The 243733-nt window shown below is 39.8% G+C and overlaps 1 protein-coding gene, 4 long non-coding RNA genes, 1 other non-coding gene and 1 pseudogene across 11 annotated transcripts; 3 read left to right on the top strand and 4 right to left on the bottom strand.

Moving 5' to 3' along the window:
* Positions 1-552: 552 nt before the first annotated feature.
* On the bottom strand, positions 553-1201 carry LOC101141321 (GPN-loop GTPase 3-like; annotated as a pseudogene).
* Positions 1202-4590: 3389 nt separating this feature from the next.
* Positions 4591-84985, top strand: LOC101140681 (uncharacterized). 2 transcript variants are annotated; one of them, XR_008668776.1, is made up of 5 exons: positions 4591-4772; positions 47769-47855; positions 49237-49327; positions 68456-69003; positions 83673-84985. It is a non-coding gene; the product is annotated as an uncharacterized lncRNA (long non-coding RNA). The 2 variants fall into 2 exon arrangements; XR_002007473.3 differs by lacking the exons at positions 68456-69003; positions 83673-84985 and adding an exon at positions 52226-52680 and having other exon boundaries at positions 4596-4772.
* LOC109028431 (uncharacterized) lies at positions 29202-127429 on the bottom strand. Of its 4 annotated transcripts, none has more exons than XM_063709959.1 (4): positions 124352-127429; positions 118385-118445; positions 33466-34589; positions 29202-33172 (listed from the first exon to the last, which is right to left on the bottom strand). In XM_063709959.1, the coding sequence occupies exon 1, from the start codon at positions 126142-126144 to the stop codon at positions 125053-125055; it is 1092 nt and encodes a 363-aa protein (XP_063566029.1). In that variant the 5' UTR covers positions 126145-127429; the 3' UTR covers positions 29202-33172; positions 33466-34589; positions 118385-118445; positions 124352-125052. The 4 variants fall into 4 exon arrangements, 3 of the variants coding, with proteins under 3 accessions (XP_063566029.1, XP_063566028.1, XP_063566030.1); XR_010135164.1 differs by lacking the exons at positions 29202-33172; positions 33466-34589 and adding an exon at positions 79242-79378 and having other exon boundaries at positions 124352-124500; positions 126703-127410; XM_063709958.1 differs by lacking the exons at positions 29202-33172; positions 33466-34589 and adding an exon at positions 79242-79378.
* A 29859-nt stretch (positions 127430-157288) lies between these two features.
* LOC129524892 (uncharacterized) lies at positions 157289-230024 on the top strand. Of its 2 annotated transcripts, none has more exons than XR_008668845.2 (4): positions 157289-157391; positions 161781-161965; positions 200062-200219; positions 229218-230024. It is a non-coding gene; the product is annotated as an uncharacterized lncRNA (long non-coding RNA). The 2 variants fall into 2 exon arrangements; XR_010135165.1 differs by lacking the exon at positions 157289-157391 and adding an exon at positions 159890-159945.
* On the bottom strand, positions 168090-168192 carry LOC115936099 (U6 spliceosomal RNA). Its single transcript, XR_004071682.2, has one exon. It is a non-coding gene; the product is annotated as a U6 spliceosomal RNA (small nuclear RNA).
* A 720-nt stretch (positions 230025-230744) lies between the features above and the next one.
* LOC129524891 (uncharacterized) lies at positions 230745-237081 on the bottom strand. Its single transcript, XR_008668844.1, has 2 exons — positions 236960-237081; positions 230745-231049 (listed from the first exon to the last, which is right to left on the bottom strand). It is a non-coding gene; the product is annotated as an uncharacterized lncRNA (long non-coding RNA).
* LOC129524893 (uncharacterized) lies at positions 231045-238952 on the top strand. Its single transcript, XR_008668847.2, has 3 exons — positions 231045-231335; positions 236999-237127; positions 238872-238952. It is a non-coding gene; the product is annotated as an uncharacterized lncRNA (long non-coding RNA).
* Positions 238953-243733: the final 4781 nt, after the last annotated feature.

Below are 243733 nucleotides of genomic sequence, written 5' to 3' on the forward strand. Positions count from 1 at the left end.
AATGAGCAATGTAGAATGCCTTTCAAATTGAATAGGTACTTTTTTCTGTTAAATCAGGAAAGACCTTAAAATTATATTCCCTTTTAAATTTTTTAATTATATAAATAATACATTTTCAATGTAGGGAAATGGTAAGATACAGATGGGCAGTGGTCTTACCTATATGCTTCCAGATATTTCCCTCTGGATAGACATGTATATTTTGTTACAATAATTCCTGCACCTCAAAAACAATACAAACAGTAAAAATGAGATTGTATTAGCCTTATTAACTGTTGCAGAGGTGCTAATTTATATACAAATCTATGTGCATTCATTTCAATTTTGACTTTTAAATTTAAATTGATATGATCAAAATAATACTACAAGTTTCCACGTGAAGCAGCAGCAGTTTCAGAATAATTCAAAACTTGATTCAGGCATGCTGCTGATAAAAAAAAAAATGTACTTTTTTTTTCATTAGAATATGCAGCTTTCTACTACTGCATCCTTCGAAGAGAAGAATATTCTGCCGGTTTGGCCACAAGCTCTTCACGTATAGACAGTTACTCCTTAGTAAACTCTTCCTTCATCCTGGTGTTCTTGAAAATATTCATCAAACATAGAAGAAGACTCATTTTCATATTCCTTTGGTTATTTAAATGTTGACTCTTCTCCACATTGAATGGCAAAATCAATATGCTATAATACAATGTTCATACTTTCTTCATCTGACTGATCATAAGGTAAGAAGAGAACTATGCTGCAGTCATCAGCCCACATACAACTTTAGTTACTTTTTTGAATTTTTTGCTTCTTAAGCCACTTGTAGAATCATCACATAAGGAATCCATGTCTAGATCTAGAAACTTTCAGTTTCCTTTTTAGCTTTTTTACTCTGCAGCTACATTTTGATCACGATGTTAACTTGCGGAATTTCTAGAGAGAGCATGGCACTCAGGACTGCCAAGATGCCAGAAATACACTTGAATGACTCCACCATGAACTGAGGATCAACAAGAAAAACTCCATAGACTCGGAAACTCCACTGCTCGAGCTGCAGGACCAGCTGCTTCATCATAGTCAGGTGAATGTACAACTCAGTCCAAGCTGGACAATCAAAGCTGGCAAGGGTATTACCAATTACTAATGGGATTGTAATTGTCCTAGTCCTTTTGAAAGCAATTAAACAATATGAATCAAAAGCAATACAAAGGTTCATACCTTTTACACACCTTTATGCTCGGTTTATGAAATGATAGACTAACCAAATGTTCCAAAAATATGGAAAAATTATATGCATGAAGCAGCACCTCAGATCATTATTCATAACAGTAAAGTATTGGAAAAAACCTACAGCACCAACAATAGAAAAATGAAAAATGAAATTACAGAGCATCCACTCAAATATTGTCAAGCCTTTTTAAAATTATGGTTATAAAGACTGTGCAAAGGCATGAATAATGCTCATGACATATTAAATAGTGACTCAAGCTTTATAATTATTTGTCTAATGATTTCAATAAAATATAAAAAGAGAATACTCACTATTACTAAGACCGACTGTCTAAACTAGATTGCAATTTTTAATCAAGAGAGTGGCAGACAGAGTATATGTGTGATATGGTTTGTATCTGTGTCCCCACCAAATCTTGTGTCCCTATAATCCCCAATGTTGGAGGTGGGGCCTGGTGGAAGGTTACTGGATCATGGGGGTGGATCCTTCATATATGGTTTAGCACCATCCCTTGGGTGCTGTTCTCATGACAGAGTTCTCACAAGATCTGGTTGTTTAAAATTCTGTGTCACCTGCCTAGCCTGCCACTCCACCTCTTCTTGCTCCTGCTCTGGCCATGTAAGATGTGCCTGCTTCCCCTTCGCCTTCTGCCATAATTGTAAGTTTCCTAAGGCCTCCCAAGAAGCAGATGCTGCCATACTTCCTGTATAACCTACAGAACTGTGAGCCAATTAAACATCTTTTCTTTATAAATTACTCAGTCTCAGGTATTTCTTTATGGCAGTACAAGAACAGACGAATGCAATGTGCATAGACTTTTCCAAGACCTTAGAATGTATTATGTAAAGGCATATTATTAGTCAGCGAAGTAGAACCACTAGAAGTAATATAGATTAAAGGATTTGTTATAGGGGTTAGATTTTTACGAAACTATGTTGCTGGTGGAGAAGTCTGTGCAAGGCTGTTGTCTCTGTGTCTGATGTTGAACCTGAAGTCACTATAGAATAGCCAGCCAGCAATTGGTAGGAAAGCCTGAGTAGATGAGGGCAAGGACATACTAGAAGCTGAAAGGACAAGCGAGTGCTTGAGGACAAACTTGACCCAAGTCCCTTGGCTTGGGCTTTCTGTCACTTGCAATCTAAGGAGTTCTAACTGATAAAAGTAGATCAGTCTTGGCTTTGGAATAATAAGTCTGATTATGTTATAGAAACTTCACTATGACTCCACCTAGCATTAAAACCCATGGAGCTGAGTGACTGACAATCCCTTCTAGAGACCAAATGGGCAGAATCTGGGAATAACTGGGAAGACCAAAGGAATTAAAGACTGCAGCATGGAGGAGAAAGCAAGAATAGGAACCTTGAAAAGTGGCAGTTTAGTAACCTTGAGGCTCTAGATCAAAGACTCTTCATGGCCATCGAGAAACTTGGAATCTGCTGAATGGAGTGTAGAAGTCACTCTCTAATCTCCACCTTCTATGCATTCTCTGTGGGTTAGCAAGTAGAATGGAAACTTAACCCTTGGTGAAAAGCTGCTTTGTGCATTCTTCTAGACTCTATCTGTGTTTTTGGCCCACGAGGATAGGCATGGTACTGGGGTAAAACATTGTGATGACAACTAAGGCTAAGTGTTGACTGATACAGCCATTACCTACTGCAGTGTACATGCCTCACTTTACATTTGTTTGAAAATTCCTATATAAAGAAACTAAGTAAACAAAGCACAGGTCTTGATAAATTCACAGTTGTGTGTCTATACTGCCTTCATAACCAGTTGAAAAATGGTCAACATATCATAAATGATTTCATGCTGGACACAGTAGCTCATGTCCATAATCCCAGCACTTAGGGAGGCTGAGGTGGGAGGATTACTTGAAGCCAGGTGTTTAAGATCAGCCTGGGCAATAGAGGCTGATCCCTGTCTGTACAAAAAATAAAAAATTAGCTGGGCATGGTGGTGCACACCTACAGTCCCAGCTCTTGGGAGGCTGAAGCAGGAGGATCTCTAGAACCCAGGAGTCGAAGGCTGCAGTGAGCTATGATTGTGCTACTACACTGCAGCCTGGGCAACAGAGCTAGGCTCTGTCTCTAAAAATAAAAAAATAAAATAAATTTAAAGAGAAAGGAAGAAGAAGAAAAAGAAAAAATGAGGTAGCAGAATTTTCCCTGCCAAATCCACCAGTTAATAACCTATTGTTATATCTTGAAAGTTATGTTGGGATTATTTCCTTCTGAAATGGACTTCCTTCCATTTCACCTTCTATCCCTGTGTATTTTTGTTCACCAAGACTCTTATGAGAAAATTCTACTACAAATATGCCATTGTTGGGGAGAGAAAAGCTTTCACCTCAGACTCTCTAAAACACCGGCTTATGTCTGCCCACCCCTCTGAGAAGTAAACATGATTTGTAAATAAAAGCCACCCTGGGGCTCACATGAGATCAAAATTTATCTCCACGGTTTTCATGTTATGTTATTATCCTAATGTTGCCTTAAGACTCTCAAAAATAACACTTGAAAAGATCCACATTTCTCATATCTAAAGGAAGTTTGTTATTCCTTTGTTTGCACCCTACCTTGTTAGAAAAAGGATTGGAGGAAGCTTTCTGTGATACAAAAGATGAAAGAAAGAAAGAAAGAAAGAAAGAAAGAAAGAAAGAAAGAAAGAAAGAAAGAAAGAAAGAAAGAAAGAAAGAAAGAAGGAAAGGAAGGAAGGAAAGAAAGAAAGGAAAGAAGGAAAGAAAGAAAGAGAAAGGGAAAGAGAGAGAGGGAGAGAGAGAAAGAAAAAGGAAGGAAGGGAGAGAGAAAGAAAGAAAAAAGGAAGGAGGGAAGGAAAGAAAGAGAGAGAGAAAGAAAGAAAGAAAGAAAGAAAGAAAGAAAGAAAGAAAGAAAGAAAAGAAAGAAAGAAAGAGAAAAAGGATCAGATCAGGTCAGAGAAAAAACAATGGTTAAAAAAAATAACTTGTCACTAGGGTAAGAATAACATGCATAATGCATTTTTTTAATGTCCTGAGAAACTGAGCTGTATATTTGTTTCATAACTCCCCAGCTTCCACAGCAAAAATAGAGAACTGATAATTATCACTATTTTTATTCTTTATGGTTGCTCAGGGGGAAAATTTTTAAAGGGGACATTAGTGGAATAAGGTTACCCTTCTGTCACTCACATTTGATTACTCATAGACTTTTCTATTTGAAGATGCATTAAGGAAAATTTTCCTTGCAAACAAATGTTGTCAAGTGAATTGACCAACATGCATACCTGCCAAGTGCCCAGCATCCTCAAGTGCCTATAGGACATTAACTCCAGTAGCCTGTGTGGCCAAGTAGAATAAAAATAAAGTTACTGGGAATTCAGGATTGATAATATCTCTGATTTGTATATTTCTGCAGCAGTCAGTCTCTTTCAAAATATGGGAACAGCAAGTTAAAATAAACTGTCTTATTGGCAGAACAGAGTGTGATCATGAGACACCATTCAGCTTTTATGCTGATTCATCAGCTCACAGTGAAACGAGCTTGCATGAGAGCATCCCAGGACCACTGAACATTCAGAGGTATGTCCTCGCATCTTAATTTTTTTAAGGTAAAATGAGATTTTCATAGAATAAGGATAAAGCTGATAAATAGCAAGTCTAAAATTACATATACGCTAGCCTACATTTAAGAATATCTTGGCTAATTATTCCTAAGTCGTTGATGTTTTTGTTTGTCTTTGTTTTTTACTATTTATTTCCTTTGCTTTACAGCTTTATTGAGTCATAATTGATGTAAATAAACCATCCATATTTAAAGTGTATTATTGATGAGTTTTGACATAATATACTTCCATGAAACCATCTTCAATGTAATGAAAGTTTATATCACTCTCAGAACTTTCTCTTACCTCTTTCACACTCTAATTATTGTTTTTAACCTGCCTGTTTCTATTATATAGCAAATAATTTGCTTTTTAGAATCAAGTTCATTATGATGCAATGAATATTTATCATTTGCTCTTTTGAACTGTGTTTGATGATTCTGTGACTTTTGTAGGTATCACAAAAGGGATTTACTTTCATGCAGAAAACTTAGGCTCAGCAAATGAATCCATATTTACGAATTTATGATGGGCTGAAATGGTAGGAAGAACTGGCCAGTCTCTCTTGGACAAGAGTAGAACATTTAAAATGAAGTGGAGGTGATGGTGATGGGGGTGGGGTTGTACCACTTCAGTATAAGGAAACTGCAAAGAAAAAAAAACCCCACCTGATTACTATGGCGGGGGTCGGTTCATGATTACATCATGAAAGGGGCAAATAGTTTAGAATATGCTAGGGGCTGGTGAAGAATTAAAGAAAAAAAGAGGGAAGAATGAAAGGGAGTAAGGGAAGAAGGGGAAAAGGGAAGGAACAAATAAGATATTAAGAGTAAAGGGAAAAAGACAAACAGAGAATACTGCAGTAGGGCTTTGAGCTAAAAGACATAGAGTGACTTTTGTGATGAAGAAACCAAAGAAGGTCGTGAAATGGGCATCCAAAAAAACACCAAAAAAACAAAAAAAAAAAACACAAAAAACTAAAACGGGCAGCCTGTGGTGCTGCGGCTGGATAAAGAACATCAGGGACAGGAAGGCTGTAATAAGATTCCACCACCATCTCTGCCCATCACTAGGGCTGGAGGCAGAGAAAAACTTCCCCTACTCAAGAAAAAGAAGCTATTTTTGTCAAGTTAAATGAGCCTGAACCTGCAGAGCTGAATTGGCAGATGAATATTGCTAATTGGTGCAGTTTCTTCGGTGCAGGAAAGAGTTTCCAATAAGACGGGCGATTCATCGGCCACATGAAGGTAATTTATTAATAAAAATGAACTGAACTTTCAGAATCCTTGATAATGATGAGCTCATGGTCCTTCGCCTCCCTTCCCTTTCCTAGAAAGGACAACCTACAACAATGATGCCTCAGTGATATCTTCTCCAGCCCATTCCATATGTGGCAACATTTCAAGTGGTTTTTTTTTTTTCATTAGGAATTTCTACATTTAGTTGTCAAATCAAGCTGCTCTAAATGCCTAATTGTGATTCTCCCTTCATCAACAGACTTTTGGAGGAGTTCCTGATTCAAAGTAACCAGGAAAGTCTGCTAACTGCAGCTTAATTCTGAAAAGTGAAGGGGAAAACAAAACAGGAGAAACAGTCTCCCTTTTAAAAAAAATTAACTTTATTTTACAGTTTAATAAATTTGACAAATGTATCCTCCTATGTAACCATAACCACATTAAGACATGGAGAATTGACATCACCCCAAAGAATTCTGGTTTCCTTTGCAGTAACCACTCTCCCCAGCCCTGGTCATAGACAGCCACTGGTCTCCTTTCTGTCGTTGTAGATTAGTATTGCCTTTTCTAGAATTCCATATAAATGAAGTTATCTAATGGCTTTTTAAAAAGTCAGTTGAACGTTTTTTGAGATTCAGTCTGTGTTGCTGTACATCATTAGTCCATGCTTTTCATGGCTGAGTAGTATTCTATTATATAAACGTACTCCAATATGCGTATCCATGGGCGTTTGGGTTGTTTCTGTTTTAGCCCATTAAAAATCAGATGGCTATGGGTATTAGTGTCCATGTATTTGTGTGGACATATGTTCTCATTTCTCTTGAGTAAATGCCTGGGGGTGGGATTGCTGTGTCATATAGTAAGTGTATTTTTAACTTTATAAGAAACCATCAGCTGTTTTCCAAACTGACTGTATCACTTTACATTTCCATCAGTAATGCCTGAGATTTCTAGTTGCTCCAAACCAGAGCCACTGAAATGGGTATAAACTGGTATCTCATTGTTTTAATCACATTTTCCTAATGACTAGTAATGTTAAGTGTTTTTTCATGTGTTTATTGGCCATTTGTGAATTTCTTTTTGTGAAATGTTTGCAAAATCTTATGCCCATTTTTAAAAATAGGGCCATTTTGTAACTGTCCAATGGGTTCTCCTTGCCTGCTGCCCAAGTAAAGGTGATTTATCAAGGAGTTTGTCCTTTGCATGCCCAGGTAAAGGAATTGCAGTAGAGAGGGCTTAATTCACTCAGAGCCACCTGAATGGGAGACTGGAGTTTTATTACTCAAATCAGTCTCCCTGAAAATTTTGAGGCCGGGGTTTTTAAAGGATAATTTGGCAGACAGGAGGCCAGGGACTGGAGAGTGCTGATTGGTTAGGTCAGAGATGAAATCACAGGGGATCAAAGTGGGTTTTTCTTGTTGTCTTCTGTTCCTGGGTGGGATTGCAGAACTGGTAGAACCAGATTACTGGTCTGGGTGCTAGCTGGTGGATCAGAATGCAGGGTCTAGAAAGTATCTCGAGCACCAGTCTTAGGTTTTACAATAGTGATGTTATCCCTAGGAGCAATTGGGGAGGTTCAGCATCTTGTGGCCTCTGGCTGCATGACTCCAGAACATAATTTCTAATCTTGTGGCTAATATATTACTCCTATAAAGGCAGTCTGGTCCCCAGGCAAGATGGGAGTTGATTTTGGGAAAGGGCTGTTATCTTTGTTTCAAAGTTAAACTATAAACTAAGTTCCTTCCAAAGTTAGTTCAGCCTATGACCAGGAATGAACAAGGACAGCTTGGAGTTTAGAAGCTAGATGGAATCAGGTTAGATTTCTCTCAGCGTCATAATTTTCTCACTGTTATAATTTTTGCAAAGGTAGTTTCAATTGGTCTTATTATTGAGTTGTGAGAGTTCTTTATATATTATATATTGTTTCTTTTTTTTTTTTTTTTGAGTCAGGGTCTTGCTCTCTCACCCAGGCTAGAGTACAGTGGTGCAATCATGGCTCACTGCAGCCTCAAAGTCCGGAGCTCAAGGGTTCCTCCCACCTCAGCCTCCTGAAGTGTTAGAGTTACAGGCATGAACCATGGTGCTTGGACAATATATTCTTTGGTCTCTTTCATGTAACTGAATTTAAACTGAGTTTCTTGTTCCATGAACATAGTATATATCTACACTTGTTTATGTTATCTTTAATTTCTTTCAACATGTTTTGAAGTTTTTAAAGCACAGATCTTGCAAATATTTTATTCTTAAATAGCTCATATTTTTAGATAATATGCTAAATAGTGTAGTTGATCAAATTTTATTTTCCAATTATTATTACCAGTATATAGAAGCACAACATAGTTCTTACATTAAATTGAACCCTATGACTTTGCCAAGGTCATTCGTTCTAGTAGATTTTTGAAGTTTTCTTATGATTTTCTATATAAATGATCATGATGTATACAAAGATATACATTTTTATTTCTTTCTACAACTGTATGCATTTTATTAATTTTTAAATTTTAAACATTTAATTTTTGTGGATACATAGTAGGTGTACATATTTCTGGACTATATGGGATATGTTGATACAGGCAAACAGTGTGTAATAATCACGTCAAGGCAAATGGGGTAACCATCACCTCAAGCATTTATCCTTTGTGTTACAAACAATCCAATTATACTCTTTTAGATATTTAAAATGTACAATTAAACTATTTTGACTATAGTCACTCTTTTGTGCTGCAAATACAAGATCTTATTCATTGTTTCTAACTATTTCTTTGTATCCATTATTCATTCCCACGTCCCCCTCCCAATCCCCCAACTACTCTTCCCAGCCTCAGCCAACCATCCTTTTACTCTATCTCCATGAGATTGATTGTTTTAATTTTTAACACCTACAAAGAAGTGAGAACATGCAAAGTTTGTCTTTCTGTGCTTGGCTTATTTTACTTAACATAATGACCTCCAGTTTTATCTATGGTGTTGCAAATGACTGGCTCTCATTCTTTTCTATGGCTGAATAGTGCTATATTGTATGTGTGTACCACATTTTCTTTATCCATCCTTCTGCTGATGAACATTTAGGTTGCTTCCAAATCTTGGCTATTGTGGATAGGGCTGCAATAACCATGGGAGTGCAGATATCTCTTGGATATACTGATTTTCTTTCTTTTGGATATATATCTAGCAGTGAGATTGCTGGATCATATGCTGGTAGCTCTATTTATAGTTTTGTGAGGAACCACCAAACAATTCTCCATAGTAATTGTTCTAATTTACATTACCACAAACACTGTACTGGGGTTTCCGTTTCTCCACAATTTTGTCAGCATTTGTTATTGTCCATCATTTGGATAAAAGTCATTTTAACTGGAGTGAGATAATATCTTATTGTAGTTTTGATTTGCATTTCTCTGATTCTTAATGATATTGAGCACATAGTCATATACTTGTTTGCTATTTGTATATCTTCTTTGGAGAAATGTCTATTCAAATCTTTCGCCCAGTTTTTAATTGGATTATTAGATTTTTTTCCTATAGAATCGTTTGAGCTCCTTGTATGTTCTGCTTATTAATCCCTTGTCAGGTGGGTAGTTTGCAAATATTTTCTCCCATTGTGTGTGTTATCTCTTCATTTTGTCTATTGTTTCCCTGCAGTGCAGAAGCTTTTTAAATTGATGTGATCCCATTTGTCCATTTTTGCTTTAGTTGCCTGTGCTTGTGGGGTATTACTCAAGAAATCTTTGCCCACTCCAATGTCACGCAGAATTTTCCCAATGTTGTCTTGTAGTCATTTCATAGTTTAGGCCTTAGATTTAAGTCTTAAATCCATTTTGATTTCATTTTTGTATATGGTGAGAGATAGGGATCTAGTTTCATTCTTCTGCATATGGATATTCAATTTTTCCAGCTCCATTGATTGAAGAGACTGTTTTTCCCCCATGTATGTTTTCGGCACCTTTATTGTCAATAAGTTCGCTGTAGAAGTCTGGATTTGTTTCTGAGTCCTCCATTCCATTCCACTGGCCTCTATATCTGTTTTTTTGCGAGTGCCATGCTGTTTTGGATACTATAGCTCCACAGTATCATTTGAATCAGGTAATGTAATTCCTCAGTTTTGTTCTTTTTGCTCAGGACAGCTTTGGCTATTCTGGGTCTTTTGTGGTTTTATATAGATTTGAAGATTGATTTTTCCATTTCTGTGAGAAAGTCATTGATATTTTGATATGGATTGTAATGAATCTGTAGATTGCTTTGGGTAGTATGGATATTTTAACAATTTTGATTCTTCCAATCCATGAACATGGAATATCTTTCCATTTTGTGTGTGTGTGTCCTCTTCAGTTTTTTGCATCAATGTTTTGCAGTTTTCATTGTATAGATCTTTCACTTCTTTTGTTAGTTAATTCCAGGGTATTTTATTTGTACTATTGTAAATGGGACTACTTTCTTGATTTTTTTTTCAGATTATTTGCTGGTTGGTATATAGAAATGCTACTGTTTGTTGTATGTTGACTTTATATCCTATAATACTGAATTTGTTTATCAGTTCTAATACTTTTTGGTGGAGTCTTTAGGTTTTTCCAAATGTCAGATCATATCTTCTGCAAACAAGGAAAGAAAGATCCTTTGAATTTCTGTGGTATTGGTTTAGTGTCTCTGGTTGTAATGTCTTTTTCATTTTTGATTTTATTTATTTGGGTCTTCACTCTTTTTTTCTTAGTTTGGCTAAAGCTTTTTCAATTTTGTTTATCTTTTCAAAAAAACAAGCTTTTTGTTTTATTGATCTTTTTATTGTATTTTTCATATCAATTTCATTTGTTTCTGTTCTAATCTTTATTATTTCTGCTCTTCTACCAATTTTGACTTTGGTTTGCTGTTGCTTTTCTAGTTCTTTAAGATGCATCATTAGGTTGTTTATTTGAAGTTTTTCTTATTTTTTCGCATAAGCACTGATAGCTACAAACTTCCCTCTTAGGACTGCTTTCACTGCATACCGTAGGTTTTAGTATGTTGTGTTTCCATTATCCTTTGTTTCAAGAAATTTTTCAGTTTATTTCTTAATCTCTTCATTGGCCCAGTGATCATTCAGGAACATATTGTTTAATTCCCATGTGCTTGTATAGATTCCAAAATTCCTCTTATTAATTTATAGTTTTATCCCATTGTGATCAGAGAAGATGCTTGATATTATTCCAACTTTTTTTTATGTGTTAAGACTTGTTTTGTGACCTAACATATGGTCTATCCTCGAAAATGATCCATGTGCTGAAAAGTATGCTTCTGCAGTTGTTGGATTAAGTGTTCTGTAAATAATCTTCTAGGTCCATTTTGTTTATAGTGCAGATTAAGTCTGATATTTCGTTTTTGATTTTCTGTCTGGATAATCTGTCTAATGCGAAAGTGGGGTGCTGACTTTACTAGCTATTATTGTACTTGGTTCTATCTCTTTCTTTAACTCTAATAATAATTGCTTTATATATGTGAGTGCTACAGTGTTGGGTGAACATATATTTAAAATTGTTATATTCCCTTGCTGAATTGACATTTTTATCATTATATAATGACCTTCTTTGTCTCTTCTTATCATATTAGTCTTTAAACCTATTTTGTCTATTTTATCTGATACATGTATAGCTACTCCTGCTCTTTTTTGGTTTCCAATGGCATGAAATATATTTTTCCTGTAAGCAACACACCATTGTCTTATATTTTAAATCCATTCAGCCACTTTATGTCTTTTGATTGGAGAGATTTGTCTGTTTACATTCCGTTTTATTATTGACAAGTAAAGATTTACTCCTGTCATTTTATTATTTGTTTTCTGTTGTTTTGTGGCCTTTTTTTCCTTCTTTTCTTTCTTCCTGTATTCCTTTAAATATAGCTGTTTTTCTCTGCTGATATGTATTAATTTCCTCTTTAAGGCCAATAATTCTTAGGTTTGCCCCTTTTAGGCTATTTTCTAGATCTTGTAGGCATGCTTCATTCTTTCATATTTTTTGTCTCCTCTGTGTATTTTTAAATAGCCTGTCTTCAAGTTTACTAATTATTTCTTCTGCCTGATCAGTTCTGCTATTAAGACTGATGCATTCTTCAGTATGTGAATTACATTTTCAACTCCAGAATTTCTGCTTCATTTTTTTAAATTATTTCAATATCTATGTTAACTTTAACAGAATTCTGAATTCCTTCTCTGTTATCTTGAATTTCCTTGAGTTTCTTCAAAACCGCTATTTTGAATTCTCTGTCTGAAAGGTCACATATCTCTGTCTCTCTGGCATTGGTCCCTGGTGCCTTATTTAGTTCATTTGGTAAGGTCATGTTTCCCTGGATAGTCTTAATGTTTGTGGATGTTCCTCTATGTCTGGGCATTGAAAAGTTAAGTATTTATTGTAGTCTTCACAGTCTGGGCTTGTTTGTGCCTGTCCTTCTTGGGAAGGCTTTCCAGGTATTTGAAGGGACTTGAGTGTTGTGATCCAAGTTTTTGGTCACTGAAGCTGTATGTGCATTAGGGAGCACTCCAAGCTCAGTAATGCTGTGATTCTTACAGACTCCTAGAGGTACAGACTTGGTAATTTTGGATAAGATCCAGAAAAATTATCTGGATTGCCAGGCAAAGTCTCTTGTATTCTTCTCTTACTTTCTCCCAAACAAACTCTCTCTCTCTTTCTCTCTCTGGTGAGCTGCTCTCTGGTGAGCTAGGGGCGAGGTAACACAAGCACCCTTGTGGCTACCACCACTGAGACTGTGCTGGATCAGACCTGAAACTAGCAGAGCACTGGGTCTTTCCCAAAGCCTGCCGTCACCACTACTTGGTGGTGAAGCCAGGCAGTCTTGTGTCCTTCCCTTCAGGAAGATCCCCCCAGGCCTCAGGCAGGTCCAGAGACGCCATCCAGGAGCCACTGAAACTTCAGAAATGTACTTGGTGCTCTATTTTACTGTGACTAGGCCGGCACCAAATTCACAAGATAAAGTCCTTCTCACTCTTCCCTCCCCTTTCCCCAGACAGAGGCATCTCTCCCCATGTCCACCACCACAAGTTCATGGGGATTTCTGCCAGGGTACCACTAATGTTCACTTAAGGTCCAAGGGCTCTTCAGTCAGCTTGTGATGAATGCTGCCAGGCCTGAGACTCACCTTTCAGGGAAGTGGGCTCTCTTCTGGCCCAGAGTAGGTCCGCAAATGCCATCCAAGAGTCAAGGCCTGGAATTGGGAACCCGAAGAGTCTACTTGGTGTTCTTTTTCACTGTGTCCAAGCTGGTACCTAAGCTGCAAGGCAAAGTCCCCTTTATTCTTCCCTCTGCTTTTTCTCAAGCAGAAGGAGTCTCTCTTCATAACCACCACAACTGTGAATATGCTAAGTCACACCTGAAACCAGCACATCTCAGAGTCTCACTCAAGGCCCATGGCATGTACTACCTGGCTACCACTGCTGATTTTTCAGGGCCCAAGGGCTCTTTAGTCAGCAGAGGATGAATCCTTCCAGAACCGGATCCTTCCCTTCAAGGCAGCAGTCTACCTTCTGGCTGAGTGTGTGTCTAGAGATATTGTCCAGGAGGTAGGACCTGGGTGGGAGGCTTTACGACTCTGTCCAGTGACCTATCCTACTGTGGCTGAGCTGTTATCTAAGATGCAAGACAAAGTCTTCTTTACTCTTCCTTGTCTTCTCTTCAAGTGGAAGGAAAGGATCTCTTTTGGAGCTGTCAGCTGTGCTGCCTGGGGTTGGAGGATGGGCAGTGTAAACGCTCCCTGGCCACCCTGGCTGGTGTCTTGCTACATCACGTGCCCCCCACGTCCACTGGCTACAAGCCCAGCTCAGCACTAAGACTTGCCTAGGATTTGCAGTCCTTGTGGCCTAGCCTGCCTTTCAAGTTTATTTAGAACCCCAGAGCACTTAAACCCAGGGTGGCAAGGCTTGTGGTATTTCAAGTTACAACTGCTGAAATGGGCAATTCCCCTCTGGCTACAGCTGGTCTAAATGTTACTTCCATGTTAATTGGCTGAGTTCTGCCTGGTGTTGGCAGCACTAAGTTCTAATGCCAACTCCCACAGTCACTACACTCTCCTTCCCAAAGCACAGAGTTTTGCCTCTATGCCATGTGGCTGCTGCCAGGAGATGAGGGAGGGTTGGTGTTGGCAATACAAGACTGTCTTTCCTACCCTGTTTAGTGCCTCTTTCAGTAATATGAAGTTAAAATCAGGTACTGTGATTGCTTGCCTGATTTTTGGTTCTTATGAGGGTGTTTTTTTGTGTAGATTGTTGTTAAATTTGGTGTTTCTCCAGGGAGGACAATCAGTGAAGGTTTCTATTTAGCCATCTTGCTCTACTTCCTCTCACATTTTATTTAGTTTGATCCTATTGCATTGACTATGATTTTTGTAAAGTGTTGAAATGGTGACAATGGTATCTTTGTTTTTCTTCCTCATCTTGGTTTTTCACCATTAAGTATGATAATGACTATGAGATTTTATCATTATCCTTTATCATATTGTGAAAGTCACCTTCTCTTCTTAGTTTTCTGAAAGTTCTTAGAGAATTAGTGTTAAATTTTGTCAGATAATTTTCTGCATATATGAAGATAATTGTGTGTAATTTTTTCTCCTTTGTTTTGTTAATATGGTAATTACATTGGTTTCCAAGCACTAAATTGACCTCTCATTCCTGGAATAAAACCCACTTGGTTATAACATGTTATTTTTCTATATACTACTGGATTCAATTTGCTAAATATTTTGTTAAGAAATTTTACATGTATGTTAATGAGGGATATTGGTCTGTAATTTCATTTTCTTGCACAATGTTTGCCTATTTTTTGAAATGTCGACCTTGTGAATCAAGCTGGGATAATTCTTTTCTACTATTTTACAAAATGTCTTGTAAAATATTGGTATTATTATTTTCTTAAATATTTGATAGAATTTACCAATGATCCCACCTGGGTCTGATATTTTCTTTGTGGGAACATTTTCAATTCAAATTTAATTTCTTTAATATGTAAGGGCTAGTAAGTTTTTCTATTTCTTTTTATGTAAATTTTGATAATTTTTAAAGGAATTTTTTATTTAATTGAAGATGTCAAACTTATTGGCATAAAATCATTAATAATTAATGTAACATGAAGATCTATAGTGATGTCTTCTCTGTCATTTATTATATTGCTAATTCATATAATTTCACTTTTTAATTTTCTGGCTAGAAATGTATTTATTAATATTTTACAGATTTTTCTTTTTCTTTCATTTATTTTATCTGTTCATGTTTTGTTTCATTGATTTTTCTGTTCTTATTTTTATTTTTTCTTTCCTTGTACATACTTTGGGTTTACTTCACTCTTTTATTCTATATTCCTGAGATATGAAGTTAAATCATGAGACTGCTCTTTTTTTCTAACTTAGCATTTAAAAGTTACAAATTTCCTTCTATATACTGCTTTACCTGCATCCTACAAATTTTGATGCATTAAGTTTTCTATCATTTTTCAGTTTAAAATTTATTTTCTGATTTTCCCTTGTTATTTCTTCTTTGACCCATGGACTATTTAAATGTGTGTTGTTTAATATCAAAATTTAAGAGATCTGAAAGATATGTTTCTGCTTCCAATTTATAGTTAATTGCATTGTGATCAAAGAATATTTTCTATAGGACTTCAATCCTTTTATATATGCCAAGATTTATTTTACAGCTCAACAGAGAGTTTATCCTAGCCAATATTCTATATTAACTTTGAGAAATATACATTCTACTTTTGTTAGGCTAAGTTGATTGACAATTTTGCTCTAGACTTTTAAGCATTTATTATTTTCTTTGTTTGCCTGCTCAATGAATAACATAAAGAGATTTGTTGCAATTTACAATTATCAATGTGTATCTATTTCTCCTTTTAGTTCTGTTTAGTTATTTCCATGTATTTTAAAGCTCTATTTTTAGGCAAGGTGCATACACATTTAGAAATATGATATTTTATTCAAGCATGAACTCCTTTATCAGTATAAAATGTCCCTTTTATGTCTGGCAGTATTTATTGACCCAAAGTCTACTTTGATATAGCCACCCCCACTTTCTTATCACTCATATTTGCATGGTAAATATTTTCCATCCTTTTACTTTTAGCCTGTCTGTGTCTTTTTAATTTAAAGTATATTTTTTGTAGATAGTTTATAGTTGGGTCTTGCCTTTTTATCCAGACTGCCAATCTGTGCTTTTAACAGAAATATTTAGACCATGTATATTTAGTGAGGATCTCAATATGGTGAATGTATCATCTTACCATTTGTTTTCTATTTGTAGCATCTGTATTTCCTTCCTTCTTTTCTCATGTGCTGCCTTCTTTTGGATTAATTATATTTCTTTAGTATTCCATTTTATCCATGTATTAGTTTATTAGGTTTACTCTTTTGATCTTTTTTAAATGGCTGCCTTAGGGTTTCTCATATGCATCTTTAACTTATTAGAGTCTACTTTTAATGATAATTCAATTCTCCCTGGCCATTGTGTTGTTATACATATTATTTCTACATATGTTATAAACCTAATAATAAATACAGTGTTAATATTTTTGCCTTAAATATTTGATATTTTTGCCTTAAATAATTGATATTTTTAAAAATATAAAAAGAAATTAAAATGTACTACATATTTATTATTTCTTACACTCTTCTCTTTTCAATATTTTCATCTGGTATCATTTTCCTCTGCCTGAAGAAACTCTTAGAGGGCAGATATTCTGCTAATGAATTATCTGAGCATCTTATTTATCTGAAAAATCCTTTATTTTGTCTTCAGTTTTGAAGGATATTTTTGCTGCATATGAAATTCTTGGTTGATGGTTTTTGTTTGTTTTAACATTTAAAGATATGTTCCACTGTCTTCTAGCTTGCTTGGAAATATCCACAGTCTTTTTATCTTTGTTCCCCTGTACACAATGCCTGTACCCCAGCAACTGGCTGCTCTTCAGGTTTCTCTTACTCAGTGTTTTTAAACAATTTGTGGCATGCCATGGTGTAGTTTTCTATGGGTGTTTATTCTGCTGGGAATTTGTTGAGCTTCTTAGATCTGTGGCTTTGTAGTTTTAATCAAATTTGTACTTTTTTGGCTGTAACTTAAAAAGATGTTTTCTGTACACCTCGATTTTATGGGGCTGAAGTTGCACGTGTTTCACTGCTTGATACTATCCCACGAGTAACTGAGATAGTTGTTATGTTTCTTTTTATCCTCTCTTATTTCCATTTGAATAGTTTCTAAAGCTATGTATTCAACTTCACTTTTTTATTATTTATATTATTATTATTATTATTATTTTGAGATGGAGTCTCACTCTGTTGCCAGGCTGGAGTGCAATGGCACAATCTCGGCTCACTGCAACCTCCGCCTGCTGAGTTCGAACGATTCCCCTGCCTCAGTCTCCCGAGTAGCTGGGACTACAGGTGCATGCCACCACACTCAGCTAATTTTTTTTTTTTTTTTTTTTTTTGTATTTTAGTAGAGACGGAGTTTCACCATATTGACTGGGATGGCCTCAATCTCCTGACCTTGTTATCTGCCTGCCTTGGCTTCCCAAAGTGCTGGGATTATAGGCGTGAGCCACCGTGCCCAGCCTGCTTTTTTTTAGTGCTCAATCTGCTGTTTATTGCATCCAGTAAAAATTTCATTTCAAATATTGTATATTTCAGCTCTATAAATTTTATTAGTTTCTTTAAAAATATATTTCTCATATATTATCTCATGATGTTTATATTTTCTTTTAAGTCTTTTAACATATTTACAATAAATATTTTAAAGTCCTCATCTGTTAATATCATCATTGTCTTTTCTGGATCATTGACATATTTTCTGCAAATTATGAATACATTTTATTGCTCCTTCATGTGCCTAGTAAACTTTTATTGGAAGCTAAGCTTAGTGATTAGTATGATGTTGAGTGCTAGATTTTGTTGTCTTTAAAGAGTGTTGGACTTTTTCTCAAATGCACTAAAATTGCTTGGGGATATGCTGAATTATTTTGAGGCTTGTTTCAAAACTATATTGGGGCAGATATAATGTTGCCTTTACCCTAGGCATCATTTCACTCTAATACTAAACCATGACCTCTCAAGGGACTCTACCGAATGTTCCAGTTGTTCACTTCACTCTGACTGGTTGAAAACTGAACATCTCCTCCCACCCTGTATGAACTGTGGGAATTATTTAGCATACATGTCCCATCCCATTCTTTTCTCAGTCTCATGGAATGTTACCCTTTGTATGTGTCATTTAGTACTCCACAATACTAAGGTGACCTCCATACATATATATGGAACTCTTTCTCTGCATACCCTTTTCCTGTCTGGTTCTTCACACTGCAAATTCCAGGCACCTCAGCCCCTGCAGACTCTGATCCCTATTTTCTCAACTCGAAAAGACCGTGTTCTCCTTAAGTTTCTCCTGCCTGGATGGCTGCCCAGAAAAAGCCTCCAGGCAGAAAGCCAGGGTGATGGTCAGGTTCATTTTCTTGTTTCTCTTCTTTCAAGGATATCCATGTTATACTGCTTTTGATCCAATGTCTGAAAACAGCTTTCTAGTTGTTTATGGTAGGATATTAAATCTGGTACCAGTTCCTCCATCATGACTTGAGTGAAACATTTGTTTTCAAAAAGATAAAATGTATAGAGTAACATAATTAAGGATATGGCAAGTATAGTCAAATAGTAATTGCTTGTGCTTTTTTCAACTGTACAATAGAACTAAAGTAGGTTTTGTCCTACAATTTTATATAATCCCCAATAGAACTCCATTACTTCCACTAAAAATTCCCCGTAATGTACAGGGAACCAGGTCTAGAGACTTTAATAAGAGTTAAAGATACGTACTTCTATTGTATATTTGCATTTAGAGTATCTTTTTATACTTTGTTAAGTAATTTTATTTTGTCATAAAGCGAGACTCCCACCAAGGACAGATTTTATTGTTCTACTTTATAATGGACAGGGGAATGTCTAATTCCTACATAAAGAAGAGTTTTTCTTCTCTGTCTTTGCCTTTTTGCTTTCATTGGATTAATCTTCAATGAATATTTCAAGGTCCAACTCAAGTCTCTTTCTCTAGGGAGTCTTACCCAACTATTTTATCCCTGTTTTAGTTATGATAAAGCTAAACAGTTGCCAAAAAAAAGAGAGAGAGAGAGAGAGACCATAAAACACAGCACCTTGAAGTATATGGAAATGTCTCTCTCAGCTATCAGTTTGAAGGTTAGCAGTGCATGGTAAGCAGAGCAGCTCTTTCCAAGGCTCCTCTCAAGCCATCATGTCATAACCCCTTAGATACAATCCCTACATGGTCAAAGGTGGATTGCTGCCACTTTTTTTTAGTAGTAGTTATGTCGTTTCTTTTTCTCTTTTTTTTATAGTTTTAAGTTTCACGGTACAAATGCAGGATGTGCAGGTTTGTTACATAGGTAAACGTGTGCCATGGTGGTTTGCTGCACCTATCAACCTATCACCTAGGTATTAAGCCCAGCAAGCATTTGCTATTTTTCCTAATGCTCTCCTTCCCCCTCATCCCTGACAGGCCCCACCGTGTGTTGTTCCCCTCCCTGCGTCCATGTGTTCTCATGATTCACTTCCCACGTAGAAGTGAGAACATGCGGTGTTTGGTTTTCTGTTCTTGTGTTAGTTTGCTAAGGATAATGGCTTCCAGCTCCATCCATGTCCCTGCAAAGGACATGATTTCATTCCTTTTTTTTGACTGCATAGAATTCCATGGTATATATGTACCGCATTTTCTTTATCCAGACTATCATTGATGGGCATTTGGGTTGATTCCATGTCTTTGCTATTGTGAATAGTGCTGCAATGAACAAACCTGTGCATGTATCTTTACAATAGAGTGATTTATATTCCTTTGTGTATATACACAGTAATGGGATTGCTGGGTCAAATGGTATTTCTGGTCCTAAATCTTTGGGGAATGGCCACACTGTCTTCCACAATGATTGAACTAATTTATACTCCCACCAGCAGTATAAAAGCATTCCTATTTCTCTGCAACCTCGTCAGCATCTGTTGTTTCTTGACTTTTTAATAACTGCCATTCTGACTCATGTGAGATGGTATCTCATTGTGATTTTGATTTTCATTTCCCTAATCAGTGAAGTTGAGCCTTTTTTCATATGTTTGTTGTTCTGCCACTTTTTCTTCTCTTCCAGAACAGCCAGTTGTAAGGGGTAAAATAAATTGGAGAAGAGAACATCCACATGGATTAAGTCCCAAGCTCACCCTTTGTTAGTGAGAATGTAGTCACGTGGCCATACCTACTACAAGGTAGGCTAGAACATATAATCTCATTGGATAGCCATGATATTGCTACATTAACATATAAGAAGGGGAGATGAATTTTGGTGGACAGCTAGCATTCTCCTCATTTAATTCTCCCTTCTCAGTACTCAACTTTGTGTTCAGATCTAGCACAGCAGTCAGCTCTGCTAATCAGACAAGTAAGAGGGGATGCTCAAAGGGGGAGGATCCATTTAATACATTTTTTGTCCAAATAGACACATTATTTAAATAAAAATAAATAAGTTATTGTTATTTGTCTTTGTTTAAATAAGTTATTACGTGTACAAATAGTCAGTAAATATGATTCTTGCTTGGTGGTTTTCATTATTCCTTTATGTAAAGTTGCATGTTCAACAGGTCTATTAATGAGACTTTCCCCAGTCCAATTTCTGTTTAGTATTCATTTCAGATACGCAATAGAGGAATGCAATGTAATTCATTCATTATTACTATAAGTTTGGAGCACAGACAGACCAGATTTAAGTCTTGGTTTTGTCATTTTCAAGCTTTGTGGCTTTGGTGAATTACTTAACTTCTCTGAGCCTCAGGTTGTTGTAACCATACAGTATCTATCTTTCAGAGTATGGTAAAGATTAAATGAGATAACATTTGTAAATACCTAGTACAGTGTCTGAGCACAGAGTTGGAGCCCAAGAAATTGGGGAAATACACACACACACACACACACACACACACTCATCTTGCTCTCTTGTTCTCTCACTGTTCTCGTTTCTTTGGAATATTGAGTAGTTCACAATGTACACCTACAAGGTACTAGTACACTTTTTATTCTGTTCTATCACAAAAGTGTAGCTTTTCTTCTGAAGTAGATTTTCCCGAAGTACACGTCCAAGAATAATAATCATCAATTGAGCTTAGAAAAAAATTTCAGATAGCATGAAAGCCAGAAGAGAGATTACTTTTTCCTTTTTTTTTTTTTTTTGAGAAATGAAAGAATCTTTTTGGGGATCCAAAAACTAATATTATGTAGTGGTAATAGTGCCTGTCTGAGAATCTTCATATGACTCTGAATTCCACAACTAGTTGTGTGGCCTTGAAAAAAATCACTTAGTTTGCCTGGGCCCTAAAAAGAATAGTAATAATATCCATTTATGAGAATGACTGCACCTAGTAATGTAATTTTTTTTTAATTTAGTTGTACAGTCAAGGCTAAAAGAACTTAATTGACTTGTCTAAGGTTTCTGAGCAATGAACCAGTGGTTTTCATCCAAATCTACTTTATCCAAAAGTTTTTCTCTTAACCAAATAGGGATATCAGACAAGCTTACCTTCAGGTTCAATAAAGCTCTAAAACTCAATGACTATAAATTTGGGTCAAGGAAAGATCAAAACAGAACACAGTTGCCCAGGAAACACCACAGAGTAAGCTATATTTTTTTGACTAAGGCAAATACATTTGGAGCTCAGCTGTGCCCATTAGCATGTTAAGATATACAAGGTCTAAAACAATATACTCAGAAGGCTATTCTCTTTTTCTTATACTCATGGGTCAACACAGTTGAAAGCAAGAAGGAATTCCATGAAAGGTCCATGATTTTGAAATTCCCCTAATCAAACTTACCCACTAATTACTTCCCCACGTTCTGGTGTGGAACCTCTTACATTTATTCTTTATTGCATCCAAGTTTTTGTTTGTCCATCATCTGTCTTCTCTTATTAGACTACTTCCTCCTTGGAGAAAGGTCTATGCTTTAAAAAATTTTCTCCAAGCCCAGAGCTGCTGATTTTCCTTGCAGGCTTGTGTTTTTAAGCATTTTTCCACACTATGGTCCACTTCAGACATCCTTGCTGTCCATTGACTACCTGGCATTGTCACTGATTTCCAAGTTGCAGCCTTTAGCTTCACTTTAATGTGCAGTTAATTTGGTAAATATTTCACTATAGAAATTTCCAGTAGAACTCAACTGTGGTACCTACACTCGAAATCCACTTGTTTCACCAATAACAAACTGAATATCAGTTTGTGCTCAGCTAAGACAGCCTACTATGCTATCATTTATTTCACTTTCATATTATTATGTACCAGAAAGTGTTCTATGTGCTTTGTACTATTTATCTTATTTAATCCTCATAAAAACTATATATTGTGAACATTATCTGATCTTTGGGGTACTTTGCCTCCTTCATCTCCATTATGGATCTACTTGCTGTTTTTAAATACCTATTTCTAAGCTACCAAGGTTTAAAACTTCATTTGGCTTGTAAACATTTGATTTATTAGAGTATTGTAAACTGCATTGGTATAAACCTCAACTAGTTTAAATCTCACAGTAGCAGCCTAAAGGAAAACAACATAAAAAAGGCAACAAACTGCAGTTGTCATCCAGTCAAAATCCAAAAAAGAATAAAATAAAATAAAGAGGGTTTAACATGGGGCTCCGGCTCTAAAGCAATTCGTTTGTTTATTTAATCATGCAATATATCTAATCCAGCCCTAGAGACATGACGACAGATGGGGCGTGTGTTGGGATGAATACCCAAGCGAATATGTTCTGTTTGAGAGCTGTCATGCAGGAGTTAGTGGAGAGGATTTTAAAAATCTTAAAATTAATATGTCTCTCTCTTTACACCCCCCCCTAAACTTAGTATGTATCCTTTGTGACATTACCAATAGATAAACTCTAAGGAAAAGGGGCGGTTAGTGCACTATGAAAGCCATCATTTGGAGGGCATCCTCCCCAGAGAAACTTCAGTTCAAAGTTGAGTCTCAGGAAGATGTACACCAAGGTCATGAAACATTATGCACAGACAGGGAACAGCTCTGCTATTGCTCGTAACACCAGGCTTGAAATTTGAGTTCAACCAAGGTTGAGCACTGCTGCAAATTCCCCTGGTGAAAAAATGTGCAGAGTGCCTTCTCATTTGTGAAATATTTTCACATCTTTTACCAAAGAATGGGAGCTATTGCTCATGGTCATCACTAAACCCAAGATTAAAACAATGCAGCAGTCATTTAATGCTGAACAGTAAAAAAAAACACATGTAAATAAAGTTAACAGGCAGAGAAATACTGCAATGAAGAACAGTGTAGCATTATAGGTGTCTAAATATGCACAGCTTGCAGGAAAATAATAAACAGAACAAATGCTAAGGGGAAGTAATCCATCTTCCTTAATTAAAAAAAATTACTGTCTCCATCTATCTACCTATCTACCTACCTACCTAATTTCACAAAAGATTTGAGGCAATATTACACAATATTCATAGTTACATACATTAAAAAAATCAGGGTTAGAGAAACTATCAACAAAGAGAAAGATAGGGTCAGGTTAATGATTGGGACAAGGACAGCCTCATGCCAATAATTCCAACACCTTGGGAGGCTGAAGTGGGAGGATAGCTTTAGCCCAGAGGTTCAAGACATCCTGGGTAACAAAGCAAGACTCTGTCTCTACAAAAAAAAAATTAAAAATTATCCAAGTGTGGTGGCACATGCCTGTAGTCCCAGCTACTAGGGAGGATGAGGTAGGCGGATAGCTTGAGCCCAGGAGTTCAAGGCTGCAGTGAGCTATGTTCACAACACTGTACTCCATTCTGGGTGACAAAGCAAGACCCTGTCTCTAAAAATAAATAAATAATCAATCAATACATAGAAAGATTGGAACAGATCTCCAGATGTCTTAGTGCATCTGTAGAAAGGTTATGCCAGTTTATCAACAAAAGGAACATCTTTTCCTTACACTTAAGCTTGAAATAAATTTCTTACATGAAATTTAAAACAGAGAGAGCACTGAGTGACACAGTAGATGACATTCTTAACCATTTATTTCCACAAGCAGAGCAACAAAGTGTGGAGAGCTTTTTCCTTCTAGTATCCCTGAAAGTCAGCTGAGACCTGTTGCCAAACTACAAGTGTGTAGGACGGTAAAACAATGTCGTTTCACTCTGCAGGTCTCTTAGCTCCAGTTTTATCCAGGGGTAAATTCTAGTATTTCTGGCTGAATCATATTTTTCAATTTTACATAAATGTCAGATCTTTCTTTGGAGACTTTTGATGAAAATCTGAGCTGCTGACAGGCCAAGATTACTTTCCTTGGGAATGGAGGTGTGGGTGAGAAATGTGTGAAAGTATAGCCTTTAAAGGTGATGACATCTGATAATAGGACATTTTGTAAAAATGGAGGCACCTAACCAGGACTTTGAACAGAAAGGACCAGCATCCTATCTGTCTCCCAAGCCTTGCTCATAGAACATGAACAAATAGGCAGCTGGCCTCTGGTGAAAGGCCTGAAACAAATTTGATGTGTTCTGCTGACATCTGAAGGTGAAAAGGCCTCTAATGGCCTAACTGCAAGTTCCTCTCCCTACTCTGCCCCGCTAAATAAGGTACTCCATCCAAACAACACTCCTTATAGAGAGGACCAGGACCAGGGATAAGTTCTTGCTTATCCCTGAGTAGCAGGTTTCCCTTCTCTGCCAGTTAATGGAATTATTTGCAGGCTGATCACATCCTCATGCGAGAACCAAGGGCACCCCACCCTCTTACTACTACAAAGTCAGCCTCCCAAGACCCCTGGTTGTTCCTGCTGTTTCCAAGTGCAACCTCCATGTGGCCCTGCATAGTGATCAAGACATGGCCCTGAAGTGACACCCTCAAGGATACTGAAACAGCCTGGCCACTTTCTTTAGCCATTAAAAGGCATCCACACTACCGGGGTAATATCAAATGTCTGTACTCATTCACTTCTGTGATTCCAGCTGAAGAAAACAGGCAGAAAATAAGAACCTTATTCCTCTCCCTGCAGTTACTGTTTTCCTCAGTCTTTGTTTTCTTCTCTTTCCCTCTACTTTTTTTTTTTTCAGAGACAGAATCTTGCTCTGTTGCCCAGGCTGGAGTGCAGTGGTACAGTCATAGCTCACTGTTGCGGGAAGTCAGGGACTCCAAATAGAGGGACTGGCTGAAGCCATGGCAGAAGAAGGTGGATTGTGAAGATTTTATGGACATTTATTAGTTCCCCAAATTAATACTTTTATAATTTCTTATGCCTGTCTTTACTGCACTTTCTAAACATAAATTGTAAAGATTTCATGGGCACTTATCACTTCCCCAATCAATACCCTTGTGATTTCCTATGCCTGTCTTTACTTTAATCTCTTAATCCTGTCATCTGAGGAAGATGTATGTTGCCTCAGGACCATGGGATAATTGCGTTAACTGCACAAATTGTACAGCATGCGTGTTTGAACAAATATGAAATCTGGGCACCTTGAAAAAAGAACAGGATAATAGCAATTGTTCAGGGAATAAGAGAGATAACCTTAAACTCTGACCGCCAGTGAGCCGGGTGGAACAGAGCCATATTTCTCTTCTTTCAAAAGCAAATGGGAGAAATATCACTGAATTCTTTTTCTCAGCTGGGAACATCCCTGGGAAAGAGAATATGCACCTGGGGGTGTAGGTCTATAAATGGCCCCCCTGGGTGTGGTCGTTTTTTATGGTCTGTAGACTGTTGGGGTGAAATAGACCCCAGTCTCCCATAGCGCTCCCAGGTTTATTAGGAAGGGGAAATTCCCGCCTAATAAATTTTGATCAGACCGGTTGCTCTCAAAACCCCGTCTCCTAATAAGATGTTATCAATGACATTGGGGCCCGAAACTTCATTAGCAATTTTAATTTCGCCTCAGTCCTGTGGTCCTGTGGTCTCGACCTGCCTCCATTTGCCTTGTGATATTCTATTACCTTGTGAAGCACTTGATGTCTGTGACCCACACCCTATTCATATACTCCCTCCCCTTTTGAAACTCCCTAATAAAAACTTGCTGGTTTTACAGCTTGTGGGGCATCACGGAACCTAACAACATGTGATGTCTCCCCCAGATGCCCAGCTTTAAAATTTCTCTCCTTTGTACTCTGTCCCTTTATTTCTCAAACCGGCCGATGCTTAGGGAAAATAGAAAAGAACCTACGTGACTATTGGGGCAGGTTCTCTGATAGCTCACTTCAGCCTCCCAAATACCTAGGACTATACTGTCACCACGCCCAGTTATTTATTTCCTCCAGTTTTTGTACTCCATCTCTGTGCTGTTCTAGGTAACTGATATTTTCCATGATTAAAAATTATATCTGGCCAGGTGCAGTGGCTCACATCTATAACCCCAGCACTTTGGGAGGCTGAGGCAGGTGGATCACTTGAGGTCAGGAGTTCAAGACCAGACTGGCCAACATGATGAAACCACATCTCTACAAAAAATACAAAAATTAGCCGAGTGTAGTGGTGTGCACCTGTAATCCCAGTACCTTGGAAGGCCGAAGCAGGAGGATCACTTGAGGTCAGGAGTTTGAGACCAGCCTGGCCAACATGTGAAACCCCAACTCTACTAAAAATACAAAAATTAGCTGGGCGTGGTGGTGTGCACCTGTAATCCCAGCTACTTGGAAGGCTGAGACACAAGAATTGCTTGAACCCAGAAGCCAGAGGTTGCAGTGAGCTGAGATCACGCCACTGCACTCCAGCCTGGGTGACCGAGTGAGACTCTGTTTCAAAAATAAAAGTAAAAAAATAAATAAAAGTTATATCTTCTGTTCAAATTGTATCCATTCTAGTGATAAACAACCCTTTTCTCTATCAGTGTTTCTCAATGAGTAGTGATCATTCCACCTGCACTGGGATCACCTGGAATCCTTGCTAAAATGCTGATTCCATTGAACAGAATTTCTGAAAGTGGGTCCTAAGGGTTTGTATTCTTAACATGCTTCTGTGCTGATGCTGTAGCACTTTAGAGCTACTAACCGAGATGTTTGGTTACATGGGAGCAGCTACATCAGTGACTGTATCTCACCCATGCACCCAGCCCTGACATACCTTCAGGTGAGACCCAAACAGAGAGTCTGGCTGAGTTGGGAGCCTTGGGACAACAGCTTTGTGCTTCAATTGCTGCCCCGGTTTTAATGGGGCACTTTGCCTTTATGCACTGCTAAGCGATTCTACTGCCTTGTACACTCCCACCTGACACATATAGCTGGAGAGATTAAAAATAGACCCCACCTGCACAGAACATCCCAAAACGGGGTTGCTTCCTTCCTTCTGTTTCTGCGATCCAGGGACATTGCTCGAGAAGCATTTGTTCTCAATTCATCTTGCTAATAAATGACATGTGGGTTCAGACAGCAGTGTGACCTCTTTTATGTCAAAGAACTTATATGGGAAAAAAACCCAAAACTGCAATTATGATCATACCTATTGACATTATGTATATATTAACTAAATGAATATATCAAACACTGCATGTACTTTTGGCATATTTTGTTTTCTCTTTCATGGAACATAGGGACTAATCTGTATTCAGTTTAATAATTATATATTATTGTGGTCTTACAAATAATTTGACCCAGAAACAAGAAATCAAGAATGTTCTTTATATATACTCAATTTTATTTTATTTTATTTTCAATTTTTATTTATTTTTATTTTATTTATTTATTTTTGAGAGACAATCTCTCTCTGTCACCCAGGCTGGAGTGCAGTGGTGCAACCTCGTCTCACTGCAACCTCCACTTCCTGGGTTCAAGCTATTCTCCCGCCTTAGCCTCTTGAGTAGCTGGGATTACAGATGCACACCACCATGCTGGGCTAATTTTTATATTTTTATAGTAATGGGGTCTCTCCATGTTGTCCAGGCTAGTCTCAAACTCTTGAACTCAAGCGATCCACCTGCCTTTGCGTCCCAAAGTTCTAGGATTACAGGTGTAAGCCAGTGCACCTGGCCTATGTATCAGTTTTAAGGCATTCAGAATACAGCGTAAATCAGTGGTTTTAAACCTAATGTGCACATAAGAATCATCTAGAGAACTCATTTATCTAAGAGTGTTTTGAACCCATTCTGCTAGTGTATTAGTTGGGGTTTTCTAAAAGAACAGAATCAACAGGCCTTACCCACACATCTATTTATCTATGTGTGCATGCATGTATGTATATTAGGTTGGTACAAAAGTAATTGCAATTTTTGCCTTTACTTTTAAGGGCAAAAACTGTAATTCGGTTTAATAGAGAGAGAGATTTATGAGGAGGAATCAGCCTGCATGATTATGGAGCCCTAGAATCCCATGATCTGCCGTCTGCAAGCTGGAGATCCAGGAGAGTCAGTGGTGTAATTAAGTCCCAGTTCAAAGTGCCAGGGGAGCCACTGCTGCTAAGCCCAGTCTAAGGGCAAGAAAGGTGGAATGAGATGCCTCAGCTCAGATAGTGAGGCAGAAATAAAACGGGGCAAGCTATTCCTCCCTCTGCCTTTTGTGCTCTTTGGGCCCTCAGTAGACTGGATGGCGCCCACCTGCCTTGGGCAGAGCCATCTGCTTTACTGAGTCCACTGATGCTGCTGCTAATCTCATCTGGAGCACCCCCACAGACACACCCAGAAATAAGGCTTAATCTGGGCACTGCATGACCTGGTTAAGTTAATACAAAAATTAACTTCACAGCCAGTTCATAGCATGTAGCCTTGGACAAGTTACTTAACCTCTCTGTGCCTCAATTTCTCCACTTGTGAAACTGGCATAATAACAGTATATATCTCATAATGTTGATCTAAACATTAAATTAGTTAATACAAGGCTGGGCATGGTGGCCTACACCTGTAATTCCAACACTTTGGGAGGCCAAGAGGAGCAAATCGCTTGAGCCCAGGACTTCAAGATCAGCCTGGGCAACATGGTGAAACCCCATCTCTACAACAACAACAAAAATACAAAAATTAGCCGGGTATGGTGGCATGCGCCTTTAGTTCCAGCTACTCAGAAGGGTGGGGCCAGAGAATTACCTGAGCCCTGCAGGTTGAGGCTACAATGAGCCCTGATGGCACCATTACACTCCAGCCTGGGCAACCCTGTCCCCAAAAAAGAAAAAAAATTAGTTAATACACATAAAGCTTTAGAAAAGTGTCTGTCAAACAATATATGATCGGTATGTATTATTATTAAATGACGATTACTCGTTGGATTGCTCATTAAGACTTGGAAAAAAATGCATCCAGAGTAGATCCTGGAAACCTACATTTAAAATAATTATTGCTAATAATTCTGATGCGATTGGCTCATGATATCACCATTCGAGAGCTGGTCATCTAATAGGACCGTTCATTTGAGTTTAGGAAGAAATGTTGGTATTCTACTTCTATCAGCTTTCTTTATCAGGAAATAGAAAATTTATTTTAATAGTATTTAAAATAGTAGCTGATGCTGGGGCCTTCATTAGTCTATGATGTAGATATCTTCTAGGGATTTCCAGGAATTTCCTATAAAGTAGGAAAGGGAATCTCACAAGTAGGAGCTGATGGTTGTCCCTGCCCCAGTGATCTTTCAGTGCACGGTGATGCATTGCAATTTGCATTCATGCTGAATGAAATGAATTTATGGATTATATTTATCTAATTATAGATCATTACAAAAGAAACAATTGACTTGAAAAGATTTTTGCTAAAAATGTATACATCCATGACAATGCTAACAATTTCAGCAAAAGTGAAGAAGAAAATGACATTAACATTTGTCTTGGTTTTTGCACAATCCCTCTGCCAACCACATCTTCAATAAAAGCAATCTTCATATAATCAATCTGACCAAAAAAAGAGGCCCCCAAAAGTGCTTTTATCAAGAATACTGTTTGAAATATTAACGGTCTCATTGATAATTATTTCATCCCAACTATACATTATGCTGTGATCTATTAAAGAATTTTTCCAGTGCATTAAGAAAGTTAGGTGAGTGGCTGGCACAGTGGTTCACGCCTATAATCCAGCACTTTGGGAGGCTGAGACAGGAGAATTGCTTGAGCCCAGGAATTCAAGACCAGCCTGGGCAACATAGAGAGAACCCATCTCTATTAAAAATAAAAATAAAAATAAAAACCTAGCCAGGCATGGCGGTGCATGCCTTTGGTCTTAGCTACTTGGGAGGCTTAGGTGGGAGGATAGCTTGAGCCCAGGAGTTCAAGGCTACAGAGAGCTATGATCATGTCACTGCACAAGAGCCTGTCTCAAATAAATAAATAAATAAATAAATAAATAAATAAATAAAAGTTTGGAAAGCATTAGAATAAATTTTGAGATTCAAAATTATCTTTGTTACCCAGTCAATTCACATGTACAGAGATCAATAACAAAAGTAAAAAGTTGTCTTTTTAATTTGGGAAAAAAATGATCATCTCACTAGAATTAAATTAAAGTGTACCACACAATCTAAAAGATCTCATGTTTTTTAAATGAAGTTGTTTCCTTGGAGCATAAAATAAAATTAAAACCAATTACTCAATCTGAGCCCAGTTGCAATTGACTTCTCCTTTCTGTTTGTCCTTAAGATGCTTGTATAACAAAGCAAATTCATGAGATATCTGAGTATATTTTCCCTGGGTGGTAGTTGATTTCCACTCAGCTTTGGGAGATGACTCAACAAAACAAAATTTGTGGGGTAAAGAAGACTTAAATAAACAACAGATAAAAATTGATGGGATTGACGTCTCACTGTAAGCCAAATAGAATTTCTGCAGACCAAATGGTTTTGAAAGGCATTTACCATGTCATGTGTAACTCTCTGTAATTATATCTGGGAGTCATCATTTCACTTTCATGCTCATTGTCAAATGAACATCAGCCTCCAGTTTAACACTGTGTGGAGGAGGGGTCAGAGAGAAAAATTCTTGGGTTCTTTTATGGTAGGGAAATTATCAGGTATCCACATTGCTCAGACCTTTACAGAACATGTAAGTTACTTTGGACCTGAGCTTTGATATTTGTACTTTATGACATTTACTAATGACTCAAAAACATGCAGTGTGCTCCTGAACTTTTAAATCATGGATATGTCTTCTGTTCTGTAGTACTACACTAACTACAGTAATCTGCCAACAAAAATTAAATATTGGTTCATGGTTATAATTACAGGCACAAGCCTAAGGCAGTGAAGCTTAAAATTAAGTTGAATCATATGAAATGCCATTTTTTGGAAGCCGGAAATGGTAAAAATCATCAACTCTGGAGACAAGCAATCCTGAACTCTGGTTGGTCCTGCCAATGCTGGTGAATGGCTCCACTCACATCTAGGGGTGCCCGGCTCCAAAGACAGCTCCTAAACTCTGAATGTTGTACCTGTATTTAAGAGCCTCATAAAAGTATCATTTCTAACACTCTAGTTTTAGCTACTGTAGTTAGTGTAGAGGGCTAAAATCCTCATGTGCTGCATTTAATTACATGAGAAACTTTCTGCAAAGAGAAGTTGAACTCTAACTTACAAAGTCTTTCAAATGCAATATGTAGTATTCATTTCCCCAAAGATATCTATGCTCATCAAGGTCCAGAAATTTGTAAATTTAGAGAAATAAAATTGACATATCAGTATACAGACCACAACTTAACCAAACAAATGAATTTTTCCTTCAAAATAGACTCTGTGGGAGCCTGTACATTTATTCTCAAGATGAGGTTATTATTCAAAATATAGTTGGCGCCCATGTTGGTATCACTCGAAGAGAGAGTTTATAAAAAGCATCCTCATTATCTTATAGTCACAGCTCATAAATCTGTTCACCTTGGGGTGATCAAATGAGAGGCTGGCAGGATATCAATCTGTGTTTTCAATACTGTGTATTTGAATAGCGATGAAAACACCAAGAGGAATGACCACTTTGTCAGAATTGAAAGGAAGGCTTCCTAGAGCTAAATACCCTGGGCTGAATCCCAGGAAGGCTTATGGATTGGTTTAGTAGGATAATTATGTGGCTATTCACTGGTAAGTGAAAAGAGGAGAGAAATAAGCACAAAAAAGTCATAATAAATGTGATCGGATTTTGGTGTTTGGTGTCTATCCCATCTATTTTCTAAGAAATTCTTAAATTCTGCTATATGATTTTATAAAAATTCTCTAATGTTTGAACATGAAACAGCCTAAGTGTCTTTGACTCTATCGGATCAGTCCCCTCCAAGCTTTCTGTGTTTGAGGGACTTTTCCTGCCGGTGATCCCCAGGAGGTACCCTTCCACAGGGACTCACACAGCAGCATATCTGTGTACTCTATCCAGCTGTTCCTGTTAATAAGAGATAAAATTGAGACATAGAAGGTGAACCCTTTTTATTTCCTTTCCCTTCTGGAAATTGCAGCACCCAGTGTGCCCTGAGTGTCAGTGTTCTATGCTTAGCGAGTCACTAAAAGCACAATTCACAGCCTCCCATCAACAGCAGCTCTTGTCCCGGCTTCTCGGATGATTCCCATGAACTTGGCATTCAACCTAAGGGTACAGAGTCATAAACCGGAGTTGGCTCTTTTTTTGGAGTGTTTCTTTTGTTTGATTTTTGTTTGAGACAGAGAGTCTCACCCTGTCACCCAGGCTGGAGTGCAGTGGTGCGATCAGGGCTCACTGCAGCCTCAATCTCTTGGGCTCAAGTTCCCATGTAGCTGGGATTCCCAAGTAGCTGGGACCACAGGCACATGCTACCATGCCCAGCTAATTTTTTTTTTTTTTAATTTTTAGTAGAGATAAGGTCTCCTTATGTTGTCCAAGCTGGTCTTGAACTCCTGGGCCCAAACCACCTGCTGGCCTTGGCCTTCCAAACTGCTGGGATTATAGGCACGAACCACTGCTCCTGGCCAGGGGTGTTTCTTTTGTACCATCATCTATTTGAGCGAATCTCCATGCAAATGACAAGACCCATGATTCTGTCTCACAGAGACCTTCAGATTAAGCCCAACCCAATTAGATTTTAATGTCAGTTTTTATTGATCTGTAGTAGAGAGGCTGATAAATTTTCCCAATAAAACCTTGTTCCTGAAGCCTCTTTCATATTCCTGATCTTCTACACCAGATGTTCTTAAATGGTTTCTCTCTCCACACCACAGGGTAACCTAACAAGAAAGATGGAATTAGAGCAGCTCAGGAAATGTGCCTAGACCCTCACCTCTTTTAGTTGTGTAACTGCCAACACTGTGGCCACATTACTGATGAAGGTGCCTTGCATGGAAGTGTCATCTGTTAGGTGTGTTAAAGAGAAAAGAGGCTAAGAATAATTGACACCAAAACCCACTGAGTTTAAAGGATGTAAGATGACACCCAGATGCCTGAGAGGGCTGATAAATACAGGCACTATATTCTAAGAGTTCCAGAGCTGGCAGTCCTGGATTGCAGGAGGGCCACTCACCAGTACTGGCAGGTCCAACTTATTTTCAGGACTGCTTGACTCCAGAGCTGGTTTTTGACCAATTCTGGCCAACAAAACTGGGAATTTCACAAGGTACAGCTTAATGAAGCTCTGTTGCCTGAAGTTTGTCTTTTGTGCCCGCTTGGTGCTCCAGGTATTTTCTGGTCTTACACCAACCTTCTCCAAATATTGCCAGTTGTTGAGTGGCCTCTTGCTGGATCCTCTAGTTCGCATTGTCCTTGAACTCTCTTCCTTTTACTATGTTAAAATCCACAGCTCTCCAGTTAGGGATCATGCTTAGGTGTTGCTGCAGCTTCATGCGTTATTCAGCTTCCCCTCTTAGAGCACAATGGAACCCAAAGGAACCCACAGTAAGAGAATTTTTTAGAGTAAGGAAAGCAGAGAGGATAGCTTTGCATAGATCTGGAGTGATAGGACACCTTTCTTGGCCCTCAATTCTAATCTAGCCAAGTGGCTGCCTACCTTATCTAGACATACGACTGTCTTTTCATAAGGCCTTCTTGTGGTGATTAGGAAACTGGAGAAGATATTACATTGTTCTCCAGGCCACACTCAAGATGTGTCTATTTTTGTTACTCGTTTTGCAACAGCTTTAAATAGCATACCTTGGGAGGCATTTTGAGATCAAGGAGTTTACCTTTGAAATAACGTATCTTCTTTATCAGCAGTGGGGCCACTTTCTGGCACAAGATACGTGCTGTTATGATATTGCAATCCACTGGGATAAAAATAATTCATGATGTCAGACCCTCATCCCAGGAGTGCTGCCCTCTTGAGGTCATCTTCCAGGAGGGGAGGTAGGGTGGGCCAGGCCCGGAGCCTCCGCAGAGACAGAAATAGAGTGCTAATGGCCTTCAGCGACACGGACAAGAGTGGGAAGTGGACAGATATATTTATCAAGAGAAACGGCTCCAAGCATCTGCTAAGTCCCCATTCTCCTCTTTTTCCCAGGTCTATTTCTGGCATCTCTTTCCACAGCACAGGCAGCTCCGCAGAATGAAAAGTATTTCTCCCACCTGCCCGGGCCTCTGCCCTGGCTCTGAAAGAGGCAGGCTGTGAATGATGGTTGTCAGTGTCTGGAGTTTTCACTGAAAAACAGTCCCCTGAAATGGAAAGACACACAGAGGGGAGTGATCTCATCACCATTGATTTTTCCCAACTTTCAGTTTTGTATCTCCATGGTGGAACTCAATACAGCAGCATCCCTCAGTGGTTCCAGCCTGGAAGTGCAAGGGGAAGCCGGCTGCCTGTTCATGAATTCTGTAGCTCAAAAAGCAGAGGCCGAGAAAGCAAAATTTCAAACCTTTGTCAGAAAGGGTGAGACCTTGCTCAGCACAACAGCTGAGAATAGCTTCGTCCTTCAGTGCTGGTCTCTCTATACTGACAGTTGACAGCTGATGATCCCACATTCTCAGTCATGCGAATGACCTCACCTGAGCACCAGTTTGTAATGGATGTTTAAGAGGAAAGCAAGGGAATTAAATGCTGCACAAGAATTTGGCACTTCTGTACAGAAATAGAAAAACTAAATGAAACTTATAGTACCTTCCACTCAACTAAGATTCTTGTGAAGCAAAGTATATCTGGGAAAATATAGTAATATGGTTATTTTGTGTTCATAGTGTGTGACTCTACTTATAAGCACTTTTTAATCGTTATAATCAATCACTTTAAAGATCTTACAGGGAACTTATTAATCAAAATTTAAGCCTTCTTTAAAAAAAAACTTCCCATATACTAATTTTGCACAGAAGCAAAAGATTAGACTGGGATTCTGCCTGTTGTGGAGAGACAAAGACAAGAGTGCTCCAGGTTTCTGTGTCTGTGTTTTTACTTCATACTTTCAATGCATCCGCAAGAATAGACTTGTGTTTCTCTTCTTAATACACAATGGTTAGAGCTCACAGAATGTAAGTAAGAGATTCTATGAATTGCACAATAAGCCAAGGAAACTTCCCAGCTACTGGAAGGCTGAGGTGGGAGGATTGCTTGACCCCAGTGGGTGGAGATTGCAGTGAGCAGAGAACACATCACTGTCACTCTAGCTTGAGTCACAGAGCAGGACCTTGTCTCAAAAAGCAAACAAAAAGCTGGGTGCAGCAGCTCATGCCTGTAATTCCAGCGCTTTTGGAGGCTGATGTGGGAGGATCACTTCAGACCAGGAGTTCGAGGCCAGCCTGGCCAACAAGGTGAAACCCTGTCTCTACTGAAAATACAAAAAATTAGCCAGGTGTAGAGTGGCGCATGTCTGTAATCCCAGCTACTCATGAGGCTGAGGCACCAGGATCACTTGGACTGAGAAGGCAAAGGGTGCAAACAAACAAACAAACAAAACACACAAGCCAAGAAACTTGACCCCAGTGTTTGGGTCTATCTCTAAAAATTCTGACTGAATAAGTTGCCCACTTTTCAGAATAGGTGCCCAAGCTCATTTTGTGCTGCTCTAACAGAATGCTGAGACTGGGTAATTTATTACAAAGAGAAATGTATTGGCTCACAGTTCTGGAGGTTGGAAAGTTCAAGACCAAAGTGCCAGCATCTGGTGCAAGTGCAAGCGTCTGTGCTGCATCCTCACATGGTGGAAGGCAAGAAGGCAAGACGGGGTGGAACTTGCCCTTTTATAAGGCACCAGTTCCACCCATGAAGGTAGAGCCCTATGGCCTAACCATCTCTAAAGGGTCTTATCTCTTTATACTCCTACAATAAGAATTAAATTTCAGCATGAGTTGTGGAAGGGACAAACATTAAAATGACAGCAATAAGGGAGAGGACCCCTCTCAAGGAGATGAGGGAAACATTTACTATTCACGTTTTCAACTCTACCTGGCCAGGAGATTCCAACACTGCAGCTTCTGGTGACTAAAGAGCAACCTAATAGAGAAACTACCAAGGAAAGCTAAGTGATTTCCAAAGAAGTTCTCTCAAGGTGACTGATGTGGTTCTAAAATATCTCAGCTTTTGCAGCTTTTAAAATATGACTTGTCAATTTCCCAGGCGTGGTCTGACTCTTGGGGCCAGAGTTGCATTGATGGCACTTGAGAGACTAACATATAATCCAGAGCTCCAAATGTACACTGTGAAATAAAACTGCCAAAGTGAGCTAGAAATGTTCTTTCTGCCTTCTCTCTTTGTATAAAAGCCACATGAAAAGAGGGTTTATAGTTGGAAGCTGTTTGGTGATCATGGAATGAAAGTGTGGGTGTGGAGGAGAAAAAATGATCTGCAAGGCTAATGTCACTGAGCAATAGTAATCTGGCTCACCTGTCTTGACTGGGACATGCCTGCCAAGCATTCTGGTTGGGTTCCATAGAAGCACATGGCCTCTGAGACAAGGATTCACGTGAAAGTGATTTTTCAGAATGTATTACCAGGAAAAACTGGTTAAGTGATTGGGGAGTGGAACAGGAATGGGAAGTGAGGTAAACAAGGCTGAATTACCAGGTGAAGTCCCCAGGAAGGTGAGTTTGGCTCAACCTCACAGGAGAGCTTTGGAGGTAGAGCAGTTCCCACATCAAACTGTCCCATTAGGGGTAAAAGAACTGGAGTACTTATACTCCAGCACACAGAGCCACTGGATAAGAGTCACCCATGTGTGCAGAAAGCAGACTCTGGCAACCTTCACCCAAGTCGGCACTGGCCCAGGCACAGGACTCAAAGAGGTACAGGTGCTGGCTGTTGGAAGTGAAAGCATACTGGAAAACCAAGTATACACAATGGCATGAATCCGCGGGATGCGCACTGACCTGTGGGGATGCACCTTGATGTGGTTGGCTGCCTCCCTGCTGGAAGGCCCCTGCATCCTCCCCCAGACTGTTGTCGATGCCCTGTCACAAGCCTTGTCTCAACCAACCTCCCATCTTGAGCACCCCCTAAAGGCCATTCCCTTCCTTAGCTTTGTCCTGGTCTCTGAACTTTGGCATTCATAGTCTATATCCACCCTTTTATCAAATATAACTTAGGATGACTTTGTTTACATATGGTTGAGCTTGGATTTTGCATGTCCACATACCCTTATTTTGTACTCCCAGTAAAACCTTAATATTACCCCAGGTACTTATAGCTTACATTGCATAAAGAAAGAAGAAAGTAGGAAGAAAGGAAATCAGGAATTACACAGTTAACAAAGGCTGTGTAGTTAGCCACCCCCTCCCCATGTGAGGCCTGAATTACGTGATTGAGGGTGATCAGTCATTTAAATTAAGAAGCTACAATGTTTCATGTAGCTTTCTTGTAGAATAGCTACAGACTCTAAATATTTCATTTTTGACATAGATAGACTAGGAGAGGAAATTATCTCCAGGAAAAATGCCATGCATGACCAGGGTTAATGATATGGAACACACCCCACAAAGATGCTTTGCCTTTGGGTACCAGGACTTCAAATCCTACACAATGAAGGTAGGCAAATTTCTTCTTCCATCAGCCCCAGATGGAGAGCCCAACTTTATGGATAATATTTTATCCCCCTCCTTTCTCTCTCCTAACACACACATTTCCACCCTGTAGCCCACCCCACCCTACCCTGTCTCACTCTTTAATCCTATTTCTATGTAGGATTCTGTTATTTGCATTCCAGAGAAATTTTTTTCCTAACAAGTATAAAGTGAAGAAGCTATTCTTTATGATGAAAGGATACAAATCTTTCTCAACCTAGATGTTTCTAATACTCTTCAGTGAGGGTCTAAAGTGGGAAATGATTTAAATTAGTCTTCAGTGAATTTCTCCCCAGCTTTCTCAACCCAAAGGACAGAGCAGCAACTTAGCTGGTTCTCACAAGATCCAATGTTTGTTTGTTTCGGGTCAAAAATGAAACCAAGAGAGAAAAGAAACAGTGCAGTTAGCAAAAAAAAAAAAAAAAAAGCAGGGATTCTTAATCTTGAGGGTGCGTGAAAATACTGTCGGAAGAGGAGGCATTTCGATCTGCAGCCCTGCCGTGCTGGGTTTCTGAGCTCTGCTGCTCTCTTTCTCCGGGTAACAGGAGACTTGAAGACATCGCCCAGAAGGTAGAGCTTCAAATCCTGTTCTAGGGCCCAGGAGCAGAGGTACGGACCCAACTCCTGAGTTAATTCACTGTATAACATATGGTATTAAAAACTTTTACTAAAATCTTTTTCCTAAGCTTTGTGGTCAATGCCCGGGCTAATTTGGGAATCGGGACTAACCAATTGATCCCATTGGTGAGCAGAGAAACTCAAGAGTTCAAGGCAAGGCCTCAAGTCCAGCAAAGTGTAATACCCTTGAAACCCCAAATCCTGGTGGGCACTGGTGCGTCCCACTCAAGGGTCCAGATGCTCATTTTTGCATGGATACACTGTTGAGGATTTTTCTGCCTGGGATGCCTTCCCCCTCCTCCTCACAGCCCACTTTTTTCTCCACACATCATCTCTGAGTCTATAATTCCTATAAAATTTTAATATCCAGCTTAAATGTTCATCTCTCCGTAATTCCCCTGTCTGAACCCTTTTTGTCCTTGGTCCCAAAATAACTTGAAATGATTTTCTTCTATTTTCTTCTATGGAAATTGTGGGTTTTTTTCCCTTTATGTAAGTGCCTTGACTCAATGTGATTTATTACTTCAGCATCTATGTAGTAGCTTTCTATGCTGTGTGTTCTTCTTCTATAAATGGGGGATGATAACAACAGTACCTGCCTCAGTGAGTTGCAGTGATGTTTAAATGAGTTAACAACATAAATGGCAACAGAACCAGATACATAGTAAATGTCCAAAAAAGTTAGCAATGATGATGATAATGTATATTGTTATAATAACCCCATATACCATTGGTAAATATTTTGGAATGAAAGAATAGGTAAAAATAATTATCAATTACTTTGAAGCATGGGTGACTTCAACACCCAGGCCCAAGTTACAGACTCCCCTGAGGATTGCTTCATCATCACTGGGCTCACCTAGAGTCTGGGTGTCTCTGTTGTTAGGTTCATACAAGATCTCCAGGTCTTGCATGCTTGTTAGATAAAACCCCACATAGGGTTAAACAGAAGACCCAAAGACAGGGAACTCTTCTCAGAAGGAAAGAAAATTGCCATTAGTTTTATTGCTGTGGTTTCTGCTGCTGTGGATGTTTTTAAAATTATCTAATTTTGAGAGCCTGGGAAATGACAAAGAGCCCGGCTGTCCAATTATAACACTGGTTGTGTAAACACAGGAGACTTGGAGTCTCTTAAAATTTGTGTAAAGAAGGGCTGATCATAATTACAATACATCACCACTGATGTGTTTTGTTTGCATGGTATCATTCGGTTCTAGTGATTTTTTCCTGCGTTATTCTAGGTGACATGCTATCTCTCCATCAAAACAGGGAAGTGAAGTCTTGGAGGGAATATAGTAATCTGCATTTCTCTTGGATCCGTTCTTTCATAGGACTTCACAGACCACTGGATCTCACGCTTTGGTGAGAGCGTCTCATGAGGACTTTGCTATCAAAGCAGATTTTAGAACCCATCCACAGGCATTCAGACTCAGTGTCTCTGCCCCGAAATAGGCATTTTAAACAAAATCCTTAGGTTTTTCTAAGGCAGGCGTCTTCTGGTCCTCGTATTTCAAAACATTGCTTTTTATGGACACATAGGAATACACAGATGCATACATGCAGTTTAACTGGAAAAATATTAAGTTTAACTGTCATTTATACATTCATTACAACATATTTCATTCACCAAATATTACCAAAACTTAGGATGTGCAATAAAGATTCAGAATAAAAAAAAGTCCCTCCCATCATGGAGCTTAAATTCTTACTGGTTAGAAACAATTCATCAACAAATAAATGCACATCCACTTATACATGTGCATGTATGTTTATTATATATGTAATATGACATCATATACACTAAAGGTTATATATGTGTAGTATGGCATTCTATATAGTATATACTACATAGACAATATATACATATACTATATACTATATTTACTATATATAGTATATATAGGCTATATAATATATACTATATAGTATATGCTATATATACCCTATATTACATGTAGTGTATATACTATATTAATACTATAACATAACAAATATAATACTGTTTTATAGTATATTTATATATTATATATAGTATATTATAGGTACTAGTATAGTACATTATATTAGTATGATATATAGTATATTATGTTAATACAGTAAATTATATATAACATAGTATAGAATACTATAATACTATATATAGAATACTATATATACTACATAGAATACTATAAGATAATACTATATATTATAATGTAGTATGCTATATATACTATACTATATATAATATTATATATACTACTATATATAGTATATACAGTATATATATTGTATGCATACTATATATACAGCATATATAACATAGTATATATTATAGAGTGTATATATACAGCATACACAATATGTATATATGTATAGTATATATGTTGTTTATACTACATATAGTTATTATTGTTGTATTAATACATTATATTAGACTTTACATAATGTCTATATTTGTGTCTATATACATGTATAAGTCCATATATAGGCATTATATAAATATAGTATGACATTATATATTCCATATGTGAAGTATGACAGTTGATGATAATTTCTTTAAAGGAAAAAAAGCAAGTCATAGGAGATAGAGGGATCATTTAGGTAGAGTGACAAGGAGACCTTTCTGAAAAGAGGCGTTTGAGCAGATTTCCAAAAGAATGAGTGAACAGACCCCAGAGCTGTTGAGAACAGAGCCCTGCAGGCAGTGGTAAAGCAGGTGTCATGCCCTGAGGGGGCACTTTCTTCAAGTGATGATGGAAATCAAGGAGGCCAGCCTGGTTGTGGCGGCAGAAGCAGGTGGGAAAGGAATGGAGGTGAGTCAGAGAGGGGACAGGGACCAGCTCATGATGGGCCTTGCAGATGACAGAAAGGACTTTGGCATTACTCAGAGCAAGGCGGGAAGCCACAGATTGCCCTGAGCAAGGAAAACTGTGACAAGACGTGTTGGAAAGGATCACTCAGGCTGCTGTGAGGACAACACAGACGAATGCCAAGAAGCTGATGGCAAGGCCCCAGTGCTCAGGAAAAGCCAAGCAAAAGCTGCAAGGCATCCTGGTCTCATCAGAAATAAGTCAAGGAGAGAAAATGCAATCCCCGTGAAATGAGCTTCAGAAACACACATCAGAGGCTATTGAGAATTCATGACATCAAAAGCAATTTTTAAAATTCAGCATAGTTTTTTTAATCCAAAAAATATATATCAACACTCCCCCATGCCAACACTCCCTTTGAGTGAGGCAGATTCCTCAGGATTCATGTGGCAGCCACACATGAGCATATGAAGGGACAGAGAAGCCACCAGCTGGTTCTGCCTAACATTCAGCTTCTTCTGCATGAGGCTAGCTTTGTTTTGGCCAAGAAGTGTCCAATGGGACATAAAATCTGAGTAGAAATGTGTCCCAGAATCTTCTGTATTTCCTTCTCCTCTGCCTTTGCCTTGCTTTCTTCTTTTTCCTCTCCTTATGCCTCTCCTTCTCTTCCTTCTCCTCAGAAAATCATTATTTTGAAAAAAAAAAAGTGCACACTTTTTTGAGGAATCTAAGCAATGCAAAAGTACAAAAAAAGAAAGTTTTTTTGTTTGTTTTTTTAGAAAGCTTCCTCGTAGAAACAATCATCAGTAGCATTGAGCAAACTGATAGGAGATTGTAAAAAGTTTGTGGCTGAAAACAAAACAAATGCATTACCTTGTGGTTCTGTAGGCCACAAGTCTGATGTGGGTCTCATTGGATTAAAATCTAGGTATCTGCAGGGCTATCTTCCTTTCTGGAGACTCTAGGGGTAAATAGGTTTCCTTGCATTTTCTAGCTTCTAGAAGCCTCCTTTATTCCTTGGCTTGTAGCCTCTTCTCAATGCCAGGAACGGAGCATCTCCCTGACCTACTTCCACAGATCTATCTGTTTCTCTGAGCATACCCAAGGAAAGGTTCCCCACTTAAGAGAACACCTTTGATTACATTGGGCACACACAGGTAATCCAGGATCATCTTCCCATCCCAAGGTCCTTAACTTTAATCACCTCCACAAAGTCCCATTTGCCAAGTAAAATAACATATGCACAGGTTCTGGGGATTAGCATATGGACATCTTGGGGGAGGTCATTATTCTGCCTACCAGATTGATAGACCAAATGCTTTCATAAAAATGCAATACACTATTCTTGTTATTTTAAAAAAGTGTTCAGTTTTACCTAAATCAACAGATTTCAGAATTAATTATTGCAGAGACATCCTTCAGTCCTGCTGTGTGTGTTAAATGGCAGATGTAATTACAGAAAGCTAAGAGTCTTAGACCAAGGGTGAAAAATCTGCATAGCAATGAAACAAGATATTATGCAAAACTTATGTAGTGTTAAAATAAGCATAATGGGATGTCCTTTTGTGAAATGTCAGCTAATTTCTTTAAACAGATACTTCCTTTTTCTCTGGGCCTCATCATCTCCCCAACCACCACCACCAAAAAAAAAAAAAAAAAAAAAAAATAGTGTAAGCTAATCTAGTTTTAGCTTTTAGCTTTTGAGTTTCCAAAGTTTAGGCCCAATGGGAATGGAAAGAAGTCAAAACATATACAACATTGAGCAACAGCCAACTCCTCCTGCCCTTTAAGCTTCTCACTCCTTGCTGCCATGATGAGAGGAAGCCCTATCAGCCACATGCCAAGATCCACTAGAAGAGAATCAAAGGCCTTATTAGCCAAGCCCCAGTTGAGCTCCCAACCAGCATTTAGCCAGGCTAGTGAGGACACTTGGAAACTTCCAGACATCCCAATGCTCCAGCCAACATCACATGAAACAGAAGAGCTATGTGGTGGACCTACAAAATCGTAAGAAGAGATATATCACTAATGATTCATGCCATTGGGTTTGGATGTAGTTTTTTAATGCAGCAAATAAATAAATAAAACTGTGTAAAGATGCTGGTGAAAACCAAGCCTTTGATGAACGCAAAGGAACAACCTAGGAGCTCAGGTCCAGCTTGATAGATGATGGAGACCACCTCACATCTGCTCACACCATGATAACTGTGCAGGTCATCCGGGGGGTTACTAGAAAACCAACAAGGATTTTGTGGGGACACAAAAGACAGTAACTGTGAAATTCAGCCTGCAGACGTCTCTTCAAAAGGAAGCAGAAGATTGGGGGCACCATTGCCTCCAAGGCTGTGTGCATTGACACCAAAGACAGTTCCCTCTCTGACTAGCTGGCTTTTTAAAATGACCTCTGATTGTTATGCATAAGCTTTTGGGTAATGCTATCATGGATAGTACCTGGAACCTGATGGACGTGACATTTTGGCCTTCTCTCCTGATGGTTCTGTAGCCTTTCTTAGACTTCTCCAGGGAAGAGCTTGAAGATCCCCCAGAGTGATAAGAAAGTCACATTTTTAAGTTCACTTATATTAACAGTTCAGCCACAGTTAGCTACTGAAGTTCAAATTTCTGTGACCACTTTGGAAAAAAACAAGATCCTAAGAGGATGGCAGAGAGAAGATCCAACGCCTCTATCAAAGTAGCAAGCGTGGCCAACCGGGCAAGTACAGAGGACATCACAAAGAATCTTGGAACAACAGGTTGGCTCAAAAATGGCAGAAGATCAAGGAAGAATTAAACCCATCTGCACTGCCCAGATGGTCTCTGAGTTCTCCACACATCTGTACCAGCCCCTCCCGCCACGTGGAGTCCTGGCAGGCTGTGAGCTCTCCTCTCACACAATTGGCTCTAACATCCTTCAGTGAAGTGGCAGCAACTCCCTCAGGCCCCCAGCCTCTCGCAGGGCCTCCAGCACTGCCTGTCCCTGTGAGTCCCTTAATCTCTTATTGCAGAATGTGGCCTTTCAGCCCACGATACCAATTCTTGACAAGAGCAATACTTGAGGGGGCTTTGAATTTTCCTCACTCAGGAATTTAACTCTTTTTTGAATGTAATCTTAGACAAAGTCATTTACTGCTGAGAGCCACAGGACACAATGGGACCAGGTGTAGGAATGGTGACTTTCCACAGGGCTCCTTGAGGAAGCACCTGCCAGCTCAGATGATCAGAGGCAGCTTCTGCTTTGTCTCTGAAGGACGATGGGGTTAAGGCTCTCAGCATTAACCTTCAACAGAGCCACATTGTGCCTGATAGGTGCGGATCTATCTTCAAAGGAGAGAACCCAAAGGGCCACTGTGGTTTTCACGGGAGAAAGCTGCAAGATTTGTGGCTTGCCATGCTAACATGCAGAATCTGGCTTCCCAGAGCATCCTTGTCTGATCTCAGCCTTAACATCCTTGGACCCTTTCCACTACAACCCTAGACTAGATCCTGGGAATATTCCCAGGATGATGTGGCTCTGTATTGGATCACAGCCTACTTCCAGAGAGTTCTGGGGGCTGAGGGGGTTGTGGAGTGAGTAAGGCCAGATCCCCTCAGCACTTTGCTCACCAGCACAGCTCAGCTTTCAGGAAGAGACATGGTCCTGTCCCTGAACAAGGCAAAGCTGTAACCATTAGGTGAATGACCACATGTAGATGAAAACTATTAAGATTTTATGCAGCTAAAAATCTGACCCAGGACCTGTGTGAAAAGGAAAAACTGTTTCAACGCTGGCTTTTTTTCTTTCTGCTAGAGTTTACTGCCTCATAAAATGGCATTTTCCCTGGATAACAGTTGAATTGGAGTCACTTGTAGGAAATTTAAATTCTAATTGTGATAATTAGGTTGTAAAATAAGCATAGCAACATTAACTTATCCATTATATTTTGTTTTCAATTTTTAAATGGTTACAAAATTAGCCTTAAAAAACTGTTATTTTCAATTCTGGGGGTACATGTGCCGGTTTGTTATCTGGGTATATTGCATGTTGCTGAGGTTTGGGGTGTGTGTGATCCTGTCACCTAGGAAGTGAGCATAATATTCAATAGTTTTTTTTCTTTGTTTTTTGTTTTTGTTTTGTTTTGTTTTTTGATGGAGTCTTGCTCTAGTCGCCCAGGCTGGAGTGCAGTGGCATGATCTCAGCTCACTGCAACCTCTGCCTCCTGGGTTGAAGCTATTCTCCTGCGTCAGCCTCCCGAGTAGCTTGGATTACAGGAGCCTGCCACCATGCCCAGCTAATTTTTAATTTTTTAGTAGAGACAGGGTTTCATCATGTTGGCCAGGCTGGTCTCGAAGTCCTAACTTCAGGTGATCCACTCTCCTTGGCCTCCCAAAGTTCTGGGATTACAGGCATGAGACACCACACCTGGCCAATAGTTTTTCAGTGCTTGCCTCCGTCCTTCCTTCCCCCATTTTGGAGTCCCCAGTGTCTATTGTTGCCATCTTTATGTTCACGTGTATCCAATGGTTAGCTCCCACTTAAAAATGAGAACATTTGGGTTTCTGTTCCTGCATTAATTCACTTAGGATAATGGCCGCCACTGCATCCACACTGTGGCAAAGGACATGATTTTGTTCTTTTTTATGGCTGTGCAGTATTCCATGGTGTATTTGAACCACACTTTCTTCATCCAGTCCACTGCTGATGGGCACCTGGGTTGATTCCATGTCTTTGTAAAAATAGACTTTTTTTTTCTAAAAAGAGGCAAAATTGGTGGGCAATTCTCAGTGAAATTGTGAAATAAATGGACACTGTATTGACACTGACCAAAAGTAAAATCTACTGATGGGATGTGCTAGATGAGGGAGTCCTAGGGGAAGGCACAATGGCCCGAGGACATGAGGAGAGTGGAGTGGTATGCAGCGAATTCTCTTGTGCTGGAGGACAGGGAGCAACCCTCTTGCCGACCTCACCTGGAAGTCTCAGGAATTTTCCATCCCCAGGTCCCCAGGCAATACTGGGAGGCCTGCGAAAACTTCCAGGTTGGAGCAGAGGGCAGGGCCAGCCACACGTGGGGTGGGTTATGAGAGGAGAGAGAAAGGGAGAAAGGTGAGTACAGCCATCATAATGATGCAGGTGCCTCCAGCCAGATCATGGTTCTCACGGGCAGCCGGTCTCAGCCTAGCTGACGTCGACCCAGAATCCCACGCTCTCGGCTTCCACCCAGCCACTGTTAGGCACAAACAGGGCACCCCAAAGCTCTGCATGTCTCTGAAAAGAACCCCATTCCCTGCCCCCAGCCCTGAAGCTTCGCAAGCACTGACCGTGTTGAGGCCATTGGAGGCATCTCCTTGTGCCCTTTCTCCCATGTGACTCTTATCCACAGGAAGGCCTAGACTCCATGTCACCCCAACATGTGAAGCCCCTCTGCTACCCTGACCCCACCTCCCATCACCCTCGACTTTTGAAACACTGCCACCACACCCTTTGGGATCACGGTCAGTTTTAGGTAAAATCCTTGTATCCTCAGCCACCTCTCTGATGGGTCCCTTTACTGTTTTGCTGCTCTGAGGCCTCTGCCTCTTATGGCCCCTCGAAGGGGCAGCTGTTTCCTCTCCACATCCCACATTGGTTTTGGGTGTGCCCCTCACAGTGACTAAAGACCGTGTTTCCTCTTCCCTCTACAGTCCTCACATTCTCAGACTACCACCCACCACCCGTCATTGCTACGTCCCTTTATGCATCACTGAGTTGAGCTCCTCTCATCTCTCAATAAGGTTAGCACCTCTTCCTTGACACAGTCTGTTCAGTGCCATCCTCATGAGGCTCCTTGGTGAGTCAGTGGCCACAAATGCCCCCTCCAATCCCCTGGCCTCCCTTCCCTACCTTCCTCTCCTCCAGTAACCAGTTCTTCACCTCCTGCAGCCTCTCCTTCCACCATGCTCTGCCCTGTGTCCAGGGCCACCACCCCTCCACGATCCCAATTGCAAACTCTCTACCCTCTCACCATCTCTTCCTTTGTTCCAACACTCTTAGTTGACCATCCCAGATTCAAGACTTCTTTGATGCTCTTTTGACTTTTTGTTTTCCACTTGGCTTCAAGGGCCCTGCGCTCTTGGGTAGAATTTGGACAGATCTAGATACCTGGGGAAAGTTTTAAAGTTGTGTATGTGGGAAGATCGGTGGGGAAGTGGGGGTGATTGGAGAGAGTGAAGATGGAGCAAAGAGCTCACAGAAAGGGTCAGAGAAACATGTGCTCAGTTTGCCATGAGATTGAGGTCCGCCTACCTGAAATTAAGAGAAAACAATCTGATAAGCTTGAAAAAGCCCAATGTAATCAGATTAAATGTAGGGACCTGTGCAAGATCCAATTCAACAATAAAGCGTTCCCTGACTATTCTAGTATCTGGGGCATTTTTTATCCACTCAACCTCTTTCATTTATTAATCATCTAATGTGTTTCAGATGCTGTGCTGGGGCCTGGGCAAAGCCAGGCAAGAAGTGGTTCCTGCTATCAGGCTGACTAACATCTATCAGAAAGAACAGATCACGGTACTCTACATGATCATAGAGTTATATGTGGGGTCGTGAAATAAAAGTGATCATCTAAATCAGACAGGGAGGTCAGGAACGTGTCCTGAAGAGAGGCTCTGGCTGAGTTCTGGGGGAAAATAAGAGTGTAGTGGACAGACCAGACTCAGAATGCTGGCCATTATCACCCCTCCCTCTAAGGCAAGCTTCCTCTCACCCATGGCCCTGTTGGCATGAAGATTGCATTGCAGCACCCAAGCCCCCAGCCCATCTCCAATTTGCAGCAGCCACAGGAGGGCAGCACCCATCACTAAAGCCTGGTTCTGAAAACAGACAAGCCGACTGCATGGTGGTTCCAAAGAGTTTAAATAAATCAGCAGAGAGAGATGGAGCACCCATCACTAAAGCCTGGTTCAGAAAACGAACAAGACTACTGTATGGTGGTTCCAAAGAGTTTAAATAAAGCAACAGAGAGAGATTGAGTCAATGGAGGGGTCAGAAGCTCGGAAGCGCTATGAGATAGAGGCTGGGCAGTAATGAGCCATGACTCTGAAGAGCTACCGTGGTGATGAAACAGAAATGCAACAGCAGACGGAGCCAGTAGGAAGAGAGAAGGGAATGGAGAGGCCACACAGAGAATCACCATTGCCACCAGGGAGGTCCTGGGCCCAGGGGAGACATGGAAGGGAGGAGGACCTGGTGTGGTCACTACACCTTTTAATGCCAGCTTCAGTCCCCAAGTGTCATCTCTCTCTCTCTCTCACACACACACAGACACACACACAGTCACACACATTTTTCTAAGTCATAAAACGACCCAGAAAATATACTTCCAAGTATATAACCAAAGAAAAATTTCACATATATGTACAAGGAAACAAGTATAATGATGTTCATTGGAAAAAATGTAAATATTCAGCAGAGAAATCAGTAATTAATTGTGATATAGGTATGTGTTGGGCTACAATTTAGAAGTAGAGTGAACCAGTATTCTAGATAGATGGATAGACAGACATATAAATATGTGACATATATACACACACAGACACATCATATACGTTGTATACACATATACATGGACAAGGATAAATCTTAAAATGATAAAATTTAAAATGGCATTTAATATGTACATAATACCATTTATATACATTGAAAACAATAGTATGTTTTGCTTGTTCTGGATACAAAAAATACAGACATGTAACTGTTACAAAAATTAAAGTTTACAATATAGTAGTTGCTTCAAAAGATAATGGAATAACTTTGGTGAGACAAATTAGTTGTTCACTTCAAAAAGTTTAATTTACATTTTATTTAATAAGAATTCAACCAAATGTGACCAACAAAATTGTGAATTCTTGTATATTTAATGTTTTTCTTTTTCATTTTTATTTTTTTATAGACATGGTATCCTGCTATGTTGACGAGGCTGGTCTCAAACTCCTGGACTCAAGAGACTCTCCTGGGCCTCTCAAAGTGTTGGGACTACAGAGGTGAGCCACTGTGCCTGGCCAATGTGTTTTAAATATTAAGAACAAATGAATAGAGGGAAGGTGAGCAGAAAGGAGGCAAAAAGAAAGTGCAGTTGTCTGGACAACAAAATCAGAAACAAAAGCACGAATATGGAGAGGGAGGGATGAAATATAACTGATAACAAAAAGAATTAATATGTGTTGGTGAATGTCTGAGGCTGGGACTCAGTGAGAAGGAGATGTGCACTTTGGCTCTGGGCTTTCTGGCTGGTACTGATGCTGATAACATGGAATAGAGAACAGGGAGCGGGTTAGGGGAGGAAGGTGATGAATCTGACTTCGAAAGTGCTGAGTGTGAAGGTCCCATGTTTCATCCAAGTGGGTGACGTGTCATGGGTACCTCAATGCTAGGGACAGAAATAGGAATTATTTGCATCAAAGTTGCAGTTGAAGCCATGTAACATGGGGCACCCAGGGAAAGTACATAGAGTGACAAGAACAGATAGTAAAGGATGGAGCCTTGTGCTATGAATGGACTGAAGATTGCCAGAAAACGAGCTTGTGAGGTGGGTGGTAAGAAATAGTGCCGGTGCCATAAAAGAATGGAAGTACAGAGGCCCAGGAAAGCAAGTACCTTAAGGCATAAAACTTATAACAAAAGTCAGAAAGAAATATGAATACATATTTATTGGATTTGGAGGTGCTGAGGATGAGCCACAGGATCCCCCCCTCTGGTCACTCTTAGCCATTGGCCTCTGTGCCCCCCTTCTTTGTGTGACTCCATGAAAGCATGCAGTTCAAAGCCCCAGGAATGAAAGGATTAAGCGGATGACTTCTTTTTATGTGTCCGGTCTTTCCTTTCTTCATTCCGGGACATTTTTCATGAGCATTCCTTCCCTTACTTGTTGATGTTATTTTAAACATCTTCTTTAAGTAGTGATATAGTCTGGATCTGTGTCCCCACCGAATCTCATGTCCAATTATAATCCCTAATGTTGGAGGTGGTGCCTGGTGGGAGGTGATCGGATCACAGGGGCGGTTTTTCCTGAATAGTTTAACACCATCCCCCTTGGTACTGTTGTGGCAATAGTGAATGTGTTCTCGTGAGATCTGGTTCTTAAAAGTATGTAGCGTCTCCCCCTGGCCCCTCTGTCTTTCTCCTGCTCCCGCCGTTTTTGACGCTTCTCTCCTCCTTTACCTTCTGCCATGGTTATAAATTCCCTGAGACCTCTCCAGAAGCTGATGCTGCTTCCTGTACAGCCTGCAGAACCACAAGACCATTAAAACTCTTTTCTTTATAGATTACCCAGTCTCAGGAATTTCTTTATAGCAATACGAGAATGGCCTAACACAAGTAGGAAAGTATTATGGGTTGGATTCTTCTCCCTTTAACATGCTTATCTGGAAGTCCTAATCTCCAGAACCTCAGAATGTGACTGTATTTGGAGAGAGGGTGTTTAAAGAGGTCATTATTCTCATACAACTGGTGTCCTTTTAAGAGGGAGAGACACCAGGCCTGTGCATGTGCAGAGGAAAGGCCGTGTGAGGACACAGGGAGAAGGCAGCCATCTGCAAGCCAAGGAGAGAGGCCTCAGGAGAAATCAAACCTGTCAACACCTTGATCTTGAGCTTCTAGCCTCCAGAGCTGCGAGAAAATACATTTCTGTTGTTCAAACCACCCAGTCTGTGAGGTCTTGTAATGGGAGCCCTAGCAAACCAATGTAGGAAGGATGTGGAAGTTCTGCTAGTAGCCATGTCTGCCTGGCTGTGTCTGTTATGAATGTGCTTGTGTGTCCTGGAGGGAGCGATGTGTGCACAAACTAAGGTTGCAGATCCGGTCACACTCTCAAAACCAAAGGGGACAGAAGTAGGAGATGAAGTCAGGAAGATTAAACTCAGGGACCAGATCATGTAGATCATTTTAAGGATATCTCTGTTGAAACGTTTTTAAAAGTTGCAGTGTCTTGGCTTGATAAGGCCACTGGAAAAACAGGAAACATGAACAAAAAAACTAACTGAGTTCATTTTAAACAGCATCCATCCTCTTGCCCCTGCAGAAAGGTGAACAAAAGGCAAATGACACAAACCTGAAATGCTAGGCAGAGGAGTTTTGATGATGTGATACAGGAGACAGTCCAGGTGTCTGAGCATGAATAACTGAAGAGTGGGTGTTATTTGAGGAGGATCAAGAAAGGTTGGGAAGGAGGTGGGGGAAGAGAACATTCCCAATCTCAGCTTACTGTCATGCCTTCCTGCCTCCTACCTCCTGTCACATCAGTCCTTCCTGTAAATGCTGGCAGAGGAGCCCCTGGCCCTAGTGCCACGTTCTAGAAGATGCTCTCTGCCCTTCTCCAGCCAGGCTGGTCACCACTAGGTGATGATTCCAAGGGACCAAAGGGCCATGTCCCCCAGAATCCATGCACCTCCTTCTAGACCACACCCTCCAGTACCTGGGACCCTGGAATGATCTACTCCTATAGTCCCAAGCCCACTTCTAGCATCACTGCCTGCCTCTTTCCAGGGTCCACCTTCTGGAGGGCCAAGCAGGCTTCTGGGGTGTGCTCTGCAAGCTGAGGGACTGGAGGGCTGCAGTAGAACTTGAATATGAAGCTGGGATGTCCACCCATCATTAGTCACCTCTCCAAGCAGGAGGGAGCCGGGAGTGAGAAGAGAAGGCGCAAGGTCACAGGCTGGGGGAGTGGAGGCTGGTTCTCCTTGTGAGGTGATATTCTGGTACTTCACACGGAGGAACCCAAGTTCTGAATTCAAACGTTGTATTTCATGTCCTTAGGAAGCACTGTTTGCCAAGGTAGGAGGACAAAACATATTCTATGTAACAGTATGGAGCTCAATTTATAACTTTATATGTTGTACATATGGTATGTGGCTTCCATTTATTTGTGCTTTTTTTTTTTTTAGATGAAGTCTCACTCTTGTTGCCCAGGCTGGAGTGCAGTGGCGTGATCTCGGCTCACCACAACCTCCACCTCGCAGGTTCAAGCGATTCTCCTGCCTTACCCTCCCGAGTAGCTGGGATTACAGGTGTGCACCATCATGCCAAGCTAATTTTTGCATTTTTAGTCGAGACAGGGTTTCACCATGTTGGCCAGGCTGGTCTCAAACTCCTGATCTCACGTGATCCGCCTGCCTTGGCCTCCCAAAGTGCTGGGGTTACAGGCCTGAGCCACCATGCGTGGCCCATTTGTGCAATGTTGAGGGCAGCATGCTCTCCATCTGGGCTTCTCTTCTCAGCCACTGACTCCAAAACCAAGACCCTGTTAGGGTCGATCCTAATGATTCATTTTCCCTTGATTTTATTTCATGGTGTCTAAATTTTTCCTGTCCTCCTTAAAGCATTAAATGGTAATATTTTCATTTAAATGTTTCAGAATGTTTCAGAAAAAGCATTGTATTTGTGACATTTGCCTTTCGTTCACACATCTGAGAAGGAAAAATGATGGATGTCTTTTGGTATTAACTCAATGACGTGTCATTTGTGTTCTGCTTTTCTATTTTTCCAATATTCTATCAAGCTATACTGTAACATCATTTTTCTTCTGATCTTAATACCACAATGATCATATTTAAATAGAGACATTTATCTAAGTTTCAATTAATTCAGAGGCATTAGGACAGGCAATACACTCTATTCTCTTCTCGCTCTCAGGTTTGCAGTTGTATGTGCAGTAACTGAGTTTGGTCAGCAGATGGCAGTGAACATCTTGTCAGAAAGAAAAATAATTATTTAGGTTGCGTTAAAAATAAAGAGCCAGAGACAGAAAACACAGGACCTGTGGAGACGCAGACGTGCTACAAAACACTGCCTTTCTTGCAGGAAAGAGCAATGCACACTTTTTTCTTTTTCTTTCTTTCTTTGCCACATCTCACTCTATCGCCCAGGCTGGAGTGCAGTAGAGGATCTTGGCTCACTGCAGCTTCTGACCCCTGGGTTCAAGCAAGTCTCGTGCCTCAGCCACCCGAGTAGCTGGGATTACAGGCGCCCGCCACCACGCCAGGCTAATTTTTTGTATTTTTAGTAGAGACAGGGTTTCGCCAATGTTGGCCAGGCTGGTCTCGAACCCCTGACTTCAGGTGATCCACCCGCCCCGGCCTCCCAAAGTGCTTGGACTACAGGCGTGAGCCACGGCGCCCGGCCCAGTGCACTTTTTTTAATGGGATCCATACGTAGCAAGTCCTTGCTTCATGCACCCCTTTCTACCCAACCCTGCTTACTTATTCAAGAGAAATTGTGTGCATGAGATGTTAAATTAATGGCACACTCAGATTGGGGAATTCTGAGACAGGGAGGGTGAAGCTGGGGTGACCTGTAGTGCAGAAGGCTGGTCCTGCCTCGCAGTCCCCAGGGAGGGCCGGGCTGCTGAGTGGCACGATCTGCCCCTCCAGATGCCCGGCTCTGACCCGCTTCCTGCCGCAGCTCCTTGGCTGGGCCTCCCTGCTGCCCTGTATGCTTGGGGCATCCCAGGCTGGCTCCAGGCTCCAGAACCCAACCGGGGTCTCCCGCCCGAGCAGCCCCGCGTGGCCTGCGAGGAAGAGAGCTTGTTTAACCCATGCAGCCTCATCTCCCGGCTGATCTGGCGGTTACCATGGCAACCCCCAAGGCTCCTCAGGCATTCTCACTGACTGACCAGGCTTGGAAAAACCATTCTGGAATGGACGGAGGTATATTTGGGGGGACATTTTAATGAAAGAGCAGCTTGACCTAGTTTTAATGCAGCACCATGAAATGGCAGGGACTTGAGGTGTGACTGAATAGAAAGGGATAGCTGCTGCCAGGAAATGGGAAGGTCTCCCAGGCTGAAGAGAGGTAGAGCAAGGGAGGGCTTCGACCTTTGCTATTTCCTCATCTTCCAACAAGAAGAGCTCAATCCCCAGCCTGGCCAACATGATGAAACTCTGTCTCTACTAAAAATAAAAAAATTAGCCAGGTGTGGTGGCGGGCACCTATAATCCCAGCTACTCAGGAGGCTGAGGCATGAGAATTGCTTGAACCCAGGAGGGGGAGGCTGCAGAGAGCCGAGATTGTGCCAGAGTGAGACTCTGTCAAAAAAAAAAAGAAAGAAGAGCTCAACTCTCAAATTAGTGGGGCAGTTCTCCAACGTGGGAAACTATGGGCTCCATAGAGTGCAAAGACCTTGCTTTATGCACCCCTTTCTACTCAACACAGCTTACTTGGGGAAATGTCAAACAAATGCAAAAATAGAGAATAATTCTGTGTGTGTGTGTGTGTGTGTTTTTTTAAGAGACAAGGTCTCACTATGTTGTCCAGGCTGGTCTCGAATTCCTGGCCTCAACAATCTTGTCTCAGCCTCTTGAGTTTATGTTTTAATAAAGATATAAATGTAAGATTATCGCAATTCTGTAAAAAAAGGAAAACAAAACAAAAAAATGCCTTCTTATTGGAAAATCTGGGGGAAGCATTTCTGACAATTTAGAGCTAACATTTAGCTGTACTGTTCATATTAGGTTTTCCAATTTCCAAAGGCTACTGTAACAGGCAGTCTCTAAAAGACCCCCAGGGACACCACCTCTGAGTATCCCTGCCCTTGTAATCCTTCCCCTTCAGTATGGCCTGGACTTAACGATTTGCTTCTAATAATGATTGGAATACACAGGAAATGATGCCGTATCATCCCATGTCACAAAGGGGTTCTGTCTTGGGTGCTGTCTAACTTTTTGACACTGCAATCTCCAACTGCCATTTCAGGACAGGCAGACAGCCTTGGGAGAGGCCCACGTGGTGAGGAACTGAGACCTGCCAGCAGCCAGGAGAGAGGGCCGGGAAGTGGCCATTTCAGCCCCACTAGAGCCTGGAGATTACCACAGCCTCACCCGGCAGCCTCACCATAACCTCATGAGGGACCCAGAGCCACAGGACCCAGTTGGGCTGGGCCTGGAGTTCCATTCCACAGAAGCTATCAGAAAACAAGTGTTTTGTTTTGTTCTGTTTTTTTGAGATGGCATCTCGCTCTGTCGCCCAGGCTGGAGTGCAGTGGCGTGATCTTGGCTCACTGCAACCTCCGCCTCCTGGGTTCAAGCGATTCTCCTGCCTCAGCCTCCCAAGTAGCTGGGACTACAGGTGCCTGCCACCACCCCCAGCTAATTTTTACACTTTTAATAGAGATGGGGTTTCACCGTGTTGGCCAGGATGCTCTCGATCTCTTGACCTCGTGATCCGCCTGCCTCGGCCTCTCAAAGTGCTGGGATTACAGGCATGAGCCACCGTGCCCGTGTTTGTTTTTTTAAGCCATTGTGTTTTGGGGAATTTTATTACACAGCAGTAGTTAATGCATAGAGCCATTTGTTTTTTCTCTTGCTTCCATAGTTCAAACTGTTGTTACGAGTGTGTCATAACCATTTGGTTATATTTGATTCCAGGCTTCACCATTTACAGCTGTAAGTGATATAAGGTAAGTTACCTGGCCTCTTTGAGCCTCAGTTTTCTCATCAGTAGAAAAAAATATATATTTTTTAAGGATTAGATGAGGCCCATGCAGTGGCTCACACCTGTAATCCCAGCACTTTGGGAGGCTGAGGTGGGTGGATCACTTGAGGTCAGGAGTTGGAGATGAGCCAGGACAACATGGTGAAATCCCATCTCTACCAAAAAATACAAAAATTAGCCAGGCCTGGTGGTCCCAGCTACTTGGGAGGCTAAGGTGGGAGAATCACTTGAACCCGAGAAGCGGAGGCTGCAGTCAGCTGAGATCGTGCCACTGCACTCCAGCTTGGGCAACAGAGTGAGACCCTGTCTCAAAAAACAAAACAAAACAAAAAAAGATTAGATGAGTAGATACTTGTAAAAGTCTTAGAACAAACCTAGCTCCTAGAAAAATGCTTAGTAAATTAGCTATTCTCATTATTATTGAATGCGAATAATTCATATTTCTATACAACTATTTTCTCTATGTCTATATCTATAATTTGTCTTTAGTGACTGATTTCTCCCTCCAGATCAACAAAAACTAGCAATGAAATGGGAGATGTCGTCTGAATTAAAACTGTGCAAATGTAACCTAAGTGGCTTGCAGAGGTACTGCAATCCTCACATTCCAAAGATGTGCTAGTTGGTCAGTTCTTACAGCCTGTGGCTCCCACTTTCTTTCACTCCATATCCGTTCCAGACATATTTGCCTTGTCTATTCTTAAAAATTATGGGCTGTCCATGAAACATCTACCTGATACCTATACATCCTCCTTGCCATCCAGGTTTGCTCTCCTCTGGACACAGGCTGTGGGGCTCAAATCTAACTGAAGGTTTAAGACAGAATTCACAGCATTAGAGAAGATGCACGGGGCCTCTTCCCAGATGCCAGTCTTACACTGTCAAGATTAACTTTTAAAAATAAGCGCGACATCTGTATCTGTTCTCTCTTGGTGTCACCACAATGTGCGTCCATGATAGAGAAAATTCGTGGACTTAATGAAGTGTGTTCCCTCCTGATACAGTTTGGCTGTGCTCTCCAAATCTCATGTTGAATTGTAATCCCCAGTGTTGGAGGTGGGGCCTGGCAGGAGGTGATTGGATCATGGGGCCAGATCTCTCATGGCTTGTTGCTGCCCTTACGATAGTGTGTTCTTGGGAGATCTGGTTGTTTAAAAGTCTGGGACCTCCCCCTTCTCTCTTTCTTGTTCCTGCTTTCACCATGTGACATTCCTACTACTCCTTCGCCTTCCACCTTGATTGTAAACTTCCTGAGGCCTCTTCAGAAACTGATGCTGGTGCTGTGCTTCCTGTACACACAGTAGAAGCGTGAGCCAATTAAAAATTAAACCCCCTTTCTTATAAATTATTCAGTCTCAGGTATTTCTTTTTTTTCTCTCTTTTTTCTTTTCTTTTTTTTTTTTTTTTTTTTTTTTTTGAGATGGAGTCTCTCTCTGTCACCAGCAGGCTGAAGTACAGTGGTGTAATCTCGGCTCACTGCAACATCTGCCTCCTGGTTCAAGCGATTCTCCTGCCTCAGGCTCCTGAATAGCTGGGACCACAGGCACACGCCACCGCACCAAGCTAATTTTTGTATTTTTTAGTAAAGACAGGGTTTCCCCATGTTGGCCAGGATGGTCTGAATCTCTTGACCTCGTGATCCACCCGCCTCAGCCTCCCAAAGTGCTGGGATTACAGGCGTGAGCCACCGTGCCCGGCCTCAGGTATTTCTTTATAGCAATGCAAGAATGGCCTAACACACCTCCCTCACAAGCTAATAAATCCTAACATATTATGTGTCAATTGCAGGTCTCAAATTCAGGTTTTTGCTGCTATTGGCAGTGGCTTGTTGCAAATATTTATTGAAGGTTTCAAGTGTAGTAACTGAAAAACCCTATAAGGTAGGTACTATTAGACTCACTTTCTGAATTAAAACAATGAAGGCACAAGGATTTCAAGTCACTTGCTCAACAACACACAGGTAAAGAGGCAGAGCTGAGGTACTAAATTTGGTAGTCTGTGAACAGAATCTGCATTCTTATTCACTAGAGGAGACAGGTTCTCCGGGATGTTTTTCTAAAATGCCATCTCATTGAATTGCAAGCCCGTACTCCACTAGATTGCAGAAACTTAATCTCAGTCGAAAGCCATGGTGTCCGGCGTGACCCATGTTTCCTAGGGTCATGTCTGAGTTAGTTGGGAATATAAACAGTGCTTTGGGATCCGGATGAGGAATCTGGTCCTCAGCCATCAAACCATGAAAGTTGTTGCCACGTTGTTCCTACAGATGGCACTCCTGCCTGACTTCACCCAAAATCTTTTGGGTGCTTGAGAAACACCAGTCAACCCCAAGGGCTGGTGTTTGGGAGACTCTGCAAGACCATCTCCTCCTAACTCCACCTATGCACAGATCTACTCACGTTTAGTCTAGCTCTGCATCCTCGGCTTTCCATGGGAAGAGGACCTCAGGGAACAGGACTTCCAAGACCTTATCTCACCATCCTCACTTGACCTGATGGAAGAGGTTGGATGGGATCAAGGGGGCACTCATGTAGCAGCCAGGATCATAGCCCTACGTGTTTTTATTGCTGCTGCCCACACCCTTGCAACCCAGATATGCTGAGAGAGGCCCTGTCTTTTCCTGGATTCCCATTTACACACCTATAACAAACAGGGCTGCACCATAAAGCCCCTCCCTAAGGTTTTATGTGAGACAAATACAGGCTTGAGTGTGGTTCAAAGATGTTTTGCTGTAAGATTTGTCAGTTTGGATTTTAGCCTGAAGTTAGTGGGTACTCTGGAGATAGTTAAACCTGAAAGACTTGGGAAGGCAATGGTTTGCTTGAAAAGAGACAAGAAAATGAAGAAAGAATGAGCCAAAGAAGAGGGAGCAGAGGTCAGGTGTGGTGGCTCATGCCTGAATTCCAGCACTTTGGGAGGCCAAAGAAGGACTGTCTCTTAAGCCCAGGAGTTTGAGACCAGCCTGGACAACACAGCAAGACTCCATTTCTAACCAAAAAAAAAAAAAAATTAGACCCCATCTCTAACAAAAAAAAAATTAAAATATTAACCAGGCGTGGTGACACTCTCCTGTAGACCTAGCTACTTGGGAGGCTGAAGCCGGAAAATCCTTTGAGCCCAAGACTTTAAGTTACAGTGAGCTAGGGTGGTGCCTCTGCACTCTAGCCTGGGCGACAGAGCAAGACCCTGTCTCTAAATTAAAAATAAAAAAAAAGAGGGGGAAGAAAAGAATTTAAAAATGGGAGGGGAACCACTTAACATCTGTTCAGGGATGTGGCTGTCTCACTGGCACCAATGAGATTAATATCATCACCATCACCTTCATCACTACCATTTTGCATGCGTCATCTCTAATCACATGCCCAGAGGTCAAACACTGGTGGCCCGAGGGTGGAGTAAGCATACCAGGGCAGGCAGTGACTACCTCACAGTAGTTCCCACCGACCTCACGTCCGTCATGTAGGTACCAGCCAGGCCCCACTGGCATTGAAATGTATAGACTCAGATGTGTTGGGCGGGCCTAGGTAGAAATCTCACTTGAAGGCCACAGTGTATTTATCATGTACATGGAGTTATGATACATCTCTGCCCAGGAATAGAATTCAAACAAGAGTCTTAGAAATGCACTGAAGTGAATGAAATCCAGGACCTTAGGGCTGGTCACCCTGAGTCTCAGCATTATGTCTTCTTCCACCACCTGTTTCCTCTATTGTAGTCTTACAAGTGAGCCGGGGCCAGTGGTCGCTTAATCCTCCCCTCTCCTCTTGATGCTGCTTCCACATCCTCACCCCTCTTCAACAGCAAAAACGAAATGACCACACAGCTCCCCAGCTGGTTTTGTGTCTAACATTTTATCCTAAAGTTTCGAAAAGAAAAAGAAAAGAACCTGATAATTTCTAAATGAGGTAATTCATTTAGGCACTGACAGCCATTCATGCATCACTGTGAATTCATTTACCAAATTAATCAATCAATTTAGTCCAATAATCAGATCAAGCAGGCAGCAGACCAGTTTGCTCTGGTTTGATTTATTAGATGACTAGAAAGATCAGACGATTAGATCAGATTAATCAAATGCTTTTTACAAGCATCCACAGAACAGAAAAGGTCTTCCCAGGACATCATGAGCTAAACCGAGTGTGCTGGGGGACTGGGCTCTGGAGAGGAGCTGCTTGGGGTTCTAGGCTCCCACTTTGCTCAGGTTTTACAAGTCCCGCATTGCAGAGGCACAGCTGAGCAACCCAGTTACCGGACATCTGTGTTAGTTTCCTGTGGCTTCAGTAACAAACTACCATAACCTTAGTGGTTTAAAACAACACAGATTTATTATCTCATGGTTCCAGAGGTCAGAAGTCAAAAATGGGTTTTACGGGCTTAAATCAAGGTGTGGACAGAACTGCATTCCTTCTAGAGATTCCAGGGGAAAACCCATTCCTTCCCTTTTCCAGCTTCCAGAGGCCACCTGCATTCTTCGGCTCATCACTCTGATCTTTGCTCTGCCATCAGTCACATCTCTCGCTCCCTGCCTCCTGCCTCCCTCCTTCACTTTTAGGGATGCTTGGTTCACACTGGGTCCATCCAGATAATTCAAAATCATCTCTCATCTCAAGAACCTTAGCTTAACCTCCCTGCAAAGTTCCTTTTGCCATGTAAAGTAACATATCCACAGGTTCCAGATCAGGATGCAGACATCTTTGGAGGATTGTTTCAACTTCTTACAACAATCCAAGGCCATCACCAGGTTTTCAGAAGCCAAGATGGCCTGCCTGGTCCCTTCAATACACCCCTGTGCTTGGAGACACTGAAAGGCCTCATGGGATACAACCACACACTGCTGGTTCTGCCACAGCTCTTAAAATTAAAGTAGTCTGCCTGCATTAAAACCTGGCTTCCAGAAAACTTCTGCTATCATGGAAATATATAACCTGGGTGGATAAATAGCATGCTTCCAACAATGCTTATTGCCTATCATTAGGGAACGATAGGCGGGTTTATCACATTTCCTGTGATTAAGAGGTGCCATAATTAATTACCTGTTGGGAAGGGACCAGGTGATGATACTTTGAACTTGGGACTGGAGGACCAGCTCCAGACTCCAGAAAAGATGAAAAGCATTGAACTCACAATGGTTACTTCTTCCATGTTAGCTGGAGATAGAATCCAATAACAAACTCAGCTATATTGAATGTGTGTGTGTGTGTGTGTGTGTGTGTGTGTATAAAATATTGTGTTTTTCTTATGATTTACCTCTACCAACAACAGTGCACTGCGAAAGTCCAAGGCTTGGAACTGGGGATACAGTCTAAGGGTAAAAATAAAAATTGTCTAATATATGCTATGTCCTGAGTGAGTGGGAAATAATGTGGCTGTTAAAAGCTGACTGGGTCTTCAAGGAAGTTGTATTAGTGCATTTAGGGGGTCATAACAAACTGCCAGAAATTGAGTGGCATAAAACAACAGAAATTAATGTTCTCGCAGTCCTGGAGAGTAGAAGCCTAATCAAGGTGTGGGAGGGGAAATTCCTTCGGAGGTGTCTTGCGGGGGCTTGCAGACAGCCGTCTTCTCCCTGTGTCATCACGTGGGCCTCCCTCTGAGTGTCTGTGTCTTATTATAAAGACACCAGTCATATGGGATCAGGGCCGACCCTAGTGGTCTCCTTTTACCTTGATTACCTCTTTGAATAACTTATCCAAATACAGTCACATTCTGAGGGACTGGGGTTAGCACTTCAACGTATGAATTTTGGAGGGCACAATTCAATCGGTAACAGAAATGTAGGTCTGAGCAAAGCAAAGACGAGGCCGCAGAGGTGGAGTAGAGTGGAATGCACATATATATGGCAGAGAAGGCTTGAAAGGGGCTGGAATTTGGGCAAAGAGATTTTGTTTTGGGGTTTTTGTGTTTTCTTTTTTCTTTTTTTTTTTCTTGAGACGGAGTCTTGCTCTGTTTCCCAGGCTGGAGTGCAGTGGTACAATCTCGGCTCACTGCAATCTCTGCCTCCCGGGTTCAAGCAATTCTCCTGCCTCAGTCCCCCAAGTAGCTGGGACTACAGGCGCCAGCCACCACTCCCGGCTAATTTTTCTATTTTTAGTAGACACAGGGTTTCACCACGTTGGCCAGGATGGTCTTGATCTCTTGACCTTGTGATCCACCAACATCAGCCTCCCGAAGTGCTGAGATTACAGGCATAAGCCACCGTGCCCAGCCCAAATATAGTTCAATCTACTCTTAGGTAAGGGAAAAACACCAAACACAGACAGACTGGATGACAATAAGGAGGCTCTGTGCTGCCTCTAGATAAGTCACTGATAAAAGCTTGGTTTCAGGGTTTCTAGGTCTTCTTTCATCTACACTCTGCTTGTCATAGCACTCATAGTGCACTCACTGTATTAGTCTGGTCTCACACTGCTAATAAAGACATACCCAAGACTGGGTAATTTACAAAGAAAAGAAGTTTAATTGACTCACAGTTCCACATGGCTGGGGAGGCCTCACAATCATGGTGGAAGAGCAAGGGACGTCTTACATGGCAGCAGGAAAGAGAGAGCTTATGCGGGGGAACTCCCCTTTATAAAATCATCAGATCTCGTGAGATTTATTCACTATTACAAGAGCAGCATGGGAAAAACCTGTCCTGGTGATTCAATTACCTCCCACCTGGTCTCTCCCACAACACGTGGGGATTACTACAATTCAAGGTGAGATTTGAGTGGGGATGTAGAGCAAAACCATATCACTCACATTTCAATAGTACCCAGACTATGTCTGTTTCCCTCCATGACTAAAAACTCTAACCTTCCATTGTGATGCAAACAGTCAAAATGAAGGAGATACGCAAAGTTTCCCACTTTACTTCCTTGGGGACAGAAAACTCTGACGTAGATAAGCGTTGTCCTAAAACCTCTCCACCTTAATTTCCTCATCTATAAAAAGAGTGGATATCCTGGATGATTCTAAAATTATATTAATTAGTAGGATTGGAAACTCAAATCTACTTATGACTCTAGAGAAAATTATTTAACATATGCTTCCCAGGGAAATATTAAATTAAAATCATGGCTACATAATGACTAACTACCAAATGAGGATATCTATCAATAAAAAGAAAGGCAATTAGCAACATAATCAATCGACATACTGTTTATGTTTTATTATGAACATGAACCAGTTCCTTAAGTCAATTACTGCCTGCATTACTTTGCTAGGGCTGCCATAACAAAGCACTGCAAACTGTATGCTTAACAGCAGAAATGCATTGTCTCATAGTCCTGGAGATCAAGGCATTGGCAGGGTTGGTTCCTTCTGAAGATGTTAGGAAAGAATCTGTTTTCGACCTCTCTCCTAGCTTCTGGTAGTTCCCTGGCTTGGGGCTGAATAACATGTCATTCTCCCTGGGTGCATTTCTGTGTCCAAATTTCCCCTTTTTACAAGAACACCAGTCATATTGGATTAAGAGCCCACCCTACTCCAGCATGACCTCATCTAACTAATTACATCTGCAATGACCCTATTTCCAAATAAGGTCACCATTTGAGGTACTGGAAGTTAGGACCTCAACATATGAATTTAGCAGGGAACACATACAAACCTATAACACTGCCTGTCAGTGGATTAAAAAAAATAATGAGAACATTTAAGTCTCTCACTGTATCAGTCTGTTCTCACATTGCTCTAAAGAAATACCTGAAACTGGGTAATTTATAAAGAAAAGAGGTTTCATTGGCTCCCAGTTCCACAGGCTGTACAGGAAGCATGGTGCTGGCATCTGCTCAGCTTCTGAGGAGGCCTCAGGAAACTTATGATCACAGCAGAAGGCAAAAGGGAAGCAGTCACGTCTTACATGGCAGGAGCAGGGCGAGACAGAGTGGGGGGGAAGGTGCCACACACGTTTCAACAACAGGGTATCGTGAGAACTCACCACCATGAGAATAGCACCAAGGGGACGGTACTAAAGTATTCATGAGAAATTCACCCCCCGATCCAATCACCTCCCACCAGGACCCACCTCCAACACTGGGGATTACAATTTGACGTGAGATTTTGTGGGGACACAGATCCAAACCACATCACTCATCCTGTCCATTTTAAAATAGAGACTCAGTCAACATGTACCTACACAGTAGCCTCTTCCTCTGTCCACAGTTTCACTGTTCATGGTTTCTGTTACCCACAGTCAACTGTGGTCCAAAAATAGATAAGTACAGTACAATATGATATTCTGAGAGAGACAACACATTCATATACATGTTATCACAGTATATTGTTATAATCGTTCTATTTTATTATTAGCTATGGTTGTTAATTTCTTATTGTGCCTAATTTATAAATTAAACTTTATCATAAGTATGCATGTATAAGAGAAAAACATACAGTAGTATATATAGTATACTATAGTCATGTATATGGCATTCAGCACTATCCATGGTTTCAGGCATCCACTAGTGGGCTTGGCACATATCACTGTCAGATAAGAGGGGATTACTATATTTTCTGTAATGTTACTCTTAATCAGTAATTAAATCAAAAGCATTTTTTAAAAAGAAAACTTTCTAAGTCAACTAAAGAAAAACTCTTGTTCTCCTGTATGTCTTCTTCTATATGTCATCATAAAAATTTGCCTCTAGAACCTTTCCAGTCCTTCTAGCCTATCTGTTTTTGCCCCTCCAACTCAAGTATACGTGATGTTTAGAGGTTATTTCCAGAATGTTTTCCACTTAAGAGATCCTTGAAGCAACAAGTTAGACTGCCTGTAATGATTTGGGTGTCCGCAATGTACCTGCAGGGAAGAGAACCAGTCCTTGTTGGTAGCTCAGAGTAACCCCAATTTCAATGTGTTTGGTAAATGTGATGGAAGTCTCCAGAATTGCAGTCTAGACTCACTCAGCAGTCTCCAGAGCACGTGTTTATAACAAAACAATACAATATTTTTATATTCCTCTTTATCTTGCAGTAAACATTGACAGGACATACTTTTCTTTCACCCTTCTTCAGTTTTAATTAGCTTTTACAGACCATAATAGAGCTGTAAACACCATGTGACAGCAGTAGCATTTTCCACTCACTTAAGAATTCAAGGTCAGGCATGGTGGCTCACTCCTGTAATCCCAGCACTTTGGGAGGCCAAGGCGAGTGGATCACCTGAGGTCAGGAGTTCTAGACCAGCCTGGACAACATGGTGAAACCCCGTCTCCACTAAAAATACAAAAATTAGCTGGGCATGGTGGCATGTGCCTGAAATCCAGCTACTGGGGAGGCTGAGGCAGGAGAATCGCTTGAACCCAGCAGGCAGAGGTTGCAGTAAGTCCAGATCGCGCCATTGCATTGCACGCCAGCCAGTGCAACAAGAGCGAGATTCTGTCTCAAAAAAATAAAAAATAAAAAATAAAAAATAATTCAAGGTGGCCTCAAAGAATCCCTGCAATTTAGGAAAACCATAGTTTAATATGAACCTTTAAAGGATAAATATACATTTAGCATTTGGGACTATTACTTGAAGTCTAGTTTGAAGATGTCTACTATTCTGAACGTTTAATAACTGATTTCTTACGGGCATACAATCAATTGAAATATGAAAAGGCCTGTCTAGATGGAAAAAGTATCTTTTAAAGCTGTGGGGACATCTTGTGGCCAATATTATTAAAGTTTTTTTTATTATTTTATTTATTTATTTATTTATTTATTTATTTATTGAGACGGAGTCTAACTCTTGTTGCCCAGGCTGGAGTGCAGTGGCACAATCTCGGCTCACTGCAACCTCTGCCTCCCAGGTTCAAGCGATTCTCCTGCCTCAGCCTCCCAAGTAGCTGGGATTACAGGTACATGCCACCATGCCCGGCTGATTTTGTATTTTTAATAGAGATGGGATTTCACCATGTTGTCCAGGCTGTTCTTGAACTCCTGACCTCCAGTAATCCACCCACTTCGGCCTCCCAAAGTGCTGTGATTATAGGCGAGAGTCACTGTGTCCAGCCAAGATTCTTCTTAATGAGATAACAGTTGATCCTCCTCCATGTGGGTGCATCCTGCCTCCGTGGATTCAACCAAACATGGGTCAAAAATATTTGAAAAAAAAATCCGTCTGTACTGTTTACATATAGACTTTTTCTTCTTGTCATTATTCCCTAAACAATAAGTATAACCATTATTTACATAGCATTTACATTGTGTTAGGTATTATAAGTAATCTAGAGATGACTTAGAGGATTTGGGAGGATATGCGTAGGTTATGTGCAACACTACATATTTGCAAACATTACTATTTTCCCTTTTGTCTACACACCCACAAATAAACACTTAAAAATACATCATTTTACAATGGTGTAGAATTTGCATTTAAGGGACTTGAGCATCTGTGGATTTGGGTATTCGTGGGAGGTCCTAGAACCCCCCACAGACACCAAAGGATGACTGTATTTTGACTGAACAAATACAGGGAATGCTTACAGTAGGTTAGTATAATTGTGCTATATGCAAGGAGAATAAAGATAAAACACAAGCTGTTTTTTGAGGAAGCGATCAGAATAGAAAGAGCCTGAGCTATTTAATATGGCCAAACCTCATTTTATTTACTTATACAGAAGAAATCCAGGTATCTTCTTTCAAAAAAAAACAGTTAAAAATACACATGTCATGAACACCTGTGGCTTTCACCTGTTTTCCATACAGCCTGCATTCCTTAGTACCCAGGCCTCAGTTTTACTTTAGAGACCAACCAGCACACACTCTGTCCATGTGTTAAGGTGGGACTGCTGGTCAACTCCTTTGGCTCCAGGTCTATCTAATCCATGTATTCCTTTTTTTTTTTTTTTTTTTTTTGACAGAGTCTCACTCTGTTGGCCAGGCTGGAGTGCAATGGCACGATCTTGGCTCACTGCAACCTTCACTCCCCGGTTGAAGCAATTCTCCTGCCTCAGCCTCACGAGTAGCTGGGATTACAGGCATGCACCACCACACCTGGCAACGTTTTGTATTTTAGTAGCGACGGGGTTTCACCATGTTGTCCAGGCTGGTCTCAAACCCCCAACCTCAGGTGATCTGCCCGCCTTGGCCTCTGAAAGTGTGGGGATTACAGTCACGAGGTACTGCACCTGGCCAATTTCTTTTATTTAAGCTATTGTATTTTTATGGCAGCCTGAGCTAATACACAAGTTCAGAATATAAATACTTTTAGCTGTACATGGAACCATTATTGACCATATATCAGACTTTAAAAGTCTTAATACATTTTAAAAGATTACAATTTTACAGACTATATTCTCCAATAATGGCCCTAAATCAGAAACCAATAAGAAAAGAACATCTAGAAAATGTCCACGTTTCATTTTTTAAAAAGCTAATTGATGTTAATAAAATTACAGGTGAAATTAGAAAATATTTTGAACTGAATGAGAATAGAAAATACAACATAGCAAAATCTGAGGCGCAATGCTTAGAGGGAAGTTTATCACTTTAAATATGTAGAAAAGAAAAAATTTATATCAGTTATATTTCTTCTCAGGATGCTGAAAAATTCAAATTGAACCAAATTAAGTAGTAGAAAGAAAATAATAAAGATAAACGCAGAAAGCAATGAAATAAGAAATAAAGAAAAAATAATAAAGCCAAAAATTATTCCTTTGAAAAGAGTAATTGCATTAATAAACTCATAAAAAACCAGTCACACACATACAAAATATCTAGAATTAGGAATGAAAGAGGAAATATAACTGCTTATCCTACAAACATGAAAAGGATAATAAAAAATATTATGGACAATTATATGCTAATAAATATGTCAATTTAAATTAAATGACATATTTCAAAATTGATCCAGGAAGTAATATTGAATCAGAATACCCTGTATCTACTAAAGAAATTTAATTTACAATAACTAACATTTCCATAAAGGATACAGTCCTAGGCAGTTTCAGATGGTGAATTCTATCAAACACTGAAATAAGAATCAATCTTACCAAAACCCTCACAAAATAGAAAAAGGAACACTTCCCAACTCATTTTATGAGGCCAGCATCACTCTGATACCAAAATCTGACAAATCAGAAAAGAAAATTTCAGAAAATGTCTCTCATGAACATAGATGCAAAAGTTCCTAACAATATTAGAAAATCAAATCCAGCAGTATATAAAAATAATATTACGTCATGACCAAGGAGAGTTTATCCACGGAATGCAAAGCTGATTTAACAATAGAAAACCACTCAGATAATTCACTACATTGACAGATGAGGGAGGAAAAACAACACGATTGTCTTAATATATGAACAAAAACATTTGACTAAATTAACGTCATTCGTGACAAAAACTCATAGCAAACTAGGAATAGAAGTGAACTTCCTCAACGTCATAATGGTCAGTACGAAAACCACTACTGTTAACATACATGATGAAATATTGAACTATTTCCTTCTTAATTTGGAGGAAAAAAATCAAGAATATCTGCTCTCACAACTTCAATTCAACATTATACAAGAGGTTGGAGCTACTAAAACAAGGTAAACTTAAACAAATAAACAATTTTAAAAGAGACAGAAGGAAGAAAGGGAGGGAGGAAGAAAGTTTGGAAAGAAGGAAGTAAAAGTAAAACTGTGTTTGTTTGCAGATAATGTGATATTTATGTAGAGAATTGTCAGGCCTCTGAGCCTAAGCTAAGCCATCATATCCTTTGTGACCTGCATGTACACATCCAGATGGCCGGTTCCTGCCTTAACTGATGACATTCCACCAAAAAAGAAATGAAAATGGCCTGTTCCTGCCTTAACTGATGACATTCCACCAAAAAAGAAATGAAAATGGCCTGTTCCTGCCTTAACTGATGACATTATCTTGTGAAATTCCTTCTCCTGGCTCATCCTGGCTCAAAAGCTCCCCTACTGAGCACCTTGTGACCCCCACTCCTGCCCGCCAGAGAACAACCCCCTTTTGACTGTAATTTTCCTTTACCTACCCAAATCCTATAAAACGGCCCCACCCCTATCTCCCTTCACTGACTGTCTTTTCAGACTCAGCCTGCCTGCACCCAGGTGAAATAAACAGCATTGTTGCTCACACATAGCCTGTTTGGTGGTCTCTTCACATGGACGCACATGAAATTTGGTGCCGTGACTCAGATCCGGAGACCTCCCTTGGGAGATCAATCCCCTGTCCTCCTGCTCTTTGCTCCGTGAAAAAGATCCACCTACGACCTCAAGTCCTTAGACCCACCAGCCCAAGGAACATCTCACCAATTTTAAATCAGGTAAGCGGCCTCTTCTTACCCTCTTCTCCAACCTCTCTCACTATCCCTCAACCTCTTTCTCCTTTCAATCTTGGCGCCACCCTTCAATCTCTCCCTTCTCTTAATTTCAATAGAGACAAAGGAGACACGTTTTATCTGTGGACTCAAAACTCTGGCGCCGGTCACAGACTCAGGAAGGCAGCCTTCCCTTGGTGTTTAATCATTGCAGGGACGCCTCTCTGATTATTCACCCACGTTTCAGAGGTGTCTGACCACACGGGGACGCCTGCCTTGGTCCTTCACCCTTAGCGGCAAGTACCGCTTTTCTAGGGGGCAAGAACTCCCCAACCCCTTCTCTCCGTGTCTCTACCACTTCCCCCTTTTCTAGAGGGCAAGAACCCCCCAACCCCTTCTCTCCGTGTCTCTACCCCTTCTCTGCTTTTCTGGGGACAAGAACCCCCGATCCCTTATTTCCGCTCCCCGACCTCATCTCTGCGCCCCGATCCCTTATTTCCACACCCCAACCTCTTATCTCTGCGCCCCAACCCCTTATTTCCATGCCCCGACCCCTTTCCCACTTTTCTGGAGGGTTAGAACCCCCGAACCCCTTCCCTCCGTGTCTCTACTCTCTCTCTTCTCTAGGCTTGCTTCCTTCACTATAAGCAACCTTCCACCCTCCATTCCTCCGTCTCCCTTAGCCTGTGCTCTCAAGAACTTAAAACCTCTTCAACTCACACCTGACCTAAAACCTAAATGCCTTATTTTCTTCTGCAATGCCACTTGACCCCAATACAAACTCGGCAGTAGTTCCAAATAGCCAGAAAACGGCACTTTCAATTTTTCCATCCTGCAAGATCTAAATAATTCTTGTTGTAAAATAGGCAAACGGTCTGAGGTGCCTGACACCCAGGCATTCTTTTACACATCAGTCCCTCCCTAGTCTCTGTGCCCAGTGCAACTCGTCCCAAATCTTCCTTCTTTCCCTCCTGCCTGTCCCCTCAGTCCCAACCCCAAGCATCACTGAGTCTTTCAAATCCTTTTCTACAGACCCATCTGACCTCTTCCCTCCTCCCCAGGCTGCTCCTCACCAGGCTAAGTCCCAATTCTTCCTCAGCCTCCACTCCTCCACCCTATAATCTTTTTATCACCTCCCCTCCTCACACCCTGTCCAGTTTACAGTTTCATTCTGTGAATAGCCCTCCCCCACCCGCCCAGCAATTTCCTCTTAAAAAGGTGGCTGAAGCTAAAGGCATAGTCAAAGTTAATGCTCCTTTTTCTTTATCTGACCTCTCCCAAATCAGTGAGCATTTAGGCTCTTTCATCAAATATGAAAAACCCAGCCCAGTTCATGGCTCATTTGGCAGCAACCCTGAGACGCTTTACAGCCCTAGACCCTAAAAAGTCAAAAGGCCATTTTATTCTCAATATACATTTGATTACCCAATCTGCTCCTGACATTAAATAAAACTCCAAAAATTAAATTCCAGCCCTCAAACCCCACAACAGGACTTAATTAACCTCACCTTCAAGGTGTATAATAATAGAGTAGAGGCAGCTAAATAGCAGTGTATTTCTGAGTTGCAATTCCTTGCCTCCACTGTAAGACAAACCCCAGCCACATCTCCAGCACACAAGAACTCCAAACACCTGAACCACAGCTGCCAGGGGTTCCTCCAGAACCTCCTCCCCCAGGAGCTTGCTACAAATGCCAGAAATCTGGTCACTGGGCCAAGGGATGCCCACAGCCAGGATTCCTCCTAAGCCATATCCCGTCTGTGTGGGACCCCACTGAAAATCAGACTGTTCAACTCACCTGGCAGCCACTCCCAGAGCCCCTGGAACTCTGGCCCAAGGCTCTCTGACTGACTCCTTCCCAGATCTTCTCAGCTTAGCGGCTGAAGACTGACACTGCCCCATCGCCTCAGAAGCCCCCAGACCATCACAGATGCTGAGCTTTAAGTAACTCTCACAGTGGAAAGTAAGTCTGTCCCCTTCTTAATCAATACAGGGGCTACTGACTCCACATTACCTTCTTTTCAAGGGCCTGTTTCCCTTGCCTCCATAACTGTTGTGGGTATTGACAGCCAGTCTTCTAAACCTCTTAAAACTCCCCAACTCTGGTGCCAACTTAGACAATACTCTTTTAAGCACTCCTTTTTAGTTATCCCCACCTGCCCAGTTCCCTTATTAGGTGGAGACACTTTAACTAAATTATCTGCTTCCCTGACTATTCCTAGGCTACAGCCACACCTCATTGCCACCTTTTCCCCCAGTTCAAAGCCTCCTTCACATCCTCCCCTAGTATCTCCCCACCTTAACCCACAAGTATAAGACACCTCTACTCCCTCCTTAGTGACTGATCATGCACCCTTTACCATCCCATTAAAACCTAATCACTCTTACCCTGCTCAATGCCAATATCCCATCCCACAGCACGCCTTAAAAGGATTAAAGCCTGTTATCACTCCCCTGTTACAGCATGGCCTTTTAAAGCCTATAAACTCTCCTTACAATTCCCCCATTTTACCTGTCCTAAAACCAGACAAGACTTACAGATTAGTTCAGGATCTGCGCCTTATCAACCGAATTGTTTTGCCTATCCACCCTGTGGTGCCAAACCCATATACTCTCCTATCCTCAATACCTCCCTCTACAACCCATTATTCTGTTCTGGATCTCAAGCATGCTTTCTTTACTATTCCTTTGCACCCTTCATCCCAGCCTCCCTTCGCTTTCACTTGGACTGTCCCTGACACCCATTAGGCTCAGCAAATTACCTGGGCTGTACTGCTGCAAGGCTTCACAAACAGCCCCCATTACTTCAGCCAAGCCCAAATTCCTTCTTCATCTGTTACCTATCTCAGCATAATTCTCATGAAAACACACATGCTCTCCCTGCTGATAGTGTTCGACTGATCTCTCAAACCCCAGCACCTTCTACAAAACGACAACTCCTTTCCTTCCTAGGCGTGGTTAGATACTTTCAACTTTAGATACCTGGTTTTGCCATCCTAACAAAACCATTATATAAACTCACAAAAGGAAACTTAGTGGACCCCATAGATCCTAAATCCTTTCCCCACTCCTCTTTCCATTCCTTGAAGACAGCTTTAGAGACTGCCCCCACTCTAGCTCTCCCTGACTTATCCCAACCCTTTTCATTACCCACAGCTGAAGTGCAGGGCTGTGCAGTCAGAATTCTTACACAAGAACTGGGACCGCGCCCTATAGCCTTTTTATCCAAACAACTTGAACTTACTGTTGTTTTGCCTAGCCCTCAAGTCTGTGTGCGGCAGCTGCTGCCACCCTAATACTTTTAGAGGCCCTAAAAATCACAGACTATGCTCAACTCACTCTCTACAGTTCTCATAACTTCCAAAATCTGTTTTCTTCCTCACACCTGACGCATATACTTTCTGCTCCCTGGCTCCTTCAGCTGTACTCACTCTTTGTTAAGTCTCCCACAGTTACCATTGTTCCTGGCACAGACTTCAATCTGGTCTCCCACATTATTCTGGATACCACACCTGACCCTCATGACTGTATCTCTCTGATCCACCTGACATTCACCCCATTTCCCCATATTTCCTTCTTTCCTGTTCCTCACCCTGATCACATTTAGTTTATTGATAGCAGTTCCACCAGACCTAATTGCCACTCACCAGCAAAGGCAGACTATGCTATAGTATCTTCCACATCTATCATTGAGGCTACCGCTCTGCCCCACTCCACTACCTCTCAGCAAGCCAAATTAGTTGCCTTAACTCAAGCCCTCACTCTTGCAAAAAGAATACATGTCAATATTTATACTGACTCTAAATATGCCTTTCATATTCTGCACCATCATGCTGTTACATAGGCTGAAAGAGGTGTCCTCACTACACAAAGGTCCTCCATCATTAATGCCTCTTTAATAAAAACTCTGCTTAAGGCCGTTTTACTTCCAAAGGAAGCTGGAGTCATTCACTGCAAAGGCCATCAAAAAGGCATCAGATCCCATTGCTCTAGGCAACGCTTATGCTGATAAGGTGGCTAGACAAGCAGCTAGCTTTCCAACTCCTGTCCCTCATGGCCAATTTTTCCCCTTCACATCAGTCACTCCCACCTACACCCCCACTGAAACTTCCACCTATCAATCTCTTCCCACACAAGGCAAATAGTTCTTAGACCAAGGAAAATACATCCTTCCAGCCTCACAGGCCCATTCTATTCTGTCGTCATTTCATAACCTCTTCCATGTAGGTTACAAGCCGTTAGCCCGTCTCTTAGAACCTCTCATTTCCTTTCCATCATGGAAATCTATCCTCAAGAAGATCATTTCTCAGTGTTCCATCTGCTATTCTACTACCCCTCAGGGATTGTTCAGGCCCCCTCCCTTTCCTACACATCAAGCACAAGGATTTGTCCCTGCCCAGGACTGGCAAATTGACTTTACTCACATGCTCCGAGTCAGAAACCTAAAATATCTCTTAGTCTAGGTGGACACTTTCACTAGATAGGTAGAGGCCTTTCCCACAAGGTCTGAGAAGGCCACCGCAGTCATTTCTTCCCTTCTGTCAGACATAATTCCTCGGTTTGGCCTTCCCACTTCTATACAGTCTGGTAACGGACCAGCCTTTATTATCAAATCAGCCAAGCATTTTTACAGGCTCTTGGTATTCAGTGAAACCTTTATATCCCTTACAGTCCTCAGTCTTCAGGAAAGGTAGAATGGACTAATAATCTTTTAAAAACACACCTCACCAAGCTCAGCCACCAACTTAAAAAGAACTGGACAATACTTTTACCATTTTCCCTTCTCAGAATTCAGGCCTGTCCTCGGAATGCTACAAGGTACAGCCCATTTAAGGTCCTGTATAGATGCTCCTTTTTATTAAGCCCCAGTCTCATTCCAGACACCAGACCAACTTGGACTGTGCCCCAAAAAACTTGTCATCCCTACTATCTTCTGTCTAGTCATACTCCTATTCACCGTTCTCAACTACTCATACATGCCCTGCTCTTGTTTACACTGCTGGTTTACACTGTTTCTCCAAGCCATCACAGCTGATATCTCCTGGTACTATCCCCAAACTGCCACTGTTAACTCTTGAAATAAATAAATAATCTTTGCTGGCAGGACTATGCTGAATCTCCTTAGGCACTCTCTAATTAGATGTCCTGGGTCCTCCCAATTCTTAGACCTTTAATACCTGTTTTTCTCCTTCTCTTATTCTATTTAGTTTTTCAATTCATACAAAACCATATCCATGCCATCACCAATAATTCTAAATGACAAATGTTTCTTCTAACAATCCACAATATCACCCCTTACCACAAAATCTTCCTTCAGCTTAATCTCTCCCACTCTAGGTTCCCACGCCGCCCCTAATCCCGCTCGAAGCAGCCCTGAGAAACATCGCCCATTATCTCTCCATACCATCCCCCCAAATTTTTGCCATACCAACACTTTACCACTATTTCATTTTATTTTTCTTATTAATTTAAGAAGACAGGAATGTCAGGCCTCTGAGCCTAAGCTAAGCCATCATATCCCCTGTGACCTGCACGTACACATCCAGATGGCCGGTTCCTGCCTTAACTGATGACATTCCACCAAAAAAGAAATGAAAATGGCCTGTTCCTGCCTTAACTGATGACATTATCTTTTGAAATTCCTTCTCCTGGCTCATCCTGGCTCAAAAGCTCCCCTACTGAGCACTTTGTGACCCCCACTCCTGCCCGCCAGAGAACAACCCCCCTTTGACTGTAATTTTCCTTTGCCTACCCAAATCCTATAAAACGGCCCCACCCCTATCTCCCTTCACTGACTCTCTTTTCAGACTCAGCCCGCCTGCACCCAGGTGAAATAAACAGCCTTGTTGCTCACACAAAGCCTGTTTGGTGGTCTCTTCACACAGTCGCGCATGAAAAGAATCCTAAGGAATCTACAAATAACTTACCAGAATTCAGTGAATTTAGCAAGATCACAAAGTACATGGTCAAAATACAACAATCAATTGTTTTTCTATAGGCTAGCATGAGACAACTCAAAAAATAAAATCTAAGATTATGCTATTTACCATAGAGACAAGTATATAAAATACTTAGAAAAATGTTTAAAGTCTTGAAATATCTTTATACTAGACAATTACAAAGATTCCCCAGAGAAATCAAAGCAGACATCAATAAATGGAGAGCCATATGCATGAATTAGAAAACTAAATATTCCTAAAATGTGAAATTCTTCCCTAATTAATCTGTGTCTTCAATGCAGTCTCAACACATTCCTAGAAGACTTTTCCTTACACAGAAATTAACAAGCTGTTTCTAAAATCTATATAGCAATGCAAAGGACCTAAAATCATTAAAGCAACCTTTAAAAAAACAACAAATTGAAAAGACTGCACCAAATTTCAAGACTTAAAGCCAAAGTAATCAAGATGAGGTGGTATTTTCATAGAAAAAGAGAGTCAGATCAGTGACTCAGAGTCCAGAAATAGACCCACACATATGCATTCTATTAATTTTTGATTAATAAATGCACTGACTACTCTTGGTTTGGTGATATATATATATGAAAAATACAAATACAAACAGATTCATGTTTTTCTAACATATTAAAGTACCTGACAACATTCTTCAGGCAAAGGAAGAGATAAAGGGCAAAAGAAGATTGTGGTCGAGCTCAGAGGTCTAGCACAAGCAAATGGAAAAGTAGAGATGATATAGATTATACTACATCTTAGAAGCAACACTATTATAGGCAAAGTGTAAAAAAACTCTTTTTAAATATAATACAGGAGGGAGGCAAGAATAGCTGGGACTCTTGTAATGCATCCCACAGTCTAACTCCATAAGGATGTTCTCATGATGTTTTGTTATTCATTCATTTTCAAGAGTGAGGTCCTTAAGCCTATTTGAGAAAGAGAGGAGAGGGCATGGGGAATGGGGATAAAAGGAAACAAAAGAGCAAGGAGCTTTACGTGGGTGTGATCACGCAGGAGCTCAGGAAAGGATACTCCAGAATCCAGGCCTCAGAAACAAAAGTTTCTCTCTGACTTTCTGCTGCCTCCTGACTCTGACCTCTCATTCTCCCTGGGGCTACTAATAGGACCCAGACTGTCTCTGGCCAGGCGCGGTGGCCCACGCCTGCAATCCCAACACTTTGGGAGGCCAGGGCGGGCAGATCTCCTGAGGTCAGATGTTTGAGACCAGACTGGCTAACATAGCGAAACTCCCTATCTACTAAGAATGCAAACGTTAGTGCAGCGTGGTAGAGAGAGAGAGGGAGGAAGGGGGAGATAGAGAGAGAGAGAGAGAGAGAAGAAAGAAAGAAAGATAGAGAGAAAGAGAGAAAGAAAGAAAGATGGAAGGAAAGAAAGGAAGGAATGAAAGAAAGAGAAAGGAAGGAAGGAAAGAAAGAGAGGAAGGAAGAGGAAGGAGGGGAGGAAGGAAGGAGGGAAGGAAGGAAGGAGAGAAAGAAAGAGAGAGAAAGGAAGGGAGGAAAGAAAGAGAAAAGAGGGAAGGAAGGAAGGAAAGAAGGAAGGAAGAAAAGAAAGAGAAAGGAGGGAAGGAAGGAAGGAGGGAGGGAAGGAAGGAGGGAGGGAAGGAAGGAAGGAAAAAAAGAAAGGAAGCAAAGAGAAAGAAAAGAAAGAAAAGAAAGAAAGAAAGAAAGAAAGAAAGAAAGAAAGAAAGAAAGAAAAGAAGGAAGGAAGGAAGGAAAAGAAAGAAAGATTATCTCTTTCCCAGCATGGGTTATAGAAACCAGAACCTCTTTTCCCTGACAGCAACAATAAAACCGAAAATTATTACTCTGCCTCCCCCCACATCTTTTTTTTTTTTTTTAATATTTCTTTAAAAAAAAAAAAGAGACAGGGTCTCATTATGTTGCCCAGGCTGGCCTTGAATTCCTGGGCTCAAGGGATTCTCCTGCCTCAGCCTCCCAAAGTGGCAGGATTACAGGTGTGAGCCACCACTCCCCAGGCTCAATGACTTTCTATGCAAAAACTGGCCATAAATAAATTGTCTGACCTACCTTGTTTGATGGTAGGTCATAATAGCCCCATTCCAGAGAGGGTCCTGCCCCACACCCAGAAGGAAGAAACGTGGCACAGAGAGGCCAAGAAGAATCTAGGCAGACCGGCCTTGCTGGGTTTCCTCACTCAGTCTGTCAGCATTAGACCAGAACCTATGGCCCAATCCTGTTTCTACAGGGCTGTCCATATTGTGATGGACCTAAGCATAAAAACGAACAATTTCCTCTATATCTTTGGATCTTCATTCTGAAGGCTCCCATGTCACATAAAACTATGATCTAATAAATTTGTATGCCTTTTCTCTCATTAATCTGCCTTTTGTCAGTTGACTTTCAGTGAACCATCAGAGAGTGAAGGGGAAGTTTCCCGTGGCCCTGCGATAATAATATGCCATCGAATGAAGAGCGTGATGGCATCAATGCTCTCTATCTGAATGACCGTCTATTTGTGCTCCACCTTACAGAAATTTGTTGGAATCTGTGGCCCACTGAAGTTAGGGACAAAAAAGTCCCTAACTTCATTGATGATACTCTCTGTATATATTTTAATTTTTATTTACTTATTTACTTTTATTTATTTATTTATTTATTTTGAGACAGAATCTTGCTCTGTCACGCAGGCTGGAGTGCAGTGGCACGATCTCGGCTCACTACAACCTCCGCCTCCCGATTCAAGCAATTCTCGTGCCTCAGCCTCCCAAGTAGCTGGAATTACAGGCACATACCACCATACCCAGTTAATTTTTGTATTTCTAGTAGAGACGGGGTTTCACCATGTTGGCCAGGCAGGTCTTGAACTCCTGACCTCAAGTGATCTGCCTGCCTTGGCCTCCCAAAGTACTGGGATTACAGGAGTGAGCCACTGTGCCCGACCTCTATATATATATTTAAATTGTTACTTTCTAACATATATGTGATCTGTGATAGAAAATAATGTGTCATTAATCATAATTTCTAAACGTGGCATTTACGAAAACAACATTTTGCATTTTGAATGATAAATTTCCAACTACAGTTACAAAAATATATCCAAGAAAATGAATCAAAAGAGACTGAGATGGAATTTGCCAAGGCCTCTCTGTTGGATACTTCTTGTCCCACTGTTTTTCATCTTTCACTCTGGCATGATAGCTTTTGACATGTAAATGTATCCATTCGAGGCCACTAGATGGCAGTCTACTCAAAAACACGGCTTGCTCCTTTTTCTTTCCACAAGGCTAAGGAATTATGTTAGCATTTGACCTGTTCTCTCCCTCCAAAACCTAGCAAACCCAAGTTTTCATGAGTTTGCTAAGAACAAAAGTAGTTATCCTGAGTACCTAATACCTGAACAAAAAGTTTTCGCTATTTTCAACAAAGGAAACATTTGTCATAACAGGAATTCACTGGAGTTAGACAGAGAAAGGGTCCCAGCCATGAGTTCACTAAAAGGTACAACATCCCTCCCTCTGTCTCTCTCCCTTTAACTCTCCTTCTCTCTTTCTTTCTTCCCGTCTTCCTTCCTCCCTCTTTCTTTTTTCTTTCTTCCCTCCCTCCCTTTATTTTCCCACTCCCTCCCCTCTTTCTTTTTCTGTTTCTTTCTTTCTTTCCTCTCTCTCTCTCTCTCTTCCTTCGTTCTTTCCTCTCTCCCCACTTCCTTAATATGGTTTGGCTGTGTCCCCACCCAAATCTCATCTTGAATTACAGCTCCCATAATTCTCACATGTTGTGGGAGGAACCCAGTGGGAGGTAATTGAATGATGGGGGTGGGTCTTCCCATGCTGTTCCTGTGATAGTGAATAAGTCTTATGAAATCTGATGGTTTTATAAAAGGCAGTTTCTCTGCACATGCCTTCTTGCCTGCTGCCATGTAAGACGTGCCTTTGCTCCTCCTTCACATTTTGCCATGATTATGAGGCCTCCTCAGCCATGTGGATCTGTGAGTCCATTAAAGCTCTTTCTGTTATAAATTACACAGTCTCAGGTGTGTCTTTATTAGCACCATGAAAATGGACTAATACACACCTCCTCCCACTCTCTTTCTTCTCTCCCTCCCTCCCTTTCTGTCTTCTTCCTTCACTCTCTCTTTATTCCCTCTCACCCTCCCTCCCTTCCTTCCTTCGCTTTGTTTATTTTTTGTTTCCTCACTTCTCTGGCATCTTCGGTGCTGGTTTCAGCCTCTGGAGTGTTGTAGAGGTGAAGAGGGAAAGCTTCCCCCTTCTCCCTCTGAAGGTCCACTGAAAATGAACTGACAAGAGGCCAATTAATAGTAAAAAACAGCATACAAATTTATTTTAACATGCATAGCACTGGGGAATCCCAGGAGAATGAATTCCCAATAACCCAGTGAGGTCCAGATTCTTATATACTCTTCTTCAGAGGGGAAGAGGAGGTGAGAGTCTGTAAGAGAAAATGATTTTTAGGGAGGTCTGAAGGGACCCAGGAGGCAGATATTTATCTTGTAAATGATGCTCTTTAGAGCTGAGAGGTAACAGAGAACAGATAACAGTTTGAGACAAAGTTCATTTGCATTCCAGGTATGGTGTTTAACTTCCCATCTCTTCCTCTGTGATGAGTTTTAATCTTCTCTGGTTAATGAAATTTCAGGGGACAGATGCAAGGGTTCCAATTGTGTTCTCTTTTGAAGCCTAGTTTCTAGGTTAACAAGGGGACTTCAGAGAACAGCCTCATCTTGTGTTTGGGAGAGAGAGAAGATTGAACGGATTGGAGGGGAGGTTAGAGAGATCTTGACACTGCTTCTTTGGTTCCATTTCTAGCATGTTTTCTGAGCCCCAACAGTATACACAAATAGATGAAACCAGAGGCTGGCACTCTGGGAGAAAGGACGCTGCCATGCAGTTTCTGGCCTGGCACCTCTAGTAATCTTCTTCACCTGGCTAAGTTTTTGTTTTGTTTTGTTTTGTTTGAGATGAAGTCTCCTTCTGTCACCCAGGCTGGAGTGCAGTGGCGTGATCTCGGCTCACTGCAACCTCCGCCTCCTGGATTCAAGCAATTCTCATGCCTCAGCCTCCCAAGTGGCTGGGATTACAGGCATGTGCCACCATAATAGAGATGGGGTTTCACCATGTTGGCCAGGCTGGTCTTGAACTCCTGTCCTCAGGTGATCCGCCCACCTCGGCCTCCTAAAGTGCTGGGATTACAGGCATGAGCCACTGCACCTGGCCTTCACCTGGCTTAGTTTTGCATAGCCTACAGAACAGGAGGCTGCTTCTTCCTTGGTCCCTGACCTCTTGCTCCTTGATGTTGTCCGGGGGTGCAAGGATCATTCCCCCAGTCACTTGCACATGGGAAGAGAGCAAAATCAGGGGCCAGTTATAGTTAAGACAAAGGGAATCCAGGACTGAGCGTCCCCACCCTCTGGGTGGTACTCTATCACCCAACAAGTATATTACCTAACAAACTCTAGGTCTCAGTTTCTTTATCTATAAAAGAGGATAATAATTTTACCTACCTCATTTTTTTAATATAAAATGGATAAAGTACTTAAAACAATACCTGAGACATGGTATGTGGTCAATGAATGTTAGTGCTAATAACATTGATGATTATTACTATTATAAACACAGCAAACAAAGTTAAAAGAGAGTTAAGATTACCAAGGAGCAGATGAAATGACTGATAGTTGCTTATTGTTGTGGTGGTGGTTTTGTTTTGTTTTTCAGACAAGATTTTGCTCTGTTGCCCAGGCTGGAGTGCAGTGGCACCATCATAGCTCACTGCAGCCTCAACCTCCTGGGCTAAAGTGATACTCCCACCTCAGCCTCCTGAGTAGCTGGGACTACAAGCGCATGCTGCTATGCCTGTTAATTTTTGTATTTTTTGTAGAGATGGGGCTTCACTCTGTTTCCCAGGCTGGTCTCTAACTCCTGAGTTCAAGGGATCCACCCATCTTGGCCCCACAAAGTGCTGGAATCACAGGCATGAGCCACTGCACCTGGCTAGTTGTTTTTTTATTTCGAAGCTTTACCTTAAAAATCTCTTTGGACTGAGAAGTAGGGCTTTTCCATGGTTGAAAGTTCAAATGTTTGGTAGCAGAGTAGGATGGCTATAGTTAGCAACGGTGTATTGTATATTTCAGAGTAGCTACAAGAGAGAACTTGAAATGTCCCCCCACACATATGAATGATAAATACTCAAGGTGATGGGTACCCCAAATACCGTGACCTCATCATTTCACATTCTATGCATGAAGCAAATATCACATGTACTCCATACATACGTAAAAATATTATGTATCAATTGTTGCCCTGCCTTTACCAGGTCAAAACACAGACTGAAAGCAGCATCCAGACATTCTTAATGACTCCTAGCAATCTTCCTTGGGCTGTGGATGAGGAAAGGGGACCCAGAAAGATACATACCATAAATATTTGCAGGATTCTTAGAGACTAGTAAATAAATTCTAGGATTGTTACCTAGAGAGAGATGCATTTAGAGTTTGAGGCTTTAATCTCATAAAAATAACAGATTGAGGCATCCAAAAATTAAACCCATGCCGTGGAGGAACAGGGCTGTGCAATAGAGGGTGTTTAGAGACCAGCAGAGTAGTCTACCCTTTGTTTTATTTCGGAATGTCACACCTAAAACAGTAAAGATATTGCTGTCTTGCTCCCAGATGATATGTAATTGTTCGAAAATAAGAATAATTTTTCATCACGGAAAGATATCCTACTCAGGTGGGAGGAAATGGCTCTTCTTTCTGGAAGGAGGAGTTACAGCAAATAAAGAAATCATGTGGTACATATACACCATGGAATACTATGCAGCCATAGAAAGGAATGAGATCATATCCTTTGTAGGGACATGGATGAAACGGGAAGCCATTATCCTCAGCAAACTAACACAGGAACAGAAAACAAACACCACATGTTCTCACTCATACATGGGAGCTGAAAAATCAGAACACATGGACACAGGGAGGGGAACAACACACACCAGGGCCTGGTGGTGAGGTGGGAGGATGGAGAGCATCAGGATAAACAGCTAATGCATGCTGGGCTCAATACTTAGGGGATGGGTTGATAGGTGCAGCAAACCACCATGACACACATTTACCTATGAAACAAATCTGGACATCCTGCACATGTGTCCTAGAACTTAAAATAAAATAAAATGTTTTTAAAAAGGAAGTCATGGCCTTGTTACCTTCCAGATTAAGAAGAAAGGTAAACTTAAAATATTTTAACCATGTGACACCTTACTTTGTCATCAGCTGTGGTTATACATAGAGCTTCTTAAGTAGCATTCCCGATTATTATGAGAGATTTTTTTGTAAGATGTAGGAGTACGGGCACAGAAAGGGAGACAGTTTGGGTTGTTTTTATCACGTAAGAAACCTGTTCAGAAATCAGAACTAATATTCCAGGCAGCCACACTTTATTATTTCTGAAAATTACTTCCTTGCTTAAGGCTTTCTTGTCAGACTTTCAGAAATCACAGACTTAAGTTTCTCTAAGATGTCCTGCTATGCTCCTAAAGCCTGAGGACTTCATTAATGGCTCTCCCAGGTTAGCAACAACTTCCTTCTTCTTAAATCTCCTGGAGAGTGTACGCTCCTGAACACACACAACGTGTCCAAAGATTTTGACACTAAGAGTCACCTCTTTTTTTAAAAAAAAAAAAAGAAAAACAAAACAAACAACAACAAAAACAAGCAACAAAAAAGAAAGCTTGTTTTGACTTTTTTGAGACCACATTCTTCTAGTTTTTTTACAACTTCTTTTAAGGTACTGCTGAAGCGGCTTCCTTGTCTGGGGTGATACCCGAGATTCGTTGTCTCAAGGCCACAGAAAACTAGCACGTGAACACACAAAGAGTGAGCTTCAGAGTAGAAATTTAATAGGCGAAAAAAAGAGAAGAGCTCTCTGCTGCAGAGAGGGGTCCCAAGAAAATGGGTTGCCAGTTCCAAGGTGAAAAGGGTTTTATAGATGAGCCTGTAGAGGCGATGTCTGATTTAGATAGGGCACAAAAGATTGGTTGGACCAGGTATGCCATTTGCATAGGGTGAGAAAAACTGGTTAGGGCTGGGTGTGTCATTAGCAGAGGGCATGAAAAGCTGTCTGCCCTCACCCTAATCTTTTACTATGCAGATGGGTTCTCTGCCTGGCCAGCGCCATGTTGCCCGTCTCTTTATTGCACATGTGGTAACAAAAAAGGGAAGATGGAACCTCCATGTTGGATATGCCTGGCCACCAGGTAGCCCTTTTCTATTGGCACAGCTGCTGGCATTCTCCCTTGCAAGCTTCCAGCTTGCTTATCTATGTTTGCAGCTTGATTTTTCAGGCTGCTCTTTGTTGGAAAAAAATAATTTCTTGGGCTGCTTTTTGTTAACAGGGAAGCCTTGCCGAGGACTCTTTTATCCTCACTATCTGCCTAAATAATTTTTTTCCATCTCCTGCATCACTGTTTCTCAGTTTGCTATATGAACCATTGTTTCCAGTCAGGTTGCAGAATTTGGGGTAAGGAAGATTCTGTTATCAACTCTTTATTTACACCATGCAATCGCCAGTCCAGCCCTGCCCCTACTGTCCGGGCAATCACTGTTCTGATATTTTCCTACTGTAGATTGGTTTGGGCTATTGTAGAATGTCATGGAAATAGAAACGTGTAGTGTGTACTTTTTCAGTAATAACCTGCAGGTAACAAATACTCCATTTCTATCATTTTATCCAAGCAAAATGACATGAATGACTGAAAAAGCATGTGGAGCACAAGACTCAAGAACTAAGTGAAAGGACTCACACTTCCTGATTTCAAGTAAAGCTACAGCAATCAAGACGTGGTATTGATGTAAGAATAGACACATCAATGAATGAAACAGAATACATCTTCCAGAAATAAATTCACACAAATATAGTCAAGAGGTTTTTTGTGTGCTAAAATGTATATAATATTTACCATTTTAACCATTTTTAAGTGCACAGTTCAGAAGCACTAAGAATAAACAACGTTGTATAACCATCACCATTATCCAGTTCCAGAATTTTTCATCACCTCACACAGAAACTCTGTACCTATTATCAACAATAAATTTTCATTCCCCCCTTGCCCTCAGTCTCTGGTAACCACTATTGAACTTTCTGTTTCTATGAATTTGCCCCTTCTCAGTGCCTAATATGAGTGGAATAATACAATATGGGTCCTTTGTGCCTAGTTTATTTCACTTGCTGTAATGTTTTCAAGGTTCATCCATGTTATAACATGGATCAGAATTTTATTTCTTTTCAAGCATGAATAATAGTCCATGGTATGTCTATACCACATTGTTTATCCATTCATCAGCTGATGGATATTTGGGGGTTGTTTCTATCTTTTGGCTATTGTAAATGACGATGTTATGAACAATGGTGTATAATGTCTATTTGAGCACTGCTTTGAATTGTTTGGGGTATACACTTAGGAGCGGAATTACTGGATCATATGTCAATTCTATGTTTAATTTTTGAGGAACTGTCGAGCTGTCTTTCACAGCTGCTGCATCATTTTACATTCCCACCACAATGCATAAGAGCTTCAGTTTCTCAAAATCTTTACCAACATTTATTTTTCTTTTTAAAAATATATAATAGCCATACTAATAGTATAAAATAATATTTCATTGTGCATTTGATTTGCATTTCCCTAATGATAACTGATGTTGAGCATCTTTTCATGTGCTTGTTGACCATTTGTATATCTTCTTTTGAGATATGTCTAATCAAGTCTTTGTCCATTTTTTAATTGGGCTGGGTATTATTCTTCTGTTATTGTTGAGTTGCAGGAGTTCTTTATATATTCTGCATAAAAGTTCCTTATCATATATTGATTTTCAAAATCTCTCTCCTATTCTATGGGTTGTTTTTTTTTTTTTTTTTTTTTGCTTTCTCAACAGTGTCCTTTAATGTGTAAAATCTTTTAATTTTGATGAAGTCCAGTGTATCTATTTTTTTTTGTTGTTGCCTGTGATTTTGTTGTCATTTTCAATAAATCACTGCCAGATCTAATGTTATGAAGCTTTTGCTCTGTGTTTTCTTCTAGGTGTTTTATAATTTCTACATTTCTACTTAGGTTTCTGATCCATTTCGAGTCAATTATTATATGCAATATAAGATAAAGATCCAAGGTCATTGTTTTGCATGTGAATATGTGTTTTTCCCAGCACCAATTATGAAGATAGTCAACTGATTTCTAATAAAGATACTGAAGAAATTCAATGCAGAAAGGGTAGTCTTTTCAAGATCAAGTCCTGGAACAGCTGGACATCCATATGCAATTCTGTAGGAAAATGTTAGTGTTACCCTATGCTGCTGTTCTCATGATAGTAAGTTCTCATGAGATCTGATGGTTTTATAAGGGGCATTTCTCCCTTCTTCTTGGCACCTCTCCTTCATGCCATCATGTGAAGAAGGACGCGTTTGCTTTTCCTTCTGCCATGATTGTAAGTTTCCTGAGGCTTCCCCAGCCCTGAGGAACTGCGAGTCAATTAGAACTCTTTCCTGGCCAGGCGTGGTGGCTCATGCTTGTAATCCCAGCACTTTGGGAGGCCAAGGCGGAGCAGATCACTTGAGGCCAGGAGTTCGAGACCAGCCTGGCCAACATGGTGAGACCCCGTTTCTACTAAAAATAAATAAATAAACAAACAAATAAATAAACTCTTTCCATTATAAATTACTCAGTCTCGGGTATGTCTTTATTAGCAACATGAGAATGGACTAATAGAGAGGTTTTAGAGATAATATCAAAAGGAAAATCCATGAAAGAAAAATTGGTAAGGGGCTGGGTGCAGTAGCTCACGCCTGTAATCCCAACACTTTGGGAGGCCAAGGCGGGTGGATCACCTGAGCTCAGGAGTTCAAGACCAGCCGAGCCAACATGATGAAACCCTGTCTCTATTAAAAATACAAAAATTAGCTGGATGTGGTGGTGCATGCCTGTAATCCCAGCTACTCAGGAGGCTGAGGCAGGAGAATCACTTGAACCCGGGAGACAGAGGTTGCAGTGAGCCGAGATTGTACCACTGCACTCCAGCCTTTCCAACAGAGTAAGACTCCATCTCAAAAAAAAAAAAGAAAGAAAGAAAAATAGGTAAGTTGAACTTTTCAAAATTAAGAACATAATTCTATTTACAGTAGCATCCAAAAGAATAAAATACCTAGGAGTAAATGTAACCAAGGAGGTGAAAGACTCATACACCTAAAACTACAAAACATTGAAAAAAATAAAGAAGACCTAAATAAAAAGAAACACATTATTCATCTATAGATTAAAAGACTTAATATAAGATATTTTAGCAGCATTAGTTTTAGCAGCATTAGTGATCTACAGATCAAATGTAATTCCTATAAAAATTCCAACAACCTTTTATTCAGAAATGGGACAGACAGTCCTCAAACTTCTAGGGAATTGAAGAGGATCTCAAATAGCTATAACAATATTGAAAAAAGCAAAACAAAGTTGAAAGACTAAAACTTCTCAATTTTAACACTTACTTCAACTCTATGGTAATATAAAATTCTACACACACAACAGTGGAATAAAATTGAGAGTCTAGAAATAAACCCAAATATCTATGGACAACTGACTTTCAACAAGCGTGCAAAGATCATTTAATGGGGCAAGAAAAGTATTTTCAACAAATGATGTTGGGACAACTGGACATCCACATGCTAAAGAATAAATTTGGACTCCTACTTTACTTCATATACAAAAATTAACACAGAATAGATTAATTACATAAATATAAACCACTAAAACAATAAAACTCTTAGAAGAAAACAGTAGATTTCTATATCTGACACCAAAAACATGGTAATAAAAGAAAAAATTGATAAATTAGACTTTATCAAAATTAAAAACTATTGTGCATTAAATGACACTATCAAAAGAGTAAAAACACTGCCTACTGAATGAGAGAACATATCTGCAAATCTTATATCTGATAATGGTGTCATACGTGGACTATGTAAAGAACTCTTGCAACTTAGCAACAGAAAGACAAACAAATTTAAAAGTGGTTAAAGGACTTGAATAAACATTTCTCAAAAGAAGATATGAAAATAGCCAACGACCACATAAAAATATGTTCGACATCATTGGTCATTAAGGTAATGTAAATCAAGATCACAAGATCCCACTTTACATGCATGAGGACAACAATGTTTAAGAAAAAAAAAACTGAACATAACAAGTGTTGGTAAGGATATGGAGAAATAGAAACCCTCATACACTGGGAATCTAAAATGGTGCAGCTACTTTGAAAAACAGTTTGATAGATCCACAAAAAGTGAAACATAAAATTAACATATGACCCCACAATTTTATTCAGATTTATACCCAAGAGAAACGAAAATATAAATCATCACAGAAACTTGTACATGAATGTTTATAGCAGCATTAAGCATAGTAACCAAAAGGTGGAGACAACCCAAATATCCATCAATGAATGAAGGGATAAACGAATTGTGATATATACATGCAATGGCATATTACTCAGACGTGAAAAGGAAATAAATATCAATACATGCTACAACTAGGATGAATCTCAAAAACAGTATGCTAAGTAAGAAGCTGTACACAAAAGGTCATAAATTGTATAATTTTTATATGAAATATCCACAATAGGCAAATACATAGAGACAGAAAGTAGATTAATGGTTGCCAGGTGATAGTGAGAGAATAGAATAAGTAATTACTTAAGAGGTTTGGGGTTTCTTCTTATGTGAGGAGAAAGTTTCAAAACTAGAGAGAGATGGTGGCTGCACAACATTCTGAATGCACTAAATATCAATGAATTGTACACTTTAAAATGGTTAATTGCATGTTATATAAATTTCATCTTAACAAAATTAAGTCCCTTGCTTTGTGAAAAAAACTGTTAAGAGAATGAAAATACAAGACACAGGTGCAGACCAAAAATTGCAAAACAGATCTATGATAAATGACTTGTTTTTAAAATACACAAAGAATGCTTAAAACCAAATAGAAGAAAACAAATGACCCAATTAAAAATGGGACAACATCCAGAATGGCTGAGAACCTCCAGAAATCTGCTCTTCCACAAAAATAATTAGTACCCTGACCCCAAAAGTTGTCCAAATCAACATTTTCAGAACTCTAGAAATTGAAGAAGACTTGCAAAAACTCTAGGAGCTTTTATTCAAGAAAACCAACTGAATCTTGAAAAGAAGAATGAACTTTTGGGGCATTACGACTTGCCCTAATCCCATCCTCCTCTGTCCAGCTTCACAGCAGCCATGGAAAACAACAGCCTCACAACTACAGTGGCTGTGAAAAACACTGACAGCCTAGCAGCCACTGGAAGGGACAGAAGAGATTTGGATCTCCCAAAAATCCCTTCTTTAGAGATTATTATTACAGGCATACCACATTTTATTGCGCTTAACTCTATTGCATTTCCTTGATACTGCATTTTTCACAAATGTAAGATTTGTGGTAACCCTGCAATGAACAAGTCTATGGACATTACTTTCCAACAGTATGTGCTCAATCAGTGTCTCTACGTAACATTTGGTAATTATCATGATATTTCAAACTTTTTCATTATTATATCTGTTATGGTGATCTGTGATCGGTGATCTTTGATGTTAGTATTTTAATTGTTTTGGGGCGCGATGAACTGCACCCATATTAGATGGCAAGCTTAATCAATAAATGTCGTGTGTGTTCTGACTGCTGCACCAATAAGCCATTACTCCATCTCTTTCCCTCTCCATGGGCCTCCCTATTCCCTGGTATACCATAATATTGTAATGAGGCCAATTAATAATCCTACAATGGCCTCCAGATGTTCAAGTGAAAGGAAGAGTCACATGTCTTTCACTTAAAATCAAAAGCTAGAAATGATTAACCTTAGTGAGGAAGACGTATCAAAAGTTGAGACAGGCCAAAAGCTAGGCCCCTGTGCCAAACAGTCAAGTCGTGAATGCAAAGGAAAACTTACTGATGGAAATTAAAAGTGCTACTCCAGTGAACATACAAATGATAAGAAAGCAAAACAGCCTTATTACTGACATGGAGAAAGCTTGAGTGGTCTGGATAGAAGATCAACCAGCCACAACATTCACTTAAGCCAAAGCCTAACCCAGAGCAAGATCCTAACTCTCTTCAATTCTATGAAGCCTGAGAGAGGTGAGGAAGCTGCAGAAGAAGGGTTGGAAGCTAACAGAGGTTGGTTCATGAAGCTTAAAAAAAGAAGCCATGTCTGTAACATAAAAGTGCAAGGTGAAGCAGCAAGTGCTGATGTAGAAGCTACAGCAAATTATCCGGAAGATCTAGCTAAGGTAATTAATGAAAGTGGCCACACTAAATAAAAGATTTTCAGTGTTGATGAAACAGCCTTCCACTGGAAGAAGATGCCATACCGGATTTTCATAGCTAGAGAAGAAAAGCCAGTGCCTGGCTTCAAAGCTTCAAAGGACAGGCTGACTCTCATGTTAGGGGCTAATGCAGCTGATAACTTTAAGTTGAAGCCAGTGCTCACTTACCATTCTGAAAATCCCAGGGCCCTTAAGAATTATGCTAAATCAACTGCCTGTGCTTTATAAATGAAAGAACAAAGCCTGGATGACAGCACATCTCTTTATGGCATGGTTTACTGAATATGTTAAGCTCACTGTTGAGTCCTACTTCTCAGATGGAAAGGTTTCCTTCAAAATATTAGTGCTCATTGACAGTGCACCTGGTCATCCAACAGCTCTGATGGAGATGTACAAGGAGATTAATGTTTTCATGCCTGCTAACACAGCATCCATTCTGCAGCCCATGGACCAAGGTAATTTCAACTTTCAGTCTTATTTAAGAAATACATTTCCTAAAGCTATAGCTGCCATAGAAAATGATTCCTCTGATGGATCTGGGCAAAGTAAATTGAAAATCTTCTGAAAAGGATTCACCATTCTAGATGCCATTAAGGACATTTATGTTTCATTGTGGAAAGTCAAAATATCAACATTCACAGGAGTTTGGAAGAAGCTGGTTCCAACTTTATGGAAGACTTCAAAGGGCTTAGGACTTCAGTGTAGAAACTGTAGATGTGGTACAAATAGGAAGAGAACTAGAATTAGAAGTGGAGCCTGAAGATGACACTGAATTGCTGCAATCTCAGGATAAAGCTTGAATGAGTAAGGAGTTGCTTCTCATGGATGAGCAAAGACTATGGTTTTTTAATATGGAATCTACTTCTGATAAAGATGCTGTGAACATTGTTAAAATGACAACAAAAGATTTAGAATATTGCATAAACTAGTTGGCAAAGCAGCAGTAGGGTTTGAGACGATTGACTCCAATTTGGAAAGATGTTCTACTGTGAGTAAACAGCATCATACGCTACAGAGAAATTTTCAGTGAAAGGAAAAGTCAATTGATGTGGCAAACTTCACTGTTGTCTTATTTTAAGAAAGTGCCACAGCCACCCCAAGTTTCAGCAACCACCACTTTCATCAGCCATTAACATCGAGGCAAGACCTTTCACCAGCAAAAAGATTACAAACTCACTGAAGGCTCAGATGATTGTTAGCATTTTTCAGCAATGAATTTTTTTTATTATGGCATGCAGATTGCTTTTTTAGACATAATGATCCTGCACATTTAATAGACTTCAATGTATTAGAAACTTAACTTTTATTTTTATTTTTTGAGATAGGCTCTCACTCTGTCACCCAGGCTGGAGTGAAGTGGCATGATTACAGCTCACTGCAGCCTCCAATTCCTGGGCTGAAGTGATCTTCCCACCTCACCTCACTGATTAGGTGGGACCACAGGCGTGTGCCACCACACCTGGATAACTTTTTTATTTTTTGTAGCGATGAGGTCTCACAATATTGCTCAGGCTGGTCTTGAACTCCTGGGCTCAAGTGATCCTTCTGCCTTGGCCTCCCAAAGTGCTGGAATTACAGGCATGAACCATCTGTGGCCTCCCAAGTGCTGGAATTATAGGCATGATTGTTATGTTACACTCAGCCTGTAAACATAACTTTTATATGCCTTGGGAAACAAAAATATTTATGTGATATTCACTTCATTACAATGATCTGAAACCAAACCCACAATATCTCTGAGGCATGCTTATAGTTAGACTGTCTGGAATCTCAATGAAAAAGTCAATTATCGGAGTTTTTTTCTATTTGATATGACTTAGGGCTTGCTCTGTCTGAGCAGCCTTATCTCCAGGGCATTCATCAAAAACAACCAGTGGTGGCCGGGCGCGGTGGCTCATGCTTGTAATCCCAGCACTTTGGGAGGCCAAGGTGGGCGAATCATGAGGTCAGGAGATCAAGACCATTCTGGCCAACATGGTGAAACCTCGTCTCTACTAAAAATACAAAAAGTTAGCTGGGCTTAGTGGCACACGCCTGTAGTCCCAGCTACTCAGGAGGCTGAGGCAGGAGAATTGCTTGACCCCAGGAGGCGGAGGTTGCAGTGAGCCGAGATCGCACCACTGCACTCCAGCCTGGGCGACAGAGTGAGACTCTGTCTCAAAAAAAAATGGTGGTAACTGTTTAACGTTGCAGCTTCCTGAATCAGTGTTGGCACTTGAGACTAACAAAAAGCTGACCAAAAAAAAAAAAAAAAATTAAAAGGAATTGAGATGTCCTTAGGGAATTTCAAAAAGTTTTATCATATTCCTGAAAATCTAGAAGATGACCTGCATTTGCAGGGCTGTATAGATGCCCAAGAAAGGTTCAGTTTTCACCTCTGATTGACTTTGAGGCCCTTAGCAAGTAGAAGAGGGGTTTTCTGCAAGAAGAAAGTGAAAGCATAACAGGGAATTGAAGATATGCCACATACAGAATACCCTGGCAAAAGCTGAGGGACATATCAATTCAAGGCATTTTAAGAAATTTCTGTCTGATTATTAGCTGACGCTTAATCTAACTGCAGTTACTGCAGTGGCCACACATGATGAAGAATACAAACTTTCCAGAATTCTTTCAGGAAACAGCTGCAACAACTACTGCAACAAAAGCAATAAACCCTGAGTTAGGGGAGGGGGATCTAATTTCCAGATTTGCCACATTATATTATTTTAAATACCCAATTTTTAACAAGAGATTAACACACATAAAAAAATGAAAAAATGGTTCATGCACAAGAAAATATACAATGAAAAAGATAAAAAAGAAAAAGGAAAAAATTGAAGAAATGATAGTGCAAAATGTCCCAAATTTGGTAAAAAAAAAAAAAAAAATTAATCTGCACATGCAAGTAGGATAAACTCAAAGAGATCCACACCTAGAAACATTGTAGTTGAAATGTCAAAAGCCAAAAAAAAGTGAGAATATCTTGACAGTTGCAAGAGAAAAGCAGTTTATTACATACAAGGAGTCCTAAATAATATGAATAGCTTACTTGTCATCAGAAACCATGAAGGCCAGAAGACTGTGGGATAACATATTCAATTTGATGAACAACAACAACAAAAAAAACCTGTTAGCCAGAACTTTATATCCAACAATACTATTCTTCAAAAACAAGGAAAAAATTTAAAATTCCCAGATAATCAAAAGCTGAGAGAATTTCTTATTATGAGACCTACCCTAGAAGAAATACTAAAAGAAGTACTTAGGGTTTAAATGAAAGGACATTAAGCAGTAACTTGAATCCACAAAACTAAATAAAAAGCACTGGTAAAAGTAACTACATAAGTTAATATAAAAGACAATATAAATATATTTTTGTCTGTAACTCTTTTATTCTTCTATCTGATATAAAAGACAACTGCATAAAGTAATAATTATAAAACGATGTTGATCAGCTAATAAAGCACAAAGCTAAAATTTGTACAGCAATAGTGCAAAGGAGAGTAGAGGAAACTCAGTTGAATTGAAGCAAAGTTTTTACTATTGAAATTAAGTTGGTATTAATCTGAATTAGGTTGTTGTATTTTAAATTAAGATGTAAATTATAATCACCAAAGGAATCATTAAGGAAATCTCAAAAATTAGCAAAAGGAGGTAAAAAGTAATTAAAATGGTATACTACAAAATATGTATTTAACACAGAAAAGGCAGCTAAGGCAGAATAGAGAAAAAAAGCACATGAGTGTATTAGGGTTCTCTAGAGGGACAGAACTAATATATACATATATTTTATATATATTTTATATATATAAAAAACTATATATATTACTTATATATTATATATAAACTGTTAGCCAGAACTTTATATCCAACTTTATATAATATATAATGTATATACTATATATTAGTAATATATATTACTATATAATATAATATATATTAGTAATATATATTACTATATAATATATATTATATATAATATACAAGTAATATATATTAGTTATATATAATATATATTACTTATGTTATATTTTATATATATATATATATAAAGGGGTGTTTATTAAGTATTAATTTACATGATTACAAGGTCCCACAATAGGCTGTCTGCAAGCTGAGGAGCAAGGAGAGCCAGTCCAAGTCCCAAAACTAAAGAACTTGGAGTTCGACGTTCGAGAGCAGGAAGCACCCAGCATGGGAGAAAGATGTAGGCTGGGATGCTAGGCCAGCCTCTCTTTTTCAAGTTGTTCTGCCTGCTTTATATTTGCTGGCAGCTGATTAGATTGTGCCCACTAGATTAAGTGTGGATCTGCCTTCCCCAGCCCACTGACTCAAATGTTAATCTCCTTTGCAACACCCTCACAGACACACCCAGCATCAACACTTTGTATCTTTCCATCCAATCAAGTTGACACTCGGTATTAACCATCACAATGAGATATACAGTAAACAAATAGAAAAATAGATGGAAATAGCATCTTATCAGTAAATTCATCAAATGCAAATGAACTAAGCACTTGAATCAAAAGGGAGAGATTGGCAGAATAGATTTTTTTTAAATGATCCAACTCTATATTCTCTCTCTAAAAAAAAAAAAACAGTTCAAATTAAGACACAATTGACTTGAAAATAAAAGAATGAAAAAAAGTATACCATGCAGATAGCAACCAAATGACACCTTAAGTGGCTATACTAACCTCAGAAAATGCAGACATTAAGACAAAAATTATTACTAAAGACACTGAGGACATTTTATAATAACAGGGGAAACCCATCAGGAAGACATACCAATTATAAACAGATATATGTACCATGCAACAGAACCCCAAAATACATGAAGCTGAAACTAACGGAATTAAGGAGAAAAATATAAAGTTTAACAATAACAGAGACTTTAATACCCTCATTTAAAAAATGTACAGAACTACACCAAAGATGAACAAAGAAATGGAAAACTTGAACAACACTAAACCAACTACACCTTACAGATACCTGTAGACCATTTGAGAAAACAGCAAAATATGCATTCTTCCTAATGTACACAGGAACATTCTCTAGGAAAGACTACATGCCAGGCCACTAAAACAAACTTCAGTACATTTAAATGAAATAAAATTATACAGAGTATGTTCTCAGAACAAAATGGAATATAAACAGAAATCAATGACAAGAGGAATTTTGGAAAATTCACAAATATGTGGAAATTAAACACAACACTAATAAATGACCAACGGGCCAAAGATGAAATCCCCAAGGGAAATTAGAAAATAATTTGAGATGAAGGGAAACAAAAATACAGCATACCAAAACATATGGGAAGCAGCTAAGCCAAGGCTTAAATGGATACTTCTAGCTATAAACACCTACCTAAAATGAAGAAAGATTTCAAATTAAAAACTTATTCTTCTACCTTAAAAAACTAGAAAAGAAGAGCAAATTTAAGGCAAAACAGCAGAAAAAAAGGAAATTATTAAGATCAGAGTGTAAACAAATGAGACTGAGAATAGAAAAATAGAGAAAATCAACAAAGCCAAAACTTTTTTATTTGAAAGCATTGATAACATTCTCAAAAGTTTCACTAGACTGAATAAGAAAAAAAGAGAGAAAACTCAAATTACTAAACCAGGAATGAAAAGAGGACATTACTACTGACATTACTGAAACAAAAAGAATTATAAGAGATTGCTATGGACAATTGTACTTCAACATATTAATATAGGTGAAACAGACAGATTTCTACAAAGATAAAAACCACCCGAACTGACTCAGGAAGAATTACAACCTCTGAATAAATGTATAAAAACCAAAGTGATTAGATTGTTAATAACAAAACTTCTTACCAAAAAAGTCCAGCCCCAGATAGCATCATTGATGAATTCCACCAAATATTTAAAGATGAATTAACATGAATCCTTTACAAACTTTTCAAAAAAAATGTATACATGTAGGTACATATAGGAGCACAGGGAACATTTTCCCAACTCATTCTACAAGACCAGTATTATCCAAAGATATCACCTGTTTAATTATAAGAGTAACATCAGATATACTCAAATAAAATAACAGTAAGCAAAATATCTGGCCATTAAGTGCTCCTCAAAACTGTCCAGGTCATTGAAAACAAAGAAAGTCCAGGAAACGGTCACAGTCCAGAGAAGTTGAAGGAAATATGATGACTAAATGTAACATGGTATCCTTGGAACAGAAAAAGGACATTAGGTAAAAACTGGAAATCTGAGGCCGGGCGCAGTGGCTCACGCCTGTAACCCAGCACTTTGGGAGGCCGAGGCGGGTGGATCATGAGGTCCGGAGATCGAGACCATCCTGGCTAAGATGGTGAAACCTCGTCTCCACTAAAAATACAAAAAATTATCCGGGCGTTGTGCCGAGCGCCTGTAGTCCCAGCTACTCGGGAGGCTGAGGCAGGACAATGGTGTGAATCTGGGAGGTGGAGCTTGCAGTGAGCCGAGATTGCACCACTGCACTACAGCCTGAGCGACAGAGTGAGACTCTGTCTCAAAAAAAAAAAAAAAAAAAAAAACCAAAAAAAAACCCCAAAAAAACTGGAAATCTGAATAAGGTACGGACTTGAGATGATAATAATGTATCAATATTGGTTCTTTAATTGTGGCAAATGTTCCATAGTAATATAAGATGTTAATTATAAGGTATGGGGTACATGGGAACTGTGCACTAGCTTCATAAATCTAAAGCCTTTCTAAAATGAAAAGTTTTTTTCTTTTTAAAAGCATATGGAACATGGCAACCATATCCTTTAGTCATGTTGCCAGATTAACTGATTTTCTACATAACTGACTTGATTGAATGTGAAATTGCGGGGAAGCTCTACTCAAGATTCCATGGCTCAGCTGGAGATCATAAAAGATGAATTTATAACATGGAGCTAACTCTTCACAATTGAGACGCACTTGTTACCAAGAGATGAAAATGACTATATATAACATCACGTATAGAGTTGGTAAGTTGGAGAGTTTATAAGAGAGCATCATCCCAAACCTTTCACTCTAGAAAAATACTTGGGCAAAACTGGACATGGCAGCTCATGCCTGTAATTCCAGCACCATAGGAGGCTGAGGTGGGAGGATCACTTTAAGCCCAGGAGTTCAAGACAAGCCTGGGAGCCTGGGCAACATAGGAAGACCCTGTCTCTACAAAATAATAATAATAATAATAATAGCCAGTCTCGGTGGCGTGAACCTGTAGTCCTAGCTACTCAAAGAGGCTGAGGTGGGAGGATTGTTTGAGCCCAGGAGGTAGAGACTGCAGTGAACCATGATTGTGCCATCGCACTCTAGCCTGGATAAGAGAGCAAAATCTTGAGAAAGAAAGAAAAAGAAAGAGAGAGAAAGAGAGAAAAGGAGAGAAAGGAAGGAAGGAAGGAGGGAGGGAGGGAAGGAAGGAAGGAAGGAAGGAAGGAAGGAAGGAAGGAAGGACGGACGGAAGGAAGGAAGGACGGAAAAACAAGAAAAAGACAAAAATATGTGGACAATTTTCACAAATCATGAACCTCATTTTGAGGAATAAGAAATCTGTAAAAATGCAGTGATACGTAATGCTCCCTTTACCTCCCTGACAGTAATGCACATCCATTTCTAGAGTTGAAACTTTGCTATTCAGTATAGTTGTAAGCACATGCAGTCGAAATTTCATTGCTCTGCCAGGAGAAAAGATCAAAGGCAGGAGAAAATTTTTCAAAGATGAGAGATTTTCAATATGTATGTATAAAAAGCATAAAAAGCTACTGGTTTGTGTAGTTTGTGTCTCTGTGAATTTCACTATTTTCACAAGCTATTTTCCAGCCTTTAATCCTCAAGCTAAATCCACATGACACTTTCTTTCAATATATTTCTCCTTAGGAATAACTTAAATTCTTCCTCTTTTCTATTTAAATGCTAATAACTTTGGCACTGTTAAAAAATGGAGTGATAACAGATTCAATTATTTTTTCACCATCATGATTAATAATTATTCAAAGTTTGTCCATTATGCAAGGCACCATATTAAGCATGAAGGTCTAATTTCTTCACTCCCCTCCACCCATGCATACACAATGGGTTGATATTTTCTTATTTTATAGGTGGCCTTCAGCATAGAATTTTTCTGTGTCTCAATTACTTCTGATGCAGAATTGAGACAATGGTGTTAAAGTCAGCTGGACAAAGAAGCAATGAAAACTCAAACATGTTGTTATTGATACGGATGAGCATGATATTGAATTATAAGCAGTGATATAATTTCAAATCACTCCTGGCACTTCAGATCTTATTGGATCTATATTCCATGAACATTCGCATTAGGATTTTTCAAAAAGATGTGGGGGTACTATAAGCCTATTTCAGAACTGTGAGTACATTCTTTCCATCTAAATTTCATTAGTCTGAATAGCTAAATGCTAGTTAGGTGTCTGTAAGAAATCTATCAAAATCAGAAATTTGGTGACTTGCCTTTCTATTAATGTTTAAGCAAACACAACTTCTTTTTAACTGAGAGACCTTTATTCGGAGCCTAGAAATCTAAGATATATCTTCAAAGTAAAACTGTAATTGGCACAAATTATAATTGAATTTTAATATAAAATTGCCATTCCAACTCTGCTGAAGATCATGGATAAATATATGTTCTCTAATGAACAGTTGGTAGCACAGTCACCAAAGATATGTGATTTGGGGGAGCCTACCTGAATTATTATCTTTTTAGTTATATATTTATTTCCACAAAGAGTATAAAATGTCAATCATATCCTTCTATAGTAATACGCAAAGTGATTTGGGTACTTTTAGGCCCTAGAGATATTTATGGAAATTAGCTTGTCACAGGTACTAGGGAATTATCCCAAAGAAGTTAGAATTTTCTGGGTTATTATTATCAGTGACTGAGGTCCAGGGAAACCAGTTTGCTTCCTGCCACATTGTTCGATTTAGGGATTGAATGACTCACACCAAATTGGAGACCTAAAAGTAATGTGCACGCTTCATTCCAAAGATAAGCTAGGCTCTTAGTTCAAAGACAGCCTGTAGAAGTGGCTGGCAAATGAAGAAGACTATTAGTGAAGTTTAAATTGTGAAGTCTGAGTTGAGAGCTGTGATTAAGTATGGACCAGCCAGTCCCAATTAATCACTAAGTAAGCTAGTTTTCCCCTGCGTTTCCTTCACGCATTCTGACAGTAGCTGTCTAATGAAGCTGTGGGAAGGATGTGAAGAGAAACCTAAACAATCAGCATTTCGGGTTGGAATCCTTGGTCAGTACATGAAGGCTGCTCCTACCTCCTGTCCCACCTTCACCCCCTGCTGCTGAATTGGAAAGATGACTGAAAATTTTATAGATTTCAGAAGTGAAGGAAAGAATGAAACTACAACAGGCAGAAATGGCATAGGCAAAACAGACCCTCTAAAATTTCCCTTTTCATTTTACTTTAAGAGACTCTGATATTCTACTACTTTAGAAATGCATTCAGAAAAAAAATTCATCCTCTTAAAATAATTGAGCTATTTCTGGGATGTTGAAGAGCTATTACTGTGAAAGTAATTAGTTGAGAATTAATGCGCATGGCTTCTATTACCTAATGGAGATCAAAATGTGCCAAAGGAATGAGCATTTTGATAAGAGGCAGTGTGGGAAATGATTTTGGAGTCTGAGTCCCTTTGGAAAAAGGATCAAGGACAGCATGAGGAAGGGTTCAGAAAACAAGGTGAGAAAGACCAATACCAAATACCAAATATTTTAATTTAGGCTCGTCCTGTATTCAAGAAAAAATGATGAAATATTCTTTGCAATATTCTTTGATATCAACTCAACCAATACTCTTATAGAGGAAATAAATGGTTGTTCCCTTGCCTGAGACCATAAACAACAAACCTGGTGGAAAAACTGTGTTTGAGTCCCAAGCAACCAATTTGTATGTAAACTTAAGCCCACATTTCATGAGCAATGTGAGGGCTGGGTTGCCCACTCATCTTTCACAGGAAACTCCTTAACCAAATAATTGTTTCTCCTATTTTTATGTTTATTTTGTTCTCAGTGACTAATGGTGCCAAAGAAAGTTAGTTATTCTGCATGATTGCCACTGTCTGAGCTGGCATTTTGTGATTACAGATGACCAGCTGACTCAAATAACAAGAGCCCATTTCTGTCATTCATTGAACCCGTTTCTGGGAAAGGAGAAAGAGGAGGCCAAGGGAAGAAGATGCCCTGTTCAGGTTTCAGAGGCAAAAGCTAAGGGAAATATTAGCAAACCCCGGGGGAGATTGCTTCTTTCCCAGGCCCAGAATTGGATGGTTCTGTAACTGAGAACGGCTCACAAACGGTCTATTCTTATGGAATTTTTGCTTCAGTTGTCAGTTTCAGATCACATTAGAGATCTTGATATTTGATTGTTTTCTGTCAAATGTACTGAGACTTCATTTAAATTTTCTTATTTAAAATTATTTTTAGTTAATTAAATAAAGTCAAAGTTAATGATAATAAGGAGAATAATCCATAAAACAGTTGATAATTTTGTAAGGTTAAAAATAAAGACAAATATTTTAGAATAATAGATTCTCTACAAAGATTCCCACATTTGTCTCCTAAATAAGAAAAAGTGAGTTTTTCTCCTCAAACAAGATGATCACTTGCATAATATAAGACCATTAATTCTGTTAGAAAATAATGCTTATTGACTAGAATACTCTTTTTTTTTTTTTTTTTTGAGACAGAGCCTTGCTCTGTCACCCATGCTGGCAGCTCACTGCAACCTCCACCTCCCAGGTTCAAGCAACTCTCCTGCCTCAGCATCCTGAGTAGCTGGGATTACAGGCATGTATCACCATGTCCAGCTAATTTTTTTACTTTTAGTAGAGACAGGGTTTCACCACATTTGCCAGGCTGGTCTCAAACTCTTGACCTCAAGTGATCCACTCGCCTCAGCCTCCCAAAGCACTGGGATTACAGGAGTGAACCACCACGCCCGGCCTAGAATACTCTTAAACCCAATTCCTCAACCTGTAAGTTTAAGGTGACCTTGAAATAGACAGACAAGCAGCCGAATATGTTGGTCAGTAGATGAAAACTATCTTCGAAACCATCAAAGGATGTCATAAATAAAAATAATTACTACTAATTAAGTGTGTATTGAATACATATGAGTAGAAGAAGCTTTGCATTGATAGGGTGAGAGAATATACCCTCAACAGTAGCCAGTTCATTTATCAGTAGAGATTTGTTGCATCCCTATGTTTGCACATTGTGCTCACATTAATAGTCATCAGAATATTTATTTATTAAGTTTAAGGAATTGGCTCATGAAATTACAGAGGCTGAGAAGTCCCAAGATCTGCAGTCAGCAATGCAGCAATGTGAAGACTCTAGAGAGATGATGGTCTAGTTCCAGTCCAAGGTCAAATTCCTGAGAACCAGGAGAGCCGGTCATGTTAAGTTCCAGCTTGAGTTCAAGTCCAAAGGCAGAAGAGGAGTGATTTCCCAGCTCAGTGACAGTCAGAAAGAGAGAGCAAATTCTTCCTTACTCAGCTTACTCAATTCAAATTGCCCTCCCCAGTGTAGATAGGACTGGATGGTTAGTCCTATCCAGAAGCACACTCACAGACACACCCAGAATAATGTTTCACCAAATAGCTGGCCCAGTCAGTTTGACACAAAAAATTAACCACCACAGTCACTATACACTGGCCATGTTCTACTTGTCAGAATAGAATCCCTTCGATATCTGTGGTAAGTCTACCTCTGAGTTCTGATTCTCAATACTTCAAAGGCTGCTTGTTCCTACTCCTGGTCACCAAAGCTCACCAGACCACTTCCTGTGATTTAACATTTTTGGTTAGCTACATTGAAAGGAGTCTTTCTGTTACTGTTTAAATAAAAAAACATTTGTACATGCAGAATTATGAAAAGTTTGAATTAGTTGAAAATGGACCAATAAGATAAACTTATTGATTTTAACCAGAATGGTGTCTGGAAGTCATGAGCCCATGATTTGTTAATTAATGTCCTTAAGGAAGGCACATTAACTCCAGGTGTCAAGGGGGCACCACTGAGCACACTGCACCTGTAGTATTCCAGGTGGTCGACCTCTGGGCTATGATCATGCAACTGAAAAACTGCTTGTAGGTACAAATACAATAATTGTAGCATGTCTTCTATACCATCTACTGTCCTCTCCAGCAACAGAGACCGTTTGAGCTGAATTCAAAAGATAATAGGTAAAACGTCATTCCCACCATAGTATCTCCTCATTTAACAAACAGCTCTTGGAACTTTTTTATTTTATTTTATTTATTATTATTATTTTTTTTTTTTCAAGACAGAGTTTCACTCTTGGTGACCAGGCTGGAGTGCATTGGTGCAATTGTGGCTCACTGCAACCTTCACCTCCCAGGTTCAAGCAATTCTCCTGCCTCAGCCTCCCAAGTAGCTGGGACTACAGGCATGTGCCACTGCGCCTGACTAATTTTTTGTATTTTTAGTAGAGATAGGGTTTCACCATGTTGGCCAGGCTGGTCTCAAACTCCTGACCTCAGGTGATCCACCCACCTTGGCCTCCCAAAGTGCTGGGATTACAGGCGTGAGCCACCACGACCAGCCAAGGAACTTTTTTGAGATACATCAGTGAACAAACTGGGCAAAGATGAGATTCACATTTGAATGGAGAGAGGGGAACACACTGACAATAAACAAAGATCTATTTAAAAAAATAAGGACATGATATAATATGTTACAAGAGGGACAGGCTATATAAAAAAGAGATAGTGAAGTAGGTAAAGAGGGGTCAGGAGTATTAGGGGAAAAGTTGAAGTTTTGAATAAGGGTGAGGCAGGCTTACTTGAGAAGGTAATGGGGTTAAGAAAGACTTGAAGGAGGTGTGGGAAGATGCCTTGAAAATATCTTGGGAAGAACTTTCCAAGGATAGAGAAAGCCAGTGCAAAGACTGTAACCTAGAGATTGCTTTTCACTCATATTCATCATGATTTCCATTCATTTACTGACAGAACAACTATTAAATACTTACTGAACAGTTACCATGTGCTTAGGACCATTTTAGGCACCTAGGACAAAGTTCCTACCCTCACAAAGCCTATATTATGGAAAACAATTGATATGATTTGGCTATGTCCCCACTCAAATCTTATCTTGAATTGTAGCTCCCATAATTCCCACAGGTTATGGGAGAGACCTGGTGGGAGAAAATTGAATCATGGGGGCAGTTTCCCCCATACTGTTCTCGTGGGGGAATAAGTGAATAAGCCTCATGAGATCTGATGGTTTGATAAGGGGTTCCCCCTTTCATTTGGCTCTCATTCTCTCTTGTCTGCCACCATGTAAGACGTGCCTTTTGCCTCCCACCATGATTGTGAGGCTTCCCCAGCCACGTGGAACTGTGAGTTCATTAAACCTCTTTTTCTTTATAAATTACCTAGTCTCAGGTATGTCTTTATCAGCAGCATGAAAATGGACTAATACAATACATGAGTTGATAAGCATATAACATGATGTCAGATGGTGAGAAGTATAATAAAGAAAATTAAGTGGGGTAAGGAGACAGAGAGTGACAGAGGTGCTACCTCAGGTAGGGTGGTCAGGGCAGACCTCCTAAAGGAGTCATTTTGACTGACATCTGAATAAAGTGACAGTGCAAGCCATGTGAATGTTTAAGAGGGAGTGTGTGCCTGGAAGAAGGAATAGCAGTTGTACATGCCCTGAGAAAATGACTGGGGTACAATTAAAGAAGACAACCAAGAGAGCTAATGTGGCACAGCCGGAGCAAGAAAAAACAGCCAGTGATATGAAGATGTAGCACCTCTAGACAATGGTAAGGACTTGGGCTTCCACTCTGAAGGAGACAGACAGCATGGAAGCTGGGAATTTGAGAGCAAAGGTGTGACATGATCTGACTGGTGTTTGAAGAATCACTGTATGGGCAATATTGAGACTTGTCACTATAGCGTGGCAAGTTTGGAAGAAGAGAGGCCAATTTGGAGGCTGTTGGGAATACTCCACATGAGAGATGTTAATGACACAGACTAGGATAGTAGCAGGAGAGACACTGAGAGGTGCTATTTTTTCCATATATGTTGAAGGTGGTGTCAACAGGATTTATTGATAGGGTGAAGGTAGGAGTTGGAGGAAATAAAGAGAATTCAAAAGCTAACTCCAAAATGAATCTGATTCACTGTGGTGAAATAGACGAGTGGCACTCAAGGGAATGGAGCAGATTGGGGTGGGGAAGGATCATGATTCTGGTTTCGAACAGGTTTGGTTGGAGATGCCTTTTAGATGCCTCAGAGAAGAGAGTGATCAGACGGGAGGATCCGTGACACTGGGGTTAGGAGAGGGTCTGAGCTGGGATTTAAATTTGAGAATCACCAACATATAGATGTGATTTATAGTAACGGGAAGAGAATGTCTGTGGAATGAATGTAGATAGAGATGAGAAGAAATGTGAGGCCTGAGCCCTGGAGCACTCCAGTGTTTTATAATTTGGGAAAAATAGGAGAATCTAGCAAAAAGTATTTTTAAAAAGATGGAGAAGAAACAACTATGGAGGTAGTAGATAAACAAGACAGTGCTCTGCTTCAGAAGGAAAGGCAGATTCTGCCAAATGGACCTGAGACACCAAAGGAGAGGGCAGAGAATTAAGTATTGGCTTTGTACTGCGGATGTCCCCGTATCCTTCATAAGAGTGATTACTTGGCAAGATGTGGATGAAGACCATTGGCATGTATTCAAGAGATAAAGTGTTAAGGGCAGGCAAAGACAAATCTTTTAGAAAATTTCACTATATAAGTAAAGAAAGAAATGAAACAGTCGCTTTAAAAGGAGATGAGAAGAAGGAAGCCTTTGTTTAACTTCTTGGCAGGAACGTCATCTTTGAGGAGGTGAGAAGACCTGGGATTCAGTGCATGGTGGAGAGATTGACCTTAGATAAAGCTACGGACAATTTATCCATTGTCATAGGAAGGAAGGCAGGGTTATGGGCCGAGATGCAGATGTATCTGCCAATTTAAAGGTAGCAAGAATGGAAAGTTCTTTTCTAATCACTTCCATCATCTTAGAAAACTGATAAACAGGAACCAGCTGGGAGTAAGGAGGGGTGATATGGTTTGGCTGTGTCCCCACCCACATCTCATCTTGAATTGCAGTTTCCATAATTCCCACGTGTTGTGGGAGGGACCCAGTGGGAGATAATTGAATCATGGGGGCGGTTTCCCCCATACTGTTCTCATGGTAGTGAGTAAGTCTCAAGAGATATATGTTTTTATAAGGGGTTTCCTCTTTCGCTTGGTTATTCTCTTTTCTACCACCATGTAAAACATCCCTTTGCTCTTTCTTCATCTTCTGCCATAATTGTGAGGCCTCCCTAGCCACGTGGAACTGTGAGTCAATTAAACCTCCTTCCTTTATAAATTACCCAGCCCTGGATATGTTTTATAATTTGGGAAAATGGACTAATACAAGGGGGAAGGAAGAGTCTTGAGAGAGAGGAGAGAATAGTCTTCTGGGAGTGATGTGATCAAGGTCAACAGACAATGCTGAGGTCCCCTTGAACTTTGAGTTCATACATTCACAACCATACAGCAAGGAGGATCATGTTTTTCTCCAACTGTTTTCAGTTCTTTGGATACAAAAGTAGACTGGGCAGAGAAGTGGGATGAATCCACAGAGGTTTTGTCACATGTGCCAGGGCAGAGGGAGAGAAGTACAAGAGATTTTGTCATAATGCAAGGGAATCATAATGATGGGCCATGGACTCTAATCTGAGGAAGAAGAGAAATGAACACTGAAGGGAGATTAAAAACATTGGAAGGGTAGCATGAGTGGGCTGGAAATCTTCTATTGGGGCCGGGCGCAGTGGCTCAAGCCTGTAATCCCAGCACTTTGGGAGGCCGAGGTGGCAAATCACTTGAGGTTAGGACTTTGAGACCAGCCTGGCCAACATGGTGAAACCACGTCTCTACTAGAAATTCAAGAATTACCTGCTCATGGTGTCGTGCGCCTGTAGTCCCAGCTACTCAGGAGGCTGGGGCGCAAGAATCGTTTGAATCTGGGAGGTGGAGGTTGCAGAGAGCCGAGATCGTGCCACTGCACTCCAGCCTGGACAACAGAGTGAGACTCCATCTCAAAAAAAAAAAAAAAAAAAAAGAAGAAGAAGAAAGAAAGAAAGAGAAAAAGAAAAAAGAAAAAGAAATCTTCTATTGGAATTTCACAGATTACTCAAGGAATTCTTAATGCAATAGAAAGGATCAAAATTGCTTATTTTGGGGAGATGACAGCATGACATTGGAAAAATTTCTTTTTCTCCTACTCTTCTTCCTCTTTTTCCACCTCCTTCTTTTCTTTTAGCAATTTCACATATGCCAAAAAGTGAAATCAACTATTCACTAATGAAAAGGCATAAATCCTGTGAATTGACTGCCTCTAGTAAAGGGACCTAAACACCCACTGTTTCATCTAGAATATGAAGACCTGTTAATTGGGTTATCTTTCAAAAAAATTGTACTAAAAGAGGAAATTACAAGTCATGTAAATTGAAGAAAATCGCACTGGAATGATGCAATGATGCAATGATGCAATCCTATTGGTTGCTGCAATTTTCAGCACAGGGAAAGTTTCACTCAGGCAGAAAGAGCCCCATGAAGTCAAGAGCAGATGACCACATTGCTCAAGTTCATTTCCATCTCCCCATGCAGGCACAGCCTGAGTCGCAGCTCAGTCCTGAGTTAAGTACTTAGAAAGGCAAATTAACCATTTCAGGTCAGCAGGGTACCATTGCACACATAGCAACAATGATTTTAAAAGTGCTAAAATCAACTTGCATTGACAATAGGCTTTCCAAGCCAGAAGGAATCTGCTATGATGCAGAAGAGGGCTCAGTGGCTCACGGCACCCCATGAAGTCAACAGCATCTTAGAAAATATTTGAACCAAGCAGAACAAAGTGATCATTTGAGTTCCCCCAAGATGACCTAATTTTTTACATGGTGAGGAGGGGCTTAGAGATCATAACTATAAGCTACAAATCTGATCTAGAAAGACCTCGGTAATTTTTTAAAATCTCTTTTATTTACGCTTCTCTGAGCTACATTCCCTGGAGTATAAGGATTAGATCAGAGACATTTATGGAAGGAAACTTATATATTCTAGGCTGGTATTTAAAAGTTTAAATTGTAATTCTCCTGCCTCAGCCTCCCAAGTAGCTGGGATTACAAGCATGCACCACCACACCTAGTTAATTTTTTTTTTTTTTTTTTTAAGATGAAGTCTCACTCTGTCGCCCAGACTGGAGTGCAGTGGCGCGATCTCAGCTCACTGCAACCTCCGCCTCCCAGGTTCAAGCGATTCTCCTGCCTCAGCCTCCCTAGTAGCTGGGACTACAGGCAAATGCCACCACGCCCAACTAATTTTTGTATTTTTTTTAGTAGAGATGGGGTTTCACCATATTGGCCAGGCTGGTCTTGAACTCCTGACCTCGTGATCCACCCGCCTCGGCCTCCCAAAGTGCTGGGATTACAGGCGTGAGCCACCGCACCTGGCCTAATTTTGTATTTTTAGTAAAGACTGGGTTTCACCATGTTAGTCAGGCTGGTCTCAAACTCCTGACTTCAGGTGATCCACCCGCCTTGGCCTCCCAAAGTGCTGGGATTACAGGCATGAGCCACCGCTTGAACCCGGGAGGCAGAGGTTGCAGTGAACTGAGATTGCACCATTGCACTCCAGCTTGGACAACAACAGCAAAACTCCGTCTCAAAAAAAAAAAAAAAAGTATAAATTGCATAAGCTATAAAATTGTGCCATCCCCAGTAGCCTGTATGAGTCTTAAAAACTCTCTCCTTAGAAAGTTTCTGTGTTCTGAAATCACACTTTCGTCTGTCCCTCAAGGCTGTGAACATTGGGTCCAAGACTCCCAACCTTTCTACTCCTCCCTTCCATGAAGAAGAAGGGAGCTGTGACATGAGTCACCCCACCATGGACAAGATACTTCTCATATATGTCTGATACACAGCAGAGGTATGTGTTATTCTATCTTCATTTGACAGGACAGGAAACTGGGTGTATGATGTTTGCCCAAGTCACTGATCAACCAAGTGCCTGAGTTGGGATTCAAACTCAGGCTTATAAATCTGACTGACTAAAAAAATCTCTTGCAGCCAGGTGCCATGACTCATGCCTGTAATCCCAGCACTTTGGGAGGCCGAGGTGGGTGGATTGCCTGAGCTCAGGAGTTTGAGACCATTCTGGGCAACATGGAGAAATCCCCTCTCCACCAAAAATACAAAAAAAAAAAAAAAACTAGCTGGGCATGATGGTGGACACCTGTAGTCACAGCTACTAGGGAGGTTGGGGCATGAGGCAGAGGTTGCAGTGAGCCGAGATGGTGCCACTGCACTCCAGCCTGAGTGACAGAGCGACACTCTGCCTCAAAAAATAAAAAAGAAAAGAAAAGAAAAGAAAAAATCTTGCTGCTCTTACCAAACCAAGTGAGAGGTGACAGCGTGCTGGCAGTCCTCACAGCCCTCCCTCGCTCTCGGCACCTCCTCTGCCTGGGCTCCCACTTTGGCGGCACTTGAGGAGCCCTTCAGCCCACCGCTGCACTGTGGGAGCCCCTTTCTGGGCTGGTCAACACCAGAGCCAGCTCCTTCAGCTTGCCGGGAGGTGTGGAGGGAGAGGCGCGAGCGGGAACCAGGGACGCGCGGCGCTTGCGGGCCAGCTGGAGTTCCGGGTGGGCGTGGGCTTGGCGGTCCCCGCACTGGGAGCAGCCGGCCGGCCCTGCCGACCCCGGGCAATGAGGGGCTTAGCACCCAGGCCAGTGGCTGCGGAGGGTGTACTGGGTCCCCCAGCAGTGCCGGCCCACCGGTGCTACGCTGGATTTCTTGCCGGGCCTTAGCTGCCTTCCCGCCGGGCAGGGCTCAGGACCTGCAGCCCGCCATGCCTGAGCCTCCCCCAACTCCGTGGGCTCCTGTGCGGACAGAGCCTCCCCGACGAGCGCCACCCCCTGCTCCAGGGCGCCCAGTCCCCAGTCCCATCGACCACCCAAGGGCTGAGGAGTGGGGGCGCACGGCACGGGACTGGCAGGCAGCTCCACCTGCAGCCCCCGTACAGGATCCACTGGGTGAAGCCAGCTGGGCTTCTGAGTCTGGTGGGGACTTGGAGGACCTTTATGTCTAGCTCAGGGATTGTAAATACACCAATGGGCACTCTGTATCTAGCTCAAGGTTTGTAAACACACCAATCAGCACCCTGTGTCTAGCTCAGGGTTTGTGAATGCACCAATTGACACTCTGTATCTAGCTACTCTGGTGGGGCCTTGGACAACCTTTGTGTCCACACTCTGTATCTAGCTAATCTGGTGGGGAAATGGAGAACCTTTGTGTCTAGCTCAGGGATTGTAAACGCACCAATCAGCGCCCTGTCAAAACAGACCCCCCACCCCCACCCCACCCTGCTCTACCAATCCGCAGGATGTGGGTGGGGCCAGATTAGAGAATAAAAGCAGGCTGCCTGAGCCCCAGTGGTAACCCGCTGGGGTCTCCTTCCACACTGTGGAAGCTTTGTTTTTTCGCTCTTTGCAATAAATCTTGCTACTGCTCACTCTTTGGGTCCACACTGCCTTTATGAGCTGTAACACTCACCGCAAAGGTCTGCAGCTTCACTCCTGAAGCCAGCGAGACCACGAACCCACCAGGAGGAAGGAACAACTCCAGACGCGCCGCTTTAAGAGCTGTAACACTCACCGAGAAGGTCTGCAGCTTCACTCCTGAGCCAGTGAGACCACGAACCCACCAGAAGGAAGAAACTCCGAACATCAGAAGGAACAAACTCCAGATGCGCCACCTTAAGAGCTGTAACACCCACCGCGAGGGTCCACAGCTTCATTCTTCAAGTCTGAGACCAAGAACCCACCAATTCCGGATACACAAGCAATGCTGATTGCTTCACTTTGAAAGCTTTCCGGCCGGGTGCGGTGGCTCACACCTATAATCGCAGTACTTTCGGAGTCCGAGGTGGGCTGATCACTTCAGGTCAGTAGTTCGAGACCAGCCTGGCCAATATGGTAAAACCCCGTCTCTACTAAAAATACAAAATTAGCCAGGCGTGGTGACAGGCACCTGTAATCCCAGTTACTCGGGAGGCTGAGGCAGGAGAATTGCTTGAGCCTGGGAGGCAGAGGTTGCAGTGAGCCAATATCGAGCCACTGCACTCCAGCCTGGGTGACACAGCAAGACTCTTTCTCAAAAACAAAACAAAACAAATCTAAAAAACTTTCTAACTTTTTTTAAGTGTGAACATCCTCAAACCACACATCCTTGGAAAACCCCATGGGATCACTTCTACTCTCATGATGGTTGTCTTCTCTAGCATCTTGTGGTTACGAAGCATTTCAGGTAAGAGCACAGGCTTTCTGGCCAGGAAGACTTGAGGTGAGTCCCAGCTCTGTCATGTCATAGGTAGGTGACCTAGCTCTTAGCTATTAGGTTGGTGCCATTACTTTTAATGGCAAGAACTGCAATTACTTTTGCACCAGACTGAAAGCCTCTGTTTCATTCAAGAAAAAAGGAGACATTACACTGTTTCTTTCTTCATAGGGTTATTGTGCAGATTGAATGAGATAACGAATACAAAGGATTTAGCACATGCCTTAAAAATGTGTATTAGGTTATATTTTTAAAATGTCAGCTATACAAGTTAGATTACCATTATTTTAACAGTTCGTCTAATTCATTCTTGTGACATCTATTAGTTGTTTTTTATTTAGCCTTTCAACCACTCTTGTCTCTCTGACTTGTTTAAAAGCCTTTAAAGCTTGGATCGTGTTTTGTTCCTTTGTATCCTCTTACACATAGCACAGGTTTTCCAAAAATATTTGTTGAGTTGATTTCATTTCATAATGTGTTCTCTTTAAATAGCAACCAGAAGCACAATTCAAAATAAACTGTAGATTTTGGTGATGAATTTCTTTTCTTGTGATTAGTGGCTCTTTGTCTTGCTTTTGTCCTGAGCCTATGTTTTGAGATAACACTTGGGGGCAGCATTGAGTCAGTCTGCACTTCCCCTGTTGTGAACTAGAAGGAAATATGAAATCCAAAGGTAGCGGCTGACAGATAGGAAATGAATGTCTCCAAATACATCAGTAGCTTTAAAATGACTGTGCACTTTGCTACAGAAATCTATTTAAAAGCAGCACACCCTTCTGCAGATCTCAGGGGAGCTCTTGAGGATAAATGACTTGTTTTCTCTCTAACCCTGGGGGGCAATACAAACTGTAAGATGTTTAACCATTTACTCACACAGCAAAATGGAGCAAACCTACAAGCTACATTATAAAGGAAGATAAATTTAGCATGCATTTACGATGTGAAAAAGCACAGCTACTGCTCTGGTTGTTTAAATACTACATCAGTAATTGCAGTCCATTAAGTCAGTTAAACAAAACAGTGAATTAAAATTTTCCATTAGCCAGATTTTTTGCCCTACAACACTAAAGAGAAGAAAGGTAAATGTAGTAGCACAGCAAGTTGATAGCAGAGGTTCATTTGGTTAAGCAACTTTTTAAAACGTCCTATGCCCTGCACAGATGTTATCCAGTCTCCTATAGCCACAATGACATCACTACAAATATATGCTTAGATAATCTATCAATGTTCAGAATCTTTGCCTCTAGGTACTGCAAGATTCTTACCAGTTATAATAAAACTAGTGTGCCAATTATCTGATAAAACAAAGTACACTTGGGTGTTTCCAAAAAAATTTTTTGTAATGGTACAAAAAAAACTCATAGAAAACACTTTTTTTTTTTTTTTTTTTTTTAGCAACTTGGCCCTGTCTCTACCTCTCACCAGAATCTGAAGAAATTGCATATATTTTTGTACCAACAGGGTTCCTATGAAACCAAATGGAAAAGTACAATAGGATACACCAGTTTCTTCACAGGTCCACAATCTAATTTGTCTTATACCTATTCCCTGATTAATTATAGAGGTATTTATTCTTTATTTGTTCATTCAACATTCACTGAACATCCAATATGTGTCCAGTACTGGGAATATAAGGATGAATAACACATTATCTATGTTTTTAAAAAGTTCAGTCTAGGAGAAATGAACATACAGACATACACACATCTGCAAATAATTGCAATCACACTGATTTCTTTTGGACCTGGAATCTCTTATTCTTTTCATAGCTAAACAAAATAACATCTCAGAGTGTAATCTCAAAGAACATAAATCTCTACTTTACGGAAGAGGAAAGTGAAGTCCACAGACAGTAAAGGACTGACCAACCAGCCAGTTAGTGCAAAGCCAATAAAGGAGCTTGTTGACTCCCAACTGATGTGTTTCCACCACATAATATGATTACCCTTTTATATGGTTTGGCTGTGTCTACCCAAATCTCATCTTGAATTGTAGATCCCATAATTCCCATGTTGAGGGAGGGACCCGGTGGGAGGTAATTGAATAATGGGGGAGAGTCTCGTGATAGTGAATAAGTCTCACAAGATCTGATGTTTTTATAAAGGAGAGTTCCTCTACACAAGTTCTTTTGCCTGCCACCATGTAAAGATATGCCTTTGCTCCTCCTTTGCTTTCCGCCATGATTGTGAGGCCTCCCCAGCCATGTGGAACTCTGAGTCAATTAAAACTCATTCCTTTATAAATTACCCAGTCTCAGGTATGTCTTTATTAGCAGCATGAGAACAGACTAATATACCCCTGCATGTGAGATTGTTGAGATAAGGCATTATAGCTTGTATGTCCTTGTATTTTCAAAGTCTCTAGTAGAAATCTTTAATAAACATTTATTTATTGACTTTAATATCTCTCCTGCTGTCATCTGTCCAGATATAAATCTCACCATTATGAAAGCTTTCATAAGGCAGCTAACTTTTAAATTGTTTAGTCTTTGAGATTATTTTCAGTTGACCAAAGCAGATATTTTCCTTTCACTAATGCTCAATTTCCCAAGGCTTGGCCTTGGGAATTGATTGAGGACAGGCTAATAATGGGCATTCACATATGAGTGCATCTGAATTCGACCTTGCATTACCTTTCATACTTTTCCACCCACTTCCAACCAACAAGATCTCCCTATTTATATTCTGGGGATTTAACATTTAAGGCTGAATCACAAAAAGCCTGTTGGGTAGTTTGTGCTTCTGCATATCTAGTAGTATGCTGGAAAATATTTAATAATAGATCTAGGAGAGGAAAAAAAGCCCTGATAAATAGCATTTGCCAATTTCCATGGTGTAAATACTTTCACCATGGTAAATTTCATCCTACCAATGTATCAGTGCATACTGAACTCAGCACAGAGAAGAAATATACACAATCTGCTCTCACTAATCAGTGCAAGCCAGCTCCAGCTAACAACTGCCCCACTGCTCTCAACATGAAGACTCAGCAGTGATCTGTCCTCACTTCTGCTGCCTGATGCTCTTGTCATTGCTTAGCTATATGAGAGACTGCTAGGCTCGGCTTGTAGGGTTGGTAAGTGCAATCAGCAATAGGCCTGATTGTAAGACAGATTTTGAACTTGGTAGGAATATAAGGGGAAAATCAGTTATTAAACTAAATTAACCCTTTTCCTGTTTGCTCTGGGAATACTTGCCGGCGGGCTTTCAGCTGCAGTGTTTACCCCAAGATAACTTTGCCACAAAATATCTCACTTTTATTATTATTTTTGCATCACTCTGGTATATCGACTTGAGAAGCAAAAGACATCATTCTATTTATAGCATTCTGTTTTTAGTAGTAGTATTTCCATTTACAAAACACATTAATTCTCAACCACTGAAAATGTCAAATCCTAGAAAATGTAGCATTCCTACACATGATGTTAACATCATTCTCTAACAGTTGGCTGAAGATTCATTTGATGAATCCGATTTTTCCAAAATAGATGATTCTAATGATTCAGATGATTCTAATGTTAGTTCTGTTTAGAAATAATTCCAAGAACAGTTTTTATGTTTCATTTTCACATTGAAAATCAGTCAGATTTGCTTCAGCCTCAAAGAGGGCGTTTACGTAAAATTAAATGAATGCTGATAGCAAGCTGCATTTTTTTTTATGGGAAAAGATTTAACTTATGAAATTAATGAAGATATAAGAGAAAGGAGGCAACTAACTACACTCACCTGATAATTATTATTGTTTTGACATACAGGTATCGCTCATACCCTTTGTGTGAAAACAATCGAGAAAGTGCTGGCTGAAATTACAGATGGAGGCTTGACTCTAAAAACCAACAGATGCCTCAAGGGTTTGAATCTGCAGCTTTAGCTAATCAGACCGGGCTACAGTGTTGAAATTCAAGAGGCAAAGAGAAAAACAGCAAAAGGGATAGTGAGAAAGACTTGAGGGTAGAGACGCAATGTTTGAGCAGCAAATTTATTTACATGTTTGCTCAGCCAGTCAGCCAATGGGTGTTTATGCACCCTCCAAATCCCTATGCCGAAGTCCTAACTCCCAATGTGATTGTTACAGGAAAGTGGTCCCTATACAGACTCCAAGAGAGGGTTCTTCGATCTTGTGCAAGAAAGAAGTCAGTGTGAGTCCATAGAGTAAAGTGAATGCAAGTTTATTAGGAAAGTAAAGGAGAAAAGAATGGCTACTCCATAGACAGAGCAGCCCCAAGGGCTGCTGGTTGCCCATTTTTATGGTTATTTCTTGATGATATGCTAAACAAGGGGTGGATTATTCATGCCTCCCCTTTTTAGACCATATAGAGTAACTTCCTGATGTTATCATGGCATTTGTAAACTGTCATGGCGCTGGTGGGAGTGTAGCAGTGAGGACAACTAGAGGTCACTCTCATCACCATCTTGGTTTTAGTGGATTTTGGCTGGCCTCTTTACTGCGACCTGTTTTATCAGCAAGGTCTTTATGACCTGTGTCTTATGCGGACTTAGGCAGACTTCCTATCTCATCCTGTGACTTAGAATGCCTTAACTGTCTGGGAATGCAACCCAGTAGGTCTCAGCTTCATTTTACCCAGCCCCTATTCAAGATGGAGTTGCTGTGGTTCATACACCTCTGGCATGATGAAAACGGGTGGGACCTTTGGGAAATGGCTAGGCCAGGGGACTAAAGCCCTCATCATGGGATTAGTGCCCTTATAAAAAGAACTCAGAAAGCTTGTTCTGTCTCTTGCACGTGAGGACAACGGCAAACCAGGAAGCAGGCCCTCCACAGAGCCGAATTTGCTGGCACCTTGATCTTGACTTCCAGCCTCCAGCACTGTGTGAAATAGATGTCTGTTGTTTAAGCCTCCCACTCCTTGATAATTTGTTATAATCAGCCAGAGCTGACTGGGACAATGGGTATTTATTGAGAATCCTTTTCTGCGTTCCTACGAGTTTGGAATTCTAGAAAAGGATCTCAAGGGACATCGAAAGGGAAAGAATTGGCACTAAGATATTTGTTCTATCATCATGCAAATATCAATCCCCTGTTCTCCTTCCCAGTTCCAACTCTGGGGCTGTGAAAATGATACTGGTGGGCTAGGGGAGGTCCCCAAATGCTGGTGGGACCTTGACGCCGGCTGGTGACCAGGCTCTCGCTACTGTTGAGAGAAGGAATTCAAGGATGAGTCGGAAAATAGTGCACACTCAAGAAGAGTGAGTGTGGGTGGGCTCAAGAGAGAGTCCTGCAGTGTTTGGGGCTGCTACCTTTATGGGTTTTTCAAACCAAGGGGTGGAATATTCATGAAAATTCCCAGAAAAAAAGATGGCAATTTCTCAGAATTGTGGTGCCACCCATTTTTACACTAAATATGGGTGGTCTCAGGACTGTCACAGCGCTGGTGGATGTGTGATTAGTATGCTAATGAGCATTTAATGAGGTCCTAGATGAAACCTAGGTCAAATCCAACGCCATGTTGGGTCCAGTCAGTCTTAGCCAGCTTGGTCCACACTCTGGTGTTTCAGAGTCTTATCAGCCTATAGCCTCTAGTCATGTGAAACTGCTGCCTGGAATTTTTTATTCTCCTGTGACCACCCTGTATTATTCCTGTGTCAGAAAGAGCAAGGAAAATGATCTGCACCTCAGTCTGATCTAATGGATCCAATCGCAGCTGGGTTATCAATGTCCAGGAGAAGGAGCCTCTGCCTTTTTCCAGGGGAAATTCTTTAGCAACAGGCTTTATTGCCATCACCAGCCCAACCGGAGTTAGCCCGAAAGTGACAATCCCTAAAGTTCTCAAACATTGAGCTTGGACTTAGATGTTTACTCAAGACCAGAGAAACCTTCATTTACATCTTTACCTGGCCCTTTCCAGGGTCCCCTCTGCTGCAGGGTATTTGTCTAACAGTGCCCTCTACGCAAGACTGCATCAGGGCTGCACTTTCTGTACCTCTCCTTTCCTGTGGCTGTAACATGGTGGGTTTCTGCATGACCATGTCTGATAGTAATCCTCAACAGGCTGACTGTCTTCCAAAAACCATACATGCACTCTGTTCAAAGATATGCCCTGACTCCTATGCTTACTTTACATTATAACTCTACACAAATTTAAATGTTTATATTACCTTTAAATTGCATCTCTAAATAGAGCTGCCTGATTTTTTCATTGTCCTTATATTTTTAATTCTGTTTTTTGAATTTAGATTATGAAGTGTATCTTATTACCTAGAATACATATTAGTGGATTTTATGGTAAGGTGTGTCCTCATGCTTTTGAAATAGAAGAAGAAATTATTTAGGCAGATAGTGAGTGTAAAGAAGTCCTCAGTAAGGTTTTCCTTTTAAAGAAAAGCAGTCCCAAATCATGTTCTTTTCTAACAAAGAGTAGCCAGTAAAATTGAGCTGAAGACAGAAAGGCAGGCTAGAAGCCTGCATAGGTGAATGCCGGCAGCTATGCCAATAGGAAAAGGCTACCTGGGACTAGGCTTGTTCAAAATGGTGGCTCCATCTTCTTTTCTCTTTGCCAGTCACGTGTACAGTAAGGGGCAGGCAACATGGCCCCCACCAGGCAATACCCCATTTGCATAATAAGATTAGGGTGGAGTGGCCAGCTTCCCTGCGCGTTATGTAAACATCGCACCTGGTCCAACCTATCTTTGGGCTCTGTGTAAATCAGACACCGCCTCCTCAAGCTTGTCTATAAAATCCGGTGCACTCCACCACAAGCCAGAAGTCCCATTTGAGCACCCCTCTCTCTTGCAAGACAGAGAGCTACTCTCCTTTCTCTTTCTTTTGCCTATTACACCTCTGCTCCTAAACCCACTTCTTGTGTACGCTTACTCGATTTCCTTGTCGTTAGATGACAAATCTTCAGTATTATCCCAGACAGTGACGCCGCTTCACTTTTAATCCTTAACAGCATGTATTAACAACCCCACATATTCTGATGTCCATGTGCTCTTTCCTGTCTGCCTGGTATATGACATCTTCCCACTGGCAGCTAAACCAAGGAACACCCACCATTGTAACGACTGGTCCATACTCTTTGGTTGTAAGGAGATATCTTGGGCATGAGTCAATAAAACCTGAAACAAGGGAGGGAGATATTTTGGAAGAAAAAAATGTATTTCTTCCACCCATCTTTCCCAAATTGTGGTGGAGACAGGAGACAGGAGGGAAACTGCTCAACAAGTTGAGGAAACTAGTGAGGATTAGTGCTTGTTTGATATGTTCTCTGGTAGTTGGCATTTCACAGAAATGTTGGTGAGGGGTCATAGGGCAGTGCGTGTGCATGTGCGTGTGCGTGTGTGTGTATCTGCTGCGAGGCTGACAGCCTTGGGTTTCCCAAAGGCTCAGAGGTAAAGTTAGGGCAGAATCCTAGCCAAAGAAATTACATCTATTGTGAAAGACACGTGACTGTGGATAGTTCCTGTGCACTAACAGATAAATTCCCCCTGAACCCTAGGAGATGCTTTCCAAAAAGTCAAGAAAGGACAGTCTTCACTTGACTGAATTTGAGAATTGTGGAATTAGACCTTGATCGGAATGTAAAATAGAGAACAAAATATGATGCAGAGACAGATTGACTGAGAAATTGTTCGACTAGATAGAAGAAAAATCTCAGAAGTGACTAAGTTACACTTTACACCAAGAGTAGAATTAGCCACTGAGAATCAAAAGTCAACTTGAGTTACAGAGATAAAGAAAGCAGTATCTCCACAAACCTGAGTCTTGTCAATTATCATGACCATGAGAATGTATATGTCACTCACATATATAATCCATTGTAAACTATTTAGTGTCATATTCCCCAAAATATTACATAATCCATTGTAAACTATTTAGTGTCATATTAGTCAAAATAATGCCTCCAGCTTCCTGCCCCCCTAGTATGAATGAGGTTGATGGAATATTGACTCTATTTTCAATCACTTAAAGAGCATTGATGTTAGTGCTGTTTAGACACAGACTTCATTGTCTACTGCATTTATATCACCTCTGATTCTTTCTGGTAGATGATAATTCTGAGTTTAAGTGTGGAGGAAAGAAATGCTTATTGACATAGGTTCATCTTCTAAACATCAGCTGTGAAAGGAGATAACAAGTCATTTTATATGCTTGTAAGCAAATACGCATTTAATTTCCTTACCCATTAAGGATTCTCAAATCACCATATAGATTGTCTTTCGGAGTAGATAAAAACACCCAGGGCCGGGCGCGGTGGCTCACGCCTGTAATCCCAGCACTTTGGGAGGCCGAGACGGGCGGATCACGAGGTCAGGAGATCGAGACCATCCTGGTTAACACGATGAAACCCCATCTCTACTAAAAAACACACACAAAAAAATTAGCCGGGCGTGATGGTGGGTGCCTGTAGTCCCAGCTACTCAGGAGGCTGAGGCAGGAGAATGGCTTGAACCCGGGAGGCGGAGCTTGCAGTGAGCCAAGATCGCGCCACGGCACTCCAGCCTGGGTGACAGAGCGAGACTCCGTCTCAAAAAAAAAAAAAAAAGGACTTTTATTTACTGAGTTCCAAAAGAGAAATGAGTGTGGGGTGAGAGCGAGAGAACACATGAGAGAGAGAAAATAGAAGGGAGGGAAAAAAAATCCAACTTAATACATCAAAGACTGCTTGTAAAAAAATCCAACTTGATACATCAAAGTAGAAGAACTGACCTTAAGAATCATTGCATCCTTTGGCAAGGGACGATGAGGCTGAATTGTCTCCAACTGGTGTCTGATGAGGGAATAAGATAATCAGACAAGAAAAGCAAAAAAACTTCATCCTTTTTAAGGCTTTAGATTAAAAGCCTTAAATATTCTCCTCAAATATTGCCACGTCAATTGTTTACCTAAATCTGAAATATTTGCTAATTATAAATACTTTAAGACAATGTTTAAAAATCTTTCTGATTTTGAATATCTTTGTACTGCTTGTCCAGAGCCTTTGAAATATCCGTTTCACAAGTAAAGCAATTTTAATTTTACCCCCACCCCACTCACCCTAGATGAACACCTGATCATCTTTGTGTTAAAGTGTAGTCCCCTGCACATGGGTGCTCTTACCAGAACACCAGTGCTGTCATTTACGTTCCATGAGGAACCCAGGAATTTAACCAAGCCTTCGCGGAGGCTCTGAAGCCAGCCCTACCATTTCCGTATTCATTTATTTGTTTACATCACAACTGAATTCTAATTATTATCATTATTTATTTCCCTTTTCCTCATCTTTCTTTGATAATGTGTGAAGCGAAGCATAGGCAGGAACCCCAAGTTCTCTCTCTCCTGGGATTGTCACAAAATTCCCCCTCTCCCCATCGCATCTGTTTTTTGTTTGTTTGTTTTCTTTTCTTCCCAAAGAGGGAAAAATACCATGGGCTTTAGAGGAATCATCACTCACTGTGGGAACCTTGCCCCCTCCCCAAGCCACCCCACTGTGCCCATAAACGTGCTGCCTGTAACCAGTTGTTCCCGTTGAATAACAATACGAGCTGAGGGGCTTTTTCTGCCTGAGCTGCAAATAGATTAGGCTGCTCCCTTTTATGTGTGCAAAGACATTACCCAGAAGCCCCCAGGATGCCATTATCAGCCGCCAACAGATGGAGCCTATCTGCGCGCTGTCAATCATCCCCCACCTGTGGATCGCGCAGCCCAGCCAAAAAATTAATTGCTTAGAAATATAAAATCGGTGGACTCAGATCGGAAAGGATTAGGAGAAAAAAGGTTAAGGGAGGGGAAGAAGCCGTGCTGTGCCAGAGAACCTTATCAACGTTGGCCTAACTAAGAGTCTGACGTACTCAGCCTTTGATTGGGTTGTCAAATACAGGAAGGACAGCAGGATTAGAACTAGAAATGTCTGGGAAGAAAAAGAAAAGGCAATTTACAAGAAGCAATAATGCCCATTGCTTCAGATTGGGTCGTTCACATGTGTTATGAAGAAAACAGAAAATTTGTTTTCTCTCTTTTTTATTTTTTGCTAGTGCAATTTCACATTTAATTTATATGGCTTTATTCATTCTTCATTTATTTCATTTGCCATATTTTTTGGTGCCAGCAGGGAGACTTTGTTCTGTTTTCCACAATGGTTGTATGGGACTATTTTTATAATTCATATTTTCTTGTTTCCCTTACAGGGTTGTTTAAAAAAAAAAAAAAAACAGAAAATTGTAGTTCTGATTCCAATCTGTCTAAGCCAAACAGTTTAACAAGGGATGATTTTTCCTCATAGTGTGACCTTTAGTCCTTTATTTTTTAAAATTTCAGTTACCTGCAAAATGAAGCTGAAAATGATTGCCAAGATCTCTTCCAGCTCTTAAAATGCAAGACTCTAAAAATCAGTTTCCTACAGTATTTAGAAATGACTTAGACAAGATATCTGGAATATGGAAATAAGGGAGATATGGAAAGCAGAATCGCTAAAAGGATTGTGTGTTACATTATCGAACATAGCACTCCTTTTTTTTGGAAATTTCTCTGATGGAATAACAAAAATCATTATTACCAAGGTCGTACAGAGAGGCATCAATAGCTTTAGTAATTTTGATGTAATTGGTGCTGTCATTACTAACTTGTTAAAATTAAATACAATTTTTGTTAATGTTTTCCTTTTAGTTTTAAAACAAATGTATCCTCAACTCCAGCACAGCAAAGCAGTGTATATTCTAGATCTGAATTGAAATAACCAGTTTATCTTTTCAAACAGACACTTAGGGGCAATTTAATTCAATTAAGAATGAATTAATTCAACAAACTTTTATCATATGTCAACTTCTAGCATATGCTGGAAGTAAAGTATTCTCTTTCCTTAAGGTATTTAAAATCTAGTAGGAGTTAGAATAAAAACAATTGCATGACTAAAAATGATTTAAAAATGCATTTAATTGTTATACATCTAATATACTAATGTTCAAAATAACCCTGCAAAACATCACGATTATTCTGTTTTACACAAGAAAACATTGAGTTCAGTGAGGTTAGGTGGCTTGTCCAAAGCCAAACAGGCTGGCAATGTTAGGGCTTCACTTTGAGTTCAGATCTCTCTACACTGCACCCTATCTATAACACTAGGTAATACATTATTATGTTTATAGGAGAGATATAAAATGGAGTTCAGAGATGTGGTAAAGATCAGTGCTGGCCAGGTGTGGTGGCTCACACCTGTAATCCCAACACTTGGGAGCCGAGGCAGGCGGATCACTTGAGGTCAGGAGTTCAAGACCAGCCTGACTAACATGGTGAAGCCCCATCTCTACAAAAAATTAATGGGGTGTGGTGGCTTATGCCTGTAGTTCCAGCTACTCGGGAGGCTGAGGCACAAGAATCACTTGACCCTGGGAGGCCAGAGCTTGCAGTGAGCTGAGATCACCTGGGCAATCAAGTGAGACTCCATCTCAAAAATAAAAATAAATAAAAATAAATCGGTGCTGAAAACATTTTAAGGAGGAATGTAGTTGACTTTAAGAAGCGATGTAAATCGGCCAGGTGTGGTGGCTCACGCCTGTAATCCCAGCACTTTCGGAGGCCGAGGCGGGTGGATCTCGAGGTCAGGAGATTGAGACCATCCTGGCTAACATGGTGAAACCCCGTCTCTACTAAAAAAATACACACACAAAAAAAAAATTAGCCAGGCGTGGTGGCGGGTTTCACTGGAGTCCATGTGAAGGGACCACCAAACAGGCTTTGTGTGAGCAACATGGCTGTTTATTTCACCTGGGTGCAGGCCGGCTGAGTCCGAAAAGAGAGTCAGCGAAGGGAGATAAGGGTGGGGCCATTTTATAGGATTTGGGTAGGTAAAGGAAAATTACAGTCAAAGGGGGTTTGTTCTCTGGCGGGTAGGAGTGGGGGTCGCAAGGTGCTCAGTGGGCAGGAGTGGGGGTCGCAAGGTGCTCAGTGGGGGTGCTTTTTGAGCCAGGATGAGCCAGGAAAAGGACTTTCACAAGGTAATGTCATCAGTTAAGGCAAGGACCGGCCATTTACACTTCTTTTGTGGTGGAATGTCATCAGTTAAGGTAGGACAGGGCATAAACTGCTTCAAGCGGGATTAGGGGCGGCATGGGAACCTAGAGTGGGAGAGATTAAGCTGAAAGGAGATCTTGTGGTAAGGGATGATATTGTGGGGTTGTTAGAAGAAACGTTTGTTGTATAGAATGATTGGTGATGGCCTGGATACGGTTTTATATGAATTGAAAAACTAAATGGAATAAGGAGAAAAACAGGTATAAAAGGTCTAAGAATTGGGAGGACCTAGGACATCTGATTAGAGAGTGCCTAAGGAGATTCAGCATAGTCCTGCCAGCAAAGATTATTTACTTCAAGAGTTAAGAGTGGCGGTTTGGGGATAGCACGAGGAGATATCAGCTGTGATGGCTTGGAGAAACAGTGTAAACTGGCAGTGTAAACAAGAGCAGGGCATGTATGAGTAGTTGAGAATGGAGGAGTATGACTAGACAGAAAATAGTAGGGATGACAAGTTTTTTTGGGGGCACAGTCTAAGTTGGTCCGGTGTCTGGAATGAGACTGGGGCCTAATAAAAAGGAGCATCTATACAGGAGCTTAAATGGGCTGTACCTTGTAGCATTCCGAGGACAGGACTGAATTCTGAGAAGGGAAAGTGATAAAAGTCTTGTCCAGTCCTTTTTGGTGGCTGAGCTTGGTGAGGTGTGTTTTTAAAAGACCTTCAGTCCATTCTACCTTTCCTGAAGATGGAGGACTGTAAAGGATATAAAGGTTTCACTGAATATTAAGAGCCTGAAAAACTGCTTGGCTGATTTGACTAATAAAGGCTCATCTGTTATCAGACTGTATTGAGGTGGGAAGGCTAAACTGAGGAATTATGTCTGACAGAAGGGAAGAAATGACTGTGGTGGCCTTCTCAGACCCTGTAGGAAAGGCCTCTACCTATCCAGTGAAAGTATCTACCTAGACTAAGAGGTATTTTAGTTATCTGACTTCAGGGCATGTTGAGTAAAGCTAATTTGCTAGTCCTGGGTGGGGCAAATCCTCGAGCTTGATGTGTAGGGAAGGGAGGGGGCCTGAATAAGCCCTGAGGAGTAGTAGAATAGCAGATGGAACACTAAGTTATTTCCTTGAGGATAGATTTCCACGATGGAAAGGAAATGAGAGGTTCTGAGAGGCGGGCTAGTGGCTTGTACTATAGCATAGCCTGCCTTTGCTGGTGTGTGGCGATTAGGCCTGGTGGAACTGCCATCAATAAATCAAGCGTGATCAGGGTGAGGAACAGGAAAGAAGGAAATATGGGGAAATGGGGTGAATATCAGGTGGATCAGAGAGATACAGTCATGGGGGTCAGGTGTGGTATCAGGAATAATGTGGGAGGCCGGATTGAAGTCTGGGCCAGGAACAACGATAATTGTGGGAGACTCAACAAAGAGTGGGTACAGCTGAAGGAGCCGGGAAGCAGAAAGTATATGCATTAGGTATAAGGGAGAAAATAGATTTTGGAAGTTATGAGAACTGTAGAGAGTGAGTTGAGCATAGTTTGTGATTTTGAGGGCCTCTAAAAGTATTAAAGCGGCGGCAGCCGCTGCATGCAGACATGAGGGCTAGGCTAAAACAGTAAGGTCAAGTTGTTTGGACAGAAAGGCTACAGGGTGTGGTCCTGGCTCTTGTGTAAGAATTCTGACCGCGCTAACCATGCCTAGGAAGGAAAGGAGTTGTTTTGTAGAAGGTGCTTGGGTTTGAGAGATCAGTCGGACACGATTGGCAGGGAGAGCACGTGTGTTTTTATGAGAATTATGCCGAGATAGGTAACAGTTGAGGAAGAAATTTGGGCTTGATTGAAGTAATGGGGGCTGTCTGTGAAGCTTTGCGGCAGTACAGCCCAGGTAATTTGCTGAGCTTGATGGGTGTCAGGGTCAGTCCAAGTGAAAGCGAAGAGAGGCTGGGATTAAGGGTGCAAAGGAATAGTAAAGAAAGCATGTTTGAGATCTAGAAGAGAATAATGGGTTGTAGAGGCAGGTGTTGAGGGTAGGAGAGTATATGGGTTTGGCACCACAGGGTGGACAGGCAAAACAATTTGGTTGATAAGGCGCACATCCTGAACTAACTTGTAAGGCTTGTCTGGTTTTAGGACAGGTAAAATGGGGGAATTGTAAGGAGAGTTTATAGGCTTTAAAAGGCCATGCTGTAGCAGGCGAGTGATAACAGACTTTAATCTTTTTAAAGTGTGCTGCGGGATGGGATATTGGCATTGAGTGGGGTAAGGGTGATTAGGTTGTAATGAGATGGTAAGGGGTGCATGATTGGTCGCCAAGGAGGGAGTAGAGGTATCTTATACTTGTGGGTTAAGGTGGGGGGATACAAGAGGACGACGCAAAGGAGGCTTTGGATTGGGAAGAAGGGCGGCAATGAGATATAGCTGTAGTCCAGTAATAGTCAGGGAAGCAGATAATTTAGTTAAAGTGTCTCAGCCTAATAAGGGAACTGGGCAGGTGGGGATAACTAAAAAGGAGTGCTTAAAAGAGTATTGTCTAAGTTGGCACCAGAGTTGGGGAGTTTTAAGAGGTTTAGAAGCCTGGCCGTCAATACCCACAACAGTTATGGAGGCAAGGGAAACAGGCCCTTGAAAAGAAGGTAATGTGGAGTGAGTAGCCTCCGTATTGATTAAGAAGGGGACAGGCTTACCTTCCTCTGTGAGAGTTACCCGAAGCTTGCCATCCGTGATGGTCTAGGGGGCTTCCGAGACGATCGGGCAGTGTCAGTCTTCAGCCGGTAAGCCAAGAAGGAGTCAGTCAGAGAGCCTTGGGCCAGAGTTCCAGGAGGTCTGGGAGTGGCTGCCAGGTGAGTTGAACAGTCCGATTTTCAGTGGGGTCCCGCACAGATGGGATGCGGCTTAGGAGGAATCCCGGGCTGCGGGCGTTCCTTGGCCCAGTGGCCAGATTTCCGGCATGTGTAGCAAGTTCCTCGGGGAGGAGGTTCTGGAGGAACGCCTGGCTGCTACAGTTCAGGCGTTTGGAAGTTCTTGTGTGCTGGAGATGTGGCTGGGGTTTGTCTCACAGTGGAGGTAAGGAATTGCAACTTTTTTCTATTATTGCACACCTTGAAGGTGAGGTTAATTAAGTCCTGTTGTGGGGTTTGAGGGCCAGATTCCAGTTTTTGGAGTTGTATTTAATGTCGGGAGCAGATTGGGTAATAAAATGTATATTGAGAATAAGATGGCCTTTTGACCTTTTAGGGGCTAGGGCTGTAAAGTGTCTCAGGGTTGCTGCCAAACGAGCCAGCCAGGAGTCGAACCTGAGTGGATTGGGTGATAAAATGCATATTAAGAATAAGGCGGCCTTCTGGCCCCTCTGGGTCTAGGGCGGTATAGCGTCTAAGGGTTGCTGCTAAGCAGGCCATGAACTGGGCTGGATTTTCACCTTTACCTTGGGTAGTTTCTTTAAGTTTGTCGTAATAGCTTTGTAAGCTGCTTTTTTAAGCCCTTCAACTAGGCAGGAAACCATGTAATCTTGCCTAGCTATACCTGGGGAATTTGCCTGGTAGTTCCATTGGGGATCCTCTCGGGGAACTGCTCTAATGCCTTCCTGGAGGTCTGGCTCATGAAGCCGGCGGTTATCAGCATGAGATTGGGCTAGAGAAAAAACTCTTTCCCGTTCATCTGGGGAGAGGGTAGAAGTCAGGAGGACATTTAAGTCACTCCAGGTTAAGTTGTAGGACAGAGTTAGATATTGGAATTCCTGTATATATTTAGTGGGGTCTGATGAGAAAGAGCCTAAACGTTGACTGATCTGAGAGAGGTCTGATAGAGAAAAAGGTACATGTACCCTGACTATGCCTTCAGCTCCAGCCACCTCTCTAAGAGGAAATTGTTGGGCAGGTGGGGAGGAGCTAGTCGCGGAACTAAACCGTAAGCCGGACCGGGTGTGAGGAGGGGAGGTGGTAGAAGGATTATAGGGTGGAGGAGCGGAGGCTGAGGAAGAATTGGGACTTAGCTCGGCCTGGCGACGAGCAGCCTGGGGAGGAGGGGAAAGGTCAGATGGGTCTGTAGAAAAGAAAGACTGGAAAGACTCAGCGACGCTTGGGGTTGGGACTGAGGGGACAGGCGGGAGGGAAAGAAGGAGGATCTGGGAGGAATCGCATTGGGAACAGAGGCTAAGGAGGGAACGAAGTGTGAAAAATGCCTGGACATAAGGCACCTCAGACCATTTGCCCATTTTTCGACAAAAATTATTTAGGTCTTGTAGGATGGAGAAATCGAAAGTGCCATTTTCTGGCCATTTAGAGCAATTGTTGAGTTTGTATTGGGGCCAAGCAGTGTTGCAGAAGAAAATAAGGCATTTAGGTTTTAGATCAGATGTGAGTTGAAGAGGTTTTAAGCTCTTAAGGACACAGGCTAAAGGAGAAGAAGGAGGAATGGAGGGTGGAAGGTTGCCCATAGTGAGGGAGGCAAACCCTGAGAAAAGAGAGCGTAGAGACATGGAGGAGGGGAGTGGGGTTCTTGCCCTCCAGAAGAGCAGAGAGGGGTTTGGGACATGGCAATAAGGGATTGGGGCACAGAGATAAGAGGTCAGGGTGTGGAAATAAGGGATTGGGGCACAGAGATAAGAGGTTGGGGTGTGGAAATAAGCGATTGGGGGGTTCTTGCCCCCTAGGAAAGTGGGACTTGCCACTAAGGGTGAAGGAGAAGGGGTTGAGGGGTACTTGCCCCTGCCCCGGGAAAGCGGGACTTGCCGCTAAGGGTGAAGGACCAAGGCAGGTGTCCCTGCGTGGTCTGACACCCTTGAAAGGTGAGTGTATAATCAGAGAGGCGTCCCTGCAATGATTAAACACCAAGGGTAGGCTGCCTTCCCAGTCCGTGACCGGCGCCGGAGTTTTGGGTTCACGGATAAAACATGTCTCTTTTGTCTCTGCCAGAAAATGAAAGGATTGAAATTAAGAGAAGGGAGAGATTGAAGTGTGGCGCCAAGATTGAAAGGAGAAAGAGGTTGAGGGATAGTGAGGGAGGTTGGAGAAGAGAGTAAAAAGAGGCTGCTTACCGGATTTGAAATTGGTGAGATGTTTCTTGGGCTGGTCGGTCTGAGGACCTGAGTTCGTAGGTGGATCTTTCTCACGGAGCAAAGAGCAGGAGGACAGGGGATTGATCTCCCAAGGGAGGTCCCCCGATTCGAGTCACGGCACCAAATTTCACTCGAGTCCCTGTGAAAAGACCACCAAACAGGCTTTGTGTGAGCAACACGGCTGTTTATTTCACCTGGGTGCAGGCCGGCTGAGTCCGAAAAGAGAGTCAGCGAAGGGAGATAAGGGTGGGGCCGTTTTATAGGATTTGGGTAGGTAAAGGAAAATTACAGTCAAAGGGGGTTTGTTCTCAGGCGGGTAGGAGTGGGGGTCGCAAGGTGCTCAGTGGGCAGGAGTGGGGGTCGCAAGGTGCTCAGTGGGGGTGCTTTTTGAGCCAGGATGAGCCAGGAAAAGGACTTTCACAAGGTAATATCATCAGTTAAGGCAAGGACCGGCCATTTACACTTCTTTTGTGGTGGAATGTCATCAGTTAAGGTGGGGCAGGGTATATTCACTTCTTTTGTGATTCTTTAGTTACTTCAGGCCATCTGGGTGTGTATGTGCAGGTCACAGGGGATGCGATGGCTTGGCTTGGGCTCAGAGGCCTGACAGCGGGCACCTGTAGTCTCAGCTACTGTAGTCCCAGCTACTCGGGAGGCAGAGGCAGGAGAATGGCGTGAACCCAGGAGGCGGAGCTTGCAGGGAGCCCAGATCGCACCACTGCACTCCAGCCTGGGAGACAGAGTGAGACTGTCTAAAAACCAAACAAAAAACAAGAAGGAATGTAAGTCAATTTTTACTTCTGAGTACCCTCAGGCAAAGCCCTCCCATAGCACCCTGGCCGTCCACTTGCTACTACTTATCACACTTGTAATTATGTTTTAAGTTCCTTCCCCACTAGAGTGTAAGTCCTAGGGGGGCAAGAAGCAGTAATGTGCTAGTAAATGTTTAACAACCAGCTGTCCAGGTTTGTTGTCTCTTCAGTTTGCTGTCTCCCCAAAGTACCAACATGCCGGCTACAGGCTGGTAAAATTCTTGCAAATAACAATAGACTCTTGCAAGCCAAGTAGGCATCCTGTGGCAGCAAAGGGCTGGCAGGGACCATGTTAGTTATCACTGTAAAATCTCCAGCACTGGCACTTGGTAGATGCTCAACATTTCTGTTGAATGAATGGCTATTCTTTTCAAGTTGAAGTTTCTAGAAATTCATGTTTCCTTTGTTGAGACGAAGCGGGGGCCCCTCTTAGGGGCCTGTGGGCCCTCCATCCCAATCATGGAAATAAAGGGAAATCTTGAATTCTTTCAAGGGAAATTCTGGACACCTAGCTAGGCCTGAGAAGTAGATGAGCAACTTCCTAAGCGAGAAGGTAATGAAGCTGCCTCATTGTCTGGGGTGACACCCAAGGTTTGTTGTCTCATGGCTACAGAGATCAAGGACACAGACACACAAAGAGTGAGGTTAAGAACAGAAGTTTAATGGGTGAAAGAAAGCGAATAGCTCTCTGCTGGAGACGGGGGGGGGGTGGGTCCCAGAAAAATGGATTGCCAATCTGCAGTGAAAGGCAGAGGGTTTTATAGATGAGCTGGCAGGAGGTGGTGTCTGATCTACATAGGGCATGAAAAACTGGTTAGGACCAGGTGTGCCATTTGCATAGGGCATGAATCTCTGGCAGCCCCCACCCCAGGCTTTTATTATGCAGGCAGGTTTTCCGCCTGAGCTGCGCCATGTTGCCCATTTCTTTCTTACTGTACACATGCTAACAAAAAAGGGAAGATGGAGCTCCCAGTGTGGACATGCCTGGCCTCTAGGTACCCCTTTTCTGTTGGCACAGCTGCTGGCATTCCCCCGTGCAAGCTTCCAGCTTTTTTTATCAGTGTTTGCAGCTCAATCTTTCAGGCTCCTCTTTGTTAGAAAAGAAATGTTTTTGGGAGCTGCTCTTTGTTAGAAGGGAAGTTCTGCCGAGGACTCTTTTGCCTTATCTGACTAAATAATTTCTATCTCCTGTATCAGTAATAGTATACTAAAACAACAGTTAAGGAAGTTAGAGTCACTGGATGTCTGATTCCCTATAGGAACTAAAGATAACATATTAATATATGTCCCTGAGTTGTTCTTCAGAAACCTGGACCCCCAGCAAATAGATCTGCCAGCACATAGACCTCAGATAAGGGGGAACTAAGGACTGAACTCCAACTGTCCTTCTTTGTTCTAAATTTCTTCCTGAGGGGCCTGGAGGAAATCATGTCCACAAGCCAGAGCTCACATTCTTTTCTGATGCCTCCAATCTTTTAGACAAAGCTTCTTTTCCTTAACCAATTGCAAATTGAAAACCACCTATGACCAGTAAGCCCCCTGCTTCAAGATATCCCACCCTTTCAGGCCAAACCAATGTGTAACCTTAATGTATTGATTTACACTTTTGCCTGTCACTGATTTCCTGCTTTCCTGAAAATTTCCACTTCCTTTAAACATCCTTGTTTGCAAGCCATTGAGGAGATTGGGTCTGAAGTGTAAGCTGCCCTATTCTTGATTCTCCTTGCTTAGTGCTTTGCAAAGAAATGTCTCCTTTTCAAACTGCACCATCTCAATGTGGATGTTTGGCCTTATTACGCCAGATAAGCAGACCTCAGTTCGGTTTCTCAACATTGTGATCTTGTAATCGGTCAGGAAATCGTACTCCGTATCTTGATGCTAACAGTCAGGGGCTGGGGAAAGCTGCAAATGAACGCAGGGAGTTACAAGTCCTCTCCAGGAGCTCATCGTCACAACCTCATTTACACAGTTGTTGCCCAAACACTCACCATTGTGTATGATCTTTTCAGGAAATATGGCTGAGAGGGGATGAGTAAAATACAGCTGTGCTTTATGTCCTTCAGGAAAAAGCTAACATGCTGTATTTATTAGGGCTTAGTCATTGCAAATGATAATGTTTGATTTACTACTCTTAAATTTCATTGACTCAGCCAGCATAGTTCCAAAGAACTTAGCAAGGATCTTGGTTGGAGACTCTACCACCCTCTCTTCATATTTAGTATGTAGAGGATTAGAAAAAATGACATAAGACACCCAAGACAGCAGCCAGAGCACTGCCTACTATTGATTACTTACAATCATTATTATTGTCCTCATTATTGTCATCAGCATATGCGCCCATCTCCTCCATTGGATTATGAGGCTCTAGGGGAAAAAAAACTGTGACGATTTATCTGTGTGTTCTCTCATATGCTTTTTCCATGTGGTTCCCACAATAAGCCCCCATATTAAACATATTTTCTCATGAAATGTATCTCCTCATAGCAAATTGACTGTACTGTCTCATCAAGGCAAATGGCCTCACACTGTTTAGGAAATAGCCAACAACATCAACATTTAGGTATCTGATTGTTTTAAGTGCATTTAACTGTGATTTATATGTCCTACAGCTTTATAGTTAAAATGGGAGGTCCTACAAACAGCCATACCCTGGGCTTTACTCTAAAAATTCTCAGCTACTTTTTCTCACTTGACAAGTCATATTTCTCCTCCTTGTTCAGAACAGGGACTACAAAGCCAGACTGCCTCAGTGAAAGTCCTGGTTCTGCCTTGGTCAACTTATTTAACCTCTCTGTGTGTCTGTTTTCTTATTGGTAAAATGAGAGAAATAATTATATCTACTTCCTCAGGCTATTGTGAAGATTAAATGTTGTGATGTATAGAAAGTGCTAACACAGGCTGGGCTCAGTGGCTCATGCCTGTAATCTCAGAAATTTGGGAGGCTGAGGCAGGAAGATTGCGTGAGCCCAGGGGTTCGAGACCAGCCTGGGAAATATAGTGAAATTTCATCTGTATTAAAAATATATATATATAAGAATTAGTTGGGCATGGTGGCATATGCCTGTAGTCCCAGCTACTTGGGGGACTGAGGTGGGAGGATTGCTCGAGCCCAGGAGGTCGAGGCTACAGTAAGTCTACATTGCACCACTGTACTCCAGCCTGGGTTACAGAGTGAGACCTTGTCTCAAAAAAACAAACAAAAACCACTCCCCTCCCATCTTAAAATTTTTTGAGATATGATTGATTACCTGGACGTGTCTTAGCTTTTGTGTATATTTATGATCTTCCATGTTAGGCTATACACATCCTATTTAACCAACATTTGATGTCTGTTAAAGGCTTGTGGGTTTTAGCTGGAAAAAGTCACTGTCCTTCTGTAAAATGTTATTTGAAATATATCTGGACTTTGGTAGCACAGGTCGTGCTTGAAAATGAAGATCTTTACGTCCTTTAGAATTAACTCTAAAAGGTGTTTTATAATGCTTGAAGTGCAAATGATCTATCAAGACAGATAAAAATACATTGCACAGATAGATGGCATCTTTTGAGAATGTGTTACTTACTATAGCTGTCACCCAGCCTCATTTGCTATGGTCGATGGGGACATTCCCTGAGTAGATACATAAATGAAATGGATCAAATGAGACATTTCACACTGAAAAAGTGTGTTGTAGTGAAATGAGAGTGGCCTGGAAGTCAGACTGGAATCCTCATCTTGACTGCTATTAAACGTTGTGTGATCTTGTGCGAGGCTTTTCACCTCTGTGGGGGGTTGTCTTCTTCATCTATAAAAGATGATGATTTGACGAGACAGTTTGTGAAGTCTTTCTAGTTCTGTGATGCGATCCTATTCAACATCATCATCAGCCTCAGAAATACCTGGATTTAATGAAACCAGGAAGGCAGGACAAACTGATTTTGTGTGTGTGTGTGAGACAGATTTTTGTTCTGTTGCCCAGGCTGAAGCACAGTGATTCAATCATAGTGCACTGCAGCCTTGAACTCCTGGTCTCATTAAAGCCTCCCACCTCAGCCTCCTGAGTAGCTGGGACTACAGGCACATACCACCATGCCCAGCTAATTTAAAAAATTTTTTTGTAGAGATGAGTTCTCATTATTTTGCTCAGGCTGGTCTCAAACTCCTGGCCTCAAGTTATCCTCCCACCACCTCAGCTTCCCAAAGCATTGGAATTACAGGCATGCGCCACTGTGCCCAGCCTGATTTTTTATTAGTTGATGATGTGCTCGGGGTTTATTTTTCTCTTTCTGTCTCTAACTGACTTATCTAAGGTAATTAAAAAAACCTTCTGTGGTGCCTTCTATTGGTCTCATGAATTCAAGATCAGATATATTAGAAGAGATATTTTTATGTCAAATGAACATGTTTTTCATTACTTACTTCTAATGGATTATTTTAAAGCCCATCTTCTGGCTCTGCACATTAATAGGTCACAACAACTGAGCAGACCTTGTTTAGTTTCCTGGTGCTGTAGGTTTCTGTTTTTGAGATAAGATGGAGCATTCTCATTCTGAGATGAACATTTCATTCATAACTTACTTATTTACATCTGTAAATGGTAATGGTACTGACATATGATAAAGTTTCAAGGACTAAAACGCCCAGTTCTCAACAAATTCAATGCAAGTAGCAAAGTATTGGCTTTTATTGCTTAATGCTCTGCCCCCATTTAAGTAGATAACAGTACTTTTAGTGAGATCCCTGGAGAAGAAGGGCACTGTATTAGTCTGCTCTCACATTGCCATAAAGAAATACCCGAGACTGGATGATTTATAAAGAAAAGCGGTTTAATTGGCTCACAGTTCTGCAGGTTATACAGGAAGCATTCCTGGGAAGGCCTCAGGAAACTTACAGTCATGGCTGAAGGCAAATTGGGAGCAGGTATGTCTTGCATGGCAGAAGCAGGAGCAAGGGGTTGGGGGAAGACGGTACACACTTTTAAACAACCAGATCTCCCAAGAAGTCACTCACTAGCACAAGAACAGCACCAAGGGGATGGTGCTAAACCATTCATGAGAAATCCACCACCGTGATCCAGTCACCTCCCACCAGGCCCCACCTCCAACATTAGGGATTACAATTGACATGGGATTTGGGCAGGGGCACAGATGCAAACCAGATTAGGCAACTTCAACATTTCTCTGTTATCCTCTATGTATCCTCCACATATGTAGACACTGTGAAGGGATAGCTTCTTATTTCAGCTCTTTAAAAGTGGTACGTACTTTCTTTCTGGTTAGAAAACTATTTTAAACAATATTTGTTTCTGATTATAAAATAATACCTGGTTACTATAGAAACTTTAAAAAGTATTTGTAAGTAATAAGAAGTACCAAAATTACTTGGAACCCCACCAATTAGAGATGACTACCATTAATATTGTGGTACATTTTGTCCCAGTTTACCGTGTTTTTCTATATTCATTTGTACATGCATGTGTGCACATGTGTGGTTTTTGTTTTGTTTTGTTTTGTTTTGTTTTGTTTGAGACAAGATCTCACTCTGTCACCCAGGCTGGCCTGTAGTGGCCCAATCATGGCTCACTGCAGCCCCAAACTTAACCTCCTGGGCTCAAGTGATCATCCCACCTCAGCCTCCCAAGTAGCTGGGACTAGAGGTGTGCACCCACCACATCAGGCTACTTTTTTGATTATTTGTAGAGACACGGTCTCACTATGTTGTCCAGGCTGTTCCCAAACTCCTGGGCTCAAGCAGTCCTCCTGTCTAGGCCTCCCAAAGTATTGGGATTACAGGCAAGAGGCACTGCACCCAAATTCATGGGGTGTCTTTGGTTTGTTTGTTTTTTTTGTTTTGTTTTTTTTTTTTTGTTTTTTTATTTTTTTGAGATGGAGTCTTGCTCTGTCACCCAGGCTGGAGTGCAGTGGCACGACCTTGGCTCACTGCAACCTCTGCCTCCTGGGTTCAAGCGATTCTCCTGCCTCAGCCTCCCAAGTAGCTGGGATTACAGTTTCATGCCACCATGTCCAGCTAATTTTTGTATTTTTAGTAGAGACAGGGTTTCACCATGTTGGCCAGGCTGGTCTGGAACTCCTGACCTCAGGTGATCCTCCTGCCTTGGCCTTCCAAAGTTCTGGGATTACGGGCATGAACCACCATGCCCGGTCTCGTGTGTTTTTAAAACAAAATGAGGATCACGATAGACAGCTGGATATACTATTTTGTGACCTGACTTTTTATCTAAAAATATACAGATTATATTTTCCAACAGCTGTAAGTATTAATAAAGGCACTTTTTGATGTCTTTATTAATGGCGTAGGGTCCAAACAGATATGATACCTTTTCTCACCACATCATAAGGGTCATGGCTGATACTTCTGTAACAAAAGACAGGATAACAGGAGAAAAGCATAACAAGCTTATTTAATCAAAGTTTTACATGGCATGGGAGACTTCAGAAATGAAGATCCAAAGACCCAAAAGAAAACTGTCCACGTGTATGCTTAGATTCAATGAAGAGTGAACAGCTGTGTAGAAATTATGATTGGATGCAAAGAGAATGATCTAATAGTAATAGACTCAGTAGGAAAACCCAACAGGGCCTGTCTGTTTACTTTCTTCTTGGGATCTCTGTGTAGTGTTCCTTCTTCTGGGGTATAGAGCAGGACCCCTCTGTAATGAGGGTCTTATGATCTACTTTCAGACAAGGTAGGTCAGAGAACTTCTTTATGGCCAGCTCATACATAGTAAGGCAGGGGAAAGTTAGAGAAATATTTCTAGGTTTTATGGCTCACTTTGGGGAAAAGGGGTTATGGTTTCCATGACTTGCCTTGAGGAAGAAGGATTCCAATTTCTATGGCCTACCCTGGAGGAGGAAAAGAAGCAGGAGAAAGAAGGGAAAAGATCAGAAAGAGACTTTGCTTCTGAGTCTGTTCCAATGTCCTTCAGGTTAAAGTATGCAGCATGCCAAAGTGTCATATTTTGGGATATTGTCTTCTGAGCACTAACAGTGGCATAGTGTTCCATGATAAGAATTTATTATAATTAATTTAATTAGCCTTCCATTATTAAATACTTAGGTTATTTCTATTTTTGTGTTTATAAAGAAAACCATGGTGTATATCATTGTGCATAAATTATTGTACACATCTGTGATGATATCCTTAGAGTAATTTCATATCAATGGAGTTGCCAGGTCAAAGGATGATTTTCCTGCCCTCCAGCAGCTACTTGGGAGGGACCTGTTTTATTGCATGCTCACCAATACTTCAAGTTATCATTTTAAAAAATCTATCAATTTGATGAAAGGAAAACGATCAGTTACTTTTATGTGATTTTACTAGCATAGTAATTTTTATCATGTGTGCATGGGCCTTTTTGTTCCTTTGATATGTGAATCATCTATGTGGGTCCATTTTGTGTTCACAGCAAAACTAATAAAGAACCTCAAAGTACCCATGGGTTGCCACATGTAGTAGTCATTATGTAAGTGCTAGGTTCTGGCTCCATGAAAAAGTTCCAGTCTTGAGAAATTCCTACAGCAAACTCACATCACCAGCCTCGCAAAGGACAATATATGCAACCAGGCAGTGGATATTTTTCCTAGCTGCTGAGACACGTTGTTTGTTGTTCTTGATATTGAAAAATTTCAGTGTTGTAATTAAACGCAAAACTAGAAAGTCAACTTTAAAAAAATGTTGAGCTCTTTGACCCTGGCCATCTATTTTGGTAACACAATTTCTTTAAAAAACTTTTTGAGTGTCAAAGCCTGCATAGTATTTAGGACCTTTTCCAGTGTGGCATGAAATTGTGGGAGACACTCTGACATTTCAATGATAGGTACTACATGACAGGCACTAAGTAAGAGACAGGCGTTCAAGGAAATCCAAGAAAATACCACAGGGATCAGGTGCCTCCAGACTTTGGTATTTCAGACAATATCAAACACAGGACTTTCAACTTCCCAATTTCACAGTAATAGGGTTGTTTGCTTTTAAAAAACAATTCAGTTTGCCTTTTCAGCTCAAGCAGCTGGCTCAACCATTTGCCTTAGTGAGCAAACTTTTGTTCGATTCATTCACAAAGTTATCCTACAGGGTCATCTCTCTTTCCTTTCAACTAGATAACACCTCTACTTTTTTTTTTTTAATCAAATTCTTTTGAAATGCACCTGTGTTGCTTTTCAGATTCAAGTTCTTTTTTTTTTTTTTTTCAAATATGTATAGCACAGGCCTCAATTTAATGTTCTGAATCACTTAGGGACATTGCATTTTGAGGTAAGAGGACTTCTTATTTTACTTAATTATTAAACCAAAACACTCAAAGAGAAGATTACACTGCTGGATAAAGTTCATGTTGCAGCTACATTATGTGGTCAATGAAGAAATGTTCCATAGTGCCCCACGGCTTTGCCTGGGTCTTGATCTGTTCCTTTTGGTTCTTGATGGATTCCCTACCAGGGGAAGAGGCAGTCCTTGAATGTGAGTAAATATAATATAGAGAAATGGTAGAAGGAGAAAGAGATTCAGGATAAAAAGCAACTGCAGTGAATAGCAGGAAGACAGGCATGGTGGTGTTCACTGGGAATGCCTGGGTCCACATTCTGCCCTCCGTGAAACATCAGTGGCATCCAGAGATGTGTGAGTCCAAGGGAATGGAACACACTTTCCATATGGCAGTGGATCCACTAATTGGAAAGATATCAGACTTCCAGTGCTTGTCAACTGCTTGCATATTTCACCCTACATCTACAAACTAAAGAAATGCTTCTTGGTACAACAGCCCTAACTGACGTTCCTGAGGAAAAATATACATGGGTATCAATAAAAAATCGTTCAAAACACCTGTTTGGTTGTTTCCTATACTTTAATCTATTGCCAAAGCCAACATTTTGACTTATTAAGTTTCATTTTAAGTATATGACTAAATTCTGCAATGTTATGATCTTAATGAACTAATTTCTTAAAAGAGCATAACTGTTCAACAAAAAAAAGGAAGCAGGCAAGAATGATTTTCTTGATTTATTTTTCATTTAAAACTGTCAAGCCATGGTCAGTATCATTTTTGTTCTGTGTTTATTTCTTTAATTTAAACCATGTCTAGATGTTTTCTTTCAGTTTTACCCTAGTTTATCTATCACAGATTTGCCATTGGCATTTTTTCCTTTGTTTGAATAACTTCCCTGTGTTAATCTGTCTAGACATAATCTACATTTATATGAAGTAAATTGACATTTCTCTTAAATCACCTTCTAGTTTCTTTCTACTACGCTTTCGAAGATATTTTCTTTCTTTCTTTTCTTTTTTATTTTTTTAGATGGAGTCTCACTTTGTCGCCCAGGCTGGAATGCAGAGGCACGATCTCGGCTCACTTGCAACTTCTGTTTCCAGATTCAAGTGATTCTCCTGCCTCAGCCTTCCCAGTAGCTGGGATTACAGATGTGTACCACCACACTGGCTAATTTTTGTATTTTTAGTAGAGAGATGAGGTTTCACCATGTTGGCCAGGCTGGTCTCGAACTCTTGACCTCAGGTGATCCACCCACCTCAGCCTCTCAAAGTGCTGGGATTACAGGTGTGAGCCACTGCACCTGGCCTTCATTCTACTTTTATGCATTACTTAATTATTACTTATTTTGCCTATGCTATAATCAGAGGCTAGAACTGATCATAAAACATCATTATTCACTAGTCTTTGTCCTTAAGAGAGGGTACTACTTTATAAGTCTGGTCTGAGTCTCATTTAATCTTTCCTAAACTTCCTTTAAAGAGTAACTCATATTCTCATGTTTGGAAAATTAATTTTATAAGAAAATATCTTCTTACTCTAGTCTATATATTTTTGCCATGCTATATGTCATTATTTCCAAGTTCCATGATTCATCTTGTTACTATGATTAGAAGTCTCTGCCTTTTTTATTTTGGACACCTCCATTCTCTGCTTAGATCACAAATTCACCTTGCTCTCCCAGGGTGCTTCTTTCTTTCTCCTGTTACCAAGGTCAGCTCTCTGCTCCTTTCACTGGGCAACATAGGAAAGATTGGACCAGAGATCAGGTAACTGGCCTGATGAAAGAGAAGCCACAGTGGATCAGAGCTTATTTTGCTTTTGCAATTTTGTTTTAGTTAGCTGTTCATATAAATGCTTTGACTCATGCTGAAATTGCTGTTCTTCAGTTTGCAATTTGAGTTTATGTGTGTGTATTCCTAATATTGTATTCTGAATAAAGCTGTTTCTGATGATGTGGGTCTTGATACTTGATATCAGCATAATAAAGCATAATTACATTCACCTCTAACAAAATATGGGTTTACAATAAATATCAATGACGTAACAGGCCAGCAGCAGTGTGTGCATTGGGTGTTTTCAGAATCAACTCTCAATCAGTTATCACTGTCATGTATTATATAAGGCATAAAAACAATAGGATTAATTAAACAAGCAGGCATTCTGCTTATGTGGCTAACAGTAAGCAGTAGTATGCCAGTTTATTGACATGACAGCCATCTGTTTATCCTTTAGTGCATTTCACCTTAAAGGAAGAGTTACACAAATTAAACAATTGCAATAAACTACCAATAAAAGTTACACTAGTCTATCCCCACATGACTTTCTGTGTGTAATTTTTTTGTGTGTGGTTTTTTTTGTTGTTGTTGTTGAGACAGAGCCTTGCTCTGTCGCCCAGGCTGAAGTGCAGTGGCGTGATCTCGGCTCACTGCAAGTTCAGCCTCCCGGGTTCACGCCATTCTCCTGCCTCAGCCTCCCGAGTAGCTGGGACTCCAGGCACCTGCCACCACGCCCGGCAATTTTTGTACTTTTAGTAGAGATGGGGTTTCACCGTGTTAGCCAGGATGGTCTCGATCTCCTGACCTTGTGATCCGCCTGCCTTGGCCTCCCAAAGTGCTGGGATTACAGGCGTGAGCCACCGTGCCCAGCCTCTGTGTGTAATTTTTAGAAGTCTATTTAAATTCCTCAAATTGGATTAATTTTTACAGACTGCTCCTGTTTTCTGGTCCAGCATCTGATCTTTATATCAACAACTTACTGTTTGATCTCAAGTTTCCTTCATCCTGTTGATAACAAACGTGATATCAATGTAACTCCAGAAACACCTGGATGTTTACCACCTGTTTGGTTCTTTTCCATTTGTTTTCAAATCAAGTCTTGGCACCAGATTTTGTGAGGTTGTGTCTATCACAGAACAGATCCTGACAAACAGTCTGTGAAAAATAGACAGCAGCTGGCTGGCTGAGAAGGGAAAGCTGTCTCATTGCCAATTGCCACACCAGTCAGATAAGCAAGTATTCAGTAAGTGCTTGCTCAATACTTGCAATCTGAAACATTTAAAATGTGACACCTGTGCTTCCAATTTTCCTGGGATTTTGTGTGATTTTCACGGCTGGTGGAGTTACTTGTCCTCCCAGCCTCTGGAGGTAGCCTAAGGTGACCGGTGACAGCACTAGGGTTGTGTTTCAACGTCCCAGTCCTCTCCACTCACTCTAAGTAAACCATTGTTATCCTAATAAGCCCTACTCACCAATCTGAAGTCTTACAAACCCAAACTAAGTGAATTCATGTGTCGTTTCTATGAAAAGAAATGCCTCTTATTCATGTTCTTAAAGAAATGTCTGGTTCCTGGCTCACACCTGTAATCCCAGCACTTTGGGAGGCTGAGGCGGGCAGATCACCTGAGGTCAGGAGTTTGAGACCAGCCTGGCCAACATGGTGACACTGTTTCTTAAAATTATCATTATAAATATTTATGCCTGGGGTGGGGGTGGGTGGCCTGATTTCCTGAGATGCCAAGACTCTTTCTTCCACAGTGTAGTCACATCTAATGGCAAATAAACATACATAGAATGAAAGAATGCAGTGGCGTGATCATAGCTCACTGCAGCCTCAACTCTTGAGCTCAAGCAATCCTGCCACAGCCTTCCAAGTAACTGGGATTACAGGTGCACACCTGTAATTTAATTTTTTTTTTTTTTTGGTAGAGGCAGAGTCTACTATGTTGCCCAGGCTGGTCTTGAATTCCGGGGCTCAAGTGATCCTTCTGGCTTGGCCTTCCAAAGTGCGGAGATTACAGGTATGAGCAACTATGCCTCGCACTGGTCATTGTTGTGTATAGTAGAGCTAAATGTGTAGCCACCTCATGTTGCCTTCTCTGTTAACCACACCCCACTCCACTCCACCCCATGCAAAAGGACCCATATTTTATACTATTTGTAGTTTTAACCAGTTGGATCGGGGTGGGTACCTGACCTCTCAAAAGCCAATTTGTTTGAATGGCCAGAGACCATCAGATTATCCCTGTCAACAGTTTGAACTAAGAGGCCAGAAGTCATAATCAGAAATTAAAAGCTACCAAAGCAAGCCACAACTACTTATAGTACAAGGGAGTCAAATAAGAGAAAACAGCAGAAGTCAAGTTGCAGAGACGAAATTGTAGTAGCGGTACAGGGAAAAAGAAAGTTGAGAGACCATGTGGCCAGAGAAACGTACACACAGAGAAGCAGAGGGAGAGAAGCAGAGGGAGGGAAGAGAGAAGGGAGGAAAAGAGAGAGGAAGAGAGAGAAGAAAGAAAAGAGGGCAGAAAGGGAAAGAGAAAGAGAAAAAACCAGTGAACTTGTTTTTTTAATTTTTTTTCATTCATTAATTGTTTCATTCATTTATTATTGATATTAATATATAATAGATGTGCATGTTTTCTGGGTACACATGATATTTTGATACATTTGTATAATGTGTAAAGGTCAAATCAGGGCTCACTCCTGTAATCCCAGTGCTTTGGGAGGCTGAGGTGGAAGGATTGCTTGAGGTCAGGAGTTTGAGACCAGCCAGAGCAACATGTCTTTACAAAAAAATTTAAAAATTAGCTGGGCATGGTGGCACACACCAGTAGTCCCAGCTACTTGGAAAGCTGAGGTGGGAGGGGATCACTTGAGCCCAGGAGTTCCAGGTTACAGTCAGCTATGGCCATGCAACTGCACTCCAGCCTGGGTGCCGGAGAGAGACACTGCCTCTTTAAACAAACAAAAAATGATCAAATTAGAGTAATGGTCTATGCATCACCTTAAACATTTATCATTTCTTTATGCCAATAACATTTGAATTATTCTCTTCAGGTTATTTTGAGATGTACAATAGGTTATTATTACCTATAGTCCGCCTACTGATCTGTTGAACACTAGGTCTTATTTCTTCTTCTATCTAACTGTATATTTGCACTCATTAATCAATCTCTCTTCATCCCCCTCTGCCCCCACCCTTCCTGGCCTCTGGTACCCACCAATCTACTCTCCATCTTAATGAGATCCACTTTTTAAGTTCCCACATATGAGTGTCTTTCTGTGCTTGATTTCTTTCACTTAACATAATGATCTTTAGTTCTACCCATGTTGCTGCAAGTAACTAGCATTTTCATGAAGCCCAACTTTATTTCATTTCCTTGAGACTTCCTTATGTTGATCCAATTGCCTTCCTGTCCTTATTATATTTTATTGCATCCTTTTCTGGATTTTTTTCAACCAAGAACTTTCACTAGAACATCATATTTCAATGTTACAGAAGGAAAAATTTTAATAAAGCTGAATAAGAAAAGCCTTATAATCATCAATTTTCTTTTAGTAGGACTCTCAATTAGGAATTTTGTGCCATTGGCTTTAGCAGTGCCATTGCTAGCTGACATTGTTATCTAGGGCATTTGAGCAAGTAAATGTGTTTTATCACCTTGCCGACAGGCTATTTGAATTGGTTTCCAGAGAATCTGGCACTTTGAACTAATGAGTATTTTAACAGATTCAAAGCCTTTATGGAAGAAAGTTTATTGCACAATCTCTGGGAGAATGAGAAAATATTTGGTTTCTTTGAACATGATAAATTACTAATTTGCTAACAAATGGATACTGTTACTCTGACACCTATATGGATAAATGATTACCTTGCTTAGCCTTTTAGATATACAATTTTCTTTATTGCCAATACAACTATGATTTTTCATAGCAATGTTCCCTACATGGTAATTTCTTATTCAAATCAATGTAGTTAATATGCAGCATGATAAACCATTGTTTAGCTATGACATACATATACACAGACATATAGACATATGTACACATGTACATTTTTTTCTTTTAACAAATATTTGCTAAGTGTCTACTGTGAACATAATGGCATTAGGTGTTGCTTGGGGACAAGTATACATAGGACGTCATCCCTGTTCTTAATGTTATTTTTAGTGACAGATTGATGATTAATTTTATAAAGTGTTCTTCTAAAACATAGGCATATTGTGCTTTTTCCAAAGGAAGCTGGTTTGGAGAATTAAGTTTCCTTTCACATCTGGAGATCCATAATCTGTTAGAGAAAGTCGACTTGGATGAAAATTCTCCTCTGGTCTTTTGATCTTGGTAGCTACCACACGTTGCACAAAAACAAATGAATAAATTAGTGAATGAGTGAATAGATGAAGTAATGAACTGGTAAGATTATAAATTGAAAAGTTTCACACCTGAAATCTGGTACACTCAGGGCAACACCTAGCCTTGGTGTGACTAAATAATTGTGGGTTTTTTTGGTTGGTTTGTCTGTTTTTATCTGATGCTTTCTTGGAGCATCAAAATCTTGAGTATAGGCCAGGCACAGTAGCTCACACCTGTAATCCCAGCACTTTGGGAGGCCGAGGTGGGCAGATTACCTGAGGTCAGGAGTTTGAGAACAGCATGGCCAACATGGAAAAACCCTGTATCTACTAAAAATACAAAAATTAACTGGGCATGATGGTGCATGCCTGTAATCCCAGCTACTCAGGAGGCTGAGGCACGAGACTTGCTTGAACCTGGGAGGCGGAGGTTGCAGTGAGCTGAGATCGTGCCACTGCACTCCAGCCTGGGTGACAGAGCGAGACCCAGTCTCAAAAAAAAAATCTTGAATATAATTTTTTTTCTCACTTATGTTTCTTGTCTAAGTGCTCAAAATACCCTTTATAGTAACATATACTAAATTGGGACTACTGCTTTCATCCCCTTGTTGACCTAAAAGGAAGAAGATGAGACATAAAATACAAGTTAGAGCTTACTTGAGTCAAAGTGAGGCCTGCTGCCTGGACACACGTCCAAGTTGCCTTGGGGAGTGCTCCCTCAGCATTTGTTACAAGCCAGGTTTTAAAGGCAAAGGGAACAAGGAGCGGGTGCACACAAAGTTGTTTGACAGCAATTCTCCTTGGTTTACATAGATAACATTGATTAGTGATTGGCTATTCATTTTTGGATTTTAGGGTATGAGTTATGATGTCCAGCATATGGCATTTTATGACTCCTCACTTAGTTTAGACCCCTCATAGCAAGTAGCTTCAGGAGGTAATTATCTAGCTCAAGGGAGAGTGATGTGATTATGTGACTGTTGTCACATTCTGTGCCTTTCTGGGCCTGATCATTTAAAGGAGCTAGCATTCTTCAGGTAAAAAGCTTCTTTTCTTCTTTATTTTCCCCTATACCCTTAAACAATGCTAGAGAATTAATTAAAAGGAAACCTCGCTTCCCTCCAGTGTGTTTCAAAAACTTCTGTCCCTGCCCCAACCCCCAGATTAAACTCACTAATGATATAGAGCCCATATCAACTCTAAATACTCAATAACCTCAGATTTAGGAAAATTAAATTATTGGCAAGTGATAGCTCCAATATTTCCTGCCCCAACCCCCACCTCAATTGTTAACACCAAGGAGAGAGGCATGGACCTGTTGGCTGCTTTTTCTGTAGTTTCTTCCATTTTCTGTCATGCATCATTTTAAACCCTTTACAGTGGGAAAAGTAATATCTTGCAAGTAGCCCACGCTGGGAAAGATTCCCCCACTGCAAACTTTATTGGTATCTTCTATTGAACAAATTGAAAACATGTGGCCACTATGTGTGGTACCACCTGATCTGCCTAAGGTCACTGAAGCACAAGACTTAGTCCTATCGAATGCTTATAAGATTAGCCATTACTGGCCAACATTTTAATTTCCCTACATCCAAGGTTATTGAGTATTTAGAGCTGATATTGGCTCTGTGTCATTAGTGAGTTTAATCTTAAAAATAAATCCTAAATTTCATTTTTAAAATGGCAGACTAAAAATGTTCCCACCTTCTCTCCTCTTCTAAATCACGTTTAAAATCACAGGGGATTGACTATAAGCATACATTTCATCTATGACAAAATTAGGAGACAGCCCTCACTTCAAACCATGATCTGTAAGGATGGTCTTCTTTATGAGGTGAAGTCAAATTCAGATATGGCGAAACCAAGGAAAACATGCCCACAGGGGTATCTCTCAGGCAAAGGGGATAGAGCTCCAGAGAACTGGCATATCTGGTGAGACAAGACCACAGCCCACTGTCTGAACCAAGATACAAGACACAGGAACAGAGTACAAGGGATGGTGGCTTCTCTGGGTTGGGTTTGGCACCAAGGAGAAGCAAAGGAATTGACATCGAATGAACCACTGTCCGCTGTCCAAGATACACAAAGCTGGACACTAGTTGAAGTGGTTAAGGGCAGATTTAATTAGTAATAACTATTTAAATAGGAAAAAGAGTCCAGTGTGAACCGTACACAGGTGACAGATATCTTGGCAATTTAAAGGGATAATGAGGGAGTAGGAAAAGGGGCTAGCAGAAGCTCAGTAGAGTCAGGGAAATGAAAAATTACAAAAAGCAGAAAGGGGGTTGGTCAGTGTGAAACCCATCTGGGTTTGCTATTGGGCACTTAATGAGATTACGCTCCTGCCCTTCCACAGAGGCTGGGAGACAGGGGCCCTATCTTCAAGTGTGGCCAGAACAAACAGTAAATTCATTTGGCAGACTTGAGTTTTTTCAAGCAGGCACCTTGAGGAGTGGGGGGATGCTAGGGTCATCCTAGGGATGTGGCTTTGAGCAGTTAGAAAGTATGTCAGTGCTATCGTGAATAGTGCTGCAATGGAATCAACCCAAATGCCCATCAATGATAGACTGGATTTTTTAAAATATGTGGTACATATACACCATGGAATACTACGTAGACATAAAAAAGAATGAGATTGTGTCCTTTGCAGGGACATGGTTGAAGCTGGAAACCATTATCCTCAGCAAACTAATGCAGGAACAGAGAACCAAGCACTGTATTTATAATCAAACACCACACCGTTCTCACAAGTGGGAGCTGAACAATGAGAACACATGGACACGGGGAGGGAAACAACACATACTGGGGCCTATTGGGGGAGGGTGGGGAGTTGGGGAGAGCATCAGAAAAAATGGCTAACGCATGCCAGGCTTAATACCTAGGTGATGGGTTGATAAGTGCAGCAAACCACTATGGCACACATTTACCCATGTAACAAACCTGCACATCCTGCACATGTACCCTGGAACTTAAAATTTTTAGAAATTCAATTAAATTAAAATTTAGAAAAAGAAAGTATGTCAGTGTTCATTCAAGTCTTTATAGGCCAAGGTTGAGGCCTATTCAAGACGAGGGCTCAGAGGAGCCTGGCTAGAGCTTGATCCAGGAGAGATTCTTTGTCACCATGAAATCAGAGAGGTGGAATGTGCTATGGTAACAAACAATGAGGACCCCAAGGGCTGCTTGTCTGGGTTTGAGGCCTGGCTCAGCTATTTACCAGATGTGTGAACTTTGGTGAATCAATAAACTTCAGTATCTCCATTTCATTATCTATAAAGTGGAAATCGATGTAATACCTACACCATAGAGAATTCATGATGATTACATGAATCAATGTTTTTGAAGCACTTAGAACACTGTCTAGCACAATGTACAGGCTGTGTGTTTTCTATAATTATATTTTACAAAACTGTCTTCACATTATTTTGGGGGAAAAAGAGACTGTGTAAGGTGAGTAGCCCTGAAGTTGCTGATCTTGGTTCACTTGGGAGAAGAAAAGACTAAAAGTTTCAATTGCACACAGAACCCTATATTATAAAGGACTACAGTGTGAATCAGAGATAATCTTGGTACAGCTAGAAAATGGTTCTGACCCCTCTCCAGCAAAGACCTTCTCTAGAAAAAACTCACCTTGTTGAGAATTGAATACTGATCCAGAAAAACAGGCTCAGAATCCATACAGAGATCCTACTTAACAAAAAATGAGAATTGAAGAAAAGAATGAAGGAGAAATAGAAGATGAAATACACTGATCAGAAAAAATGTTGTCAGAAAAGAAAGCAAACCTAAGTCAAAGAAACAGCAGAGCAAAACAAAGCGAAGCAAAACAAAACTATTTATCAGATTGGACTGAGTTATTCTGCAGCAACACAAAACCTCTAAATCTCGGTGGCTAAAAACAGCCCATTTTTATTTTTCGCTCAGGCTATGTGTCTTTCTTGGGTTGACTGAACCATGCTTCATGACATTCCTACTTAGGAATCTGGGCTAAAAAAGCCACCATTATCTGCAATGTCCTAAAATCTCTGTGACCTGGAGAAATGAAGAAGTCATATCATGCACTGGCTCTTAAAGTTTCTAGTGGAAATAACACATGTGACTTCCACAAACATTTCCCTGGCCATAAGCTGCTCATTGAGCCACAGTTCATTTCAAATAGGGAGGGAAGTTCAATGCTTCCATATGCTCAGAAAAATAACTACAATATTTGTTTGGGTTTTTTTGTATTTTTGTTTTCCTTCCAACTTTTATTTTAGGTTCAGGGGGTATGTGTGCAGTTTGGTTATGTGGGTAAAGTGTGTGCCATGGGAGTTTTGTGTACAAATTATTTCATCACTCTCGTAATGAGCATAGTACCCAATAGGTAGTTTTTTGATACTTACTGTCCTCCCACCCTCCACCCTCAAGTAGGCCCCTGTGTCTACCGTTCCCTTTTTGTGTCCATGTGTACTCAATGTTTAGCTTCTACTTATAAGTAAGAACCTGTGGTATTTGGTTTTCCGTTCCTGCATTAATTCACCTAGGATAATGATATCCAGTTGCATCCATGTTGCTGCAAAGGACATGATCTCATTTCTTTTTTATTCCACAATGTGTACCTACCATATTTTCTTTATCTAGTCCAGCATTGATGGGCATCTAGGTTGATTCCATGTCTTTGCTATTGTGAATAGTGCTGCAATGAGCAAATACATGCATGTGTTTTTATGGTAAAAAAATTCATATCCCTTTGGGTACATCCCAGTAATGGGATTGCTGGGCCAAATGGTAGTTCTATTTTAAGTTCTTTGAGAAATCTCCAAACTGCTTTCCACATGGCTGATCTAATTTACATTCCGTCCAGCATTGTGCAAGCAGTACAAGCATTCCCTTTTCTCTGCAACCTCTCTAGCAACTGTTTTTTTTTTCTTCTTCTTAATAATAAGCATTCTGACTGGTGTGAGATGGTATCTCATTGTGGTTTTGGCTTGCATTTCTTTAATCATTAGTAATATTGAGCATTTTTTTCATATGCTTGTTGACCACATATATGTCTTCTTTTGAGAAGTGTCTGTTCATGTCTTTTGCCCATTTTTTAAATGGTGTTGTGTGGCTTTTGTTTGATAAGAACAGCAATATTTGTGAACATCTCCAAAGACTACTACAAAACACTTCAAAATCTAATTTGAGAAAACTTCTCATAAGTAAAATTGTATTTGAATCTAATATTAAAGGGCCTACTACATCTGGGGGAAAACTGATCCACAAAGATCAACAATGAGAATAATCCAGTAAAATTATTGGGTTGAATCCTTAGAATCCAGGTAGGACACACACACACACACACACACACACACACACACACACACACACACACACACACAGTGGGCTTATCTTTTTCCTTAGCAATATCCAGTGCTATAAAAATAGAGAATAGATAATTTGTTTTCTAAAGGAAACATGATAGTATTTATACCCAGCCAACTTATTATTTAAGCATAAAGGCCACAAAAATTAGTTTTAAACATTCGAGAACTCACAAAACATATTGTCTTCAGCCTTTCTTAGGTTACCTGAGGAAAAGCGTCAACCAATCAAAGGATGAATGTGGAAACTATGACAGAAACAGTGGCAGTGAGCATGAAAATATTTAACTCAGAGACAAGATAGAAGTGCTTAATCAAGGTATTACAATCACTGAACAGATTGGAAATTTTTAAATCCTAACAGTTTAAAGTGATATAACTTAAAAAGCTGAATAGAAAATAATATTAGCAATAATAATAATGAGGGAAATATTGAGCTTTTAATATGAGCTCTGCATTGTTTTAAGCACTTTAAACATATCAGCCAATTATTAACAAGTCATACCTCTTTATGATTGGTAGCTAAATAGACCCCAAACACACAAAATTGCTAATAGTTGTACGTTTATAATATTTCTTAATGAAAGTAGTGAAATTTAAAATATAAATTTAAAATTCCACTTTATTTTTAAAACTTTATTGAGAATTTTATGTGCTTTTTAATATTTATTTTATTTTATTTTTAGGTTTTTATTTTGTTGTTGTTGTTAAGACAGGGTCTCACTCTGTCACTCAGGCTGAAGTGCAAGTGACATGATCACAGCTCACTGCAGCCTTGTCCTCTGGGGCTCAAGAGATTCTCCCATCTCAGCCTTCCAAGTTGCAGGATCCACAGGCACACACCATCATACCTGGCTAATTTTTTAAAACTTTTTTGTAGAGACAGGGTCTCTTTACGTTTATCAACTGAGGGTGATCTCAAACTCCTAGGCTTAAGCAATCCTTTTGCCTCACCCTCCCAAAGTGCTGAGATTACAGGGGTGAGACACTATGCCCAGCCTTTATGCTGTTTTAATGTGCAAAATTTGTATTTTTGGTTTTTAATATTAAAAAGTAATTTTAGTATTTTTGAAAAAAAGAACTTTTTTGGGAAACATGTACACAAATAATTTTTACTTTTTCAGTTTCTAACTTTTACTTTCATTTATGAGTTTATGATGAAAAATTTCAAACTGCATACACTTTGAAGATAATTGCATTTTATTTTTTTTTATTTTAGAAGGTGTACAAGGAGCAATCTTCATAACAACATATAACAGTTCAGATCATAATAGAGAAGAGCTGAAAGAAAAAAATCAAAATTTTGAGAAAAAAATTGTTTACATTTTTGAAAACTCTAAACAGTAAAAGTGAACAGATGTCTTTAAAGTATAATTCACAAATAATTCTAAAATAGAACCTTACAAATTATTTAGGAAGATTTAATTACTGATTAAAACAATGAAATTAGTTATGAGCTGAGAGAAGAAATAAAAAAACAATGAAAAAGAGCAAGACAATTAATCTTATTGAATCCAGAATTCGAACAAGTCAAATCCTTGAAACTTCATCTGCTTTATTAAATGAATATTTAATTTCTGATCAAAACAATGAGAATAAGAAAGAATTATTCCTATAAAAATCTTGGTTCAAAAACAACAAAGAGCGACTCTGGCCTCCCCATTAGACGATGAAAAAAAAATACATTCATGACCTATTATATACAGACCTGCATTTGTACTCTTGCCCAAGAGCTCTCAAATGTCAGGATGGGCCTCTAGAGTTATCAATTATATTAAGAAATACAAATAAACTTTCAATAAAAGAAAACAAAGAATTCTAAGTTTGGATCCCCAAGCAACATTTAACGAAATGATGGAAACAAGAAACATATCTTTTAAAAATCAGAATTCAGATGAACAATGATAACACTTGGACAAAGGATAGGGAACATCACACACCGGGGCCTGTTGTGGGTGGGGGGAGGGGGGAGGGATAGCATTAGGAGATATACCTAATGTAAATGACAAGTTAATGGGTGCAGCACAGCAACATGGCACATGTATACATATACATAAATAATATACATACATATACATACACATGTTACATATGTAACAAACCTGCACGTTGTGCACATGTACCTTAGAACTTAAAGTATAATAATAAAAATAAATAAATAAAATAAAAATCAGAATTCAGAATGTTTGAAAATAAAGTCCACCAAAGGCATATTAGGAAAATTCAAACAAAAGGAAAGCAAGAGTTGCAATCTTAAGAAACGGGGCTGAATCAGGTCAAATAGGCATTATATGAATCAAAGAAGCACTCTTTAAAATGACAAATGTTACTATCAATAGCAAATATCTAATATTTATGACTAAGCACCACTTAAAATGGCATCAATATTCAGTAAGCCAAAATACAAGAAATCTATAGGAAAAAATAGAAAAATAATAGACGTATGAGACTTCACTCTTCTTAGGCTGTAAAAAATAACATGGAGAAAAGTAAGAACAAATTAATTTAAGAAAGTAATCTGAAAATTGACATAAATAATATAATTAATATACTAACATGAAAAATATATTCAGTAAAGTAGATTTAATTGGTGTAAATCAAACACTATACTCTCAAAAGACAAAATATACTTTATTTTTCCATTGAATGATGACAAAAAATGACTACATATTGTCCACAAACCATAACTAATTTACAAAATGTAGAAATTACATAGACAACATTCTTTGACTGTAATGCAATGAAAACAGCATAGAAATTGGCAAAAACAAACCCCAAAACAAAACAAAAAAAATCAAAAGAAACAACAAACAAACAACAACAACAAGAAAAAGAAAACCAGCAACAACCATACCGAATTCACTTCTACTTGGAGTAATAATTTTCTTCACTCTTGTATAACCAAGGAAATGAGTATTGAAGATTGAGCATTCTTAGAAAAATAAAAGTAAATATATCTCTATATATCAGAGGAAAATACATACTCTTCAATACTTGAAAAATATGTGGTATTAAATAGTTATATTTTTTAAAAGAAAGAATAAGCATTAACAGTTGTTTCCAATCCAAAATGCTTGAAAAAAAGTTTAATACATGTTTAAAGAAGGCAGAAAGTAAAAATTAATGGTGATGGCAACAAAAATTAATAACAAGAAAAAGTGGGCAAAATTTAATTATGCAAATTAAATGAAAATAGAAAGACATCTATAGATACAGGAGAAATTAAGAATATTATGGGACTACTCTGTCAATACCATGTAAATACATTTGAAAAACTGGATGTAATGCATGATTTTTTGTGGAAGCCATAAATTATTAATACTGAGAACTAAAGAGATAGAAAATCTTAAAGGAATAAATACCATAAAAGAATATGTAAAATTTGTAAAAATCTACCCAATCATGGCATCCTCAAAACAAGCACATCATTCTCTGGGAGGTTCTCAGGAAATTCTATAGCATTAAGAAACAGATAAATTTGATGCTATTTATAATTTTCTGGAACACAGAAAAAAGATTTACAAATTGTTTTCTTGTGGAGGCATTAACATATATATGTATATTTTATATATTTATACATAGTAAATATGTATAATACGTATATAATTTTACATAATATATAATTTTATATTTATTATGTATAAACAGATAACTAATGATAAAAGTATTTACTAATCATCCTCACATATGAAAATATTTATGTAAATCTCCTAAAAAATTTGTAAACAGAATTCAGCAGTCTATAAAAAAACACATAATATGAGCAAGTAAAGTTTATTCCAGAAATCCAAGAATGAGTCAACATTAGAAAATCTTCAGTATTAAATCCAACACATTAATGGATCAATACAATCATTCCTATATACTTCAAAAAGGCATTCAATATGATTCAGCATCCATTCATAATAAAAACTCTTAATACAATGATGGATATTGATGTCCTTAATGTGAGTTGGTATACACACATACCTGCATAAACACACAGATACAAACCCCAGGATCATATTTAATGATGAAAATATCTCCATCAGAGTCAGCAACAGTACAAAGTATCTAGTATCACTGTTATTTATAATTATTCCGGTGGTATGGGCTAATGTAAACATAAAGAGAAAATAAAAAGGAGTAAAATTTAGAAAGAGGGTTAAAAGTATCTGTAGGTGACAATTACATTATTATATACCTAAAAATTCCAGAATCATCAACTTTGAAATGTTAAAACATTAAGAGAAATAAGCAAGATGACTGGGAATTAATATATGGTAATCAAGAGCCTTCACTATGTGAAAACAATACCAATCAGAATAAATAATTGATAAAAATTCACAATTATAAAAGAGACTGTAAACGCACCTTCTCCCAAGTAAACAATGATAAAAAAAATGTCTCTAGACATGGGCAAATATTCCCTGGGGAGGCCAAATTTCTGATTGAGAGCTACTGACCTAAACCTTCTTTAGTAAGAATGTTGAATAAATTATGGTATAACTGTAGAATGAAATAATACAACGTAGAATGGAGCAGATCTGTAAGCACTAATGTGGAAAGCACTCTAAAGTGTATTATTAAGCAAGCAAAGCAAGGCTGAGAATAGTGTGGAGATTTTTGTTGTTAATTTTATTTTTCTGTTTTGTATGAAAAAAGATTAGGTATATCCATACACACGAGCTACTTGGGTATGCATATAATATTTCTGGAAAGATAGAGAAAAAACTCCTGGGGAGGGGAGCTTGGTTGCTGGAGGCCATGAGCTGGAGGATGTTAAACTGGTCTCATGATTATAACAAAACCTCTGACATACATGGAGAGAGTAAATAATGAAACAGGAAAGTCAGAGTCCTGGTGGATACATGGAAATCTGCTTAGCTTGTTGCTTAAGTGGAATAAAACACAAATTGTCTCATGGATTTGCTATCGGTCACACAATTGACGATTCTCATCATGGTGGCTAACAAACCCACCATAATCAATTCCACCGAGTAACTGTTTTGACTTGGAAATAAATATAATCTCCTAAGCAACAGTGTATGGCTATGGGAAGTTTCATGTGAATTCTTTTGGAGATTCTGAAAGTCTGTTGTGAATTTTTCTTTTCATTTCATTTTGTTTTGTTCTTGTACAAAGCCTGAGAAACAGGAGAGCAGAAGGTTTTCCTCTAGAGAAAATAACTGAAGAAACTCAAGTGTAGTAGCAAAGTGGGGGAAATAAACAGATTTCCCAGGAAAGCACTAAGGGGTTAGAAAACTTCTATTTTTGAAAAGACTGTTGGATTTCTAGACCCCGACTATGGAAAATAATTTTTATTTCTATTGATTATTATTACTATTGAATTCTACTGAGTGGTCTGAAAATATTTAAGTGTGTTAATTTTGTTGTCTAATATTTATAATCCGTAGTCTGAAACTATAGGCATATACTGTCAATACCAATACCTAATACCTATTACCTACTATGAATGCGTTCGCTTTTGGACTCTTAAAAGCAAAATTCTCATTTAATGCACAACTGTATTTAATTAATATTGGTTTTCTCAAGCTGTAATTATATGCTATATTTAGTAACCTTTTAGATTTAGTCTTAATAATTGCTTAATAAAATATTCAAATTCAGCTTTTCAAAAGCCAGATTATTCTTTATGATAGTTGCCACCAAAGATAAAGTTCATCACGGTATATTTGTCATAGCAAATATTAATTAAAATGTTATTTTAAAACAAAATAGGGATCATATTTATTCAAGAGAACATGCATTGCATGCTTTATTTTATGTCATTCATTTAGATTGAGCCAAAGATAGAAGTGGTCATGTAATGCTATGCACTTGAACGATAATTTTGAAAGACCGAACAAATCCCGGTCTTAAAAAAGAAATCCCTAATTGCATTTGATTTGTTTCTCCTGTAGGGAACTCAATGTGTCACGTAGCCACTAACTGCTATTGCCGATTTTCTTCAGATTATCAGCAGAAAAATAATTTGCCCAAACATCTGCCAAATGAGAAAAGGGTTTCAGTTCACTGAGATTTTGCTTAGAGCTGTAAATACTTGCAGGGGAAAGGGCAAGCCATGCAGATACATCGGCAAGCTCCTAGCCGACAGGCACTGCTGACCCCAATCTGCCAGCAGGGGCTGCACCCTCTCCTCTTTGCCAATTCTGGAAAATTGAGGTTGTTGCCAATGCACCTGGGCCACCTCACAGCTGGCAGAGACACAACAGGGACACGCCCCAGAAGCACAAACAGTGAGTTAGGATGAGACTGTTGTGCTCAGCTGAGAAGGGGGTCTGACCCATGAAAGGCCAAATATAGAGGGATTTACAGAGGCCCACATCTGAGTTGCATTTTATCTTTCTGTTAGAGAGATTAGCAAGCACATTCTCATAAGTGATAAAGGTCATTTGCCATTTGAAAGCTCTTTTTAAAAGCCAATTGCCTGTTCACCACTACAGTTGACCCTTGAACAACATGTGTTTGAACCACACAGTTCCTTTTATATATAGATTTTCTTCTGCCTCTGCCACCTCTGAGACAGCAAAACTATCCCTCCTCTTCCTCCTCCTCCTCCTCAGCCTGCTCAACGTGAAGGCGATGAGAATGAGGATGAAGACCTTTATGATGATCCACTTCCACTTAATGAATAGTAAATATATTTTCTCTTCCTTATGATTTTCTTGATAACATTTTCTTTTCTCTAACTTACTATATTGTAAGAATGTAGTATATAATACATATACAAGATTTGTGTTAATTGACTGTTTATCTTATTGGCAATGTTACAGGAAAGGGTTCCAGGTCCAGATCCCAAGAGAGGGTTCTTGGATCTTGCAAGAAAGAACTCAGGACAAGTCCGCAGTACAAAGCAAAAGCAACTTTATTAAGAAAGTAAAGTGGTGAAAGTAGAGTGATATGGTTTGTCTGTGTCCCCACCCAAATCTCACCTTGCATTCCCACATGTTGTAGGAGGGACCCAGTGGAAGGTGATTGAATCATGGAGGCAAGTCTTTGCCGTGCTGTTCTCCTGATAGTGAATAAGACTCACAAGATCTGATGGTTTTAAAAAGAGGAGTTTCCTTGCACAAGCTCATCCTCTCTTTGCTGCTGCCAACCACATAAGATGTGATTTGCTCCTTCCTGCCCTCTGCCATAATTGTGAGGCTTCTCCAGCCACATGGAACTATAAGTCCAATTAAACATCTTTCTTTTGTAAATTGCCCAGCCTCGGGTATGTCTTTATCAACAGCGTGAAATCGGACTAATACATACAGCTACTTCATAGACAGAGTAGGGGGTTCCCGAAAATAAGAGAAGGAAGGCGTCCACCTTAAGTAAAATGCTCCTATGTATAGGATAAAAAAAGATTATGGGGAGATGTGCTCTGCTAAGAGTTTGTGATAAAGGATTAATTTTCTTAATTACTTTATTTTGCAAGAATCGATATTGTCTTTAAAGCAAAATTAGGAATGCTTTTCTTCTCAAGATATCAGGATATTAGGACACTCCCAAGTCTAGGTCTGTTTAGTAAACATTATCAATCTGTTCCCTTAACTGTAAACACCTCGAGGCTAGGAATACCTAACTTTCTGGGAGTGCAGCCACACAAGTCTCAGCATCATTTTCTTAGCCCTCACTCAAGGTGAAGTCGCTCTGGTTTGAACGCCTCTGACAGCAAGTCTTCCAGTCACCATTAGACTATTAGTAGTTAAGTTTTGTGACGGAGTCTGGATCCATCGCCCAGGCTGGATTGCAGTGGCGGACCTCTGCTCACGGCAACCTCCGCCTCCCGGGTTCAAGCAATTCTCCTGCCTCAGCCTCCCGAGTAGCTGGGATTACAGGCACTTGCCACCACGCCATGCTAATTTTTGTATTTTTAGTAGAGATGGGGTTTCACCATGTTGGCCAGGCTGGTCTCGAACTCCAGACCTCAAGTGATCTGCCCACCTCAGCCTCCCAAAGCGCTGGGATTACAGGCATGAGTCACCACGCCCAGCCAACCTAGTTGTTTCTCTCCCTCTATCCACCTCACTTCCACTGACTACATTTAAGTACACTAGCCAAGGAAATTGGAGAAATAAAGTCTCCTCACAAGGAAGTTCAGGTTTAACTTAGAACAAGTGGTGGCAGAATAAAGTTACTTTTGTTGTTTCTGGTTTGTTTTTTTTTTAATTGATGGATTTCTGCTTCTTTCTTTATTGCTTTCTTCCTTCTACCTATTCAGATTTACTATGATCTTATCCTAGTTTATAAGTTTACTGTTTAGTTAATTTATTTAGACTTTTTTTAAACAAATGCATTTAAGACTATACATTTACCTTTACATACTACTTTAGGTGTATCTCACATTTTAAAAAAATGTAATGCTTTGTGATAGTTCTCCTAAATGTTTTGTTTTTTAATTAAACATGAACTACTTAGGAGTGTGTTTTGGGGTTTCTAAACCTATATTTTTTAAAAGTATCTAATATTGTAGTCAGAGAATGTGTTTATGTAATAGCTATTCTATGAAATTTACTGAAATTGTGACATATACATGATCAGTTTTTGTAAACATTCTTTGTGTACTCAAACCTATAAATATTTTCTATTTAAAGGATGCAGACCGATAGATCTATCTTCTTTAGAGAGAGAGAGAATTAGACAGGCTGGCTAATTCTGTTTCTTAAAGCTTCAAAAAGGCTTTTTAAAGTTATTGTGCTTTGTCTGTTGGCTTCTGATAGAAATATATTAACATTTCACACTGTAATTATAGTTTTGTTAATTTTTTTCCTAATAATATTATCAGGATTTATTTTATATATTTTAAAGCTAAGTGGTTAGGGTAATCATGTTCATGATTATTATATCTTCTTGGTAGATTTTCCTTTTATTTTTATGTAGTATCTGTATTTATCCTTATTAACACATTTTGGGTTAAATTGTACTTTGCTTGATATAACTATTTCTAGGCAAGTTTCTTTAGGCTAGCATTTTCATACTTACCTTTTTCCATCCATTTACTTTAAGCCATTATCACTTGTCAGGAGGATTTGGCTAGCATCTGTTTATGTTTTTATCTAAGCTAATAATATTTTTCCAAAGACTATTCTTTCAATTTACTTGTATTATAATTATGATATTTTAAAATTTATAACTACCATTTTATTTTGTGGGTTTTTTTAGCATATATACTATCAATATTTTTAACACAGTCTATAATTATTTAGTATTCCTGTACTCCTTTTAAACATACCTCAGACCTTAGAATTTTTTAACTACTATTTACTTAAATTCTTGTAATACGATTGCTTCTAATGTTATTAATAATAACCAACAGTTATGTGGCCTTTATTATGTTCCAGGGACTTTTGAAGTGCTTCACATACATTGATTCAGTTACTCCTTACAATGACCCTGTGAGGTCTCTACTGTTACTATCTCCTTTAACAAATGAGGAAACTGAGGTAAGGAGGTCAAAGTGACTTAACCAAGGCCATAGAATTAGTAGCAAGTGGTGGACCAAAATTTGGATAAAAAAACTTTAAAACTTTATGGGGGAAACATAGAATAACAATTTTAATATTGGAGTAGAATAAGATTTAGGTAATAAGAGAAAAAAAAGGAGAAATCACAAAGTAAAAGCTTGATAAATCAGACTTTATTACAATTTAAAATGTGTATTAGACAAATGGCACCTAAAGAAAGTTTCAAGGTCAAGCAGTGAACTGGGAAAGTTATAAGCCGCACCCTTGAAAGATAAAGGAGAGTTTTCCAGTCTATATAAAGAATTACCCATCAATAAGAAAAGGACAAGCAACCCCACCCTACCCAACTCTGCCCACCCCAACTAAAGAGCAAAAAGTGTGAAAATGCAATTGACTAACAAGGAAATCAGAATGACCAACACACTCAATCCCCCAGGCAATTAGAGAAAGGCTTGTGAAAACTAGGAGATGTAAGATTGCAGAAGGAGGTGATATGTTTCCCTGCAGCTGACAGCGCCACCCACAGACACGCTCCAGCAGCTCTTACGCACGGTGGAGTCAGGCAGCCTGTGGATAAGCTAGCTTGTTCAGACCTAGAGGATTGGAACATCTAACTGGGACATTGAATAGCAAGGAATATGAATGACGTGGAACCACAGGTACCTAAAATAATTTATCAATAAATCTGAAAATGAATGAATGAAGTGGCAGGTAGGAGAAACGTATTAGAATGCAATACCGTTTATTCACAGGGTAAAAGCAGAAGGTTTATATGTTTTCCTTTTATTTTTACAAGATATATGCATATGCAAAAAGGCATAAAATGATATTCATATGAAAATGATATTTACTTCTAGAGAATAAGGATATCCTCTGGAAAAGAAGAGACCTATGAGGCTATTGGGATTTGAGTATAAATATTGTTGCTTTAAATGAAGGATGTGAAAAAAATATGGCAAAATATTTACATTCATTTAATCTTGGTGGAGGGAGTCTGTGTCTGTTCTACGTATTAGCTGTATGTGCTTAATATTTTGCAATTTAAAATAGAAAATAAAATATGTATTATACATTGATTTGAAACTTCAGTTTAATAATTTAATTGAATTGAAATAAGCAATTCTTTAAATAATTCTGCAAGGTTCTCCATAAACTGAAATACAGCAAGGAATTGATTAAACCCAATTGAATCAATGGTATTTTACCATTTGGGATTCTGGAGAATTTGCTCCTGCAGGAGATACTTTAAAAATTTTGGGCCGGGCACGGTGGCTCACGCCTGTAATCCCACCACTTTGGGAGGCTGAGGCGGGCAGATCACGAGGTCAGGAGATCGAGACCATCCTGGCTAACAAAGTGAAACCCCGTCTCTACTAAAAAATACAAAAAAATTAGCCGGGCGCGGTGGCGGGCACCTGTAGTCCCAGCTACTCGGGAGGCTGAGGCAGGAGAATGGCGTGAACCCGGGAGGCGGAGCTTGCAGTGAGCCGAGATAGCGCCACTGCACTCCCGCCTGGGCGAAAGAGCGAGACTCCGCCTCAAAAAAAAAAAAAAAAAAAAAAAAATTGGAAGGCATAGGATTTCCTACCCTCTATCTTATTGAAGTGTGTATTTTTTCAGTGGCTCTCCCATAACTCCAATTAATAAAAGAAAACATCTCGTACAAGCAGTAGAAAGGTATTAGAATGCGATTTCATTTACTCACAGGTTAAAAGCAGAAGGTTTACATATTGTACAGTATATTTGTAGATCTGAGACAATTCTACAATCACTTCCTCTATAATTTGTTTGTTTGTTTGTTTGTTTTGAGACGGAGTTTTGCTCTTGTTGCCCAAGTTGGAGTACAATGGCACCATCTCGGCTCATTGCAACCTCCGTCTCCCAGGTTCAAGCCATTCTCCTGCCTCAGCCTCCCAAGTAGCTGGGATTACAGGCATGCACCACCACGCCTTGCTAATTTTTTGTATTTTTAGTAGAAACGGGGTTTCACCATGTTAGCTAGGCTGGTCTCAAACTCCTGACCTCAGGTGATCCACCCGCCTCCGCCTCCCAGAGTGCTAGGATTACAAGCGTGAGCCACCGCGCCCAGCCTTCCCTTATGATTTAGCTCCTTAAAATTTCTAATGTCTAGGAGTTACAATGGCCTATCATTTTCTGTGACATACAAGCATCTAACTTTTTACGTAATTATTTCAACATTCTCATTCCCTAGTCCACAAGCTCTGTATTAACCAAAAGGGTCACTGCAACATAGTTCATCTACATTTTTTTATTCTATGAAGGAGAAAATACTGCTATTCTAAATCATCAATACAGTCATGCCATGCCATAAAACCGTCCAACACTTGCTACCTATTCTATTCCTATATGATATGTGTCTTTTACCCGTTCAAGGCAATCTACTGAGCCTGCCTTTGAGGAGGGAGTCTTGCCTTTCCCATTAGAACATAAACCACTAGAGAAAAATGACCCTAGGAGACTATCTAATGTGGCTGATGAATGGGTAAAGTATTGATGCAGGACACAGGCCTGTTTTAGAAAGACTGAGACTTGGTTATTTGGATAACGACAGGCAGGTCTTTTGGTTCTGATGGTTATGGGAGTGCAGTGCTGGTGTTATTGACTCTATATCCCCTCTCAGCCATAGACAATTCTATAATAGTGGAATTGCCGTCTTCTTACAGACTGCCTGTTCTGCTCAGAATAACAGTAGATAGATAAATAAGATCTGGATGTCTACATATATGGGGTCTATTTTTACCATATAATGGTTTCTGACCTCCAAATCTTTAAAACAAAGAGAAGAATAATGTCAGTGTTGCATAGAAATGATGGGACTAGGAGCAAGAAGTTTGCAGGCAGATTCCAGGCATGCCACACTGCCCCATGTTCTAGCCAGTGCCTCCTGATGGAGATGCAATATTGTTGCCTGTAGAGGTTGGATATCACTGGAATGGTAGGGCTATCTCACAAGGGAGACTCGTAGCTCATACTAAACTAAATAGATTCCTATCTCCAAGCCATGATTTATATTCCAGGAGTAACCTATCATTCGTATTCTCATTCTCCAAGCTGGTAAAATCACTGTCAGCTCAAATCCTAGGGAATGTTTCTCTGTACAACAGGCAGACATTTAAACCAAGCTGTTTCTTCAATAACAGATGCGGGCAACAGTGCAATGGAATCTGGAAGCACAGACATGCAGCACAGAAGGTGATGTGAATCTGTCCTGTCTGCAAGATCCAGATTGTGTCACTGGTGTTTGAATGAATTTGTGTGTATATAGCAGTCAGCCAACATACTCTCCGCAGTGACGTCTGTAGGGAAATACAAGACTTGTTTGTGTCTGTGGGGTAGCATAGACTACCGCTGCTGTTTGATTGAGGGACATTCAAGGAGACTTATTTTCTATGTGTTTGTTTCCACTGAATATTTTTTTAAGGAGCTGGAGGTTGAAAAGCTATGACAACAACAACAAAAAAATTGCTAATAAGATTCCATTTGAAGCTGAGTCATTATTTCTACCAATCATTCACTCCCTTCTAAGTAAAATAAACTTCCAGACATGGAATCATGTAATCTGGAGTTGGAAAGGACCTTCGATGTCATCAAGAATTATCTCTCACTAATTGGAAGAATCACAGAAAGTCTGAACATATAATTATCTTTCTCAATCTCTCCTCTCTTTTTATTTTCCTGCTTAGTTTCCCTCTCTCTCTCTCTCTCACACACACACACACACACACACACACACACACACACACATTTCTCTGCCCCTCTGTAATTTCTCTGCCCCTCTGTAATGTGGTTCACTTACTGTTTCTACTTTAACCAGCTTAAATAACAAAAAGAAACATTTTGCTCTTTTTTTGCATTTAATAGTTCTTCAAATATTATGGCATTTGGATTTATTTTCTTCTGGCTAAAATACTTCCCTTTATAGCTTGGTTTCATGACTTTGCCATCTCAATCAGTTTTCTCTAGATACACCCTAGTGAGAGAAGGACATCTTTATTTAATGGATGTTATTTTAAGATATTTAGAGATTTAACACAAAAATTGTATTGATACTAAAAGTGACTATCAGTTACAACTACCCTATTAAATGCAAACTGAGATTCTGTAGGGCTTCAGTCACGTCTGAACTCAAACTCGGTTCCTCCTCTTGTATCTCATGAAGCATGAAGGACTCATCTATTTGTGACACCTGGTAATCCAGATAGAGAGATACCTTCTTGGTCTTCAACTTAGAATCTGTCTATGATGACCAGGCCATAGTTTCATGCTAGTGGTCCCTTATCAATGCTAATGTTGAGAATGTTAATAGTGTTAGCCATGTCCTTTAGGTACTGCATAACATGGAAGATGAGCGAGACACAATCGTGCTTCAAATAACTTACCATTTATTTTAGGCGGAAGGCAAAGAAATAAACAGAGTACATAGTTGTAATAAGGCAAAATCAAAAGCTGCAAACCATGGAATTATCTTAAATGTTTTACTTTTTTTTCAGAGTTTGTTTTTGAGTATATATTATAGTCCATATCTGCTGTTTATCTCTCACAAGGGTACAAAATGCTCTTTAAAACCGTTTACACCTAAAAATACATTTCAGATGTATCACTGTCATAGAGTTAGTCTATTGGTATGATAAATACTTCAGTTGACTTTGCATGGGTAGGAAAAGAGCTAATTGTCAAAAAGCAAATCACCAGGCAATGGAATTTTACTCCCTGAAACACAAGATCCTTAAAATTATGCTGTTTGAGAGGAATTCCTCCTCAAACATATTCTGTATTCATCTGACTTCATAAATAGATGAACTGAGCGTAATTTAACCTTTCATTGATGACTCATTGTCAACATTCTCATACTTTTTTTAGAGATGGAGTCTCATTTTGTCCCCCAGGCTGGAGTGCAGCGGTATGATCATGGCTCACCACGGCCTCGAACCCTGGGCTCAAGCAATCCTCCTGCCTCAGCCTCCTGAGTAGCTGGGACTACAGGGGTAGGCCACCATGCCAGGCTAATTTTTGTATTTTTTTTGTAGAGACAGAGTTTTGCCAAGTTGCTCAGGCTGATCTCTCCTCTTGGGCTCAAGTGATCTGCCAGCCTTGGCCTCCTGAAGTGCTGGGATTATAGGCATGAGCCACCATGCCCGGCCCAATATCAACATTCTGAACATCAGCCTTTGTACTGAGTGATAATACAGCAAAGCTGTCAAGGCCCACTGGGGTAAGTATAAGTGTCCGTGTTATACTGGGGCTTATGCTTTTCAGGGGTTCAGCTTTTGGCTTTATATTGTGACCTCAAATTTACTGATTCAGTACAGTTTAATGTTCGATATTCTCAGCCCCCTCTTCTGAAATGAGATACCTCTGCCTCTTCTCAAAACAATGTTTATGGATGCTGACATGGCCAAGAACTCTTCTTCGTCAGGAGAAGAGTTATATGATAGTTCTTAGCAAATCATCTCCAAATTTTATATCACATTCAAACTAACATCAAGGGACTGTGGATTCCGGGAAAAATATCTGGTAGGGAAAGAATATTTTAAAAGGATAGCATGAAGTCTGAGAAGTGCCTATGGACTGGAATATTGTCCCTATGTTTCTAAATCCCCCAACCCCCACCTCACACTAGTTGCAGTCCACAGGCTTGCTGTGTACAGCCCAGCAAACCACAGTGTTATTTTTCTTTCCTTACCCATGATTCTGCTATTCAAAGACTTTTACCCTTAACGTGGGATTTCTGCTATTTGAGTGATTAGACCAGACAACATTTGGCTGCTAGACACAAGATGGGGTTTTGTTTTATATTAAAGACTACAGCACCTGTTAGTTGGTCTCCCATCCAAGTACTAAGCAGGCCAGACCCTGCTTAGCTTCCAAGATCAGACAAGGTTAGACACGTTCATATGGCCACAGACAAAAGGTAGGTTATTATCATTAACACAGAAGAAGTCTTAGGATTTGAAGTACTATTGCATGAGAAAAGTAGTATTTTTTAAAATTTATGCCTTGTTTTTTAATAACATAGATGTTAGAATGTCAAATATGACCATCTATAGTCATTCAATTCAGCATGTATGCATTAAGGGTTTGTTATATGCCAGGTACTTGGACACACAGGTGAATGGATAGGAGCGTCTGCCCTCCAGGGGCTAATAGATTGGAAAGGAGACCAAACGTATAAAGCAGCAACTACAATTCAGTGTGTTAAGTCCTATATTAGACATCGAAATTGAGCTAGGAAAGCATAGAGAAAAGAAAAATCAAATAGAGAAAGTGTGAAGTAGGGTTAATTTACTTAAGGGATGGAATGAAATTTAAAGAAGGAAGATGGGATTTAAGGTTGATTTCAAAAGATGTGTAAACATGGAGAGAAGGATGATGCGATGTTGATGAAAGTGGCCACATAAAGCCCAGTTTTGATGGGCTCATAACATGTTTGGAGTGGGGTTTAGAGACTGAGTGGCAGAGACTGAATTAGGGTTAAATCGGATGCCATGATTTGAAGAATTTGGGGAACGATTTTATATTTTAAATTAGGAGAATAGACAAGATTTTTTTTAATTAAGAAAAAAAGTGAAAGCAGTATGAAAATGGCCTGGAAATGAAGAAACTAGAAATGGAGAGACCAATTAAGAGTTAGTTGGGGCCAAGCTCAGTGGCTCATGCCTGCAATCCCAGCTCTTTGGGAGGCCAAGGTGGGAGGATCGCTTGAGCCCAGGAGTTTGAGATCAGCCTGAGCAACATGGCAAGACCTTATCTCCACAAAAAACCTTTTAACAAAATTAACTGGGCATGGTGGTGCATGCCTGTATTCCCAGCTACTCAGGAGGCTGAGGCAGGAGGATCTCTTGAGTCTAAGAGTTCAAGGTTACAGTGAGTTATAATCACACCACTACACTCCAGCCTGGGCAACAAAGTAAGACTCTGTCTCAAAAAAAAAAAAAAAAAAAAAAAAAAAAAGAAGTTTGCTGCACTAGTTCAAGCAATGGATGGGGAGGGCCTGATACGCAGTAGTGTTAGGCCTACAGAGGTGCAAATGTACTCCAGGGAGCAAACAAAAGTAGAATTGGATTTGGCTTAGAAGTGAAGGAGAAGATAAATTTTAGGATAACCACAGTGTTCTGGTTTATGAAACTTACTAGATTAAACCACAAGTTGGAAAGGGAAAATGTGGAGCTTAGTATTCTGATAAGATACCTTTGAAATGCCTGTAGGGCATGTAGGCTGCCAGTTCGAATTGTCACTTGGACATATGGGTACTCTGGGGAGAAAGGTGTGACTGATCACATGCATCAGGTCAAATAGGGAAAGATTACAGTGGATGACAGGGAGTACGTCTGTGCTGGAACTCAGTGTAGGTCTGATGTGTGTTTGTTTAGTGGTCATATTTTCCCAGCCCCATAATCAGTATACTTATTCCAGTAAGCGTGTATGTACTTCCAAGTAGAAATGGAACAAATTCCTTTACGTCAGGACTGTCCCAGAAAATATGAGTCATAAGGTTGGTTTTTAAGTGAATAAACAAAATGGTCAAAATTGCTAGAGAAACAATGCAGTTGAAATTGCACTGGGTTGCAAAGGAGACTACTGAATTGTTCATGACTCCTTTTGCACATGAATGAACGGACAGTGATATTCTTATACGTTTATTTCCATAGTGTCTGCATTTACTTCATTTCATCTTTTGTAAGGTGGAGGTTCTGCATAGGATAGGAGCACAGCTGACCCAGCCTTTCCTACCTGTAATGGCCACTGTAGCTGCCATTCTGAATCCCCAGCTGATTGTTTTGGCTCCTGTATTTGGACTGCCCAGCCAAGTGACCACCTTGCACTACTGTGACCTAGTTTCCCGGTACAGCTCTTCAACATTTTTTAAACTTCACTTTTTTCTTTTTTACAACTTCCCCAGCTCTATTTATTGAAAGAAAAACTTCTGCTTTCTCACTATTTTCCTTTTGGCTTTGGGCTTTTTAGTTTTTATAAAGTCCAATCTAGCTTTTATTGGGCAGAAAATCATGTATAACAAACAGTTGGCCACCTCTTCCTTCCTTCTCAGAAAGGACCAAGGGTTTGGGGACTCATGCTGTTGCAGCAAAATATTCACAGAATCTGCTGTCAAGGGCACTTGGTTCGACTGTATCACTGGTATCTTCAAAGGAGGATGGTTTGAGAAATGAAAACGTGAGGCTTAGTTTGGTAAAGCCACAAAACAGAGCCCACACCTGCAAATAACCTCCTCTGGCCTTTTCTGAACTTGCAGTCACTCACTACAAGCTTTGTCAGATGAAAGAATTCACATGGGAGGAAATGCTAACAGTATTGTTGTTGCTTTTTTTTTTTTTGTGCATGCAAAGTATCTATGTGTTCATCAGATTTTCTAAGGCAGGGTGTTCTTTTTCACAAAATGAAAATGTCAGAAATATGATAGCCATGTTCATATGTTTAAGAGAAATTGTCACAAATGTAAGGAGGAAATTAGCATTCTAGTCACGGACTGCAAGCAGTTTATTCTGGAGTTCATTCCGAGGAGGTAATGACTAAGAAAATGACAAAGAAAACTGTTACTGACCATTAGTGAGCAATCACTCTGTCATATTACTGAGATAATTTAGATAAATGCGGGGTTTCGCTGTCTCCTAGGGAGATGGGCTGCTGACGTCTTTGATAATGGCAGCCTACTTGAAGGTTGCTTTTGACAAATGTATTTTTTCATCCTGCAGATGTAAAAGAGGCATGTCTGTGCCTGACTGTTGGATGTAGTAATAGCTCCTTTTAGAAGTTTAAAAAAATCTGTCAGTTCCCTGTGTTTGGTGCCCAGGGACACATGCTGAAATGCCCCCAAGAAGACTTTTCAGCCACTGTGAAAAGCAGTGTTTGGAAACATAAGGTATTTAATAAATGAATGTGGATCATACCATATTTTTGTTCAATTGACTTCTATTCTTTTAGCAGCTGCTAATTATACACTGTTGTTATTTGGAGGCCGGTAACAGATTTCTCTGTTCCATCTGGGTAATCCGGCTTTTTGAGAATGGACTTTTCCTCACCCTAACATTAGTAGAATTTTGGCTGCCACATTTTGAAGGCAGTGATGAAATCAAGTCAAAATGAGTAGGCAGACAGCAGTTTTCAAGGAAGAAGATGAGATTTACCTAGTGATGTTCACAAAATATTTTATTTTATCTTTGATATCATAGCACAATAAATGCCATCTAAGTCATTTAATGCCAGGAGAAATATAGGAGTGCCTATACTCATTTGCAGAATGAATAATAGATATGTACATTCTAAGAATATTTTATTTGGAGAAAATATTGAGCAAATCAGCCACAACCTCCATCCTATTTATTCAGCAGTTACAGGAGCTGCATTGGGGCGTAGGATCCAGCATTTCTATTCCAATGGAGTAGGGGAGAGCAGGGTAGCTGTGTGTCACAGCCTTGAAGCCAGACTGCAGGGGCTCAAAGCCAGCTATTGCCATGCACCAGTTGTTAGAATAGGAAAGTTTCCTCAGATTTCTAAAATTGGGTTTCTCTCTATGTAAAAGGGGGTGAATATAACATCTAAATGTCAGGATTGTGAGAACGGCATAAGATCAAGAATATAAAGCTGTGATGACAATAATGATTTAAAAGACGCATACCCCAGTTTGAAATGATCAAAGATGATTTTACTTACTACGATGCAACATCCTTGAGGGTAACAGGCAGGTTTCCTCTTACTTGTTGTCCAAAAAGTCAGGAAAGCAGAGTGCTACATAGAAATTCCAGTTATTAGCCCTCCTTCTCTTTATCAACGATTTTGCTTTTTCCTTTACCCTTGCGCATGCAGCGTTGTTCCTTGGGCGTCAGGAGGGTTTTTATGTTTTATCCTTATGTTTTATGTTTTATCCTTCACATTTTAATGTGGCTAATTTAAACGCTTGTTCAGGTGAGTGGCTGCCTCATTTCTACAGACTGGGCAAGGAGGCCTGTGCCCCAAAGTGGAGTTTGTTGCTGAGCAGAGAGGACACTGCAGAGCCAGTCATGCATTTAGGGACATCCAGTTCACCGTGCAAGTGGGCTCAGTCACCATCAAAGAGAAGTACATTTTCATAGACTCCCATATCCCCACTCTTAAAAACTACTCTTCAAAAATCTAAGCAAAATAAAGTGAAGGAAATTCCTACAGGCTGACATGTTGTAAGCAGAGGCTTCATTTACATTGAAAATATTCTAAAATCTCTGACTACATCATTCCTTTTAGGCATGCTATCTCATGGTAGTGTTTGAGGATTTCATGCATATTTTTGAAATTTTATTGTTTTTAATCAAAATAGAGGATCTATTAGTTTTAGTTCAATGAGCTAAAGATTTTTACCTTCAAAGCATCTAATGCAGAATTGGCCAATCTCAGTGGCACATTAAAATCACCTAGAAAGTCTTTTTCTTTGCTCTATTTGTTTTGGTTTTATTTTAAATGTAGATTCCCAGGCTCTTTCCTGGGCCATTTAAATCCAAATCACTGGGCATGGGTGCTGGCATTCATAGGCTGTAAAAGCTCCCCATAGGCTTCTAATTTATGACCAGGGTTAAGAATCACAGATATAACGATTTCCAGCTTTGTCTCAATTGCATTAGGGCCAGCACTTAATTTTTATGAAAAAAATGAAATCACAATTTAAAAAAAAAACAATTCATTGCAAAGCATTCCTTACAGATAGCAGTACTGCTGAAATGAAACTGTTGACCTGAACAGTAATCACCTAAAATTCTACTCTCTCAACTGATGTATGAAAGTCTTAATTCAATATACAAAGCCCTCAAAACCCCAATGGCTCCCATCTCGTACAGGGTAAAAGCCAAGACTCCTACAATGGTCCACAGTAACTACAACCTCCTCCCTTTATGGCTCTGATGTCAGCTCCTCTCCTCGCTACCTTGTTTGCCTCTGCTACAGCAACCCACCTCCCTCCTCTCGCCAGCCTGCCAGATGCGCTCCTGCCTCTGACGTTTGTATTACAACCATCCCCTCCTTCTGGAATGCGCTGCCTTAGACACCTAACTGGCTAAGGCCCTCGTGCTCTTCCAGTCTTTTCTTCAAGTGGCACCGTTGAAATAAAACCTGACTGCCTATTTAAAACTTGAAACCCACATTCCACTTGCCTCCGTGGCATTCTTGATGCCTATCTTTCTATTTCATTTTTTTTTCCTATAGCATTTCTCAGCTTTGAACACACTGTAGAATTTACCCCATTATCATGTTTATGATTAATTGCTTCAGAATGTATGTTCCACAAAGACAAGGATCTTTGTCTGTTCCACCGATATATCCCAACTGCCTGGAAAAGCACCTGCTACATGTACCCAATTAGTGCATCATTATTGGTTTATTTTTTACTCTTTAGGGGTCATGCTCATCTTCTCCGTATTGTTCCCATTTTAGTATATGTGCTGCCAAGGCGAGCACTGCATCATTGCTGCATGAATGAATGAAATGCCTGTCTGGACTTCCAATACTCAAGTCCTGCTGGATTCCCTGGATAAGGCCCAGGGCCTGCCCTGTAATTATTTTAGCATTCCGGACTTCTGCCTTCTAGCCTAGTAGCTACCTATTGTCTAGGCCTGGTAGGGAAAAATTAAGGACGAATCCTAGCCCACAGCCACTGTAATTGTTTTTATTTTGAATGGGAAATTATTTATTTATTTATTTATTTATTTATTTATTTATTTATTAAATTTTATACTTCCACAGGTTTTTAGGGAACAGGTGGTGTTTGGTTACATGAATTAATTCTTCAGTGGTGATTTGTGAGATTTTGGTGCACACATCTCTCAAGCAGTATACATTGAACCCAATTTGTGGTCTTTTATCCCTCACCCTCTTCCCACTCTTTGTCCCCGAGTCCCCACAGTCCATTGTGTCATTCTTATGCCTTTGCATTCTCACAGCTTAGCTCCTGCTTATGAAAGAAAACATATGATATTTGGTTTTCCATTCCTGAGTTACTTCACTGAGAATAATAGTCTCCAATCCCATCGAGATTGCCGCGAACACAGCCACTCTAATTCTGCTTTTGCTGTTTTATTGCTGACGTACAGATTGAAGAAAATCTAAATTGAACTACTCCCTACAGAAGCAAAGTTTTAGCTCTATGACTTTGGAAGGTATTCCATGATATCCCCTTGGCTTAATTATAGTCTGTTTTATATCTTAGATCTTGTTCTTTGAGGGAGAGAGAAGCTTTCCTTAAACAGAAATCTTTTAACTCTTAGTAGGGACAGTAGAACTAATGACTGATGAGTGGAACCATTAGTAGGGAAGTAGACTCAATTCAACATGATTTACTGGGCAAAATTCCTCTCAGAAGATTTATTTCTTAGCCTGATTTCAATCCAAATGAAAAAATGTTACGGAGGTAGAGCAATCTAAGTATTCATCCTAATTTCCTGTAATTGAATTAATGGCTTTTGCCTCACCTCCTGCATCTGACTCACATTCGTCTCGAGAACGTTGCTCCACAGAAACCCCTGGTTCAAAGCAGCGAAATCTGTCCTCTCAGGAAAACAAAGGCTTGAGCTTTTTGTTTTGTTTATTTTTTTCATTTTTCCATCATCAGCATGAGAGCTCATCTTCAGGAAATACAATGATGTCAGAAACTCGAACTGGCTCTTAGCGGGGTTTTCCAATTTCAATATGTGGTTTTAGGAGGAAAAAGCTGTCCTATCAGCCCATCTTAGCAATCTGAGTAATAGAGGGGAAAATTGCAGTGAAAGATATGTGGCTTTGAGTACACACATTCTTTTTGCTCCCCAGATTTGACACATTATGGAACAACCTTTTAGAGAAATTACAAAGCTTTCATGTTGCCCCTTCCTACTTATATGTGGATAGCTGGGGAGAGAAGAAAATTATGTGCAGTTACAAAGCATTGACTTTTTAGTTTGCAGGGTTTTTTTCCCCTTTCATATAGCTGTATTTGCCCATTTCTTTCATCCTTCACGTAATTTGATGGAAGTGGCCATTCGGGGCGTGGCAGGGAAGGATGAAGAGAAAGAAAACACTCTTTTTATTAAGGCGATGAGAATTGAAACTGAAACAGGAAGATGAGCTAGCATTATCCGAACAATGGCCCCTGGAAGGTTCTGGTTCCTGATTAACTCAGAACAGCCGAGTGGGCAGAAATAATAAGGAGGCAGAGGTCATACGGCGTTTCTCTCAAACTCTGGCACACAAGTGAGCAATGAGTGCCTTCAGCTGTTGCCTCAGCATGAGGGGAGGCGAGAACCAACTATTCAGATTGCCAAGTGAACCTGAAATTTGTAAATTAATACGTGCAGATGGGAGGAAGTAATTGGGACCAGCTCTTCCTGTGCATCAAGGGGCATCTGGAAGTCTTTCCAGTTCTGGGGCAGTTATGCAATGGGGGTGAGGCTGAGTTTGGGTGTTATCTTACTTCCCCTTTCGGAGCCCCCAGCCTCCTCATTAGGGCTGCTCATTTTATGCCAGGCTGTGACCTTTATTGCGTTGAGACTGGACCCTACTTAAAAATGAGGTTGTAAAGGTTTTGCATGTCTACCTCTGTTCCTCTTCAGGGTATATGTATGTGTGTGTGTGTGTGTGTGTGTGTGTGTGTGTGTGTGTGTGTGTGTGTATTAGACAGAGTCTCTGTTGCCCAGGCTGGAGTGCAGTGGCGAGACCTCGGCTCACTGAAACCTCCACCTCCTGAGTTTGAGCGATTCTCATGCCTCAGCCTCCTGAGAAGCTGGGACTACAGACATACACCACCATGCCTGGCTAATTTTTGTATTTTCAGTAGAGACACGGTTTCTCCATGTTGGCCAGGCTGGTCTCAAACTCCTGACCTCAGGTGATCTGCCCACCTCGGCCTCCCAAAGTGCTAGGATTACAGGCATGAGCCACCATGCCCAGCCAAGAACCAACTTTATCATCATGCACTGGGGGCTCTCAGCTTGAGTATGAGCTGTGCTCACTGCTGAGAGACTCACAAACCTGGCCATGTCCCTAGGGCTGGTAACATGAGCCAGCCAAGAATTTCTTTGAACAAAGAATCTCAAATTTTGCAAAATAACTCATTCTAAGCAGGCGTGAATTAAGGCTCCACAATAGGGCTAATAAGAATGTCTTATGTTCAAAGGAGAAAGACGATTTTTCGTCAGTCAGCATTCATCTTTCAATTCAATCTTTATTGATTCATTCTTGAGTTGAGGGAGGCAACTGTATTCTCATAAGAATTTACTTAGGAGCAAAAATCAGGGAATAGATGTCTCCCCGCCTTAACCCAGGGTGTCACTGGAGTGATATAAGCCAAAGGTTATGGGTAGGAGGTAGCACTACCCCATTTTCTGTTTCTTACTCAGTCTATATGAACACCACCACTTGAAGTTGTGCAGTGCACAACCTGTGCAGCCAGGTGCAGAGGTCTTTGTTTGGAGTATACTAAAAAAAAGTTTTTTTTAGAGACGGGGTTTTGTCATGTTACCCAGGCTGTTCTCGGACTCCTGGCCTAAAGCTATCCTCCTGCCTCAGCCTCCCAAAGTGTTGGGATTACAGGTGTGACCCACTGGCTAGGATATAAAGTTATTCTCACTGGTGGACTAGGAGACAGTAACGGATAGGAAAAGGATAAAACTTGACTCAGTCATTAATAGCTGAGAAACCTTAAGTACGTTATATCAACTTTCTGGGGCTCAGTTTTCTCACCTATAAAATGGGTGTCTTAAATGGAGTCATACATTCTCAGTGGTTAAAATTATATGACTGGTTGCACCAATCTACACCTTTTGCTATTGTAGAGGGAGTGTATTAGTCCATTCTCGCACTGCTATAAAGAAATACCTGAGACTGGGTCATTTTTAAAGAAAAGAGGTTTAATTGGCTCACGGTTCTGCAGGCTGTACAGGCATGGCACTGGCATCTGCTCAGCTTCTGGGTAGGGCTCAGGAAGCTTTTACTCATGGTGGAAGGCAAACCCGGAGCTTGCATGTCACACGGTGAAAGCAAGAGTAAGAGAGAGAGAGAATGGAGAGCCGGGGTCACCCACTTTTAAATGACCAGATCGTGCAAGAACTCCCCCTACTGTGAAGACAGAACCAAGTCATGAGGAATCTGCCCCCAGGACCCAAATACCTCCAGCATTGGGAACTACAATTCAGCATGAGATTTGGGCAGGGACAAACATCTAATCTATATCAGGGAGAGATCACTGTGTCTGTGCAAATCGTCTTTTGGGGCAGCACACTGGCCCATTTGAGAACTTTTTTGCCCACCCTATGCATCATTTCTCAGGAAGAAACTTCCCGAAACAGGCATCATTTTGCAGATAAGTCAGAGTTGCTGGAGTGATGGCTCAGCCTCAGCATCTCACAATAGACTTTTGATTAGCACCCTGGGTGTCACGAGCAGGGGTTGAGTCAGCTGTGCCTCCTGCTAAATAAAGGTCTGGTCGTGCCTGCACCCTGACAGGACCCCTCCCCTTGACTTCAGAGATGTGACTTAGGCAGGAGAGAGCACAGGGAGCTGCAGGGTTGATCATCGGCTGCATCCTGGCGTCAGGAAACAGCGCAGTGAAGAGACTTCCCTGATTTTAAGTTCTCTGCACCGTTGTCAGATGCTATGTTCAATCAGGTGTCCCAACAGTATGGCCACTGCAAAGAGAATTCTGTATAGCCACTCCCACGCATGTGCCCATTTCCTTTGGAAAATGAACTATGTTCATAGAAATGTCTCTTAGGATATTAAAGTGAAGAAAGAAGACTGGGTCCTTTGATAAATGCAACAAAAAGATTCTTTGACTGCCATTTAACGTGTTCTAGAATATAAGGATGTTGGAAAGCTCCCAAATTCTTTGTGGTAAAGCCAGAATAACAGTAATATAAAAATCAGATGAAGGTATGCAAAAAGAAAACCTGAAAGCCCTCTCACTTTTGAATAAATATCAAAGGGAAAAGTTTAAATGAAATAACACTAAATAGAATTGATCAGTCGTAAGCTAACAGAATCATATCCTAGGACAAATAGGGTTTAGCATAGAGACTGAGCCCTGTGTAAATGCTGTCTCTGCCATTTAATAGCTGGATGATCTTGGGCAAATTACTAAACCTTTCTGTGCCTCTATTATCTGTAAAATGAGGATAATTATAGTACCTACCTGATCAAATGGTTGTGTGGATTAAATTAGTTAATGTGTATGAAGGGCCTGGCACATGGCAACTTAGCTTTTATTTTGCCTATTGTTTATTATTTTATTTTGTTAACAAGCAAAAGCTAAGTCGCCATGTGCCCAGGGCCTTCATACACATTAACTAATTTAATCCACAAACAATCCGATCAGGTAGGTACCATAATTAATGGGTGCCATAATTATCCCCATTATTAACTAGTTCCAGAAATATAAGGTATAAGTCAGGGGTCTAACTTTTTTTCTCAAATGAAATGATCATTTCTTTCAGCACACTTTATTAAATAATGGTTTATTTTCTGACTTATTTGAAATAATGAGCTTTACCACATTCTAAATATCAGACTCCTTCCTTTCTATTCTGTCACCTGTATTAGAAAGTCTATTCTTGAACCAGCAACATACTGTTTAAATCATATTTTTAAAATGTTTTAATAACTTGTACAATATCTCCCTCACAAGCAACTTACTTACTGTAAATTGTTTGGGTAATTTGCCCTTTTCTTCTGATAATATGAAAAGGAAACTACAAACCAATTCCAATTACATGTAGCGAAGTAAAAAGCTTAAATAATAGTAAATACCTATCAGGTATTATTATTTTTCTAACGTAAAATTATTTAAATAATATTTGATATCTTTACTATATTCCAGGAAAATGATATGTTGATGGTCCAAGTGTTCCTTTAATTATCTCAGTAGGTTTTAAGTGTTCCTATAATGACTCTTTTATCTTTATTGTTAAATTGATGATTTGTTTTATCATTAGAGTAAATTGGTACTTTCTCCCTGGTATATACATGTTCTAACTGGTCATTATCCATATACTTCTATTGTCCATTAATGTTATATAGTTAGTTCTTTAAATACATGGCTTTGTCTTTTTTTAGTTTTAGCATGTTTTTCTCCTTGAATTTACTTTATTGAGCTTTTAAGATAATCATATCATCTATAAATAATGAAAATTCACTGTCTGAATTCCAGTTATATACTACTCTTATTCTTGACTAGTGAATGCTAGAATTTATAGAGCAATGTTAAATAATAGTAATAACTCCCCAACAGCTTTTTTTCCAGACTTGAACAATTATGTGCCTGCGTTGTTTTACTGTTAAGGGTATTAGGTTTGCACTGAGATGCATTTAGTAAGCTATTTGATAAAAATATTTCTTAAAACTTAGCTTAATAATACAATTTTTAAATCAAATACAGAGGTTACATTTTCAAATGCCTTTTCACTTTCTGATAATTTTCTCCTTTTACTGATTTATGAAATATAATATTTTCTTTTACATTAAATGATCCTGGCATTCTGAGAATATCTGAGAATAAACAACATTAATTAATGTTTAACTTGGAAATTTTTGCATTTGTAATAACATGTATGATTGAACTTTATTTTTATTTATTTTCTTTTTTGAGATGAAGTCTTGCTCTGTCACCCGGGCTGGAGTGCAATGGTGCAATCTTGGCTCACTGCAACCTCCACCTCCCAGGTTCAAGTGATTCTCCGGCCTCAGCTTCCCAAGTAGCTGGGATTACAGGCACCCGTCATCACTCCCAGCTAATTTTTGTATTTCTGTAGAGACGGGGTTTTACCCTGTTGGCCAGGCTGGTCTTGAACTCCCAAAATCCTGGGATTACAGGTGTGAGCCACCATGCCTGGCCTGATTGAACTTTAAATATGTTTGCACTAGCTGTATCAGATTTGTAATTCACTATTCTGGCAGAATCATAAATGAGTTTTTTTTTTTAATTCCTTTCTCTTTCTTTTCATGTTCTGGATCATTTTGTATAGTAATAGTTACTGTTCTTGAAAATATCTTAAGAACGCACTGGTAAAATTATTTGGAGCCAGAGCCTTTTGGGAGATAATTATTTTTACAATATTTTTAATTTCCTCCCTTACTGTTGGTCTATTACGTTACCTATTTTTTGAGTTAATGATGGCAGTTTATTTTTTTGAGGAAAATTTTAACACTGATATTTTCAATTTATTATAAAGCATAATATTCTACAAAATGTGTTAGTGTCATAATTGCCATTCTATCTGATATGACATTATTTTGGTTTCACATTTGCTATATTTATGTTCTTTCTTTAATGAAACTGACATGTCCCACAACTGAAAACAAAACAAAAATCCTTATTTATAGAGCTTTATTGTCTGTTTTCCTATTGAATAATCTCTGCTTTTATCTCACTTTTTAAAGCTTCCTTCCTTAAATAGTTTTCATTGTTGTTTTTGTTAGCTTTTTCATTTAAATGCTTCATTTTTTAAAATTACCCTTTAATAGTGTATAATATTTGATACTAAGCACTTGTCCCTGAGTACAGCTTTAGCCTCATGCTATGGGCTTGATTTGTAGAGTTCTTGTCACTTTCTTAATACTCCACAATTATGCTTAGATGTGTTTTGACCTTGAGTGATGTAGGTGAGCATTTTGTTTTGTTTTATCCCAAGTGGTCAAAGTGTATTGAAAACTGTTACTGAAACACCACGTGGAGTTGACACTGAGCAGTCATTTTCTCCATTTGTAAGCTAGTGAGTCAGTGGAGAAAATAATTTTCCAGAGAGACTTAAGGAATGGAGTTAGAAATCTACATTTTAAAAATCTCCAAGAGTCTTTAATATAATGGAACTGCAGATAGATATTTAACAACGATTGTACTAAACTAATACCTCTTAGCTGAAGCAAACCAACAAATTAAACTCTTTCCCCTTCTCCTCTCCACCGCCCTATCTCTGTATCCTCCAGAACATACTAAAAATTAAACATTTCATCATGTTAATGAAACCATACATACAATGACTGCCATTTACAAAGTACATGTTCTTGACTTTATAGAGGTTAAATATACAACAATACAAGGCAAGCAGATGGCAGAGCCCAGATTAAAAACCAGATCAAGCTGACTCTCACCAGCACTTTAAACTAGAATGATTGGAAGCCTCCCTTCGACTCTGAGATAGGGTCTTGCTCTGTTGCTCAGGCTACAGTGCAGAGACACGATCAGAGCTCACTAAAGCCTCGACTTCCTGGGCTCAAGCAATCCTCCCACCTTAGCCCCCCAAGTAGCTGGGACTACAGGGATGTGCCACAGCACCTGGCTATTTTTTTTTTTTTTTTTTGGTAGAAACAAAGTCTCACTATGTTTTTTGAATTTTAGTGGAAACAAGGTCTCACTCAGTGTTAGTAAAACTCCTGAGCTCAAGTGATCCTAGTTTTTGTAGAGATGAGATCTCATTATTATGCTTCCCAGGCTGGTCTCAAGCAATCCTCCCACCTCAGTCTCCCGAAGTGCTGGGATTACAGGCATGAGCCACCGTGCCCAGCCCTCCCTTAAACTTTGAATCAGACTCCAGCACCTGCTCTCTAGAGCACGATGTCTAGTGAATGACATATCTAGTCAAGTAAACAAACATACGTGCTATGTAACTTGAACTAAATATTTTGTACTTGCTATTCAAACTTCTGCAGCAACCACAAGGTTTAGGAAATACCAACTACTTAACCAGCTATTTGCACATTACTGACGGGAGAGGGAAAAACAATGTATTTTTACCATCATGAAAGTGGATGCAAACCGAAGCCTTCTTGAATATTTTCTGACTCATCATCTCCTTCAAAATCCTCTCTCTCTAACTAACTGCATTTCAGTATAAATTGACAGTAACTTTTACATTTTTCATGACATTTTGCCAGTAATACTCACTTTACTTATATAAGCAAAATTATCACGAGTATAATTTCAACTATGATCATCAGCCAGCCAAGTGAATATTAACTAAGCACTTTCTCCCTCAGCCCCTCAAATAACTGCCTGCCCCAAAGGAAGCAATTAGCCATAGGACTTGCCACATGAATTCTTGCCTCATGATATATTTGTTTTTTAGAAAAAAAAAAAATACCTTCACATAACAACCTATAAATTCACTCCCTGATGAACATCCTGCAAGTTTTACTAATTGCGTTAAAGGCAATAATTACTGATGATAAAGAATGAGACATTAACTATTCAACGTTAGAGGTCAAGTCCTTGAAACATGGCATGGATTCTGCTGAGTCCGCCATTTGTTTGTATTTTCCGTGATCAGTACACAGCTTATATATGCACCAAGCCTCTTGTAGGTTTTCATTCAGAAAAGTCAATATCCAAGGGCATATTTTAAATTAATCAAACCTGTTTTTGAGAGATAAGCTAAATGAGTTCTTTAAAAGGAGAATGTGAAATGCAAACTTATGTATTCATCGTTATATTTAGCTTCAAGAAATAACCTTACATAACCCCACAGTGGATTTAAATGATGACTAAAACTCAGCTTCAAACCTTTTAAGAGATTTTCTATAGTCATAGGTGGCATTCAGTGTTTCAGTTTGCTTTCTGCACTTATAATTTAAATTATGAGAGAGAAATTCAGTCAAGTCAATAAATATTTATTAAGCATCTCGTATACTATGGGCATAGAAAAGGAGCGTGAGATATTGTCTGTCTACCCAGAAAGGAAAGTCTTGCTGAGGAAAAAAGACTTAGATACATGGAAACAGTCATAGATAAATAAGAATTGTATGGAAATGATGTAAGATTCGTGGTTTACAAAGGCTGTGCTATGTCCTACAGTTTATCAGTTACTTGCTGGCCTCTGCTCTCCAGTTATAGCCTGAAGCCTACTTCTTTCCACTCTAACTGCAGCCCATAGAAGCCTTAGATGGAATACTTTCTCTTTACCAAATGGGAGATTACCGTTATCCCGTGATTGGAGAGTAGTTTTCATAAAAGATTATCACATAAGCCTTAAGCAGCCTGTGTGAAAGAAGAGCTTCAGTCAAAACAAGGAAAGTAAGTGTCTTGGAGCCATTTCCATTGGTAGCAAATTACCCTCTGGAAAAACTCTAAAATCTTTAAATATCCATTGATTTCTTAACAGGTAGGAACTTGAGGATTTCTAGACCGTAGCTCCCTTGAAGAAAGATAATTTTTATCTTGATTGGCCCAGTGCTCACTTACGTAGTACATACTAGACTTTCAGTATTCCCTATTTGCTTGATTTTTTTTTGAAAAAGAATGAATGAATGAATGTGTCTTCTTAACAGTGTTAAAATACAAGACGAATCAGCACAGTACTAGTTGGGATAAAGTATCTTCTGATTCCTCTAAATAAGCAAAAGCCTGCATTTAAAACAATCTATAAGTTATTTCCAATATTTGCCTTTGACAGCTGGCTACACTCTATATAAGCAAATGGCTAAATACCAGAGCAACAATGATAGCAGACTGCTGTGTTCTTTTGGCTTTTTGTGTATAAATGTGGGTATTAAAAATGTTTGAAAATGTAGTAAGGAAAATTATTCCAAATGGTGAAAATAAAAATCTAGTGAAAAAAGGTTATTACTTCCAACCTTCCCACTGATTTCCAGGTGATAACACTGCTCTTCCATGTCCAGAGTTCCACTGTCTCATCTATTGAACTTACAGTTGGCAATCAAATAGATGTCCTCATAACATAAATTGTCAAAATACCACTGATAAATTTCAATATTCTCGCTCTTGAATAATAATAAGAGTCCCTGATGTGAGAGCTGTGTCCCACAAAATGAAAATGACTCTTTAGACTCTGAAATGAGACTAACTTCTTGTTTATCGGGTGAAATGAAAAGATTAGTGGGAGCAGATACATATAGATTCCCAATGCAGTGAGGTGAGTATAGGTAATCCCTCCTTGACGGTACAGTGTAGCAAAAGCTAATGTTTCTGTTGCTCCTTCTCAGCAGCAAGCATGAGCTCTCCTTGCATAATTAGAATGGCCCTTACAAGTAAACCCCAGTCAGCTCCACTGTGGATGATCCAGTACTACAGGCAAAAATGACAAGCAGTCGCCCACCTGGAAGCCTGGACATTCTGAAAGAGTGTCATTACAGGAATCATTTTTGCAGAGGTTGCTATGGTTTCTGGGCTGCACTTTCTCCTCTCTCTATAGTTGGATGATTTTAGTTAATCAATGGCAAGTCACAGTGTAATCATTTTCTCTTCAGAGAACACAAGGAAAAAGAACAAGCCTGGAGTCTCTTGCACAATGTCACTGCTGACAGTTATTTTTTGGCTACAAAAGAAAGACATATTCTTATTCTAAATGTGAGCAGAAAAGGAAAGTTGAGAGAAAATTGAAATTGCTTTCCAATCCAGGCTAGTCTTTTGAGAACTATTAGAAAGACTGTTTACCCAAGTGATCTCCCTAGAATTTTTTTTTTTTTTATTAGGATGTTCATCCAAGAAGGATGTGAGGGAAAAATGGTTCCTGCCCACAAAGAGTCTCAGAATTTTCTTATTACCTCTGGAAGGTGTCTGGGCATTGAGAAATCATAATGAGGGACTACTATTGCTTTACCTAAAGTTAATCACTGCTTCAGGTTTCTGCAAAGTTTGTTTACTGGGTTTATTAAGAGAAAAAGCCACTACTCCATATATTGTCCAGCACAAATGAAATACGGGAAACAATGCTATTAAGGAAAGCAAAGAGATAGAGAATCCTTACAAGCAGGACCACAAAAGAAGCTCAAGAGATCACTCAGAGAGCTCAATATGCAAGAATTGACACCAAGAGGAAAGGCAAGTCTTGTGTCTCGAGGAACTTTGCCTTTGTATATAGAAATTATGAGCCTATGAGTGATTTAGCAAATCTCAGGTAACATAGAAACATAAAATTCAGTCAATTTCCTTCTGAAATTTTGTGAGCAGCAGTGAAGGCCAGAGTTCAAGGGCCCTTAGACAAGTCACATTATTTTCAGCTGTTTTGATGTAAAAGCAGGTGTTTAATTCATTCCATATGATTTTAGTTTATATTTGAAAACAGGATCAGCTATGTACAGCTCTCTATTAAAGGGCTGTGTTTTCTGCCCACAGAAGAGAAATTCAGAGCCTTAGCATACACCATCAGATATATCAGAACAATCATGGTTATATAATATACATATAAGAGAATAAGTTTCAAAAGAATGTGGGTTTAAGGTAAATGTTACTTTTTCCTTAATTTCTTTTAATTTAATATAAATTATCAATAATTGAGAAACTGAGATTTTTCACAAATGCCCAAAATGTTTTATTGATAATATTGTCTTGTTTATTTCTGGTATTATCAGACCCCAGTTATGCTATTTACTTCTTGATGCATTTTATGTACAATGAATGCACACAATAATTTTGATATTCAAATTTTCTAGATATTACTCTACCAGAATATCATGTTGGAGATGAGGGAGAGAAGTTCAGCATGAGTTATATGCCTGTGCTGATTGAGTGGTAATTTTCATCATTGACTATCTGAGAATTAAATTTCGTTGGATTTTATAATTCTGCATTTTAATTTTGCTACTTTTGGTTTGTAATGTTTCCTGTGACTACACGTTATGGAGAGTGATTATATACCTGATTAGTCAGCCATGCTAGTTTGGGAATGGTTCACAAACTGTCTCCCAACTTACCTATATTAGCATTAAAATGGTTATTTTTTTGATGATAAATTATAAAGTTCCTATTGGCAAACAAAAGCTCTTCTGAAATGAATTACATACATTAAATTTAAAAGAGTTGATTGATATCTACATGGTAGAATACTCAGTCCTAACCTTAGCATATGGCATGTGTGTATACATGTTAGTTTCCTTCCTATGAATTTTATTACAAAAAAATGGGGCTCCATGACACTTTATCTGAATTGGATTTTTTTTTAAAGATCTAGGGCCATGTCTCCATTACTTCATCCTCAGATGACCTTGTATTGTAGAGTCTTACGAGAGACTAAGCGAGATAACATGTATAAAAGACCCTGCAGTCCTGGTATCTATTCCAGGCCTAACAAAAGACAGATATTGTTACTTCAGGAAAGTACGTTAATCTGTTAGGAATAGAGGCTGCCCTTGGCTTTAGTTGTTACTATTACGTTCATAAGGCTACCATGCTGTTATTTTTAGATTTGGCATTATGGTGTGTATCCCTGACTTATTCAAGAAAATATGATTTCCTCCCCCTCGGCCCATCACGCCAGCTGAGAACACCTCAGGCTTTGCAGAACATGCGCTTCTCATCGCAGTGGCTCATGCCCTTTGAGTGCTAAGATCACAAAACTCTTCCAATCAAGATTTCCCTTGAGAGCATGTAGAGTCTCTTAACAGCACACACAACCTATTCATTTTGAGATCTGCAGTCTTTTTAGCACTTTTGATGAAATCACATAGAATGCACCATAAGTTCAGGTTTATTTGTGAAATATAAATTGAAGGATTTTCTGCTGTGATAAAGGCCAGTTGGTACATGTTCCTGTCAAGTGCATACACCTGAAAGTGACCGTTCCCAACGAAATACAGGATGGTGAAAATTGTTTGCTCTTCCGCTTGGGCCAGTTTTTGCAATGTTTTTGAGACTATTTTCATTAATTTTTAAAAATTTTTATTGACACATAATTTTTGTGCGTATTTATGGGGCACATGGGATATTTGGATACATGCATAGAATGTGTAATGATCAAATCAAGGTATTTAGGTGGTATTATGATATCCATCACCCAGAACATTTATTATTCCTTTTTGCCAGGGATATTTCAAATCTTCTTTTCTAGGTTTTTTGAAATTCACAATATGCCATTGTTAGCTATAGTCATCCTACTGTGCAATCAAACACTAGAACTTACTCCCTCTATCTAACTGTATGTTTGTACCCATTAATCAACCTAACCAACCTCTCTTCATGCTCTTCACATTTCCAGCATCATGCGACTATCCTTCTGTTCTCTAGCTCCATGAGATCAACTTTCTTAGCTCCCACATACAAGTGAGGACATGTGACATTTTCGCTACTTTTATTGTTTTTGTCTATTTAAGCACCTATGATAGAATATTTGGAAAATGGTTAAAAAGTAAAAAATAAACATTAAAAATTATCTACGAGCTGGGCATAGTGATGCACACTGTAGTCCCAAGTGCTCAGGATGTTCCTGGACTTGAGCTCAGGAGTTCAAGACCAGCCTGAGCAAGACACCACCTCTAAAAATAATTATCTACTATCACATCACTCAGAAATCACTACTGCTAACACATGGTGTATTTTCTTTAAAATTTTATCCACACATACACAAACACAATGAACAATTACTATATACGTGATTGCTATCCACTTTTCTCCTTAATAGTGTAAGCATTTACTCAAGTTATTAATCTTTTTCTAAGATATTTTTAATGGCTGTATAATATTCCAATGTTTTGTTGTTCCGTAATTTAATGATTATCCATTTTTAAAAATTTTTAATTCTCAGGTTCTTACTTACTGTAAACAAATGCTTTTAGTGAGCATCCTTGTTAATAAATATCTGGTCACATCCCTAATTCATTCCTTAATAAAAATTATAAGAAATGATATTAAAGTGTCAAAACAAAGAATATTGTGGAGACTCTTGTTATAGTCATGTGTATGATCTTGCTTTATTCATTTATGGGGATGTTATAATAATTTCCACTCCCACCAACAGTTTATGAGTGCTCCCTCACCCCATCTTCACTAGCAACAAATAGCATCATGTTAACATTTTTATTGTTTGACTTTTTAAAAATGATTTCTAACTGGCACTTCAATATTCATTTCATGTATTATTGGCACAGCTGAATAGTCCTTGTAACATTATTTATTATTTGCACATCTTTCCCCTTTGTGAATTGTCTGGTCATAACTGTTCATTTTTTGCCATCTGATTGTGTTGTCCTTACCCTAAGGCACTTTCTAGTAAGAATATTATTCTTTGGCTGGTCATAGTTATTGCAATTATTTTATTCTCATTTGACATTTGCCTTTTACTTTTTATGAATGTCTATATATATGATTTTATACTTCATGTTATTAGTTTTAATATGTTTGTCCTTTGTGACTTCTCTAATTGTTTTATACTTAGAAAGTTTCTCCACATACCAATATCTAAAAGAGTTTGAGCCTTATGTTATTTTATTCTATATTTATCTCTTAAATACATCTGGATCATTTTAGTGTAAGATGAGCAAAGAGTATCTAATCTAAAGTATGACTAAACAGCTTACTCAACACCACTTATTGACTATTCCTTTTGTTATTCATTGATTTATGGTATCATCTTTATCACATACTTTTTTTATATTCTGAGATTTATTTCTGGGCTAATGTTGATTTGTCTACTTATTTATTCATTCACTTTTTCATTTAACAGAGGTAGAGGAATGATAAAAATAATAGTTCAACATATTTACATACAGCACGAAAGCAATGACTAAATGGAAATATATACTGATTTTCACGAATACAGTGACTGGCATGAATACAATTTTAATTTCATCAGGAAATCTTTCGTGAAATTTGGTAAACTCAATCACTCTTATTTGAAGAGAGACAAGAAACAAAATAGGAGAGGGGTTTTATTCTTCTGATTGACCATATACCAAGTAGTTAAAATCAGCCAGTTCCTTAGAAAATGTTTAGATATTATTATAATACCATGTTTGTGAACATACCCTCCCTTTTATATAATACCATTCGCCATGCAGCAGAAATCATTATGTGGCTATTTAACTTTGGACTCCTTTCAATAGAATCTGGTTATCTCATTAAAAGCTAGGCCTGAAGGCTTCTGGAGCATGTGTATGTGTGTGTGTGTGTCTGTATGTGTGTGTGTGTGTGTTAACAATGTCTTCTATAAATGAAAACTGTATACATATATGAAAATAATGTCACTAGTGTTCTTAACTAATGCCAAGATTCATAGAAGAGAGAAGATTAAAGATCACTTTGTTTTTCTCCTTTAATTTTCTATTTTAGCTGTTTTTCTTTTTCCATCAAAGCTCTTCTGGCTAACAAACATCCAGTGTGTCAATATCAGTGAGAACCATTATTTGACTTATGTGAGCAGTGTAAACGAGTGATAGATTAAAACTGATTCTGTCAATAAGCAGCTTGAAATTTTTAAAGATCATATGAAACCAAAGGGAATGCCCTCAAAGAAAGAGTAGCCCTTCATGGTAGCTCGTCGGCTGTGACTTACCCATGAATGCACAAAGCGAACCTGTTCACACACGAATCTGGGACTGTGACTTCCCCACAGATATGCCATGTCAACTAGCCAAAGGGCTTGCGAAAATTGTTTACGCCCTCATTTCAGATGGAAAAGTACATACATCTGGCACTATTATGCTTGACTGGTGCTAGCTTTTGGCATATGAACAGCTGAGGGATAAATCTGGGGACATTATTAACCAAGACCAAAATATGCCACTCTCTTTCATTAGTTTAAACTAGCAGCTCCCATTTTTCTAAACGGTAGTTGTTCTAGTATTGTACTATGCCCATTTCAGTGTCAGTCACCAGTAAGTGTATAACCAAACAACTCATAAATCAGAGATTTGTAATATGTATGCATCTATTTTTTAGCAAACTGAAAATGTTAACTCAGGAATTTTAATAGATGCTTTAAAAGACATAGAAGGACATTTGGATTTGAGAGTCAAGCCATTTTTGCGCAGTCGTTTGTGACGATGCAGAATAAATAAAAACCCTCTAAGAAACATTTTGAAGGTCTTCCATAGCAGATACCATCCTACATGCTGGGAGACATAAACAAGTACAAAGCATAACCTAAGCCTCCAAAGATCATACCATCCAGAAAAGTAAATTTTCTATGCAATGAAGACTTGCACTAGGGTTAAACCAGCAGGAATGAAGAGAACACAATCAATGCAAGAAATATTCCTATAGGAAGAGTCTGGAAGACTTGGGGACTCCTTGGAATAATAAGAATGTAAGCATAATATAATGAATATATAATGGATGGCTGGGGATTTAACATCATTAACAGAACAAGAACTAAATAGAATCAAGTTTAAGTTTGGGTGGAAAGTATGATATGTGTGCTTTGAACTTTAAATAGTTTAACTCCACTGTCCCCCAAGTGAAATATCTGATATTGTTGGAGGGGAAAAGGGACTTTTTAATGATGGCTTATTATAGTAAAGATTGATAAAAAGAGTGACAGATTCTTAGCTCTTCAGTCACCCAGCTAATGTGAAAAAGAAAGATGCTGTTTCCCTCATCCCTCAGCCCAGAGCAGAAGGTACAGGAGTCAGAGGAGGCATTAGCTACTATACCTACAAGGAGAGAGTCATTTTAGACTGAATTTTGAACATAAATTTATATAGTCTCATTATAGTGATGCACATTACACTGAATATTTGATCAACAAAGTTGGGATTAAAAGTGTAACAGTATAGAACATAGCAAGGATGGGAATGGTTGATGCTAGGATTCCAGATCAATGAAGAAGGAAGTGTGGTTCAAATGCCCAAGTCCTGTGTGATTCATGATACACCTATGAATGAAATCATATGATCATAAAGGCAAACTTTATCCCCCCTTTCATGAAAAACTACACTTTGATTTGTTGTAGATGGCTATGTCAGTAACCAACTACAAATTGCTAAAGAACAAGGAATATATCTGATTAAATTTATTTGCAGAGCTCACCCCAGAACTTGTAAACTTCTACTGATAAATGAGAAATCACGTGGTAAGTCACTTAATATCATAAAATCCTTCCATTTAAAATAGATATTTAAACAAATGTGGTACCAATAGTATCACAGTCATTGGGACAACAGTTTCTAACTAATTCAGAACTTTGCCTACTTATAAATAATCATTGATAGTACAAAATACAGTGGCATAAACTGGGGAGAGGAAAAAGCTAGGGTACTTAACCGCTATTCACAATTCGTAATTTTGCCTTTAAACTCACCCGATCCATCCTTTTGTATATGTACTGAATTTTGAAGTGTAGAGAAGGGGTCAGAGGTATTCCAAAACCTTCACAAGTGGATTTATCCCTCATTCTTAAATTGATCTAGTACCAGGGAAAGATCAATATCAATTCTGATCAAAGTTCATGTTGAGGTTTCTCTTGTTCCCCTTGCCACAACCAGGCAACAGAAGAATGGCCAAAATGTGGGGCCCCTCAAGCTGCAGACTTCAGGCAAATGGCTCTATGGAGATGGATGTAGCCTTATGTTTCTCCAATAGTATGTATAAGAAGAGGCATTTTTAAAAATTAGGTGGTATATTTCTATCATCACCAGGAATACTAAATTAACTTTTTGAGGATTTTGGTATGTGTATATGTTCTAAAGTCAAAGAGGAAGATACTATTTTATACTACCTTTGGCTTAATCTGTGCAAATTATGATCTAAACAAGTAAATTTATTTTATTATAAATTTATCCATGATTATACTTTTCTCATTAATTTTGTCAAAGAGCCATGAAATGCTGTGTACATTAGAAATTTTTTAATTGTCTGTAGTCTTCCTCACGGGCCTGTCTCTCATCCAAAAATGTAAAAGTGGTAAAAGAAATATACTTTTTAAATAATGGGCAGTAGTGACTCTCTAGTCACTCTAAATGAAACTGATAAGCTACTCAAATTAAATAACCAGCCCTGCTTATGCACTTAGCTCAGCAAATATGCTCAAATGTTGGCCACACATATGTTATCACTTTTGAGCTAATTACGTTTCCAGCAGCTTTAAAGTCTCTTAAATCCAACAGATGAGGAAAGAAGAATATGAAGGAAGCTGCAGAAAGTGAATCACCCCAATAGTGGTAACAAGATACTGGGTATATCTTTGGTTAGAAAAGCACTTCCACAGCCTGGCGCGGTGGCTCACGCCTGTAATCCCAGCACTTTGGGAGGTTGAGGCGGGCAGATCATGAGGTGAAGAGATCAAGACCATCCTGGCCAACATGGTGAAACCCCGTCTCTACTAAAAATACAAAAATTAGCTGGGCGTGGTGGCACGCGCCTTTAGTCTCAGCTACTCGGGAGGCTGAGGCAGGAGAGTCAATTGAACCCAGCAGGCAGAGGTTGCAGTGAGCTGAGATTGCACCACTGCACTCTAGCCTGACGACAGGTGAAACTCTGTCTCAAAAAAAAAAAGAGAAAGAAAAAGAGAAAGGAAGAAAGGAAGGAAGGAAGGAAGGGAAAGAAAGAAAAAGAAAAGCACTTCCCTCTAAAATAGGCTGGTAAAACATTCACAGTCCATTCAACAATCATTTGGGTATTAACCAGCGTTTCTTCATCATTGTCCCTTCTTCCCACTCTCTCACTCCAAGTGGGGCTAGAATTTTGCTCCCCTAAATTTTAAATGCTTCTTGAAAAGCTACTGCACAGGAGGAATACTTCTAAAAAATTTAAGAAGTGTCTCTGACATTTTCCAAATTTTACAATTTTTGTAAATTTTTGTAAATGGCCCAATTACTGGAAATTCTGTCTTCAGAGAGTCTCAATAATATTTCTGCGGATGAAGATGTACGAGTCTGGAATGTATGTATATTTTTCTCTGGAAAAAGTCTATGAAAACTAATAAAGAGAGCATTAGTAATAGCAGTAGTCATAGTAAATCTCCACTGAAAGCTCACTATGGACAATCACTATTGAGAACACTTTATATATGACCTCATTGGATGCTCATAGCAACCCCGTGAAATGCTTTTTTTTTTTTGTAATCTATTTATGCTTCATGTTACTCAGCTCATCTATTTTTGGATATTAGCTCATTTTATAGTAAAAACATTTTATTTTATGTACAACTATAGAGAAACCACTGCACAGATAGCTCCAACTTAAATTAGAAAATATTTTCTCTGTACAAAATAGTAAAAATGATAACATTTCCAAGGCTAGCCCAACAAGTTCATTTAAACCAAATAGTAGCTGAATACATGATATATTTATAAATACAATTTGAATTCTGGGATCCAGGAGAAATTTTAGTTTCATTTATTGAAACAGCCACGTTTTTCTCTAAGTTACATGAAGTGAAATTCCTATTAATTGGCTCATGTTTAATTATAACATCCTTTATCTCTTCTGTACTTTATATTGAACTGCTATACTTTGTTTAATATTTAGTGTGACATATGTAAATGTCTTCTGATAGTCAAATTTCTGAAATTCTCTGTCATTTACATACATTCTAGCTAAACATTGATCAAGTCTTTTACATAACAGTAAAAGTGAAGAAATGAGGGAAATACTGAATTTTAAAAAAACTGTGAGCAATGGGAGAAAATTTTTGCAATCTATCCACTGACAAAGGGCTAATGTCCAGAATCTACAAAGAACTTAAACAAATTTACAAGAAAAAACAACCCCATCAAAAAGTGGGCGATGGATAGGAACAGAAGCTTCTCCAAAGAAGACATTTATGCGGCCGACAAACATATGAAAAAAAGCTTATCATCGCTGGTCATTAGAGAAATGCAAATCAAAACCACAATGAGATACCATCTCACACCGGTTAGAATGGCACTCATTAAAAAGTCAGGAAACAACAGATGCTGGAGAGGGTGTGGAGAAATAGGAACGCTTTTACACTCTTGGTTGGAGTGTAAATTAGTTCAACCATTGTGGAAGACAGTGTGGTGATTCCTCAAGGATCTAGAACCAGAAATACCATTTGACCCAGCAATCCCATTGCTGGGTATATACCCAAAGGATTATAAATCATTCTACTATAAAGACCATGCACACATATGTTTACTGCGGCACTGTTCACAATAGCAAAGACTTGAAACCAACTTAAATGCCCACCAGTGATAGACTGGATAAAGAAAATGTGGCACATATATACCATGGAATACTATGCAGCCATAAAAAAGGATGAGTTCATGTCCTTTGCAGGGACATGGATGAAGCTGGAAACTATCATTCTCAGCAAACTAACACAGGAACAGAAAACCAAACACCGCATGTTCTCACTCATAAGTGGGAATTGAACAATGAGAACACATGGACACAGGGAGGGGAACATCACACACCCACACACCAGGCCCTATCAGGGGGTGGCGGGCTAGGGGAGGGATAGCATTAGGAGAAATGCCTAACGTAGTGGCGGGTGATGGGTGCAGCAAACCACCATGGCATGTGTATACCTATGTAACAAACCTGCACATTCTGCACATGTATCCCAGAACTTAAAGTACAATAAAAAATTATACAAATAAGAAACAAACACACAAAAAACTGTTAGCAAGATTACATCCGCTTTTACAAGTTTTAAATGGATAAGTAGCTATCTGTGCCTTTTATGATCATAGGCACCTCGCAATGAATGTTTTAAAAACTCATTTGTGAAATGTATTTTGTTTCTATTTCTTTTGGGCACTTCAAAGACCCTTCATACCTCTGGTCCAGTCCATCAAGCTGTATGCTTCAAGACAGGAATATTTAAAAGCTGCATTCTTTCAGCATTATATCTTCCGAGTTGAGAGATTAAGCTCAATTGACATCTTTAGGTCTGCTGACCTCCTATAGTAATAATGTAGAGATTAAGTAGCAAAGGTTAGAATTTGGCCTTTTCACCAAAAACTGCTTGGAATTCAGACGCTCAAATTTTATTCCCCTTGCCTCCCTTTAAATATTGAAAAGCAAGGAATGCTACCAGCTCCTCTTTGTACCATTGTACCATGTAAATGACGAGTTAATGGGTGCAGCAAACCAACATGGTACATGTACACCTATGTAGCAAACCTGCACGTTGTGCACATGTACCCTAGAACTTAAAGTATAATAAAAAATATTGAAAAGCAATATGAATTCATTTAAATCAGATAAAATATGTCTTTGGGAAATGAAAAATGCTCCCTGGAGGCTGTTCCGTCCTTCTAGAATGTGTACAATAGTATCCTGGGAGATCCTTATTCCTAAAATTCACTGGGCACCATTATAGGATTTCCCAAGTAATACATAAATTGTCTAATTTGTATGCCATTAGTGGAGAGATGAAGACAAAGGAACACATGTTAATGGAAATAGGGCCCCAACAATTAAAGCATTTCGAGGTTAACAGCTGCTCCTATGTAGCTGACTAGCTGTGGACATTTACATACTGGCGGGTTTTGGGAAAATGAGACTGGCTGCTGGCCAGCAGACTGGGCTCAGGGGCATGGACTCCGAGGGGTTGAGCTTATTCTTACAGCTCCCCTGAGTATCAGCCTACAGTTGCAAAGAACAAACGGGAGTTCTGGACCCCACAGTCAGATGACAACCCCCTTTCCCCTCCTGACCCATCAAAAGCTCTGGATACCCCCAAAGCAGTAAAGTCACCTTGGGGTTGGGTCAGTTTTCTGCCCTAAGCCACAAGGAATTGATTTGAAAACACCACACAATAAGCAATAGAGATATAATGAATGTCCAGATTAGTTGTTTGATTCTAGTTCGCTTCCATTAAGAAACACTTGATGTTGAAGAAGAGGATAAAATAATAAAATAGCAACAGCAAAAACAACAATAAAAACAGAAATACACCATATTTTAGTTTTTAGTTCTTCAACATTACACTGTGAGAAAGAAAAGTCTGTCCCATAAGTCATTGACATGAACTTAATACAGCCTAAAGAGTTACCTAAAAATATCTGGAATAAGTTAAATATAGAAATAAATACATATCTTAAATTTATTTACATACTGTGAATGAAGCTCCTTCCTCTCTAGAATCAAGACCAAGCTAAGCAAAGCTATTTTTAAGTGTATAATTGTATTTCCCAGATTTTATACATCTCAGTCATTTTCCTTTTTTTCACTCAGCAACCTGGTCAATCAATCAAACCCTGCAGATTTTATTTTATTTTATTTTATTTGAGACAGAGTCTTGCTTTGTCACCCAGGTTGGAATGCAGTGGCACGATCTCAGCTCACTGCAACCTCCGCCTCCTTGGCTCAAGTGATTCTCATGCCTCAGCCTCCCATGTAGCTGGGACCACAGGTGTGCACCACCACATCTGGCTAATTTTTCGTATTTTTTGTAGGAATGGGGTTTTGCCACGTTGCCCAGGCTGGTCTTAAACTCATGAGCTCAAGTGATTCTCCCACCTAGGCCTCCCAAAGTGTTTGAATTACAGGCATGAGCCACAGTGCCTGGCCTCTGCAGAAATACTTATTTCCGTATCTCAGATAATGAAGTTGAGACAAGAAGAGGTTTGGAGACCTGCTCGATGTCAGGTGGGCAGTTACTGAAGGACTTGAGTCTGCAACCAGGTCTCCTAAAGTCAAGGTCAGATCCCCTTCCCACTCACCAAGCTATTCCAGTATTTTTAAACTGCAGGTTATGCAACTTTAAGGTTATATTTCCATGAAACGAAAAAGTCACTGTGAAAACCTGAGCATCCATAATTATGGCTTGTCGAACCCTCAGCATTCTCATCTAAATCAATCCAACTAATTCTCAACTTGACGTAGGAACAAATGAGGCTGCTTTTGGATTTCTCTTCCCACGGCCCGATCGGTGTTCACTGAAAACAGGATTGCATGTACATTGCTCAGATTTTCTCAGACAGACTTCAGTGATTTTCATGTTCTTACTCAATCTCATATTTACAATCTACCCAGGCTTTTGTGATAAAGAATCCTCAAGGTCATTACCCCGAGCCTTCGCGTGGGTCTTGTCTCCCTTCTTTATCAATGATTAATGACCTGCATGAGTTTGCCTTTGACTCCTCTTCTTTTTCAGTTTCTCATATTTTATAATGCACACTGCCTTGAGTAATAAAGGCTTATCCAAGGAAAAATTATTGGCTATTCATCTCCTGGCCTTCTATAAATCTTCTTTATCTTTACAGCTGCCTTCTTGTTTACCCCCAAATATGCGTTGTGCTCTGTTTCTAACAAATACCTCTCACTCCCACCTCGTCCCCACCCTGACTTTTGATTTCGCCAACCAAATCCCACTTTGGCAATGATTGCTCATCTTGGATTTCTTGCAGATATTTCAGGACTGAATGCAGCACATGATAGAAAAGTTGTTTTGGCCAGGGAATCATCTACTATTTGTAGCATACAACTAAAATATAAGCATAGACATGTTATTTCCTTGAAATGCTTTGTGTCAGAGATGCTAGTGGCTGGGAAGTTTGGGTGATATTCTAAGAGTGATACAATTTTGCAGTTCTAGCTCCTAAGCAGAAATCTGGGGAGTCTCTCCAGTGGACCAAACTAGTGGTCTGATTTCACGTCTACCACATTGTGCTAAAAGAAAATATAAGTACGTAGAAAAATAAGGATATAAATACACAGAGCAACAGCTAAATGATAAAATTACAGGTCCTTATGCCATCCCATGGTAAACTTTCTTGGCCATTACTTACAGTGAAAGGAAAATAAAACTTGGGACCCCAATTCAGTGTGCCAAAAGGAAAAAATTAAGTCAAAAGCTGAATCATGCAAAACACTGCCTTTCCTTTTGTTGCTAATCAGGCAGCTGCAGATGAAAGGTTAAAGGCTGGGTGCAGTGGCTTACACCTGTAATCCCAGCACTTTGGGAGGCCGAGAAGGCAGGATCACTTGAGCTCAGGAGTTCAAGACCAGCCTGGGCAACATGGCAAAACCCTGTCTCTACAAAAAATACAAAAATTAGCTGGGGGTGGTGGCACATGCCTGTGGTTCCAGCTATTCAGGAAGACCAGGAGGTTGAGTCCAGGAGGTTGAGGCTGCAGTGAGTCATGATCATGCCACTGCAATACAGCCTGGGCAACAGAGCAAGACCCTGTTTCAAAAAAAAAATAGGTTAAATATCTCCACAGGTAGCTACTCTATGCTCCCCTTATATTATGTAAAGTGTCCATTCTGAGCCACAGATGAAAGTGTTATTGATTCTTCCCCTCCCTGCTTCTTTTCTCCTGTTACATGTGAATGACTATAGCCATCCTCTTTCTCCTCCAGCCCACTTTTCTCCTTTTAATATTGATGCCCTCAAACTCTTCTTCGGAGAAAAACACAGATCACAGACTGTTTCTGTGATTCCGTATTATTTTCTTCCAGAGATGTCCTTAACCTTGGCAAAATAAACTTCAAAATTGATTGAGACCTGTCTCAGATACATTTTGGTTTACATTACCCTAGTACGGAGGCCGTGAAGGCTGTTCCATTAGTAGTATTTTTGTTGGCTGAATAGAGCTGAACCCTCAAGGTTTGCTACATCTACCTCTTGTTAATTTGTTTCAGTTTGACCTGCTTACCTCTAGCCAGGTACTTGCTAAGGCAGTGTTACTCCATGTGTGCTCCCTACAAGGTAGGATTAGAAACTGAAAATAAGCATTTAGAAACTTTAAAGCAATTGATGGCCTGCAGGAAACACTGCCCTAAAATGTGGCATCTTTGCATGCTGAGTATTTTAAGCTGGAAGAAATTGAAAAAACCATGGAAGCAGAAAGTTCTCTCTGACCTTCTGTCTTGAAGACACTCATGTGACACGTGTCCTGCCCTATACCCCGATGAAAGGAATGTTATATAGAAAAGCCCAGAAAAATCTGAAAAAACAGACTTTGCTAAGTTACCACCAGTTTACTGCCATTAGGTCATATCTCCTTTTCATCTAATCATACTTCTGCATGACTGATCCCTGTTCATCAAATTTAACTATAAAAATAGTTTTCCCTGGGTCCTTGGGTCTTCATCTTGAAGGCTCTCATATTACGTAAAACTTGTGGTAAATGAATTTGGTTATGCTTTTCTCCTTTAGTCTGTCTTTTGTTACAGGGATTTTGGCCATGAAACTTGCAGTGGTTGAGGAAAAGGTATTACTTTTTCTTTCTCCTATACAACTTTATGTCTATTGAATCATATTTATATTCTTGTTCGGCCTCTCAGACTGGAGTGCACTGGCGCAATCATGGCTCACTGCAGCCTTAATCTTCTAGGCTCAAGAGATCCTCCTTCCTCAACCTCCCAAGTAGCTGAGATTACAAGCACACATCACCATGCTCAACTAGACTCTAATAATTTTTTTTTAAATGGTATTTTATTGTGTATGCCTTTGATTTTTTAAAAATGCTTTTTCTAGTAATTCATGATTTATTCTAATTTGTAAAATATTAGCCAATGATGGAATCAAATTTTGTTGTTAGTTATTCTTCAGGTGGTTTGAGAAGCACAGTTCTGACCAACCATTAGCAGTGTCCTAGTGCGCCCCGGCAAATTGGCAAATTTGACACAGAATGATAATGCTTCATGTTGGAAACTGTACCCCAAATCCCGGCCTTTTCTATATTTTGGATACATGGTAACATGTATTCACAAAGCATTTGCGGAAGTGTGGAGCCAACAGAGAAAGTGGCTGGTGGCGACTGTAGCGTTAAACACTGCTTTGAAACAACAGATGTAAATAGTGACTTCACTTGGTCCACTGGAGTAAGTTTCTCTTGATGTAGTGACCGTAGAAATGCTCTTCTGGGACATACAACAAAAAAAGAACATACACAAACAGAAACTAAATAGGTTTCCCAGAAAGGAAATAAGGACAATAGCCTGGAAAACTGTTAAGAAAATATAATGAGTGACATGAGTATGTTTAGTGCCTTGATTTATAATATTGGTTCCTTACACATGCTTGATAAAATTAGTTTAACTGGGGCACAAAAGCCAATTCCTTCACCAGAGTTTTATCATATAACATCGTTATAAAGGACATGCTGTCACCGAGAAGGAACAATATGTCCAATTGAAATATATTTCTCAATAATTCAAAAAATACCCCTTATTTGGGAGAATTTGTTTCTCAAACAGAAAATCAAATGTGCCTTTGCAGAAGCTCATTCTCTTTCCTTCTGATGACATGCAATCATTCTACCTTTATCTTGTCACGTTTCTCTTCCCTGGGTTTCCAAGAAGCCAGTTTTTAAATGTTTGTTGTTTTTTCTGCTCACAAAGTAGAAATAATTTTGCTCCTAGTGGAAAGTCCCAATGTAAGTAAGACATTACATATGCAGCAATTGACATTTCTATTGATAGACTAGAAATTCTTATTAGGAAATGCCTTTTTAAAAAAAAAAAATCCCTCCATGTCAGGGTTCTACAAGCCCTTATTTCTATGTTGGGTATAAAGAGTTTTCCTGGGCATCCTTTCTTAAAGCAACAGCTTTTCATAGTATCAGTAAAGATTTATGTCAGATAGCAAATCAGCAAGTACTACATCGGTGTGAAAATAATTGTGGCTTTTGTCTTTTTTTTTTTTTTTTTTTTGAGACCCAGTCTCACTCTGTCACCAGGCTGGAGTGCAGTGGTGGGATCTCGGCTCATTGCAACCTCTGCTTCCTGCGTTCAAGCAATTCTCCTGTCTCAGCCTCCTGAGTAGCTGGGATTACAGGTGTGTGCCACCATGCCCAGCTAATGTTTGTATTTTTAGTAGAGACAGGGTTTCACCATGTTGGCCAGTCTGGTCTCGAACCTGACCTCAGGTGATCCACCTGCCTCAGCCTCCCAAAGTGCTGGGATTACAGGCATGAGCCACCGCGCCCAGTGCATTTCTTTTTTAAAGTAATAGCAAAAACCGCAGTTATTTTTGCACCAAACTAATACCTTGTGATTTCCTTATGGCCTGAAAAATGCTGTGTTTTGACCATTTATCAAATTGAAGGGAACTTTTTCCAAATAAGGATGGCAATTTGATGCATCTTTCTTATGGTTATTGGAATAATGAAAAAGAAGAAATGCAAGAAATCATTTTGTAAACAAAGTAAGCTATTCCAGGAGGCTTCGTCGTCCTGTGAGAGGCTGTTTCCTGGTCTCCAGTTCCCTGAGGTGATGAGGAATGAGGGGTACTGGCCTGGGCAGAAACCAGGAGTATGATGCTCATGGATCCCTCATGGAAGGGACCCAAGGCACCCCATGCTGCTGTGATGGCAGGCTCTGCTCTCCGCTTGTCAGGCCTCCAACAACCGCACCTGGGTGGAGGAAGGTGGCCAAATCACTTTTGAGACCTTCAGGATAAGTGTGAGATTTACACTAAGATGTAAGTTCAATGAGGATAAGGACTTGATCTTATTCACCAATCAATCCCAGTGCCTGGAAGAGAAACTGCCACAGAGTAGATGCTAAAATATGTAGTGATGGGAGGAAGGAGGGAAGGAAGGAAGGAAGGAAGGAAGGAAGGAAGGAAGGAAGGAAGGAAGGAAAGAAGGAAGGAAGGAGGGGAGGGAGGGAGGAAGGGAGGGAAAAGGGAGGAAAAAAGGGAGGGAGGAAGAAAGGGAGAGTGGGAAGGAGGGAGGATGGAAGGAAGGAAGGAAGGTGTATTAGTCTGTTCTCAGGCTGCTAATAAATACATACCCTAGACTGGGTAATTTATAAAGGAAAGAGGTCTAATGGACTCACAGTTCCACATGGCTGGGGAGGCCTCACAATTATGACAGAAAGCAAAGGAAAAGCAAAGGCATGTCTTACATGGCAGCAGGCAAGAGAGCTTGTGTAGGGGAACTCCCATTTATAAAACCATCAGATCTCATGAGACGTAGTCACTATCATGAGAATAGCACAGGAAAGACCCACCCCATGATTCAGTTATCTCCACCTGTTCCCACCGTTGACATATGGGGATTATTGTAATTTGAGGTGAGATTTGGGTGGGGACACAGCCAAACCATGTCACAAGGGAAAGGGGGAAGAAAGACAGGGACAGGAAAAGAGAAATCTATTGGTGGATTCAGATTTCCTGCACTAATGAGTGTAATTATAACTATTGCTTGAATAACATTTGCTGACGCAAACACTGTATATAAACAGAAGCAAAGAAGAGAGGATATTTATCACTACTGTGCAGAGTGTTTTTGTTTCGGATTGGGGGTGTGAGGACTTAAATTCTAGGGATGCTCTGAAGTGAAGGTCACGCTGAGTGGACATCAGGCACAGGTTTCCTCTCCTCTTTTCATTCAGGGAAGACACATGCTGTAGCTCAGAGCTGGATGCCTGCAGACATACAACCACATAGCCCTGCCCTGAAGGACTGCACCATCTAAAAAGAGATCAAAGGCTCGTACCTAAGTAAATGCAACACTGGTATAAAGGAATAAGAGACTTTAGAGGGGCTCTCTTGGAAAAGACTGGTCTGTGATTGATTAAGTGATGGACCACGGACAGTTGTCCGAAAAGGGGCCATTTGAGCCAGGCCTGGTAAGATGACAGTGTGTGGAGTTTAGATACCACATCTTGGCCCTTTCGGAGACAATTAGATTGTCAGACAGACTGACGTCATTCTTCTCCCATCTAGGTGAAGGACTGGAGCCATGGGGTAGTCAGGGAGGAAAAGAAACTGCTTCCAAACTCCTCCCTGCTAGAGTTTCTCTATGTTCCCCAGCACAGCCAGAAATGATCATCAGATTCTTGTATCTGAAGACAGCCTTTATTGACATTTTACCTCTTCCAAACAAATAAACCCCAAACCTCACCATCTCTCTCAGTCTCTCATGGAGAGTAGACATCAAAGGCTGGGATGGGAAGAGGCAGAGGAGGGAATTTGATCCATTCATCCCAGCCACTATCTTGTGAGATCAAATCTATTGTTTCCTTACACCCTGAAAAATTATGTGTTTTAGTCACTTACCAGATTGACAGGGGCTTTATTCAAATAGGAGTGGCAGTTTGATGCATGGTTCTAAGGGTTATTGGGATAATAAAAAGAGAAAATGCAAGAAATTGCTTTGTAAAACAAAGCAAATTTTTCACCAGGAAATATCAGTTGCAAGTTCTGGTATCTTCATGACCCCTTGTATTTCACACTGTTCTAGTTTAAAGATATGTCGAGTTTGTGTCTTAGCAGACTCCTAAGATTTTAAACCTCAAGCACACGATGTAGGGAGGCCATAAATGGGGGAATGGAAAGTGGGTTTTGCTTCTGAGAAGGATAATGTGATGAGTCACTATTTAAATGAATCCATAGAGCTTTGTAAAGTCTTAAAAAGGACCATTTAATTGCATAATACTGATTCCTTCACTTTATAGTGTCTGGGAGAAATAGTCTCTGTGAAGTGGTGGGAGGTAAATGTTATCACATGATACTGGAGGAAGAACAATAGCTCAAGATGTGAGGAGGAAATTGGTGTATTGGATGCTGAAATAAATTACAGCCATCAGGAGCTCTTTGCTTTGCCTGCGAATGATCTGTCAAGCAGGAAGGAGCTGAAAGTGCATTTGTGAGAATAGTGGGTGGGTTCCTTTCTCTTTTAGGAAAATATCTTGACCAAAAAGATGGCCTGAATGCAAAATCCATAGGAATGGATTATCTGAAGCTTCTTTCTTCTTTTTGTCTTTTTTCCTACTGGAAATTGTTTTCTCAATTCTTTGAAGACTTGCTCAGGAAAATTAAATACAGTGTGAGCTGAAGGCTATGATTTTTCAACTAGAGTGATTTTGCACCATCATCACTCCCAGGAGACATCTGGCAATGTCTAGAAACATTTTTGGTTGTCACCATTGAGAGGATGCTATAAGCATCTAGGGGGTAGATATCAAGATGCCGTTAAGCAACCTACAATGTGCAGGACTGTCCTTGTCCCCACAACAAAGAATTATACAACCCCAAATGTCGGTAGTGGGGAGGTTGAAAAATCCTGGTTTAAGGTAAATCCTGGCTTTTGTCTTCTAAATTGTCCAGGTGAGTCATATTTGTAATGACTTTCAAGACCAAAATGGAAACCTCAACATGTGGGTAATCAAAACCTGCCATGTCTATTTCTTGAAAATTGATGAAAAATATAGTCACTCCTCTAAATCAAGTCACATGTTACTGCTATTTGTCTCATGTAATTTTCTGAGAAACTATGCAATTACATTTAAGCAAAATTATAATAATGTATCCTGCAGTAAGTTACCACTCCCCCTGAAAGACAACATAAAGCAACACAGCAAAACACATCAAAAGCATCACATCCATATACCGGGATTATTTATGACAATCTTCTATGTATATGAGGTCTCAGTGAAATAAACATTTATCAGGATCCTGTGAATACTAATAACTACACAGAAACACTGTCAGAGTCTCCGAGAAAATTGCTTCAATTCACATAAGATTCTTTGTCAAGATAAATAAGAATAGCTACCACTGTTGAAGAGTTTGCTTTTTTTTTTACTAGTTCATCTCCTCAGTGTTTCACGTGATTAGTTTTATCAAATACAGTAGTTCCCCCTATAGATAGTACTGTTAATTGAGAAAAATGATAAGACAAGCCTCAATCATTTTAGGAGGTTTTTTTTGCCAAGGTTAAGTCCATGCGCCTGTGACACAGCCTAAGGAGGTCCTGATGACATGTGCCCAAGGTGGTCGGGGCACAGCTTGGTTTTATACATTTTAGGGAGACATGAGACATCAATCAATATGTGTAAGAAGTACATTGGTTCCTTCCAGAAAGGCGGGGACAACGCGAAGCAGGGGGAGGGCTTTCAGGTCACAGACAGGTGAGAGACAAGTGGTTGCATTCTTTTGAGTTTTGGATAAGCCTTTTCAAAGGAGGCAATCAGAATATGCATCTATCTGAGTGAGCAGAGGGACGACTTTGAATAAAATGGGAAGCAAATTTGCCCTGAGCAGCTCCCAGCTTGAATTTTCCCTTTAGCTCAGTGATTTTGAGGGCCCATGATAATTTCCTTTCACAGTATCTAACCCTGAATACGCTGTTTTTTCAATCTGATAACCAAGAAGGCTCCTAAGTGACTAAAGAGTGAGTAGCACATACAGGATTCTCTGGACAAAGGGATGCTTCGCAGTTCAGGCAGGATGGAGCAGGACAGCAGGAGATTTCATCACACTACTCAGAATGGCACGCAACTTAAACTTATGAATTGTTTATTTTCTGAAATATTTTTGGACCTCGGTTCACTACAGGTAACAAAAACCCCAGAAAGCAACACTGCAGGTTAAGGGGGACTTCTGTACTTACTAGAAAATGCAAGGTTGGCATTAGTATCCTTATTTTAGGCGGGTGTTGTCTCAGGCCAAGAGCAGTAAAGGAGCTCAGCTAATTGAGTAACTTCTGCTGGTGTTTTCTATCCCACCTTCATCCGCTTTTGGGTCTGACAGGTACTAAGTCAAAGACAACTGAGAGAGGCCTTTTGGAAATGAATCCAGAGCGGAGAAACAGGTTCATCTCGGTAGAGTAGATGCACACCCCTGCACAGTAAAGGACTATTTCTCTCACCATCGTCAACCTGTGTGATGAGAAGCCTCCTTCCCCTATCCCCAAATAGAAGAAGCTGGACTGAATGGAGCTAAGTGGCCACAGCCCATAACCACAATTACTCTACCTACTTCCCTGCAGAGAACAAAGAGAGGTGGATCCCAGGAGGCAGCCAGGGGATGCAGGGAGCCAACATGCCATCAGAGAGGGGTGAAGAGATAAGGTCCCAAGGAAAGCTATTGGAAAGCTTTCTACCAAAAGGGAGATCAAGGACCACAGAGCACATCCTGAAAGACAAGGTAGGAATCACAAACTCAAATGCTGTCAGGTGTCTGCCTTGCGGAGGCAGTAGAGTGATTGGGGTCAGGGACTCTGGCCGCAACTGCTTGCATTCACTTCCCAGATTCACCACCGAGCAGCTGTGTAAACTGGGGCAAGATCACGGACTTCTCCATGCTCACTTCGCGGTATTCGCTTTCTGAGGTTGCTTTTATTTCATTTGCTTCCTTTTTATGCTGAGATTAACCTTCAAAGTCACCCAACATTTGATAGAAACAATAATTAATGTTAGTTGATTTAACTAAACGGTTGGATGTTTATTCCGTACCACAAAACGGTTTTTTTTTTTTTTGAGAGACGGAGTCTTGCTCTGTCGCCCAGGCTGGAGTGCAGTGGCACAATCTCGGCTCACTGCACCCTCCAGCTCCCAGGTTCAAGAGAGTCCCCTGCCTCAGCCTCCTGAGTAGCTGGGACTATAGGCACCTGCCACTGTGCCTGGCTAATTTTTTGTTATTTTAGTGGAGACGGGGTTTCACTATGTTGGCTAGGATGGTCTCGATCTCCCAACCTCATGATCTGCCCACCTCGGCCTCACAAAGTGCTGAGATTACAGGTGTGAGCCACCATGCCTGGCACACAAAACGCTTTTAACAAGAATAAATTACTGGTTCCTGCTATGGGAAATGGTATTGCAGGAGAGGGGGATAAGGAACAGAGAAAACGGGGAGGGAAAGTAACAGATACTAAAAATGATGAGGAGAAAAGAGATATAATTAGAGGGAAAATGATGAGAAGAAATAGTAAAGTGAGTGTCAAATATGGACAGAAGGATGGAATGGTTAGTGATGAAAGACATTATATTTATGCATCTTAGTGACGGGTAAAATGAACCTTATGATTACGGTCTTTATAATTTAAACAACAATTTGTAAGCTATAAATGTTTATAATGAGTATAATTTCTTCAATTTATATTAATAGAATAAAGACATGATGTTAGCCATTCAGAGATCCTTTGCATATTAACAAATGGATAATTAATTTTTTACGGGAACATAACTGATTCAAAAATAAATCGTTTTATTAATCTTCCAAGTCAGATAAAATTAAGTTTTATATAAACCTAAAACATAATTCTGTCTACAGCTGCACTGCTGTCTGGATTTGAAATATAACAGCAGAGTGACTATTCTAGATTAAAAGAAAGTAAAGAAAAATAACAACTGGCCAGGCCCAGTGGCTCACACCTGTAGTCCCAGAATTTTGGGAAACCAAGATGGGGCAGATCATCTGAGCCCAGGAGTTCGAGACCAGTCTAGCCAACATGGCAAAACTCTGTCTCTACTAAAAATAAAAAATCAGTCAGGCACATGGCTGAGGCATGAGAATTGTTTGAACCTGGGAGGAAGAGGTTGCAGTGAGCCGAGATAGCACCACTGCATTCCAGCCTGGGTGACAGAGTGAGATCCTGTCTCAAAAAATAAAGAAAGAAAAGAAAAGAAAAGAAAAATAACAACTAACTGCAATAGCTGATCTTGATTAGATCCCGATTGGAAAAAAAATAATTATAAAGTATATTACTGGGACAATTGTATAAATTTGACTTGGGACTGTGTATTAAATAAAATTATCAGGTATTATTGTATCAATGTGACTAAATGTTTTATCATAATAATGTTATTGTTCTATTTGAGAATAAGCTTGGTTTGGGTAAATACATTCTAAAACATTTAAAAGTAGTGTCATGAAGTGTACAACTCATATGCTTCTTTGAAATGGTTCAGCAAAAACAAAACAACAGTGACACACATACCCACAGAGGGTATGTTAATAACTGGTAAATCTAGGTTAGGGATAGATGGATGTTTGTTGTAATAGCCTTTCAACTTTTCTAGAGGTTTTTTTTTTTTACATTTTCATGATAAAACATTGGGAAATATTCTATTTTAATACATTTATGAAGTCAGAAAACCAGATGGAAGGTGGCTGAGATTACCAAGGAAGTCATGGTATGAGTAATGTAGCTGCTGTAGATTCAGAACATCTAATTCTCCAATCCCACAAAAGAGAGATATAGGCAATTGATCCATCATGTTACTAGTCAGCCAATTAGACGACTCTCTTAGAGTCTAGCTCATATAGTTTCATAAAATAACCAGACTCCTCTAAGGGAAAATAGAAGTAGAAATCATGGGAACTTTTTTCTTTTCTGAATAGATCAATTTTATGAAATGAAGAAAATCAGCATATTAAAAAGAGGTGGTCTGTGTTACATAAATGACACAAATGTCCTTAAAATCAAGAAGGAAGCTAATATAGGAAAACATGCAAATATAGGACTACTGGCTTTCAGTTCAGAATACCAGCAGAGACTTCTCCCAATTTCCCATGAAAAGCACTATGTCAACAGCCAAATAATCACAAAACCCAATTATATCATTTAAAACTAAAAGTAATAACACACTTGGAGATATTCCCATTAAATGCAAATTATGGAGGATAAAAGAGAAATGTGTTCCTTAACATCATGCATTCTGCCTTCAGAAGCAGAATATAACAGACAGCATTAAAGAAGGCAAGTCTTAAATTAATTCCCTGTTAGCTCCAATGTAGGGATAGAAGGATGTACAGTTGGCATAGCAATCCTCAACGATACAGGGATTGTTTTTAACTAGGTGTTTTTAAAGCTGCACCTTTCTCCTTCACTATAACCCCTTCAATTCCTTTTATTAACTTCTTAGTGGAAAGCATAGTATGCTATGAAATGCATAGTAACCAACAAGGAAACATTGCTGATGAGCCAGAGACAGCAGGGGCTCCGGCAGTGGGGTTACTTATGGGGAAAGGCTTTCAGAGCCCATACCTAAGCCAAGAAAAAAAATATAGCCTGTATCTTACTCTAGTCGTGTTAGAGTATAATGGGCAAAGCAGAATCTCCTTGGAGAAGTTTAGCAAGTATTGAAGGAATGTTTGCTAATCACATAAGCTTGTGTATCAGATCTCCAGCTAAAAACAGGAACCAGTCAACACTCATATATACAAAAAGAGATGTTTAGAACACTCTCCTCCTTTCTGTTGTCCCCCTTTGGCAAATCCTCAGCTAATATAATCATGAATTATGATTATGAAGAAGACTCAGAGACAAAGCATTTCTCTATAATAGTTCTACAGAAAACTTTAGAAGTCAGATCTTGCTCTCCTCAAAAAGTTTTCAGAAGAGGAAACATGAACAAGAAACTGGAAGACAGAGTGGCTAAAACCAAAGTGGAGATAAAAAGAGAGCAGTCTGAAGTTTAAAAAATAAACGAGGCCAGGCATGGTGGTCACGCCTGTAATCCCAGCACTTTGGGAGGCCGAGGCAGGCGGATCACCTGAGGTCAGGAGTTCGAGACCAGCCATGGACAACATGACCAAACCCCATCTCTACTAAAAATACAAAAAAAATTAGCCAGCTGTGGTGGCACAAGCCTGTAATCCCAGCAACTGGAAAGGCTGAGGCACCAGAATCTCTTGAACCAGGGAGGCGGAGGTTGTAGTGAGCCAGGATCCCACCACTGCACTCCAGCCTGGGCAACAGAACAGGTTCCCATCTCAAAAATAAGTAAATAAATAAATATTAAAATAAAAATAAATGAAAAAGAAAAATAGGTTAGGGAATAGAATTTTACATTTGGATTTTAATACTATTGTTGTTGTTGTTGTTGTTGTTGTTGTTATGAGGCAGGGTCTTGCTCTGTCGTCCAGGCTGGAGTGCAGTGGTGCAATCTCGGCTCACTGCAGCCTCAACCTCCTGGGCCCAAGAGACCTCCCTGCCTCCACCTCCTAAAGGGCTGGGATTACAGGCATGAGTCACTGCACCTGGCCACATTTAAATTTTAAAACAGAACATTTATTTTATTTTTTTTTTTAGGTATATTGCCATTTTTATTTTTTAAGTGTTTTATGTTACATTTTCTTTTTTTTATTATACTTTAAGTTCTAGGGTACATGTGCACAATGTGCAGGTTTATTACATATGTATACATGTGCCACGTTGGTGTGCTGCACCCGTTAACTCGTCATTTACATTAGGTATATCTCCTAATGCTATCCCTCCCCCCTCCCCCCACCCCATGACAGGCCCCGGTGTGTGATGTTCCCCACCCTCTGTCCAAGTGTTCTCATTGTTCAATTCCCACCTATGAGTGAGAACATGCGGTGTTTGGTTTCCTGTACTTGCGATCGTTTGCTGAGAATGATGCTTTCCAGCTTCATCCATGTCCCTACAAAAGATATCATGTCATACTTTCTTATGGCTGCATAGTATTCCATGGTGTATATGTGCCACATTTTCTTAATCCAGTCTATCATTGATGGACATTTGGGTTGGTTCCAAGTCTTTGCTATTGTGAATAGTGCCGCAGTAAACATACATGTGCATGTGTCTTTATAGCAGCATGATTTATAATCCTTTGGGTATATACCCAGTAATGGGATGGCTGGGTCAAATGGTGTTTCTAGTTCTAGATCCCTGAGGAATCACCACACTGACTTCCACAATGGTTGAACTAATGGTATTTCTAGTTCTAGATCCTTGAGGAATCGCCACCCTGTCTTGCCCAATGTTTGAACTAGTTTACAGTCTCACCAACAGTGTAAAAGTGAAAACAGAACATTTAAACAAGAATTTTCATCAATAATACAGTACAAACTTTGACAGTTTGTTCAAAAGGGATAGGAAAAAGACAAGAGTGAAAATGAATAGAAAGAATATAATAGCTATGTAGTGCAAAGATATAGATTCAAACTAATAATATTCTTGGCTGCATAAATGCTTCAGAACTGAGGGAAAATATCAATATATAGATTCAGGAAGAATCATTATAATGGAACTGCTAAACACCAAAGACAGAGAAGGATCATAAAGGGATCACGGAGTAAAAACACCAACTTCAAGGTAATACAAAAATTAGATTGATAGCTGACTTCTCCAAAGCAACACTGGATGGCAGAATTCAGCAAATAAAAATTATCCTCAAATTACTTACCACACCAAACCAAAGCAAACAGAAAACAATTAATCAAGAATTGTATTCTCCATAAAAATATCTTTTTAACAACAAAGTTAAAATAAAAATATTTTTAAGATAAATAGAAACAGGCTGGCTGCGGTGGGTCATGCCTGTAATCCCAGCACTTTGGGAGGCCAAGGTGGGTGGATCACGAGGTCAGGAGTTCGAGACCAGCCTGACCAACATGGTGAAACCTGGTCTCTACTAAAAATGCAGAAAAATTAGTCAGGTGTGGTGGCATGTGCCTGTAATCCCAGCTACTTGGGAGGCTGAGGCAGAGGAATTGCTTGAACCAGGGAGGTGGAGGTTGCAGTGAGTTGAGATCGTGCCTCTGCACTTCAGCCTGGGAGACAGAGTGTGACTCTGTTTCAGAAAAAAAAAAAAAAAAGATAAATGGAAACAGAGTTTCCAAACTACATATACCCCAAATAATTTAAATAGGATATATTTTGAGGTGTGTATGTAGATAAATCTAAACAAACACTGGAATGATAAAACAACAATAATAACTTAATCTGTGAGGTTACAGATAATTAAAACAAGATAGAGATAAGATACAGAACAACCACAAATATTAACTGGGAGGAATATGGTTGAAGTTATAGCATTCCAAGAGCACTTACATTATATGAGAAGAAGTAATGAATACATCAGTCTTTGGTAAATACGAAGGCTAAAATTCCAAGGGTAGTCACTCAAAGAATATAGCTCTTTCAAACCAGTGTGAAGAAAAGAAAATGAAATAAGGAAAACAAAAAGCAAATAAACAAAAGAAATGATAAAATTGTATTTCAAGACGTTAAGGAAGACTTGAGTAAGTGAAGAGATAAATGATATCTAGGGCTTTGTTTCATGCACTATTCTATGTCTAATATACACAGTACTTGGCCTCTAGAAGATGCTCAATAAGTGTTTGTGGAAGGGAATATGAATAAATGAATTGATGATCTAATACATATAGGAAAAAATATTATACAGATATCAATTGGAGGCGATTTTGTATACGAAATAGGAGCTATAAGTTCAAAACTTCCTATTATAATTCAATTAAAAATAAACAAGAACTGTAACATAAGCATTTTTAAAACAATGCAGAATTGAAACTTTTTTCTTGACAATGGCATTTTAGGTGTTTTCTAATTTTTACCTTTTACATAACATGCTGCAACTTTCTTTCTTGTACATTTAACAATGCACACTTCTCTTAGTATATCTTGTAGAGTATGTGCTCGTTCTAATGGGTGAATCCATGATTGTGAGCATTTCATATTCCATAGACAAAATACTCTGTTATTGTACTAACACCCTAGCAATTGTGTAAAATATTTCCTATTTTCTTAGTTTCTTGCCAGAATGGATGTTACCAAACATCTTAACTTTACCCTTCTATTTTAAAAAAATTGCTATTCCATTGTAAATGTATTTGGTGTTTTAATATTGTAAGGTTGAAAATTGTTGCACAGGGATAACCTAAATGAAATGGCTATTCCTAGAAACACACAACCAACCAAGACTGAATCATAAACAAACAGAAAATCTGAGCAGATGTATAATTAGCTAGGAGATTGAATCAGCAATCAAAAACCTCCCAACAAAGAAAAGCTCAGGACCAGATGGCTTCATTGGTGAAGTCTATGGAAAATATAAAGAATTAACAACAATCCTCTTTAATCTCTTCCAAAAAAATGAAAAAGGAGGAAACATTTCCAATTGTATTCTATGAAACCAGCATTACCCTGATACCAAAGCTAGAGAAAGGCACTGCAAGAAAAGAAAACTACAGACCAATATTCTTTATAAATATTGACACAGAAATCCTCAACAAAATACTACCAAACCAAAATCAACAGCATATTGAAAGTATTATACACCATGACCAAGTGGGATTTATTCTTGAAATACAAGTTCAATATATGAAAAGCAATCAGTATAATACAGCACTTTAAAAAAAGAAAGGATAAAAATCACATGATTATTTCAATAGATACAGAAAAGCATTTGATGAAATTCAACACTCATCTATGACAAAAACACTAAACAAATTAGCTATAGAAGGCCAGCTATGAAAAGCCCACATCTAACATCATATACAACAGCCAAAGACAAGGCTTTTCCTTTAAGATTAGGTGTAAAACAAGGATGTCTACCTGCCACTTCTATTTAATATGATACTGGAAGTCCTAGCCAGAGCAATTAGACAAGAAAAGGAGATAAAAGTCACAAAAATTGAAAATAAAGAAGTAAAATTATCTCCGTTCAAAGCTAACATGATCTCACATGTAGGAAACCATAAAAATTCCACCAAAAAAGAAACTGTTTGAAAGAATAAATAACGTCAGTAGAGTATACAAACTCTACTTGCAAAAATTGGTTACATTTCTGTACATTAACAGTGAAAAAATTTGAAAAGGAAATTAAGAAAATAATTCAATTTACAATAGCGTTAGAAATAATGAAATACTAGGAATAAACTTAACCAAGGAGAAGAAAAGTCTTGTACACTGAAAACTACTAAACATTGCTGAGGCCGAGCATGGTGGTCTATACCTGTAATCCCAGTACTTTGGGAGGCCACAGCAAGAGAATCGCTTGAGTTCAGGAGTTTGAGACCAAACATTACTGAAAGAAATTAAAGAAGACACAAATAAATGGGAAGATATTATGTGCTTATGGGCTGTAGGCTTAATATTAAGCTGTCAATACTACCCAGAGTAATCTACCAATTTAATGTAATCACTATCACAATACGAATGGCATTTTTTGCAGAAATGAAAAAATCCATTTTAAAGTTTATATGGAATCTCAGAAGATCCTAAATAGCCAAAATATCCTTGAAAAAAATGTTGTGTGAGATCTCAATCTCCCGGTTTCAAAACTTATTACAATGCTACAGTAATCAAAGCAGTGTCATACTAGTGTAAAGGAAGACATTTAGACCAAAAGAATAGAACAAAGAGCTCAGAAGCCAACCTTCACATATATGGTCAAATAATTTTTGACCAGGGTACCAATACTATTAAATGGGGGAAAGGGGAGTGTTTTAAACAAATAGTGCTGGGAAAACCAGAAATTCACATGCAAGAGAATGAAATTGGACCCTTACCTTACACCATATACAAAAACTTACTCAAAATAAGTCAAAAACATATACAAGAGCTAAAACTGTAAACTCTTAGAAGAAAACACAGGATAAAAGTTTATGAAGTTGGGTTTGCAATGACTTTTTTTTTTAAGTGAAAGCAAGTTTATTAAGTAAAGGAATAAAGAATGGCCACTCTATAGACAGAGCAGCCCGCAAAGACTTTTTGGATATGATGCAAAAGCACAGACAACAAAGTAAAAATAGATAAATTGAACTATATCACAGGTATGTTTCAGTCTATTTTTTGACTCATGATTCTATTCTATGGAACTTTTTATATGTTTTTACTACACTAGAGCTTTATAAAGAGTTTCTAGCTGTTATATCAAGAAAGTCTTTGTTATACTTGGCTGTCCTCATGTAAATACAATTTCAGATGACTGATAATATGCAAAAGAAGAAAAAACTTAAGGAATGTATTACATTTATTGTTAAATTAGTGTAAATATCTTTACAGTAATGAGTCTTCCCATTTAAGGACATAGTCGAGTGGTTTTTAAAATATTCTTCCTAAAATCATATTTTTCTTCACATAATTCTGCTCATTTCTTGTTAGGTTTGTTTCTAAGCACTTTATAGATTATTGCCATTGGAATTTTTTTTCCAAATAAATTTGCCAATTAGTTATTTCATCTAGATTCTACTGATTTTTAAAATTTTTTACTTAAATTTTTTATGTAGATGTATTAAATTTCAGAGAAAACATTAAAAACTGAATGAAAGAAAATAAATATATAGTAAAAAATTTTTAGATTTGAAGAAAGACATACATTTTCAGGTTGAAAATTCTCACCAAATGCTAAGTAGAGTTTTTTTTTTTTTTTAAATACTTATACCCAGAATCATCCTGGATAAGAAATTGCTAAAAGTTCCAGGATAAAATAAAGAAATCTCAGCCAGAAACAAGCATCATCTGACCTCATAATTCTCATTACCAAGAACGGGGCTGGAGGATGATGGAGAATGGCTCCAGTCTTCTGAGTGAAAGTGACTATGAGTCACTTGTAACCAAGTGAGAGGGCCAAATACAGACATTTTCTGACAGGTCAACTTTGAAAAAGTTCACCTCCACTGTACCCAGGGATACGATGAAAATAAATTATAAGACTTTGGGCTAAATATGCCTATTGTATACCTCTTCTTCCTGCCAGGATCAATTAAAAAGTAAGTGCAGATATTTTAAATGTACAAACTCGCAATGATGATGAGAATAGGTAACAGATTATCAATAGGCCATAGATTTAAAATATTACTGGCAGAAGAAAATCGATGAAGAAAGTAAAACTGATGTAGCAGGGCAGAAGAAATTACAGGACAAGGGATGCCTTCCAGGGGACATGGGAAACAATAAAGCCAAACAATGAAGACAAGGCACCTGCCCCTCCCTGAAGAGGTTAGGGAAGTAGACTGGGAGTCTGATCCCAGGAGACTAACGGAGAAGAGTCAAACATGGGGCTGGAAACAGGGGAACAGCAAATGTGTGGGTAGAAGACTTTATTCCCCAACTGTCTGTGTGAGGAGGACGCAGGCTACTAAGTGTCTGCCTCCATGCAGGAGGTCAGAGCTCACCTGGGTCCCTAACTCAGGTAAGCAGCCATTAGAAATGATACATGTCAGTCCACAGAAGGCTTCACCATCACCAACATGCAGAATTCTCACTCAGCTTTTCAATGCCTTGTTCTTTAATATCACCAGATACTTGGTGAGACTTTTCAACATAAAGGAAAAAGACCAATCTTAAAGAAATGGCAGAATGAGAGAAAAAATGGTCAGTGAGGAAAGAGATAGAAGCATTTGAACTTTTTAAATCTCTGTTTGATAACCCTCAGAAGTTTTTGAGAAGATCACATTATATGTTTTCAAATAAAAAGGATACAAAGTTAAGAAAATGTCCTAAAAAGACAAAGGATGGATAATGTAAGAGGGGAAAAAGAGGCAAAGACACTCAATCCAGAAAGTTCAACATCTCTCTAATAGGTATTTCAAAAAGAGAGAAAAGAACAAAAATTTAAAAAAATAATCAAAGAGGCCAGGTGTGGTGGCTCATGCCTGTAATCCCAGCACTTTGGGAGGCCAAGGTGGGCAGATCACCTGAGGTCAGGAGTTCGAGACCAGCCTGGCCAACATGGTGACACTGTTTCTTAAAATTATCATTATAAATATTTATGCTATTTTTCTTAAGCCTCATATCAAATATTACCTTAACAAAATGATTTCAGTGATTTTTAAAACTAAAAAGCACACTTATAAAATGATGGCTGCTGGCCACAGTGGCTCACTTCTATAATCCCAGCACTTTGGGAGCCTGAGACGGGAAGATCACTTGAGGTCAGGAGTTTAAGACCAGCCTGGGCAACATGGTGAAACCCTGTCTCTACTAAAAATGCAAAAATTAGCCAGGCATGTTAGCACATGCCTGTAATCCCAGCTACTCGGGAGGCTGAGGCACGAGAATCACTTGAACCTAGGAGGCAGAAGTTGCAGTGAGCCAAGATCACAGCCCTGCATTCCAGCCTGGGCAACAGAGCAAGATTTCGTGTCAATAAAAAATTAAAAAATAAATAAAAAAAAGATGGCTGTCAGAGTTCTAGAGAGCAACTCATTCCATGGAAACAGAAAGTTTGAGGGCTACGGAAGGAGTGTTTCCAAGGAGGAAGTAGACTTACTGAAGTAAATATGATTAAGTGAATGGATCATGTTGATATGGTATAGGCATATAAGAAGATGATTTGAAAAATGGAAAATAAAATAGGATGCAAGAAAAACAATAGCTACACAAGAAAGACATGTTCCAAACCAGAGGGAAAGGAAAACATGAGCTGAACAACTGAGGTAGGGTCAGAAATTAAAATTGATGTGAACATGACACAGGGAACATTCTCCCTTAACACACTTCTTTTCTTTAAGGGTGAAATCACACTACTTGTTTCAGCAGTAGAATAATATAACAATGGGAACATGGTGTGGGGAGAGTAGTTTTAGCTCACTGACTAAAGCACGCTCTCAAGTGAAAATGTAGAGGACAGGGCAAGTTCAGATGGCATTTCACAGCACTTTAGGGACTGTATTAGTCTGTTCTCATGCTTCTAATAAAGGTATACCAGAGACTGCATAATTTATAAAGGAAAGAGGTTTAATGGACTCACAGTTAGTTCTACATGGCTGGGGAGGCCTCACAATCATGGCGGAAGGCGAAGGAGGAGCCAAGGCACGTCTTACATGGCGGCAGGCAAGAGAGCGTGTGTAGAGGAACTCCCCTTTATAAAACCATCAGATCTCATGAGACGTATTCACTATCAAGAGAACAGCATGGGAAAGACCCAACCCCATGATTCAATTACCTCCCACTAGGTCCATTCCACAACACATGGGAATTGTGGGAGCTGTAATTCAAGACAAGATTTGGTTGGGGACACAGCCAAACCATATGAGGGACTGAAAGAGTAACTTCAAGGAATAACCTGTCCTTGGCCCCAGATTAAGCATTGTGATGAATATGTAACACTTCTGTAATCCCCTCCTCATCCAATAGAAGCTTACATTCTTCTTGCGAACAACTATCAATGATGGATAATAGCAGATCATCACAATGTTCAGTAATTGATTCAGTATAATTGTTGTTTGTTCAAACCAAGAGGCTGCATAGATGGTAAATTGTAATTCTTACATTTTCAGTGAAACGGGAGATAGAAAGAGGTACACATGAATGGTGAGATGGGGACAGAGTCACTGTGGGAGACTTTGAGAACCAGGCAGAGAAGTTTAGATTTGTTGTGCTGATGTGGGATTGAGCAAAAGAGTTAGAGTTTGAAAGTAAAGTTTAACAGAAAGTCACAACCTGGTGCAGTAAGGTTATCTAAAAGGCCAATTCGGATCGTGAACTGTACAAGAGTTACTAATGCATATGAGTTTTCCCAGCCTTCACAAGCCCTTTTCTGAGAAGGATGCCAAGTCAGAACAATCAGGCTTTGTGTCTTGTGTCATGCAGACCAAGGATATTGAAAGAAAGCTACTATGAGGATATTTGATACACAGAGACAAATCACTTTTAACAGTCCCTGCTGTGGATGAAATAATTATTTTCAGTAATAATCATGCAGTTATCTAGTATTAATCATTATTTTCTTGATGTATTTCTTAGATTTGAAACAACAATTTAAAAAGAAGAAGTTTTCAGGCTATTCAAATTCAGTAAATTATACATTTCAATTTTACATTCTTTGTTTCGCTGTTTTAAACTTCAAACTCAAAGTAAAACTCTGATTGGTCACATAAAATGCCAAAATTGAAGAAATTTAAGTTCAGTTTCTTTGTCTTTACAGTCACTGTGATACCACTGTTTATTTTAAAACTACTGTCTAAGTGCAAGAATATGCAATACCACAAGAGTTGAACAGAGATTGTGCTTGTACCTGCTGGAATGGCTCTAAACACTCATAAACGTATTGTCAAAACAATATGGGAATTTTAGTTCACATGTGTCAGGGCCAACTATGTTAACTGGGAGCTCTCAGAATTAATTTACAGGTAGAATCTAATGTTGATTAGAGGATAAGTAATAAAAATGAAATAATATAAAGCTTATACATATATTCATGTAAATATGTATATATGTGTACATTTTATATATATATATTTATGCTGTTAAAACTCAACAGCAACTACAGAAATTAGATCAATAACATATTGGGAAGGGAGAAGGAAAGAGCAGTTTATCACTTATTGCTCTTTTTTTTTTTTTTTTTAAGAGACCAGCTCTTACTATGTTGCCCAGAATGGATTCGAACTCCTGAGTGCAATCCTCTTGCTGCCTCAGCTTCCAGAGCAGCTGAGCCTACAGGCACATGCCACTGTGCCTTGACTTTTACAGATATTTTTAGTAGTTGCCAGCATATGGTAAAGATTAGAGTCAAACAGACTTTTTATCAATTCCATTGATTTTTTTTTTTTTTTTGATACAGAGTCTTGCTCTATCGCCCAGGCTGGAGTGCAGTGGCGTGATCTCAGCGCACTGCAAGCTCCATCTCCCGGGTTCACACCATTCTCCTGCCTCAGCCTCCCGAGTAGCTGGGACTGCAGGTGCCCGCCACCACACCTGGCTAATTTTTTTGTATTTTTAGTAGAGATGGGGTTTCACCATGTTAGCCAGGATAGTCTTGATCTCCTGACCTCATAATCCACCTGCCTTGGCCTCCCAAAGTGCTGGGATTACAGGCGTGAGCTACCGCACCCGGCCTCCATTGATGTTTTTGAAATTCTCTGTAGTGGATACATCCTTTATCACCTGTGCCTGGTAGACTCGTTTCGCCATCTTCCTTTTGGTAGAAAGTTTGAAAAATCTGAAAGAATCAGAGATGTGCTAGCGAATTTTGCCTTGGAAAAGGCAAGAAAAGGATCCACCAAGTTGAAAAAATTGCCAGAGACATTGGGAGCAGTGTAGGCTGGCTTCTGGAGGAGGATTTGGGTGGGCAGTAGAGAGTGGAGATGAGAAATAAATTAGAGAAAACAACTGCTATCTCCTTTGATAGTGACAAAGACTAATAATGGTTTTTTAACAATAAGAAAACTAATAATAATAATAGCTTTTCATATACCAGGCCATGTTATAAATGCTTTACATGTGTTAAGTCATTTTGTTGTCACTATAATCCTATGATGTTTAAAGTACCATTATTACTCCCATTTTACAGATGAAGTAACTGAGGCACTACTAGGAATTGTCAGAGTCCGTTTTTAACTCAGGCAATCTGGCTTCAGACCTTGGTTCTTAACTACTTAGACTGCAAAGTTCTTAAGAGACTGAGTAAAGTCTTGAGTTGCAATCAATTTTATTTTTTATTTCTCTGAACTGACATAGCACAGAGATTCAGGTACACAAGGAGTATTTAGGCTACATGAGGACAAGGCGGTGAGGTTATGCAATTATAAGCAAATGGATGCAATCCAGACATATCTTGCAAAACAATTATATAGGATTTCATGGTGACTAAAATCAAAAGATAAGAAGAATGAGTCAACGATGACTCAAAAAATTAAGCTTTTGTAATGCAGAAAATGAAGGTGCCATTGACAGGGAGTGGGAAATAAACAAATGAGTAAATTAGTGGGCAGGAGGTGAGGATAAATTCAGCTTTGAAAATCTAAAGACAAAGTTTGGTAAACATTTTAAAATACTGCAACAGTATTGAGAAAATTAAAAAATGGAAAATAAGATTTTAGAAATAGAAGCATGCATGACACAGTTGAAATTTTACCTTTTGTTTTATCTTGATGAATTGATTGAATGCTATATATCAGTTTTATTCCACTGAGGATTTGAGGCAACTTACACTAAAATGAGTAAGAAATTATCGTTGATATTTTAATCTTACATATAACTAAATTCACTTATGTTGAAATTCATTTTTCTCTTTTCCAAATAAGAAGATTTCCATTTTTGGTTGGGCCCTTATTCTAGGTTGAACTCTTTGCTGACCAAATGATATATGTTTTTAGGCCAGTTGCAGTGGCTCACACCTGTAATCCCAGCACTTTGGAAGGCCAAGGCAGGCCAATCACTTGAGCCCAGGAGTTCAAGACCAGCCTAGCAGATGGCTTAAGCCCAGAAATTCAAGGCCAACCTGGGCAACAAGGTGAAACCCTATCTCTACAAAATAAAATAAAAAATTAGCTGGGTGTGCTAACACACACCTGCAGTCCCAGCTACCTGGGAGGCTAAGGTGGGAGGATTACCTGAGCCCAGGAGATCAAGGTTGCAGGGAGCTGAGATCATGTGCACTCCAGTCTGGGTGACAAATGAGACCCTAAAATACATATATTTTAACAAAGTGTTTTGTAATCCTCTGAGTTGAAGTCATTACACTATCAGTTTTGATTTACTTTACATGTATTGTTTTGTGTTGTTTTACTTTGCTTTGTACCATATAAAATGCTGGAAGCATAAATGGTAAAAATCATGGTAGCAGCATTTGATATTCATGACTAAAATGATTTGGGTATATATATTTTCCCCCAGTGTATTTTATACTTTTGCTCTTCCTTTGCTCCCCTATTCTATTATCTAATGTGATGGTTAATATTAGGTGTCAGTTGATTGGATTGAAGGATTTAGAGCCCTCCCTGATAATGCAGGGTGATTTCCTATCAAGATCCTTAATTTAGTTGCATCTGCAGAGACCCTTTTTCCATATGTGGTCACGTTCACAGGCTCTGGAGTTAGGATATGGACATACCTCTCCACTGGAAATCCCTGACATCCTGAACAATAAAGTGACTTGTCCTGTCATCAATACATCACTATGAAATTCAGTGCTGATCTTTATAAGCAAATGGTACATACAGTAACAAATTGTGTTTATGGATGACTAAATGCTGAGGCAAAATACAGGTGTCTGATAACATCAAAGATAGGATATTTCTAGGTGGTTCTAACATCAGAGTATAGAATACAGGTGAATAGGACCATAAAGTCACTCTTCTTTATATGCTAGAAAATCTTTCATGTATGTGATTATAATTCCCAGTGCACTTTGGTTCTGGCAGATCTGTGGATGGGATTATATGCTGAGGATTTATGAGAACAAACATCAGCTAAAGATAGATAACCATTCACAAGAGTGATCATTTGGGGAAAACTGGGTTCTCTGTTTATTCACCTATATATTCAGAATTCCCTTGATAAATTGTCATTGATCATAAGTGAACAACATGAATGTGGATCACATGTATTTGATTTTGTGAGCACGTGGTTAGTTGAGAGAGAAGGGAGGCAGAAAAATTAAGTCCACACTCAAGTCCTTGCCAAACGACATAAGCGCAGGAACTCATTCCTATTAAACTGTCACAGGATAATATATTTGACATAAGTGTCCTTATTGACATTACCCCTCCCTTTTGCAGAAAGGCAATAAAATTCTCAGGTTTTGATCTTGCACAGCACTGTATCAAAGTGGAGTTTAAGATAATAAACTTGCAGCATCCTCTTCCCAACCTCAGACCTCAATGGAAATTTGGCGCTCCAAAAAGTCCATTAAATATTTAAGAAAATGTTTAAAGAAAAGCCTAATTCCTTTTATAATAAAAAGTGGAACAAACTCCAAAAGGCTGTTCTGAGAGACACTAATGAACTAAGGAGGCCCTATCTCTAAGGAGGCTCCCCTTAACTCCCTTGGGTGCCCAGAACCCCTGTCAACAGAGGCCCTTGGGTGGCCCCTGAAGTGTTTCCTGCCTGGGGTGCCAGGATATTCTCTATTTTATCCTGCTCAGCTCCAGGTACCAAGAGCCTTCAACCTAGGTGTTCAGCCCTTCCCAGTCTTTAAGCGAATGAAAGCAAGTTTAATAGGGCATTGGAGGTTCCAATCTCCCTAATTTTTAAGATCTGGACTTGCTCTTGATGCCTTATTAAGCCCAGCACGTTGTGGAATGCCAGCAACAGCCCACATCAGACCTACATGTCATTCTCCCTTTAAAACTGTAATTTGGGGCCGGGCGCCGTGGCTCACGCCTGTAATCCCAGCACTTTGGGAGGCCGAGGAGGGCAGATCACGAGGTCAGGAAATCGAGAGCATCCTGGCTAACACGGTGAAACCCTGTCTCTACTAAAAATACAAAAAAATTAGCCGGCCGCGGTGGCGGGCGCCTGTAGTCCCAGCTACTCAGGAGGCTGAGGCAGGAGACTGGCGTGAACTCGGGAGACGGAGCTTGCAGTGAGCCAAGATCGCGCCACTGCACTCCAGCCTGGGCGACAGAGTGAGACTCCGTCTCAAAAACAAAAAACAAGCAAACAAAACCTGTAATTTGGATTTCTGTCTACCTCTTTTGGGGCCAGCCCTACAGCACAGCTCTGCCCAGAGACCGGCTCAGAGACGACTCTTCTCCTCCCTCCCATTCTTGAGGTCCTAGCCTATGGCAGATGTTCTGCAGGTTTTTCCAACTAGGGATTAGGGTCAGGAGAGGGAAGGAGGCCAAGAGACATGAGAAGAGTCTTTCCCTAGTCTGAAAGGAGCTGATTTTAATACTAAAAATTAACTAGGCCGGGTGCGGTGGTTCATGTCTGTAAATCCCAACACTTTGGGAGGCTGAGGCAGATGGATCACCTGAGGTCAGGAATTCAAGACCGGCCTGGCCAGCATGGTGAAACCCCGCCTCTACTAAAAATACAAAAATTAGCCGGGTGTGGTGGCGGGTGCCTGTAATCCCAGGTACTCCGAGGCTGAGGCAGGAGAATCACTTGAACCTGGGAGGCAGAGGTTGCAGTGAGCCAAGATCGCACCAATGCCCTCCAGCCTGGGAGACAAAGCAAGACTCTGTTTAAAAATAAAATAAATTAATTAATTAACAGAATTTTATGTTGTAAATTTGTATGATAATTGTATCCAAATATTATACATATAGTCTCTATGCATGAAATAATTATAAGAATCATGCATGTATTTCTCCCTTTTTATGTGAATGTTCAAATACAGAGACAAATTGAAAGAATTTTACAGTAAGCACACTGATATGGTTTGGCTGTGTCCTCACCCAAATCTCACCTTGAATTGTAATAATCCCCATGTGTCAAGGATGAGGCCAGGTGGAGATAATTGAATCATGGGGACAGTTTCCCCCATACCATTCTTATGATAGTCTGATGGTCTGATATTCTCACAAGATGGCTTTATAAATGGGAGTTTCCCTGCACAAGCTCTCTCTTGCCTGCCAACATGTAAGATGTGGTTTTGCTCCTCCTTGCTTTCCACCATGATGGTGAGGCCTCCCTAGCCACATGGAACTGTGAGTCCATTAAACCTCTTTCCTTTATAAATTACCCAATTTTGGGTATGTCTTTATTAGCAGCATGAGAACAGACTAATACACACACATATATCCAACCAACCTAGATTCGATAATTGTTAACATTTTGCCAGATTGCTTGATTATGTTTTCATCGATCCACTTTTCTATCCATTTCATTTTCTGAAGTACACATCAGTACATTTCACCCCTAAGCATTTCAGCCATATACATGTAGTATTTTGTTGTTGTCATTGTTGTTGTTTAGAGATGGGATCTTACTGTGTTGCTGCCAGGCTAGAGTGCAGTGCTATGACCATAGTTTATTGCAGCCTCAAACTCTTGGCCTCAAGTGATCCTCCCGCCTCAGCCTCCCAAGTAGCTGGGATTACAGGCATGCACCACAGTGTCCAGCTTGCATGTAAGTTTTAAGGAAAGTTCTATCTACTTCAGATTTTGTTTTGGCTTCAAAGTTATAAAATTTTCATGGAGTTCCAGTGGGGTGGGGATGGAGGGGTTGGGGTGTGAAGAGAACTGTTAGTCGCTTTAGAGAGTTCATGAAAGTAGAAAATATGTATATTCAACTTATTTGTAATAAGTTCTGGATGTCTTGGAGCTACTATAAGGTGTCTGTGAATTCATATATGGGTTAAACTTTGTTTATAGACTGAATAAATGCTGTATATGTATGTATGAATATAAATAAAATATATATAGGTAGGGATGTGATTACTAGTAGAGTTATATAAATGCACTCAAAGATGAGGCTGAATTTACAGTAGTATTTGTCATCACATATTTTCTCAATCAATAAGTATCAAAACACAATGACTAGCATGGAAGATCATCCTTCAAAAGTACTTCACACATTAGGAATGACCTCTTTCAAGAGAACCAGAACATTTCAGACAAAGAGACTTTGGGCTGCCTGTGTGGATGATGACAATGACAACTCAGCAGTACTGCCACTTGATGTTGTGCTCTTTACCCAGGATAAGTTTGTTGAAAATGAGCTACTTTAAGCTAGTTTCCTGAACAAAGTGCAGTGTGGACTGCTGTTTAAGCCATCGGGTGTAGGTCAAAGTCTGCAACACTAAATAGGAACTTTTTTTTTTTTGCCTTTAATTCCAGAACAAAAGTTGGTTTGGGACTAAGTTGTAGGAGAATGTTATAGATCCTTGGGTTTTTGTGCTCATGGAGAACTAAACCATATTAATATGAACAAGAGACGGTGGGAGTGGCTTTCTGACAGTAGTTAAAATTTCTACACAGTGGCTTATGGCTATAATCCCAGCACTTTGGGAGGCTGAGATGAGAGGATTGCTTAAGGCCTGGAGTTCAAGACCAACCTTGGCAACATGGCAAGATGCCCATATCTACAAAAATTAAAATAAAAAAAAAATAGCTGGACATGGTAGCACTTGCCTGTAGTCCAGTAACTTGGGAGGCTGAGGCAGTAGGATCACCTAAGCCCAGCAGGGTCGAGGCTACAGTGAACCATAAGCACACCACTGCACTCCAGCCTGGGCAACAGAGCAAGACATTGTACCTAAAAAAATGCAAACCACCATGGCACACGTTTACCTATGTAACAAACCTGCATCTCCTGCACATGTGCCCTGGAACATAAAATAAAAGTTGAAAAATAAAATAAAATAAAATAAATCTTCCTGCAAAGGAAAACACAGTTTTGCTGAGTCCCTTTAAAAAAAAAAAAAAAAGCAAAAAAAAAACAAACAAAAAAACCAAACTTGTTTTCTAGTAGTCAATCAATTACCAATTTTGGGTGCAGCTGGTGTACCAAAAGTAGGAAAACCAGTTTGCCTCCATATGCAGTTGATGCTTTTACTATCTAAAGCTGACAAGTACTGACCCTGCTAGTAAATTATCTCTCTGCATAAGAACCATAGCTATATTTTCCTAAAAATAAAGATATTATTCATGAAAGGTGAAAATGTAGTTGCTAAGCACATGTGTTCTAGATCTAGATGTCTTGTCAAAACCCTTAGCTCTATCATTTGTTAGCCTGTTTGACCTTAGACAAATTATATGACCTCACTCTACCTCATCTGTAGATTAGGAGTAATAACAGATTTTGCCCGTAAAATTAAATGAGATACTACATTTGAAGTGCTTACTTACCACACTGCTTGGCCACAGCAAACAGTCAATTAAAGTTTATTATTATTGTTATTGTTTTAGAAGACAAGTCTCCAGCTTTTAAATTGGTAATACATAGAATTCCTAGGCAAAATTATTATTAATAAAATAATATTATTTTATTATAAAATTTGTGACATTATTTTATTATAAAATTTCAGGATGGAAAGGCTTCTCAAATATTTGTTTTATTGTGGATTCTTCTAGAAGTAGAATTGTTCAAACCTGGACATTCAGATGGTAGTTTAAGGTGGCTGAAATGAAGGTCTAGTTACACCTTGTCTTACAAATTTCAGGCTAAAACTATTTTGCCCCTGGCAATGAAATAGAACCATGGAAAATCTATTAATTGACCACTTCTCTGTACAATTAGAAAAATTCAGAACTGTCTGGAAACGATCTTGGCCCAAATTTTGGTTCCTCTCTCAGCTCACCTCAGAACACTAGCATGGATTCTGGTAAGAAGGAGCCCCTCTTGGCTCCTCAGTTTCCATATTTGGATCTTAACCAACCCTTAGTTGATCATGATTAAGAAAGATAATTTGGAACCAGATGCAGTGGGTCATGCCAGTAATCCCAGCGCTTTGGAAGGCCAAGGAGGGAGGATTGCTTGAGAACAGCCTGGGCAACATAGTGAGACCCAGTCTCCACAAAAAAAAAAAAGAGTTAAAAAATTAGCCAGGCATGAGCCTGTAGTCCTAACTACTTGGGAGGCTGAGGTGAGAGGTTCACTTGAGCCTAGGAGTTTGACGTTGCTTGCAGTGAGCTATGATGGCACACTTCAGCCTGGCAGACAGACCAAGACCCTGTCAAGAAAAAGAAAAAAGAAGAGAAGAGAAGAAGAGAGGAGGGAAAGGAAAAGAAAGGAAAGGAAAGGAAAGGAAAGGAAAGGAAAGGAAAGGAAAGGAAAGGAAAAAGAAGGGAAGAGAAGGGAAGGGAGGGGAAGGATAGGGAAGGGAAGGGAAGGGAAGGGAAGGGAAGGGAAGGGAAGGGAAGGGAAGGGAAGGGAAGGGAGAAGGAAGGTGAGTTGGTTCTCACCTATAAGCAAAGAACCAGCTCTTGTCCAGAAGCTTCCTCGAGAACACAACCTAGTGTTCACTGCCCTTCAAATAACTAAACACAGTGTGCAAGGTGGAATGCTTACATATGTCCCTGATGCAGAAGTTTAGCAAAGAGGAAGATACCTATAATTCGACTCTTCCAGAGTTTGTTTAGACAAACTGTAGATTATTGTAATGTCATAAACCTATACAAGAGCCTTAAAAGAGAAGGCCACAAATGCATTATGATGACATGATTTATGTTATACCTTGTCCTATGAGGAATCCTGGAGAAATTCTTGTCTGACCCTAGAATCAAAAAGACTTGTAATTTTACTGAGCTGTTGTATTTGCTTTTAATTTCATGAACACTCTGAGTCAGATCTGTTCTGGTTTCCTTTTTGACCCTGCCTGGGAACGCTGTAGTGGGCTTTCAGCTGTCCACAAATTTCTGCCTCCTCTCCTTACACATGGAAGACCTGACTTTTCCCCTCTCTTGTGGGTAGAGACATGAGGCGAGTTCTGGCCAATGAGAGTGAGTAGAATTGATGTGATCAGAGCATTTAATTGCTAATACAAGATTTTTCAAAGCTCTTCCCCTCTGCCATGGTGGCAGGCAGTGTGAGTGACAATGGCTGCTCCATTCGCTTAGAAACCAAAAATAAGCCTGAGATCTGTAACAAAAGAGAAATTAAAGCACTGTTGTCAAAAACTCCTGAGATTTGGGAGCTGTCTTTACCATAGTAGAACCTGGTGCATCCTGATTAATATACAGCTAAATATATCATCGATGGGAGGATGGTCAGTTGTTATTTTACATGTATTTTGATTTAATTTCTTGATCAGTTTGCCTCACCCTTGTTATCTTGTCTCATCCAATGCAGTCTAATGTTTTCAATTTTGTCATATTTTATGAGTTCTTGTAAGTCAACTTTGAGAATAGATGGGAAATAAATAAGTTAACTTAACGAATTTATGTGAACCCTGGAGAAACACCTCAGTGTGAGTTGGCTATGCAGGATAAACAGATTTTATTTATTTTTTTATTATACTTTAAGTTTTAGGGTACATGTGCACATTGTGCAGGTTAGTTACATATGTATACATGTGCATGCAGCTGCTCTGGAAATTGTTTTCTTAACAGAGAAAATACCTAAGCTTAGGACTAGTAGCTGCATTTCCAGAGGGATGCACTAGAGGGCGCGTGGAGCTTAGTGTGCTCGACGGTCACGGTACCCTTTGGCCATCTTAGGTACATTGAGAAGAGATATTGTCAAGGGATTATGGTGGGAGTTTCTGTTTGCATGATTTCCTATATTCGAAATTTCAGAAACTGGTATTGATTGACTTTCTTTTTATGCAAAATTGACCCTTAAAAAATGAGGTTATAAAAATGTTCACCTGTCTGTAACATTATTTTATTATAAAATGTTAGAATTGAAGAGCATCTTAATGGAGGTTGATGGAGTCTTTCTTCACATCAGGAATTATTTTTCAATGCAGAATTCCACCCAAACTTATTCAATGTTCTGCTAATTTTCTGAACTCTTTCCTCAAACATGTCCTAGCTTCTACTTCCTAGGAGGGGCTTATCAAGTGGCCAGTTTGTTAATCTGGTTATCTAATTTGAAACAAAATGTTAATGGCTAACAATACCTTAGTTATTAACCATACCTACCTGTCCAGATAGAATTATGTTTTTAACTGGCTGTAACATCAACATAAAAGGGAACAACATGGGTAAGTGTGGGAGTGGATTCCAGGTGTCAGTTTCATAAGCAACCTCCTGTATGATATTCATCCAAGACAACAGCTTTATTCTCATGAGAATTACTACTCATATAATAAGTTAAATCCTGTATGATATTCATCCAAGACAACAGCTTTATTCTCAGGAGAATTACTACTCATATGCTAAGTTAAAATGCCATTAAATATTTTATAGAGGAATTTTGTTGTTCGGATTCCCTGTTTGAGGTTAATGCTACTTACTGCTTCTGGAGTTTTGGTAGGTTATAAGCTGTTTCTGTGGTTGTTCAGATCTTTGGTAATAGTAACAGGAATTGGATACAGGGTTGAAATGCATTTGTTAATCTCTAAACATTCTTTTAGTCAATAGCTTTAGCATCCTTTCTTTTGAGGAAAAGTAAGGATAAATGAAAGAACACAAACTTTGGAGTCAAATAAATCTGGAGTTGGCCGGGTGCGGTGGCTCACGCCTGTAATGCCAGCACTTTGGGAGGCCGAGGTGGGCGGATCACGAGGTCAGGAGATCGAGACGATCCTGGCTAACACGATGAAACCCTGTCTCTAATAAAAATACAGAAAATTAGCTGGGCGTGGTGACGGGTGCCTGTAGTCCCAGCTACTCGGGAGGCTGAGGCAGGAGAATGGCGTGAACCCAGGAGGCGGAGCTTGCAGTGAGCCGAGATCGCGCCACTGCACTCCAGCCTGGGTGACAGAGTGAGACTCTGTCTCAAAAATAAATAAATAAATAAATAAATAAACAAACAAACAAACAAATAAATAAATAAATAAATCTGGAGTTAGATACAAACTATCATCATATCCCGAGTTTTAAATTCCTCAACTGTAAAATGGGGATAAAAAACACATCTCAAAGATTTGGGGGAAGCCTTATATCTTATGAAAAGTCCTTGAAATGTCTCAAAAAAATCTGTTTTCCATCAAATCTTTTGTGAAATATGAAACTCATTAATAAAATCAATGTATTTTAATTGCATTTCTGATATACAGAATTGAAATCACATTTCTAGTTAATGTTGGCAAAGTGAGGCAGCTGATAGATGGTTCTAATAATGAGATCCCCAAGGTGGACAGAGTGGACTTGGGTTTGGTGTTAGAACCCAGTGAACAATCAAATTGTGGAAGGTCCTGGCATCCCAGTCTCCCAGTGGGAGTGAGTCAATAGTGAGCCCTTTGACTGGCAGCCTCAGCCTCCCACATGAGCCTTTATTTCTGTCTCAGCTCCATCTGACAAACTCTCGTGATTCCACATGAAGAGCAAGTGAAAATTTACACTAAGACAGTCAATAGAGTTTAAATCTTTGTGTTGCTTAGCCACAAGTTTCGTTTTTAAAAATTAGTCTTTTCAATAGAATAGTTAACTGCTCTGAAGGAATGTTTAGTTTTAGGGACATCTCCCAGGTCATATATTATTATCTCAGTATCTGCTAAAATAACTGTATGCTAAATTAAATTCCATTATTGTAAACTGGCATTTCAAAGTAACTAGTTAAGTGCGACATTTTTTTTTAAACCAGTTAGAATATGTAGACCAGGCTTGGAGGCTCATGCCTATAGTCTTGGCTGCTCGGGAGGCTGAAGCATAAGAGTCCCTTGAGCCCAGGAGCTCAAGGTTGCAGTGAGCCATGATCACACCACTGCACTCCAGCCCGGACAACAGTGAGACCCTGTGTCTAAAATAAATAAATACATAAGAATATGAGCCAGAGCCAATAATAGAGATATATAGATATATATGAAGAAAAGTTTCTATTTTAAGTGTCTGCTGTGGCAGGGCTCCCCAACCCCCAGGGCACAGATCCGTCCTGATCTGTGGCATATTAGGAACCAGGCTGCACAGCAGGAGGTTAGGGTGGGCAAGTGAGCAAAACTTCCTCTGTATTTACAGATGCTTCCCATCACTCACAGTACCACCTGAGCCCTACCTCCTGTCAGATCAGCAGCAGCATTAGAGTCTCATAGGAGCGTGAACCCTGTTGAGAACCATGTGTGCAAGGGATTTAGTTTGCACAATCTTTAAGAGAATCTAATGCCTGATGATCTGTCACTGACCCTATCACCCCCAGATGGGATAGTCTAGTTGCAGGAAAACAAGTTCAGGGTTCCCACTGATTCTACATTACAGTGAATTATATAATTATTGTATTATATGCTACAATGTAATAATAATAGAAATAAAGTGTACAATAAATGTAATGCACTTCGATCATCCCCAAACCATCCCCCCACCACCCACCCTTGTCTGGAAAAATTGTCTTCCATGAACCCAGTCCCTGGTGCCAAAAAGGTTGAGGACTGCTGTGCTATAGAATGTGCCTTTCAGAACAAGTTATTTTCCTAGAAAATGATCACTGAAATGTCAACAATTCTAATAACAATCTAAACCACTCTTATCTCCAGAGTGAACACAAAGGGAAATATAAAATTCCATGAAATCCTTGATTCTTTACACTTAATTTTTGTGGAGTCTTGGCTTGATCCTTGATGCTCTTTGCTCTAAATCTTTTATGTTTTCATTCGTTTCTTGGAGCATGCACTGATTAGATTGAGGAAGTGGGGAACACATTCTCCCTTTGGTTTCTGCCATGGGTCTCAAAATCATTCTGAGAGGGGAAGAATCTTTTTTATCACTCTCTCTTTAGAGGAACAAGCAGCTCTGCTCAAAGGATTAAATTCCACAACTGCCTTATTATGATACCTTGTTTGAACCAGGGATGGTGGTCAAAACTGATCAAAATGCAATAGTTAACGTGTAATCCCTTGGGTCCCACGGTAACAAGTAATTTCATGCATTTCAAATTTAGTTAAGTTTTTACAGCTAAATTTTGAGCTTTTTTATGCTAACTTGTATCATTTTGAATCACATATATATTATTAAGTAAGGTTAAAGGAATCTATGTCATGTAGTAATTCACTCTGTTTTTTGTTGTTGTCATTGTTTTGCTTGTTTGTTTGTTTTTGAGATGGAGTCTCTGTTGCTCAGGCTGGAGTGCAGTGGCAAGATCACAGCTCACTGCAACTGTTGCCTCCCAGTTTCAAGCGATTCTCCTGCCTCAGGCTCCCGAGAAGCTGGGATTATAGGGATGCTTCTCCATACCCAGCTGATATTTTGTATTTTTAGTAGAGACAGGTTTCACCATGTTGGCCAGGCTGGTCTCAAACTCCTGACCTCAGGTGATCTGCCTGTCTTGGCCTCCCAAAGTGCTGGGATAATAGGCATGAGCCACCATTCCCGGCCAATTCATCCAGTTTGGATAGTTTATAATCCTTCATTTCACTGAGGAACTAGAAAACTGAATTCCTCTTTATTCTGATGACAAACTTCTTGGACCTCACTTTCAGTCCTCTCTGCATTCTTTCTCCCTCTGCCTTTCCTCTCCTCCACACCTCCTCTGGATACCTCATTCCTTTGTCCTAACTGACAATTAGCAGAAATTGCATGAAAACCCTAGTATTTATTTATTTATTGTTTTGGAGAGACGGTCTGTCTCCATCACCCAGGCTGGAGTGCAGTGGCATGATCTCGGCTCACTGCAACCTCTGCCTCCTGGAAAACCCTAGTTATTTTTAACAAAGGATAAGCCAGACAATACTAGGAATGAGAGGCAGATCCCTGAAGAAAGGGGGATGCAGTTCTGGGAGAGGGAGAGGTATTGGCAGTTAAGTCTTAACCAGGCCAGAGAGCAGCATCAGCTGGAGGAAGGGTGAGTCCAACAGCCAAATGGAAATGAGTGCACTGAGGAATTGGAAGAGGAAGAGCAAAGTTCGGTGAGAACCAGAAGGCAGGAAAGCCCAGCAGCCTGCCCACATCTGAAGACATGGAGCTGAGAACAGGAAATCTGTGTGGCGTTTAGGATTTGGGGTGAACCAGAGGAAGGAGCTGCTGCCCGTGTAGGTATGCTCAGGATGATGGTTGGTTTTGTTGTGAAAGACAAGAATGAAAACAGGAATGCCAACGAGACTGATTCTGAGATACTTGGAAGCCTTCAGGGTTTAGAGGGATAGATCTCACCCCATGAAGGTCTTATCTGAAAACATGTTTGAGTATATTTTAGTAGGTGGGATCAGAGCTTTCCCAGGAACTTCCCCATCCCAAAGGGAAGCACTCTCTTGAATTCTGCGACTATGCATTTGTTTTGCCTATTTTAAACTTTATAAAAAGGAATCATAAAAGCATATACTCTTTAGTGTCTCACCTTTTGCTTAATATTATGCCTGGGCAATTCATCCATGCTCATGCATGTAGTAATGGTATATCCATTCTCATTGCTGTATATATTCTATTGACTATAGCAGGATGTATCTGTCCTTTCTACAATCATTATTTGTTTGTTTCATCGTGTGTTTTGAAACTACAATGGCCTCCCTAAAGGCAATCTTTCAAGACCATGCTGATTCTTCTCAGGGCCCAGCCTGATATGGTTTGGCTCTGTGTTCCCACCCAAATCTCACCTCGAATTGTAATCCGCATGTGCCGAGGGAGGGACCTGGTGGGAGGTGATTGGCTCATGGGGGCAGTTTCCCCCATACTATTCTCATGACAGTGAGGGAGTTCTCACGAGATCTGATGGTTTTAAAGTGGCAGTTTCCCTGCGCTCTCTCTCTCTCCTGTCACCTTGCGAAGACGGACCTTGCTTCCCTTTCATCTTCTGCCATGATTGTAAGTTTCCTAAAGCCCCTCCAGCCATGCAGAACTATGAGTCAATTAAACCTCTTTCCTTCCAAAAATTACCCTGTCTCAGGTAGTATCTTTATAGCAGTGTGAGAACAAACTAATACATGAAGGGGTGGCCTGCCCCTCCACACCTGCGGGTATTTCTAGTCAGGTGGGACGAGAGACTGAGAAAAGAAATAAGACACAGAGACAAAGTATAGAGAAACAACAGTGGGCCCAGGGGACCAGCACTCAGCATACCAAGGACCTGCACCGGCACTGGTCTCTGAGTTCCCTCAGCTTTTATTGATTATTATTTTCATTATTTTAGCAAAAAGGAATGTAGTAGGAGGGCAGGGTGATAATGAGAAGGTCAGCAACAAACATGTGAGCAGTAGAATCTATGTCATAATTAAGTTTAAGGGAAGGTACTATGCCTGGATGTGCACGTAGGCCAGATTTATGTTTCTCTCCACCCAAACATCTAAGTGGAGTAAAGAATAACAAGGCAGCATTGCTGTAAACATGTCTCACCTCCCACCATAGGGCAGTTTTTCTCCTATCTCAGAATTGAACGAATGTACAATCGGGTTTTATACTAAGACATTTAGTTCCCAGAGGCAGGCAGGAGACAGTGGCCTTCCTCTATCTCAACTGCAATAGGCTTTCCTCTTTTACTAATCCACCTCAGCACAGACCCTTTACGGGTGTCGGGCTGGGGGACGGTCAGGTCTTTCTCATCCCACGAGGCCATATTTCAGACTATCACATGGGGAGAAACCTTGGACAATACCCAGCTTTCAAGGGCAGAGGTCCTTGCGGCTTTCCACAGTGCATTGTGCCCCTGGTTTATTGAGACTAGAGAATAGCGATGACTTTTACCAAGTATACTGCTTGTAAACATTTTGTTAATGAGGCCCGTCCTGCACAGCCCTAGATCCCTTAAACCTTGATTTCATACAACACATGTTTTTGTGAGCTCCAGGTTGGATCAAAGTGGTTGGGTCAAAGTGGCTGGGGCAAAGCTACAAATTAACAACATCTCAGCAAAGCAATTGTTTAAAGTACAGGTCTTTTTCAAAATGGAGTCTCTTATGTCTTCCCTTTCTACATAGACACAGTAACAGTCTGATCGCTCTTTCTTTTCCCTACAAATCCACAATCCCACCATTCCTCTTTGCTTCTGGACTTATACTAGACTCAAGTCCTAGCAGGCCCCTGAAGGTAAGGCACAAGATGTGACCTATGAAGAGATATACTATACTTAAAAAGGACTACTTGATTTTTCCAAGTTATACAGCCAAATCTGGGAAATATGTGTAGGAATGGTCGTTAAGGATGTGGGATAATGGTGGAAGAATATAAGATTGGATCAGGCCAAATGTATTGATATGGGACCACTAAGCAGAGATTCTTCATTTAATGTTGCAGCTTGGGGAGTCAGAAGAAGCTCATTTGTTTGCTTGGATGGCTGAAACATGGACCAAAAAGGTTACCCACAGTAAACGAACTTGAAATGCCAGAACTACCCTGGTTACTCTAGAGGAAGGGATTGACAAGCTTATGGAGAAAGAAGAGTTGGCGTGAATTTATCATTTCAGATCTGCGCATCCACCCTGGAACACTTTTTTCCGTATCTGTGAGAAATAAATGTGTGAGGAGAGCCCTACCAACCTTGAAGAGTTCTGGGGTCACTCTCTCACTAGGCAAGAACTTATAGTGGGAGCTGCTGTCACTGAATTGGGAAACCTACATTTGTATCCCATATAATATATTTGACATTGAATTTTGTGTTTTCTGGTGTTATTGCTACAATTGCCTTTCTTTTTGTCAGACTCAACTGATACATTTTATCCATCTCTTTATCTTTTGGGGGTCCTATTTTCAGGTGTGTCTCTTACATGCTATAATGTTGGGCATGCACAGCCACATTCCATTATCGAATGGGAGTGGTGTTATATTCAAGATTGGGCTTCATCAGGACCTGAAGGCATGTGCATAAATGACATGAAAAAGTGGCACGAACATCCACAGTGTTCACTCTTGCTACCCACCTTCTCTCTCCCAGCCAGTGTCTATGGCCTCATGAAGAGTTCCCTGCAATCAGTTGAAAAAACATGAAAGATTTCAGGCTTAATTTTAAAATGGTTTTTCATGATATACAGATACTTCCAGGAAGTGGACAGCTGCAGCACTGTAGCCCCTCTCTAGGACATTCCTGAAGGAAAGGGTGAAGGGAAATCCACCCAGTGGGGACAATTCTGAGCAGTGTAACTGTTGTTCAATTTGCTTAGAAGGAGAAATTACCAAATGTGAGATTACATACCAATTCACAGACTGTGGCCAATAGTTAGGCAGGATAATTAGGGAATTGAAAGGATTATTATTAGAAAATTGGTAACAAGGAAGTCATAGGAAGAGGTCAGAGGATAAACCTCTCAGAACAGACAAATACATAAGGTATTTGTGTCCCATGTGAATGCTCAAAAAGGCTGACCTCAGCAGAGGTGGAGTTAAATAATCAACTGGATAGGATGGCCTATTCTGTAGATAACAGCCAGTCTCTTTCCCCAGTCACCCCTATCATCACCCAGTAGGCTCATGAACAAAGTGGCCGTGGTGCCAGGGATGGAGGTGCCAGGGATGGGGTCAGAGATGGAGGATGCATGGACTCAGCAGCATGGACTTCCACTCACCAAGGTTGAGCTGGCTACAGTTGCTGAGTACCCAGTCTGCCTGTGGCAGAGATTAACACTTAAGTCCCCAATATGGCAGCATTCCCAGGGTGATCAGTCAGATGGGTGGAAAGTTGATTATAATGGACCATTTTCATCATGGAAGGGACAGCATTTTGTTATCAATGGAATAGACACTTGCTCTGGATGCAAATTTGCATTTCCTGTATGTAGTGCTTCTGCCAAACTACTACCTATGAGCTCACAGAATGTCTATCTACCATCGTGATATTCTGCACAGGATTTATTCTGAACAAGGAACTCACTTCACAGTGAAAGAAGTGCAGCAATGGGCCCTTGGTCATGGATTTTACTGGTCTTATTATATTACCCATCATCCTGAAGCCACTGGCTTGGTAGAACAATGCAATGGCATTTTGAAGACTCCATCACAGTTCCAGATGGGTAGGAATACCTTGCAGGGCTGGGGCAAGGTATTGCCTTCTCTGGAAGGCTGTGCATTCTCTTCATCAAAGTCCAGTATGTGATGCTTTTCCTCCCATAACCAAGATTCACAGGTCCAGGAATCTAGGGATGGAAATGAAAGGGCCATCACTTACAATTATCTCTAGCAACTTACCAGCAAAATGTTTCCTTTCTTTTCCCAAAGACTTATGTTCTGTTGTCCTAAAAGTCTTTGTTCCAAAGGAAGGAATGGTTCCACCAGGAGACACAACAATGATTATACAGAACTGCAAGTTAAGACTGCCACCTGATGCCTCTGAATCTACGGGCAAGCAAGGAAGTTACTGTGCTGGCTGGGTTGATTGATCCAAACTACAAGGGGAAATTGGACAGCTGCTCCACAATAGAGGTAAGGAAGAATGTGTCTGGAATACAGGAGACTGCTTAACATATCTCTTAATATTACCAAGCTCTGTTATTAAAGTTAAAGAAAAGCCGCAACCCCATCCGGGCAGGACTATTAATGGCCCAGATCCTTCAGGAATGAAGACCTGGGTTACCCCACCAGGTAAAACAAATGCACAGCTAAAGGCAAAGGGAATACAGAATGGGTAGTGGAAGAAGGTATTTATAAATACGAGCCACATAAACACGACCGGTTACAGAAATGAGCATTATAATTGTCAAGAGTATTTCTTCCTTATTTTGTTATGAATGTGTTTGTGACTCTGTGTGTGTGCTTGTGTGTGTGTGTTTGCAAATATCTGTTTTCTTCCTTTTCTTTCTTTTTTTTTTGGAGATGGAGTCTTGCTCTGTCACCCAGTCTGGAGTGCAGTGGCGTGATTTCGGCTCACTGCAAGCTCTGCCTCCCAGGTTCATGCCATTCTCCTGCCTCAGCCTCCTGAGTAGCTGGGACTACAGGTGCCCGCCACCACACCCGGCTAATTTTTTGTATTTTTAGTAGAGATGGGGTTTCACCATGTTAGGTAGGATGGTCTCGATCTCCTGACCTCATAATCTGCCCTCCTCGGCCTCCCAAAGTGCTGGGATTACAGGCTTGAGCCACCGTGCCTGGCCTGTTTTCTTCCTTTTCTTATTCTCTTCTTATGCAATATAAGATTCATTGACTTGATTTCATAGTATTAAAATGCGAACTTTACATCATAGTATTTGTTGTCAAGGAGATAAGAAAGGCTATCAAGGAGAAGAGTAAACATCACCCAAGGATTTTGCATCCTCTTCTGGGGAAGGGGTCAGTGCATTTTCAGTTGTACACAGTTGCATCATTTTAGGCGGAAGCATGACCTTGTTATTGTCTTTATTTGGAAAGTAAGTATGGTTTAAGGAGCTGCATAAGGGTGCCAAGTTGACACAGGGTAAATTTGTGTTGGGTTATTTTATGTGTCAATTTAGGTAGGTCAAGATAACCAGATATTTGATCAAACATTATTCTAGATGTTTTGTGGAGGTATTTTTAAGATGAAACTAATATTTAAATCAGTTCACTGAGTAAATCTGATTATCATCCATAATGTGGGTGGGTCCCATCCAATCAGTTGGAAGCTTTAATAGTACATTTAATAGTAAAAGACTGACCTCCCCAAGAAGAAGAAAGGCTGTCAGCAGACTTCTTTTGGACTCATACCAAAGAAACTCTTCCCTGCCAGCCTACACTGCGTACTTTGGTTTTCCCAAGCCTCCACAGTCTCATGAATCAATTCCATCTCAGTACTATATATGTCCTGTTAGTTTCATTTCCCTGGGGAATCCTTACCATTATAGACATGTTTTCCATATTTTTATGATAAGAACTCTTGGGCACATTCTACCAAAACTGCAATGAACTATGTTGTTTACTACCTTTTTTATTCTTGATCAAGTATATCAGTTATGACTATTTTATTAGGCTTTTATTAGGCTTTACAAAATGTTGTATTTTTTAATTGAATAAATATACTGATTTGTATTTGTTCTGTGTTCACTAAATTTTCTTTTATTCTTATTATCTCAAGGGTTGATATGTATTTTCTCATCCTTATTTATTCTTCAGCCATTAAAAATTCTCATCTTTTCCTCTTGTGCATATCCTCTTGCCTAATTATCTTTTTGTTATTAATAGCATTGAATTTTAGTCTATTATGAGTCTGTAGGAAATTTATTTTTAGGAACTTACTGCAATTTTATGTGTGGCCTATTTCACTTTGTTTTTTAATGTTCTATGTGTCTGAAAAAAATATTTCTTATATATTGGTTTAAAATTCTATTTAGATCTAAAAGATAAATCTTGTTAATTGTGTTACTCAAGTTCTCTATAGTCTTATTTCATTTTTCCTTTCTTTATTTTGTCATTTCTTGAAACATGTCATAAGTTTCCCAACATAATTGTGGATGTGTCTATTTTTTATATTGATTTTTGCCTTATTTGTGTGTTGTTAGTGACATATTTATAGTGGATATATTCTTGACTGGCTTTCCACCATTAAAGAAATCAATGTTTGTCCCATATATTTTACATTGAATTATGTCTGGTACAGTGTTATTATTGCTACTTTTGCCTTTCTGTTAGTGTCTGACATATTTTATCCACCCCTTTTCATTGTATATTTTTGGTCACATTTTCTGGTGTGTCTCTTGAATGAAACTATAGCTAGACTCTACTTACATACCGGAATACCTCTGTGTTTTATTAGCAAAGCTTATCAATCAATTAATGCTACTGTTATCACTGATATGTTTAGACATATTAATGTCATTTTATTGTATGTTTTCTTTTTCCATACTTTCTGGTTTCCTTTTTGTTTCCTTTTCTGCCTTTTGCTACATTGATGGATCATTGTTTGTTCTATTTATTTTTCTTCTGTTGGGAAGTTGTTCATTCTAAATCCTTACCTTTGTGACCAAAAAAGATGTATGCTAAGATCAATCTTTAGTTTCCTGGCATACATACTTTTCTAACATACATTTAATCTTCAAAATTTACAGTATTATTGTGATCTCAACATACAGGGCAAGAACATTTGCACACTTTGCCTCCCTCTAGGTGTAGCTTGTTTAGGCTGCCTGTCTCTGCCCTATGTTGGTATCTTTCTAAGGCCCTACCTGTACTTGGAGCTCAGCCCCCACAGGTTGTGAGCAAATGGCTCTGTTGTCTGTGTTGAGTTGTAGAGACCCACCCATTCATCTTGCAGTTCAAGATGCAATTGTCCAATAATTATCCTGAAGACTGCCATAACGCTCTCTCCTGTTCCTTGGGCTTTTTGTCTCTGGGGCTGGAGCTCCCTGGAACGTATCCTGGCTGGACAGCATGTTTAATGAGCTAAGATTTCCCCGTTACTTTTCTCCATAGAGCTGCTCCTGATTGATTTTATACCAAGGATTCTTCAAAATTTCTGGTGAATTGATTAGACTTTTGTTTTCCCATATGATTATGGATTTTTTTTTTTTTTGCTTTGTTCTAACATAATGTTTTCATGGGATAATTGTGGTGATGGAAGCATATGTACTTAGACTGTCATTTTGACCCATTCTTATTTCCCTCTATGTTCTTTTTTACTCTGTACCAGCCACATTTGTCTAATAATGACCCTATGGGCACATATGCTTTGCTTTTCTTCCTCCAAGCCTTGCTTATTCTAGTGAGACTCTTGCTACATATTTCTTGTATTATTCTTTGTTTATCTTAAGGGCTTTCTGTTCCTTGAAGATTTACCTTTTCCTCACATTTAAATGTTAATATTTTCCTCCACTCACTTCTTATGGTCCTAAATTTGAATATCTGTTATGAGCAAGTTGTAGCATAAATAAGAATTTAATATTTGCGGGCCAGGCACAGGGGCTCACACCTGTAATCCCAACACTTTGGGAGGCCAAGGCGAGAGAATCACTTGAGCTCAGGAGTTCAAGACAAGCCCGGGAAACATGGCAAAACCCCATCTCTAACTAAAATACAAAAAAAAAAAAGCTGGCTGTGGTGGCGTGCACCTGTGTCTCAGCTACTCAGGAGGTTGAGGTTAGAGGATCGCTTGAGCCTGGGAGGTGGAGGTTGCAGGGAGCCGAGATCACAGCACTGCACTCCAGCCTGAGTGACAAAGTGAGACCCCATCTCAAAAAAAAAAAAAAAAAGAATTAAATATTTGTGAACTTATTACCTCTTGAGAACAGAGTATGTTATCTTTCCTCTCTTTGGATTCCCATTGCACATAACAATGCCATCCTTATAGCGGGCGAAACATTTGTGACTAAAATTGAATTAATTTGAATTTATGACCAGCTCGTATGAATAACAGAAAATTCTTCTATATAGTGTGCTTGGACTGAACAGTTCTATGATCGTTGTTTATTGTATTATGTAGTATTTTTTATAACATCAAATGTTTGTTGAGAAGCATAGTGAGGCATAATAAAATAAATTGCGCTGGTGATTAACTTTTGTCCTTAAGTTGAATTGACATCTTTGTCACCCCCCCTGGCATTTTCATATGAAGAACCCCAAGAAGAATATTAAAATATTAGGATATTTCTTCTTTGCTCATTACTTATAGACATTAGCTGCTATCAAGTATTTTCTTAAACAATGCTATCTACGCAGCACACACACACTTAATCTCGTGCAGGGAGTGCTACGCTGAGGCGAATCCTTATTTATGACAACACTGCCCCCTAATCATTCACGCTGCTCAACCTCATCACAGGTCTTTCCATCAGAGTGTGTCTCCATGGTAACACAAGCCAGATTTGGCCATTTGGTTATGGCTTGGAACACAAAGGTCACTTGAAGGTTTATGACATTTGGATTTTGGAGCACATTTACAAAACTACAAATTCTACATGGTTTTGACATTTGGATGCAATCTTTATTAATAGTATCTTTCCCTTGGCATACATACATGTTTCCATTTGGATTATGTTTGTTTATTGGACAAAAGCAGCCAATGTAACCAAGTTTAATAAAACTCACTGTTTTTCTTCATTACATTTCTTTCCGGAAAATAATACTTTGTGCTTAAAAAGTGCTATGCAACAAAATCATTTGAAAATATAAATCACTGAGATTGCTAAAAATATCTCGAACTGCCAAAACTAAAAGGTTGATTACTGATTTATCATGTTCTCTTTTACCTCAATATCTAATTATGTTTTAAACATGTATTGAAGTGGGATAACATAATTATTCAATTTGTCAACATACATTGCTATCTTTTTATGTCCAGAAAGTATTTGATTTGTAGATAGAAAGAACAAATGTATTTTTATTGAAATATAATCATTTGCATTTAAATGGGAGAGTGTCTAAAAAAAGGAAACCTTTAAGTCTTTAAGAAAGAAAATGTTTAAAATCTTCAGTCTTGTAAAAGAAAATTTAAATATTAGGAAAAGCATATTTGTTTGTGGATAATAAGGCTCAATATGAGAGTCAATACTTATCAAATATATCTATTTAAAATAATAATAGCGTGAACCCTGGAGGTGGAGCTTGCCGTGAGCCAAGATCGTGCCACTGCACTCCAGTGTGGGCAACAGAGTGAGACTCCATCTCAAAGTAATAATAATAATAATAATAATAATAATAATAATAATAGCTAACACTTCCTAATCACTTTCTATGTGCCTGGTTCTGTTTTCAATACTTTGTAGATATTAAATCATTTAATCCTCACAGTGACTCTATTTTACCAATTATCTCCTTTTTACTAATGAGAAACTAATACACAGAGACATTCATACTTGCTAAAAGTTATACAACTAGTACTGGTATAATCAGGTTTCAAATACAGGTAGTCTGGTTCTGAAGCCTAAATTAGCCTCTAAATTGAGGGGATTACAATGAAAATTTACATAAGATTATTTCTTCAGAATTAAAAAACACCTTGAGGCCAGGTGCAGTGTCTCACACCTGAAATCCCAGCACTTTGGGAGGCTGAGGCTGAAGGATCACTTGAGGCCAGGAGTGTGAGACTAGCTTTTCTCAACAATTTACTTAACAAGGAACCTAAAAGTAGGCAGTTAAGGACCAGTACAGTGGTTCTACAATACCTTCAAGAGACAATGATTTCCTCTTGAATTTCTTCTTAGTCATCCTCAGTGAGTGCCTTATCAAGCTTATTACTTCATGGTGACAAGACGGCTGCACTTGATCCAACATCACTTTTGGATTCCAGTAAGCAAGAAGAAGAAGACAAATGAGAAAAAGATATAAGCCAGGTGAGTTGCTCCCCTTTAAAGAACTTTTTCAGAAACCCCTCACAGTGACTTTAGACACTGCAGTTACCTAAAACTTTTGTATGAACAAACTGAGTAGCAAAGAAAGCTGATTAAAAAAAAAAAAAAAAAAAAGGGCCAGGCGCAATGGCTCATGCCTGTAATCCCAGCACTTTGGGAGGCCGAGGCAGGTGGATCATGAGGTCAGGTGTTCGAGGCCAGCCTGGCCAACATGGTGAAACCCCGTCTCTACTAAAGATACAAAAAACTTTGCCAGGCATGGTGGCATGCACCTGTAATCCCAACTACTCAGGAGGCTGGGGCAGGAGAATCACTTGAACCCAGGAGATAGAGGTTGCAGTAAGACAAGATCGCACCACTGCACCCTAGTCTGGGTGACAGGGTGAGACTCATCTCCAAAAAAAAAAAAAAAAGAAAGAAAAAAGATAGGTCTGTGACTGAGTATATTGCCACTCTGATGAAAATCAGAATCTAAGAGTAAAGAAAGATTATTGAGGCAGGTCTAGAATAGCCTTTGCTCTAGAGCTAGTTTGTCCTCTTACTAAGGTATGGCCCTTTGTGTACTGTGTGTGTTCAACAATGAGCATTCTCACCTTGGCTAGTCAGGACTCAGCTGCTTGGAAATGTTCAGTTTACAACTCCCTGGAAATTTCATCCTAAAGGGCTTTTTTTTTTTTTCTTCTTTTTTTCTGGGTAGCTCCCTCCTCTCCAGGACCTTTTCTGGAAAATTCTAGCCTTTTCAACCTCCATGTACTCCAATCTCTGACAACTCAACTCAGGGACACTGTGACATTCTGCTTGGGTTTCCCCTTCTTATGATACAGTTCTGAAATCCTTCCTGTCAATCATCCGAAGCAACTGAGGCCTCATGCAACTCATTTCCCTTGTCCCAGGTGTCATACTGAGTCAGTAGAAAAATTCCTGAAGAATTCCAGATACCTCCTAAATGTGGTAGATGATCTATAAGTCATTAATCCTCTGCTATAAAAGAGACCAGGCTTCCATAAACAAACTCCAATAGTTCACAGTCTTCAGAAAACGATTATTATTTATCACTTTAAAGTTACGATTATGTAAATGTATCACATCTCATAATAAATGTGCTATTAAATATTTGCTTTTTAACATTAAGGAATAGGTTACTATTTTTGAGAGCTTTACAGATAATTTTATAATAGGCCTGAAGAGGAATGCCATGTGACTAGGATTCACAAATCCTGTTGTAAGTAAAACTACTTCATGCCAGATAGACTGTGAAATGGGAGAGTTCCCTGACCTCCATCACAGAACACGCAACAGGGTGTGGCTCATCTGTTAGGCCACCACACTCTCAAACCCCTTACAAGAGGGGGAGCAGGCAGACGGGCAGATGCAGGAACCGAGGCGCACACTTTTGGGCTCCAGCACCATGGTAGCATCTAGGGATGGGTGTCTGTGACTCCCAAAGCCCCAGTGGATCTGTTACTGTGCTCCTTTAGCTCTGCCATCTGCAAACTTTAAGTGTTAACCAGTTCAGTGCCCTCTTGGTACTCGGGTCCTTGTCTGGCATCCAGGAAAAATCAGGTCACATATGGACTTGAAGGATGGTGAATGCAGGGATTTTACTGAGTGGTGGAGGTGGCTTTGGCGGGATGGATGGGGAGCTGGAAAGGGGATGGAGTGGGAAGATGCTCTTCCCCTGGAGTTTGGCCATCCCACAGCCGAACTCCTCTCCAACCATCCCCAGCTGAACTCCTATCAACGTTCAGATGCTCTTCCCCTGGAGTTTGGCCATCCCACAGCCGAACTCCTCTCCAACCATCCCCGGCTGAACTCCTATCAACGTTCAGATGCTCTTCCCCTGGAGTTTGACCATCCCACAGCCGAACTCCTCTACAACCATCCTCAGCTGAACTCCTCTCAATGTTCAGATGCTCCTTCTCTTCTCTCGTGCTTTGCCATGCCACTTTTCTGTTCCTCTGCTCTTTTGCTCATCTCCTTGTCTCCTCATCTGCTGGTAGAGCCTGTTGTTTGGGGTTTATGTGAGTACAGGATACAGGGGTATGGCGGGCCAAAAAGGCAAAATTTGGGTTCAAAAACAGGAATGCCTGTTTCCATTTAGGGCTGCAAGTTTCCAGGCTTGAGGATGGGTTATTTGCCAGCAACCACCCTCTTCTACCCAGTATTTCCTTGCTTCCTGTCTGTATCAACTGCAGTAACTTTTATAATCATATTAAAACATTTTAATAATAAATACAATTATGGTAATTTAGGGTAAATTATAATGTTTCATACAGAATTCTTTTGTGGTTGTGCTTTTGTTTTTGTTTTTATTTTGTTGACCACTCAAAGTGCTTTTAACTGCCTCTCTAGTTATGCCTAGCTCAAGGAATTGAAGATGTTAGCTCTCATGTAGAAGAAATAACTGTGCATAGAATGATTTGATCAGTAGCAAAAAGACTGGCTTGCACAACATCTCTTCTCCATCTCTCTTATCTTGGGATCACACCTAAGACAGATCAGCTAATTCCACCGGGTGAAGAAGGCAGGCTGGAAGGTGCTGTTTTCTAGACATAATTTCCTGGATTGGACAAACGCTGCAGATACAGGTTCTAGGAGGGATGTCAGTCAAGCAGAGAGAGCTGGGAATCCAGAGCCTAGGAAAACAGACATAAGGCACCCTGTGGCGGGGAAGGGGGATTCTACACAGCTAACAGAAAAGAAGCACATGTAATTCCAAAGTGGATGCTATTTAGGATCAGGTAAGCAGAGAGAGCTTGCATGCAGGAAAATCTATCACAGCAAGAAACCAGCAAGGACTCTAGGATTCAGAGCAAGAGAGCCAGTCTCTTGAAACAAGATTAGAAAGAGGAATGCATTCCATATATCTAGAAGGACGATGGTACTACAACAGGGACAAGGCAGAAAACCTCAGATTTGAGTTGAATCAGCCACAGAAGGATCCATTCAGGGTCTGAGAGTGTCGGGCAAGAACTCCTCCTTCCATCCCCTGTAAAGGTTGATTTGACCTTTTAGGCTTTTATGAAGCTGAGTCCAGTGGAAGGAGTCCAGAAGCAGAGCTACGGGAAGAAAAAGACGATACTGCATGAGAACCCTGGCAGGAGATGAAACCACCAGCCTTCCTGCCATGTGCTCAAATGTCTTATCTTTAGAATAACTTTTAGGGAGTCTTTTAGAGGATCTGTTAATGTGAAATATGCTACCAGAGAGGTGACATACTAAGCCGCTAAGAGATCAGTCATCAACATGTATTAGTTTACCAGATTAGCCATTAGTTTCAAACAGAGAAAGTAAAGGCCTGAGGGAATAAAATTCAGACATTTAGATTTAAAGGAGATTTAAAGGGAATAGAGTTCCAGAGCAGGTAATCTAATACATGTTACAAATCAGGGAGAAAGTTGTCCTTTATGTTCCTCGTTGTGCATTTCCTTCTAGCCAACATGCCTTGAGAATTTACTATGTGCTAGGCACGTCCAAAGCACTTTAAATAGATTAATTCATGTAACCCTCCAATCCTATTGGTACATTTTATCATTTTTACTTTAGAAATGGAAATATTGAGGCTCAAAAAATTTCCCAAGATTACATAGCTGGTAAGTGGCAGAACCAGGATTCAATCTGTGTCTGATGGCCCAAATATTCGTACAGTAAAAGGTCTTTCAAAGTCCAAGTGAGAGGCGTTGATGTTTTCACTAGGGAAGGTGTCATTGGCAACAGTGAGATAGAAGTGGAGCAAAAAGAAAGTATCACACAGAACAGATCAATAGTCAACCAGTATTTGTTGGGTGCCAGTCATTACCAGAGATTGTGCTAGGTACTAGGAATACTGTCACTGAGAAACCAGATGTGATCCAGGCTTCATGGGGCTCATAGCCTTACAGGGAAAGAACATTCCTACACTACAACCTTAGTGATTTAACAAACAAACAAACAAACCTACAAGTAAGTATAAACTTTACGAAGGGTTGAAAATAGAGGTACCAGGTGAGGCTACCATCAACAGAGCTAACACTTCTGTTTTGGTAACTGTCATATTTAAGCAAAAGGAGGGAATTGAAATAATTCTGAAGTACACCCATCTGTAATCTCAGCTACTCAGAGAGCTGAGGCAGGAAGTCCGCTTGAGGCCAGGAGTTCAAAACTAGCTTAGGCAATATAGCGACACCTCATCTCTCTAAAAAAATATAATAAAAGGTATTCTAAAGGTTAGAGAGAATGAGGATAGGAAAATCAGGGAGTAGGGCAATTTGCAGGAAGGGGAAAAATGTGCTGAGATGGATTTATGATGGTAAATTCAAGGTGAATTTGAAACATCCAAGAATTATCCACTAAACAACCAAAGATACAGGCCAGGTACCAGAAGCAAGGGAAAGAGATGCTGTTGTGAGCCCTGGAGAACCACTTTGTACACAGCCAAGCTGCATACAATGCAAGAAGGGTCTCAGAGCTCCCCCAGATTTGATCTTCAGTCTGTGTCCATGTCTAGGGCTGCCCATGTGGTAGTGGTGGGGAAGGAGAGGTCATGGAGGGTAAAAACCAAAGTTGGTAGCAGCATCTGGTATCTGAAACTAAGAATCACTCAAACATTTCACAATTCTTCTCTTTAAATAACAATAGCTAAAATTACCTGTGTCTATTGTGCCTGGATACAATCTAGTTTAGTTCTCTTTACAACACCATGAAGAAATCACTGTTATTAGATCCCCAATGTAACACCAAGAAAATTTAAGTTCAGGAAAGGTAAGTAACTTCCCTAAGTCCCATCTCTATAAAGGCTGTATCCAGGATTAAAGATTCAAACTCGGGCCTGAGCTTTAAGGACTACAGATCAAGAGGAGGAGGAATAAAATGACTTTTCCTTTCTTAAATTCCTGGTGTGAAAGGGTAGAATGAAATTCCCAGCCAGGCACAGTGGCTCACACCTATAATCCCAGCAGTTTGGGAGGCCAAGGTGGGAGGATCACCTGAGGCCAGAAGTTTGAAACCATCCTGGCCAACATGGTAAAATCCTGTTTCTATTAAAAATATAAAAATTAGCCAGGCATGGTGGTACATACCTGTAATCCCAGCTACTCGGGAGGCTGAGGCACAAGAATCTCTTGAACCCAGGAGGCAGAGATTGCAGTGAGCTGAGATCGTGCCCCTGCACTCCAGCCTGGGTGACAGAGCAGACTCTGTCACAATTAATTAATCAATTAATTGTTTAAAAGAATGAATTGTCTTATTTTACCTGGCAAAAGCAAGATGTATGACTTTACACCCCAATGCTACTAGAGGAGAACTTCATTAGTCTGCATCCCTCAGAATCTAAGGTATTTTAGATACTTTGTCAGACCCCGATAGTCTGAATTTTGTCTCATCTTCTCAACCTTTCAATTGATTGAGATAATGGGTACTCCCTCTGTGTGTTCAAACTAACCTTCCCTTTGTGGTTGCTTCCATAAGAGATTGGAAGATGGGGAGGAAAAATACAGAAGGAGACATAAAAGGATATCTAATACTGGAAAAATCAGCTTATCAAGAAACGCTCCCAAAATATCCTTGGAAATACTCAGATATTGTACCAGGATAACCAAATGCAGAAGGAAGAGCTGTCTCTTTTCTTAGCACTCGCTAGAAGCGGAGAGTAACCATGGGGAAATTACCTAAGCTCTTTAACCTCTGTTCTTCCATCTATGTAAAAAGGCTACCCTGAAAGTCACCCTGTGGAGCTCTTGTAAGGATTTGATGAGATAATGCTTGTGTGTTCTCCGTACGGTGTGTGGTGCTGAACAAGGCCTCATTAAATGTGTGTGTGTTTAAAAAAAAAACAGGTAATATATATGAAAGCTTCTATAAGCCCTAAGTGCTATATAAATGTGACTATTTTTTAAACAAAGAGAAAAAATAGACTTAGTTGTGTAATGTGAATATGCAGACATCTAGGAAGATCTCTTTCTATCCGAAATATTGATGTAACTGTTTCTCTTTAAGGCCTTTTCTATTTGGTCATGCTTAACGTAATAGTATCTAAAAGCTACTTAGTATTTTCTATGCAAACGTGCCATTGCAGAATTGAGTAATAAAAGTTGCACCTTTGAAAACAATATGAAACATTTAAGCACCAATGACCTAGTAGCCTCATCTAGCTTTGTGATTCGTTATCATGCAACATCAATGTTTCCATTGTCACTCTGCTGTTTCAGATAACAATGCCGTCTGGACACTTGCCTGCTGGCCATTTAAGAGATTAGGGGCTTTTTTCCCCCTCCTTAGTCTACCACTGTGTTCATTCCCAGCTATACAGTTACCATTTGTAAATCAGTGAAGCAAGAAATTAAGGACACACTAGCAGCCCTGCCTGTGGAATACCAATAAAGACAATGGTGTAGAGTTGCTTTGCTGCCTTGTTTGCTGCCTACCATACACCCAACTAAAACATCACTCCTCCAAATGAGCACAGTTATCTCAGTCACCAGGAGGAATAAATGAGGCACAGTGATAACCAGATTAGGATACAATGAAATCAATTTTCTGGATTTTATAGTATGAAAATGAAAACCTGTTTATTTTCTAATGCTTTGTTTTCATGTTTTTGTGGTTTGATTC

This window comes from Gorilla gorilla, chromosome 8, assembly GCF_029281585.2.
Source record: "Gorilla gorilla gorilla isolate KB3781 chromosome 8, NHGRI_mGorGor1-v2.1_pri, whole genome shotgun sequence".
In the NCBI taxonomy this organism is placed as follows: domain Eukaryota; kingdom Metazoa; phylum Chordata; class Mammalia; order Primates; family Hominidae; genus Gorilla; species Gorilla gorilla.

Coding starts and splice junctions, on each gene's coding strand:
- LOC109028431 (XM_063709959.1), bottom strand. CDS start 126,144: ATGTCTCTACGCTCTCTTTTCTCAGGGTTTGCCTCCCTCACTATGGGC.